The following is a 248888-nucleotide window of genomic DNA, read 5'->3' on the forward strand; positions in this document are numbered from 1 at the left end:
GAACAAAGAGACCCACTAACACGAGAGCAAAAACTGGAAAATACAACGTATAAGGCCCTAAGCATAAGACCAAACCATTACAATTAGGATGGTAAAAACTGCTGTAAATAGATTCAAACAGAAAGAGCTAACAATGTCATGGAAACATATCGTTCAAAGTGTAACGCTATGAAAAACATTGCGGTTTATATCTATTTATGCGTGTGTGTGTGTGTGTGTGTGTGTGTGTGTGTATGTGTAAAGACCTCTAACACTAGCTTGCTCTATTCTTTTTTTATTCAATCTGTTTTCTTTTTATTTATGATACTATTTAAAATCCCATGGTACGTGTACTGTGTTAACCTAACTGAGACTTGTTAAAACATTTATATATCATTGCTCTTTTTGTTGTTTTTTGATTGCTTCCACCGTCCTCATCTGTAAGTCACTTTGGATAAAGCGTCTGCTAAATGAATAAATGTACAGGAAATGTAAATATCTCACCGCTCTAGAAAATTTTAGGTATACTTAGCAGGGGGGGGTCTATAGTGTTTTTAGGTTATATTGTACTTGTCATTATGAATATTTGTACGCTTATTTTCATTTCTGCATCTTAATGAACACTTACACAATTTGTCTTCGTTTGAGTAGCTAACGTTACTCGACGGTCACATTTAAGTTTTCACCGCTTACACTTTCAAAAACACCCGAAACCTGTAACTCTGTCATAATTAGGTGAATTAAAAATACAAAAACTTAATGCCTGACACTTTTGTAACTGACTAAAAACTGATGTTTAAGCTAAACAACGACAGAGACACTGTGAGTAAAACTGCAAACACAAACATCACTAACTTAAATTAACAAAAGATAATAACCACCAACATGTGTTCACACAATTAACTTTTTTTTTTTTTAGATGATTCAGAATTAACTTAAATGAACAAAAGACAATAACCGCTAATGTGTGTTCACACAGTTAACTTTATTTAGACGATTCAGAATTAACTTAAATGAACAAAAGATAATAACCAACAATACGTGTTCACACAATTACATTTATTTAGATGATTCACAGAAATAAAAATGACTCTTCAGTTGTTAGAAGAAAAAAAAAGTGTACTACGTAACTGCAAAAACGACTTAAGGACCCTATGAATCGGTTCATTGAACCAAACTGTCCAAATAAATAATTTTTCAGAAGTGAATCGAACTTTGCATCACTAAAACAGATCACAGAAAAGAATATGAGTCTTTTTATTTAGTTTTATTTATTTATATGAGTATGTATTCATGACGGGCATGTTTGAAGCCTGAGGTGTGTGATGGGTATTGTAGTTCCCTGACCTGAAGATCTACATAGCTTGAATGAGGTATTAGGTAAACATATTACATTTGTAAAACAAAAACATATAATACATATAACAATCAAAAATAATTGTTAATACATATTTAGATCAAACGACTATATTCAACAATAATACGATATACATGCGCTAAAACAGGCTAAAATGGGGTGACTATGCTGTAATTGAGCAACCGTTGTCATGTTATCTTGTGAACCGTTGGGCGTTAGGATTCGTGTGTCCTGAAACCAAATAATTGTCTTTATCTTTAGAAAAAGTAATAATATGGCAAACGTAAGTCGGTCAATCGTGCATCCAGAGTTTAACTTACTGAATCTCTATAACAAATTTCTGCAATGGCTATACTTGTTACGATGCTTCCAAGTCGGTGTCTGGAGCTTGTTTTAAGAGCAAGCCCTTGTTTGTGGACATTGTACGCATTTTTAAAGTTAAAGAGGGTAATGAACTCTTTCACCAACTATTCTTGTTAGAACGCATAATCAGTGTTAGGGGATCAACTAGTTACATATAGTTAAATTATATCATTTGATTAAAAATAAATGTAATCAGTTACAGTCAGTGAGAAAAATAATTAAATTTAGTCAGATGTTTCATGAGTTAAAGACGTATGCTTATTTTCTATTTGGCCGATGTATATTTATTTGTTAAATTGAACCGATTTACCAACCGTTGTTAGATGCCATGGTATTTCCCTTCATAGATGTGCAAAAATCTGATTTAAAAAACAGTATCATAGCTGTTGAACTTTCTTGTTGTGTTTTTAAATATGTATTTAATCTCCAAGCAAATCTGATTTCGTGGTGTTTGTGCTTTAAAATGAAATGATCACAATCCTAATTTAAGTAATGAAGGATTTGAAAAGTCTGACGGTCATTAGTTGTTGAGTACTCTAATGTTAACCCCTGTCCTGTTTACACGTTTCAAAAGATTAACGGTTGAACACATTACAAGTCTTAAAACATGTAATCAAATGTTATCAGTTACATTACTTTTTAAACTTTTAGATATTAAATGGGTTAATTTGTGATCTATAAACTATTACAACTTTCATAGTAACCTCCCCAAAACTGTACATAAATAATTCCACCAAGGTCTCAGCTACAGCTAAACGTTATAACAAAAACTCAAGGTCCTTGTTGACAGTTTTGTGAGGTGTGTGTGTGTGTGTGTGTGTGTGTGTGTGTGTGTGTGTGTGTGTGTGAAAGCAGCATGGTTTGGAAGAAATTTTTTTTTAGCTTATATATGTGATTTTACTACAAACTATAAGCATTCTAACTAAGAAAACACAATATGTTTTTATTTTTTATTTTTTTTCCAACCAAACCGTTTGTTTGCAGTTGTTAAAGTCATAAGAGTGTTTATTGTTATGAAAAGAAGGTAAGTTATGCTAGATAAATAAGTCTTTTTTTTTATTAACCACAATGCGTTTATGAGTTATGTATTTGTTCTGTTTCATGTATGCAGCGGTTACCGTACACACATTCAAGAGAAATGCGTAAACTCAATTGTTTTAAACAATCTAAACCATTTAGTCTATCCTTAAAAACCTCTTACATTTTTTTTTCTTCACACATCTATTTTCATCTGTCTCTGGACTCTTGTTAAAACACTTGAGTGCTGACATGAATCCTGCATGAAAGCTAAAAATAATACTTTTTTAAAACTATTTTAAACATCATGGTTAACAACACCATTTGGAAAGTGAGAAAGGACGTCTAATCTATTGTATACATTTCTGTCAGACATTTGTACCAACAAACACTTTTGGTTTCAAAGAAAACTTAGGACAATTCATTTTCAATCTTATATAGATATGTTCGTGTTTGTGACCTATTTTGTTTGTTTGTGTATTTTTTTACTTGTTTGAGTGTATATTAGTATTTATTTAGTTTGCATGTTCATGTTTTCTGTAATGTTTACATTGTGTGTGTGTGTGTGTGTGTGTGTGTGTGTGTGTGTGTGTGTGTGTGTGTGTTTATGATTGTATGGTTGTGTTTGTGCACTTGTTTGCATTCTCGGTACAATTATGTTGAGGTTGAAAGATCTAGGGGTTAATAAAAATTATAAATGTAACTAAAATAAACTAAATTAACTCGAATTAAATTACATCTTCCTATATGGTCTGACTTGTTAAAAGATTTCACACCCATTTGACCCACTAAATGAACTGTCAGATAACCTCACGATCACAGGCCTAAACCATAAACCATTTTATGGTTACCTGCAGCAGACCATTTACAACACCAGAACCCCTCGGAAAACTAATTAGATTACAGTTGAGTTGCAAACCCCCAAAACCTTTAGATGTTTTACAATCTTCGCTGATATGGTCGTAACAGTAAAACCCAAAGACATCAGATTCCAGACACCAGACACGTTTCTAGGCACTACTTGAGATGAAATATTTAGCCTCTCCTGTAATGTTGTTAAAGTTTCTTTGGTAAGAAAATCAAAGACATTCCAAAACATTTCATTCCAGTTAGATTTGTGTATGCCTAAACGCTTGTTTTAATTGATATAGCAACGATATAGCAATGATAGAAGTTAATACTGACAAAATAAAAGACGTATTCAAGGATTTAGACTACTAAAGTATGTGTGAGTGACTTATTAAAATGAAATAAAACAACAATTTTTTCCAACAAGGAATTTTTGTTGAGATGAAAATAAAATGGTATAGGTTAACCTAATTTTTAAGTAAAAACATCGGTCTAATATTAAAACCAGGTAGAATGTTTTCATTAAATAAGAACTGATGTGTTTTTATTAAAAACGTTACTTTGTTTAACTCTTTTAACATACCTTTAAACCTTTGTGACCAACGTTATTAGGGAGGTGTTAGGGGGATGTGTTAGTGGGTGTTTTTTTCTTTTTTATTCGATGCTTTAAACATTAAAAACATAAAGGCGTACATTACTGGTAGATTTACAAATATGGTCTGAGATTACACTCAATTTTCGTTCACACTCTGTACATCATAAAACAAAATAAATGTAAAATAAATAAAACAACACTGAAGAAAAAGATAAAGAATGAAAAAGTAGGGGAGTAACAGATTTTCACATTAAGAAAAAACCAAAGTCCTTTAATGAAGAATACAAAAATCTTGCTTTGAGACTTTTCATTTCTTTTAACGTCTCCAAATACATCACAAATTCCTCTTTAAATGCCACCAAACGCGGGGAGTTTTGAGAAACATACATTTATGAATGTAGAATTTCGTGCCAGAAGTTGATATTAAGAAAATAAAAGACATATTCAATGATTTAGGCTACTAAAGTAAGTTTGAATGGCTTATTAAAATAAAATAAAACATCAAGGACTTTTGTTTAGATGAAAAATAAAGAGCATATAGTTTTAAAGTAACTCATATACATAGATGTAACTAAAGATCCTGAAACAGGACACATATGTTCCAAGTGGGTAGGTATAGAATACCTGAAAGAACATCTAATCATCCGTCTGTTTATACTACAGAAATGATTGTCATATTTTTGGCTCTTCAGTGGGGTGAACACATTAATATACCTAAAGTAGTCATATGTTCAGGCTCATTTGCAGTACTAGTTTAAAGTGTGGCGAATCTTCAACAAGACAATTTGTCATTCATTTTACAGAGTTTGTTCAGAATACAACCAAAAACAAATATTTATTTTGTATAGATACCTGCACATATAGGAATAGAAGGTAGTGGGTCAGATAAAAACATTAAAATGTCAGACATCAAATTTAATGAAAGGAGAATTTTGGGGATAGAAAGGAAGCTCTCGCCATAGAATTGGACACATTGCACTTAATCAGTCATTATTTATAAGAGGAAAAACATGTGTCTGGACTTTGTGTTAAATGTGATCTTCCTGAATCAGTTGAACCTATTTTAATAAAATGTAAAAGATATGACAACGAAAGAATACAACTTACTTACACTTAATATAGAAATAAACCAGATCTCATTTTAGAAAATGTTAAATAAAGATGTGACTATAGAAATGTTTCAATGATTAAGTATCTCAAAGAGTTGATAAACAGGATTCAAAGAATCACTACTAAGTTTGTCACGTTTCAATCTGAGACGAGATATTTCTTACCTGTCATTTTGTTAAATGGGGATACTTTTAACTACATATGTATGGTTTAATTACTAGATAACACGACACAAACTCGGCAGAAGGAAAGTGTGAATGGGTGGCTGGTGTGTGTGTGTGTGTGTGTGTGTGTGTGTGTGTGTGTTTATGATTGTATGGTTGTGTTTGTGCACTTGTTTGCATTCTCGGTACATTTATGTTAAGGTTGAAAGATCTAGGGGTTAATAAAAATTATAAATGTAACTAAAATAAACTAAATTAACTCGAATTAAATTACATCTTCCTATATGGTCTGACTTGTTAAAAGATTTCACACCCATTTGACCCCTAAATGAACTGTCAGATAACCTCACGATCACAGGCCTAAACCATAAACCATTTTATGGTTACCTGCAGCAGACCGTTTACAACACCAGAACCCCTCGGAAAACTAATTAGATAACAGCTGAGTTGCAAACCCCCAAAACCTTTAGATGTTTTTACCCCCGCTGATGTCTAACTGATATGCAGGTGACATCACACAGACACCAGATGCCCGGCGCGGTCACGTTTCGCTGCACGACCTGAGACGAGATATTTCTTTCCTGTCATATTGTTAAATGGGGATACTTTTAACTACATATGTCTGTTTTATTTACTAGATAACGCGACACAAACTTACAAACTGGCCAGAAGGAAAGTGTGTTTGTGTGTTAATTGTCATAGCTTGAGAAATTAAGCTTGACAAAAATAAAAGATATATCGACGGCAATACTCTAAATTTAGACTAGTCGTAGATTAGAGTAATTAACTTAATACATTAAAAAAAACAAATAATGCTTTTTCAATGGTGTTTTTATTATTATTTTTTATTTTGTATTTTTTAAGACTAAAAGTAAATAAAAATCGCATAAAGCTACATCATTTAAAAAGTACAAATTGATCTTATGTTTAAACGGATTTAAAGTTTTCACTAATTAAGGCCTGATGTCTATTTATTAAAAACTACTTAGTTTAATTATTTTAACATTTAAATCTATTTGATGCTGTTATCAGTCTACAGCGGGGCAGTCTCTAGCGCAGGAGGCGTGGTTTTTTTCCGGAGCATTCCCCGAGCCTCATTCTAAGTGTGTCTGCGGTGCTGTCAGTATCGCTCAACGGAGATGCCTTGACACTTTGCTGTGAGATCTTTTTTTCTTTCGTCTAACTCTCTGTCAGTAATAGTCTAGATTTTTAAAGTTATAGGTAGTGGTAAAGTACAACATAGATTTGATTCGAAGTATCTTGTCTGATGGATTTTATTTTTGATCCGCGTAATGCCTACCATCTTTTTTCTTTTGTTTGAACTTTTTCTCACATTATGACAAACACCAAGTTTTCTGGTTTGTATCGCCGCTTTACATTCATTTCTTTTTCAGTTTGAGGTAAGGTACAAATGCTAAATGCTTTCTTTTCTAGCTGGTAACAAAACACCTTTTTAAATTTTTACAAGCTCTCACATCTTTTTCACGTGTTGCTTAAAGAAAACACATCTGATGGTTTTGACTTGTTTAGTTGTTTTAGATAAATAACCAGTAACCTATTTTTTTTTTCTTTTTTATTTGTTACAACTTTAACAATGTTTTACACTTTTCCAACTACGAAAACAATCATTACATCGTTCCCATTTTGTTTGTGTTATAACCTTTTTTCTTGAAATGCACTGTGTACTTAAAACCTTAATAAAAACTTCCCTTATACCATTTTCATGATTTCATCCCTTTCCACAGTTTAAAAAAAAAAAAAAAAAGCACATAGAATCCAACACATTTTCACCCTCCCTCAACGAAATTCCTTCTTAGGGTCGTAAGTTCATATCTAGGTCACCGGGGTGTACAGCGAGGGGAGGGGGTGTACAAACAGGTGTCCAGAACAGATGGCTTTTATGACCCTCATCAATCAAATTGTTTGACACAACCCATACTATATTCTCTCTTGCACTAGTGGAAAAGCATTTCTCTAATGATATATTTCTACAATTATTTAATATATATCTCACTATGTGTGTAGCCTTTAACCAGTCTGAATCAAATTTACAGATGTAAACAAATGTGAGAATGAAAACAAACTTACACAAGAGCTGTTGGGCTCTGTATTCAACTTTGTGCATTTTAATTGTTGTGCATGTTCTGGCATACAATCTTTTGCAGGAATATTCACTTCTTTTGAATCACAAATCAACTGCTTGAAAAAAGTTGAAAATAAAAACCATGAGTGAAATGGTTCAAAAACTCTTTTATTATTTTTATTTTTATAATTTTTATTATTGTTTTTTGAATCTTTTCCAGACAAACACATTGATTTCTGGACCACAGTAGAGGATGGAAACCTTTCACAAACATTTTTTATTATTATTATCATTATTATTTGAAAATACAAATATAAAATTATACTTTCCACATCTGAGATGTGAGAGACCCCCATCCACTTTAGTTTATTTTACAACAGGGCTTGAGCAAGCCATACAAGAAGACCTGAAAGATGCTTTCAGACGTCAGTCCGTTCAGTCAGTTCTCGCGGTAAAAAGTCCGTTAACATTAAAAAATGGGCAAGTGTTAGGAATGGGCAAGGCAATCAGCGAGGCCGAAGCCTCAGGAGAAAATGGGAGTCCAAGTGTCAAAAATTTGACCATATTGACCCCATTAAGCTACACGTCCTTGTCAGGTTTACACGACACATTCTGCAGCTAAACTACTACAGAGCCTCCTGGTACATCTGCTGCAGCTCTTACACAACACATGATTTAACAGCCAGAGAAACAAACAATGTGGACTAGCATTAGTTCACCTACGATGATGAGTCATGAGGCAGTTTCAACAATTTAACAAAGAGAGAGAGAGATATATATATATATACACTATACATATATAAGTATACTGTACATTAGACATTACAGTGTAGAACGTTTTGCTGCTTTATTAGTGGGATGATCGTTTTGGCCATTGCCTAGCACTTGCCGCAAAATTCAAGTTTAAATGGATACGGTAGTTCACTCCCAAAATCACCCAACACCTTCCAGGTCAATTTTTTTTTTTTTTTCAACCAACAATTTTCCAATGATTTAACTAGTCTAGCAAGATGTGTAACATTCATCCGCTGTAAACTGCTGTCCATGGAAAACAAAATGGTGATAACAGAGCCATGCTACCTTAAAGTCCAAGCTACGAGATCAAATTACGGGAATAAAAAAAAAAACTGGGTAAGCTAACCGATGCGAATGGAAAAGACTTTTAAAGTCTAAAAGGGTTGCCAGACTTCATTTTAATCAAGAGTCACCGAATCACGCACTTATTTGACAGCAGAAGGGAAATGTGCTTCATCTGCTGTTAAAACATTTGCCTTCAGATGTTTAAGTGCAGACCATCTAAATTTGTACCAAGACCTAAATGGATCTAAGAACAACAAACCACATAGTGTTTGCGGTTTAAAAAGATGTCTTCAGTAAGAAAATGCTGTGCACGGTTCGTCCCGACAGCACCTATCGCTTTAGCTCAAATGTATTGAATATACTTCAGTTAGAAACCACCTTTCATTAAAAGTTGTGCTGTGCTGATCGTAGCTCTAGTAACATAATCTCCCCAGTGAAGATGGTACATTGGCTCATGTTTGATATCCCTGAGAACAGATGTGATTCAGGAATACAGATTCAGAGTGACACTGGATTTACACTAAAGTCAAGCTAATTAGCGAGACATCAGAACAGACAATTCTGAATAGATGCTGAATTAAAATGAAAAGCTGGCAATGCAATTAAAATGTACAAAAACAATCATATTGTGAGTTACGGGTGACTCAAAACTAAACTAATCTAGGCATAAAAAGAAAAACAGCGCTGTAGGCCACTGGGATTTTTTTAATGAGTATAGATATCAAAAACCTATAACAGTTTTATCCAGATCTATAATGATTAGGCTATATCATCATCATTGCTTTGTTAGAACCTACTAAAAAAATATTTATGAATTTTCATTCACGTAATAAAATAATCATAGCTCGTGTCCTTCTTAAAAAAGAATTAAAGTAAAACGGTTTTGCATATCTAGCGTTAGCATTTAAGGTAGTATGGCACACCCCTTTTAAAACATTCAAGGGTGGGGATCCAATTAATGCCTTGATTACAATTCTGTCATACAGCAATTTCTTTCTCCTAGATTTCATCAGCGAGAGCTTTGGTTAGTTGAAACCATATGAGACCAGCAAAACAGTGGAATAAAAAAAGGAGAGAGAAAAAAAAAAGAAAGGAAAATTACTATGAAAATAATGCTCAGTATTTTTTTTTCTTTTTGTCTTTAAATGATTATAAAGAGAAAGTTCTATCCTTACAGGTCCTAAAATTGCTAATGAATACCTCTACATCTTAACATTAAGTACATAACACCTACAACTACTCACTAAAGAGAGAGTGAGATATAGAGAAGGGCAAAACGACAAAAGGAGAGTGGGGGGGGGGGGGGGACTGTGAAAAATACCAACCAAGAAGTGTATAGACCACTACACTGGTATCAAGACAGCACTCTTTTACAAGCTAAAGTCATAATCTTTTTTTTTTTTTTTTTTTTTCGTTTTTTTTAACACTACTGAAATACAATGATCAAAATAAAATTTCTGAATGAAGTGACAGGGAATGAAAAGAAACAATTGATAAATACAGTACATAATACCTGTATTATTGTCATTGTTATATTTAGTATAATCATTAACATCCACAAAAATATTGATAAAAATCCATCCCTATTTAAATTCAAAACATGTTAGGGATAATTTTTCTTTCTTTCTTTTTTTTTTTTTTTTTTTTTTGCACATTTGTCTTTTTTTTTTAAACAGCTCAAACAGTTAGCACAAAGTTCTTCTTGTCTTATTATTATATATATTTTTTAATCGTATTACTTTTATCATGTCTCCTTCTTGAGAAGGAATCCAGCATTCCGCCTCACCTGTTAGTTTAGTCAAATGAACCAAAAAACAACAAAACCATTAAATAAAGAAAAACAAAACATTTCAAACAAGACCAAATAACAGCATACATCAGTCAATTCATATTTCTAAATGCCATTTGTGTCTCATCAAATCCAGTCCCCACATGTACAACAAATGTGTGTAGCAGCTACTGGTTTCAATCAGTTTCAGTGTTTCTGAGGAAATGAACTATTGCTACCAATAAACTCATCTGTCATCTCTCATATTCTAGAATAAAATCCCTGGAAAGAGATTATTTAAAAGTACAGTCTTTGAATCAAAGCAAGCCAAGACTCCAGATTCGTAAGTGTTATCCCACATCGCTCCTTCACATGACCCATGTTAGAGACTCTCAGTTCACATGTGCAAATAGAAAATGATAAATTCTCTCTCACAGTGCAATGATTTGTTTCATTTCAAAACAACACTTTAATATCTTTTTCAATATCTGTCTCAGGCTAAAATAAATTAATTTGTAATCTCCTTTAAAGTAATTCTCACAGGAATGAGGTAATGGTAGAAAAGATGTGTTTTTCCTAATCGTAGAGCAATTTCAAAACGTTTGGAAATATTGCCTTTTTTATTCGAATCGTTCCGCGTAAAAATCTCAAAACACATGGACACTCGTCAGGAAAAAGAAGCTCATACTAGAACGCGAAATGAAATGCTACCATGAAATGTCTGGACACTGTTTGAAATCACAATCATGTGTGCTTTGGATTTTGTGGTGATTTGTTTTCTTTTGTTACAATGCTGATTTAAAGTATATTCTTTTTGTAAGCTGTGCACATTTGAACGCACTATCTAATCCATATGCTGGTATTACACCTGCACAGTTGTAAAGCCGACGGTATTTACAAAGCGAGCCAACAGTGTTTGATTGAGTTTCGTCCGTACTGGGGTAAATCATGGCCTTTGTGCTACAGATGGACCTCAGTTACTGCACTGAGTCTCGAAGATAATCTTGCACTGACATATTTCAGCTTGCGCACAATACAACCTCTATGACACCATCACAAAAATATGGTTCTCTCTCAGAAACAGTTTGATGCAGTGAATAGAATAATATATACAGTTTCAGAATTCTTTTCTTTTTAAATCTCATTTCACAAAGTATTAAAAGGAAAACTTTTTCTCTCTTTTTTTTTGTTTTCATCGACAACAAAAATGACATTTATAAAAAAGGACTGTGAAAATATTGTAGTCCTCTTATTGCCCAAAATAGGTAATCATGGTTAACAAGACATCACAATAAACATAGAACAGAGCTACTAAGATTTTTTTTTTTTTGAGTTACCCAACTCATTGCGGTTTAGGCTTGAATTAAAAAATGTCACCTTTCAATCCGGTTTCTTCCGGGAAATGTGATAGACGAGGGCTGTGAAATGACACTGCTATTGGAATATCACTACCTCAAAAAAACAAAAAAACTAAAACATTTTATGTTTACATAGTCGCTCTCATCAGAGAACATTCAAGAACAACAAAGAACATCTAGAAACTCAAATAAACGTTGGTTGATTCAACGTGTACACAATAAAAAGATGGAGAGAAATAAAAACGCTTCTAAAAGGAAAAACAATAAAGGAAAAAATATATAATCCTCATTTAAGGTCAGGGCTACACTAGGATAAAATATTCAAAAGCCAGGTTTTGAGTATAGTACAGCAGATTGTTTAGTTGTTGATTTTTTTCTTCTTCTTTCTGAGATGATTCTGACATTTCGGTTTGTTCTTCGTGTGGCGCCATCTCAGCTTTAGATTCCCATTCAGCGCTGTAGTGCTTGAAGTTTAATGGCCTTTACCTGTACACAGAACCAATTAGAAACTCCGGCCAGTCTTCCCCGGGCCTCCTGTTAAACTCTGCTGAAACAAACAGAGAAGTTGTTCAAAACTGGCACGTACTGTACTTTCAGTAGTGTGTGTAAAATGTGCTGCATCTGAGCCTTGCTGGTGACATCATAACCTTAACTCCATGAACCCTGACACTACCAGCCACAAGACTGACCACCAAATGTCTCATTAACTTCAAATCAGTTTGTTTTCAAATACACTACTGTTCAAAAGCTTGGCGTCAGTTAGATTTTATGCAGGAAAAAGTGGAGACATTTATAATTCCACAAAATATTTAAATTTGAAATATATTTTTTAACCTTACCTTACATTAAATAATCCTAAAAAAAAATATTTTTAAAAAATTGATAATAGTAATAAAAATAAATGTTTCTTGAGCCTTAAATCAGCATATTAGAATGATTTCTGTAGGATCATGTGAAGACTGGAGTAATGATGCTGAAAGTTCAGCTTTGACATCACAGGAATAAATCACATTTGAAAATAAATTAACTCTAAAAACATTTCTTTTAACTTATGTATTTTACGATATTACCGTTATAACTCTATTTTGATCAAATTAATGCAGGCTTGGTGAGCATAAGAGAGTTTACAAAAAAAAAAAGTTATGTTTAAAAAAAAATCCCACATTTGAACAGTAGTATAAATTGTGTATGCATTCCTATTATTATTATTTTTTTTCAAAACTAATATTTTTTATAAGAAAACGGATTTTAATTTCAAAATCTTATTTATTTGTTTAAAATGTAACTATTCATTTATTTTTTTAATGGGTGAGTTGGGCTGGAAAGTGTCAAGCATATAAATGAACAACTCCAATGCTATTTAAAAGCAATCAATGTTGTCTTTGATTTAGTATTAATCTAAAACAAGGAAAATATTAACAAAAAATTAGCAAATGTTTCTAAACTTTCAGTGCTTTATAAATCTCTAACATTTTGTACAAGTGTGAATTTGTGAATTTCAAATACAATTGTGCTTTGTTTTTGTTTTTACAATAAAACTAATGTTTTTAATAGTACATATAGACTTTGGAATTGAAGCTTCTAACCATACACAGAAAATCTAGTAAACCATGTATTGATTCAGTCTGTCTGACAGCTTTAAATTGAAGTAAACATGTTATATCGTCAGAATCACTCCACCGTCAGCATCTTTTTATTACAAGCTTTGGTCGTTTAGGCTCAGATACAGAACACATTGGCACTTTTATGTGAACCCAACTTATCTGCACGGGGTTCAGGCATCGACACAAAACAGATGTTAGTGTTTCAAGCATGCAAAAACTCTTCGGATGTCCATCCAACCAGGAAATGACAAGTTAAGAACCCGCTTCTGCAATATCTCTCTGCTGCTGTTGCTTTCTCTGACTGCTAATGTGCGCTTCAATCAAACGTTTGGAGAATCCGTACAGATGGAGAGATTCTACCTTCTCATTAAATCAATCATCCGTTTTGCCTTGAGGACAAAATGAGAAGCTCTTTAGGAAGATTATGGGTGACAAACCGCAGTCCGCAGGCCTCTTATCCAGACGACAGGTCACAGGTAAATGCCATGGAGCCACAGAGTCTGGCGTAATCGCACTTGATGCATCACCGCAATAGAAAAAAAAAAAAAAAACAGTCTGGGTGCAAATATTAGCTAAGTATAGGGGACGGATTTTGACTGAATAAATGCGGATCCACTTATCCACACACACCGTATTTAAATAAGCGAGTCATCTCCGATTTAGCCATATCTGGCATTTCAGCATATACTCAAAAATCACCTTTAAGTCCTTAAGACCTAGCTATAGAAGCACAGTGATTACGGAAACAGCGCCTTATCCAAAAAACCCGATGAATTACATCAGATGGCACCTAAGTCAACAGATTCTCAGCAAAGAGGGCTCGCTTCCAGGTGCACGCTAATCAAAGCCGCAACACCTGTGCATAATATCCAAATACAGCACTTCATAGAGGATACGAGGCGATGTGTGTTGGGAGCGCAGTGCCACGGCTGTCGCAATCCAACTACGGCAGTGAAAGAAAGCAACTCCACAGTTTTGAGTAGACCCGCTCGCAGACATCATGCATTAAAAGGAACAGTCGAATGACAGACAGGCAGGTGGAGGATAAAGGAGGAACTAGTGATAAAAAGTAATGGGGCAAACATGTAGCTGCCACACTTACGGTGTTGGCGAAGCAGGAAACACTTTTCAAGGCTTTCAAAGGGCTTCAAAATGCGGAATAAATAATAAAATAGATTTCTAAAAACCAGGTTGTTGCATATGAAGTTTAAATGTCCTTGTCTAATTTATAAAAGCCCTGTAAAAGCCTATGGTGTTGATGAGGGAAAAAAAAAACCACTACACAGATTCAACGTAAACTCATCTGAGAGGGAATCAAAATGAATGGGCAGATGGAACAGGAAGATAGTAGTGAACAGATACAACATTTTGGAAAAAATATATATATATTTCATAAATGGTACAGGGTATCTACCTCAAGTGAGATGGCAACCAACCACCTGTTAGGTTTCAATGGTATCCATTTGTAAAAGCTGTGGCAATCAAAGGACCCTAAAAGTGTACAGTTAGTAATGGTGTCAGTATGCATTCTGAGTGAAAAGGCTAATCTGTCTATCACTCGGAAGTCATTTCAATCATTGCATGTGTTGCTAGCATGAATGAATGTTATCTATCATCTTTAAAGATCAGTCCACATCCTTTCCTCAGTCTGATCTAGTTGAACAGCAGGGGAGAGCAAGAATAACTGTAACACTCAGTAAATCTAATAGGTCATAACTTAATGCACATTACACTCAATTGTGCCCAGAGTTTAACATCTGAATGACTTGTATCATGTTTTGTCTATGTGACCTTTGTCAGACTTTTAAAGACAGCATGACTGTAACGTTACAATAATTATTTCCTGTTTTTGCAAACTACTAGTGCCACTGAAGTGGTTCACCTTTGTACCTTATTTACCCTTAAAACCTGATTATCCCTTTAAACAAATATCTCTTCTTTAGCGCTGATGTTTTTTTAACCAATTGAAAAAAATCATACTAAAACATAATATAGATTACAGAATAACAGTAGACTGTCAGTTACATAAACTATAATTATTCACATAACATCATTTCAAATTATGCAGCAAATATGTACTCATTATTGAACATTCTCAATCAATCTCAATTAACTTTTATATTTAATTGCTGGACATCGTAGATATGAGGTTAATTGAGGCTAAAAATCTTCAGGAAAAGAGCAAAAAAAAAACAACAACAACTAAAAGGTCTTACATTTACTCTTGCTCCCCATTTAAATCTTTTACTGCCAAACAATGAAAAGAAATACGCAAATTTCAAAGAACAAGAGAATGGAAAGTATGCTGTTGTAAGAGAAAACTTATTTGATTTTTTTTCCCAACAAAGATCAAGTAATTGCATAGAATCATTTACATTCATGCCAACAATAACAACATTAATGAATTCATCTGGAATCACAATTCATGCAGGAAACATAAGCGAGAGACATATGCTGTCAGAAGTCACACAGAAGCCTCAATCTGAGCAGGAAAACTGTGAACTTCATGTGTGTCAGGCTCCGGTCCGAACACTGAGGAATCTAAACATTGGCCAGATGTGTCCACCTTTTTTCTAACAAGCCTAGTGCATTTTTAATTATGGAAGACACTTCAGGTTTGGGGAAGTTACACTCGAAAAGACTGTAGCATATCATTTCAAATCATAAAGCTGCACTACAAATGATCCTTATCCTTATCTGTCTGTTCGGCTGAATGAGTTGTACATTTTCCTACATGTTCTATTTTCAGACGAATAACTTAACGCTTAGTATTTTAATGTGACATAAGAAGAATATCTATGGTGAGAGCTCTTTACAATTTTTATCCTCCTGGTTATGTTCTTTCTTCCCTTGTATTCAGCTGTTAACAGTGTGAAAAAAGAAAACTGTGCATTTGTGGCACCCGTTTTTAATTTACGATACATCCCATGAATTATTCACTGGAATGCACGAAGAATCTCTCATTTTTCTGCCCCCAAATCCTAAAGTCTCTTTCCAAGTTTGTTTTCACAAGGATGCTTTAAATATAATTGTCTCCTCTTTGCGGTTCTAATCCCTGTTAGCAGTGTTTACTGGAATCGTTCTAAAGCAGGTAATTATGATATTTGTAATCTGTTGAAATGATAGAAATAATTGAAATATTATCACCCAATGTTGATGTACATGTCTGATAAAGGCAACATATAGACATATATATCCACAGTGATATTTAACATGTCTGTAATACTACTGCAATAATCAAGATTTTGGGGTTATTCTTGGTCTTTTGGAAGTCATTTTTAATGCTTTAACAATTTGAAATGTCCTTTTAATGTTCAGTGGTTGAAGGGTGAGTAGAATAATGTCTCCTTATTGTACGCAGTTAGAAGAAAATGCTTATTATTTTGTTCCCAGACTGACTGTTTACAGTTTAACAGACGTTTCTCCCATAAGTTGAGCAAAGCGTCATGGGGCGTAGGAAAATGGTGGATACATTTATAGAAAGAAATCTTTAGTAAAAAAGCTTTTCAGTTTGTGAGGACGCTTCTGAGGCTAACAGAAACAGCAGTTCATGTCAGACAGCTCAAGAAAAAAAGTCTTTCTTCCTCTAGAACACTGTCAATCACTTGTGAGATGTTCTGAGGGTTTGAGGCCAACCTAAATTTGACTCTATTTAGGTTAGAAAAACTCCATCTGAAAGTCAAGCGCAAGGTGACATTGTTATTCTTAAATTCCCATTTAGATTTAATGAGTGCCCGGTCTGTTTTGCAAACTGTACTTAAGGGCAAGAGAGAGAGAGAGAGAGTGAGAGAGAGAGAGAGAATTTGCTTTTCCTCACAAACAATAGATTGGAGGGGCATTGAAAGCAGAATGAATAAGAGGTGTTTGCAGATAGGCAATAAACTGTGTCCTCACATACAAAGGCTCTTATTCATTTTTTCAGCAGATCTGGACGATGGTTAAAAAAATGGCTGGAGCCGGTAATTCCCTCAGCAGTTTGTGATTTAATGCGGCCCTGCTCCTTTTCTCTTCCGCCAACTCCTACTCCATTAAAAACTATAACGCACGGAAGGAATAATGAATGTCTATGGCTTCAGAGGGCAAGACAACATATTCTTATGACAGGGTTTCTCATAAGAGTTGATTATCGCCTTATTGATTAAACATATGCACTTTGTGTGGGGGACCTTTCAAAGGCTGCCCATCATCTGCTTGAAAAATAAAAAAGCCATTGTGTGTGGGAAACAAAATACAGGGTTGAAAATGAGAGAATAACTAATTGTGAGATTTCTGTCCTCCGGGCTGGCACATGAACAAAAGCACACTGACACATCACACTGCTGCTGACAGCCGGTACAAGTTCACAGTTTGTTATCCTGAAGCTGACAGAGAAGAGGAATGCTGGTGGGAATGCAGAAATGTTAGCAATGCTAAAACCGACGCTATCTAACGTGAGCTATTTGCCTGGGCACCTGCTTAGCACTAATGAGACCATGATTTCACATTTTCAGATTTAAAAGGGAGACATTTTTATAGCATTATTCCTGATAATTAGTATGAGTAAAACATGCACATCTATCACACCTTTGGACCCACTGCAACCTAATTCATCTGAGATGATTTTACTTTTGTCACATATATTTGCTTTTTTGATTTCACATACCTGCATATCACACATTCTTTTAGTCCTATTAGTCGTGTTAGAATTATTTATTCCTTGAGAACAAACTTAATTTGAACTATTTTAATTAGCTAATTAATTTATTAGCTAGATAATTTTTCAGAGGGAATTCATTAAATAGTTTCACCACTTTTGTAAAAGGTACTGCAGTGCAAAAAAAAGTGTCATTCTTTTTGTACAAACATGCCTCATTTATACGCAAATGACGGCAAGATTCTATTTAAATAGAATTTTATTTTGTATGGTGCATGGATCAAGTTAGGTTTACAGTAAAAATGTTTTATTTTCGTAGTTATAAATAAAGATTAGAGTATGTTTTACCAGAAAATACTAGTTCAGTCTTTATATTTCGAAATGTCAATGTGTTTGTTACTTACTGTTTCTTGGTAATTGTTATTACTTAGATGTTTCAAAGCATTTTTTTATGCTACATTTAAGACAGCAAAATGGTGAATTGTGCCATGCAAATTGTATTAAGCACTATTTTGTGGACGTATTTGCACTATTACCCAATTAATTGAATTAATTGAATAGGGGGCTAAAATAAATCTGACATGAAGTGCAAATACGCTATAATACTGATATTAATATTATACGATATAAAATCTATGTTATTCTTGATATTTAAACATATTCAAATAGCTTAAATGTCAACATAATTTATTCTACTAGGAATTTTATAAAGCCAATATCTCCCTTTCCAAAGGAGCTGTCAATCTAGTCTTTTTTTCCCTCAAACTATAGCAAAGAAAACTACAAATAGCAGCAAGAGCACATGAGTCTAAAAGCCCCAACTCGGGCAGGCTGGTGAATGCATTATGTGGGACAGAGCAGAGCAACAATGATGGAGGTGGATAGGGTACTTACAGCAATGCTGTGTCCGAAGCCGGAGCCGGGCTGGGGACTAGCAGCGCTTATGTAGTTGCCCACGCCGGAGTCCTGGCTGGTGGGGCCATACAGATCAGCCACTGGCCCGGGACTGCTGGCTCCATGAAAGGCTCCAGGTCGGGGCGGGTTGGTGCCTGCCGGAGAAGTGGCAATGCCAACAGTAAAGTGAGCAGGGTTGCTAGTCAGGACTGCTGGTGTGTAGTACTACAAACAAGCTTAGCACAAGCATGCACTATAAGCAAAAAAAAGTCATGTTTTGAAAGGAAGTTGTGTGTGTATGTCTATACTTCCTAAGGTGTTTTAAAAATAGTGGCCTAATGTTGTCTTTATGATTCATCCAAAAGGTACGAAATGAAAAATAAAGAAGCTGGTCTTAAATTCTTGCACATAAACATACACACACATTTTGCATAGCTAGTCAGCGATACCTCAAGCTAGCGACTACTGCAGCAAAACATATCATCATTCATGCAGATGAAAGTACACTTATGTGTGACGGACACATCTTGCCAGCATTCACATGGCATGCATACTATGTTTTAGGTGAGCTGGACTGATGTGTGATGGAGAGATTTTATCTATTTTTTTACCTCTTGAGGGAATTTGTGATGTTTAAATGTGTGAGTGAGAATGAATTGCTTCCTTGCAGGTTCCTTTCATTATCATAACCTCACCCTCTCTCTGCTCCCGTACACTCCTTTTCCCCCAATTTCATATCAAGTGCTCTAAACCCATCCTCCTTCAAATTTGACTGCCGGTTTTCCAGTCCCTTTCTGAAAATTGCACAAGGGATTTTGCCACAACACCCCCTATCTAATCAACACCTGTCATTGAGAAAGTGGTCTCTCTCCTCCTCCTCAATTTTTTTTTTTTTTAAATATATATGCCGGTGATTATCTGGCAGTTAATGTCAGGGGGCTATCAGGCCTAGCAGCCACCTGGAAACCAAAAAATTGGTGAGGGTGTCTTGGGTAAAACTCGTTGAAGACTGAATCATGGAGTTTCCACTCTACTGCGAGCGTGACTTTACTTTTGCCGAAGCTACATTTGAGTCTGAAAGCAGAAACTGTTGAAGATGAAGCCCGGAAGATGAAATTAAACACACACCAAGCACAAATTGCGAGTTAAACTGGACTTTAGTGAATAAATAAAATGCTGCTGGGTCAGTTTGCTAGGAAATACAACACAAAACACATTTTAAGTCAAACTGTAAGAACGATAGTTTAACCAGTAACACATTAGTATAGAGACCAATTCTTACTATTAACTAGGAGCTTATTATTATAAACATATAGGCTGTTTATTAGCACTTATAAAGCACATATTCTGCATGACCATATTTCTACATCCCTAATTCTACTCAATACCTAAACCTAACAAATACCTTACTAACTATTAAAATCAGCAAACTGGGAGTTTATTGAGGCAAATGTTGTAGTTAATGGTTTGTTAATAGTGAGAATTTGACCTTAAAATAAAGTGTGAGCGTTTAACCCTCGCAGATGTAAGTGACAGAAGCTATTCTAATTAATGATGTTGCAATATACGTTTATATAATATGGCTGCCATCGAATAATCCAGGTGGAAAGGTGGATGCTGCACACTGGTGGTGGATGGGGAGCTACCTCCTGACTATGTAAAGCGCTTTGAGTGCCTAGAGAAGCGCTATATAAATGTAAGGATTTATTATTATTATTATTATTATTATAAATAATACGAAAGTAACTTGGAGATCCTGACCACAAAGTTTGTTTGCCGAAGTCGAAACTTCTGAACCTAAACACAAATCCACATAGCAGAAATACTGACAAATGTGTAAAAGAAGCAAGGAGGGGCTGGAGGGGGAAATTACAATTAGCCTAATTATATCAGGCCACTTGAGATATGGCTATGTCAATTGCAGATGACCCTTCCATTTCATTGCTGTTGAGAGGCGAATTAAGGTAAATAAAAACAAATGCATGAATTATATTAAATGAATGCTCTCAGAAACCTTGAGGCCCCTTGCTGTGCCATGTTCAATTTTTCTCCTGCACACGGCCCTCTATGACACTTCCATTAATAAGTGAATATTAAATCAAGTTCCTCCACAGACGGAGGACTTCAGATCAGCGCCCATTGAGGGGGGAGTCTATTACTGCAGAAGCCTCCAAAAAACTCAGGAGGGTAAAAGATATCTGTGTGAATGGAATATTAGCCTGCAGTGCTCATGTAAGACAGCAAATATGTTAGATAGGGGGCAATATGCCACCGTGGGTAAACCGAACGAGGCAGACTCACACAATCCTTCTGCTTTTCACACAAATGAGAACACAGACAACAGGACAGGTGAGCAGCTCTACAGTCAGTGCTCTCACTTCTAAATGTCAGTGTTTCAAAATAGCATCAGCTTCTTCTAGGGATGATGGAAAAGCATGCATGTCCGCCTAGATCTGAGTGAAAGGGAAAATGGCTGTTGCCAACTGTTTGCCCACTAGAATGTCAAATATTACATTGATTAATAGAATAATTTAGTAATCAATCTTTTTTTCTTGTTGTCCAGTAAAAATATTAAAACATCTTTAAAAGAAAAAGCATTTACTTCAAAAGCAAATTCTATTTAAAAATATAAAACAAACAAAATATGTATAAGATAAAAAATGCTTTCGAGAGAATTATTTCCAGAGAATATATCCTGAAATACATTATTAATGTTTTCAGAATAATTATTTTCAGTACAATTGAGAGATTTATTTTTAATAATAATAATAAAAATAACTAAAAATACGCTTAATTCAACATGTATATACTGTATTTTTGAACAACAACAAATTTATTTTAGATAAATTAATCTCAGATTTACTTTTAAATTTTTTTTTACTGAAAACAAACAAACAAAACGGATTAAAATTATTTCAGTGGTCAATATGAATTGAGCGAACACATTATGAAAGGCTCTAAAAACCGCAGGGTGTCAGACAAATGATGACATGCATCATAAGTTCTCCTAACTCCTGTCTTGAAATTGTTCTCGGACCGATCTGGATCAAAGCTTACACACTCGAATGAGCTTTTCCCTTGTCACGAATAAAAAGCTTCTAAAATAGGGGGGGAAACCAGCACACTATAAGTGACAGGCCTGGTTAGCATCAGGTCCTGTGCTGTGACTGACTGCTGTATTCCCAACAGACCAGCGGTAATAAGACATGTTGATTGTCTTTTATATCTCCAGAAGCCATCAATGGGGATGTGCTCATTAACAGATCAGGAAATTGTTTTTGTAGCTCAATACTGCTGTGAAATGAATTCATACACATTACCATCTATGATGGATTCATTTCAAAAACTCCTATTATGTGCAATGTGTCTAGAGCATGCAATCAATTAAACTTTAATTTAAAAGAAGAAAAGGAAAGTGTTGCAAAAAGGACACATCTTGGAGGTTAAGTCTACTGCTCACATGGTTGAAAGAAATGTAGAAAACATTATAATCAACAATCATTAATACGGTCAACATTCCCTGGCATTCCCTAACTAAGATCTTAACCACAAACTCTCAGGTTGCTGGCGTTGATGCCTAATCCACACATGCCAGTTTATTAGTCATTATTATGGCTCCTGACGGCACCTTTTTTTTTTTTGCTGTTTATTGCCAAGATCTCAACTCAAGACTGCCTTCCTTTGAACTACAGGCTACTGAATGTAAAGTGGAGCACTACTGTTTTTAAGAGGGCTGAGCATCAGTTCTGTGGTTCACTAGCATGAAGCATTAAAAAATATGCCAAGAGTTTGGGAATAGCAAAATTCTTCCCTTTAATGTGCTTTCAAACAAGATTTAGTTTTTTTCATCCACACACACTTCCCACTTTCACTTATTATGTTATGTAATTATATATCCAGTGGCCACAAATAGTATTTTAAAACTTTAGCCACATTTAAAATGCCTGAACTTATTTGCATTAGATAACAAAATCTCAAACCAAGGGAATTTTTCTTTTTTTCTTTAAATCTGAAATTTCTATGGAACTATTCCAGTATCATTTGACAACCAGAAAATGCTCATCAACTTATTTTTATGAAATATTTATCTTGAAAAAAAAAGAAAATAAGTGTGTTATCCTTCTTTACAATAAACACCACTTGGTTTGTCATTTTGCATCTACTGCAAAGACATGAATTTATTTTAAAGTGTGAGTTAAAAGGATAGCTCACACACATATTAAATTTCCATCATCATTTACTCAAGCTTATGTTGATGTTTTTTTTCCCAGTCAGAAAACATAACAGAGACATTTCTCAGTATTTTCTTTTGTGTTCCACAGAAGAACCTTAAACACAGGTTTGGAATGACCTGAGGGTGACTAAATGATGACAGAATCTCCATTTTCTCAATAGTGTCTAAAAACATTTTGTAGCCACTGTATATGAAAATGCACACAAAACAAAAAATACAACAAAAAAGGGGATGCTTTAACAACACATCTCAGTATGTGCTGCAATCAGCTTCCAAAAAATGGCTTGTCATTTTATACTCATGTATGACGCTGGATGTTTGGATATCATTTATCACATGACAGCAGGCTGACAGTTGAGCTGTATATATATATCTATATATATATCTATATATATATCTATATCTATATATATATATATATATATATATATATATATATATATATATATATATATATATATATATATATACACACACACACACACGTGTCTGAGTATGTACAGTACTGCACGAGATATGAACTGGCAAGCATGGACAAATATGTCGCATCTCCCGGTTAACTGCACAGGGACTGTGTCCGCAGCCGAATTGGATATATCTCGACAGTACATATGCATTAGCGCCCACGTAGCCATATATATATGTATATATATGTATGTATGTATATATATATATATATATATATATATATATATATATATATATATATATACACACACTCCCTCAAATCCTCAGGCAAAATGACAGTGCTACCACAATTAAACATGCAGCAAATCCTTCACTTTCCCTTCTCATCTTTCTCTCTCTCTTTCTTTCTTGTTTTAATGAATGGCAGGGTGATGAATAAACCACATGAATCAAATGAATCACTGAATGAAGGAGAGGCGGGTACACACCTGGGCTCTTATACTGATCCGGGCTGGCCAGGTGCTGGAGAGGGGAGTTGCAGGCTGATGTGGCATGCTCGCTTTGCAGCAGCTGAGCCGCCTGGGGGCCCAGGGAGCCATAGTCCGCAAAGGAGAAGGGGGGCCCCCGTTGGTCACTTGGCGAGGAATAGAAACCGTAATCGGGGAAGCCTGGGAGATACAGTACAGGGGAGGAGGAGGAAGGAAGGAGGAGGAGGAGGGGTGGGACTCCATCATTTGGGGAAATAGGACTTTGCATAGTAATGTTATGAGGCAATTCTTAATATCTGATTTGTATGGTTGTATGATGCAGTGTACACTGGGATAATAGATGGTGAGTTTGTAAAGCCACATCTCGCTGTTTCCCCCTTCCTGACTGTGTGTGAATGTGACGGTGAGTGTGTGAAGACTTCCTGGCCACCAGTTAAAGCTGCAGTAGGGAACTTTTGACGCTCTAGTGGTTAATAAACAGAACTGCTTGCGTCTTGCGGAAGAACAATGTAGCCGGAGCTACTTCTCTCTGTTTATGTCTATGAAGAATCACAAAGGTACTGCGTTACTCCGCCGCGGTACCCCCGAAGCAATCTAAAATAGTCTGAATATAAACACTTATTATAGGTGCACCCTAGTGATTCAGGACAAGCCAAAAACACAGTTTGGAAAATGGATTCATGGTGTACTCGCTTATTATGTTCATTTTTCTACATTTTGAACACAAACAAAGTTACGGACCGCAGCTCTGATTGGTTGTTTCTTACCGGGAGCGCATGAGTTTCTGCAAATGGCAATAGGACCACTGGGAGGAGCCAGAGGAGCTTGATTTTTTTCACAGATTATCTGTCTCATATTCTACTGTCAGGACATAATGACAGGTTTAATAAATATGTAAAAAAAATTTTTTTACAAAAGTTCCCTACAGCACCTTTAACACTATACTACTATAAATACTTGGGTTTTCTGCAGACGGAAATACTGACACATTACAGATCAAATAAGCACAACGGAACTTTATTTGATGATTACATAAAAACTGAATGATCTTAATAAATGTTCTGAGAAAGGAACACTCATCATTTGACATGCTAATTTGGATTCAGCATTCACAAATACAACAAGCAGAAAATGGACTAGAATACCACTGTCTGATATCCTTGTTATTTGGTCAACACACTGTTAACCGAAACCACAGAGCATGTGTTACCTTATATCATCCTCTTTATGGGGTTTATAATATGTTGTAAATATTTCTTTAATATGTCAAAATATTTACAAATATACAAATATTTTATTGTGTGTGAGTACATGTGTGTTTGTCTCAAAACTATTTTGAGTAAAAAGGACATTCAGTGGCCTTACGAAAGTTTTTGGATAGTTAGGTCAGATCAAAAAAAAAAAAAAAGAATGTCAATGCATTATATATCACATTGTGCATTTATTTGAAACAAAAGGAAGAGAAATACTTCCCTCAAAAAACAGGTTTTATAAAGTTCGAAATTAAGAAAAAAAAAAAATGTAAACACTTTCTGGTAAAGTAATTTTGAAAAACAACTACAACAACATCAAAAACATCCCCATTTGATGCCACTGTTTGATATTTCATATCTAATGCAATGATATTCTGACATTTAAACTGTCATGATATTAGCATCTAAATATTTTTTGGGGCCATTGCACACAAATGAATATAAATTAAATTAAATACTAATAATATTACATACAAATGAAAAACAACTATTACATAACCAACCTAAAGTCGTTCACTCTCTCTGAGTGAAAAGCAGATAAATATGAGAAGATGTAGCCTTGTAGCTCAGAAGAAGACCTGAAATTTATCCATAGCTGATGGGGTGTAATTAAGTTGACCCCATCCTGCGCTGCCTGCTGTTGTTACAGACGTGAAACTGTGAACTTGAGGGAAGGTGTTAAAGAGAGGGATGGAAGGAAGTCGCAGAACTCCAGTGTACCTGTGCTAAATGTTTATAAATAGTCAATATAGCCCCTCTGCTAGAGTTTTATATCATCCAACCTGTCTGCCCAGAGAGCTCTCATTAGAGCAGCCTTGGTGAGATACTTCTTTCTTTTCCTCTGCTTTAATTAGTTTCAGATCTCAGATATACACAGCAGAACAAATGAGGTCTATGCCAGCCTACATTTAAGAAGAGTTGAGGGAGTGATAAAGAAATATAAATAAAAGAAAAGAGAAAGGAATGCTGATTCTCTCATAGGCTGTAACTGCACTGCTCTGACCTTCTCCAATCACTCATTAATTATCCACCTCTAATCTACAGACTGCTCACCTCAGCCCAAACCTCGAGTCTGCTCTAATGGAGAAACAACAATGGCTGCATTTTTGGTCACAAAACACATTTGTTAAAGACCCAAATATTTGTTGGTATTGCTAATACACTACATGGCCTAAAGTAGCTGGACATAAAATATTCGTAAACAAGGTAAAAAAAAATAAATAATAATATTTAGTCTTCATTAACGAAGAATGTCGAAGTCATATTGTGATTATACTCTTTCCGCAACAACTCACTGAACCTATTTTTTAGGACCTTGCGTCTTCAAAACAAGGACCGTTTTCAAAGGTTGTTTTTGAATTAAGTATTATTTGTATTATTTAGCTTTTTTCTTGAATAAATAAATAAATTGGAGAATATTTGGTTTAATTAGGCACTGGTCAATAAAATGTTGTTTTCATTGATTAAAATGAGTAAAACTAACTAAATGAATGAATATGACAAATAAATATTAAACTGAAATCTCCTTACACAAACATATAAAGTAGAATGAGGTACACCAAAGCAAAATATATAAGGATATGGTTTAAGGATAAGGTGTGGAGGAAATTGACTGGCTTACACAAACCCCGAAATTGAACCCCTATTGAAGACCTTTGAGAAAAGTTGTCAGGTAGGACTGACTCCCCATTAATGCCAATGGTTTGGGAATTAAATGTTCAACAAGCACATACAGGTGTGGTGTTTGCTGTCCACGTATTTTTGACTATGTAGTATACCTTTCTCAGGCGTCTTTCCAAGAAAAAGCTAAATTAAATGTGTGTTGCAAATTTCTATTTTTGTATTCTGTTTCAAGGACTGCCAAAACAGACCGGAAACATTCATAAGCACAAGCACTGAAAAGATGCTTACAACAGTAAACAGAAACGAGCATGAAAATCCCCATCCTGCCAGTACCTACACTCCCAAACGTGAATAAATGCATCACAGATGCATCCCGACGTTCAAGCTCTCTCCCGCTAACTGTGCAAAAATGAAGGAAATGCCTGAGGTCTGCTCAGAATCTTCAAGTATTTTGGCTTCCCGGAGAGGAGGGGAAAGCCCATTCCAGTGCACACATCTTTAATCATTTAAGGAAAGCAACCAAAAACGCACTTAGGCTGAATCCATTTTTGATGGGCCTCTCTAATAGATGGGCGTCCTTGAGGTTCAAAGGGAACCCTGGACGCACCTCTTAATTAGACAAGCTGCCATCCCGTCCTGTTTCCCCTCTTCTTCCTAATTAGATCTTTAACAACGAACAAATGAAGACCTTTTACAGGCCTCGTCCCCGCCAAGAAAGGGTGGGGGGGCACAGAGACGTCTTTTTTGTTTAACGCTCCCCGTCCCTGCCGTGCACGACAATGGCGGTGTCCTGCCGCAATCTACATAAATATTCCGCCCTAATTTCCGTGGAGTGGGAACGGTCGGACACAAAACACAGCATTACTGCACGTACAACAAACACACCTGGTTTCTTTGTTTGCATTGACATAGAAAATTAGACCGGAATGGCTGTTCGTTTTAATGCAGTGGCAGGAAAGGTCTTATCTAATAACAGCCTGCAGAAATTACGTTTATTATCCAGGTAGATCACGTCCAATGACAGTGCTATCTGAAGCAGAAACACAGAATAAAATGCAGTTAAAAAGTGCCCATTTACTGTCTATAGAGAAAGCCATCTGGCGGAATAGGGCTGCTTGATTACCTTCGCCAGCTAATTCTCTCTCTAAGCGCATGCAAATGATTCACTTTGACCAAGTGGAAGTGAGAGAAAAAAAAAGTGAAGCTAAATTCAACACTGCCATTTTTAAACATCAAAAGTTGCCACAATAATGGCTCCTCCGTGATGCTCCACGGTATTGTACACTGCCAATCAGGCAGAGAATAGCACTTGGAATGTTTTATGCCTCTGTGAATAACTTCGGGATGAAGCGAGGACGCAGGGTGTGAGTTTTACATGCGACAAAGTGTGTCCTTCCATTAATAGGCACCGCAAACACTTCCTTTAACTGCAACTCCACAATCGAACTCCACAAAAAGCTTAATATCTTCTCTTCTCCTTCCACAAAAACAAATACAGTACTGTGTTGTGTACCATGGGCCTCCCCCCTTCGCTCGAAGAGAAATCTAATTACTCTATAATGGCAGGTTTGGGGGGAGCATGTACATCGTTGACAGATGATAGATGCGAAAACTCACTTCCCCCGACTTGATGAATAGCGATACAGAAACGTGAAGCTCTCGCTCGTGGTGGGCGTACAACAGCACCTCGTCTATTCATCATTCTGCCCCCGTGAGCTGCACCGAGGCCCGTGAACACACTCTGAGGTCGTGTCTGAACAGCTGGGAGTAGGTCATCCAGATGTGCCTTTGTCTGGGCAACATCTGCACTGAGCCCGGACCCCCATGCAAGGGGAGGGACAGGGGGGCCGACGTGGGAGCGAGCTCAGAATGGATGCACTCTGGAAGGTTGTCAACCGCACCATTACGAAGCCCATCTGGGTGCTTCAGAGCTGTTGCTGAGATGAAAGCACTGGTTGCTTTTTACTCACTCACCCCCCCACCCCCACCCCACCGCTGCAGCTTTGTGCTATTATACATAAAATCTGTCAGAGCAGCATCAAGAAACAGATACATAAATACATGAATACATAAATAAGAGGCCCTTTTATCAGCTGTTTAATGAACAGAGAGGGGCAATTTGTCATACATGCAGCAACACAGTGGTGGATAGACTTTTTTTCTAGTCGCATTAAAGTCAGGACTGCATCAGTTGACAGCCAGTGCAGTATCAGACCATGGGCAAGATTGGTCAATATAATAAGTTTAATAAAATCAAAGGTATTTTTCAATTAATTATACAGTCGGTTGAACACAAAAAATGAGGGAGTCATAAGTAAAGAATAAGACCTTGGCAGCAATAAAATTTAAAGTGACTCATTTTTGGTTAAACACATCTCTTATCAAACTGCAATTTCCTGTCCTGAGTTACTCCTTATTTGTCAAAATGGACAGTAACTGTGAATGCTAGCCCTCAGGATAGTACTACAGGGCCTCAGGCAGTCATCTTTCCTCTTACACGAACATCTACTTGGTTCAAATGTTTTTTGGGCAAATCATCCATAGCAGTAGGGCTGTAGTATAGGCTGTAGGGAAAATAAAGTGCTAAAGCTCTAGATAGGACGAAGATACATCTATGTTTGGAGTGCTATTTACAGGAAAACACTGTGACAGGTTTTATCTGTCAGCGTCTGACATTGTCATATACAGTCACATCAGCATCACACTGCAGTACACCATAAAAAATAAACAAAAAACAAACCCACCCCCCAAAAAATCTAAACAAAACATAAAATTAAATAAAAACTGAGAAAAATACAAACCACAACAAAAGAAACAAAATGCTAAATAAAACAAAGAAAAACACATAAAAAAACAAATAAAAATAAATACACACCCAAACACACACAAGCTAAACTAAAAGCAAAAACATCAACTAAACTAAATAAATAAACTAATTAATTAATTAAAAAAACATAGAAAAAAAAAACAGTTGTGATGTTTTTGTCTGCTAACTCCTCACTTTCCGCTTCATTCCTTATTCACCGGAGTACAAGAAGTCAAATCAATCAGACCATTTACTAAGGAAATTATTCAACTGAGATGAGTTCTGTGTTTCACAGAGACACTGACACAAAATTCTGTTCGTCCAGCAGAAAAGTCTTTGTAAAACTAAAATGTGTTTGCATTGCAATTTAACCTCATGTACAGTTTGTCGCTACTGAAGAAGGTTGAAAAAAACCCTCTTTCTCTGCTTGGATCAGGCTCAGTGCAGTCAGAATGGCTCACACCTGACCTGTCAGCAGTCTATTACCACAATTAGCCTGCTGATGTTAGCGAAATACTGCCATTTACAGAGTCTTTTCATGGGGGAACGATGGAAAAGCTGACATTTCGCAATGTGACTTTCAAACACTTTTTTTTTTTTAAAGCTCAAGGACTGCGGCCTGCCTTGGAAATAGCATTTCACACAATCATCTACTCCAGGCAGAAATGTCAGTCGCAGAGAGGGAATCCATACACTCGAACAAAAACAGACTGTCGTTCTATAAAAAGCACTGACCCTGCAATTCCATACTCAGAGACATTATGTTTTATCTCTCGGTCTCTCAATCTCTCAATCTCTCTCCACTTGAATAAAGACAGTAGCACTCTTCCTTTCTAACGCATCATCTACTAAGGTGCCAATAAACTTGTCAAAAGTGCCTGCAAATTAGGGAACACCCTCAATTAGCAACCTCATATCCACCTATGTCATCTTTAAAGAATTACAATTGCTCTTTGCTGCCTCCACAAAGCATCACTCTCCATTCAGACATGGTATTTTCTAGTCGTATATTTAGTAATTATTATTACAAAATGTCCCTTGTAGCTGAAGAAGGCATAAATTGTCTACAGATAATGTTTTAACATTTAAGCTTGCAAATTTTAAAGAATTATGCCAACGACAACTGAAAAACATGTTTTGTGTCTAGCGCTCACACCACTGTGCATAGGTGGAGTGGAGAAACGGACAGCTAGCCAGCCGCAAGATGGTGAAAACATACATCTATCTTCATCAGGAGCGTGACAGACAAGTATGAAGTGCGTTTCATATTTGCAGCATGGCCGGCTGGCACCGTAGAGGCGGTCTGGCCTAGATTGCACCTGCGGACACCTCGGCGAATGAGGCAGACACAGCTGCAGTCCAGGGCCTGTCTGTCAGGATACGACAGCTAATGGAGAGTGACACAGGCTTTCTGTGGCGCCTACTTCTCTAACTCGCACGCGAGCGCACACACGCTGTACTTTAACCTCACTGTAGAAGGAAAGAAGAACAGATGGAAGGGATGGCAGAGCCTGAAAGAAGCTGGAGGGACAAGCTTTGCCTCAGGGACACCAGTGGCTCTTTGTCCCCGGCCCAGGTGAGCTGAGGTTGTCAGGTCTCCAGTTCTAGGATGTGCTTTTGCGAGATGTGCAGTGTTAGATAACTTCTGCATCTCCTGTGAGTCATCTCTCACCATTTATCAAAAAGCTGAGAGGAAGTGGGGCGGCGCTGCCAGAATGTCATTCTATAAACACTCGGTTCATTCTGACACATGCTGCAGGAGATCTCCATAAGTCAGATATCATTTTACACACCTCCTTCACCTCTTCAAGCTGAATGGGTATATACATGGAAATATGTAAAAAGCTTTTTTTTTTCTTTCTCAGCATCAGAAGATGATGGACATAATGCATTCTTTCCAAATGCAAGTTAACAGACATGACCACCTACTCAAATCTACATCTACAATCTCTACCAGAACCACTAGAGAGGCATGCAGTCAACTAGCAGACAGACACATATAGCTTAAAAAAAAAAAAAGAAGCAGAGAGAAATGCCAAAGATTGAGAAAAAAGACTGAAATAAAAAAGCCGAGAACAAAAAATATACGTAAGGTGGGTGGAATAAAGAATGAAGTATTCACAAGTGTTAAAGGATTAGTTAATTCAAAACGTCACTTCTTCATTTACTCACCCTCATGTTGTTCCAAGAATGTGAATGGGGACTGGAGAGTTTACGCTTTAAAAAAGGATGGAAAAGCACCATAAAAAGATCACAAATTTGGTTCGACTGGACTGTGAATTAATCATTTTGTTAACTGGATTAACCTGTTCAATTAAAATATTCAATTCAAATAAATGATCCGTTTACAAAACCAAGTTTAATTATCATTAAAACTAAAACTATTAAAAGAAAACATTTTTGTAAACAAAGGTGAAATAAAATTGAAATTTTAAATAAATTAGAAATACCTTGGAAACTGAAATGAGTTAAAGCAACAAAAAAACTGAAATCAATATTAATCCTAAATAGTAATCTACTGTATGTATGTATGTGTGTGTGTGTGTGTAAATATATATATATATATATATATATATTAGGGCTGTGAATCTTTGGCAAGGCAGCGATTCGATTCGATTACGATTCATAGGTTTTCAATTCGATTCAAGAATGATTTTTGCAAATTTAGAACGATTCAATTCGATTCGATTCACAATTAAATTAGGTAAAAGGTAATAATAATAAAATAAAAAAAAAAAAAAAACTTTTGTCCATTGTTAAATGCTAGTTTAATGATGCGACATGGCATATGTAAAAATGTATGGAAGCCAAGTTTTTAAAAAAGAGCTTAAAGAGTATTATGTATAGGCTAACATTTTGTCACACCAGGGGCGTAGCCATAATTTCAGAAGTGACAGAAATGTCAAATACAATCATTTTATGTATGTAGCCTATATAATAATAATAATAATTATTATTATTATTATTTATTTATTTTTTACAAGGAATTATCTTCTTTTTTAATTACTTTTAATTAGCTGTAATAAATCAAATAAACTGCTGGACAATAATCAATCATTTGTAATCGATATTTTTTTTTTTTTTCCTAATGGCAATTTTATGATTGTTTTATATACTAGGCTACATTTAATTAGCAATTATTTAAATTTTCTGCACAGAATAAGGTAGAAAATATACTTTATAGTTTCTGTACTGTAATAAATGTCAATTAGCACTGCATCATTCATAAATTGTTTGTGGTTTTTTTTGTGCTTTTATTCAGTTTAGCTGAAGATATAGCCTGGCACGTCTATGATAGCGAGATCGCTTCTCTTTCAGTGTGAAAACGTCTTCATCTCTATTTAACTTTTCCTCTCCATCAGTGAATGATTCTGAGAGAAAACGCACCAGATGTCCATTTGCTAATGAAAGAAACGCATCTGATTATCAGATAAATCTTGCGCTCTTATTTCAAGGTCGTTGTTAATGCTGTGGTTAATTTTAAAAGTTCCCGTCGTATATTCGGTTCATCCGCATTGTTTAAAAACACTTATCATTCAATGGATCTGTGCGTATGATTTAGACACTTACATTTCTGCTCCGTCCATGCAATACAGCTGTCGACGGCTGGCCACACGTCCTATAGATCACACGTCAGCTGCGTCAGAGACGAACGGAGTGCGAGCGCAATCCTGTGACAGTCTCAGGGCGGTAAACAGTCGAGCGCGTGAAGGACAGATAAGAGGCACGATTCACGAAGACTCTTCAAGGTCTCCATTAATTCGTGCGTGTATTAATTTAATGTGTATACATTTTGAAAGCATTGAATCGCTATAGAAATCGCGATTCATTCGATTCTTAGCATTTTGAATCCATTACTGTCCAAGATCGGCGATTCACGATTCAAAAATCATGTTTCAAGATCGATGCATATGAATCGACAGGGTTTGTAATCGATGCATCGAGAAAACGGATGAATCGTTACACCCCTAATATATATATATATATATATATATATATATATATATATATATATATATATATATATATATATATATATATATATATATATAAAGACATGAAATAATATATTACACTAAAATTAAAGCGAAAACTGAAACTGTAAATATTAAAGCTAATTTAAAATAACCATAATAGTACATAAATAATATTAACATAATGCATTTACGATATGTTCCCTTCAGTCCCCACACATTGTAACTGCATGAACAAAGATTAATTGTATAAATCTGAAAGAGGAAAGTCACACAGATTTTAAACAACATGAGAGTGAGTAATGAACTATCCCTTCAAGCACTGCAGTTTGCACAAAAAAAAGAAAAATGGTATAAAAATAATACTGAAACCCAAGACAAAGAATAAATAAATAACAGGACACATCATATAATTGAGAGAGAAAGATGAAGGAAAGGGGGAACTACAGGAGCAGGGACAAACCTTCCGCTGGAGTGTGACCAGAGGACAGTGTGGAGAGAAGATGTCAACTGGTGCTGTCTCTGACTTACACACACTGGACCAAACCAAACAAGAGAGAAACAACAGAAACGTGACCATTGGCCTAGCGTCCTACACATCAACAGGGTCGGTTTGTGGATGTTTTTATGATCGTTGATACACAAATAAAAAAAGTTAGCATGCCACATTCAAGTGCTAGATGAAATCTGGGGTGCAGATACATGCCATTTTATGAGCTTCTGCAGAATGTACTGGCTTTAGCAAACATGCTGTAATACCTTGAAGTGAATTAATGTACATTTACCAATCATAATCAGTTTAAAATGCTAAACCAATCTGAAAAGTAGCTCGTAATGAAGATGTTACAAGACCATAGAATAAAATATCTGCTGATCAGTCATGGTTAACCGAAGCATAATGATCAATTGCTACGTGATGATCTGTTTCATGGACCAAACTGACACAGAGAGGCCCAGTCGGTAACCAACGAAGACATTCGAATTACACACACCATTTGGCCTAGCTAAAGTATGTGTCTCGTTCATTTTATTACCTTACTGGCAATAAATAATCATAAAAGGATGACTCAAATCTGTGGAGTATCAGTCTTTAAATCAGGGGTTCTCAATCTTCTTCGGGTTGCAACTCTTTTATTTTTTTTTGGTTTCAAAATTTGAATTAAGACCCTAATCAATCAACATTACAGACTAAAGTTCAAGTCAAGTCCGTCATATTTTATTCTCAAGAATAACTATTTTACTCTCTCTCTCTCTCTCTCTCTCTCTATAAAACATAATAACAATTGTATTCAATATCTTGTATTATATTGATCAAAAGTGAAGAATCTTGGAAAAAAAACTTTCTGTTTTGAACAGTGATAATAAGAAATGTCTCTTAAGCAACAAATTAATATTTTAGAAAGATTTTTGTAGAATCATGTGACACTTAAGACAGGAGTAATGACACTGAAAATTCAGCTTTGCATCACAGGAATTAATAACATTTTAAAACATTCAAATAGAAAAGAGTGATTTTAACTTGTAATAATATTTCAGAATATTAGAATTTATAAAAGTAATTTTAGTGATCATTATTATAAAAGAAAAAAAAGTTATTTTAATATTATTATTAATATTATACTATATTATAGATGCACCAATATGAAATTTCCCAATACCAATATCCAATAATTCAGAATGATATTTGCCGATGCCAATACTGATAGTTTAGTTTTCTTAAAAAAAGTTGTAAACTATAAAAAGGAACCCTTTTATTTGGTACATTTGAGGTTAAAATAAAAAAACAACACTACTCAATTTGATGCAATTTATTTTCAGATATAAATATAATCAGATATAATAACATAATAATAATCACTCAAATAAAAACATTTGTATAAAACAATTACACATAAGGTAGTTATGATAAAAAATTGTCTTCATGACAGATTTATTCAAACATACATATATAATTAACAGTAAGTAAGCTGTAGCTTGTGTTTTTTTTTTTTTATAGCTAACTAACCAACTTCGAACAGTGGATAACTTGAATGAGATGAATGCAATATTGTTAACAAGCCATTTTATTTGACGTCTTTCTTTTGGTTAAAATGCTGATTGAGCGATTATATGAGACATGATATGTTTTCGGGTAAATTGTAATGTTTCAGCATACCTTCTGATGTTCATTCATTTATTTTGTGCTATAACTTGTATTAAAGTGGAAGAAACGCATGCTCCATGCTATCGGTTGAACTGAAGCTGCTACAGTGATCACGCAACATTAATAAACAAGAATTTTGTTATCATTTTTGTTATAAAATATACAGGATATAAAACTGAGACTTTTATCGGCCAATACAGATTATTGCCCGATAAATCTGTGCATCCTTTATATTATATTATATATTTTTTTACCCTATCTGCATCTCTGGTTGTGACCCCTAGGCTGAGAACCTCTGTTTCAGATACTTCTCTCATTGCATCAAGCAGGTGGAGGAAGAACAACAGCCCTCGGATGATTGACGGAGACTGTGCAGTGATGAAGAGGATCTGCAAGAGCTGTCTGTGGCATCACCATTTCACCAGAGTACCCCGCAGAATGTAGTGCGGCAGCTCGTCCGTCAGAGCAGAGCCTCTGACTTTCACCGTACCCTTGCCGGCAGGTTTGCGCAGGAGTTAACTGCAAACGCAAACACATCTCATCCTCCGCCTAGCAGCAAATGTATGCACAGCAGGGGTGTATAAACTGTGCTGCGCAATGGAGATCAGTTGGGTAATAGATGATGAGGTTCTCGGAAAAGGTCATCCTTAAATGTCAGTGCTCTGTCTCAATGGCTTTCACACTTTTGTCACAACGCAACCATGGAGCGACTCCATCAGTCACAAAAGAGTGCAACTGCGCCATCAGCTTAAGACGCTAGCCATGGGGGATGGAAAAGTGCTAAAATAACCTCACTGGCCTAATAAACTTGGTCCAGTGGACCAAGACCTTACCTAATCACATTCCTCTCCAAAACACAAAGTATTTCAATGCTCAAATGAAAATCAAGCTCAAGATCTGAAGTTCACAATGCCAGCCTCGGGTATGACTTCTATAAGCTGACAACTATACCACGAGCTGTTTAAAAGTCTGGATACGAGTCATTTCTCATGTAGCTCTCTTTTTAAACTCAGAGCCTGCTCCAAACAAGCCTGGTGTAATTCACACACATTAAACAGCACCAAGATTCAGAGAGCTGTGTTTTTTTTTTTTCAGGCTAAGTTGGTTTCTTTAGCCGGGTGCTAATCAGAATCAAACACGTCTGATTGGGTGGAGAGGCATGACTGATTGCCTCACGCTCTGTCGACTGTATTCCTTCAAACTGTGCGCCGAGGCACTTTTACGCCTGTCTGCCAATTACAGCGGGGTGGATAGCTGTCTGCTGGAGAGCAGGTGTCACTGGCACCAACTCGAGTCAAAATATGCAGTAAACGTATACACGTGAAAAGGTTTATGTTTACCTTTTTACATGCCCAGACAATGTACCAGTATGGATGTGTGTAAATAAACTCTGCACCTGCTAATGCATTACTTTCTGATGGTCAATTAGCCAAGGCCATCATTTCACATAGTGCTAAAGGCAAGACGTCATCGAGAAGGCCGAAGGCTGTTCCTCACTGCTGTTTATTTATTTAAGTATCCTTGTGTCTTACAGACAAAGTCATATTGATAGATTAAGCTATCCAGCCTCCAGATCAATAACCACGGTGGAACGAGGGAGCGACTGGGAACTTTAAATGCGCACACTCTGTTTAATGTGCACCCTCTGTGTTTTCTAGTCAAAGGCGAACAGTTTGTCCAAATGACAGAGGAAGACATTAACAACCATGAGCGCCGCTGATTAAATGTGAGAACTGACAAACCAAGAGAAAAAAAAAGGCTCATTCACGTAAATCTGTGTGTAATTGTGTTTTGTTTGGCTTTATGTGGGGAAGAGGGTTAGGGAAACAAATACAGCAGCTACGGTAAAGTACAGATTGCTGTGCAAGCGGAAGCCTGCCCCTGCACCTTGATCTGTTACCAGTTCCACAGACAATAAACCTGGCATTAACTAAATTAAGAAAACGAGGGGAAAAGCTGGTCTCAGACCATCGGCTAGTGGGGAGACTTCTGCCAGTGCCATAAATCACATCTACAACAGGAAAGGAGAGGAAGCAGGCAAGAGCCTTGAGTCCTGTCCTTTCCTTCTAACTACAGGATGTGTGCATATGTGAGTGTATATGTGTGTGTGAGAGAGGACAGAGGCGGCTAGAGTTAAGAGCAGCATGGAGAGAGCAGCAGTCACACAGATCTAAGGCCAGAGCATTTACCTGGCCCTGTGCTCTGAGGGAATGCTGTGTAGCCGCCTCTTCCATGGGCCCCCCTACCTGAGCCGCGTGCTGCTGCCACTGCTGCCGCCGCCGCTACTGGACCATACGCTGTTGCCGGGAAGCCTGTGCGGGTGGTGGGGTGGGTGGGATGGGGTGGGATTGGGATCAGGATGGGGTTGAGGTAAGAAGAGAGAGGAGGAGAAGAGAAGTGGTGAGGGAATGGGAAGATAACAGAATGGAAAATTAAATAAGAAAAGAGAAGAAGAGAAGAACAGAAGCATGGAAACAGGGTGGAGAAGGAAAGGTAAAGGAATGAGAGGAAAGGGAATTAAAAAAAATCAAGAGTAGACATGAGATAAGAGGAGAGGTAAGAAGAAAAATAGGAAACAGGGCAGAAAGTGAGGAAATAGAGAAAAGAGATGCAAAAAAGACGGAAAAATGGAGAGGTGAGAAAAATAGGGAACAGGGTGGAAAAAAGGAGTAGAGAAGTAACGAGAAAAGAGGAAAAAAGTTGGAAAGGAGAGGAGAGGAGAGGAAAAACACAGGGAACAGGGTACAGGTGAGAATAAACAAATGGGTAATGGCCATGAAAGAAAAGGAGAAAATATAGGAAAGTAAAACAGAGAACAGGGCAAAGAAAAAGAAAAAGTGGAAGAGTGAAGATATGAGAGAAGGTAGTAAAAAAAGAGGAAACAGGAGAAGGCATAGAAACAAGTGGATAGAAGAAGAGGAAAGAGGAGAAGGAACAGGGTGGAAAATGGGGAGTAGTGAAGGGAGGAGAGGAGAGGGTAAAAAAGGAGAGGGAAAATGAGAGGAGAGGATAAATTAGAAAAAAAAGCAGGATCAAGCTACCTCACAACATGACTCATAAAGTTGCTGCAGTGTCTATGCAGGTTCTGCAGGCTGCTGTAATGCACTGTGTACTGTGGGCGTCTTTGGAGTGCAGAGGAGACTGCAGTGGCCCTAATGCACTCTGGGTATTTCTGCATGGGTGACCACGCTGCTCCTTAGCTTATCTGTTTGAAGCACACAGCGGGAGGGCTACGGCTGAGCATCAGACGTTCAGATATGCTACTGAGCTTGTGCGGTCAAGTTACTGTGATAAACTAATTAGATTTCAGCTATCATGCGAAATGTAAAGGGACTAAAAAGCTTTAATGGTGGAAATATAGTACTGCAGCACACAGTCATTCAGTGGCCTAACATTAATTTGTTAATCAGAATAATAATAATAATAATAAAAATAAATCTCTTTATTTGTTGGTATGAATTTGATAGGGATTGTATGATAAATATGTAAGATAACATAAATGTCCTTTTGGTATTTTTTGACATCAGTGGCATATGTAACACATTACTTGAAGCCTGTCTATGCAATCTTTAATCCATTCATATGTAATTTAACCTATAATGAACAAGTAAATAATTATCATGATTATTAATTTAATATTAATTTAATATTTATTGTATACTACTGTTCAAAAATTTTGGGGTTAGATGAGATTTTTCTTTTTTTTTAAGGACTAATTAAATAGATTGCCGTGATTTTGCCAAGACATGTTCCTGGATCAACATCTTCTGATAATCCTGGATCAACATTATTGTCCAAAAATATAGACTTAACCCAATCCCTAATCTTACCCGTAATTTATTCCTAAAATCAGAGGGAAATGATAGCTGATTAATAAGGGTGTGGAAGCACCTAACCCTGATCATAAGCCTAAAACAGATATTTGCTGAAAAGTTAAATCTCAATTCTGATTGGTTGATTGGAATGTTGTTCCAGGATCAACAAGGTTGATGATCCAGGGGCATGTTGTACTTGGTGAAATCACGCTCGCTGCATTAAATACTTGAATAATTTCTGAAGGAGCATTTGACATTAAAGACTGGAGTAATGGCTGCTGAAATTTCAGCTTTGCCATAATAGGAATAAAAGTTTTAACTTTAAATTTTTTTTTAATTATTAGTTATATTCAAATAGAAAACTTTTTTCACAACTAATATTTTACAATATTACTGTTTTTACTTGAATGTAACCTTGGTGAAAAATAAAATGACTTCTTTCACAAACATTAAAAAGTCTTAGCAACATTTTATGAAAACAAATAAATAAATATATATTTATAAAAATATATATATTTGTGTTTTACTGCCTTATAGTCTACACTACCCATTTGTCTGTGTATTTTCAATCAAATTTGTCATTTTAGTTTTATTTTGTCTTGAGCATTACGACACACACCAAACACTCATTCATCAAGTAAATTATAATTTTCTACTTATGCAGCACCATTTTCCATAACACCTCACAAATCACAAATTCACGCTTTAACAAGAGCTGAAAAGAGGCATGAGACAAGGGGGCGAGACAGAGACCGCAGCTTGAATTCCATAAAGGCAGAGAGAAATCCAGCAAGAGCCAGAGAGTTGATCCAGTGCAACACTATATGGTTAACTCCAACCATGACCGGCATCAGCAGCACAAAGGCGATATGGAAATGGCTCCACGCTCTCGACACTTTGTAGTCCACTTAAGTCACTTATCTCTGCGCTGCCGCTCATGTTTGGGCGGGAGAATGAGGAAGCGAGACAGAGACGGAGAGTCGTAAAGCCGAGCAGGCGAATCGTCCTCCAGTTAACGCCTTGAAACTCAATCAATCAGGAGGATAATTTGGTCTCCAGGCAGTGTGAGCTGATGCTACAGCCTCACCGGCTCTAGGGGTGCTGTACGAAGGCCGTGATTTGTGAGCAGGACTGGATGAAAGTGTCTTCATCTCCTTGCTGGTTTAGCAGCTCTTTACGGTGTTATTACGAGATTAGGCATCAGGGATTAATTGCTCACTTCCAAATGCCCTTTAATTCACTTTAAGCATGTGTTACACAGGGGAAGGGGAACAGGTATGGCATAGCAGCAAGGGAAGTGGGCAATGCACGTGTGTGAAAGAAAGTAAACTGAATGTAGGTGAATACACTGACTGGACAGTCCATGATCCATGTTTACAAGTCTTTGGCTTAATGGATTTTTGCATGACTACCTTCCACTAACAACAACAGCTCTGTTCCAAAGCATAGTGAGCTGCTTCACTGCTTATATAGCGAGCTGCCTACTGAGACTGCATTCTAATCATAATGGTAACTCATAAGTGACTGATTTGGAATGCTCTAACATAGGCAGAAACTCAGTCAGCATCACCACTAGCAATTCACAATTGATTCCAATGTTTGATGTTAGCAAACTGCTAGGCTAATGGCGAAAACAATGAATCATTGATGCAAGACACAAATACTGGGTCAAATAATCAGATTGAAAGAATATTGATTGAAACAAGCTATTCCTTAGAATTTGGGGGAAACAAGGTATCTCAGGAGGCAGCATTTAAAAAAGATAGAAAATAAAAATTCTATCTCTTTTTCACCCTCATACAGTTGGAAATCTGTACTTTTGCAGAACACAAAACATGTTATTTTGAAGATAGTTTCATATATTTTGCCCATACAATAAAAAAAAGAGCTGTGTCCAAAACAACATCTAAGCCCATTGACTTCACTGTATGGAGAAAGAAAAAAACATTTTGGTTGCACTTTATTTTACAGTACATGTACTAACATGTACTTGTACTAGTGTACTTACAGTGGTTTATTTATCTGAGAAAGTTCTGGTAATACAAGGTAACTACATGGGGTAGGTAGGTTCAGGGTTAGTACCAAGTTATTACATAGTTATTGTAATTACTATAATAAGTACATAGTATGTACATGAGGAACAGGACTGTAAAATTAAGGGTAGCACTGAACCTACCCCTAAACCTAACCCTACCCCAAGTAGTTACCTTGTATTACCAGAACTCTCTTAGATAAATACACTGTAAGTACACTATAAGTCCATGTTAGTACACGTACTGTAAAATAAACTGCATCCAAATAAAGTGCTACCAACATTTTTTAAAACTATCTTCTTGTGTGTTACGCAGAAGAATGCCAGTCATTCAGGCTTGGAATGATGACATAATATAGTCTTTTTGGTGAACTATTCCTTCAAGGCTTATGACGCCTAAGTGGGCAGCTCACTAGGTTTCAGAACAGAGCAAATGAGCACTACTGTACAAGGTAAGAACATGTGTCTTCTGTATTTGTGTATGTTTGAGCTAGAACTCGAGAGCACGAGTGTGTGTGTGGTGGCGTGCCCATGTGTGCATGTCAAAGAGACAGAGAACCACTCAGCTTGCTCAAATCTGCAGTGTTCAAACATCATAATTAAATATTATCATTTTAGTGAACAATGAAGGACATCCACTCAAACGCTTCGTCAAAGTCATTATTATAATATAAATATAATTATAGAGCTGCTCTCTAATTAAAACACACATCTTTGGCTGCAGCGGTCCATTCATGATTGAAAGCCAATAGACAATAAGTGGGTGACACTGGCAGATGGTTGGGTTCACATAGAAGGATGGATGGTAATTAGCCCTGTCTCTTATGGGTCCCCTCCTATTCTTCAGCACACACGCCCTCCAAACCCTCATATTAGTGGCCTTAATAACCTTTCATGTGCTGCTAATGCCTAATCAAAAAGGAGTCTTTAGGACAAGATTAGCTGTAGAATTGAACAATGGGAATGAGCGCTTAACATCCAGATAAATGAAAGTATTGCCTATATAGCAGCTAGTGTTAAATATTTCATCGAACAATGCATATTCTGGCGCCTGTCAAATGACGATTCTTATTTGAAATGAAAGAGTAGCTCTCAGTTAAGAGCCTTTGACAATGTGTTTTCACAGCATTTCTGAAGGAACACAAAGAAACCCTGGATCTGCTGCATGTATGAGACAACCTGACAATCACAATGCAAATAGATTAAGACAGATGTTGATGTGTGAAATATGTGGAGCTTTACACCACTTATAAACAGCGCTGAGAGTAACATGTTACAATTAATGCACATCTTGTATGCACATCTTATCAAGTGCAGAGCAAAACCATCAGTATTATTATTTAAATAAAATAAACTACGTCTGATCAATACTATTCAGATAATAATGAATAATGTACTACATCCTTAAAAGGACTGTTCACCCGAATTAAGTTATTTTTGATGTTGTTTGGACACCACTGACATTCTAAATATTTTCCTTCTATGTTCCTCAGAAGAAAGTGTGTCATACAGGTTTGGGATGACAGGAGGGTGAGTAAATGACGTCAGAATTATTGACATTTTTAGGAGAACTCTCCTTTTAAGCATGAAAGTTAATTCCGCAACAACAAATGGAGAGACTTCTGGTCTCATATGAGAGGCCGCATTTTACTTCCTGTAAATATTAGTTTTAGTCCCACTTATCAGCCTTTTCAGAACAAAACTGGCTCTTGACACGAGTTAAACATCTCTCAGACAATGGTAAACATGCACCCTGCTGCGTCCAGTCAATACCGCCGTTAATTGTGGTGCTGCTGAACTCTATTTTTTTTCTGAGCGGGTACTTATCCATCCCACATTCATTCAGCTGATGTCAATATTATATAAGGTAGCCTGTGTGATAGAGATCTAGAAAGTTCTGGAAGCAAATGACCTACTCAGAAACTGCAAATTAAGAAGGTTAATTCACACATCTCTCCGGTGCTTTGTTCCTGAAGAGGGTCGGCTGGGCGAGGGAGGGGGAGCTTGGGGTGGAGGGGTGAGTGTTATCCCCCAGGAACAGCTTGGCAGAATCAAATCAATTTCATGGCCTCTCTATTACCGAGGACATAACGCCAATATTTAGCTTTCCAATTTTACCCATTTTTCCAGCCTGTTTGCTCTGTCAGTGGCTGTGCTCGGCTGGGCCGGACTGGCCTGGAGGAGGGACAAGGACACATCTGTTCCACCCCAGAGCCCTGGAGGAGATGCCGTCCTCACTCGTCCCCTCTCTCTCTCCCACGCCATTTCCTCCTGCTGTCCCCTCACTTCTCCTTTTACTCTGCCTCCTGAACACTTCTCGGTACATTTTATGAATGCACAAATGTTATTTTATGATTGTTAATGCCTGTTTGTTCATGCCAGCAGCCCTCTGGAGATGCTCCAATTTGGATCGTGCACCGTCTGTTTTCTTTGCTGAATCTGTGAGTCATAGACATTAAATAATTAGACACGGTCGATCATGATTTTAAGTCATAATGGCCATTAAATTAGATTAGTTGGGCTGCTAACATTAAAACAGAAATGGCAATACATCTGATGAATTTGATATTGAATGTATCACAATATCATTTAATGAAAATGGATCAAAGAACAGGAACCTTTTGTGTGCTTTTCAACCACAGTCAAAAGGCACTATTAGTCGATGTTGCCATTATAAAAGACATTCAAGGGAGAAATGAATAAGAAATGCGAGTGCTAAAATGAGCATCTTAGGGAAAAAAAGAAAAGAGCAATCTCGCAGACCATCTTTTCATCCGGCAAACGAGAGGTGAGTCATGCTTCTCTAGCAGAAGCCCTTGACTTGTATTACTTTCAAAAGGGCCTTTCTGCAGAGCTATCAAAGACTGCCGGAAGCTTGGGCAATGAGGCTTCCAAATGCACAAGCCCAAGTGGCAGAGAACTCCTCCGTATGACGCCCTCCTGCTCACATCTACGGCTAATGAGGGTGCTGATGGTGAAGGAGACATGAGACGTGGCGCTGCTCTGGAATCTGTGGCTTTGGGAATTACAGGTGCGAGAATCATGGGTCAATGCTGGCTACAGGCATTCAGCCGCTTGTGGTGGAGAGGTGTGAATTAAGCTGTGATTATTTCGATGAAGCGAGCATGGTCGATTCAATGTGGTTACAGAAAAATCACAATACTGTCATCTAAGAATCTGGCCCTGTCCCAAATGGCACCTTAAAACCTCGCGGTCTTCCTGTGAGTCCGCACTTTTGTGACGTAATGCCACTTGACTGTTGGGTAGATGTCTACTGCGGAGCTCACCCCAGTACGGGTTCGGCAGAAGTGCGGATCGAAGGCGCATAACGGCTACAAAGGGGGCACTCATGAGCACCCTTCTGAACTGTAAAATGACAAATGAGACCCTACGGTCTCGTGGATTTAACAGACTTGCGCACGCTGTGGCCACTGTAAGTCCGTAAAACTGCGAGTGCACATGAAGTGTTCCATTTGGGACAGGGCTTATGACTGCTAAAAAAAAAATTTGAACACTGATTTAAACACTGTTTAAGGACATGAACGATACCTTGGATCATACCCACATTTGTATAAAGGGTTTCACAGAGTGTTGATTTAAAAAATCCAATAGGCTAACAATGAAGGGACAGAGCTACATCTAGTAACTAAAATATACTGGACTTGTGCTCATTACCTTAAACATCATACTGTAGCAACCACTTAGCACACTCTAGAAACAGCACGACAACCAATCAGAACCCTCTAGCAACTACCAAAACACCCTATTAACCACCCAGAACACTCTAACAACCATCTAAAACATCTTAGCAACTACTTGAAACCACACAGAACAATCCTGCAACTGCTTAGAAACATCCAGAAGAACCTAGTAGCCACCTAGAACACCCCCCAAAAACACTGTGGGCATAATATATAGTAATACAGCATTAAATAATAACATGGCATTAAATTTGGCATTATGGCATCTTATACAGAGGTTATAACCAAACGTGTATTTTAATGATTATTTTCGATCCACTTTGAGAAGTGTGAGAATGTACTATGGTTCCCACATGATCAGAGGTTAAATACACAAGCAATGTTTTCACTGATCTGAGAAGCACATTAAGGGAAAAAACACTGGAGTATATGAACAGCCACAGGGAGCATCGCATACAAGGTGTGAAGCTGTGTCTGACTAATAGTGCATCTTATAGAGTAATTTCTGAAGGCAGAAGCCATGACCAGATTTCTCTAGTACATCCATCATCTCAGGCCTGTATAAAACAGGCCAGGAGGGCTTTCTGAATAGCATCACAAAACTGGGTATACATCACAAAAGATGTCAAATCATGTCAAATCAGCAAAGGATATATATATATATTAGGGCCGGGACTCGATTAAAAAAATTAATCTAATTAATTAGAGGCTTTGTAATTAATTAATCGAAATTAATCGCATTTTAATCCCATATAAATATTTGACCTGAGAACAGTGAGAAGTATTTTTTTTTTCACATGGATTTATAGTATACCATTGAATAATGACTGAATACATAAGTTTAAGCAACAAAATATTGTTTATTTTTGTTTAACCAAGTCTAGCAGACCAGTGCAATTTTTGCCATGAAGTGTAGCAATAGCATATTTAGAAACAATTTAGAAATAGTACATTTCAGAATTTCAGGAAGCTTATAGGGTGCTGGAACCTTCTGTAAAGTGTTTTTTTTTTAAGTAAAACACAATACTGTCAATTACATTCAGAACATTGGAAACACCGACTATTAGAAAACATCTCTCTGTTGCTTCAGAGGCCATAACATACTAAGTCCAACTCTCAATAATCTTGGCCAAAACAATAAAGAGTTCAAAATAAACTGCCAGTTGCACCAACAAAATAATACATAGTTCAACATAAAGTGTAAAGTCCACGCTAGCTGCTATATGTTTTGCGTTGAGGTGATACTTGAGGCTCGATCATGTGCTGCGGTGATATGCGAACGCTAGTTGGTGCTCCAGTATAATCGGTCCGCCGAAACTCATCCAGTGAGAAACGTTCCGCGGTGCAAAAATAAGTTATTAAAAATGGGGGAAATTTTTTTCTGTAATTAATTAATCTTAGTTAACGCGTTATTTTTTGTGTAATTAATTAATCTCAATTAACGCGTTAAAGTCCCGGCCCTAATATATATATATATATATATATATATATATATATATATATATATATATATATATATATATATATATATATATAAAGCTAAGTTTATATCTACCTTACAAGCTAGGCTAGTTATTAACATTTTTGCATACAAGCCATCTTACTTGGTTTACATAGTATTCTTAATCTACACAAAGCACAGCGCTCTGAGTGAGAAAATGGGGCATGGAGGGGTTGGAGGAAGACGAATGGAACTGTACCCAGGGGAAGAAGCTGCACCAGGGGAGGAAGTTCAGAGAAGACGCCACTTTACACGAGGCAATAAAACCTACAACCACTCAAAAGAGAGACATTTTTCAAAGTGGTAATGAGCAGCAAAGAAAACTACATACAAGTTCTGCCGCACAGAACAAATGACAGTAAAAGACCAGCCTGACACTGCTGAATAAATATTACTGGTACAGTAAGTCTTTAGCTAAGATAATAAATCACCGCAGTGAATGTCATATTAACGTATGTCCACTGAGGAAACCAGCACATTAGTTAAATACAAAAATGTATAATGTCATGTGCTTAGCAAACAGGATTTTAATTCAGGATCTAAAGTTCAACACCAGACAAGAAAGGAAGATCAAAATGGGGATCGACGCACGAGTGGTGAACTTTGTCACTCTGCTGAAGATCATGACATCTGGGATTTGAAAGATCCGGATCTGGTCGGCCTGCTAATGTCAGAACCTGCCGAGACATCAGCGAGACCTCATACGGCTAAAGCAAACCAGCATTCCTCCCCCGCGGCTTCCCAGCCCCCTGGATTCAGGACCAATCACTGCCATCAGCATGAGCACATATAATGAGACTGCGGCCCAGGGACAGATCTCCTCTACCGGCTGCCTGACGCCCTACTTTGCAGTCTGCCGCCTCCTTGATGAGGGCAATTACTGGCCAGACAAATACTATATCTCTGGTAGAGGGGCACAGGGATTAATCCAGCAGGGGCAGTCAAAGTCACCCTCTCATCAGGCCAGATTCTTTAAGACGCTCATCTGTGGGCATTGGACGTTTCATTGATGAGTATGAAAGAGGGGGCTGATCTGAGGTTGTACGACAGGCAGAAATGGCAGGAGGCTGATACTAATCTAATTGTATAGTAATGTGCATCTAACCCTGCATTTTCAAGGCTATGCTGCAGATTTCAGAATTCACTAATGCTCAGTAGGCAGCATTAGAGCAGTGTTAAAGTGCAAAAATGATCTGGCCATAGGAATGGGAGACAGCAAGTGGCTCCAGCTGACATGTCAGAAAGTGTCTATTAGCTGAAGCTGGCAAGCCAAGAACTGCATCATTGCTGAAAATTAGATTTTGAATTATTCTTTCATTCTTGGGAAAGTTTAAAACTTTAATCTTAAAACTCTTAGTGTAAAGTTTCTAAAAATGATCTAGAAGGCAAAGTTTGACATCCTTAACCAGATAAGATGCTACGTTTCCTGCAAATAATTTGTGCATACTCAAACATTCTGCGCAACTAATAATTTAAATAAAGAAATAAAAAATAACGTTAAATAAAATAATAAAAAGGAAACTAAAATGATAAAAGCACAATATATCACAACATAAAATAATACTTAATGTCGCTTTTCCACTGTGTGGTACGACTCAGTACAGCGTGGCACGTTACAGCTTGCGTTTCCACTGCAGTTTAGTGCCACTTTAGAGTGGGCGGGATTATTCACATGTCGTTATTGTTGTGCCACCTCTACTGCCACGACTCCTGAAAAACTTTTCATTCCGCGTTGCTATATCAAACTCTCGCTGGATCCGCTCTTCTGCTATCAACGAGAGGAACGTCTGTACAACCTCAAAAGACCACAAAACAAAAAAAGTTGCGTTCATTCAAAACAGTTGCGCTCGATCCTTAGCTGGCTGTGCTGATTTAAATCTAGCGCTTCTGTTGTGTTTGTGTCGTTCAAGTTCAGTGACGGAGGTAGTGATTATTCTCTCTGGCCGCGTACAGGCAATTTTTGATACCGTGCAGACGGTGTGCATACAACAGCGCATGCACGAGGTGAATAAGACAGAAGCGGTACTGCGTGTCGAGCTCGTCTGCCTTTTGAATGCTGTGAGGATGCTGCTGGGCGCAAGACGGAACGGAACGCAGAATGTAAAGTATACCCAGGCCGGGCCTTAAAGCAGCCTCCTTAACGCACACCTAAAATACATATGCAACGTTTTTGCATTTTGAATGTGGGTTTTTATTTTAAATTTGACGAATATTCGAAAATTTGACATTAAACATAAAATATGCTGCTGATTGTGCTGTCATGTGACATTTTGCAGTGCTTCCCTAAAGGCAAAAGAAGCTGCTCCATTCAGAGCAGTGTATGAGTTTGGTATCTGATACAAGCTGATAATTAAACCAGTACTGGTTAAACCGCCTCTGCAGTGCAGAGCGGGATATGACAGGGATTCAGCCTGACTGTGGGGAACAGAAGATGAGTCATCAGCCTGATTACCGCAGGCAGGACGAATGAGACAGGCTGTCTAATCTATCGCTATGAGACGACCTCCAAAATGAAAAAATGACCTCTACCATTTTTACCATTCTCTCCGTAAACACATACAACATCTGCCCACCACAGCCCATGTCAGTCAAGAATTATCCCTAAATGAAGCAGCGGGATAGGTTTTTAAGAACCGTGTCTGTGTCCGGCTCAGCGGTCCCTGTTTTGAGCATGTAACATGGTGAATGCGTTTGCCTCATTCCTACTGAGTTAATAAGCAGCCTTTTCAATTAGAGCTAATTTGGGTGAAGAGCTGAAATGGGGTAGTGCAGCTGCAGGAGACTTCACTGTTGCCTATTCATCTGTTCTCTCTCTCTCTCGCACATTTTCACCCTCTTTTATGATTCTTTTCTCGCAATAGGTCAAAGAGAAGAAATTGTGCCACTTTGCTTAAGTCTGTTGGTGCTGCAGACAGTAGGCAGGGCTAATATCATACCTTCCCTCAGCAAGTGCCACTCACACCTTCTTTCAGTCATCTCCAAGTTTCCTCTATTTCTTTGTGTCCCTTGGCTCCCACACAAACAGCATCTCTGGTCAGCCAAAGCATCATCTTTATTTGTTTGTTTGCACTCCAATATCCTGTGAGGCCGGTTGTGTTATCTGTATGATGGGACCGGCAGAGGGCTGCTCCGTAGAGAATGGAGAGGGGCCCCGTGCCTGACAGCCTTAGTGTTTGCATAACTGATTGGGCCCTAATCAAAAGTGAAGCATCAATTTCAGCTCTCCCTGTTCTTCCTCCTGAGGAGAACAGAGGGATAAATGGAGGAATGAGAGCTAAAGGATGGTGCTCTAACACGCTGTTCATTCCGACTGGGCTGAGAGGGGCGGCGACCTTGACGTCGGAATATCCTTCGACTCTCATCAGCACCAGCCACGTCAAATGGCAGAAATCTTGGCAGAATGAAGATGAGGAGAGATGATTCGCCGAAAGCGGTTGGCGCCCAACGTGGTGCGAGATCAAACAGAAGAAATAAACAAAACACAAAACAACAACAGGGTTGCATTGTAAAATTCTCTTTTATTAGACCACCTTCACTTGCGCTACTCTGGATCAATGCAGCCTAATTCTACAGACTTGCGCCAAAATGAGAAGACCTTCTCTCACAGCTTGGGGAAAGCCCGATGAATCCACAGGCTTGCTGGAGAGACACTGAGCATTAGATGTGTTTCTTGTGGATTTATAGCCTCTGAAACCCTCTTCTCGGTCTCATAAAAATGAGAAGAACAATCTGTGTGCGAGTGTGTCCTGGCAAAGAGGGAGATAACAGTGAAGGTGGCCTGATCCTGTCAGCTGTTTCTTATCTTATCTACCAGAGGACATGTTAGTATGAAAATGACAATAGCAGCAACACTTACTCAGAAACTCTGCAACATTGGTTGTTTATGCCTGTATTTCTTTGGGGCAAAGAAAACACTAAATCCATCCGTGATCAAAGCTGTTCCCTAAGGAGAACTAGAAAGGTAAAAACACTGTATATCGATCATACGCACATACCGTAGCATTACACAGATTTACTTTCACCCGACTGCCATTGATAAGCAATATGCAGTTCTTGTTTTCATTAAAAGTCTACACAGTAATTTGCATACATGCACAGATTTGGAGAAAACACATGTATGCCATCCCCTGTGAACTGTTACAAATCCAGTCACCTGTGTGGATTACAAGAAGTGCCTTGAAAAAAAATTACCTTCTCTCTTTTCAACAGTCAATTTTTAACCTTCGCTGCAGCCGAGCTTATAGTAAATCCCAGGTGCTAAGAGCAGTCTGGAAAAAAGCTTTTTCACCCTATATGTTCAACAGCAAGGTCATTGACAACATGTGAAATGGAAGAGCGAGGGGACCCTTTTGGAGTGGCACTGGGCAGATCATTTTACAAGAAAAGCCAGGGGATTAAATGAGCGCAGAAAAAAGGCCCCTTTTTGCACTTAGAACTGCAGTTTAAGTCGAGCGGTTTGTAGCCTATTTTCCAGTGAGTCATATGCCAGCAAGACCTTCAGCTCTGTATCCAGGGTCAATATCACTAAAAATATGCATTCGATACACTCGATTGCTTTTCAGCTTGCGTTATGAGGCTTTCAGCATGGGCGGACCTGCATGTGTTTATTCGGACGGTTATTTTTAGCATCAGGTGGGAGTTCAGCATTTAGATATAGGCCTACACATATATTTCAGAAGTGACTTGCTATGTTGTTAGGCTCAGAACTGTTGCTAACATGGCACTGGGCTAAGACTTCTCACTGAAGAGAGTGAGCCCACAATGATGTTTTAATCCCCCTAACCGGGCTTAGTCACAGCAGCTCTTCCTCAAGCGCCTGCCAATTTACACTTCCTCATTATCTATTACTCTCATACCCGCACCCCACACCCCCCTCGTTTATTTATCTAAGTCGCCACTGGAATATTCCGCCTGCCCCCGACGGTTAGTTTGGGACGGCTTTATGGATTGTTTGATGTTTATTTGTGTGCTGACATCAAAGAGGAAGATGGCTAAGTGTTCTTGACGCGAAAAAACAGCCACCTTTACGCTAAGCAGCCATGTCAACATAAGAATTCCATCACCAGTGAGGGCCTCTGACCTACTGACAAACATGAAAAATGTATGCACATAAATAAGGTTGCAACCCCTTTTGAAGATACTCTGATTGCAGATGATGGAGGCTAAATACACAACTACATACAGTACGTACAGCTGAGGATCAACAGCATGAACACAACACCATTTAGAAATTGTGAAGAGCTGTTGTCTCATGTTTATGAAGAACATATTCAAATTAAGTTCCTATAATTATTTAATTATCCCATGTATAATTTGTTCTATTAATGCGAAGCATCACATAGCAGATACATCTACTTGGACTAGTGCGGAACTTGCTGAAAAAGACAATAAACCAGCACTGACCAGTCTAAACCGGTCTGTTGAATTTTGAAGGGGTCATGGAAATTTAACAGCTGGTCATATTGAAAGACCAGTGTGATAAACAAATTCATCCACCCAGTACTGTAAATGAGGTCTGCTTAAAAGTAAATATACACATAATGCTTTTAGGCAGACCTGGCTTAGGGGGGAGACAAATTTGTATATAGCTTAGTTTATATGGTACAATGTTTTTTATACTGTGTTTTTAAAGTTGTTATCTGATCTTGCTTAGACCTGACAGTCTGTCTTAAAACTGCTAACCAGACAGGCCTAGACCATTGTTTTTAGTTTGTTTTTTATTTTTTCAGTAGTAATGAAAAAATAAAACACACTTGTATCAAAAATTCATACAGTGCAATTAAAGCAGTATTAAATAAACCAGTGAGCAGAACATACTAAAATATACTATGCACGTTTTGATTCTGTTTTAGACCATCAGGTTATCAAAGCTCAGTTCTGAGAACTGAACCGTGAAATAATAGAAGTGCTTTGCTGCGTCACATTCATCCCAGACAAAAAAAGACCTGTCTTTGTCGGGATGACCTAAAACCCTACTGAGTCAAGATTTTGTCGATTTTCTTAATTGTATTGTATAGTTGAACGTTTGAATTATATCTGTGAAAGGAGAGAAAATAAGATGACAATGTAAAGCTCACATGGGTTTTAAAAACATCTTGTGTAGTCATCTGTAAAGCTACAAGCATGTGGATGTAGTGCTTCAGCAGGGGGCCGAACAAGGCAATATGTGTTTTTCTTTGTACATTAAGATGTATAATGTTCGAGTATGTGAATGTGTATTTAAGTATAAAGTCCCACGGCAAAGTTTTCAGCATGGGACTGCAGCGAGAGGCAGGGACGGTTGTGTGTTGGTGTTTGTGAACTAGCCGGTCAGTAGGGAGGCCATTACCAGACGGCAGCAGGAGAGAGAAGCACCATACAGAGCTTAACAAGATGGAACTTACCTGGGAATTGGTAGCTGTAGCTTGGGGCGAAACCAGTGTATCCTCTGCCATACGTTGCTACAATGTTTGGATAACCTGAGGGGAGAGAAGAAAATCCGGGCATGTGATAAACTGCTCAGACCGCCCAAAGCTTCCCTATCACACCAATAAATCAGTATGCCATTTAAAATACACATACAAGCAAGACGCAAGAGGAAACGGCTCCTCTTTCACCACATTACCACAGCCCTCCTCGCGAGGATGCAATGTAACAGATTAGGAGGCTAGCGAACTTCAGTTTACAGTGATGAACAGCATAAACATCACAAGACACAATCTCGCTTCATTCCCTGGGGATCATCCCTCTTTTTCCCCTTGCTGAGGGAACGGCCATGTCTGCGGCTGTCATCTCTCTCTCTCTCTCCCTCCCTTCTTCCCTTTTTTCTCACCTCTCCTCTGTCATTGATCGATAACCCTTCTTTTATAGCCCGGGCTAATCGATCATGAAGGACACGACAGCGCTAGACAATGGCAGGCTGATAGTTGTGGCAGGACATCACGGATTAAAGTCCCTCCGCGCCACGCAGCCTCGGCCTCCTGCGCGTTAATACCCACAGGATGGCACGAATATGATTGAGCGATTGCAGAAGTTATTTGAAAGTGGAGCGAAACGCTGCAAAAGTTGGCTAAGGCCGCAATCTGTTTTTTTTTCCGCCTCTCGCCGTCTTTGCTGATGCAGAACTTTTTAATGATGACGCTCGGGCGAGTGAGCTGGCTTCCCCTTGACTATTTTATTATCTGAAATACATCTTGTTTGGGAGTGAGGCGAAAACAAGCCATCAACAGCGTTTATAACACTGGAACGCATCCTGCTCGTGCTGTTAAGGAAAAGTGGGATGTGACCCAACGCACATGCTCAAGTTGTCTCTCTGCCAGCACTGAGCGACGGGCCGCCACGTGTCCCTCTTTACCAGGCTAGAGCCTAAAGACCCATTGTTCTTATTCTGTCACAATGGCATATTACAGTGTGAGCCTAGACACTAATTATCTGGATGGCTTTCAATAAGAATTTTTTTTTTTTTTTCAACGCAAGCGAATGTATCGGCCATATTGTTGCTGCAAATGCGTGAGGGAGCGGTCTTCTATGTAATCACGTGAAAAAAATTAATAAAAATTATATATATATATATATATATATATATATATATATATACATACATACATACATACATACATATATATATATATATACATATATATATATATATATATATATATATATATATATATATATATATATATATATATATATATATATATATATATATATATATATATATATATATATATATATATATATATATATATATATATATATATGGACTCCACTATGCCATCCTCTTTCTAGGACTCAATACAGAAAGTTCATAATTTGCTATCAGCCCCAATTCTTCCCTCCCAAACACACCTGAAAGATTTCGCTAATAGTTATTGGCTGTGCACAGTGCGAGCTTGATCGCTAGTGGCTTATTTCTTGGCTCTCGACCACAAATGTGAGTTGGTGTTGGAGAGAATAAATATACTCCACCGCAAGTTAGGCTAGACATAACACGGATCAATTTCGGTTTGACATTGCAGAGGCAGACTGGTGGGAAGTAGTCTATGTGAAGATATTGATCCTGTCAAAGTTTCTTTGATGAGGGTCAGTGCTATAGTAGACGCTTAAAAGAAATAACTCGCTTTTATGAAGTTTTCTGTCGTTATTGACTGGTTCTGAAAGGAGGCTTTTGTGTCGGTTGCGGTAAATGCTATGTAAACCACAGAGTCAGTTTTAAAATCAAAGACCATTCTTGAGGAAAGTTCAATTCTGAGGGAATCAGGAAGAGGAGGAGAATGGGATAAAGGATTAAATATACTACTGCCTGAAGTATGCAGAAAAATGTTGCAAAACCCATTCTTCTTAAATGGATAGTTAACTACCAAAAAAAAACAAAAAAAAAAAACGTTTTTATAGGATATACCAGTATCTTCATCCTTTCAGCTACACCTTGTAGTCTTGCCTCCAAACTACAGTACATGCTTAAACGTTCTGCAGCAAGGTGGCCATCTTTAACTTCGCTCCTTCCAAGTGCTGTATCATATTTTGTACATATGCTGTATGTTTGCGAAGCCTTAATATCTGGGCTCCTCCATCTCTCTCTCGAGACTACAGCAGCTCTGTGTACTCTTCTCTTAAGGAGGAGCAAATGTCAGACGCCCAGACTAAATATACATGACATAGGCTTTTCCTGTGACATTTAGAGAGATTACTTTAAATGTAGAGCTATGGTGCTCTGTTGACAGTAAGGGATTAGCATACTGGTAGGGCCAACACCTATGGGAACAAAACGTAGAAGAGATAAATCAGCCGTGCTTCAAGCCTTACAACTTTTCAGTTTTCTGAACTCATTAGAGACTGCTTGGGATAGAGTTGTGGGATACAGTTCAAACAAATCTCTTTTGCTCAGCAAGTTAAGGCTGAATTTACCTGATCATAATTATAATACTATATATATATATACATACAATTAATTAACAGTAATATTAGGAAATATTATTACAATTTAAAATAACTTTTGTATTTTAACACATTTTTAAATGAAGTTTATTCCTGTGATGGCAAAGCTAAACTGTCAGCAGCCATTACTCCAGTTGTCAGTACCACTTGATATTTCAGATTTATTTGAAATAGAATCATTATAAATGTCTATACCGTCACTTTTGATGAAATAAATGCATCCGTGCTGAAAAAATAGTACTTTATTTCTTTCTTTCAAAAAAACAAAACAAAAAACACCCTCAACTTGAATAATGTCCTGCTGTTCACCAGTGAAGTGTCTTCACACAAAAGCTCACAATAAGGCTGTATTTGTGAAAATACTGGGCAAACAAAAGTTGAACAAAAACATGTTTAATGCCACTTTCGGCTGAGCCAAACACACACACACACAAAAAAAATAATGTAGGGTACCAATTTTTCCCAGAAACATTCCCCCGCCCCCTAGTCAAAACTATTCAGCTCAATTGTCAGACCTAAATGACTCTCCTCTGCATTTAATGACCGAGCTAAGCCTCAGTGTCGAGCAGTGGACTCAACAAAGGGCCATACCACGAGACCAGCTCCAAAAGCACCAGACCGCGCCATAGCTTTGATGTCCAACAACAAGTGGCGATACTGCATGTCTGCGGGACACAAAACTGAACCAGACGACGCTAAGCGCAAGGGGGAGAAAGAGAGGTACCTGAGCCTGAGGAGAGGACTCATTAAGCTACACCACCAAAGCAGACACCTTCTGTCTCCCGGCAACACTGTAAATAAAGACTGTCACTTAATCTGGCCTGGTGGCGACAGCCTCGCCCTCTTATTTGTGTTATTAATATGCATGCTAATGTGCCCATTTTATGGCTCAACAGTTTCGATTCACTGTAAAATCAATTATCCATCTGGTAAAGCTGCACCTTGCGCTGGCTGAGATGTGTATTAATTTTAGCAAACATACATGAGGCCCAGCACAATAATGATAAATAGCTTGATTAGGTGTGTAAACACTGTTGCTCAGAGCGGGGCTCTAATAAGATTTCGGCACATAAGGAATTGTGGTTCCTTAAATAATGAGCCTTGTTGATTTTTGTATGTAAATTACCTAAAGGAATGTTTCGCTGTCCTGCTTTCCAATTTCATTTAGATAAGACGATGTTGCGATTGAGTGAGCGCTAACCCCTTTAACCAGTTCTCTGCTTCCACTGTCTCCGTGTTTCTACATTTCTGTTCAACACTGATCTGCTTCAAAACATTATAAGCTCATGATACCCACTTGGGGTGTAAATTCATCAACCTCTATGAGTCAACTTGAGCTGACATCAAGCTAGCTGAATGATATCATAGACTCCTAAAAAGCTAGGGGGCGCCGGTTGTTGTCGCGAGGTCTCGTCGTGCGCTTATATACGCAGAATAAACGAATGGACAAATTCACCCTCCTCTGAGGTCAGTTTGTTGAAATCATAGGTTCATAACTCAACATTACTTACATTTTCCTCTTCATTTATCACTATAATGCGGAGCCCTGCTCTGGTGAGGGTCGGTTAGGGATTTGGCGGGGCTAGAAGCAGAGCTGGCTGAATATCAATAGCATATTTCATGCGGGCCCGGCGAGGATGCTTCATCAAGTCAAATTATGGGCAGGACGACCTCTCCTGCAGCTTCACCCATTAGATGCCATTCGCATTCAGCACCAGGCATCAAACGATTTATTTGCTTCAGTTACTTTCAGCAGACGATCAATCTCACAGTAATTATCTCTTGTCACTGGAGCCGGTGGGGGGGGGGGTGAAGTTTGGGGGGAGAGTGCTGAGAGGCGAGGATTCTTGTCTGATTCTACGTTTCCTGTCCTCTTGACACATGTCAAATCTACAGAAAAACGTCAAGACAAACTCATGCTGCTGTCGAGATGACAGTTCTGGTGTTTGACGGGTTCCAGCGCTCATCTCTGTGATAGTGCTCATGTGTCATATCCATGAAGACTCTGAAGCGGGACTCCCAGCAGAAATGGAGAGGAGTTTCATGGCAGTCGTAGAGCCGCTAGCAGAGCGTGGATACGTTAACGCGAGCGCAGTGGCAGCATTGGAGCACCAGTCCCAGTGCTCTATCTGAGGAGCTCTTTTAATGGGCTGTTGCCTCTCCTTGTCTGCCTGTTCCAACATTATGATTTGGCATTTTGTTCTCTGAGTTTACAGTGATGCACTTGTTCCACACCATCAAGCTCAGCATCTATGCTTAAAGCATGAAAAGACATATTTACAAGTATCATTCTGAAACAAACATTTGTCTGAGATCAGCTTGAAGCAACATTTGCTCTTAAACCACATACAGTTTGTAACTAGATCTAGATCCAGTGAACACAACATTTCCTATCAGTGGGTCTCATTCACTAATAATTTTGCACTAATAAAAAAAAGTGTTAGTGTCAAACATTATGTAAACATACATAGCAGTGTATAAAAAGGCAGTAACCATGTCTTGAACATGGGGGGGGGGGGGATCCAACATAAGTCCCTTTATTTATAAAACATTATTGTAAAATATAAAACTAGCACTATTCAATTTTGTACTATTATATTTATTATATTATATGTACTATACTCTCTCTCTCTCTCTCTCTCTCTCTCTCTCTCTCTCTCTCTCTCTCTCTATATATATATATATATATATATATATACACAATTTATTTTATTTTTATATATATATTTTTTTTTAAATATTATATTTACATACAATTCGTTTTTTTCAAAGTCAACATAAAATCTAATTTGACACCATTCATTTTCGTAATAGACGTTCGTAGTCATACTTTGAATGATTAATTAGTGCACATTATTGCAAAGAATAAAATGTTTGTCTTCGCAATCTTATACGGAAATGTCGGAACTTGCTTTTCTGTTTCTATACTTTTTTTACCCTCTCATTTTCAACTTTCTCCTTCAATCACTGGTCATACAGAGATCACGGTGAACTAACTGTGCTGGTCCATATGTAATACCCTCTTATTGCAAGCAAATCAAATCCCGATTGGATCAAATAAAGCCTGTTTACATTTTTTAAAGCTGCATATCCACATCACAGAAAATAAAATGGGCTGAATTCAGTTTCATGCTTATTTTAAATAAGCACCCCAATCAATTATCAGATTACAGCAATGATTGACAGTGTTAATGTATGAATAATTGTAAGCAGGAAATTGAGATGACACTTACTCAGCATGCCCATTCCCAGCATAAAGGCGTCCATGGTGTAGGGCAGACCTCTGGCTCTCCCCCGCGTCCCTGGAGGAAACATCACTTCCTTTGGCTGGGCCTTCTTACATTCTACCTGTGGATGGAGCACAAAAAAGGTTGTTTCAGTGGTTTAGCTGCTAGTAAGGCTACTTTTTGCATCAAGGAACTATCCGACTATTGGCCTGCCCACAGGACAGAAGAACAATGTTGTTCATATTTGACTTGCGTCACCTTGCAGACAAGCTATCAGAGCTCTCATAAGGATAATACATCACTTGTTAGAAAAATGAAAGGGACTAAAACAAACACTCTGCTCAGTCTGTGAAATCAGTGTTTGTGCATCTCAGTCAGCAATGTACTGCATTAATGTCGCTGTAGTTTTCTGAGAGAGCGCTTTTGATGTTTGCGAAGGCGTGCCGTGTAGGCTTCAGGCAAAAAAAGCATAAGTTCTTAAAAAAAAAAAAAAAAAAGTTATTATTTTTTGTTTCCTCATCTTTCCACTCCAATCTGGTCCTCATCATCGAACCATTTCTACCCTTGGCACTTCCCCCTGAACACCCCCAAACAGCTCCCTGCCGCCTTCTACTGATAATTTTCCTGCTGTGTTGACTGACAATTCGCCCTCCTCCACAATGCATGGTTAAAAGTCTGTTCATGACAGAACACACAGAGTGGGCGTCAAGAGTGACAGACCAACTGCAAACACCGGCATCAAAATTAAGTACAGCTCCGAAATGAAGGATCCGTGGGTTTGTGGTAGTGACATGGTAAGAAATACCAACCCTAACATTGTGCACGGCGTTGTGCACACAATGTGTCAACAAAGCCTCAACCACCTAAGAGATGCAACCTTGCTTTATTTAAGCCCAATGAAAGAACAGATGACCAGGAGGGTATGAAGTGTCTGACAGACTGATTACTGGCATATGTACACACTCCGTCATGCACACAGTGCCTAGGAAAAGTATAGTGGTAAATGCACATGAATAGCTTATTTGAATTTATTACGAGTACTATGAGGAGCTCTGGTAGGACATAATAGATAATCTGCACTCACCATGTCAACCTATATTTGTCCATTTATATTACAGATGCTTGCCTGCTCTTCTCTGGAGCTTCAGTTTTACTGGCTAATGGCAAGTGTAGAAAGTAAAGTGTAAAAATGATTTAATAAAAGGTTCACAGGATTACAAAAATTTGAAAACTAATAAAAATGTTTTTAATGAAGACTGCATTTTGATGTTTAAAATACAGTAAAAACACTAATGTTGTGAAATAGTATTATAAATCTGAGTAACTGTTTATAATCAGCATATCAGAATGATTTCTCAAAGATCATGCGCAACTGAAGACCGGAGTAATGACTGCTGAAAGTTTTTAATTATATTCAAATTTAAAATAATGATTTCAAATTGTAATAATATTTCACAGTATTACTGTTTTACCGTAATTTTGATCAAATAAATGCAGCCTTATTGAGCATGAGAGATTTCATTAAAGCATTCAAAAATCATAATGTTTCCAAACTTTTGATGAGTACTTGAGATAGTTTTTAACAGTAAGAAGTAATATAAAGATATGAAAAACTTAAACTTACTAAAAGCTATATATAAACATACTTTACCATAACAAACATACTAAAACTAAAATGAAAATGAAAAGTGGAAATATAAAAATAAAAGTTCATGCTAAATATTAATGAATATTTATAGTGCATAGATCGATAACACTAAAACACTAAACACCGTTTCACACACAGTATAGAAATAAATAAATAACTCCTTGAATGTGAGCAAAAGGGACAATATATGTGTATTTGTGTATTGTGTATAGTGTATTAGGCCTAAATTTGTCTATTTCTTTTTCACCATCCCAGCTTTTCTAACACATCAGCTCTCTACAGATCTTCCAGACACAGGTTGTGTGTATAATCTCAGGGTCCATTTTAATTGCCAAAGCCCAAAATAAAAAATGTATACCTTCAAAAAACTGCCAGAGCTCTAAATTAATTAATTCACCCAAGAATGTAATACATAAAGCTAGGTGACTGTGTGACAGTATGTTGACCTTCATGTTAACTGCAAGAGAAAATATCCTTGAATTTCATCACCTAAAGATAAAGGAAATCCAGATATCTGTTAGAGATAACGCCTCTATTCTCTCAAATGACCTTATTTTGTCATTGGAAGTGTTAACCCTCTCAGGCTCAAATTAAGTTTTAGTAACTTAGTAACTTTAGTAACCTTTAGTAAAGTTTTTAGTACTCCAGGTACATAAAATATGTATCTGGAGTAATAAGGTTTTTAGTTTTTAACTGTTGCAAATCAGCAACGCCTGCCTTGAGAGGGTTAAAAGAAAGCTGTATTTTTTTTACTTTGAGCAGGCAATGCAAACACTGCGGTCTCTTTTCCAAAAATAAGCACAAACCAACAAGACCTGAAAATCAGTATTCAGGTCTTCAGGACTTCTCCAAATACAACATGCCTTCATTAGGCACTGGCACTAAAGACAGAGAGAGAGTGTGTGTGTGTGTATGAGTGTCATGCGTGTAATTATGTCAGTGTGTGGTTTCAGTGATGAGGCCTGCAATCTCTGTGTGTTGCTAATAGGCGAGGAAAGCCTAGCTTCCGATCTGACTGTCATCAATGGGCATTTATGATCCATGACTACGGCTCCACATTATTACTTAACTAATTAACCTCATCATTTGAGGTAGGCCAATGATGAGCTCCCTTCCCTCGTTAATGAAACTACGAAGGCCCATGGCTAATGACCTGAGAGCACAGGGCAGCTCCGTTATCACGCCTGCACAGGGGGAGAAAGACGAGGAGAGGACGAGAGGAGGAAAGGACAGAACTTTTGATGAGTGGATGTCTGCACATTTGGATCAAATCTGGAGACTGACTTTGAAACAAAATCCAGCTAAAAACCCTCGCAACAAAATGAAGCATTCTTAGTTGTGTGTGCTATCAAGGCATCATGAACTTCTATATAAAAAAAGTGCAAACAAACAAAAAACCTAAAACATATTCAAATATTTTCATTTAAATGTTTTTATGTATATGAACATCTGCGCTGTTAAGCATTATAAATAACTAGTTGATGACACTAAAATAAGCTTTAAATATGGTTTTAATGTAAATTTGTGTTCTTAATATTTTTTTTGTCATATAGTAACCTTTTTTTGCAAAAGCAATAAGCCATAAGACCATGCTACATTGTGAACATATTTAGGTCAGAAGATGTTGCTGGGATGTTTTGAATTATTTATATAATGACCTATTTTAATTAATGTAATCTAAGTGTTACCAAAAGTTTTATTTGTGCATTTAGCCCTGCCACTTGTCTAATGACCGCACTGCCACAGAGCCCAACAGAGACTTCAGGGTGTTTATGTGTGTGTGAATGCAATCAAAACCCCATATCATCTCATATCTACTGTTCACCCCAGAGAGCAGGTTAAGTGGAAATCCAGGGTGAAAAAAATGACAGCAGGGATGAGAACAGGGTGCGTCCACTCATCTTGTTAATTGTCGGGAAATCATGAGCGGGAACGCAGTACCAGTGGGCTGGAGCAAATGTGGCCATTAGTGTCTGTGTCCCTGGCAGAGTCGGTGTGAGCGGGCGAGAGGTGTGAGACAGGATCGATCAGCTCCAGAGAACACACACGTGGTTTATTAGCCGTCTGGTTAGGGACAGATTAGATCCAATCTGCTAATCTGCTGCCCTGACCTTGTGACAAGAAATGTCACTCACACTTAAACTTCAGCCTCTGTGTTTTGACTTTGAAAAGGGGGTGATTTCACAAAGATACAAAAAAAAGCGACCGTGAAGGACGAGAGAGGACCAGGCCTGGGCAATATTTTATGTTTGCTTTTTATTTTGTGCGCACCAGTCGTCCGTAAAGGGGCTGGTGCGCTGTTTTGTTTTTATTTTTGTCATTAAAGTTTCATTTTGATTGTGCGCTGGTTCCCACCTCCTTCTTCCCGATGATTAGGAAGTTTTTATTATTACACATTTATTTAAATATCTTCTAACAGTCGAAGCTGATACTATTGTATAGACAAAGTTTCGAGCGTGAGTTCGAGTCCCATTTTGGGGACATTTTGTGATCCGTAAATATTTAAATATCTTCTAATTAAAACAGTAAAGGTTCCTCTGCAGTTTAGAGATATGAAAAAAGATGTAAGTAATTTCCAGAAAATGCATGGAAAAGGCAAGTGCAACACTGCTATTTCATTTGCGCTTTTTTCTTTTATAAAATGTACACTCATTTACTTTACACACTTGCTACTACATTGTAATATTAGAGGTTTATGTAAATCAACATGATTTCTTTTGGCTCACCGGTTCCTGCGCAGTTTAAAAAAGTAGCTATTTCCCTTAAGTAATTTTCAGGTCTAGAAAAGTATGGAAAAAAATTAGAACAGAGTATATCAAAATATTTGTGCTTTGACTATTTGCCCTATTCAGTGTTCTAAAGTATAAAATTTATTTCTAAAAATAAACTGATCATCCAAATAGAGAGCTTTCATGACAAACGTTTAGTTATCGTCTGAACATGAATTAATTAATTCAAGGTGCACTTTTTCATTACGCATTAATCTTTAAGCAGTCTTAATTCTTTTTTGAACTTCACTCTTTTCATTCATAAATTTTACATTCATTCACTTTACACATTTATTGTTGCGTGACTTTAGGAGGTTTGTGTAAAATATTGCGCTGATCCCATGGCTCACCTGTTACCTAGCAAACACTAGACTGTCCTGCAGCCTCAGCTGAATATTCGGGCAGAATTATTCGTTATCCGTTATTCGTTTTTGAAACCATTATCCGTGCCTTTCCGAATAAGGTATTAGGCTTCGAGCACACCCCTAATATATATATATACACACACGCAAAGGAATATAAATAAAACTAGTCCACTATACAAGTTATAATTTAAGTTATTAAAAATAATAATAACATAAAAATATATATAACAAATACACTTTGAATAATCCACATGAGAAAAGAAAGAATGAAAACCTCAAGAGTAGCTGCAAAACACAAGCACAAGCAGTTCAATTTTGTTCCTTAAAGCAGATTTGCTCCTCTTTCAGCAAGAATGAGAGAAAAAAAGTGTCTCTTCTGACAGGGAGCATAAAGAAGAAATGAATCAGAAAGCTGATTCATTGACTCCAACTTTTTTATTTTTTATTTTCAGAACTGCAAAAAGCCAGGCCGCCCACCCGCTGCCTCACTCTTGAGAGTTTGGGATCACATAATGCATGACATGAAAGGCACTTAACCAAACTCAATAAATAAATATGCATTCAAATCAGGCAGAGACCTGCCGAACAGGGACACCTTCACGAGTCCTACTGCGCTGAGATTGTCACAATGATGGAGTTAGAATTCCCTGCGCCTGCTGTATATCTGAGGTGGGCTGCCTGAGGAATCAGTTTTATTTCTGCCCTGCGTACCACTTGAGATCGTTCATAAAGCCAGACAGAGAGGCAAATCGACTAGACCCCCCTCATTCAGACATCCATTTTTCATCTCTGATACTGAGCTTGAAAAACACTTTCACCATCAAACATCTAACTTTATTTCCTAACAACAAATAAAACAGGTCAAGTGAAGTGGCTTTTCAATGCTATAAGAATAACATTTTCACACATGCTGTGATCATAATAACATGCATGAAATCCAGCATCGTTTTTCAGCACCACAACAAAATAGATTATATTTTACCTGAGTTTCAGGCGAGCGGCAACCTTCCAGTCTCTCTTGTGAAACCAATACGGAAGTGGCTAAAACTGCAATTCATTGACTGGCCGCTAGAGGCTGGCTCCAAAAAGGAGTCAGTCACATAGACTTCCCATGTTAAAATGCCCAACTTTACAACCGAAAAAAGGCGTTTACAGCCTGGTACAAAAAGTGGTTTTGGTCTTTATAATAAATTTTTTTTTTTACAACTCATCCATTTAAATTATATTGAGCTTTACAGTTCTTCATGGTTTAAGGGTGTGGCCACTTGAGTGACAGGTGGACTACCACTGTTGTCACCGCCATCGAGCTAGGTGGGCATGGTTTCAACAACCAGCTCCCGCCTCTTTGGCCATTTTCGATTATCCAGGAGTGGCGCGTGTTGATGCCTTGACGCCTTGGGTGACGTCACGGACACTTATGTCCACGTTTTTTACAGTCTTTGGTTTCATGAATGCTAAGAGTGAGTTTGCAGTTCAAATTGAATGTGATCCAATATAAATAGCCAGCACCACAGAATATTGGAAAGAATGTTTCTCTCAGATTTGTTGTGTATTGGCGAAAAATTATTTCTCGTATTGTCCCCACAGCCAGCAGGTCAAAAAAAACATCCAGCATGATAAATACAGACTGATTTACAAAAAATTACTCCTATGAATCGGTTTGGATAAGTCAAAAACACACAGCATGAACAGTTGACTCTGATTCGTGAATAAATGACTTGTATGAGCCTCTTATTTTTTAGAATAGTTAAGGCAAATAACCAGTCTATATCAGTATGATGAATCCTTCACTGAACGAAATCAATCAGTGGTTAATGAAACAACTGAGTTAGGGTTAGGGTTAGAATCTGATTCACTTACAGAACCATTATTTTCAGTTGAATTCGCTGTCAGTATCTTTACAACATATCCAGGAATTCTTTGGTGTTAAAGATGCACATTTGCACTTTTTCTTTTATTTGTAATAAAAATAGTTCTGTTTTTAACCAGCATTTTAAAGATGTTCAGTGTATGTTCTTGTTATTAAGTTTGCTGGCCCTTTAAGAACGGGAATGAGTGATTTTTGCAGCAAACAGCACACACTGGGGAAGCTAACTCATATTTAAATTTAATGTGTAAGCAACTGTTTTCAAGTATGTAGATTTGTACACATTCAAACCTCAAGCTGTCTTTTACAGGCCCAGGACAGTATGTACATGTGTGTCTGTGGTCTCACATCAAATATGGCATATTTAAATGCTATCACAGCTCTCTCAATGAACTCCTGTTACATCACCACACAAGAGGTCACGACGTACGCTGAATCTTGTTTGTTCAGTTCCCAGAGATAAAACAGACATGAGAGGAAAGGGGGAGAGCAAAAAGAAAACAACCCCCTCCTCTTTTGCCCAGAGGCACCAGAACTCTCGGCTTAACACGGAGGCATAATTCTTCGCAACTTGAATTAAATTACATCGGAGACTTGGGGCTCCCGTACATTATTGATACACTTACAGCTATTCCATCTGACACAGAAATCTATATTCACCAACAAAAAAGAAAGCTTGTCAGAGGCTATTTATGCCTCACAAACTGAATGTCTGCTTTAACAGCATGTTACAGTGAGAACTCAGGTAACACATACAGATAAAAAAATAAAAAATAAAAACAAATTCACACTGAATCTAGGGATGCACAGATTCAATCTGAGATTGATCCAAATACGATAATGTGCGCATAGTATTCTGTGCCCACGAAAGGCACAAAAACATTATAAAGCACCATAACGTTTTTGTACACTATATTCCAAGTACAGATTAATATTTAACCCTTCTTTCTGCTGCGGCTGTCTGTCCTTCATTCAGCATTCAAACTGCATGTCGCGTTCTGTTACGACAGTCAAGATGATGAAACATTCTCCAAGATGATTCAGTGTTTCAATTATTATACTTGATCCGTAGATAAAGATCAATGGTTTTGCATAAATTCTGGTGGCCGGGAAATTTGTGGCCTAGTGGTAAGAGAGTTTGACTCCTAACCCTAGGGTTGTGGGTTCGAGTCTCAGGCCGGTTAATACCAAGACTGAGGTGGCCTTGAACAAGGCACTGAACCCCCAACTGCTCCCCGGGTGCTGCAGCATAAATGGCTGCCCACTGCTCCGGGTGTGTGTTCACGGTGTGTGTGTGTGTTCACTGTTGTGTGTGTGCATTTCGGATGGGTTAAATGCAGAGCACGAATTCTGAGTATGGGTCACCATACTTGGCTGTATGTCACGTCACTTTGTCTACTGTCACGTATTGTTTCTAAATCACGTTACTTTCTACCGGGTCTGTTAGATCACTACACCGGAGGAGAGAGCACTATGATTTGTTCTTAATGTGCACAATAACTGCAGTTTAAAACTGTTAAAAGAAAAGACTCTATCATACAGTTATAACACACTACACATCAACATCTCTTCCCTTTGGGCTTTGGACTTTCCTATGTGGAATGTTGCACGCTGACTCTGAGTTGCTTCAAGTGCATCATTCTGCACACGGGATGCGCATAATCGATTTGTGCCGCTCTGTATGTATGTATATAAAAATCTTGCACAATAAAAGATTTTTAATAGACATTTTGTTCTGTTCTATCTATACGTTGCTGCCTCATTACTGTGCTAATCATTAAAAAAAATATTTAGATTTAGATTTTATTAAATTATCGTGCACTCATCATTTTTCTAGAGTAATTTTTGCTGCTAAATTATCCACTAACCTAGTTTATAAGTATTTTTGTCATAGATTATGATTAAATATTTTTTCATTTGTTATTTTTCTGTATAATGCAGTCTATATTTAGTAGATTGAAATTCTACACTGATTAAAAAAAAAAAAAAAAAACCTGTGCTAGTATCGGATCGGTTCTTAAAAAAAATTTATTCCTAATTTAATCATGGCTTTGATCTTGTGTAATTTAAAGAGAAAAATGCAACTTACACAAAGGCTCATCCTGCATCTTTATCACACAATTTTACTTTTTACTGTGCATCCTAATATGTTTACACCCCCTACCTTTCTAAACTTTATGACATTTCCTAATAGTAATGTAATGTATTTGACAAGATAAATTAAATAGTTGAGAATTCCACTAAATGATGGGAAAAAATTTTTTTTAAATAAAATTATGCTTCTGAACTTTTTACATAACTTTGACTTTAGAAATAAGTTTTGACAAACGTCTTGTCTGTTATTCATGGTTAAAGTCGGCAAAACACAGAATTTCTTTGGAATGACCCCTGACCCTCTGCTCTCTCTGATTCTCTTTATCCCTATATACATTACACTAATGTGAGCACGCATGCACACACACATTCAAACCCTTTTTCCTCTGGTTTTTGTATGCCCTTCTATTTAAGCTGTGAATGTGCTGAATCTCCTCCTTTATTTGTTGTGACATTTCCAGATCTAAGAGAGCTCTCCGGAAACAGCCTGCTCCATTACAACCGGCTGAATTACTGTAATCTTTTCAAATATCACAATCCCCTTCCATTAGCCCAACCTTCTCTTAAGATACTGTGGCAGGAGTGTGTAAATACATCTACAGTCACCGCACACAAAGCAACAACAAACATCTATTAGATAAAGAGGGCTAAACAGATCTGGGTGATTATAGAGGCGGAAAAATAAACAGACACACTTTGAAATGCGCTTAGCTGTCATTTACAAAAATAAAAAAAAGTCCTATAAAAGGTTTTTACACCTGCTTTGCTTTGGTTAGTTTAGTTTATTTACTGTTTAACTCATTTACAAAAATATTTCTGCATAATGCTTGTAATGTGCAAAACATTTTCTATAAAGATCTCTGTGTTGTACTTAGAATTCTGAAATGACTTTCTTTTGTGAAATATAAAATATTTTGAAGAACTGTTTATGTTCATACAATGAAAGTCAATGGGTTCCAAAAAATATTCTTATCAAAATACTACCTTTTGTGTTCCAAAAAGAAAAAGAGTGATAAAAGTTTGGAATGACACCTGGGCGAATAAACTATTATCACTTTATATATATATATATATATATATATATATATATATATATATATATATATATATATATATATATATATATATATATATATATATATATATATATTAGGGCCGGGACTTTAACGCGTTAATTGAGATTAATTAATTACACAAAAAATAACGCGTTAACTAAGATTACAACAGTTTATGTTGAACTCTTTATTGTTTTGGCCAAGGTTGTTGAGAGTTGGACTTAGTATGTTATGGCCTCTGAAGCAACAGAGAGATGTTTTCTAATAGTCGGTGTTTCCAATGTTCTGAATGTAATTGACAGTATTGAGGTTTTACTTAACAAAAAACACTTTACAGAAGGTTCCAGCACCTATAAGCTTCCTGAATTTCTGAAATGTACTATTTCTAAATTGTTTCTAAATATGCTATTGCTACACTTAATGGCAAAAATTGCACTGGTCTGCTAGACTTGGTTGAACAAAAATAAACAATATTTTGTTGCTTAAGCTTATGTATTCAGTCATTATTCAATGGTATACTATAAATCCATGTGAAAAAAAATTACTTCTCACTGTTCTCAGGTCAAATATTTATATGCGATTAAAATGCGATTAATTTCGATTAATTAATTACCAAGCCTCTAATTAATTAGATTAATTTTTTTAATCGAGTCCCGGCCCTAATATATATATATATATATATATAGATTACAGACTATTATATTGTTGTTAATGCTATCAATCAATTAAAAAAATACGTTTTAAATATTTGTTTAATGGCATCTTTTTTTTTTTTGTAACTGAAGGCGAGCATTACCAATACTAATGTCTCTATTAAATGTTTTTCCCCTTATATTTAACTGTTGGCTATAGCCATTCAACATTACAGAAATTATTTAAATGAACTTAAAACAATCATCACATAAACCCATTATAATTAATGTCATATTTGAATCCTTAAAGCTACAAAAGTTATTGATTTCCTAATTTTTCTTCTGTTCTTTGATTAACAGACATCACTGCAGCTGAGTTATCAGGTTATTTTGGCAGCTTTAAGAGCTGCCACTGCTGAACATGACGCGGATCTGACACATCATGTTTCCTCACAACTTTTTAACATTTTTAACGAGCACAGCATACAGCTGATTTGTTTTTACGAAACACATGGCATGACAACATCTCATCTGACCGCAGTTCTCAGTTGTTCTACTGAAGCTCCCTCATTACCTGTACTTTTTCCGTGCTCGTTTGAATTCAATTCAGTTCAATTCTTGTCAAATAGAGACAAGAGCAGCAGTTGTAAATGGGGAGGCCGAAACTAGCTCTAATTTTGACAGCATTAACTGTTATTTACTTCTTATTTTCACTTAAGTAGTTGCTGCTGTGGCCAGAAATATTCCAGCTAAGCTAAGGTGCGCTACGAACCACATACTTTTTTTTTTAATCCAACCTTTTTCAGCAAATCTGAATTCAAATATCATAATAGACTGAGATTCGGTGCATGACTGCTAAATGAAGCAGGCATGAAAGCACACTAACTCTGCACTGTCACCGCTGTTAGCACCACATCTTGAAGATAGCTTCAGAGAGTCGCAAACCTTCAGGCCAAAAAAATAAAGGGGAGGGTGGGCGGGATAACAGGAGTCATTTTCTCCCATCCTGAACTGACACTTTTTCCCTCTTCTCTCCTCACAGCGGTAGATTATCTTCCAATGATAGCGCAGGCCAGGGCCTCAGCGCGGCAAGGCAGACACTAAATTGGCCTGCCGACACACTTGGCACTTATCATACATGCTAATGGCCCAGCTCACTGTGGGTAGCCGGCAATCCTGGCTGGGCGGCTGGGGCACACTGAGAGGAAGGGCGGGAATGGAAACAAAAATGAGAGCGACAACCTCCACTCTACCCGTAGGAGGCAAGGGCATTGCCAGGGAGGACATGAGCACAGAATTTTCATCATTCTGCCGCAGGCATGCATGGGTATGGTGCAGCATTGCTTTTTATGTGTAAAGGGTGAGGAGGGTATCGAAAGAGTACCTGATCGCTTAATAACAGACGGCTAAAGGAGTGATGAGAGATGACTTGTGCAGTCCGTATTGTATCAAGATTGGATAGGTGACGATTCTCAGAGGGAGAGAGTGATAGAGAATCAAAGAGAGTAGGAGATAACATGAGCAGTCATATGTCCAGGAGAGCTTCCAGAGAGAGGGTTTACATAGGGTCAGAATACAGTCACTTCCTCCATTATGTCAAACAGCCAGCAGACTATAAATACCACTTCCTGGGCCGGAACCTAAAATTAGCCTGCTATTGAACGCTCCCTCACTCAGCTGTGGGTCACGATACATCCCACTAGTCGATTAGTGAGATTGGGTACTTATTTATTTTTAGTTTTAACGGTTTTAAATGGGACTGCTTTAATTAGCATATTAGACCTTTGCTGTTAGCATTTTGCAAAGTAAAGGTCATCCCCACTATGCCACAGTGCACTTTCACATCCCCATCCAAATAAATAAATAAATTCCTTTTCCTAGGCAAGGCTACAATTTATATGATTTAACAATGATTTAATTAAACAAGTAATTTGAACAATTCTGTGAAGTCACATAACAGGAATGACCCAAAAAACCCTCTAACTGCGGTAAAAACTATGGTCATGAATCTTTCCTTTCATCTCTGGTGCCTCTTCTGAAGGCATTTTCCAATGGACAAACCAGTGCTGAAATCATCCCGGCTGTCCAGGTGATTTCAACCACTTATCCAACACAGTCGACTCATATTCACACAGTATTCCTCATGACAGACAGAACCAGGGGAGATCAAAGTATCTGGAATGCCTGATAAAACAGAGAATGTTTGGAATGGGACTTCAGAAAAAAGCTCCCACACAGATGTAACCGGATATTATGACTCTGTATGTGCTGTTCGAAAGAGATGGAAAATAGTCAAAACAACCATTAGTGTCCGTCTATTAATAGTGATTGCCTTCCATATCTACTCAGTCTGGAACTAGTCGCATTGTGCTTTCATTTATTTTTTTTTCGTTTTCATTGATAAAATAATCAAGAGATAATTTGTGTTCAGCTCCCTAAATGATTTACTCCTGAAATGGAATTACATTTCAAATGAATCGCTAAAGAGTTCACTTCAAGATAACCTCGAACCAACACAACCTTTGTTGTGGGATCTAACCTTCCTGCTTGGATGGTGCGTTCCTGTTTCTAAGCCCGTGGATCAAGGAAATGTCTTCTGAATGTTTAATGTCTGGCTGCATTTTCAGGCAAGATATCAAATGAGCTGATCAGGAAGCCTGGGGTCTGTAGAGACCTCCACCGGTCCAGCTTTCCAGATCCTGGAACCATTTAGGGTCATTTATGGATATCCAGGGCCCTGGCAGCTCGAGAGTGGCCTTATTGGGTCAACAGAGCCTCTCTATAAACAGCTACTGAGCCTGGCTCGCTCTCTGCTCCACAGCCTGGGGTCGAGGGTCACAGATGGTGCCTCTGAAGATGGCGGCTCACCAAGCAGGCAGTCGACGTACAAAGCTGGCATTTCCACAAGCAGAGGGAGATCATTACGGCCGCTGTACAAAATATTCATGATAATAACAATATTACCATGGTCGAATTAGCAAGTCAAATATGCACACAGGCCTGCTAGCAGACGAGGCTTCAGAGACCACTTTGATGTTGTTGGCAAAAGCAACTTGACGATGGCAATTGAAATCAGTAAGACGAGCTAAAGAGAGCAAAAGCAAGGACAGGTTTCCGCCCAACACGCCTTGACCTTTTCCTTCTTTTTTTATGCCTTTCGTTCCCAGCACATCATCTGAGAAATTATCTGAACTGAGAGACCATGAAAAGCTGTCATTTTAAGTAAATGTTTTCCCTTCGCCACATTTATCTTTTTCTTAAACCTTCGTGACTGATATTAGCTATGCAAGTAATTCTCCAATGGCCCAATTTAAGCCAGCCAGTCGATCAACAGCGAGGTTTCTGCTATGTGACGCTGGGGGAAACGTGTTAATAAAAGAAATTCAGGCTTTCTCGAGACGCTCACTGAATAATGAGAACATCTGATGCAATATCAGAAAAAAATCAATGGAGAGACAGGAGAGGCTGGTCTCACTGTGTTGTCATGTTTAGAATGAAATGCTGGGATACACAGCGTCGTCAGCAGGGTTGGAAAAGCTACTTTGAAACTACAATTGAAACTACTATTACTACTGTTTAAATTAGTTTAAACTGTAGACAAGCAATTTTGAAATATAAAAAATGAAATGTCTCAAATAGGATCAGATCAATAAAAATGAGGATAAACAACTACTATAAACACTCTATATATAAAAAAAAAAGTTTCATTTGATTCAAAAAAAATGTGCTTTATTGAGTGGTTTGTTTTAGTCAATCGAATACATGTATAGCATGATTCCCAAAACAACTGATATTCTTATGAGTTTGTTCTTTAAATGAATGGATCCAAAAGACAAGTTACTGGTCGAAATTTGTTTTAGTTTTTTCAGCATTCATTTTTTTTTCATATATAATAAGCAAAAGGGATAAATAACTGATGTGTACCCAAATTAACCAGAATCAAATAGAATCGAGAATTGATACTTAAAAAGAAAAATAATATAAATATATTACAAAAGGAAAGAAAGTTCCAACTAAACAGATTCAGAATGATCAGATCTTTTTTTTTTTTTTTTTTTTATGTAGCTTGTTACAAGAAAACTGTTTTGGTAAAACCTAAACTACTGTCATACTAATGAATCAATGTAGTCAAATTAGGCTAGTTAACTCTCCAACACTGATCATCAGCCACAAATCAGTACTGAGCTCGATCTCATGGAAAACTCCTGGAGGCTCATGGTTCTCAGTGATTTGTAAGTAGAAGTAACTGAACTTAACTGACAGCGCTGACCTTCATTAAAAATCTTGCTAACTGGCTGTCATGTAGAATGACATCGGGGTTGTCCTCATTTCATGATTCGTCTCAAGCACAGTGAGCTGCATCTGTGGCTCGCCTGCAGAAGCCTCAAGGTCAGGAACCGTGTCCCTCTGCTGTCTTTCATTCTCAAAAGCTTGGCAAGACATGGAGAAATCTAATACGAACCGTAGCAGCAAACATTAAAATCGTGGGACATCAGGTGCCAACATGCAGGAAGCACCCAGGCTTTGATTTTTAAATCTTCTTTCAATCTTTTGCACCACACATTTTTAACAAGCGCCTAGAATGACTTCCAGATCCTTTCCCAGTTTTCCCTGGATGAGGGAACTGCAATGGGGAAAAGAGCCTTGCAGACAGGGATCCAAGACACAATTTCATGGTTTGTGGCCGGTGCACACCAGTAACTCCTCCTCCCTTTGAAAGCAGCCTGGTTGGGGATAGGGATGACACCTCACACCTATGCGCATACGCAGTAGCCCTGTCACCTTCACTGTATGCTGCGCATTATAAGCACCCATTCAACTTCCAGCATCAAAGATTAATCCCGGCCCTCAAATTGAAAAATTGCAAAGAGGTGAAAGCAACTCACCATTTTATTATTGATTTCGTGAAAATGAATCTCGCAGACCTTTTCCACCACATCCTCGTTCTCGAAAGTTACAAAGCCGAATCCTGTGAAGAGGGACAGGATGGGAGAGAGAAAACAGGGGAAGAAAGGAAGGGAGGGGGGAAAACAGCTCATGATTGAAGTGAACCAACACAGAAGCAGTTAAATGAACAGGAAAAAAGCAACAAATATCTGTTGATTGCTATTATAGTATGGAGAGGGCATAAATGAACCATTGAGTCGTGCAGCAATCTTCGTTTTAACTGGTCCTAATGCCATGCAAATTATGTATCTAGTACAGAGCAGGAACTCTTTTGCTGTTAGTCCTGGGCACTATTAAAATAGCTTTGAGTCTGCTCCTCAGAGATGGAGGAAGCTCAAGGATGTTTTAATGGAATGTGTAGAGCCAGCCAGCATCTGAATTCCATTACCAAATATTTTATGTTTCTTTGTGAGTTTTTCAATATGTGAAACACAATTTTAAGTGCCTCTAATGAGGATCCATTTTCAACTCACAGAGTTCACCATCTATAAGGAACAGGGAACATCCAGTGATTAAAACAAATTAATAAAAAATGCAAAATCCCATTGAGACCGAGTCTCAAACTAGATACTGATAATTTGTTGCACACAATCACTCATGCACATATACACACTATTTTCAAGAAAAGTTTCAATTTAATGAAATGTCAAGTGATGTGAATATTAAGTAGAAAGAAAAAAAAATCCTTAAAACTTTAATACATATGGGTGTATATATAAGCAGTTTTTGTTCAAATATTTGTAATAATTGTACTACTACTAATAAAAACCACAATTTTCGAAAACAAAGAAAATCAATTGCTTACAAATATATTTAAAAGGATTTTTAATACAAAAATTAAAAACATGCTTATAGCATTCACACACATCATCATAGAAGACTTGTAAGTAAAAGTAATTTTATGTATTAATTACATTATTTATTTTTGACAATATATTTTTGACAACAATTTTGATATAACAAAATATTTGAAGCCAATGGGCAGATACTTACTTTCTTCACACCATGGCTAAACAAAACTTTTACATGGGGGGGGGGGGGTATTATTATTTTCTCATAATTACAGCCAACTTTAACTCATTTTTAAAAGTTGCCTCTTCATACAACTGCACTCTTACACTTACTGTGCTGTGGTTTACAAGCCTTCAACAAAAAGAGTGAAAATAGAGAGCACTTGCCCTGCTGCTTTTAGACAAGGCTTTTGGCTTTTAAGGAAGTGAGAGATAACTCCTGGGGTCAAAAGGTCAAAGAGGTTGACAGCAAGCCCAAAACAGGAAGCCATGCAGCCCCTCTCAACACCAGCCGTGATAAGAACAGATGAAGAGGCAGAAGGGGTGATAAGAGGGCACTGGATAAACAAGCGGTGGCCTCTGGTCCAGTGCTGTGTGACCTCTCAGTGATTATACGTACAGTTTGTTTTGTTTGGGGAAGAAAACACTGGCTGAATTATCTGTTCACTGACACAGTAGAATCCACTCCTCGCCCTGCTGGGGTAAACTCAGAGGTGGATGGTTTGCTGTTAAGAGTCGACAGAATGCAGTAGCTGTGCTGACTGATGGGGTATTAGCTCCAAACGCATGAGGGCTTTGTATTGGAGCATGAGGTAATTAAAGGCAATTATTGTATGGACAGGCTTGTAGGGGTTAACTACGGTCACTGCCATACTGTCATCTTCTCCAGAGTTGGATGACGGCCAACACCCTCTCATCGACCCTTCAGCCCGGGCTTAGGCAGCCCAGAGGGTTGACATCATTGACAGGAAGTGAGTTATAGGAGCAGCCGTCCCATGGGAGGATGCTGGAACAGGATTCACAGCCAATTACCTAGTGACCTCTTCGCTTGCAATGGCTTCCCGTACAAGCCTATTAGAGCTTCCTGTGACTGATCAGACCTGATGATTCGCTGCAGGCTGGACCAGGTCCTCCCATTGCTCCACTCCCCTGACTGCTCTGCTCCACCTTTCCAAGCACGGATCTGGGAGTGGTAGTACTGTAAAAGTCACTTTTTTCTTCACTTCATTTGATAGAATAGCTAGTTGGTCCAGAGCCATATTCATGTCATTAAATACTGCCAAGCAGGCCCACAATGTGTTGGCTACTCAGAAAAGATTTGAACTGTATACCTCTATAGCTCCAATAAAATTCTTAAATTTCAGGACCGACTGGTAGGTCGGTCAGTAGTTAGGTAGGTAGGTAGGTAGGTAGATAGATTGATCGATTATTGCTGCTCTGTTCATCTACAGGATTAGGATCTTTGTTCTTTGTTAAAAAGGAACAACGTTGTCAGCAGGATTCATATAAAGATGTGTTTTGTACAGGCAGGGCAACAATAACAACATTCAAACAATGAGTCTGAAATGAAACATCTAAAAGGTGGCATTTGCAATGCTTTTCTACATGGCCAGGTGCTGCATGCTAAGTGCAGACTAACTCTTTAAAGAACAGCCCCCGCACATGGAGGAAACATCCCTGGTGATTTCAGCCCAGAGACATTTACATGTGTCTGCAGGCCCCAGGCTGATGGGGCTGCCTTTGAAATCATGAGAAGCAGTTAGTTTTCCATCTCGGGCCTCTGCACCCTTATCAGCCGCACAGCGACCAGTTCTGACAACCAACAAATCAGCTGTCAGGAGCAATTTCTCAGCAGCAGGGAGAGAGCTGGCACGCATTGGGTGGTTTCTTGGAGCTCAACGGCTACAGAGGGGGGGGGGGGGGGGGAGGGGGGTTACAGTACCTGCACCCCAACAGGAAGCACCTGAAACTGACAATTGACAAATCTACTATCAATCTCAAAATTCTCACTACTCATAATTACACAAATGAATATACAAGAGGCTGGGGTCAGATTCAACAGAACTTAAAGGCAAAAAAAAAAAGTAAATATATATATATATATGGTGAGAGTTTTTTTTTTTTTTACAAAATTATAATTATTTTAAAGAGTTTCCCATTTCTTAATTATTTTAGGTTAATTAAACAGATAATACAAGAGTAAAGGAGTTCCAGTCAGATCTTAACAGATATATTTTTACTAGAATTACCATCTTAAACTTTCTACAATTTTCACATTATAAAAGAAGCACAACTGCCAACCACAATCAAGCGTAGCAGAAAAAAATAGGTAATGATCCCGCACACCACCATTGTCGGAGTTCAGGGCACTATTGGCAGGGTTAGCTCTCGACTGAGCACTGGAAACAGCAGCAAATCAAAAACCTTCAGTGTAATTAATGACAAGACCAGTGCTGCTAACAGCATCTCTTAATGAAAGAGGGCCCTTCTCTGCATCTTCTGCAAAGTCAAGCGAAGGAGAGGATGGAAACAATGCAAAACAACAGCTGCCTTGGCGTTGGCAGAGGAGACGCCGCATTCATCTGCCTCAAACACCTCGAGGCATTAGCATGCTTAGTTAGTGACTTAACCACTCTGAACAGGCCATTTCCTTACATTGGAAAGCCCACCTCCACCAATGCAGCACTCCTACAACAAGACATGCACATCTGTTTTGAAGCGTATGCTTGCGAGAGAGACAACAGAAACACATCTATTTTTTTTTCCTTAACCTGTCTTGAGATCCCTCAATGACAACACATGGATTTCCAATCTCGGGGAGGATAATAAGTGTTAGTGGCTATTACGAAGGCGTCTGGCTGCCATCTCACACTTATTAGCCAGAGCGAAGCAGGCCGGGTCTCAACAGACACCCAGACATTCACAGCCTCTTACAAAACAAAGAGCCACTGCCAAGCTGAATGCCAGTCCCCCTCGGAGACCAGCACAAATAAAATTAAAATGCTAAATCAATGAGCCTTCCTCTGACCTTTGCATAAAAAGCCGAGGGTGCCTGGAGCAGTTCGATGCATTTAAAGGGAAGAGGTACACAAACCGAATCAGATATGATTACGGCCACCTCGTATCCTTTCCTGAGACCAGAGATGGTAAATAGATCCAATAGGTGTTGCATATTAAACGGTGGAGGGAAAAATGCCTATGGACTTTCTCATGAATGCACAGACACACTTGCATGCGCGTGCAGGCAAAATGGCACGGATGCCGTTCCATCTGAAACCTGATTCATACAATGGTATGCGAGATCAGATGCTGAATAATATGACCACAAGATGAATTCAGGATGGGTAAAGCTAAAACAAGCACAATACTTAGTGTAAACAAAACGTCCTGTGTGCTGCAAAAGTTTGGAACCTCAAAAACTTCTTGGAAATCCTTTATTTGCATGCATACCTCAACATTCTGAACTGTGGCACTTAGATGGTTGCAAATTATATTCCGTCGTATAATTTCCTGATCTTGTTGTTTCACATAATTATTTGTTATCTCTCTACGGTCTATTTTTTGACAATTACATTTTATTTGATTGTCAGCTGTTTGTGAATCCTGCATTTAAAATAAATGAATAAATCTAAAAATGCCATTTATAATCACACAGTAATGTGCACATGTCAGTAGGAAAAATCAGTTTACATTTCCAGCCAATCCTTTTGCAATTAATTGTAATAATCCAGTTAGATTTTGTATGCACAAGGAGTCTGACAACAGCCAGTGCTCCACACAGATATGTGATCTCATCATCATCAAGTCTGTCTGGAATGACATGAAGAAACAGAACAAACTGAGACAGACTAAATCCAGAAGAACTGTTACATTGTGTCCAAGATATTTGAAGAAACCTACTGTACTTGCAAAGCTACAGTACTGTTAAAAGTTTTAGGCACTTGTGGTATACTTGCACTAGGTATACTTGCACACAGTTTTTTATGTAGCTTAAAAAAAAGGAAGCTGCAGTCATAGTATAGACTGATTTTAGTTTAGAAATGAATCTTGGAATGATTACAATTAACATATACTACTATGGCCATTATAATTATGTAAAAGGTAGGAATTTTCTTAATCATTGGTATATAGTAGCTATCAGTAAATGCTAATAATATGTGGTCCAAACTAAAATCTGTTTCACAGTTTTAGCTTCACACCAGTAAGAAAGGAAACTTGTGCCACAGCTGCACTGCATGCTTTTTGAACCCCACACTGTAATAAATGCAAAGCTGCTTTTTAAACACTGTTTGCAGACCAGACCAGTGACATTAGCAGTTCCGTCTGTTACGGGTGGGTGGCTGCCACAGTGGGGAAGTGACAGGGCAACATCCTGCTACATAAGTTAGCATATGTCTGTGGTTGTGTGTTTCCATGCATGTCTCTTTGCTCATGCATTTGGAGAGAGCTCACTTTCTTTTTTTGGGGGGCGCTTTTTTCAATATGCTCTAGCTATCAAACACTGCCCTGGGAGCGAAAAATGAAAAAGAATTGTGATGTGCCCAGACAACAAGTTACAGCAATAAAATCAAAGCCAGTGTCAATTAATTTCTCCCAACTCTGATAAATGGGGCGCGTTTCTCATCTATTAATAATGAGAGCAGAAAGTATCACGAGAACATCTGTCAATGAGTTTCATTTTTTTCTCCTGGCAGACAGTTGGCTGTTCCCCGCGCTCACATGTGCTGGGAGGAGCTCAATTCTTCGGCCTGAAGACACCCATGGGGAGTGGAGAGAATGATCCTTAGGAGTCAATAAATAAATTGGCATGCATCGATGGGAGTTTGCAGCCTTATTTACACTTCCGCTTAATCAAAAAGAAGACGGGCATGGAGAAAAATAGCCTCTTGGTAAGCTCTCTGGAACTTGGAACTCTTGTAAACTAAATGAGACTAGACAGCGTAATCGATTGTAGCTCTAGCCACTCCACTACATTATAATGACTAGGGAGAGATGCATGGCTTCTGGAAAAACCCAAGAAAGGACCTAAAAAAGAATTTGTCGGGGGGAAAAAAAGAGAAAAGTGTATAAAACTAAAACTTCTTGAAGCTTAGCACCATTACTGATGGTTTATTAATCTTTTACTCCAGTCGAGTGTCTGAGTCACAGTGGTAGATAGATCTCAAGGGTGCAGAGATAAACTAAACCACAATACTAGATAACTAGCAGGGCAAATGAATGAACCTGTCACTGACAAGTTAAGGAACAAGTTCTATTAGCACGAGTGAATAAACATGCAGGCCTTCAATGTGTACTCTACAACAGTGATTCTCAACCTGCATCTCTTTTCATCACATATTCCAAAAAAATGTATTTTGATATTTAAAGCACAAATAAAATTGTATGAATGTCTTTGCATTCCAAGTCCAAATGGAATTAATTTTATATAGAAAAAAATGAAAATTAACTAAGTTTATTAGGTTTTAAATGTACTTCTCTGATGTCACTGAAGTACTTCAGCCTTCCTGTTGGGGCTGTAGGGTACATAGTAAAACATAATGTTTGGAAAACACTGATGTACAAGAAGTTTTTGCAGTCATATCTAGGGAAACTTTGGGAAAAATCTGGGGAGTGATCCTATGATGGGGTGCCCTATCTTTGGCTTAAAAAGCAAAAAAACATTAAGGTCGCTACCGTACATTCGCAAGTGGCACAGAAGATTAATGTCAACATTAGGCCCTCCAAAAGCCACCTAACTAAAATACCAGCCACTTCAAAAGCAGCCATTCCTCCCTAATGGCTAATGATCTGAGTCCTTCCTCCCTCATTACAGAAGACGGATGAATGGAGAGGTGCGATAAGTGCACAGTCAGCAGGGTACATCTACACCAAATGTGGAGCACAGCTCATAGAGAGAGGGGGACAGCGAGCGATACAGGCTTTTTTTTATTAACCCAAACCATCAATTCAATTATTTCTATAGAATCAAGTGAGTAAAATCGCACACAATACACAAGTTGAAAGTAAACGATAGCTTACCAACTCAACCCAAGTATGAACTTAACTTTGTATGTGCAAATGACCCCTGTATCTTCTAAAGGAGAACTATAAATCATAAGCCTTTCATCTCACCAAAATCTGTGGAGAGATCCAAGATGCCTTCCCTAGGAGAAGACAGAAATCCATGTTTTGGAATTTGAGCCTGAAAGTCACAAATACCATTTTAATATCTCAAAAAGCAACACTGACATGAGTTTGATAACTAATTTTAGGGTTAAAAACAATTCAACTTGATAAGCTTCAACTGTTCTTGATGAATAATGTTGCATTATTTAAATCTGGGATATGATGAAAGACAGACATACAGCATGACAGTGATAAATAAAATGATAGAAAGACAGAAAGACGGTTCATGTTGCAACTGATTCTGCTTTATCAATTCAGTAAAAAATGTGCTCTGCTATCTGTGTAATTGCAGATGAAAACATAGTAAATGTCCACAGATAAGATCAAAAAGTAAATAAAAGGATGGGGGAAAAGGGCCAAGGTAAAAAAAAAAAAAAAAAAAAAAAAAAGTACACAGCTTGTACAATATCTTCTTTACAATTACCAGAAAAGAAAGGTTTACAAGGATGCAAGATATTAACAATGTTAGAATTTAATGTCAATATTACTTGAAATATCGCTCTGAACTCCAAAGACCTCCTACATACCGCATACCATCTGGTCTTTCACTCGACTCTGCGTGAGGAGTTGAGTCATTACCATTCAACATATTGCTATCTTTGACTATTTTATTCTGTGACTAATATAAATGAAGCTAACTGTAATTTCAGATCTAGTTATGCTTGATTGTCAACACACCAAATGGAATTAAAAAAAATTTAAAATAAGTAGAAAAAAAAACTATTCCCTCGCAAACGATTGAGCCATCTTTTCACAATCATCCTCCAACATTTATCCCATTCTCATCTTTAACTATGCGAATTATGCTTTCATTGTGTTTGTGGCGGTTCGACTGGCTCTGACAGGGCCGGTAATGAAGAGCCATATGGGACGGTGCTTTGAGCTCAATGCTTTCTGACAGTTCTTTCTTTCATAATCCATAAACTCAATGCAGTCTGCTGCCTTTTTCACAGGCGCTGGAGCAACAAGTCCAATTTCACCCCTCTCCCCTGCAAACAGGCTAATGTGATTACACTTGCATCAAAACAATTTGAGCCTTAATTACAGCAGACACATCAAGGAGAGGGCCATGATAGGAATTTCTCAAAGGAAGTAATTGGCATGACGAATTAAGGAGAGAGAGATAAAAAAAAAAAAAAAATGATAATGCAGCATTCATTGCCGTAAATGCCAGTGGAGGGAGATGGGACCAGGCCCCGGTGTTTACTCTTCAGAGAGAAATAAAATTGATCCTTCTCACCGGAAAATTATTGCATCAGGGTGCCTAATTATACTCTCTACTACAGGTGGTCTTTATGTCAGTATCGAGCGCTGTTGAGCTTTCTCTCTGGGTCATCATGTGCCATAGAGATTTGTTAACATTGTTAGTTTGAAGGTTTCAATCGAGATTGATATGAAACAAAAGTAAAGAAGCAATCTGTTCTCAGGTGTGATAGGTCAAAGGTTCAGTTTCAGGCTCAGGGGCAGTCGTGTTTCAACACTCTTCCTCTATCTGCCATTGAAAAATGCATTAAGCACATTTCACCTTATCTATCTCTTCCTTCACACAGGCCTCCGGATCTCAATCATTATGACTAATTAGCCATTGCAAACTCTCTCCTAAACAAGCGCCAACTCTGTAACAATTAAACCGATGGATCTCATTACCGCACTCCTCTTCTGGGTATTTAGAGTTGTGGTGCTAAAAGTCATTGTCCTTGAGCTGGGCACCTGAGTGAACACTGCATCAGGATATTACATGGAGAGAAGAGATACAGGAGTGAAGGTGAAAGAGAGAACAGAGAGAAGCTGATGAGCAATAAAGGTTGTTGACTGCTCTGAAGAGATATGCTGCCGATGGTTAAATTGTCCCCGACACAAAATGGCACCTTGACACAACCTAAAAATCAACCCTTCTTATGTTTGATGTTTATCTGCATTATACACAGCAGTTTCAAGTTTTTGAGTGTTTTATTTGTGTTTTTTTATCGCGATTAATCGCATGATTGTCTACGATTAATCAGATTTGATGGCATTGTTTTGCACAAAATGCTGTATGAACGAAAGTTCATTATGGTTTGCAAACACTTTAAACAAATAAGGTGCTTTTTTACAGCAGTATTCTTTTTACATAGTAGCAGTTAAAATATTTCTTGTAAATCTGAACTTATAACATTAATGTAACTAAATTATATATAAAACCAGCTATTTGTCACTGAAAGGACATTAACATTTTTATAGAAAATATCTGAAAGTTTATAGAAAACAAGTTATGCTCAGAGTCCAGGGCCTCGATCATAATATTATAACAGGCACCTTCTCTGCTGTCTTCATGTACCATCGTAAACTTCCTATTTCCCATTTATGAAGTCATAATTACGAGTTTGTTGCATTCTTTTCCGTAAAAAATAACAGTGGACAGTGTGTTGTGAATGCTGATGCTTAGCCAAAATAAACTGATCGGAAGCATCCCCTCCTGTGACCTATGATTTTTCTGTATTTTTATTCAAAGCCACTGAGCAAAAACTGTGTTCACGTGCGATAATTATCGCCATTAATCAATCAATGTGTTAACGCATAATAACACGTTAAATTGGCCAGCCCTAATATATATATATATATATATATATATATATATATATATATATATATATATATATATATATATATATATATATATATATATATATATATATAAATATATAAAATTTTTTTTTTTTTACAGTATATATATATATATATATATATATATATATATAAAGGAACTTTTATTTTGCAATATTTACATGCAGTAAAAATGTCAAATACATATAAAAACAAAGAATATTTACATTTACTAAAAAACTAATATTTAAAACTAAAAATACTATTACACAAACATGTAAAGTGTGTGTGTGTGTGTGTGTGTGTGTGTGTGTGTGTGTGTGTGTGTGTGTGTGAGAGAGAGAGAGAGAGAGAGAGAGAGAGAGTCAATAAAAAACACAACTAACTTGTAACTAGCTGACTGTTGGACGGCTAACCGATTAGCTAACCTCGTGACCCATCTCAACATGATAATGGTTAAATTAGAATAAGCCCTGGTTCCAGGTAGTATTATTAAAGTACTGGTCTTCACATACACAATGTCTCATCTTATTTGCATAAGTGTGTCACTGTGAACACATCAGCATCTGTGAGGATGTGAGTTCAGTCAGGCTCTGCTGACTTCCACACCCCCTGCTTTATGTGTGTGTGTGTGTGTGTGTTCAGGAGCCCTATTTTGTCCATGCCAGTGTATGTAGGTCACCTAGCAGCACTAGGCCATCAATTTCTCTGTCCTACTTAAAAAGACACACACTGGAGAAACTGGGAATTTTTCACTTTTAGACTACGTACAGTACCCACTGCTTTTCAACTTACATCTGTGCTGCCTGGTGTGGGGAAGAACTGCTCTCCACAACAGAAACTAAATTTGAATTAGTCAACATGAAAAAATGGAAATTAAACCGTAATAGTCCACACACACACACACACACACACATACACACACCAAGTATGAATAGTTTAGATAAGAGTGGCCATGCATACACAAATCCAATTTAGAGCATTGGCACAACAAAAAGTGCAAGAAAACAAGACAGCCTCTGATGTTATCGACAGGGAACCCCTTAAAAATGAGTTTTTCCTGGTTCTGCTTAGTTGAAAGTCAGATCACAAAGCTTATGAGAACTTATATCTGGCAGAGCTGATATAGTCCAGTTTTTAGGGAAAAGGAACATTAAAGAAGTGCTGAAAATATGCTATGAAAGACTTCACCGCTGTCAACAAACTGAGCCGTGAGGACTCCGCTCCAGCAGTGTCAAATTTAAATCTTTTCTCTGGGGTCGCGCCTTCATGCTTTATCCTTCGGTTTCACACAACAAGAAAGAATAACATTTCTTTCCACAGTGTATAAATGCAGCTGGTGTAAAAGATAGGAAAATTGAAGGTCAAATTAGTTTGCATCTATTAGGCATCAAATCATTTGGGAATGCTAGTGCTACACTACACATCTCAACGCCAGTGATTGTGGACTTTTTAAGTTATTTGAAAAGAAATCCATTTTGAGAAATCATCCACGACATTAACTGCATTATAATTAGCATAAATATTCACACGTTGGCGCATGACAGATAAAAGGGAGATGTGTTTTGCAGAGGTGGAGAGCGAGTGAGTGAACGAGAGTGTTCCCTAACAGCACCTTTAGGAAATAAATAACACTGATAGCGTGTAATTAGGCCACTCGCTACGACAGTGGCCAGACTGTTTATGTTTGCACACATATGGTACAATCAGAAAGATGGACTATAAAGCCATTCCTCATCAACAACACACATGAGCCGACAGCTTTTCCTAAGTCATAACGCCACCTCCGCCGTCTCACAGGGCTTCAGCCATTCAGTTTTTTTGGATATATTTGTATCTAGCTCATATGCGGTGCTGATATAGTTTATCAGAGTGTTGTAAACACACCAACAGCCTGGAGGAACAACAAACATTTGACAGTTATGGTCCAGATCTGATGCGTCAACGATGGGAGGAGCATAATTTATTAACCCTAAAGTTGGACTCTCCCAAGAATCTTTTAAAATAGAGAGAAGACGTAACCTTGTTTAAAGTGCTAGGCAAGACCAATTTCTTCTTAAGTTGCTTCAAAGGTAAGCGTTCTAATTGCCTTAACATTTCAGAAGCACGACAGACCATTTAATTGGTTCGCACAGGCAAAACTTTAATAGAACAGTTCATCAGAAAAAAAAGATTTACTCAGCTTTATGTTGATACTTTTTTAGTGGAACACAAAAAGAGATATTTAAGAATTTCAAATTTTTTATTCATATGACATACTGTATGTCTTTTCAATTTGCAATGATTTACAGACATAAAATATATTTGCAAAATTACACTAACCATTCAAAAGTTTATTATTAAGTTATTTGATAAATTTTTTTTAATTAAAAACACAAATTGTATAAAATATTATTACAATTTGAAACAAATGTTTTGTATTTATAACTTAATAACTATAACTTAAAATTGAATTTATACCTGTGATGCAAAAGCTAATTTTCATCAGCCATAACTCCAGTCTTCATTGTCACATGATCCTTCAGAAATCATTTCAATATGCTGATTTGGTGCTCAAGTAGCACTTCTTATTTTATCAATGTCAGAACAGCAGTTCTGCTTAATATTTTTGTGGCAACCATGATACATTTTTTAGGGGTCTTTGATTAGAGTTATTTGAAATCAAAATCTTTTGTTACATTATAAATGTCTTATAAATGTCTGTTACTTTTTGTCAATTTTATGCATCCTTGCAGAAGAAAAGTAATAATTTCTTACTGACGCCAAACTTTTAAATGGTAATGTATGTTGAACTTGATTTCTTTATTAATTGTATTTATACATATGGGTTTCGAATGACACCAGGCTGAGCTATTTTAGGTGAACTTTTCCTTTGTAAGCAAAGGGTTCCACAACAACCCAGAAAGTGACGTGGAGGAGGTTGCATTTGCACGTTGCACATGTGGACCGTTCTGCAGAAAGCCTCCTGAGCACATTTGAAATTTCATTAAGTGCAACATAATTGCTTGCACAATCAAAATTGAAAATATATATTATAGAGCAATTCCAGCACATGGGCTCTATTTTAATCACCACGCCTGGGATAGCGCCAAGGTGAATTAGCAGAAATTAAATGCTCTGCTGTGTGGTGTGTCTTTGTGTCTTATTCAGATGCTTGGCACATCTGCTATCCTTTTTTGAGGATTTCTTCCTTAAGATACCAACAAATAATTCACGTTCATCAAAAATGTAACGGTGCTAGTTATGTAGGAGCAGCCGCCAAGGGAGAATTCCAGCCAAAGACGAGCATTAAATACACACATTCAGCAGAAATGCTTTTCAGGACTGCTCTGAGAGACAGTGGAACGGCAGAGAGGGAATGACGATGAACATGGGACAGACACAGTACCTGACAGAGATGTTATATACTGGATGCTTCATGTGAGGCCTTAGCTCAACAGTAAGCAATCTTAAATCTGCTGATTGTGTGCATTTGTTTTTAAGCCCTGAACATTTCTAGCTTTAAGTAATGCATTTTGTTGAAAAAAGTAAAAAAGTGTTGAATTAGTTAAAACAGGAAAGCATAACACCTTTTGAACGAACCTGTCATTGAGCTTCATCATAAGTGGATAATTTCCAGCTACTGATGCAAACAAAATTATTATAATAATAGCTGAAAAGTATACACCTGTAATGTTACTCAACGACAGCAGGATAAACAAACAAAAAAATTAACAATGTATATAAACAGTTAAAAACAATTACAACAACAACAATCATTTAAAGGGGGACAAGTAAAAAGTTTTTTTTTTATGTTTAAAAAAAGTCTCTACTGTTCACAAGCATGTGATGGGACTGTACATGTCCACCAAACTGTTCATGCATACCCTTCTCAGCATCCCTGCTCCCTGGTGTTACTGTAGTTGAAAATAACTCTTTGCTTTGTTTGGAATTCTGATATACTTTGAGGTCAGCACAGAGGAGTTCAGAGGATCTAAAACGAATTGAGTTAATCCTCCACCCAAGGGCATTCCAGAAAAAACTCAAAGGTTGGGAGAGTGTATTTGTCCTGGAGACAGTATCTTAGGGAAGAAAAACCAATATGGGAAGAAAAACCAAATATTAGGGAAGAAAAAACAAAAAACACCCCATTGAGGGTAAGCTCAAGTCAATCAAATTTCTGCAATGTCATGCCTCATTACTTTTTTATATTGATTTGTTGGCGACAACATAAACAGCATTAACATTAGTCAGCCTCAAAATTTTATAGATGGGCCAAACTGAGTTAAAACCACATTAAATGTGCATCGCAATTGATTTTCTGGCATTGAGCAATGAGCAAAAATGGAAGGAGTAAAAATAACACCAAAATACAGATAAAAATACACTATAATTAATAAATAATTGTTATTACTGTATGTCCATCCATAAACGATCCCTATTCTGAGATGGTCTGAACTAAAGGAAGCTAAAAGCTTTGTGTTTTTTTTTTCTTCAGCCTGAGGCATTTTATCCTTCTTTAATTGCCCTTTGAGATGGGCCTGATCAATCCGATGGCCTGGATCCCAGCTGCGCGCTACTATTAGCTGGGCTTTGAAGATGCGCTCTGAAGGGGGCCTCACATTCATCATCTAATTCATCTAAAGGTTACTTACTCAGATAGACTGGACAGTTGATGGCCTCCAAGAACTGCCTTTTTGTTGTTGTTGTTGTTGCCAGAGTCGATTTTTGTGGTGCCAGTGCTCAGGGCTCATTAAAGAGCCAATGAGATGGGACTAAGATACCTGTGAAGTTAGCCATAGCATTAATGCTAAGGTCTCCAACAGATCCAGATGTTATCGCAGAATTGAGGAACCTTCCAGAGGTCACTACCCAGATGCTGTGAAAGAAAACCTCTGGCATTTCTCTTTCCCTCTTGCAAACACACACACAAACTCACCATGCAAATAAATAACCTAGAAACATAAAAAAATACTGAGCTGCTCGTTCAATCTTTGTCACAATCTTCATCAGGTTCCTGTCATGCATTCTGAACAGCACTCAATGAAAGTGGCCCACGATCTCTCACAGTGTGGCAGAACTAAAATCTTCACTGAAAAGAGGGCAAGTTGCTTTCATATTACACAAAATGCATGCCTGCCGTCAATTTCCATAATAAACTGCCAGTGACATAAAGACCACAGAAACCACAGTTAAAATCAAAGATGTGTCATTAGTTAGATCAATATATCTATGCTGTGGTATCCATGAAAAACACCAGCCTAGGCACATTTAAGGATACATTTCCAGAGCAGTTGTGCCACTTTTGCACAATATTTCAATGCACAAACCTGCATCTAATCACTGTCAATGTCAAGCTCAGTGCTATTAATATTGCAGATCGCAGTGGTGTAGCCTACACAAGCCAGCACTCAAAACTGACTTGCAGGAAGGGAACTGCACCGTGCAAACAGCATTCTGTTGCTAGCACTAATTCTGTTGCTGTGTTTGTGCCTTTACCTCATTTACATAATTATTATAGTGCATCGGGTGCTAAAACAACGTAATCAGTACATACAAACACAAACCACAATCAGTGGACGCAGTTCATTCTTACTGAATTTTTCACAAACTGAGTCTACATAACTGCCGATTTAAATAAACTAATACAGAATATAATTAATGAGAATCAAACAAATGTCAAAAAATTAAGCGTATTCCCTCACTCCCTTAATGGATTTTATTAAAATATGTTCATTTATTGTTTCCATTGGAATTAACTATATATTATATTAGAATATAGTAGAAATAATATTTGTACACATCATTTATTAATTAAGAACAGCTGTTGACAACAACCGCCAACTAGAACCAGGAAATATAAAACATCAACATATATACTTAATAAACAACTCACCAACACTTTTAAGAGGACGGATACAGAATCATGACCGATAGAAAAAGAGAAAGAGAGTAAGAGAGAGATTACAGTACAGTACAAGAGAGAAAAGCAAGCTCAAAGCCTCAGAGAGGTGGGGCCGTGATTCAGATTTTTTGATGGCATGCAAGTGGACACGCATTAGCAGCATCTCTGGGTATTTGTAAGGGCGTAAGAGCCTCTCCACACAGCCCCTGGGAAGCTCTCACAGAGAGCAGTTCTGCCCTCTCCACTTCCACCCACTGTTCCCTTCACAGTGTATCCTGAAGGGGGTCTGGAGAGAGCAGGGAGCAAATTACTCCTTCATTAAGAGATAGCCCTCCCTGTTATCATGTCCTTGTAATCCTTCGCCACGAAGCTGCTTTTAACAAGGTTTAATGTATCTGAAAGCTGATGCTAAATAATCTATTGCAGATAGCGTGGCGCTGGCTGAAATAGAGGATCCAGTGGACGTAATCCCGAGGGTCATGCTCTAATGCAGTGTGGCTGAAGGAGAAATTGGCCGTCTGGCGGTACACAGCCGGGGCGGGCGGACTAATGATGCATCAGCGTCCATCATAACATGTCTACGCTTTCATACTTTTGCCCTTCCTCTCCATCTCTCTTTTTCCATCTCTGCCTCCATTTCCAAAGCTACACTGCAAAAAGGCATGAGGTCACTGGAGGAATTAATGAGCACATGATTGGTCAAAATGCACTTGTTATGAGTCAATGAATGAGTGAATGAATTAATAAACGAGTACAAAGAAAAATGTTATCCTCATTTGTTTTGCATTAGATGAATGAAGGAACACAAAAGTACAAAAAATAAAAACAGATAATTAAATCACTTTCATTTTATTCATATTTGTTTTAAGTAAATGAACATATAAATACACTGGTAAACAAAATAATTTGAATTTGTTGCACATTAGGTGGATGAATGAATGAAGCTTCGATCTGACATCGAAGACTGATCTATTTCACAAAGCTGAAGTATTGCTCATCCTCTCTACACGATCAGACACTGATCTCTTTTGCGTGTGGTCTGCCAATCCTCTCTTTCTTTTTCTGGCCCCACAGCCCAGACTGATAAAGAAATAAGGCATTCCTGAAAGATATTCCTCTGTCTGTCTGTCTCTCGCAAACGTAAGGGATTCGCTCACGGGAAAATGTCACTGGCTATCATTTTTATAATTTGATTTATATCTTGTCAGAAATCGACTTACGCCTCACGAGCTGGTGGAGTCAAGAAGCCATCCAAGAGCAGCTGGAGGTTAAACAGATCATTGTACATATTCTCCCTACAATTTCCTTTAATACTCCTTTAGAAGTACAAGCAGGAAGGAAATGGAGTTTTGATATTTGTCACCCCCCCCCCCCCATCACAAAACACACTCAAGGCTTCTTATATTATTATTTATATATTAACCCAAATAAAATATATCATATGAACAGGGCTTGACATTAACTTTTTTGCTCACTAGCCAATGTGGCTAGTGGTTTTCCAAAGTTACTAGCCACACAGCATTTGTACTAGCCACATTTTTGTTGTTGTGAATATACTCTCATATTCATATACCAGCCATTCTCGACCTAACTTCCACTTTTCGTTGAAAAGTCTTTTGTTTCCTTTGACTCTTCTTCCTTTTTGGTTTCATCGTCAGGTTTTCTCTTGTGTGTTGTCTGCTCACCGGGTTTTGTTACACCTTTTATATGTCGCCACATAGCTCCACCGTCCAACGACGTAACTCCTGCAGGACAGCTAGCGGTCTCTTCATTTCTGTCGCTAGCATGCAAACGCAAGGCAACACTGCGCATTAGTGATGCGCGGGTCGTCTAATAACCCGCGGGTTACCCGGTTGGTCAGGTTGGGGTGGGTAAAGAAATTGTCACTTTAATTGCCGGGTGGGTCATAAAAAAAAAAAATAAAATAAAAAATCCATATATGTTGTAGTGTTGGGCGATATGGTCATTTTACAAATCAGATCAGATTGGCGATACACGATATTATAGTGCATGGTCGGAGCAAGAGAGACTCTTTGTTCTTGTTTTAATTTGTTGTTTTAAATTAAAACGAGATAGCGTTCCAGTAGGCAGAGATCATAACATTAGCACAGGATCAGTTCAGAATCAAAACCCCGTACCCGTGCATCACTAGTGTGCATGTAATACACATGGGAGTTGTAGTGTCACTGCAATATGGCTCATTTCAGATGCCTTTTAAAAACACTACAATTATTCAACCCGCCAAAGTAGCTAGTTGGAGTCACTGTGTTACCCGCCACGAGCAAAATCCACCCGCATTTGGCAGGTTGGCGGGTGTTAATGTCAAGCCCTGCATAGGAATAAATAACATGTCAAAATTAATTATTACAAAAAGTTATTTTAAATTGTATTAATATTTCACAAAATTACTATTTTGATCAGGTAAATGCAGTCTTGGTGAGCAAAAGGAACATTCATTACATAAAAATAAAAAAAACATACATATTTCCATTATCTATGCTCATGTTGCCATACATATGGATTTGTCGTTCCTCATGGTTGAGCAGGTGTTTGGTGTAAAAGATGTGAAAGAAAGCTGTGAAATGATCCTGAGACACTTTCAGTATTTTTCCCATAGATTTTAACATGCCCCCACCCCCCCCCTGCCAGTGAAGCAGCAGCTGACCGTGATCTCTTCCTGTGCATCACTCTCTCTCTCAGAGCTCTTTGATTACTAAAGCACTCTAGAGCTTCTCTTTTCAGCTGCTGTCTAACATGATCATATCTGTTCACATTCCCATTAAAGTGTGTGGGCCTCCTTTAATTCTGCTTATCATTTATTAAATGATACCTCAAAAGCTGATAGCTTATGAACATCAATAATCCTTACTGATAGTAGCTGAAAAGTGGTCTTGTGTTGTCAATGTTTAACAGCCAGTTTTACCATGACTGTGGAAATAATCACATAATAAATGGTAGGGGAAAATTATTAAGCACTGATTTGAGTACTGACATCATTTTAAGAAGGGGGGGGGGCATTTGTAACTCAAAAACTTTTTTATAAATAAATGAACATATATATATATATATATATATATATATATATATATATATATATATATATATATATATATATATATATATTAAGGCTGTCAAAATTAACACAATAACGCATTAACACATCCATTTTAACGGCACTAATTCTATCAATGCAGCGCACATTTTCTGTTTGACCCATAGTTAAACAGTGTTGCTAATTTAGCAGCTTTTTTTTCTAAGCAAATGCTGACAAATCTTTAGGGTTTGCCCTTAGTTTCTGTGACTCACCGGTACTGCCGGGTGAGGTCTCTCTTTCCCGCTGCGCACGCACCACTTTCTCTGCGAATGCTCTGTTCTGCGAGTGGCTGAGAGGAGCAGCACTTTCAGTTAAAACAGATATTATGTTGCTTCTCTAATTTTACACACACATACATAAATACAAATACATACATATATATATATATATATATACACACACACACATATATATATATATATATATATATATATATATATATATATATATATATATATATATATATATGTGTGTGTGTGTGTGTGTGTGTGTGTGTGTGTGTGTGAATATATGAATACGAATATATATGAATATTTTAAAATTATATATATATTTTTAATAATAACAATATGTATAATAAGCCTATAAGCCTGAGCCATATTAACTTTGTTTGCTGTAAAATGAAAAATTCCTATGACTTGGAATCTTTTTGTATTCGCATTATTACGGACTGAATCGAAACCTTAAGGTGCTTAAAGAGTCCCATCCATTTCTGAAAGAGAAAAGAAACCTGGAGGAAACTGTTACAGCTTTTTTTTACATCTCAGAAAAGTCTTCTCCTCTCCTTAGTACTGAAGTACTCTAATCCACTACAAAGTCAAAGACCATTGCCTGGGCTTTTAAGAACAAAGCCGAAACAGGTAGCTGGTCCTGAAAGACAGTGGAGTGGCTCAGTGTTGCGAAGTGGGAAACCATGAGTGACCAGTTTAGTCTCTTGTATTAGAGTTCAGGCTTTGCCTGTTACTTACAGAAAAAAGCAAGAGAAAAGTAAGTACATATAAAAATAGTTCAGTCAGACACACAAAAAAAATCTATTTTACACAAGAATCACGTGCCATGTGTTTTTATTAGATTATAACACCATCTGCTTAAGATGACATTAATGTCAGATGCTATTGAAATCAATAGCAAATTGCTGCCTGTTTTCCAAATCGGTCACTTTAAGGGTCCATTTCAGCTCGGAACCTCATTAGGTTTGGAAAAAAAGCAATGTAAGCCAGTCAAATACAGCATCCACGTCATGAGATGTCAAATATAAACAATACTGGCAATTGTGATTGCAAAACAATAATGTTTCTCTTCCCTTCGATAAGAGCACACGCAATCACGATTCTTCCTCTCCGTCACCCTCCACCACCCGCAGCTCTCTCTTCCCCTCTCCCTCTGATTGTTTCAGGATTGTTTTAGAGCTAAAGGAGCTCTTATCTGCATGCCTGTTAACGAGGCCCTTCATTAGCAGCGGTTGCTGCCTTTCAGCATGCCTTTGTTGCCATGGCAACCACAAAGCGTTGTCACTCAGTGCCGGGACATCTTCATCAGCCTAAGAGTGATGAGGAGTGTCGCATTTCTTCAAGCCATCGTATTCTTTGAACAGGAACACGGCGTTGCATTCTGGGATATTCTTTAACCCAGCCCTTTTTAGTGCAAGCACACGAAGAACAAATAACCAGCATTTTTTCCCCAATAAGGGTGTTTATTATACACAACACCATTCATTTTGATTTCCACATATCTCTGAGATTTTCAATACATGTCGTCATGGCTAGCCTCGCCTAGCTAATAATGGTTGGTGTGCTTTGAATATGTGCCATTCATTCAAGTGTCATTACGGCCTTAAACCAGCATCAAAAAAGCTGAATGTGTTTATCTTATTCCTTCTCAGGCTGAATTCTCACCTCAGAAGCTCACCTCCCATTAATCTTCCTCAAAGTGGCAGCAGCAGGCTGCTTCTCCGGCCGCTCGACGAGGGAGGAGGTGTGGATGCGAGGGGTATCTCTGAGCATAATACATTATTCTTCTCTTTATTGAAAGTGACACTTCACGAATAAAGGCCTGGTGAACACCTTAAAGACTATTTCATATACAGATATGGTGATTATTTACCAGCTAGTCGTGACAGAGTGAAAACAAGCCAAGTAATCTTATGCTTAGCCTGTCGCCGGTGTGAAATGTTCCTGCAGATGAAGAAATTAGCTGCTGAGGCTTTCTGTGTGACTTTAAGGAAAAGTGTTAGAACTGCGCTTCTGGATCAGATGTATGAGAACAAGCACCAAAAGTTGTCACACAGGAGAAGATACAGCTCAAAAAAAAGAACATATTTGATCAAGAAAAAACATCCTTATGTTGTGTCAAAATCACTGTATATATTCTGCCGATTATAATAATTATATATAAGTATAATAATTATTATACTGTAATAATAATATTAATAATAACATTCAAAAAAATATATATTTTATAGTGTTTTATACACACACAAACACAAAATACACTCTGATTTATAATTTAATCAGTCTGATTCAAGAACAAATCAATCCAATTTGTCAGTGGCTCAATTCAGATTGTTAATTAATCTAACCATATTTGACTTTTCAATAAATGAGTCTAATTTGTGAACAAATCAGTTAAACAGAACGATTCATTCACTGATTAGGTTCACAAGTTCAACACACGTATGCTGCCTCCCATTTCCCCCTACTTACACTATGCCCTAAAAGTATGTACTGTTTTTGTGAAGAAAAAGTACATACTTTTGAGCATGAAGAAGAATAGTAGGCATACTATACAGTAGCTTTGGGACATACTACTACATCATAGCTGCTTGTTGCTTAGTTACGTGCATGCTGTCACTGTTTAAACTACCCTGTCAATCATCTTGTCACGGTTAACATCATCCACATTTCTTTTAATTAGATTTCCTACCGTATTGGAGAGAAATTAAGTGGCGCGTTGATCTGCTAGTCGTGGGTCCATCATGCAGAGGACTCTGCTCATGTTTTTGCATAATGATGCATGTATGTATCATTATAAAGTTCACAGTATGAAATATAATGTGGATAACATTAAATTCATATTTTTCATCAGGTTAGACAATGATTATTTATCAATTTATTTATAAACAAACAAACTAAACCGGTCGCGAGTGGGGGCATTCCTGACACTGGCTTTGTCATTGATAATAAACACACAGGAAAAGGAACCACAGTGCTTGGAAAAATACACCCTTTCCATCTCCGTACCATGCCGAGGTTGTGGGCCACCATTACAGTTGTGCAAAATAATGCGATCACAACAAGTAAATACTCTTAACAGGCCATGTCAGAGCATGCAAATAAAAGGTGTGTGTGTCTATACATGGGTGCTTGTATGTGTGTGGTGATCAGCGCACATTACTGTGGGGCCTTTGTGCTTCAGACCGCTCCTGATAAGCTTTTCCATTGGCATTGTTCTGAAGAGATAAAGCCTACTGAAATGAAATCTAAAGGCTGAGAGAGCCCATTTTCCTCTCTCTCCTTCTCTTATTCATTCTTTCGCTCTCTATCGCTCTCTCTGTGAGCTTATCTGTCAGAAAGGCTGAAGAAAATGGACAAGCTGTGAGAAAAGTCCAGGTCGACCACCTCCGTCTCCTGCTCAGCCTTTTTCAAGCTGACCACCGCCAGACGCTGCTGTATCTCTGGCGCACACGACTCAAAGCCCTCGCTTGGGCGTAATCCTACCAAACTACCCGCCGAATGGGGCGACGTGGCCGGCGCAGAACCAATTACGCCCCCACAGGCTGAAGGACCAGCACGTTGCAGCCTGCAGCTGTCAAATGCACAATAAAATAGCAGCAGGCATTTCCCAGATACCCTCACCCCCGAGTCTGGCACCTCTCAAACAGAATTTAGTAAAAACTCTCTCAACTGCTCATTTCTAGCTGTGTCAGAGCGGTCTCAGTCTCTCATTCTCTCTCATATTGTGTTGCTTCCCTCTGGCGAGTGCCACCTAGGAGAGTTGTTCTCATTAACCTTGTGCACCTGTACTAGGCAGCTTTTAAAAAGCAGAAAAATACCCTGCCCGAGTCAGTCGGATTCATTTTGTGAGCCTGTGTTGTTTACTGCTTGATTAGAGTCTGATGAAACCTTTTTCTTCTTCTTCTTCTTTTCTGTCGGCCTCCTCTTTAACCTAAAGGCATGTTTGAGCTAATTTCTCCCCTTAGTATTGACATTTTTAGCACACATTTCCAAAGGCTTCTTTCAACAGGTCTTCCCTCTCCTCACGCTGTTATGAAGATGGCTGTTTAAACATGGTGACTTGCTGAGTTGCCGTGAGGCAAATGTGATGCGATTACGCGAACCCCTTCACACGAACACACACATACTGTTTCAAGTGGTCCCAGGACATACATACATAAACTAGTGACAAGTACATAGGCTGGAAAGAGAGAAAGAAATAACATGTAAAACAAATATCTAAAATTATTATTATAAAAAATAAAATAAAAACGTCAAATAAATATAATAATAAAATATTGATACTTTTTTTTTAAGTTAAAAATAAAAACATGAAATGTGTAACAAAGTTTAAATAGTGTTATATATGTATTATGTATATGCATATGTAGGGTTAGGGTTACACAAACACATATAGATACTAGCCAACTGTGAAAACGTCGTTTTGTAGTATATGCAGTTTATTCACTCTCTAACACATAAATGTGTTGACAACTTAAGTCAGACCACATCTCCAAGGAACGCTGTGCACAGGAGCATCACTTCTATTTGACAGACACCCCGACAGAAAGATATAACTGGATAGACTATTAATTGCCCTTTCTATGCCACCCAGAAGAGCATGGAGCCCTGATATGTCTACAGACAGTGAAATGTCTCTCTCTCTCGTGACCCCTACAAAGATTCATGGAAAAGGTTCAGCCCCTGGCTATACTTAGACACCTCACAGAGAAAAAAAAGCATATCAATATTCCAACTAGAATGGGTGGCCGATGTTTCGGAGTAGACAGGCAACACCAAGGGAATTGCTTTGTTTTAACTTAATGGTCACAAAAAAACTAAACAAAAAAATCTCTGCTCGAGTGTCAAGGTTCACTGACTGGAAGAGAACTGAAGGTGTTTTGTCCATCTCAAGACACAATTAGGTTTCAAAAATCAGGTGTAGGAATCTGAAAAGTTTATTTTGCTTGATTATACATTACAGTTATCATAGTGTTCATGAGTATAATCACTATGAATTATAAAGTTTAAAATCATTAAAGGATGGCAAACATGTCTCATCAAATCAGAATTTAGTCTATCAATTTACTTTACTATTTTTTTTCACTGCATCCAAACAATACTCTTTAAAAAATATATATATATATATATATATTATTTCCCAAAAAGTTGGGGGTGTGGTTTTTAAGTGGATTCATTAAACATGTCAACATATTTCCATAGGATCTCGACGTTGAATGAGAGTGAGGTATGGAATAAATAATGCATGAAATGACTAAATAATGTATAGTGTTTACTACACAAAGGGGAGCAATAGCAACCTGTTTGTTTGTTGGATCAATTTGTTCCCTTTCATTTGTGTAATTGTAATTAAAACAGAGCGTCTGAGCTGCGGTATGTGGCAGCAAAGACCGGCAACATGAGGCCCTTCCATCTTCCTTCTCTTATCAATTAGTGGAACAATAATATCGTTCCCTCGTTGCAAGAGCCATTAGCATTTTGATTGAACATCTCAAACACAAAGTGCCGAGGCTGTGGAACGCCAGAGGACTGTCTTGTGCCGCACTGTTCCCTGGCTTTCTCCTTCGGGACCTGTCACATTCTTCTGACAAAAACCATGGAGAAAAGAGGGGGGGAGGGGGGTACTGGGGAAAAGTGTGGCGAGACACAGAGGGAGAGATGGAGAGATGGTGTGGGATGGAGGGAGACAGGTACAACACGTCTGAAGAGGGAAAGAGAGGGCTGAGGGGTTAAAGTGGGAATGTGTGTGTGTGTGTGTGTGTGAGAGATTTCAGGTTGTTGTTTTTTTTTTTAAGCCTCAGCTGGTCTCTCGGTTATGAGAGATTGCAGTGGTGCACTAGGACCTCACAACGTCCTCTTTAAACAGAGATTTCCTCCAGAACAAACCCTCTGCACACATCTTCAGCCAACACATTCTCCTGAAAAGACACTTGGGAAGCACAAGAGAAAGCCTCAACTCTATACAGAGCATTCCCAAAAACCACTCTAACTGGTACGATATAGATTTGAGATGCACCGTTTTAGTGCTTCTTTAAAAAGTATTTAAAAATGCAAATCATTCCTAATGTGCAGTACATTGTACGTTTTATACATTCTGCTGTAATGTTCACATTCTTCAAATGAAAGTTCTTAAACTTAAAATTTGAAGCATGTAAAATTTTTGAATCATAGTGGTCATTTGCCATAACATAAAAATAACTATCGGCTAAACACAAGTTCTCCATTCTTCAGTCTTATTCTTCACTTGAAAATCTCTTTCTAACACCAATCAGTGTTTATTTATGGTGTAATTTTCACCAGGTTTCATGTTGTCTCTTTAGACGTCAATTGACCCTAACTCTAACCTATTCAAAAATCTCTCAGCATTCCACCACTAAAAAGAAAGCGGATACAGTCTGCAGTCACTTTGTCATACTTGATTTGAATGAATGCCTAAGCCTAACTATTATACTTTCCTGTGCATCCCATCCTGCACCCCTAACCACAAAACACACAGATTGTGGAGGGAGAGCTATGCTGTTACTTCTCTAAGCAATCTGAAAAAAAAAAACTATTGCAAAAAAAGAACCTGAACCATATCTATAGACCAGAACATCATAAATAGAATAGTAATAGCAAATAGAAATGCACACTGAATAAGGTCATGATGCAAGTTGGTTCAAACCTACATTGCCGAAATGAGCACCAAGGCTCAACAGGCCCGAAGCATGTGCACTAACCTCTAGTCCACTGCTCCATCCAGTGATTATACATTTATATAAAAAACAGCGTATCAATCCATATCAGGCTCTTCACAGAGTTCACAGGCAGAAATAGAGGGCCTTTGCAGCACGTTTATGTGCAATCCATCCATGAAAGGAGAACGACTGCGTAGGTGCTAAGCTTTGTTCCTTTCTCCTTTCTATTGTCAGTGTAAAGTCATCTACTATACACACAGATAGTGAGGATAAAAAGATCGATGCGGAGAAGTGGTGAGTATGAACTGCCACAGCAAAATCCATACTGCGCAGTCACACTAAGTGTCAATGGATCATATTGGAAGCAAGCATCCAGGGAAGTATACAGAGTCAATACGGCTTTCTTTCTTGCTTGCCTTCCTTCTAAAAACACACACACAACCTCATTAGCCACACAAGAAAAATCATGATAGCACACAGTCCGAGGGAAGCTGCCTCCGGTGGATACAATAACCAGCCCTTTATTTCCACAGGGAAATTGAGGGCCATGCCGAGTGAGAGACGGGATTAAAAAGAAAGCATACAAAGCAAATGAAAGAGGATGATATTTGCGTGCCATGTGAGAACACCTGTGGCGCCATTAGCGGGTGGAGTTAGGCAAGGTGGGGGGTGGGTTTAATAATGCATGAACCAATCAGGTTGTTGTAAAGTCATTATTTGCATGGCGGTTGTGGCGGAAGGTCACGTGACCCTAAAAGCAGCTGGTTATTACCACTGTTTTATTATTTATCAAAACCATTTTCACATCCAAGAGACCAGCCCGCCTCTGCAGCTGCTCCCTGACTCCCCCTGCGCCGCCAGCCGGAGACCCCCTGCCAATCACGCCGCCTGCCAATCAGCTAAAGGCAATCACAAACATGCCAGCCAATCACCAGGGGGATGGGCTGTTTTCGCTCTGCAAATGCCCGAAACCAAAGGTCAGTGGTGTCAATCAGGGGGATATTCTGGGGAGATTGAGAAGTTTATTGCAGGTTAGTGAAAGTACTTAGAGTGAAAGGCTCATGGGGGATAACATGATGTGGCTACTAAAAAAAAACTACTGTTCACATTTCCTTCTTTTTGTCATTTTGATAAAAACTGTCGCTTTACTTGTTTGCCCTAATGAAAACAATTTAGCCTTTAGTCGAGAACACCCACATTCTCTTAATTTCTCTGATGACTTCTCAACATGGAGGCGCGTATAGCTACAATTTTCAGGGGCACTATTCGTCAACTTGGGGTGCATCACAGATCCATGTTCTTAACATCTCTGAGCTTAGGGTTGCACTGCTCAGTTAATGATAATTAATGATAATTGCACATTATACATTTATCAGTCCCCCATTTGTGAATGGCACTCTGAGGCATCACAGGGACTAGTGGAAAGAAAAAAGCAGCACACAATGAATAAAAGCACATTCCACGTTTGTCCTAATGTTTGTCCTGTTCTAACTCCACATTAAGACACTAAAGCTCTACTGACAGCATTTGTGGCTAAATGTTGATTAATTGATCATTTTGACTTGTGCCTCATTTTTCCCCCCTTTTTTTAATAAAACTAATTTTAAAACAAAATTATGGTTACAGTAAGGTTCTTACAGTGCAACGAAAGTATATGGTGTAACGCATTAAACATTAAAATACACAAGTTTCATGAACAATGTTAAGCTGTTAAGCTGAAAGAGACTGATCACAACATTTCAAACACAGAAATGTATGCATGTTGTAAGGGCGACAAAAAACAAGTTAATCTACCAAGACAACTCTGATGCTAAAACCTATGATTTAGGTTATGTTTCAGCTAAAATAGAATAAAAATTTTATTAATTCATTCATATAACCTTTTTTATAAACTTTAAGAAAGAATTTGCACAAATATAGCCACTTTACTTCCATTTTAAGTGTATTACAATAACCATGTTTTTATTTTTATTTTTTTTGAGGAGTGTATTGCATGCAGTAACCTTTCATTTGACTTGCGCAAAGATTACTTTTCTACGTGATCTGATTAATGATCATTTGGATTATACAATGTGCTGCAAAATCCCTTATACTTACACTGCAGGAGGGACCAGAATTATGCCACATACGTCACTAAAAGCTTAACATTGGTATAAAGGTATAAAACAATTTTTTTTTTTTTCACAGCTAAAAAGGTGTTTGGTTTACCGGCAACAATCTACACGATTAATTTCCAATCAAACTAAGGGCGGCAGTTCACAGCAGTTGTGATAATTTCTTACAAAACCTCATTCAAATTACTAATTAAATGATTGCTTTCATGTACGTTGTTATGAAATCTACTATTTTTCACTTCGGAGCTAATAAATCGTCTAAACACAGCGAGTTCTGCACAACGCAAAGCAAGTTATATCACACATGGGTACCTTATCGATCCTAAATGAGAAAGAACCACTTCGGCAGGATAACAATGCAGCAACTATTAATCCACTAATGCCACCTGGTGATTTACGAGAGCTTTCAACACAAAACAAATGGAAGAAGAAAGCAAGAAACCACTTTATTATAAGAAACACAACATACATGAAGTAAATCATAACAATCTGTCTGAGATGGGCAGATGGGCCCTGCATAATATTGCTGACGTTATCTGAGCGAGGCATATAACACAATAGCACACACTCACTAAAACACTTTCCCGTGTTGGAGATGGTGTGTTTCCTCTTTCTCCTTTCCGAGCACGCTTGCCAATCCCCTGCAGTGCTTAACCTCTGGAAAAGAATGTGTTCAGGACTCTATGAATGCTGATATGGTGCGCTGTGTGTTCGCTGTACACTGGACTCGCGCTGGGGTGGCTGTTTCTGAGAGCTGTGTTTGAAGAGGTCATAAATTGAGGAGCCAGCAGCATTAAAAGGTCAGCGATTGCGTAATTCCATACACAATGACATATAACTCAGAGACAGGCGCTGCTGTGGCCCACGTGGAATCAAATCCCTGAGACTGAGATTTTTTATATATATAAAAACAGTCTACATTGCTGTTAGGGATATGCAAAATTACATATCATATTCAAGTAGTCATTGTCTGAACAATTAGTCTTAAAAGGAACAGTTCAAACAAAAATGAAAATTCTGTCATCGTTTACTGGCCTCCATGTTGTTTCAAACCTGAAAAACAATGTTTTTGGTCTGTACAACGAAAGGGGTCCAGTGATGTAATATGTAGACCCAAAATAACCTAGATGAATAGGACATCATCTAAAATAAATAAATATATAAAATAAAAAATAATGCAGTCTGAATCTAAGAACATGTCTGCATTCAATGCATAATTATTTAGACGTTTTGCATAAATTGACAATTTCTAATCAGCCAGTTGGTTTGCTGAATGACTATCCATCCATCCTGGCTAATGTCTAACTGGTATCTGGCTTTAAAGCATATTTTTTATGTCTCAGTACAACTAACATAACTTTAGGTGATAAGAGGGATTATGGGAAAATGGAAATTATATATTTTTTGGGTTTCACATTTTATAGATGGCTGTAAATTTCTCTAGAGAAAGATGGCAGATAGCTGCTTCTCAATAACTTTTGTTCTTCCTTACATAAGAGCCTGAAATAATCCTGAATGATTCTCAGCTCTCACATTGATATGATGTTAGGCAGAGCATTATAATACCCACGTATAACTTGAAGAATCACCTTCCGAAGGGACTTTTTGGGATGATGGCTAGCTCATAATGGCCTGCTGAAGGTTAGAGAAACTCATTCAGAAAGTGACTCATTCTTTCTTTTTAATCTCTTTATGTCTTTAACAAGGCTCTGTGAATTCAGAACTGTAAATGCCGCCACATCGGTCCACTCTGTCAGCGGTGTGCCTGCTTATGTAGTCATTCTCTCGGCTTCCAGGGAGTCCGACACTGGGCTGCTAAAGGTCAACGCATGAACTTCAGCCACTTCAAAGGGCCTTTCTTCAGCCCCTTTGAACCCCTGGCACACCTGCAGCAAACCCGCTGCCAGTCACAATACCACAGAGGCTTTATGAACCTTCCAGCATTTACAGAGGCGCAAGCCTATTGGAGGACAAACGATCTGAATATGTTCATCTATCTCTGAAATGTGACTGACAATTGTGTGAACGGAACCAGTTCAGATTGGGCAGGGAGTCACTGCTGAAAATATTAAGTGTAAATCCTCACTGCTCTGCTATCATACAATGTTGGGTGTTTCTTCAAATAGTGTCACTTTGGGCTATGTGGACTTAAAATAAATATTTTTCATATCCGGACTAGTTAACTAGTAAGTTTACTAATATGTCCAGAAACTGATATGAATATTTCCACCACATTTCATATTATGCACTTTTTGCAAACATTCTGTAGTGGAGATTACACTTTAATCATAAAAAACAGGACATAAAAGTACCTGCAGTTGCAGAAACACCCCGTTATATCCATCTAATGCATCTATGAATCTTCAAGCCTTTGTCATTCCCTTGAAAACTGAACATATAATTTCCTCCTCACAGTGATTAGAGCAGCTCCAATTAAACGTGGTGCTGAGAAAATGTGTATGATTAACTATGATATTTCGATGACATTCTGTGCTAAACACTAATATCTGGTAAAGATATCTACAAGGAGAAAGGATATTAATCGCTAATGGAAGACAATGGTGCAGCCCCCTTTTGAAATCAGGCCGAGAAAGGTGAAGGTATATCTAATTAGGTTTACTCCAGGATCTCTGATGGGAAGCCTGTGCCGTACGTGAAACCAGTGGAAACTGCTGCCATTATGTTGCAAAAGGCCAAAGCAAACTGGGCTAACCTTTGTGGGCTTTAAAGGACCTTCTGCGGATCAACAGTACTTACACTGTTTACACACTCGGCTCTATATTATTGCCACACTTCCGAAACAGTCAGCAGAAAGCGTACGCAGCACAGAAGTGATCGGGAGAGATTAAGTACAGCTGATTCACAGGATGTCCCTGATCATTTTAGAAAACGTCCTTCTATAGTGCCATCCACACACACACACAGCCCGTAGCAGTATTGATTGGTGCAGAGAACACCGATTCAGAGTGACAATGGGGATAAATCAGTGGTATGAAACTGTATAATATTTATCAGTTCCTGTAAGCTCCTAAAAGAGAGAATGAACAGATTTAGACTGCAGCATAATCTAAAGGTGTAAATAAAACTGGTAAATAAACGGTTCATCCGATAAAAGAACATAGTTTAACGTGTTTGCCCGGATTCAGCATAACTGATATAAAATTGTGCATGTAAACACTTTAAACTCTAAATGCTTTTAAGTGTGTCAAAATTATATGGAACGTTTGACAAGCAGCTTCTTGTCAGCCGCTAAAACGTTTCACAATGTTGTGGTGAATCAAGCCCTGACTGTTCAGAGGAGAACAGAGACTGAAGGGTTTTGTGTTCTCTCTCTCTCTCTCTCTCTCTCTCTCTCTCTCAGACTGTCTGAATATATAAATAAATAAACAAATAAACTTCCAACTTCCTAGTCATCTCCATCTACCAATCACCATCCAGCTGATCTGAGCCTGCCAGCCCTCTTCAGGCTCAATCAGGGATGTAGCTAATCATCACTCAGCCGTTGGAGTAAACAGCATCTGAATATTGCAGTTAAGCCTCCTCCACTGCTGTTTGCAAATGGACCATGATTGATGAGTTCTTCAGGGTTTGGATCTTTTTGTCATCCTGATCAATAACAAAAAAGTGGACAAGTAGATGAGGGCTGTTGTCACAAATGTGCAAATGCTGCTAAGTGTTTTTAGCTGTAAAGCATAACTGTTGTAGGTATTCCTAAAGGATTGTTCTGGATTAAATACAACACAAATAACAAAGGTTCAATGTAAGTGGCGGTAGGGCTGTGCAGTATATTGAGTTTGTATGATATATTGATATATATATTTTTGTATAAGTGATATGGTATGAGGCAATACCGTTTATAATGATACACAGTTTAAATAGCATAGCCTACATGGCTTTGGACTACATTGGGCAGGATGTAAAAAAAAATTATATATATTACATTTATGCATTTAGCAGACGCTTTTATCCAAAGCAATTTACAGTGCATTCAGGCTATCAATACATATATATAATCCAAATAGAAACATTTAGAAAATACAGAAATTTATACTCTATATCACAATTAAGCCAAAAGAAATTCAAGTATATAATAATATATAAAAATCCAGCCAAGATAGTAAGTGGACAACTGCCATTATAACTGCCATTAAAAAATATTTTTTTTGTTGTGGACTGCTATCTGCCAGCTTGAGCAGCAGACTGCAAACACACACTCCAAATGTGTGTTTTATAGAATTTATTAAAAGTGAGGTATGTTTGCAGATCATTAAGCTATCAAGATCTGCTTCAAAGCTGCAGATGAAAAGTGGCATGAGTTCATCTGACTGAACGAACAGTGTTTTGAGTGTGTTCATGAAATCACTCGTTCCGTGTGTTTGGAAACGAGACACAAAATCAACCAAGATAAATTTTCACCGGGAACAAAGATCAAAGGGAAAAAATGCTGGAGCGATTTGACTAACCTTGATTGTGAAGTTTTTATCATTTCATATTGATCTGTAAAAACACACTCTGTCTCTTTATGTGTTGAACATAACCACTCTTTCAGCCCATTTCATCATATCATTTATTATTATCTGAGGATGAAATATTAACAAAAGCAGAAATCTACTTGTGGGATGTGAAATATGTCAAACTGTGTCTTTTTTGGTACTTACATGTGCAAAAACATGGATACGCCAACATAACAACATATCTCTGAATGCACGCATGCACATGAGACAGAAAACTGGCATTATCATGAGCAAACACTCTCAAGCACACAAACACAACGAGACAACACAGTGCTTCGGTCAGCTATGTAGAAAGACAAACATTTGATTTTGGAGGGACACATCTGTTTGCACAGCCTATTAAATGACAATGAGGGGCATCGTTAGTTGGCAACAACCGTAATGAACCTCTCTCGAAATGCCACGCCAGCAATATTCCACGCCAGAAAAAGCCATCCACCATTGAAGAGCTTCCACTTTTATTATCACTTCCATTTAAAACTCTTTTATTCTGTCAGATCTGGGAATGTCACCTGACGTACAAATTCAAATCAGTCAAGCAACTATCCTTGTAATTATAGTATTGAGTAGGGATTTGCACAAGTATCTGTTTTAAACAATAATTGTGTGAAAACAAAACATGCTGTTCATAACATTATTGGTGGTTATGGAGGCGAAGATATGGGTAATATGGACTGCATTCAAGTTGTTACTTTTAATAAATAAATAAATAAATAATAACAGCCAAAGAAGTATCAACATGAAGATTAGTTAATGAGGACAGAATACTTATTCTTTTAGTGTCTAAATATTTTGCTGGATATTAAAGTGACTAAATGTCATTTTGTCAGCCATATTTAATTTACTCTTAGTCTTAGTCCTGGTGCAAAATGTACTTACTATCATATTTAGTCCTGTTTTTGTTTAGTCAAGTTTTAGTCGATTAAATGTCTTAACATTTTAGTCTAGTTTTAGTCAATGAAAACTTTGTCATACTTTTGTCATGGTGCACAACAGATAAACTGATATTTAAAAAAATGCTCAAAATTATTATCTAAGTTTGTTGTCATTTGAGACATTTATCTTTACCTTTCCGGTATTGCACTTTCACCAATAAGCACAATTCAGTAGAATGTGGACTCATACATATGGTACAGTATATTTTCTCCTCATCTAGTGTACTAATTTATTAAAGGCTATTAATCTATAAATTAAACCTGCAATAACAAAAACAAAAATAAATTTTAACAGTAAATATTTGCAAATTTGAACTCTTGATTTTATAACATTAGTATTATATTAGATACTTTTTAGCCATGTCATTTTCATCAACAATACTGTACGTTGATATAATCACAGTTACGGTTTATTGACCTTGTTGTCATCTCATCATCATCTTGTCTTAGTCATGGTAAAAAAGCTTGTCAACAAACATTTTTTGTTACACTTTCCCTTAACGAAATTAGCACTACTGGCCATATATATTTGCATTGATCATTACTCTCTATCCCACACATCTCCAATACACAGCTGCCTAGTGTTTAGGAAGTGTCTGTACAGTCAGAACGATGAATGTTCAGTGCTGAGATTATCAGAGCACAATTGTGCTAAGGTGTATAAAATCAGTCTCCGGAAGTCTATCGCAGCACAGACTTTGTTTCTCATTTTGTGAAGCGCAGACGTAGCATATCCACTTGAGACTTGTTCAGCGAGAGAAGAAAAAAGCAGCAGAAAGGGAGAGAGAGACAGACGGGCAGAAAGAGAACAGATAAAAGATGAGGAGACTGAAATATGCCCTGATGGAGTATTAATGTGTATATGGGCCATAAGCCTTTCCAGACAGAGGGAGGGGAAAAAAGCGGAAAAAAAGGACAGGCTTTATTGACCATTTCTTCCACCAAACAGCTCGATCCCCACCGCAATCATTCTCACTTGCTCTCTCTGAATCTAAGACCTTGGCTGTTGTCCTCCCAGTTTGGCATGGCTAACGCCCTTTTCATGGGAGAAGGAGAGCAGGATAAATAGAGAGTGTCTTTTAGCTGCCGCGTGTTTGTCACCTCAGAGCTGAAGGACAGTGTTGAATAGTCTTGCAGGGGGTGTGAAGACAGACAGACTGCAGCGGATTAAAGACTGTCTGTCTTTACTTCTGTCCTCTGACATACACTAGCAGTTCTCTCTCTCTCACGTGCATGGGTCTCTGTGTGTGTGCTACTGCAGTCATACAGTCGTGAAGATGACAGTAAAAAACATCAGCGTGTGAGATTGTCTTGTGCTGCAGTGGAGGAAACAGGAAGTAATGTGATTGTCTTTTTATTTTGTGTTTAACACATTGTGCTTTCTTCCAACATAATCTCTCTATGTTGTAGTTCCTTTTTAGGCAAATTGAAAGGGCTAGTTTAATCAGAGAGAGAATTAAATGTAACTATATATATATATATACACACACACACACAGTATATATATAAATGAACCGGCTAAATGAACCATTGCACGGTGAGATCACACTAGTCAAACGAACCAGGCTTTGGGGGTCAGACGCGCTCGGGCAAGGTTAAGATTGCCTAGTATGATACACCCTTATTCTCCCACATCCCTCACACACCAGTCTCTCCTTGAAAGGTGCCTGTTATAATGTTGTGATCGAGGCTCAGGACTCGAAACATTACTTGTTTATCTATAACAAACTATTAAATATTTTCTCTAAAAACATTAATGCCCTGGCAGTGGCAAATAGCTTTGGTTTAATATTTAATTTGATTACATTGAGATTTACAAGAAATATTTTAACTGCTACTACTTTCCTCTTTCAGCCAGAGGTTTCTTTCAGGAGGAAAGAAAACACATTAATTTAAACATTAATCTTCAAAAACTATTTTAAATGTCTCTCTGCCTTGCTATTACTGTCCAGTTGACCACTTCATTTCGTTGGAAGCTTCAGTCTTATAAAGTAATTGCTGTGAGACTATTAAAACCGCTGACCCCACGGCTCCTCATTTAGCTGAAGATACCATTTGAGAGAGAAAAAATTAACAAGGAGGACACGGATAAACAAAAAGACAATTGCACATATTCCAACCGGCAAGTAAACAAAAGCGAAACACATCTGCAAGCTGCTATTGTTGATGTGCTATTGTGGGGCATCTCTTTGAATAGCATGCAAGGACTTTAATGGAAATGGCTGGTCGTCTACGACATTGTTTGGCACTTGGTGTTTACCAGCGGTGCGTTTAATGGCAGAGAGTCTCATTTCCGACCTCGCTGCTCTTTGCTACATCCACAATGGTTTGAGAATAATAGCATTTCTTTCCCACTAGGGGCCAAAGCTAGTGCTAAACAGATGCTCTCAACCTTCACTCTGACCTGCCTGTTCTCTCAAACACAGTTTGGGCTCTCCAGGGAGCACTGGCTCCTCCGAACCCTCTCCGCTTCCTTCGTTCCCATAGATACAGACACTATGCCCTATGGGAGTATTTATAAGAGAGAGAATGAGTGCCCAGGCAGGGGCATCAGGGACAGGCAAAATAGAGGAACAGAAGAAAGTGTGGATCAAAGTTCAGCAAGTGTATTTGTTACATACTCTGATCTCCATTTACAAAAGAAAATGCTTGTCTTTTTTGGATCATAGGCCAACTTGACATTTAGAAAAGCTCGGTTTGGGCGACACGGACGATTTGCGATCACCTGCAAACTGTTTTTGACTCGAGGTTGTGAAGTAGATTAAAAAAAGCTTAGCTGCTAATCGTGCAAAAAGGAAGAAAGATCACTGTGACTTTTCAGGCTGTTCTGACGATGTCACAGACTAGAGCGTCACAACGCCAAGGAGGACAGGAAGTCCTTGGTGGGGGGTGGGGGGGGGGGGCGTGTGAATGAGAGAGAGAAAGAGAAAAAGCGGAAGGCAATGCATATCCACACACCTTCCTAACACAGACATGCACGCACGCTCACCTTTAAAATATGACCGATATAGATTCAAAAGCAAATCTCAGGTTGAAAGTTTAATACCGTCCACTTCATTTCCACAACCTGCCCACCTGTGAGCTCTGAAAGCCACTTATGCAGCATAAAAGACACAGCGCTGCTCCTCAGCCTCTTCATTCAGCCCACACAAAGGCCTCTCAAGGCTAAGAATCTCTCCGGTGGCTTTCAGGCCACTACAGAGGATGCTATACCTGTGAACACGGTAGCATATTTCTCAGCTTGTTTCTCTGTGCGTCTGCGGTCTCATTCTCTTCTCGTCCGCTCTGCTCTCTCTCTCTCAGGCTGTCTGTTAAAGCTGCACTCACCTTTCTAATGTCCTCATGAGAGACCTCGCTGCTAAAACCACACAGAGAGATGGGGATCACAGCTGGATAAAGTCAACGGCCCACTCTGACCAAAAGACCTCCTCTCATCTTTCTTTACGCCTCTTCTCATTTTTATTCTCTAGTTCCCTTAGTTTCTTCCCCTCTCTCCTCTTCTCTCATTCCCTCCACCCATTTCTCCTCTCCTCATCTTTTTTCCACCTCATTTCCTCTCTCAATTTTTCTTCTCTCCTCCCCTTTTCTCTCCTTTATGCTATTCATCTCTTCTCCCTTTATTTGATCCTCCTCCCCTCACTTCTTTTCCCACACCTCATTTCTCATTCCTTCTTCCTGTATTTCCTCTCGCGTCCCCTCCTTTCTTCCCTTTATTTCTCTTCTCATTTCTTGTAGGGGCACCAGTGGCCTAATGGTTAGAGATTTGGATTTGAACAAGGCACTGAACCCTCAATTGCTCCCAGTGTGCTGGAAAAAATAGCTGCCCCCTGCTCTTGGTGTGTGTTCACGGTATGTGTGTTCCCTTCTCACAGCTGTGTGAATGCACTTGGATGGGTTAAAGGCAGAATTCTGAGTATGGGTTACCATACTTGGCAAATGTCATGACTTTCACTTTCACTCATTTCCCGTACCTTCTAGTACTCTTCATCTCTTCTCCTCCCTCATTTCTCTTCCACCCTCAACAATTTCTCCTCTTCAAGTCATTGCTCCTCCCCACTCCTCATTTCTAATTTCCATTTCTCTTCTTTTTGCATTATTTCCCATTCGATCTCTGTATTTTACATCCCCCTGTTTCCTCTTAAACTCCTTTCTCCTCTCGTTTACTCCATCAAACACATTACTTGATCACTCAATCACAACTACAAGGAACAAAATATCACCCCAAATCCTTGTACCAAGGCTCATTCTTTCCCAGGAAAGAAAAAGTCTCAAAAATAGTCACAGAAACATCAGTCAGGTGAGCAATAACCTCAAATTCAGAATATCATAAGTCTGAAGATATTGTACATTTCTCACAAGCCTGCAGGAGTGAGTGAACATGACCGAGAAACATTCCACCCTGCGCAGCCAATGGTAAATGTCGGACTAATCAAATAGAGTCGATGGATTGGCTACAGTGAAAATCGCTTTTCTTTTATTGGACCATATTAGCCTTGACCTTCAGGGCTCAAATGAAACGTCCTTGAAGATATAATGCTATAATGTAACACACGGCACAAGAGCTCCTCTACTGCTACAGAAAACTCACACACTACTGTTTTCAGAGTGCAACTGTGACATACACAACTAATAGCACAGTGTAACTGATGGACATTCCTAACAACATTACACACACATGCAAAGGCAAAAACAGATACACACACAAAACAAATGGGCTCTTACCTCTATGTCTGTTTGTAGTTTTATCAAACATAAGCATAGCATCTTCTACCTGTAAGAGAACAAAGAGAAAAATTAGTAATGGAAGACCAGCAAAACGGTTTTGTCTGGTTTAAGCGGTTTCTTTTTTTTCGGCAGGTTAATAAAGGATTTGCTTTTGTTGTCAAAACGGGTATCAAGAATCCTGAAATATCTGGTATTTGAGGTATTCCACAATAGTAGTTTTCTCTTCTCATATTGTAACATCCTGTGCACTTCTACTTCAATATATAACTACTGAAGCCTAAAAGCATTCACTAACACGTACAGATCTGAAAGCTGCTCATGGCCATGTTCTGTGAAGAATGATATCCATCCACGGGCCCAAGGGTACCATTCTGTCTGACCCTGACAGAGGCCTGCTCATCCTTGAGGAAAACCCTGTCTGCAAGGACACACTTCAGAATGCATCCAGCCATAGTCCTCTCACACACCAACACATTGTTTTATACACACCACAGTATGTCTAAACATGCTTCTTTCTGCACCTTTCACATTACAGACATGCTCATACTCTAATAAATGCACAAAAAGTGCATGCCATGCTGGTGTACACATGTGGATGTACATACATAGGTGACGTGACATACAGCCAAGTGTGGTAACCCATACTCAGAATTAGTGCTCTGCATTTAACCCATCCAAAGTGCACACACACACCGTGAACACACACCCAGAGCAGTGGGCAGCCATTTATGCTGTAGCGCCTGGGGAGCAATTGGGGGTTCGGTGCCTTGCTCAAGGCCACCTCAGTCGTGGTATTGCCAGCCCGAGACTCGAACCCACAACCTTAGGGTTATGAGTCAAACTCTCTAACCATTATGCCACATACACTTCCCTGCTCCTTCCTGTGGTCCCTGAGATTAGCCTTAAAGTACAGGCGGTTGGAAAAACACCCTGCATAAAAGGAGCCATCAGTCACTCAGCCCCATAGAGAACGATAGAGCTGCGAGCTTTTGAGTTCCTCATCGCCTTCCAATAAAGATCACAACGACTGGTGCTCTCATAGAGGCTGAGGGAAATCTGTTATCCTCTGTTATCACTCAGTCCATATTTATGTTCCTTTAAAACAGCCCTCTATGTTCAGAGGAACACGTTTCATAAATGACCACCAGAAACAGGAGTGTTTTCAGAAAGTACATTTCTTCTGTAGGATTCAGCTTTTTCTACAGTAAACAAAAGTTAATTAAAGTGGAACTATTATGCAAAATTCACTTTCACATGTTGCTTGGACATAAATGTGTTTTGGCAGTGTGTACATAGCCACCCTATAATGATAAAAATCCACCCACTCCTTTTTTTTTTAATCCCCATAAGTAAAAAGCAGTGTCTGTAAAGTAGGAGTTAAAATTGCATATGAAAGCAATGTGAAGTCGACCACTGGAATTAGTCGAGTTCATAATCACAAGTGGGTCTTAAAAAGTTTGCAATAGATATGCGATGGCACCATGAGTTATTTTTTTATTGTGCCGTGCTCCTGTTGGTGTAATTCATAAAGTGCATTTTTTTTATGCACAGTAAAATCAGATGACTGACTTTTAGACTGAGTGCATTCTCTATAAGGATAACAGGCTTGTACTAATAGTGGAGTGTGTATTTGCAAAGGCTAGCACCGGTATTGCCCGAGCTTGAGCTCTTGAAGCTCTGCCCTAAATCTCATACCATAAAAGTGCCAATTTTAATAAGCCGTAAAAAAAATATCTGTAAAGTATTGTGAGTTAACTCACATACACACACTGGGGACATCAGAGATTAATTTTACATCTTTTGAAAAAGGGCATAATAGCTCCCCTTTAAATAATGAATAAATAAATAATAACTGGCTGCCTAAGGTTACACAAATCTGTTTTTTTCCATGCTTTTGGCAATATTTGTTATATATAGATATATCAATGACATACAATGCTTTGAATTATTATATTTTTTTAATCAGCAGAATCATAATCAATTTAGACGGCCATTATTTCCATTAAGATTAAGCATTTTTTAAAAGATGATAAAACGTTAAACTGAACAACTTGGGAACACAAAAGAATCGTCATCCCTCATATCCTCTTAAATACAGTATGTGGCACGTGAAACATGCTGTTTATTCTTACAAAAAGTCTTTGGGGACTAAATTAGTGTTTTTTTTGTTGTTGTTGTTTTTTTGGTAATACTGAGTTTCTATCTTGCAGTATGCAGTTAGAACATCATCGCACCTAATGAAAATGTTGATGTGAATGCAAATGGATTTTTTCTGAGAAACTACTAGCATTAGCAGAAGATTCTATAAACGGTGTAATATTATAATGCAGCAATATAAACCATCACGTTTGCCTTTCACAATCACAGTGATGTATGTCTGCTCTATAATTATGTTGTCAATGCTGGTGGACGGTAGTTTATAGGCCTGCAGCTGGAGCATCTACTTCTGTCCAGAAAGAGGAGAGACTCTTGGCTACAGCTGCACTAAAGCATGATGGGAGGAGACAGCCCTCGACTCAGGCTCATATGTAACTGTCTCTCCTCATAACCAGCATGAAGTCTCTCTCTTTCTCACCCTCACTCCATATTCCTCCTACAGTGAGAACCTATGCCACCTGTCTTTGATTATAAAGTCTGAGACAATTAGTGAGGAAGCTTTTAATTTGCATATTTGCATATATATATATGTGTGTGTGTGTGTGTGTGTGTGTGTGTGTGTGTGTGTGTGTGTGTGTGTGTGTGTGTGTGTGTGTGTGAAAACTGAAAATTGAAATTAAAAATTCTAAATACATAAAACAACACAAAAGTACTGAAAAAATGCTAAGTTGATATAATAAATTATCATGATACTTGCTTACATTTTTTTAAATAATATAATAAATATAATTATTTATAGTAAATAAACTGAGATGTGAAAAGTTTAATAAAATTGATGAAAAGAAAAAATATTTATATTAAATACAATTTAATATAAAAAAAATATCTTCTTTAATAAATTATACTTCAGTTTGTATAATCTCAGAAGCTCTTCAGTTATTCTCAATGAACTAATGCACAACTTCACACTTCCAGTCCTGCTTTACTTCCTTCAGACCACCCTGACCCATTCAGCCTTTCAATAGGGGGAAGAGTATTCAAGGATAGATTCAACCTTCCAGTGGCCATCAGATTGTGGGATAAAAAGCTCTTGAGGGCACACACACATACACAGCACAAAGGTGAGCGAGGTCCCACACTCGGCCTGTGCCTAATCTTAGGTCTACTCTCTCCTCCTTCGGTGTAAGAAAAGCCTGAAGGATAATAGCTGTCTCTTCAGTACATAAGGGGGCCAGGTAGACCCCACAGATAACAGTCCCGCTTTTATATTCACTGAGAGAGACGAGGTAAAAAGGGCGACTAGATTCATGGAAAAGAACAGAAAGCTCTTCAAGAGTTCTTCCTATCTAGTAACCCAGCATGGGGTAGAAAGGTGTGTTTTAAGTTCTCTCAAAAGGGCGGTGGAAGGTTCCAGAAAGTCTGCGATGGTAATGGCACTTGCATATGCGACAGTGCCACATTCGAAATAGCCCTGACCTTTACTTGTTAGCTTTTGCGGCTGTGCCCGGGACTCTGAGGGGCTGCGGGATGCCGGGACCCCGGGATTGTTGTGCGACCGATCGATGCGAAACAAGTGGCCTTAAAGCGCTCTGATGTGGAGGGGAATTAATTAGCCGACCGCGGCGTCTGGAAGGACACGACAGCCCACAGTGCAGGATGGCAAATTGCTCAAATTCTCCCCAGACCCAGAGGAACTGTGCCATTAAAAGCCCCAGTGGCACACCCTAGGTGGTAGCACTATTTTGCCATTAAACACCATTACTGATAAATGACTGAACAAGTGGCCTTTTTACTGGCCATCCGTAGCTTGGTCAATGGCTAATACGCGCTGTGCACCCAGCACAATCAGTAAATGCCACGGTAATGCCTGTTTTATGACAGGCATGGAAGGGCCAGGTCCTGTCTGAGTGTCGATAAAACTGCGTTTAAATGTAGTTTGTGAAAGCCAACTGTAGCTCACCTTGAGATTTATCCTTCTTATTAACAGGGGCCGTACATTCGGTCCTATGAGACACAGGCCTTTATAGGCTTTTATAGTGGGACTGTTATGAAGAAAAGCACACGGGCGCTGTAACCTCATATTGCCAGAGAACACAGCATGCAGTGGAGTTAACCAGGGGCAAAACTAAATAAAACAAAAGTATATGTATTCACATACACTCACCCTATTTGCCATTGGTTGGGTAAAGAGCTGTTTTGGAGGGTCAAAAACCATGTTGGGAGGGGGAATCAATTTTCTAAAATAATGATATAAATAATTAAATACATTTATTTATTTTTTTGTAAAAAATCCAATTTAAAGCCCAATACAAAAGCAAATAAAAGGTCAACAAAACTTTGGAAAGCATTTTTCAAAAAAATGCTTCTATGCATAATTATAAGTAATAATAAATAAAATAATAAGCCAAATAAAAAAAATCCAAAGATTAAAAAAAGAAATAAGGTAAAAAATAAATAAAAAATAAACATAAAAACATAAAAAATGCTTTCCAAAAAATGTAAAAGCCAAAAAAAGTGCATCTATCAAACTTTCCTGAAGATGAATCTCACTCCTGTAAACCTGGTGCCGTCACGATCGCGGTGATTCTGTATGGCAGCTGTGCAAAGCTGCTTGACAACATGTTTTCATTTAAGTCAAAAATATAATTGGAAAGTCTGTGGGGCCATTTTTTTATTAACTGTGGAAGGTATCAGCAGGAGGACAGGGGGGAATACAAACTGGAGGAAGCAGTCAGACAAGGGGAGATAGTGTTTACATGCAGGCGAGGGATGGAGAGAAGGCAATCCAACACTTGGTTAAATTCACTCAGCCGCCAGGGAGTGGAATCTACCACCTGCCATATCACCGTCTGCTAAATCTCAGACAGTAAGGAAAGAAAAACAGACTCCACCTCTCTCCTCGTGTCAAACAAACGTGTGCATGCCTGTCACACCATGACAGAAATCTCCAAAACACATGCTGCAAAAATGTTTAATCAGACGTACTGAATTATTTAATTAAATATTATCTAATTTATCTAAATTATTTATCAGTGGACAAAAGCATCACTGGGTTTTTTTTTTACTCAAAGCACTTAAAGAAAGCAGAGAGGATGGGCAAAACAAACTGACAACAGCTTCACACAGAGTTTCCAGTGGGGCTTCTAACAATTATAATTTTAATTTTAAAATATAAAAAAAAAATATATATATATATATATATATATATATATATATATATATATATATATATATATATATATATATATATAAAATATCAGTTTAAAAATATCAAGTTACAGTCATAAATATAACGTAAATTAGATATAAATTTAACACACATAACTTATACAAATTGTACACACACGTATACATATGAATATACACACACATATACTGTAAATGTATGTATATTTACATATATTCAGCTACTGACTTTGTAGAAGCTCACAAGAGACATTCTGTCCTAACAAACAGTGTTTCCAACAACTATGCCATTTAACATCTTGAGATTCAGCGACAAACACAAACAACCTGCTATATTGAAAAAATATGGTGCCAAAAGCATAAAACCAGACACAACAGTCCAAGTAAACATGTCAGTGCAGATGCAGGACATACAGGTGAATCAATGGCACGGTTAGTTACATCCCAGCACCTCATCATACACGGGCACGTGTGTTTACGTCAATGTGATCGAGCAAACAACCTCGGCGATCAAAAAATAAACAGTGGCAGACGAGGAAATGGATATTCAAAAGGCAGGTCTCATTTAGCACCACGGCTGGGTGGAAGGAGAGACGTTTATTTGCATAACGGAATTGGAAGTGACTGTCAGCATCGGCTGCAGAATCTAGTCCCTCATCTACCAAAGACACCCTCCAGCTCACGGCTTCTCTGTTTTGTTTTTTTCCCCCATCATTTGTTCTTGTGCTTTTCTTTACCTGGAAAAATCAATGTGATAGAAGCAGGACTCTCTTTTCTGCTCAAGGACGATGGATCGAGTTTCGACGGTTCTAATTTGGAAGAGTCACTTTCTTTTCGTTCAGAATTTCGCACTGATCTGGCGAGTAACTGAGTGGAGAGTGATCGCTTGTGGCTGTGTCTTGAGCGCATTCTTCATTCGCTTTAAGCACTGGTGATTAAATGCGCAGCTCTGAGCTATACTCGTGTTGATGGAAAACAATGCAATTAATGTAGACCGGATCAAAACAACACAATAAAAAGAAAGGATGGTTTAAAAAATAAGGCTCTTCTGGTGTTCAATGGCAAAAGGAGACACTCATTCTGCAGTCAGATCATATTTCACATTTTTTTCTCTGAAAATGAAGATTAAAACCGCTAAAAATGACAACTATCTGTCCTTGCTTGACATCACCACTTAGATTGTGCAAAAATGTAGCCATCCAGTCACGCCATTTAAGAATGAAATCGCTGTGAACGCTGCCCCTCTTAGGAGACACTGTTCCCATTTTTCCAAGGAATGGGCATTTGTGGTTAAGGTTCACCAATCCATAATTGATGAGAATAGCTGCTCTGATATATCAAAAGCGTTGCGCACAGGTCTAAACCTGATATTTAGTTCCTTCTGAAGTCAAATGTCTACACTTGCAGCTCTGATAACTCATTTCAGGTCCACCCGTGACAAAACGCTGGTGTGCAAAGGGAACATATATATTTGACAAGCAACAGGCCCTTTATGAGGTGGGGGATCACTGCACAGTTTTTGCAGGGTGGATAAGCAGTGATTTCAGTTCCAGCGGGGCCGTCACTCGCTGCTCATGCGGCAAATCTGTTTTCAGTGACTCTCGGCACAATGGACATCTACATAAAAGGAAAAGGACCAACTCAAAGAGATGAAAAATCCAACACCTGCAGCTCAGGACGCTAAAATCCAGAAATCCTCCCCAAAATCCACAGCCCGGACATCACTTATAACGGCAGATTACTCCATGCCATTATCGACTCATCATCACTCTGCCGTTGTCACGCTGACGAGGCGTGATGTAAATGTATGTAAATCCACACTCTTAACTGACAGTCTAAAGATGAGGAACAGATGAGATTAGGTGCAGAGGATCACTTTCTGCAGAAAGCCCACCCGATAAGCTCATTATGCCCTTAAAAGGTTTAATTATCAGAGCCATTGCGTATGAACATTGCGTACAGAGCTTTGGACTGAAATCCTGTGTAAATCCTGGCATCTAGCAGTGTCTGTCAGCGAAAACCAGAAACAATCACGACTCATTTACTAGACACTAATTACTGCGTGAAAGCAAAAGCTGACCGATTTGTGTCTAGCGATATGTTGTGACCTTGAGGAACATCGTGATGCTTTCTAAGTAGAACATGATTCTTGCCAAATCCACAACACATCTGATATTGCAAATCAATAAATGGCTCACTCATTTACTCTAAAGGCAAGCTATGTAACCTCTGTATGATCAAACAGAACTGCACAAAAAAAAAAAAAAAGAACAACCTATTGGTTTCAAACTGCGAGGACATTCCCCTGTCTGTCATTGGTCAAATAGTCCTACCCAAACTCACACCATTTGACTAATCAGGATGCTATAATGTGATTGAGAAGAATCAATCTGAAAATGGCTTACTTATAGCTGACGCTGCATATTAAATTGGGATTATAGAAAGCTTTTTATTACTGTAAAAATGTAAAATATTTATAATATCTTGACCTACAAATTCAGGTAAATTAGTGTTTTGAACTCTATAATGAGCATTTAACAACATTTAACAAAATTACTGAATAAAATAAATGCTTGTATGGAGATAGATGTATATTATTTCATATTAAAGTGCAAATGAACCTACAAACATGCTACATAATATGTCATCAGTTAAGTTACGTTTATTTACAGTTAAGTTTACCAAAAAAAAATGTTGATTGAAGCGGTCTTAAAACTATGCATGCAGGCAAGTATTTGTTATATAAGGGTCACATTAAATCTTTGAAATGCAGTGGTTTTCAGAACTGCCCTAGAGCTCATTTGTAGAGACTTTAAGACCTAAAGTGGGTCGGAAAAAGTAAAGAGTTGTGAGAAAATACGATGTGTGTCAGATCTGCGGCATGCCGCAGTCAAAATAACCTATTAACCCAGCTGCTGTGATGTCTGTTAATCAGAGGAAATCAATAACTTTTGTAACTTTAAAGATTCAGCTAGATTTAATTTAGAATTTAGCGTTTGATAACTTTAATCAATTTCTGTATATTTCCTACTTGCTGAAGGGCACGGGTAACTGAATATGACATTAATTATATTTATGTGAAGGGTTTATGTGAAGATTGTTTTAAGTTCACTTAAATTAGAAGTTGTTATTTTTTAAAGTCTAATTAATGTTAAAATGTATAGCACTCAATAATACAGTAACACTGAATGGCTATAATCAATGGTTAAATATGGGGGGGGGGGTCTACTTCATAGAGACATCAGTAGTAGTATTAAAAAATGATACTGTCTTTATGTTCGTTATGTCATAAAACCCTTGTATTTCTATCACCAAATTTGATGGTAATGATTCTAGTCAGTCTCTCTCAGCAAGAACCTCTGAATAGGATATTTTAACAGCAGATGACGTCGAGACGGTTTCACGGGGCACCAGTTGATTCAGTGGCATTGCGAGTTGTCAACAGGGCAGCTTGGCTCCCAGGCACTGAACATGACTCACTGTCTCTTCTGGTGAGGCACTGCAGGTGACGCAATCTGATCTGGAAACATGACCCCTTTGCCCTTTCTATAGCCCAGAAAAAACTGAAGCAGACCTTCTTTTTATTATCAACTTCAGGGGCTGCGAGAAAACATTGGTGATAACGGCCCAAGAACTCTTTGGAACAAGTATCAGCTTTTAGCTCCCAGATACTAGAGAAAACCTTCTTCTCAAGATGCTTTAAAGTAAGAGACCTTTCTTTAAGTGATCCACTGCTTTATTTATGGATTAAATATGCTTCAGAGTAAATAAAAATAGTTTGAACAGTAATTTGCTTGTTCCAATATCATTTATTTCCTGCAGGCATGGAAATGCAAAAATACTGTCAATGTGTGGAGCACTTGAGAAGGTGACAACAGGGGGCTTGGCACAGATTGCTGGCTGCTGTACGAGTGCTCAGGGAAACAAAGCTTCTACTTCATATCAACTACCTCTTAACACATCTGCACAGAGAGCGCTTAAGTGTTGTAATAAACCAAAAAGCTGAAAAAACACAATGGACCATAAATTTATGCTTCCTGTTCCTGCATCACAAGAGATTCTCTGATATAAGTGAGCCACAGATTGCCACTACGGCCTGGATCCAGACAGAATGAGAGTAAGCGTGGAGCCAGAAAGCCCCTGGTCAGAGACGGGGTGGCATTAGGAGAACCTGGCCTGGAGAAGGGAGCAGCAGCTGATGTTACAGACAGTCATTAGTCCACTCAGCTTGAGGCATGACACTGGAACGGCACAAGGGGGCCAACTAAGATTTATCCATTCTGTCATGACAGTGTGGTGTTGACCAGAGGGCCTGCTGATGAATCCCACCCTCAATTTCTATTTGCAAGCTGTTCCGGACCAACAGGTCACAATGGCATTTTATTTATGGCGCTTTAACATGCCAAGCTGATCCGCCCTCTTCCCTGCTTTAGCATGGCAAATGGCCCTTCCATCAGGATGCATTGTGTGTGGGAGGAAGCGAGGTGCAAGTTATGTCTCTCTAGTAGCACCAACAATTGGAGATGTGACTTGTGTTTTCAAGCCAAAATAGTGGTTTGAAAACACTATTTTTTTTATCTACAGGTGACAGAAAAAAATTATCATTTAAAATACTGTGGTATATACTTCATGTAACCGTATTGACTGAACATTATGAATTGAAGAACTGGTTCATGAATTTGAATGGAATTTGCCATAATCCATAGACAGTTAAACTAAAAAATAGGAAGTGCAGTTTACTAAAAATCAAAATAAAACACAGGTAAACCATTCTGGTAAATAAAGGGCTCTTCCACCCTAGTCCATAAAATTGTGTAAATATGACGAAATATAAATATATATTTTTGACGTTTTTCAAAAGTTTCCAAGTTGATTAATTCATTCAGGTCCGTTTCATAAAATTTAAACTGGCAATCTCAATTCAACTCCAAAAGAAATATTGAGAATCAATATACAGTGCAATAGTACATTATTTCACATGCATAGTTTTGAGAGAAAAGGAGAAGTTCCACCAGCAAACTAAATCCCAACCAAATCCCATAGAACAAAAAACTACACAAAAGAAGTCAATTTTGAAAAACAATACACTACAGTAGGCACTAAAATGATATAGCAATTTACATTTACATTTAGCAGACGCTTTTATTCAAAGCGACTTACAAATGAGGACAATAGAAGCAATCGAGCAACATTAATACACAGCAACTCTTTTTCTCTCAATAAGTAAATAAATCAATTCAAGAACAAATAAATCCCTAACACTTATTCGACCCAGGACAATTTATCAAAAAAATTGTTACCTCAAAAAAATGATTCAATATCTCTATATTACCAGCTGGGAACAGGTTAAAAAGACTAGGCTATATCACAGTTTTCTTTAAACGACTACTGTTGTTTCTGTTTATTTACCATTCTGTTCAATCTAACTGCCACAGTATGTTCTCCATCTGGTGTTTTTGGTGTACTTAAGTATTATAATGATATTAATCATTTAAAAATTCAGTAATTAAGCCAGTTAATTAGTATGTAAATAGGGTTTCAGAAACACTGGCACGCCTTCCGTTCAAATCCAGAAATTTTAGAGCAAATCCAGACATGTCAGCTTTCATTAAGGAAGGTGTGAGTGGCAGGTCACGGAGCGTGCGCGAGGGAAATGACAGCAGGACAAAGGTTTTTTCGTTCCAAAATGAAATGGGAGTGGAACCAAGCCGGGCACCTCAGCGTGGCAAAGCCCCACCAAACCTCTGGGCCAGCGGCCGAGGCACAAGCTTAACCTTTCTCCCTCACTCTCTCCCTCTTGCTATCTCTCAAACGCTTACTCACTTCCTCTCCCCCACACCCACCACCAGCCCTCCCCTGCTTCCTTGCGCCTATCCATTCGGATCGATGGCCGCACTGCAGAAGTAGTGGACTGGGAGTGCGAAAATTCAGCTCGTTCTCAGAGAGAAGCAGTGTAATTTTCACTGTGATGAAAAAATGCAGTAACATCACCCTCCCCGTTAGTTGGAGGGGCCAAAGAAAGAAAGGAAAAAAAGAAAGGAAGACCTTAACTTTTCGAAATTCAAGTGAATATGAATTCTGTCAGGGACGAACAAATGATTGGTGAATCCTATGAACATTAGCAGGAAAGCAAAGGGAAGGGTGCAAAAAGACCAGAGAAACTCCTATATTTCAATAAACAAAATATCAATCTTATGCAAAGGCTGGAGGGCTGGATGCACTCCTTGTTATATTAGGAGCCGATGTACGTGCCTGATAGATAGCATTAAGGGTTATATCCCAGCATTCATTTCATTACAGTTCCCGCCAGAGCCTTACCCCCTGTAGCTCTTTATTTAGCTCAGCAGTTAAAGCCTCTTTAACTGCAGATTCAATATGACGACATTCACCGCACGTAAGGGGAAGAGCAGAACAATGGCGGATCTAAAAATGTGATCCTCTGTGATACTCTTCCTTTCGCAGATCTATGATCACGACACCACCCGCCCCATCCCATTCCTTTTATTTGAGGATGAAACACCGGAGCACGATTTGAATACAGTTTTACATCTCTCCATTTATTAATGCTTGGATTAACATGACTGGGTTTTTTGTCAAAGGAGTCTTTACTAGAGCCCAGGGAGCAGTTCTGTGTGACAGTAATAGTCATCAGTTAATATACTTGAGTGATGTAGATTTCTTAGTGTTGGAAAGCAGAACAGAGGGGGTTTATTTGAAGCGTGAACACAAAGGTAGAATTGTAAAGTGGAGGGTGTAAACGGGAGGGTATGGGAGCCACTCGAGATGAAAGCCATGTTATTTGACACAGAGCTGGCAGTGAATTAAAAAACAAAGGCAGTGGTGGGAGAATCCTCCCGACTTTTTGACAGGAGAAAGATGAGCCACTTTTACTTTCCTCCCATCCTGGCTTTCAGTCTCTCAAACTGGAAAAACACTATTTGCTCTTGATATCATCTGTCTGTCCAGGCACCCTTGATTTCTTACTCCCTCCCTTGATATCGATTTCACCAGACTGTATGCTGCTAAAGTTTTTCTCTGGAAATCTTAAAATTAGCTATTTCTAAGCCTTTGAAGGAAAATATACTAGCATGAAGGAGATCATTTAGTTTGATTCCACACAAGTCAGTGGGTTGTAATTGCAGTTATTTTAATTGCAACAATTTACATAGAGGAAAAATAAATCCTGGATCTGATTTTTGTAGTAGTCTTAAAATGTAATTTCAACAACATTAACGTAGATATGATGAAAATTAGATGCCATTTTAATCAGAGTAAAATTGACTGAAATTAAAGAATATAAGATGATACAACATCTACTGAAATAAAAAAAATAAAGAAATTAACTTTTATTTTTAAAAAAGCATTTCTCAAAAGTGAGAGTAAAGACTTTTACATTGTTCCAAACAATTGTATTTAAAATAAATGCTTTTTTTTTTTTTTTTTTTCATCATGGTTTCAGTAATAAATAAATAAAAAATATGTCATCATATTATGATTTCTAAAAGATCATGTGACACTGAAGACTGGAGTAATGGCTGCTGAAATGGTGTATTGGTTGGCCTATTCCCACCCCCCAAAAAAACAATTCCAGGTTTAGTGTCAGCAGACAGCAGTCATCCTCTCAGAATCCTTCAAGCTCTGTATTATCCACCAAACACTGAAAACATTATGTCTTGAAGTAGAATGATGCATCTATGAGGTTTCAAGTCTGCTTCTTTGTTGGCTCTCATGAACATGCATGTGTAACACAGTGCTGTGGAGGTGGGTAGGAGAACAGCCAGGCTCGACGAGAAGTTCAAAAAGCCTAAAACGGGCCACTCGTTCTTCTGAGGGCCCCTGGAGCACAGCAGAAAGGCCTCATGAGAAAAACAGCTCTGAGAGTGCACAATCAAAGGCTGAAACTCAGAGCTCCACCGAATGGAACTGTATAACAAAATAGCATTTGAACAGATTCAGGGAATGTTCCACTGTATGTGATATCAAGCCTTCAGGTGAATTATTCAGAGTGGCTATTCAATTAAAATTATTATCGGATGCCAAATGGCCTCTGAGAATGAGACGTGAAAAGGACGGGTGAGGGAAACCCAAGATAATGAGAAGGTCACAGCCATACAGTGAATACTAGAGTGAATGTTAGTGCAGATAATGCCAAGCTCATGTGAACCTGTTAATATTTGGTGCATAGCTCTCCATTCAGTGTAAATCCCTGTCAGTGTGATAGATTGAAAGGAGTCTTGCAGCTCTCTGCCATTTTCTTTCTTTCACTTCTTACACTGTGGGCAGCGGCACGGTGCAAACTGACAAATCTCAGCGGGTTTTACAGTCTCCTGAGCTGCGTTTGCCAAGAATTCACATCTCTCCATTCATACAGGTCCAAGAATTGAGAAGACACTGAGAAGACATTCACACTTTGACTAGCATCCTTTCTTAAAGGAAAAATGTAAAAAATGCATTTGAAGAAATAGTTCACCAGCCCCCCAAATTGAAAATTCTGTTATTATTTACTCCGCACTACGAGTTCTTTTCTTTAGTTGAACAGAAAAACTGAAATTCTGAAGGATGTAATTTTTAATGCAATGCACTGAAGCTTTCAAAAAGGATACAAAATAAAAGTATGAATATATTCCAAGTCCTCTGAATTCTAAGCCATAATACTCAAATAATATTTCTGGATCACTGCTTTTGTGAACTGGATTAACCTAATCATTGAAAGGATCTGACTCAAAAGATTCATTCACAAATTAGACATTGCTACATTTTTAATGAATGCAACAAGTACAGCTTGGGCAGGTTTCAAGATTATTAGAGAATAGGACTTAAATATAGTACATAAACCATGTGGATCATTTTTTCATACTTTTTAAAGGTGCTTTTGTAAATGTTTCAATATTTGCATTTGCAAAGTATTCAGTATTGTAACGGGAATGGAAAAAAGCAACCAGCACAGTCTTTAGAATTATTGTGGTAATCGCCAGCATGTCAACAAATGTGGAACATTGACATTAGGTTGAAAATAACAAGGAATATTCCTTTAAAATTTAATGGATCACACAGCAGACCCTCATTCTACCTGCTCTGAGACTCTTTGGGGGCCACCAGGTAAAAGAAAACATTTTATTCAGAGGAGGCCTTTTAAGAGCCATTTCAATTTAGTTAACCATTTCCAGTTAACTAAAATCTCTGCTGACTTTGAAAAGGAAACAAATGTCTTTAGGTGCATTGGGAAAGTGCCAATCATTCTAATTGTTTGAATTTGTATTGACTCAGGATGAGAAAAAAAAAAGAGATGTGGGTCAAAGCAAATACCTGCCTCAAGCCTGAAAGAAAGAGAATGAAATAGTGAGAGAACCGAGAAGGAGAGAGAGAGAGTGTGGTGGGAGGACAAATGTGTACCTCAGCTGTTCTGGTGGGTTTTCCATTATATTTCTGAAATGGACTGAGCAGGCAAAAGAGCTTCTTTTCAGGCAGCGCGCAGAGGCAGAAATGACTAATAATGAATGAACGCATCAGAATGAGATTCCTCAGCCATACTGCTCTGTTCACACCAAAAAAGGACTCTGAAGGAAGTTACATAAAAACATAAGGTTAGAAGGAATTGTTGTGCATGACTCCAAGACAAGAACAAGCCCAAACCTATTTCAATACTTAAACAATTACGTCTCCAAACTTATATGTTGTTTTGAGCACATTTTAGTGTAGTGCTTCCCTCCTTCTATTGTCTCTCCTTCAATCTTTCTCTCCTACTCTTATTACTTTCAGGAATCAGGCTGAATCAGTCTTAGTAACTTAGAATTGAATTATGCATTCGTTAGTTCATGCATATGCATGGATTCCTGAAGTTCATGAATATCTATTACGATGCCATTTACATTTCTTCCATTTTCCTAATACATAAAAATCTTACACTAATGAACAAATGGAAGGACTACAGCTTGTAGACAGAGAGCTAGCGATGTGCTAAATAAAAGAAAGGTGTACAGGCTTTCTAATTAGAGCTAGGAAACCATGCGGTGTGATTTTAGACAGTGATTCATTTACAAACTTCAACGAAAAGCTGTGAGATTACATGAGAACTCATGTTTCTAAATGAATTCTCAAGAGAATTTAAATGGTACTTCAGGGAAAACCAGATGGTGAATGAATGAATGAAAGAAAGGAAGGAAGGAAGGAAGGAAGGAAAGAAGGTAGGAAAGAAAGAAAGAAAGAAAGAAAGAAATGGTTCATTTTAAAATTATTTAGTATTTTATCTACTTTAATTACAAACAAGCTAAAAGCTATCGTTTTAATTGCTGCAAGTAAATGCAAGCATCACATTGTACATTGTACAGTAAAAAAAGGTAACATTTTAAGATTTACTAAAGGTCACATTTAATAATGAAATGAAATTATAAGTATTGTTAAAGATTAGCTATATAAATAAAAACAGTGCCACCTTAAAAGCCTTCAATGTAGTTTTGCTTTTTGTTATTAGTTTCTAGTGTCCCTAACTACTTTTTCAAAAGAACAGCTTGACGTTGTTTTAAATCACGAATAGCTTGTAATTTGGTGAGCTACAATTTTAAAGTAGCTTCTCCACCACTGGTACCCTGGCAACCTTTCCACACCATGTAAGATACCTGAAAAGTGAAGAAGTTGATCAACAATATGTGTGTAAAAAATAAAGGATCCTGTTTTCAGGATTATGGCACCTCATCAGCAGTTATAACAGGCTATTCAGTACTGGTTCAGTGCGCGCGCACACACACACACACAGAGGAGAGAGAAAGTGGAGTGAGATGGGGGAAGCTGCCCAGAGGCAGTAAGCATCCATTTAGCAGGAAGTCCACGTGCAGCTGACAAACAGCATGTGTGTGTGCGCATTTAATCCCCTCCTACCTCACACACAGTGGGTGAGCGTGTTCTAATAAGCAAGAACACACAGAGATCCTGTATTTACGTATTAATAAAATCCCTCAGTGATACACTAGCATGCTGATACAAAACTTTCTCTGAGGGTAGAGAAAGAGAGTTTTTGTTTTTTTTTACCCCGGTGAATATTTCTCAGGAAAGTTTGTTTTGATCATCTGTATAGCCTTGGTTACAAAAAGCTTCCACTTCCACTATTTTGGAATATTTCCACTGTTATTGCCTGGGGAGGGATCCCAAACTATGTCAGGTGGACCTCTTTGACTTACATTTCCTTGAAGTAACCCCTAAGATACAACTAGTCTTTGTGATAACTAACCCCGGTCTCCTCTATAAACCATTCCTGATTGAGTCACCTAAACAAAATCAGTTTTCCCATAACGGGCCTCTTGTGTCTTCCAGAACAAAACATATTGAATACGTTCGCACAATGGGGAGAAAATTGAACAGAGATGATAAAAATGTTTCCGAAGCTCCCGGAGTCGTCATGCGCTGATAGCGCCACCATTCAGGTATTCAAGCAGGTTTGCATAGGAAACATGGCTGTTATTGTGTGCAAGCATTTTATCCCTTATTTGCTGATAATGACAAATATCTCTCTCTCTCTTCCTCCCTCTCTCTGTCAGTCTCGTGTGGTGGTAGCCGGCTCTTTGGGTCTGCTCAGATAAGCGGGTGATTCATCATGAGGCTGACGGCTGCACACGACGTCTTATCAGCCCCTCGCAAGGATCCAGTCTAACTGCACATGCTCTCTGTTTGGAAAGTGACCTGCTGCCTCCTAGCTCCAAATTACCATAACAACATTAGAATTATCCAGGCAAAAATGACAAGAGGTGATTTAATATATTTTCGCACATGCTTTAGACCACCCGACATCCCCCTCACCCCAAACTAGTGCCAAGCTCCCTTCGTCTCCACATACGTTTCCATTATTGTGGGAAAAATAATGGTTGACCAAAGGCGACCTGATAGGGAGGGCCTATTTAATTGATTTAATTAATGCAAGCGAGCATTCTGGCTTCCTCTGGCAAAAAAAAAAAAATCTTAAGAGAAACATGTGCATCCCTCCTTGCTAAATATTGCAGGTTGTGCTTTAGTAATATCATATTTAATTCAATCAAGCAATAAGTGTGTGTGTTTTTCGCCACCGATATAAGTGGGACAACACTGTGAGAATGTAATTGAGTCAAAAATAAATAAAGAGACAGTAATGACAAGATGGCGAGCTGTTCAGCAGGGCCGTGATCGAGTCAACGGAGCGAGGCAATAATAGCGCTTTCCTCTTCCTTTTCCTCTCATTGTCAGGATGAGAATATCATTGCAGAAAATTGCCTCGTAGGGAAAAACATATGAAACTGTTAACAAATGGACTGGCAGCCCTGCCTCTTTCTGACATTTGAAGAAAAAGAAGAGTCAGGGGGGGAGGAGACAAGAAGGGAAAGCAAAACTCAAACTCATTAACGATCACACAGTTATGACATAATTTACGGTGAAAGCGAAACAATGAGCTGGCTGCATCTTGCAGCACAATATCTACATGGGTGTCTCTCTCTCTCTCTGTAACACAAACGCAGGCTTGATGTGTTAGTGGAGGGTGTGTGTAGGAGGATGAGAGTGGTCCACTGAGGGGTGCTCCAAACACACACCTGCATTTTCTTTCAAGTCCTCCATCTTTCGAGCACAAATCTACTCCCATGCACTCAAACAACTTTGATAAAGGACAAGCAAGAAACAACAGCTGATGGGGTTATCAGGATGAAGCAAGTGTCAGAGAGTGCATCACACAGCACATGGGCGAATCTCATGCTTAAATGCTAGTATTTTCATGACTGTAGCCCTGTTATCCGTCAAGCCCTTCTTTTGTTTTCCGTCATCAGATTTTCTGAGCTTTATTGCAGTAAATGTGCTTCATAATCCCAAATTAATCATCTGTGACAGGAACAATTCATCAAACAGGACTTCCTCAAACTACACAAACTTGACAATGAGGCCTTGCAAAACCTTCCTGCTTGTTAAAAGGCTGAAATCAAGCTCTTTTTTATCGATTCAAATCATGGCAAATTCATTATAGGGCTGTAATATTTCTGAGTGATTTGAAGCCAATGAGTGGCCAGGGAGGCTTTTAAATTGATGAGTTTGTCTCATTCAACAGTCAAAACAATATCCCAAGCAGATAAACAAAGTATATTGAGCTATTATAGAGCATTTCTGTACGGCTCTCAGTCTGAAATTAACCCTGACGTACAGTACAAGGAGCTCAGCTTTCATGTCTTTCTCATCGGGCCAGTGTTGCATAAAATTTTATTTTAATTGGGAGCTTCCAATTGAAGTGCCTGCAAGTTTTTGAATCATCAATTTTCCTTTCAATATCTGCCTATTACGGAGCCTGCACGAAACGGCCCTGTGCCAATAGACAGCCTTGAATTTTCAAAAGTTTTCCCTGCAAGGTATTTGCAACAGTAATTAACAAGCCTATTAACGAGATGAGTGCAAACTGCTAAAATGGTTGTGGCCCATTTGCATTGATTGCTGCGCACGTACAAAAGCGTCTGAACTAACAGTCAAATTAAATCACTGTATTAATGACAAATCAAGGACAGAGGCTGGAGGGAAATATATATAGCCTTTTTATATCATTAATAAATAATATTATATTATATCATATTATATCATTAATAAATAATAACAAAAACATCTTCAAAATACATAAATATTTATATATATATATAAATAGTTCTGTAACAATATATATACAGTATTGTTCAAAATAATAGCAGTACAATGTGACTAACCAGAATAATCAAGGTTTTTAGTATATTTTTTATTGCTACGTGGCAAACAAGTTACCAGTAGGTTCAGTAGATTGTCAGAAAACAAACAAGACCCAGCATTCATGATATGCACGCTCTTAAGGCTGTGCAATTGGGCAATTAGTTGAAAGGGGTGTGTTCAAAAAAATAGCAGTGTCTACCTTTCACTGTGCAAACTCAAAACTATTTTGTACAAACATTTTTTTTTTCTGGGATTTAGCAATCCTGTGAATCACTAAACTAATATTTAGTTGCATGACCACAGTTTTTTAAAACTGCTTGACATCTGTGTGGCATGGAGTCAACCAACTTGTGGCACCTCTCAGCTGTTATTCCACTCCATGATTCTTTAACAACATTCCACAATTCATTCACATTTCTTGGTTTTGCTTCAGAAACAGCATTTTTGATATCACCCCACAAGTTCTCAATTGGATTAAGGTCACTCCATAACATTAATTTTGTTGGTTTGGAACCAAGACTTTGCCCGTTTACTAGTGTGTTTTGGGTCATTGTCTTGTTGAAACAACCATTTCAAGGGCATGTCCTCTTCAGCATAGGGCAACATGACCTCTTCAAGTATTTTAACATATGCAAACTGATCCATGATCCCTGGTATGCGATAAATAGGCCCAACACCATAGTAGGAGAAACATGCCCATATCATGATGCTTGCACCTCCATGCTTCACTGTCTTCACTGTGTACTGTGGCTTGAATTCAGAGTTTGGGGGTCGTCTCACAAACTGCCTGTGGCCCTTGGACCCAAAAAGAACAATTTTACTCTCATCAGTCCACAAAATGTTCCTCCATTTCTCTTTAGGCCAGTTGATGTGTTCTTTGGCAAATTGTAACCTCTTCTGCACATGCCTTTTTTTAACAGAGGGACTTTGCGGGGGATTCTTGAAAATAGATTAGCTTCACACAGACGTCTTCTAACTGTCACAGTACTTACAGGTAACTCCAGACTGTCTTTGATCATCCTGGAGGTGATCATTGGCTGAGCCTTTGCCATTCTGGTTATTCTTCTATCCATTTTGATGGTTGTCTTCCGTTTTCTTCCACGTCTCTCTGGTTTTGCTCTCCATTTTAAGGCATTGGAGATCATTTTAGCTGAACAGCCTATCATTTTTTGCACCTCTTTATAGGTTTTCCCCTCTCTAATCAACTTTTTAATCAAAGTACGCTGTTCTTCTGAACAATGTCTTGAACGACCCATTTTCCTCAGCTTTCAAATGCATGTTCAACAAGTGTTGGCTTCATCCTTAAATAGGGGCCACCTGATTCACACCTGTTTCTTCACAAAATTGATGACCTCAGTGATTGAATGCCACACTGCTATTTTTTTGAACGCACCCCTTTCAACTAATTCAACTAATTGCCCAATTGCACAGCCTTAAGAGCGTGCATATCATGAATGCTGGGTCTTGTTTGTTTTCTGACAATCTACTGAACCTACTGGTAACTTGTTTGCCACGTAGCAATAAAAAAATATACGAAAAACCTTGATTATTCTGGTTAGTCACATTGTACTGCTATTATTTTGAACAATACTGTACATAAACACGTATGGTCTTTACTGTGGGAAAACTATGGTGTTACAGGCTATATTGCAGTACATTGCAAACTGCAAATATAGGATCTAAGATGACGAATTACTCAACTGATCTGGGTATTTTAAGGAATTTTGCGACCTCCTGTTCTTGTTCACCTGTAAGCCAAGCCACAGTATAGAGGCCTGTCAAGCTGACTGCTCCTAAATTAGACAGATCTGATTTGTGAGAGAGTAAGAGAGAGAGCTTTTAATCTAGATTCAGAAACCACAGAGGGCCAGAGGGAACAGTATTAAGTGTTATTTTCCATTCAGTGTGTATGCAAAGAGGTCACAAGTCCAGGGTCATTATTAAAACAGATGTGCAGGAGTCATGCCATTAAAACTATTCACAGATCAGCTGCAACTTCCCACCCAGAATATCTAGCTTTGCTGTACTATATACAAAATATGGGGATTTAAAGGTACGGTTCACCAAAAAATTAAAATAGCTTGACTATTTCTCACCCTCATGTCACTACAAACCACTGACTTTCAAAAACACAGAAAGAGCAGCACAAAACCATTCTTTAAAATTACTTCCTACAAGATTAGAACAACATTAGGGTGAATAAATGAAGACAGAGTTTTAATTTCGGAGTGAATTCATCTTTAAACATTTCAGATTAGCATTTAGCATAATAGTCTTCATCTCTTGATGTTCATTTAAAGAGCTGTCTCTCACACATAACTTATTCACGCACGACTGAATTGATGTGAATGAAAAAGCTCAAACCCTACAGACTAACCCTGAAATGACTCTTCTCAGCTAGAACAGAATCGTCTGCTCATCTCAATGGATTAGCATAGTTACTGCGCTACAGAAACATCTTAATGAAGCCGTTTCAATAAAAGGAACTGGGTCCTTTTAGCGGCACACCTGGTTGTAGCCTGAAAGGATATGCGAGAGGGTTTTTCAGGGAGCTGTTTACCCTGTGTCTAAAAACCCATATGGAGACAGAAAAGCTGAGAGGAGCAACAAGCACCACCGGGCTCCCCGCTGAATTGTGCTTTTGAGAGATTGTGTTTGGCAGTCCTGCCCACTATCAGTTGGCAGGCGGTGGAGCTTTCTCCGAATCATCTGTTGATCATTTAATTACAGTATGTTTCAAAGGGGAAGAGGAACCAGGGCATCTTAGGATGCATGATGAGGAAAAACAGTCAGGAAAGGGCATCACGTAAAATGCAAGCTTTCTACATTCACACTGAGAGAGATAAGGACAACTGAAGGGCCAGTGGGTTTCTCGTGGGTAAAAGCCTTTGCGATGGAAACACAATTGTGTTGGCCATTTACTTAAGGAAGCTTGCTATTCTCTGGGTCTAATCTTAAAGGACTCGTCTCTAAGTTCCCATGAGAACTACCATCCATCCACCTGCACTGTATCTTATCCATCTACACACAACACAAACACACACACACACACACACACACACACATACAGAGCTGACAATCACAGAGACAGATCCTCAAAGCCGAGAACACAAACACGCTGCTCAAACTACGCTGAGATAGATGACAGAGCATTTACTGCTAAATTGAAAAAAGACTTTATACGACATGATAGAAGACTGCCACACAGTCCAATGCATTTAGAGTTAAAGAACTTTTTAAAACAAAAAAAAGTTTGTTTTTCTTGTAAAAAAAAAAACTAAAACAAAAAACCACACACACTGGAGGTGTCAAGCTATAAAAGTCTGATTTGTAAACAAATTTAACTCTTTTCAATATTTAAAAATAAATATGAAATAAAAATCAAATATAAATATTGGATGAAAACCTAAAACTGGAAATGGTAACTGAAATAAATATTAATTGAAGCTATACAGAGAAACAAAAAAACTGGGGAAAATATTTAATAAAAAGCTAATTTAAAATAGTATAAAAGTAACACTATAGTATTACATAAACGTACTAAAATAACACTAAATGTAATAATTTATTACATTTAATGATACTTCTCGGTGTTTCCCACATCCTTACACTCTATTTGTGGCGCTACTCCATACCGCCCCCATATATACAAATATATGCAAATTCATTTTCAACCAGCAGGAGGCGCTTCAAGAGCAGAAGAGATAGAAGTTTCTCTGGTAACGGCTGCAAAGCAGTGCAGAGCTCACAAACCCTGCCTTATTACGCATTACATGCAAAATGAAATGAAAATGAAATCTAACATTTTCTAAACACAGTCAATTTCCTTCTGAAATACAGTGATATAAAAACACCTGCACCGGTTTTTGATTTTGAAACGTGCAGTGCTCATGTTTATTCAGTGAAGTCACAGCCTTTTGGAAAATCTATTTTGTGGTGGTCAGTTTTGATATTGTGGCGGCATTTATAGCTCTTTTTGACGTGACATGAGAATGAGTAAATTACTAAATTACTATCCCTTTAAGAGAAACAAACAGAAATCATTACAAAAGGTTGAGTGCACTATACTCAAAGGCAAAAGACGGATAAAAGATGTATGAATACATGTTTTTGGAGGTAATTAAATTATAATAGATTTGATTACACTCATCAATCAATTATACAACATCATTATGTTCAATTTCCCATAACTAACACATAAAAAAAGACTGATAGCTCAAATCAGAACATACTGTCATTGAAACAGCATGTTAAGGTTAATGTACTTATGATAAGAACCCTACAAAAGGAAATAAGCCTCAGTTACAGTGACTGTGGTTTTTATGGAAGAATTTGAATGAAAATTACAGAGCACTGCCGAGGCGACCTTGAGCGTCCAGCTTTTTTTTTGAAAGATAACAGCATCCTATAACTCCAGGTTTTCTTCTCTGTTGAATGTTTCTGTGTTGTTTTGAGTTCATTTCTTCACAATGACACGTGAGAGTCCAATCAAAAGGCACTTTAAATAAAAAGCAAAATGGTTCAAACGGAGCAGTCTAGCAATCACACAGCTTGTCTGAAACGACTGGACTGCAGAGCTTCAAATGTCAATTATATCAGTAGAGCTCCAGCAGGAAAAACGGTAATGTTCTTAGAAAAGCCTATTTGTTTTCGAATTGTGTTTGGATGTTAACCATAGCCCACTTTTCACTCAACAAGCCTGTCTGTCTTCTATGCAATAAAAAAAAAATAAAAAAAACACACATTGATGTTTCTTTCATTTTTCCCCTCCGAAGCTGATTTCAAGACAATACCAAGGGGATGTTAAAAACAAGCACTTGTCTTACACACTTTTAACAGGCTAAAATGTCATTCCTTTCCACACATAGCTAAAGGCGCACTCAGCTTGCCAATGCTGAGTCATGCTTATTGTTGTGTCTAGCATGAGCTTCACCAGCACCACTACCACCCTGCGGCAACATGGGAAGAGTGCCACGCTCACAGCGGGCACCACCAGCCCAGCCAAGGTCAACACTGCCGGTTACCGCATGCACGTCCCTCACCGCATAGAGGTTTGACTGTTCATTCCAGCGCTGAGTGAACACTCACACATTTTACTTATGTCACTCAGCCCGAGTGCTACAAATATTAGCACGTTTCCTCTATGAAAGCAATGACAGCGTGTCACACAGAGAGACGGATGGATGACTGTGGATGGATTGTCTGCAATGCTTTCGGCAGCTAAGGGGGGGGGGGATTGGTTTGAGGCGCAAACTCTTGAAAGAAGGCCAGCAAGAGACAGAATGGGGGGTTTCTTTAGAGTAACCTTCACACTACATCACAGAATTTCCCTCAACAGACGCTTGCATTTCTCAGATGTTCAACAGATGCATTTATGGAGCCCCGCCAATGCGTCTAAACTCAAGCCAGAGTTGGAAGAGAGAGGCATATCGCAGCTCTCACAGGTTTATTCAGAAGAAGAATTTACATATCTATGAAATCTGAGTGAATTGCATTAAAACAGTGCTCAATTTTAAACCATCATTTGTTTATTTAAAAATTTCCTTTAAACATTTTTTATCATTTCTGATGTCATATTACATAACATTTGAGTCTACTTTACCCAAAGGACAACATAACTTTAATATAGACAAAAGTAACTGCGCCTTATGTTTGAATTACAATCCCATGAAAAAATTTTAACAGCATCAATGAATCAAAAATGACTATACAATATAAAACTACTGATGTATAGTTATTCATGTGATGTGGTCATATATTCAAATATATACAAACTATCTATCTATCTATCTATCTATCTATCATACTGCTATTCCGCTATATTAAGCGTTTTTTTAATAATAAGAATGCATTTAACATATGAATAAGCTCAGCAATCCTCAGAGCTGTCTTGAAAGACTTGGGAAGAAAATAAATGGGATCTTGTGCTTTTTTTCCCTCACAAAAGTTCATCTCATCCTCATTATGGCTTGTGAACCACAAAAAAATAAAAATAAAAAAAAACCTTCATCAATGAACATTTCCATCACTAATTTTCATTGACTTGATTAACAGCGTTCACACTGTGTTTGCCTTTCAGCTGAACGCAACTTCAGTCAGATAATAAACAGCCTACATGAAGCAGCTTTTGCCTCTGGCTAATGTATCCCCACTGCTCCTTTAATAATCCAGCACATGCTTCCATGTTAGAATAGAGGGATTTGATAAATGAATAAATTAATATCAAATAAGCATTGTTTCGGGTTTAAATGGAGTCTAGTGGAGCAGAAGAGGGGCAGAGAGGGCTTGCTTGCGGATCAAATGATCACAATATCCATTTCGGCACCGGCTTTGTCTTTGCTGAATTTGGATATTAATGAATGCAGAAGTTTAGCAGTGTTGGAGATGGCAGATTTCATGGAAGTGCAAATGATACGCTCTGGCATACTGAATGCAGCTTTGATCTGCGATTTGACTAGCGCCCCACGCAATGAAAGGGCCAGGGGGAGCGAGGGAGAAAAAGAGTGTGTGTGAAAGAGAGGGGGAGAGAGAGAGACATGGAGAGAGATGGAGAGAGAGATGGAGAGAGAGAGGGGAAAAAACCCTCAGAGCACAGAGGAGCACTCATCTAACAAGGCCTCTCTCTGATCCTTGTGCTCTCTCGCTCGCTCGTTTTCTACGTCTTTGTAGCAGCTTCACGTTTCACAGGGTCTCCATCGCTCTTGTAGCCCCCTCCCCTTCTACAAATCCAGGAATGCTTCATTTGAATGAAATACAGTCATTTATACTGGCACCAGAGATCATAAAATCAAATAGAGGAAAGTGAGAAGTCATACCGGCGGTGGTTTGTTTTTATGTCACGTAATACCCCCATGAGCGTAAGGAGGCTATTCAGAATATGCTGCCATCAAACTCTCCTAATGTTGTTTTGACTTGTACTGAATTGCTATTGTAAGTCCCATCAGCAATATTAGACACCCGAATCACATCCTGCGCCACGGGCAATGTTACTTGGCACAATCTTGCTACACAATTCTTACTGGGCCCCTAAAGGCACTTCAAGTCGAGTCCCCTCATAGCTCAGGAGAGTGAGCGCTGGTCATTTTCCTGTGCTTTTCTGCACTGTCATAGGCAGGATGGAGTGCAGGGTGCGTCAGGCCATGACTAATACTAATGCTTACACATTGATGGGCTCTTTATCTCTATTACAGGTGCAAATTTTGTAGAGAACGGAATTGATAGCACTGCTGGTATTATGGCAGGCCACACATGGAGGTCTTATGACTCCAATGAAGAAAATTATCAAAGTGTCCAAATTATGGAGTCTCTGAGCCGAGGTAGAAATCAATTAATCAAAGTATATCAGAGGTGTGATAACGTTTTTCAGAAGCATAAGAATTAAAATGGAGTTAAAGTAAATTAATCTACTAATCTGTTTATTTTCAGTCCAAACAGAGTGTGATATAAGAGTGTTTAAATAAACAAGATCTCTAATACCAGTACATTTATTTACATATAACATATATTGGTTATACAGAATATAACAGGGGTGGTGAACGTCGGTCCTGGAGAGCCGCAGCCCTGCAAAGTTTTGCTTCAACCCTAATCAAACATGCCTGAACAAGCTAATCAAGGAATGAAGGGTTATTAGAAAGATACAGGCAGGTGAGTTTTAATTAGGGTTGGAGCTGAACTCTGCAGGGATGTGGCTCTCCAGGACTGGAGTTCGCCACCCATGGTATATAACCAATTATAGAAATAGGTTACACATTTCAGCTTGTGCTTTGCCTTTTATAACATGAAAATGGACTGTGCACCTTTACCCAAAAAGGAAGCAGAGGCTTTTCATTCCATGCAATCAATGGCATAATAGAGAGCGTATTTTTATGAAGGTACATATTTGAAGAAATCACTTAACCAAAAATCAACACTCTCACCGCCATGTCGTTCTAAACCTGACTTTCTTTCTTCTGTGTTTTGGGGAGAAAAAAAAAACTTTCGTTTGAAAAAAATAAAATTATATATATATATATATATATATATATATATATATATATATATATATATATATGTTGTTGTTGTTCATACAGATAGGACTGCAATGTTCTAAAAAAAATGTTTTTGATGTTTTATAGCGAAAAGGAAATTCTTAGATTTGGAACGATATGAGGGTAAGTAAATGATGAACTAGATATCAGATGGCTTCTGATCCAATGTTTAGTAAAGTTATCTTCACAATTATAACAACGCTTATTTGTCTGTTAAAAAAATTAAAAAAAAAGGAATATTAATGTCAGAGGCCATAATGCACGCACTGGAATGTAAGATACAACCAGTGGTAAAGGACATACATGCTACTTTGAAACAATAATAGACAGGTTGTGACTAGGCATAAAGACATAGGGCAGCATTTTTCTTAAGATGACACTGAACATTATGACTAGCATGTGCTGGTGGCTGTGCAAGGGAGCAGGGCTCTACCTAGTCTTGCCTAGTAAGACATTACAATTAAACTGATATAATCATCCAACATGAGAGGTTTTGTTAACTTTAATCATCCACAATTTTCTCCAGTGATTTCACTACTGAGATGTTGTATCAGAATGAATAGTCATTGCACTGCATATAAAACATAAAATGTCATCAACAAATAGCTTATGAGGTAATATCAAGTTTTTAACTGAAGCAAAATTTCATTAAATCAGTTTTTTTTCTAAAACCACATTATGAGCTATTATCAGTTTAACACATAAAAGCTGGTTGTCTCATGGGAAATGACACTCTTGACAAAAACTGCAAAGCACTTATTATACAAATGTTTTTAAAACAAGATTCACAGGATGAATCATAAAATCTTTGAAAGCCTACAGATTCAATTTAATCTTTTTGTCAACTTCTTTTAGGCATACAAAGTGAAACAGAGACAGCATATTATAGGGGATACAGATTTAAAACCACATGCTCAATTTGTCAAAATGTGCTGCCCATTATGCAAAGGCCCGATCAATGTCAGTAGATCTGAAATTGTGAAGTAGCTTCGTGGTATAATGTTAAAAAGAAAGGGGAGTAGCAACCATTATAACTCACTGGCACATGTAAGATATCCTCATTGCAAATTTGTCATCAATTTCTTGCAAGATAATCAGTTGCCAGCCCACAATATGTGCCACCAACTTAAAAAAAAAAAAAAGGTCTAAAACAACATGACCTTAAAGGGTTAGTTCGCCAAATTTGCAAAATTATGTCATTAATAACTTACCCTCACGTTGTTCCAAACCAGTAACACCGTTTATTTTTGGAACACAGTTTAAGAGCTCTAGTCCCTCCATTGAAGCTGTGTGAACGGTATACTGTCCATGTCCAGAAAGGTAAGGAAAACATCATCAAAGTAGTCCATGTGACATCAGAGGGTCAGTTAGAATTTTTTGAAGCATCAAAAATACATTTTGGTCCAAAAATAGCAAAAACTACGACTTTATTCAGCATCGTCTTCTCTTCTGTGTCTGTTGTAAGACAGTTTAAAATAAAGCAGTTTGTGATATCCGGTTCGCGAACGAATCATTCGATGTAACCGGATCTTTTTGAAACAGTTCACCAAATCGAACTGAAACATTTTAAACGGTTTGCGTCTCCAATACGCATTAATCCACAAATGACTTAAGCTGTTAACTTTTTTCATGTGGCTGACACTCCCTCTGAGTTAAAACAAACCAATATCCCGGAGTAATTCATGTACTCAAACAGTACACTGACTGAACTGCTGTGAAGAGAGAACTGAAGATGAACACTGAGCCGAGCCAGATAATGACTCGTTCATGAGTCAAGAAACATTTCTGTCAGACGTGTCTGATTCGAGAACCGAGGAGCTGATGATACTGCGCATGTGTTGTGTGATTCAGCATGAAGCAAACCAACACACAGAGCATCTGAACCGAACTGATTATTTTGGTAATTGATTCTGAACTGATTCTGTGCTAATATTATGAGCCCAGGAAAACCGCAGGCTTGCAGTCATCGCCAATGACGCCATTACGTCGAGTGCAAAAGAACCCGTGAACCGTTTTTCTTCAACCGGTTTATTGAATCGAACTGTCAGAAAGAACTACTGGTGATCCGAAAACCGATGCAACCGGTTCTTGACTCATGAACGAGTCATTATCTGGCTCGGCTCGGTGTTCATCTCTCTCTTCACAGCAGTTCAGTCAGTGTACTGTTTGAGTACATGAATTACTCAGGGATATTGGTTTGTTTGAACTCAGAGGGAGTGTCAGCCACATTAAAAAGTTAACAGCCTAACAGTTTCAAAAAGATCCGGTTACATCGAATGATTCATTCGCGAACCGAATATGACAAACTGCTTTGTTTTGAACTGTCTTACAACAGACACAAAAGAGAAGACAATGCTGAATAAAGTCGTAGTTTTTGCTATTTTTGGACCAAAAAATTATTTTTGATGCTTAAAAAAATTCTAACTGACCCTCTGATGTCACATGGACTACTTTGATGAGGTTTTTCTTACCTTTCTGGACATGGACAGTATACCGTACACACAGCTTCAATGGAGAGACTGAGAGCTCTTAGACTAAATCTAAAATATCTTAAACTGTGTTCCGAAGATGAACGGAGGTCTCACGGGTTTGGAACAACATGAGGGTTATTAATGACATAATTTTCATTTTTGGGTGAACTAACCCTTTAAGACAAATGCGCAGATATACATTTTTATATATCCAGCAACATTTCAAATGTATATTTCACCTTAATGGCCATTTAGATTTAGGGCAGGACTCAGAAAAAGCCTGTTAGGGGACAAGGCATGATTATGCAGAGTAATGATCCACCATTCAGCTGTAACCAATGATGTTCTGAACAAGGTTAACCACCACTGATTTGGCTAGCATGACCAGATTACCAAATGGGAGAGAGATGGATCCAGCTGTGAAAAATATTGTATTGTTTAGTATAGCTATCGGTTGCTTTTATTGATCGCTTGTAAACACAGCAGCTGGCACTACATGAAGTATTCATACTTCAATTCTGACAGCTTTTAATAATTTCTAAATATTTCAGGCACAACAATGGCGCACACAGAAACGCTCCAACAAATCAACAGCCGGCAAAAATAAACAAGACTTATGGCTTTGCTGCGCACACACAAACACACACACACACACACACACTCAGTTGCCTCCAGAGTGCCACTGAGAAAACTGACAAATGGCCGCTGTGTCACTGAGTGAGAAATCCTGCAGTCACAGACAGCCTCTCATTTATCTGAGAGTGTGTGAGGGAGCGTGTGTGTGTGTGGGTGGGCAACTCATACAGCCTCCTGCATCCAGGACAGAGCCAGTCATTTAGACAGACATCCTTAGGGGCAGTTTGCCTGTGTGCGAGACATTGTCTTGCTAAATGCAAACTCAGGCATAGGGCAGTTCTGTGTCTCCTCGTCCTCTAAGAAGTGAAATTACCCAATACATCTGATCAATGCAAGTGTTAGCTTATAATAGCAAATGTCCAGCATCATTTATATTATTTTCATGGAAAATGTGGAGACAGGTGAAAATGCTGCAATTTACCTGGAATGAACAAGGAGGCAGAGTGACACTATCTCCATTTTGCTACAATATAATATGTGGTGCAAACTGTGCATTAAAATTATAAAAATAATAATATGTTCACAATGACCTCTCTAAAATTAAACTTTTTTCAGCTATTTCATCTGTAAATCTAAAACATACATATTAGGGGTGTCCATGGTTAACCGATTAACCGATTAACCGTTAAAAATTGCGTAACTGAGTGAAACATTTTGCTCGGTTAAGTGACGTCAATAGCGTGCATTGAATTTAGTTTTAATACATTTTTGCACCACCAGAGACCGCCAGAGCGCTCCCAGACATTTGTAATGTCCACAAGAAGAAGTCATTTTTCTAATATGAAGCGGGCAAAAAAAAAGTACAGCGTTGGAGCACTTTAAAATTGACAGTGACGGGGCAAAATGCAAGTATCGCAATACAGTGCTTAGATATACTTCAAGTACAACCTCGTTGTTGTAATCTCAACAGCCAACACCCGGGCATCATTAGGCCGGTCAGGACACACTGGATGCGTGGCGATGGGCGAAAGCATCTCAGCTGCGTGGCGTGTCTGTTTTTAATTCGGCTCCCATGTTAAGAGGTTAGAGCTTGCCGACTGCCTGCGTGAGACGCGCGGCTCAGGCGCGGCTCGACGCGTGCATGCTAGAAATAGAACCGACGCCTTGTTGGAAGCGTTTCCAGGCAAAATATAATAGGAAAATATGTTTGTCATTTTGTACAGAAATACATATTAATTCATGACATTTTGATATTTGAAAGTCAATAGGTTGACATAAATTCAGATATAAATGTAATTAAAATATTTTTTTTTATCGATTTTCAAATATTGTACCTGTCAAACATAGTCATAAGCCCTATTCGTACGGGACTAGTTTTACAGGGGGTCGTTAGAGAAATCTCCGTTTCACAGACGTACTTAGTGATTTTAATCCCGTCCGAATCTGCCACGTCTGAGTTTTTCTCACACAACCTCTGTGATAATTCCAGAGCAAATTTACTACCGTTTTTCAGCAAACTCAGTGATCCTCTGAGAAAGCTAATCCCGTCCGAATGCGAATGTCTGTGATTGCCGGTGATATTTTATTTCACAACGCGGTTCCTTGTGTGTTTTGGCCAACGTGAATTACCGTAGATGCTCTTACTGCGCGGATGTTTGATAGATTTGCTTAGCGGCAAATAAATAATAATAATAAAAAATACAAATAATAAAATCAAAAGCAAGATCGCTTAAACAGTTAATACCGGCTATTGTAATATCAGCATCAGGTAAGATTACTCACGTTTATTTATGTACTCAGTTACATTAAAAAAAAAAAAGGAAAAAAAAAGGAAAACAAGTTAAACTAAAAAGAACCACACATTAACAAGGTTTGCTATACTAGCCATCTAGTATTTATTGTGTAATAATACTAATGGCAATCATTTTGAATGAATGCAATGCACGCATACACAGCGCGTGATCTCTGTGACGCCCAGATGCACAAATCAGACCCTCCCACCTCTGTAATAAACACGGAGATACTAGTCCCGTCCGAATTGGTACATGAAAATCACAGACGTCAGGTGGTAAGAATCGAAACTCAAACGTAGTTTAGAAAACTAGTCCCGTCCGAATAGTGCTATAGCCTTAGCGAGGCGGCCGCGGAGCCTGCTTGTTACCTTCGCCTAAACACGGAAAGTTACATAACTATTACTAGAGCCTGTTCCTTTATAAGATAGCCAAAGGTCGGTGTATATTTGCTTTATACATTTTAGACTTATTCTCAAATTCAGATTGTGTTAGTGGGCGAGATTATTAGGCAGTTTTAATAGGACAATTTGACCAGAGAGATTAAATTTTGTCGGACATTTCTTTTCTTTTTTTTTCGGCCAATGTCCGGAAATTACCGGACAACGGAAACCCTGGCGCACACTATGGTTAACCGAGTATTAACCGCTAAGGGCCTCGGTTAACGGTTAATGAAAAACTTGAAAACGTGCAGCCCTAATACATATACATACACACACACACACACACATATATAATACTGCATATGTGTTATATAACACATATGCAGTGACAACTTCATCTTAGATGTGCCCAAGGCCTTTTGAGATCAAAAGTTCCAGAGCAAATGAAGATGATTGAAGAGCTCTTAATACAACAGTGGTTTTGACAAAGGCACGGTTACCCTGTCTTGAGACCGTGTGTAAACACACTTTGATTCACGCTCTAAGTTTCACTCTCTTGCTGTGTGCCCTGGTAACCCGGGAGACCACCACGCCATCTCTGGCCAGAGCACTGGAGGATCGAGACATAACCTTGGGATTCTCACATTTGCATAAATTTCCAATTACATTTTATAGTTTCAACAAACCTTGCTAATCACTCGTTTCAATCCATTTAATTACAGCTCAGCGATGGCTGGCTAATGTCATTAAACGCAAAAGCTTATTGTTCCTTATCATGCCGTATTAAGGAAATTACACTGGAGTAATTTTTCACCAGGATGTGTGTTGACAACCTGTAATTCACCTCCTCTACACAGACGTGTCCCCTTTAAGGCTTGACTCGTTTACCACGGTATTTACTGAGGGCCAGCCCATGTGCGGAAAAACTAAATCAAGACCGTCAAATATGAGAGCTGGGATGCTCGGGGTGACATTGTTATTTTGCATAATTGCATTAAAATATATGTATCTCGCTGCCTGATTGAATTGCATCAAACTCAACAGCAGCAAGCATAAACAATGCTGTCATCTGTCAAGCATTCAGTTTTCTCCTTGTTTTTTTTTTGTTTTTTACCTTTTATTGAGTTTCTCGCAGGAATCCAAACTTGCATGATGAAAATAATTACGAGTTGTGCTACCTGTGGGCTAAACGCACACGCGTACTCACACCTCAGTGCACACCAATTGTCCTGCCTGTCATTCAATCAACATTAAGCATCGATGGCACTCCATCTCATTCATCAGTGTCTCCCTACACCAGTCAATCTATCGCACACTAGACGCACACAGACACACGGTCAACAAAGGCAGGGCTTTCATCATAGCACTCTCTAGAGGAAACTGTTATGGCAGAGTGGTTGGATAACAAAGACAAAGGAACAAAGACAACACAGCAAAATGAACATTGACCTACAGGTGATGACCAAGAAAATCCACTTGCTGCATTTACTCACTGCAATAGGCTGCTTTTCGTTGCTTTCCAAGTCAACAGAGCTACTTTTTTTAGCTGTTTGTCTAAGTACACATGCACCAACATCTGTCCATTCCATCTTATTAGGTTTTTTTTTTCCATGTCATAATGATTACACTTTTAAATAGATGTTAAAATGCTAGATGATTTTATAAATATATATATATATATATATATATATATATATATATATATATATATATATATATATATATATATATATATATATATATATATATATATATATATATATATATATAAATATAAAGTTGTGATTGTCCTTGTAATATATAATGTATATCCAATAGCTAAAATAAATAAAGTACAGCGATAATCCTTTTTATTTATGCTAGTCTAAAAACTACCACAATCCTTAGAGGTCTCTCATCAATCCACAAATCTGTCAAACCGATGGTCACATCATCCAAAGATGACAGCCTTCCCTGAAGTAAGGAAAATGATATAGCGCTACACCTAAAGTGCAAAATAAAAATAAGGCAAAGAAACAAGTAGTCAAGTTCGTCATTTTTTGCTAGAGTGCTCCTTCAACACAACCTAAGGCACCAGAGTGCCACGCTGGCTGCAGCGTCGCTACAGGCATCTGGGCTTTGAGTCGTGCTTGCCAGCTTTCAAACTCTGCCAGACTCAAATCGAAAATGTCAGGCGCGGAGACTACACATAATTTACAGCCATCTCACTGGCCTATTTATCCTTGTATTACCAAATTGAATCAAATATGAGCTGTGATGAATAACGGCTGGGAAGCAATTGAGGAACGGAGTACGGAAGAAAAGAAAAGAGGGATGAGGGGGAGACAGAGGAAGTCAGAACACTGTGGCTTTTTACAGAAGATAGGGCTGATTCGCTTGTGCTCTTCCAGGCTGCCATTTTGCACGAGTACATTAGTCCATTCCTCAAAAGTGACCGAGCCGCTTGCAGGGGAGCAGCTGCAGTGATTCCTCTGTGTCTCCTGGGGTGGGTTCTTATTCTCAATTAAGCCCTTTGCTGATACAGAAGAGGCCCAGATATTCTCCTCTCTAACTATCATTGGTTCCACTGAGTGGCTGCCAGCTTTGGCTTCAGGTCCCCAGTGTGTATACAGCTGGATAAACCGCGGATCCACTCCAGCCAAATCTCACATCACAGATATCAGGCATAAGTTTCTGTATAATGGCATGTCTCTTGTTCTAGAGATGAGTTAATGATATGCATCATAAAACTGACAGTTCCTGTCATGCATGCTGATTGCTCAATAAGAAACCCTTAAGAAAACCCTGCTAACCCACACTAAAACCTTTTTCTTATATGGTAATGAAGAAGTTCAATATTTCCTTCGGAATGAAAGTTTGAGTAATGCATGAAGAACTTTGACATACTCTAAAGCTGCTGCTTCTGACTTTTTTTTAAAGCGCCATGGCTGCACTAGTTAAGCTTCTAAATAATTTGTAAAAGACTTAAAACATAAAATTCATTCTGCTGCTGTAATAGTTCCTTAAAACTCCAACTTGGCTCGTCAGAAGTGGTGGAATCCTACCAAGACAGAGATGTTATAATGAGGTCATTTAGACTAGCACACAGCGACATTCATTATATACGGTGCCAACAAAAAAAAATTCTAATCGAAATTCTGGGGGCTTGTTTGACTTGGATCAAAGACAATGTTATCTAAATCCAAAAGTATATACTCCAAATCATAACATAAAGATTACCATCTTTCTTTAACATTTGATATAAGTGGATAAATAATGATATTTAATTTTTTACGTTGAGCAATAGCTTGGCCTGTGTCTTTCACCCACTTTATTATCTGCAATGCAATAGGGCTTTAAAACAAATCTCATCTGCTTTCAGTTCACATACTGAGCTCTGTATTTATAAGCGACAGAAATCTAACTCAAAATGCATCCCCACCTGAGTCAGGAATGTGGGCATCCTAACAATTCACATAAACTCTCCAGAATGTGTTAACGAAGGAATAAGGGAGCTAACAGTGAATAAAGCTGTGGACTCTAGTTTAAACATTTCAATTATCAAGTTCTCTTCATTACAGAATCATCTCATACTCCCCAAACTGTGATAGCACAATTAGCCAATTGTCAAGAATCTTAAAGGACTTTCTGGTAACACTTACTAGGTTATTGAAATAAACAATACTGTAATGTATTTGGTATGATGAACCAACAACAAACTATACTTTTTTATAAAAGCATTTAAGGTTAACTTTTGTGGTTACTGAAACTGTATTGAACCTTTTGACTTCCCGTACCTTTATAAGTGGTGTCAGTTTCTTTTCATTTGAAGTTTGTACATCCCCACACTGTACTTTTTCCGATAGCATTCACAATGAACAAAATTAATTTGACAGCCTCAGGAAACAGCTGATTACATTCACTTAGTGTGAGACTGAACCCCAAAAGAAACACACACATCTAAAATGTTCCCAGGACTAGACTCACCTCTCCCTAAGGCATTTAAAATAACACAAACTGTTCTGATCTGGAGATTGGGTGTGAAAATAAGCCCAAATAGCAACTTGTCATACAAAAAAGCTGGCAATACTTTTCAAAACGTGACACCAAAAAGCCTGTGATTTCTACTTTCCGTCCATTATGAGAAGTGCAGCATTTGATATCCTCCATTTCACGTGGGAAGACTCAGTCGTTTAGAGTAAACTTCAAAAGCAGTGGCAGCTGTGCCAACGCTCTCGCACTCAGGCCAATTACTGCCTGTCACTATGGTTACCCCCTCCAGCACCTCAGCTCGTGACAGTTCCGGAAGAGGGTTTAGGCACAGATGAAAGGACCCGAGAGCGCCACAGTTGCTGTGGCCAACCAGGCTGAGCGAGCCCAGTGCGCCATGCTGTTTCAAATCAGAGACAATAGAGCCAAACACTTTGGAGATCAAAGCCACAATCCACCTCTGGATTAACTTTAATTCACCCATAATGGGAGGAGCTCTCTGTTCCCGGGTGTCTGTGCTGGGGAGCTGTGGATCTGTGCTGATTTAAAGCATTAATGGTTTTAAGTCGGGTCTCTGTATCAAATACTCTATTTTTATTGGAAGGCATTACTGTAACAGAACCCTCTTAGCAGTCTTTCTTTATTACAACACACAAAGGTACTGCAATGAAATGTCTAACACCATGTCTAAACCAGGTAAGGTACCATGAAAAGGTTTCTATGTTATTCACTTATGAAATTAAATTTCAGTTGTACATTTGTAATAAGTAGATGCAAATATAGCCTAATAAATGAATAATATAAACAATGTATGTATGGACATATATATATAGAGAGAGAGAGAGGTATCTATATATCTACGCATTTTAATATACATTTACTCAATATATGAAATATTTCTGTTGCACACTGTTGGCTAGTCCGCCCAGGCCTTTTGAAATCCTTTGTGTTACTGTGCATTAAGCATTAAAATATATATTATATATATATATATATATATATATATATTAGGGGTGTAACGGTTCACAAAATTCACGGTTCGGTTCGATACGATACACTGATGTCACGGTTCGGTTCGGTTCGGTTCGATACGTTTTAGATACAGCAAAATGTAAAAACATCTCAACTTTTCAGAATGCCGCAAGCGCACCGCGGGTCATGTGACAAGAACCAACCAATCAGCTTCATCCTTTCCCGTAACAACGTTGAGAGCTCAGCCAAGATGAAGGATCAGCTGATCATAGTTGTATATGGATTGCAATTTTGAAATAAATTTAGTAGCAGAGCTACTGCAAGCGATTTTTAGAGCTGCAAATCCATTTATCCTTCGCTGAAATTTCCGTGTCTCATGGAGAGAGCACGTCATTGTTGCTTAGCAAAGACAGACGCCTCATGAGCGCTTCTGCCCGAGCGCTTTGGAAAGGAGGAGAAAGACGTGCTTAGCGTTTTCCACGCGTTTTTAGGAGCACCAGACCTGTTGGTTATTGGGGGATCTTCTCATTTCTAGTCTGTTAAACGCATTGGCTATTTTGCAACGAGCCTTCAGCGCGTACTGAGTGAGCGAGCGCCTGCTGAGTAGCCTAACATAAACATATAAGATGGTGTTTTTTTCTTCTTCGGGAGTGTCAGGGGCGTTGCCTGTTACGTTGTTTGGGTTATTGGGCTACCTTGTTGAACGCATATCATTATATTTCTATCTCTCTCTTTTTTTTTTTTCTTTCCAAATATAATTAATTACTCCAACGAACCGTTCGGTATACATAATGCGTACCGCGTACCGAACCGAAAGCGTCGTACCGAACGGTTCAATACGAATACGCGTATCGTTACACCCCTAATATATATATATATATATATATATATATATATATATATATATATATATATATATTGTCTCTGATTGTCACATCATGCAGCGTTGGGTTAGGACACAGTGTAAACTAAATTATTTAAACCTGACGGCTATGACACTGATTCACCCGTCCTCGTCCTTTAAAAGAGAGACATAAAAAAATCCTCTCTTTCCCTAAACCTATTTTGCCTGTCTTTTCAAGCTGGCTGCATTTGAAATATAATTGAAACCTAATCTCCACAGAGCTGAAGTCTAAACTTGCTTTGAGGGGCCAGAGAAAGCAGGAAGTGGACTAATCCCCTTCCTCTCCAGCGAAAGGTCAAGCAGCTCTCTAATATGCAGGACGCTGTCCTGTCCTTCAGAGCATCTCTGCTGAAAGCTGAAAGCACTCGATTTATTCCCTCATACTATGTTGCCGTAGCTTACCGAGACCACACAGGTCTCCGCTGCCATGCCTGATTTAGCCCCTTGCTAAATAAGTACCTGTGCCCCACAGCTATCATTAGGAAGAGATGTATTTCCCCAACAAACCGCTGTTGACGTGGGGGGTGGAGGGTGTGGACAGCTTTGAGCAAGCGTGATTTAGCTTGTATGCTGGCAGGTATAAACCTTGCCCCAAAGAGCGAGTGAGTAAGTGAAAAAGGAGAAAGAGGACTGCTAGCTGAATGGACTTGACAGAAGCGCTTTATAAAAAAACATGTCTGCGAAATCTAACATATTGACTTTGCTCAAGGGTCCAATAAATTTAAACCTGCGGTTTGATTTTTCTCTCGCCTGCTCCTATAGTGACAGACATGGACGATGGGAAAACTGTCTCGGGACGTTTCTTGCAGGTCCTTACAGTGGAATATTCTGCAGGCGAATGTAGAACAAAACACGTTCTCTAAACCTATAACATGATTACCTTTCACTCCATTGTGCACCTGATGGGGTGAATTTGAGCGACATAGACAAAGGCACTGAACAATGGAGTAATTTGTAGAGATTAACTGGGCATTCATGACTTCACCAGAACATAAGTAACAGGGATGATGTGGATAGCAATTAGCAGAGAGCAAGCTAAAGCTGGAGGGGGTGTTATGTTAGCAATTGAACAGACTGTATTGTGGATTCATATAAACTATAAATGGGGGGGGGGGGGTCTGACTACAATTTGACTATAGAGATTAATATGTAAAATAGTGTTACTTCTGCTAAGGAAAACTACAACGAAAGTAAATGAAAACATTTCCGGCAATTGAAATAAAAATAATGAATATATATAAATACACACAAACACAAACACACATATATATATATTGGGGCTGTCACTTTTAGTTTGAAAATTGATTGCACAATCAATCGGACCAACCCAAAAAAAGTTTTTAAAATGAAAATAGGGAATCGATTTTAACCAAATATGTACACTATTAATTTTAAAAGAATTAAACAATTAAAAAATACAGATGTAACAAAACTCACAAACAGGCAGAAAAAGAAAAAGAATTCAGAAAGTGCAGTATGCGTTGCGAAAGCTAGACAGAAAATACGACAATGTTAAGTCAATGTAAAATGCGTTTATGCTCGTCTGGAGGTCTCGTGGTGTGGTATAGGCGAATTCGCCTCATTTGCGCAACTAGTTACGGGAGATTCTGAGTTATGAAAAGGACCATTGCAAGCTGACAGCGACCGGCTTTGGTGGTGGAAAATTGGCAGTAATACCCCCACCTTGCGCAGCTGTACCTGAGTGTTCCTGGGACATAAGTGCGGTCTGAGCGCGTCTTCTCTTCTGGACATATAGTGAATAATAAATGCTCTGCTCTGGACCCCGAAAATGTTGATCGACTTGTTTTCCTGTCCAATAATATTGTAATGGCCCTAGCCTTTTTGGGCATTTCATTATGCGTGCATAGTGCCGCCTAGCCTAAGTGTCGGTTACGTTCAATAATAAAAACACACATGGCCTGTTCTCAAGTTCATTTAAAGTAAAATTTTTGAACAGTTGTTTGAAATAGATTGAATCATTATTTAAAATAATCTTTGAGATTTGTGAATTGCCTAAATCATAAATGCAGCCGGGTTGAAGCCTGCAGTGATGTTTTTCTTTTGTTATGGCAGCCGTCCCCTCTGCATATATATTTTTTGAAAATGTTGCACTCCTGTTGCTGTTTGTTTTTCTGCAAGAAACTTCATGCCAATAAATAAGAAATATTGCTGACTTGTGTGTTTCCAGCACTCTTTACGTTTGTTCGTTATTTGACGTTGAAAAGGGAAACGTCTTTTTTTTTAGACATGGAAAATCGATTTTAAAATCGATTCAATTAACACTTATGTCAAAAAAGTGACAGCCCAAATATATGTAAACAAAAACTTAAAAACTGAAAATTAGGAATGAGAATAAAAACATAATATATAAAAACATAAAACACATCCAAAATTCCAGATGAAAAGCAAAAACAAAAAGGGTGAATAAAACATTAGCGGTCACACAACTACTGAAAAGTACTGTTATTAAGAATCTGTACTGTGCTAAGGAGCCTGGGTGGCTTTAAAAACATTCCTATCAAACTGAAATTCCTCTACTCTATTCGCTTGCAGAGAGACATTCACTGGCTCATATAAATGAGCTTTATTCTGGATTGTTCATTAATCGGTGACCTTTGCTGATAGAAACTAATGTAAATAGACGTGTTTAAGGGTTTGTTGAGATTTACACAATAACACAACCCTGGGTGGCAGCATCCAAACAAGGGCACACACACAGTTTTCCTGCACTCCCACGAGCCCTGATCTTCTTTCTGCCTGGCGGGTCTGGCACAGATGGCCCTGACAGGGAGCCCCCTCGAGTCACAGAGCTCTGCCCTCTGGCTGTTTATATGAACCCCCCAAATGCAGAACCCCTCTGCTGGCCCAGGAAAAAGATGGAGAGATAGCGTCAAGTGCACGGAGTGATGCAGAGTGATATCAGCGTGGCACTGGTGTAACCTTCTCACCAACAGATGGTGTCATGATTAGAACAGGGTCTTCTCACCTCAGGGACCCTCTGCTGAGCATTGTGCCTGTGGGCAGCAACAGGGTCTGGCAGACCCCCCTGCAACACCATTGATGCCGTCCAGCCAGTCAGAATGAGGCACCATGCTGGCACCGACGAGAGCCCACCCAGGATGGCGTAAAGAGCACGGGCAACACTTGTAAACACAAATGAGGGAATCTGTGAAAAAGTCAGGTACTGGAAATGTGACAAGGTGGCAAAAGCCAGAGGGTTTGGACAGCTGTGCTTATTTGTATATAGCACAACTGTGTGCCATTCAGAACTGAACTGAGAATGCCTTTTAATTTCCTGAAATTAAGTTCAATTTGAATTGATGAAAATGCATAGGATGCATAGGATGTACAATCACAGTTTGAACTTGGAAGTAAGGAAGTAAAATTAATATTCACACTCTGGATGTTGGCTTGAAAGCCTTGCTTTAAAGTTTAAAAAAATGTGTAAAGGTTTATATACCTTACAGACAGACGGGACAATAGTTGGAATGACAGATAGAACGATAGATTGAATGAATGACTAAATGGTAGATTGAATGATGGAATGACAGACAGACAGAAAGACATACAGTAAGATCAAATGCACACTAATGAACTGAAAGAGAGACAATTTGGCAACTGTGAATTTTGCCAAACGCTGGTACGTATTTATGGGCATCGGATATGGGGTGAAGGATGGGGAGGGTCTAAGGACCAATAAAGAAATGTGACATGAATGCAGCATGGGACTTGTTAGGAACATAGGGCAACATCTCGCACTCTTCATCCAAGCTTGGAGGATTTAATAGACTAGAAGCCTGGCTGAGTTTTAATTAGCCTTGTGAACAATGTGAGATTATGCACCCGGTTGTCCAGGGATTCCTGATAATAAACCAGAGATGATTGAAAAATAAATAAAGACCCTAAAACTTTGAAACAGTTTGTACCGGCAGTCTGCCAAACCACACAAGCCTGTACTCGCTCACTCGCCTTCTCTCTCTCTCTCTCTTTCTCTCCAGCTCCCACTCCTCGTTCTCCCTGTGCCTTTCTTTCCCCAACCATCCCCCAGTAAAATCCAATTACTCAACGCTAACTCTTGTGAATGCTCCACAACATTTTGATGAATAAATTATAAGCGAAGAGCTGAAAGATAAATATAAAGGAGTTTAACGATTCATTCAAACTTAAGGTGCCTTGAAGGATTTTTACTGATAGTCGTTCGATTCCTTGGCATGTGGATGTAGCTACTTGTTTTATCAAAGACACTAAAACAACAATGTACCTGAAGTGAATGCCCAAAACCAGAGGACAGTGTCAACAAGGATACACAAACATATGACATTTTGGGGTGAGAGGTGGGGTGGTTGAGTCTGATCATTCATAAAAAGGTCATAAAAAGCAGGTGCCTTCAGGTGACTTGTTTCTACAAGTCCATCAGTGGTTGTGACAGTCCCAAGTGGCCCCTTTTCCCTCTAAACTTACTAAATAACAAACTCCAAGCAGGTTCAAGAGAGGAGAATCGTCTTTGATGGGAGACGATTTAAACAGGGACAGAAGAGCACACAGCGTGCTCTGAGACTGACATTTAACCCAAGGCTCGAGCTGCTGTTTCGGAGATGTGTCGCACCCATACTAAATCTGCATGTATTCACACTAGGGATGTCAACGATTAATCGATGATCGATTAATTGTCGATAAGAGATGCAATCGATTAAGGCTATCGATGGTCGGTTAACCGATTCAATGTTGGGCTGCGTGCGGCTCATGCGCACTCAACACGTGCGAGCGGCTGTGAGTGACGGTGACGATATATAAAAGCATCATCATTCATTCACAATGTACAAATTAAGCTTTTAATGTGATTTAAACTTTAAAGTACATTAAAATAGAAACAACATAAAAGTTCTTCAACATTAAATGCAATAGAAATGTAGTTACTAATCATTTCATCAGATAACTGTTTTATATCGTGCGCTTTGCAGGGCTGCGGGACACAGTGACAGGACAGGTAGTCTATTCATTCCTACAACTTGTTAATTCATTCCTACGAATTATTAATGTGGCAATTGTCCATGTTTCATTAATTTTGTTCCCTAAATAACCCATGATTTAAGTGAAATAAGGGAACAAATTAATAAATCGAACGAATTCTTAATTCATGAAATCTTTAATTTCCCTTCCCATGTTTACCACAGTAAGAGATGCGAAAACAGTTATTAAAAGCGAAAGATAATAAAATAAACCTGGGAAATTAGAGGGTTAGACTACGAAGATTTAGGAAAAGAAACAATGCCTAAATATACTGAATTTGAAGAAATTCGTGACCAACCGGCAAACCAGAACAAAGCCGCGTAAATGAAGACTATGGGGTCCAAAAGCATGGTCGCAATCTAACATTTTCCAGTTAACCTATTATTCCTCTAATAAACAAAGCTTTTATACCACACTTGTCATAATCAGATCTTATCATTTCTAAATAAATAATTGCTGGATTCAAAACAGCGATTAATAGGCGCTGTGACCGACACATTCCTGGAGCATTCACTGCTGTCACTAAACGGTGACGCCGAGCATCGTTCACAAGTTTCTGCATGGACCTGACTAGGGCACAGGTTCTAAGCCCTGGGACAAAATGGGATGCTTTAAGGAAAATTTATAGCCTACTAAGTAATAGGCCCAACATAAAAATAACAATTTGTTTTCATGTTTTTTTTTTTTTTTTTAAATAGGCTATGCGAAATATATCCGACTTAAATAGGCTAATTAAGATTAACGGATTTAAAACAGAAGTGTGGGCGCTCCATAAGTTCACAAAAAAAAAAAAAAAGGATGACAACGCATTCTGTTTGTTTGCTTTATTTTACAAGAGCACAAATCTTCTGTTTTTATTGTGAGTGTGCACAAATGAAAGTAAACACTTTTGCGGAAAATATAGGCTATATATTTTTTAATGTCTCAGCTGTTTCGATCGCCCCGGAGCCTGCTGCACACGTATATTCTAGCAATTCAAAGTTACATCGCAGTCTGTTCATTATCAAAATAAAATGTCAACTAAACATTAAAAGGTTACACTGGTCAGTTTAAATAGACCGTAGTATACCGGTCCACTCTGCTGTTCCAAGGACGTTTTTGCTCATATGAAGAGGATCATCTTTTCCGTCTATATGCGAATGCGTGTTAAGTACAAGCCTAGTTTACATTATAAATAATAGTTTAACATTCAAATACATTGCGAATATGGAAACATTTCGATTTGTGCCGAATGAGACATGAGCAATAACCTCCAAATAAATCTAGCCAAAGCCGCGCTCGCACATCCTCGTCTGCACGCATGCACTGTCACGATCTAATGCGCTGTATGCCGGATTTTTAAAAATCTGACATTTTCTAGGACAGAATCCAGCAGGATCAAATTAATGTGAGCAACTGTGTTTTGGTGCAGCAGCGCCGATGTAGTTCACTTAATGTGCAGCGCAGTCACACGCGCTCCACATTTCGGATAATTTTATTTTAAATACAATAATGTCAGTTGAAAACATTGCAATTGTGCTTTAAAATACAACGAGCACCACAAAACCATTTAAAGAGGCGCGTTCAGCGTTCTTTCCGGGATTGGAAACTGTCAACAAAGTAAAATGACCTCAAAAGTATGGCGCGCTCTCTTCATTTTATCAAATGGTCATAATCGCATCTATTCATTTTATAATCCTGCTACTAGCATTTTATTCAGACTAAAACCTCTTTAATTCAAGTGAGAAAGCGTTTTGTGTGTGTGTGTGTGGCTTTTGCACATCCTGTCATACCGCTGACTGCGTGCCTGCAATAGACGCGTTTTGCAGTATTATGGTTAACGATTAATCGATTAATTGATCGTTAATTTAAACGACGATCGATCATGGAAATAATCGAAATTTGACATCCCTAATTCACACAGCTTAAAAACTTGAGTATCATCCTTCAGGGAAATGAAAAGGAAAGCAAATGCAGCTGCATCTTCAAAAGGTCCTGCTTGTCCCCTGATATTTTCTAGTCACGCTGTGAAAGGAAGTGCGTTGATCTGTTTTGACCTGCCCCGTAGAAAAACACAGCTCGCTGCCTGGTAGCCGAACATGTGGAATGGACTAATAAAAGAATGAGAAATATTAAGAATATTTTATAAACAGATTTTATCAATTCAAAGCAACAGAAGGAGCTCAGTTTATCTGGGGTGTATCAAACGTATGGAGATAACAGGAAAAAATGTGCGTGATTGATGTACACAACAATTTTAAATACAATACAAATCATCCATATCGGCAGTAGCTGTTGAAAAGACACAGATCAGATGGTCACTGAGTTCTTGTAAAATATTGCAGATGCTACTGACAGCCTATGATCAAAGGCATCTGCAAGACATATTTGATCAAACTTTACATCATCAGTTAGAGAGAACATCAAATTAGGATTTTACAATATCACAGCAGAATGAAATCAAAAAGATATACCGTTTCAAAATTTGAATTCAGACATTAACAAAGTACTTAGAAACTCTCTAGAAACGCCTAGTAACACCACATAGTTTTAACAAAAATATTACAATAATTTTAGTTCCAAATAAAATAAAATAAACGAAATGGATAAATGTTGTCTTGGCAACTATCTGAAATAAAATAAGTTAAAGTACTAAAATAACTAAAACTGAAAAACGAATAAAAGACAAAAATGACAAAAGCAAATAAAATGACTAAAATCCCCCCCCCCCAATAAAAAATTATTATTATTATTATTTTAAATGATTACTAACATAACACTACTTAGCACATACCTAGAACACCACAGCAATGCCTTAATTAGCTCAAACACCCTAGAAATGGCCTAGCACCATTAGAGGTAGGTTCACATGCTAGTTTTGCAAAAGCCAAAGGGCCAAACATGTAACCATGATGCACTCCAAAACTGCTGAGAGAGCTGAAGGGAATGTCAGCCCTTTTTTGATATTGAGGATGCTTACAGATTTGTTGCCATCCATGGCGCTAAATAAAAACCTGCAGACACATCTGCTTGTGTATGTGCCGATATCACAGCGAGCGGCACCGCCACACTACCCCATTCATTTTCTCCAACATACTTTTCATGTACTAACACCCTCGAGCAGAAGCACTACACAAGTTTCTCCTAAATCACCCTCCGCCTCGCCGGAGGTGATTTATAACCCTGCAGACTATGATTTAAAACACATGGGATCGAACGTGTGTGACTTAGTCAGCATATAGTTGGCGACAGTACATACTGCTAGCCTCGTCGCTACATGTGTGGTTGAAACTCATTAAAGGCTAGCCTTAAACCATATATACAACAGCAGTGTGGTTTGCAAGTGCTTCCGGTGTTGCGTGTGCTGTGTAGCAAATGCTTCATCTCTCTAAGTGTCAGCGGCAAGGCCGAGCTTCACACGACTCACAGGCAAAGAGAGCTAATTGCATTAAGACCCTGTGCAGCTGCATCACAGGCCCAGGTGCTGCCGGGTCCACAGGGAAAAGGGAGAGCCGCATCCGCCCAGGCAACCAGGAAGATGCAGACAAGCACAGCAGTTTCTTATAACAGCACTGCTCAGGGAGAATTTTGCTGCTACTTACACAAATTAAAAGCAGATGCTCATTTGAGGGGCGGATATCTACACCAATCAAGTTAGTAGAAAATGCTTTGTAACAGTTATTTATTATTTTATTAAATAATATAAAGTAATTGTGTAAGATTTTTTAATTTAAAAAAAAAAGCCAATGAAATAACCACACTTTTATTAAAACAGAAAATATATTAATATTAAATATCAATATTTTATTTTTTATTTTGTATTATCATGAGCAAAGCACAGTGGGGAGCAGATCAGTGAATGAGAGGGTAGCGTCATTTTACCAGTTTTGCCCAGTGCAGCTTTACTACACTATGTCATAGCGCAGTAGCGCTATTCCAATCAGGAACAAGTATAGAAATTTCCTCCCAGCACATTTTTCGAGCGGTCTTTGCTTTTCTGGTGAGCATGAGCGATACATTCACGGTCACATTTAAAAAATATGCTTCAAAAAATATGAAACCCTGCCCCCCTGATTTTTACAAAGATCATAATTCGGAAAAGTGAGGTCTGCACTGATTGGCCAGCTATCCAGTGTGTTGTGATTGGCCGAATACCTCAAGCTGTGACGGAAATGTTATGTCCCTTACCATAATTTCATGCCCAGTGCGACGACAAAACCATTAAAATCCATTATAAACTAGGCATTTGTTGCATCCAGTGGGGACATAATTATGGATTATAATGATGTACTACTGACTACTGTGTTTTTATACATTACGTTGTGCCGCGTAAACATAAAACCATGTCTGCATTTGTGATCAGAGAAACAGCAAATAACAAACGCTACTGTACATTGCTCAAAACTCGTGTTTGAATCATCAGTGGCAAATCCTTTACATATGTAAACGTAGTTACAGACTGAGTCAGAACAGCCAGAATTGTAGTCTACACGCAGGATTAGGAAACAGTCCTCAATAAAAAGCATGTGAACATTTGTGCAGTGTAATGCAAATCTTCCAACATCGTGATGCAGACATTCTTCCGGAACTGTTGTGAGTTCGTACGACGCTGCTGACATATTTTCTGGTGCGCACAATAACAAAGATAACACGTCAGCAGCATTGTACGTCAGCAGCATCACTGCAGTGTTGTGAACGGGCTCATAACAGACCCGGAAGAGAAGACAATGCTAAATAAAGTTGTAATTTCTGTTATTTTTTGACCAAAATTTATTTTCGATGCTTCAACAAATTCTAACTGCCCCTCTCTACTCTGATGATGTTTTTATTACCTTTCTGGACATGGACAGTATACCGTACATACATTTTTAATGGAGGGACAGAAAGCTCTCGGACTAAATCTAAAATATCTTAAACTGTGTTCCGAAGATGAACGGAGACCTTACAGGTTTGGAATTGGAGTCATTAATGACAATTTCCATTTGGATGAACTAACCCTTTAATGTTAGGTGTGATTAGCCACAATTTCAGATGTTTTTTATTATTTTGTATGCATTATATATTTAAATGTTTCTTTGTTGTTATATATCCATAATATGAATTCTTAGGGTTTTCTTTTTTTGTGTGTGTGTGTGAAAAGTGATCTGTACATGAGATTTACCCAAATAGCATACTCATGTACACACAAACACAGACATTCAATTGGTCCCCATAACAAGCCTCTTAAACAAACCCTTTTAGCCTCTATTTCCCAGCACTCTGTAAATGCACAGTAGATGATTCAATACATTTCTATTAGCATTTTTAAAGTGAATTAGCACTCAGTAAATTGCTGTGACCCTCAATAGAAATTAAATTGCTTCAGTCTATCAGACCATCAGTGTGATTACATTTGGTGGCTGAGGAATCTTTTCAGCTTTAAACACAATTATAGTATTGTTTGTTGGCTTAATGTCTGTGAAATGGCCAAAATGCAGATTGCCATGTATGGCATTTTAAAGGTCAAAGAAAGCTCTGCGAGACAAGAATAAATAAGGAATACAGTCAGAATACAGAGCTTTGCGTATTTTAAATAAGTTAACTCATTTTACAACCGCAAGCCTTAATGTGATCAGTAAATCAAACTGTGCTAATGGCGGGTATATTAAAGTACTCACTTTCTTATTGACTCTAACGACAATGCATTAACACAAATGGGGGGTGTTCAGAATCGTTAAACGACACTTAACACTTTAATCAAAACATTTGTCCGAACCCATAATCCCTGCTTAAGCATTAAATTCCAGTAGGACTATAAGACCTCTCAGCGACGTCAAGAAAACTCTCCTGGTTCGAGAGTGAAATTCAGTGCCCACCTAGTGTTTCTGGCCATACCCTCTGTAGTCTTTGCTTTTGAGAGACCAATCGACTCTTTCTCACCCTATACAATCTGTCCATTTTCCCTGTCGTTTATCAGCCTTTTCTTTGCTCTTTAGTCTGTTCCAGTAATGGCTTTGAACAAGTCTACTTGAAACTGTGCCAGATTTGAAAAGTGAGAGAGTGAGAGAGACAAAGAGGGAGGAGGGTGCAGAGAGAGAGAAAGAGAGATGACTTTTTGATTATTTTTCTAAATGACACTTCAGCCCTCCACCCTGGCTGTGTAATTGTGATTACTGTGCCTCTATTTTTGGGTGGCAGTGCTGCGAGCCAGCGACAGTAAATAGCTGATGCTCTCCACTGGCTTTAAGAGGACACAGGCACTAGGGGCAGAGCAAGGTGAAACGCCAACCGTCCTTCACGCTCCGACTCCAGAACACACTAATGCACCTTCCCCTAACCGAAAAGATGGCAAATTTGCTGATCTAAGGTCAGATAAAAGAGTCAATTTTAGGCTGTGGATAACCGCGCTGTTAAACTGTTCTCGTAAGCTGATGGTGGCTGTGTGTGTGTGTGTTGTTCTGTAATTACCAATGTAAACAGGCAGAAGTAACTGCAACAGTCCGATCTTTCATATTGCAGTTAATCTAGTTTGCTGTGGAGTTAGCTAAGCGCCGAGGAATGACTGATCAAATTAAGAAAACAAGCTGCAAAAGATAGTCCCTCGCTCCGTTCTTCCTGGAGGGTGTAATGGGCTCTTGGCAGACATTTAAATGTTCTCTTACACTCGCCGCTGTTGTTAAAGCACATGAAGGTCAGCCTCACTGCCGAGGGCTGAGGTTACAATGGGGATGAAGTTAAGGGGACAGGTCTGTTGAAGGAGGGTACTAACAAAGCCAGACATGTGACCCCCCAACATTCAAGGTCATTCCTGGAAAAAAAACTAAAAAACACTCCCCTCTGTATAAGTCATGCATTCAGATGAGACTATCTTGTAAGGGGCCGTTCACATGTCGCGCCTAAAAACGCGTGAAAAATGCTAGGCGCGTCGCTTTCTCCTTTTTTCCAAAGCACTCGGGCAGTTGCGCTCCTAAAGCGTCTGCTGTTGCCAAGCAACCTTGACCTGCTCTCTCCATGAAGATGCGGAAATTTCAGCAAAGGATAAATAAATTTGCAGCACTAAAAATCGCTAGCAGTAGCTCTTCTACTAAATTTATTTCAAAATTCCTTCATCTTGGCTGAGCTTTCAACATTGTTACGGGAAAGGATGAAGCTGATTGGTTGGTTCTTGTCACATGACCTGCGGTGCGCTGAAAAGATGTTTGAGATATTTTTAACTCAATGTGGTGCAGACGCGCCTGGAAAAAACGAGCGCGTCCATTATGAGCACACATACCGCGCATCTACATTGGAAATAACGAGCTTGAGCGCGCAAAAGACACGATATGTGAACAGCCTCTAAGTCTACCAGAGGTAGTCGCAGAGTGTGCTAGCAACAGGGGTCTTCAAGTCTGAGCAGGTGACCACATGCCCACCGTTCACCTTTAAGACTTTCTGCCTACCACAGCAACGTTTCCACCAACCACTTAATTACACATTGTATATTTTGGCCAATGCTTCTATTTAACTTCTGCCTACAACACTAATGCTACAATAAAGTGTTCCTTGTTGCTTTGACTGGGTCAGAAAACAAAAGGTCAAAGGTCACAAAATACTTTTTTCCCCCCTATAATACAGATTTCATACTATGGTTTGATATGTACAAGTAGAATGAATTCTCGTTGATGTGATTTAACTTGAGCAACAGAAGTACAGTCACCACTACGTCACAAAAATTTGAAGTGTATAAAATTAAAAGTCATTTGTAGTATATAAACAATAATACAATAAGAGACTTTCAAAAACATTAGAAAATCTAAACAAACTTTTGAACAATGTCATTTGCGAATTATATTGCAAGGTAAAAACTATTTTTTATACACAATATATATTTGTCTGATTACATTTTTTGAAGATGCAGCTTCATTTTCCCTTATACATACAATATGGTTTAAGGTTTCTGTCTGACACATTAGATGACCCATCTCAGAAACACAAAGCAAAGGAGAGGAGTGGGGATAACAGAAAAAGTAGGGGAAACCATGATTCTTCTGCTGTTGAAATCATTGTATCACCACCCACTGCTGTTGTAAGTGTCACTCTGGATAGGGTGCACTGGAGTGGATTAATGGTCTTATCACCCATTTGACAAAATAACACTTCACCTGACATTCAACCCTCTAGCAGGGTGGGATTTTTTATTACATTTTTGATTTACCTTAAATCATAGTCTGTACCTGTGAGGTGATTAGTTATCACAGCCTGAGTGTGATGAGGTGTGAAAGAGTGCTGGAGCTGTGATTCCACAGTTGATGCCCCAGTCACGATCACTCTTGAATCTTGAAATTTCTGCACTGTTACAGTCACAGGAAGTTTTGAACCAAATTTGAAGAGTTTTCTGTTTTTCATAATATAAGATTAAACATACAGACCAAAAAAAAAAAAAAAACTCTGTATCAATCTTAATAAATTATAAAAAATGAATTTATCCCCTTAATGTGAATAATAGTCAATGAATCTTTTAAAGTCAACACTAAACATCCTTTACTACACATTTTACTTCAATTTATCCATTGGGAACTGACTGAAAAAAGGGCTCTATATCAAGGGAAATGGTTGAAAAAAATAAGGGTTAAGGATATGCTAAGTCTATTTTTTAAACTAGGTGGCAGAAATTAACTTGTTAAAAAGTTGTGGATCTTGCTAAGTGTAACAGAGTAATCTAACGTTTTAGCACACAAACTTATTAAAGGAGCTATGTGGAGGTTTTTACTTAAAAAAATCTTTGAGATAGAGTTTTCAATTGTACATGTATGAGCCAACCATGTTGTAAAAAAAGAATGACACCTCGACTGTCCACCACGGTTGCCTCTATCAGCCTGTATGCTCAATTGTGTGTGGAGGAGTCGGGCCCGAATTGGTGGGAAAATTCACAAAATGTGACATCATGCGCGTTCTCGTCTATTTGGGCTTACAACCGTACGGCACGCCAGCCATTATAGTAAGCAGCAGCAATAGTGTTTTCAAATGGACTCTGCGGATGGAAAGAAGCGACCAGCCTCCAGCACAATTCAGACACCCACAGACACTCCTCGAAGTAAAAAAAAAAAAAAAAGAGCCTGCTCCTCTGCGCACTGAGAACGAGCATGAGACTGGCTGCAGTTCCTCTAACGGCCAATGGTGTCAGTAACGGTTAGAAATTTCAGCACCTACGGAATGCTCCTTTAAACTAAATGTATTCATGTAAGACCAGGTTCACATGGGACGATTTTAAAATTGTCGGCCGATTTTCCAAACCTGAGAGACCCCACACACGGCGATAAAAAATCACGGGTCTAACAGTTTTGGTCGTTCAGTGTGTGGTGTGCAGCCACACAGCAATATCAACACATCACACATGAACCGATTTGACTCCCGAGCATTCCCAGGTCATACGTGAAATCTCGCAAAATCCCTCGAGATCAAACGTGACTTCAGAGTAAACAATCATGGCGGACGAAGAGGATGCAGTGGCCATAGTTTGTGCTTTGTTTTTAACGGGAAAAAAAAATAAGAAAAGGCGATGGTCAAAGAGGTGGAGACAACGCGAGCATGGACTATACTTGCTACATCATGATATGGAGGAAAGTTGTTGTTTTATCTCATAGAAATGTTGTTACTTACTACACAGATTAATAACCGTTGAAATAAATGTTCATATATTCGTTTCCATGTACTCTGATGGACTGCAGTTGTGGATGTAGTTATGCCCATCGACTTTATTTGCATTTGTTATATTTGTTGGATATCCCCGATTTGAGATCGGAGCGGTCCCGATGTTCTTCCGAGCAGAGGAGAGCGGTCTTAAGACACCACACACGGCAGGAATATTTGATCAGATTATTTTACGATAATCGGAGCATCCTAAGATTGTCGGAAGGGGTGAATCGGGGCTCAAATCGGCCTAATTATCCTGCCGTGTGAACCAGCCTTAAGCTGTACTTAATATAATGAGTTTTTTTAACGTTTCTGAGTCGAGTGGTCATGCGCAGTTCCACCAATAGGTGGAGTCGATCTGTGATCTAAACAAACTTTTGAATGGTGTCATTTATGAATTATATTAAGTTTTCTGTACAAACTGATTTAAGTTATCCAAAATTAAAATTAACACACTACTTAGAAATTTTAAGGCAATTGGTTTCCTAACTTTTTAAAGTCAAATTATCACATTTTACAGTGCATGATCCTTCAGAAATCATAATAATATACTGATTTGGTGCACAAGAATAAAAAAAAGAAATATAACTTTTGTTACATTATAAATGTCTTTATTTCACTTTACTAAGCATTTCTGTGGGGGGGGGGGGGGGTGATTAACGCTAGTGTAAGTCAGGTTAATTTTATTTCACGTTGACTTTAACATCATAGACTCACTTTTAAGTGGCCGAACCTGCCACCCTAGAAGGACACATTTGGGTATATGATGCGTGAAATGCCAATGATGTTTTTGTAAATGACATAAAATAAAGACTGCTGCCTACATGCCAGATGGCAGAACCTCTGAGACTGTGTAAGAAATGAGGAAACGAGAGAGAGAGAGACAGAGAGAGAGAGAGAGAATGAAGGGGAAATATTGTGAGGCTGTAAGTGTGTGTAGGTCAAGTCATTCTTGCTGACTCAGAAATCTTAGCGGAGGTCAGGGCATCTTCAGATGACGGATACTCACTGCTCTCTCCTCGCATCTCTTACAATACTGCTGCTAATTATAACTACTTCAGTCATCAGCTCCAGAGATACACTTACGTCAGAGACATTCAGGACCATGAAAACAGATGAATGTATAACAGAGTAACCATGCATGACTATTTTAAATATAATAAAAACTATTTTTTAGACATATTCTAAAGGAAATGCATAACCATACAAAACCTTTTTATGGTGCCAGTGGTTCTGGGTGGTTGCTAAGGTAGTTGCTAAATAAACTAAAACAGAGATCAATTAATTAAGACATTAATACTATTAATTCAAAGATAATAAATATAATATTCTATGATATTCTAGTCTCAGATATGTAAGATACTTTTGTTTGTTAGGTTTTTTAGAGTAGGTCTAGTTACTTGAGCCCGATTCACACCGTGAACAACAACACAGAGCAACAGAGCGATATAATCCCATTCATTTTCAATGGAGAGTTGGTGACTTTCTGCGACACGAGCGACAGTGACCACTGGCAAAGGAATATGGGCATTTCAAGAGATGTGAGTCAAGTGACAAAAGTTCTGAATTCTTCAACTTTATGCAAATAAACAGCGAATTTCGCAAGCGACAACCAATAGGAGTGAAGTCAGTGGAGAGCACGTGATTCATCTGCTGTAGCGGAGAGTGATGGGGTAGCTAGGCAATCAGTAGTGGGAACGCCCAGTAGTGATATCAATTGCTAGCCACATGCGACAAGCAGTGAAAAAGTCGATGGCGGTGTGAACAGGGCTTTAGAAAAGCAATAGCATCTCTTCAAAAATAAACTGCATGATCACAAATGATGTAGTTTACCACCAGCACTAGGAATTTGTTCAATCCATAACACTATGTATAAGCAATAGCAATAGTGCTGCTTGCATTAGCGATCACCACTAAAAATCTGTGTTTATAGGTTACATAAAACGGCTTCAGAGCTGAAGTCATTTAGTGAAGTCAATGCTCGGTTGCGTGTGATATTTTTAAAGGCAACCCTAACTCATAACTCATGTTATCATCACAGTGTGAGATGGGGATTAGTGTGGACCACTTCTCCTCTAACTGGTTTTTCTCTGTATAAGCATTCAGATGGAAGAGGGTGATCTGCGTGTGTGTGTGTGTGTGTTTGTGTGTTTGTATGTGAGGCAGAGAGAGAGAGATGTTTGACAGAATCTAATAAAGCCAGCCAGCAGAACTGTTCAACTCTACAGCTGCAGCTACAGTAATTACAAAACACTGCACCTGACAATCAGGCTCTCTCTCTCTACCCCCCCCACCCCACCCCTCTCTCTCTTCAGACACTTTTTGCACAGCTGCCGAAAAATCCAGAGCGAAGAGAAAATGCCACAGAGGTCAAGGTGTGTAATGAAGCATTCTGATAGTGTGAATGGATATTAAGTGCTGAGAGAACACACTCAGTTTCCCCAGTTTGGCCTCTACTTGGGAAAAAAAGGCCCTCTTCTACAGCAGAGGCAGGAAAGTGTGCAAACTGAAGGTCATTCGGTGACTCAGGAACAAGCCTCTGTAAATTGAGTTTGATGTAGTTGTTAACTGACTGTTGATAGAGGCTGGTAAAGTTGTTGATAGAATAAGTATCTTTTGTTAATTTATTGTTTGCACAACGGTTGTTTAGGATTGTTAATTGACTAAGTACTAGTTTTTTCTTTCTTGCTTTTTATGAAAGATGCTTAGGATTGTTGGTAGGCTGGTAGTAGTGGTAGTAGGAGTGTGTGTGTGTGTGTGTGCATATTTTTATTAATTATTACATTGCAGGTGTTTACGATTGTAGGTAAAGTTAATAATAATTAACTAATTAGTTTGTTTTTAGAAAGGCAGGTGATGTTTTTAATACAAAAGTAATAAATTATTATTAAGTAATACATTTAAGTAACTCCAATGTTTATGATACAGTTGGTACAGCTATGGTCACCCCAATCGATGCTAAATTTGCCAGCCAAGTATGGATCCTGCCTCATCAAAGGCAACCTTTCCACTTTCAATGGTATTGCATCATACCATATCGTTTATACGTAATATATCGATATATCGTACAAACTCAATATACCGCCCAGACCTAGTATCCGCTGAAACATGCACAGATAACGCAAGTGCATGACCGACCGAGTCTGATCTGATCGTTGCGCTTCACAGCAATTTGTCACAGGCTCGAAGAGCTCTTTCCAAGTTGCGCTCCTGAATTAAAAGACTCCTGAGTGAATGTCATGTGTAGAAAGGGGAGCAGATGCGACAGATGGGCTCCAAGAGTCTCTCTCTCTGTCTCCACCTGCTCTCAAAACCACAGTAAAATATTGAGCCATTAGGGCCTTTTGTCAAAGTGAATCAGGTGTGATGGGGTGGGGTGGAGGATTGAGAAAGCGGAGGATTGAAGCTCGACTCCTGAACTCAGAGGCATAACGCAAAAAATCCTGCTCATGCACACACAAACGGCAGTTGTAGGGAAAACTCAGATCACTTGATTCACTCCCTCCTTCCCTCCCTGACTTATTCTCACTCTCTTATGCTTTTCTCTCTCTCTCTCTCAAATCCTTCACTCAAAACAAGCTATGCTTTTACACGGTGCATTGTGTTTAATGTTCCAAACGCCAAATCTGAGAGGCTTGAACGCAGTCTCGGAAATCTCTCCCATGGCATGCATAAATTCCCACTAAATTGGAATATAAAAGACGTGCAAAATGAAATCTATTTGCAACAGCACATGTATATGTATTTTGTGCTTCTGAAAGGTCACATTCAGGCTTGTGCATTCAACATGCAATTATTCACTCTCTAACAGGATTGACGCCACAGTTTTGTTTAGTCACCCAATATTTTGTTTTACATTTTTCTAGGCGCATGTCTTGTTTTATTTTCTGCAGTACTGAACATTGTTATTTTGAGACAAAAGTTCAGGGTATAAATACAGTCAAATGACTGTATAATGCAAATGCAGCAAATAATAATGCAGTGATTCGCAAAAATAAATGTCAAATTCGAGTTCAGAGATTTTAAAATAAATAAAAAAACAAAGCATTAAAACAGAAGAGTTAGCAAAGAAACCTGAAAATGCACACATGCATTGTTACACTCACAGCATTACCATTCTATTATGAACATGTCATGCGCTATCAAGGTGACTAAAACAAAGATTTCAAACTAAACAGTTTCCATAGCACCCTGGAATGCAATAAAACATTCAATGGTTTTAAAGAGTCAACAATCAAAGTAAATTGCAGGCTTTTAAAAGAAAGAGTCACATTTTTCTCTTCTTCCTAAACAGTTTAGGAGCATGAAACTGAAATGAGATGGATGGGGCAAGTGTGTGAGAAAGAGAAGGATGGAGGAAGATATAAAATAAAAGGTCGTTAGGAAGCAGTATAGCGGCAGAGAGCAAGCTTGTTATCTGTTTCAGGGGTAGAGAGGCCGGAGCAAGGTCAGTCCTCCAGTAAAAGGGAGAAAGTGAAAATCAGAAAGTTCTGTTGTAGCTGTAAAAAAGTGCATTATTTGATCGGTGTCAAATTTAGACTAATATTGATCCCATTTTTTTTTCAAAATATATTTAAAATAAAACACTCAAAATATACTCAATTTCACCAATATAACCATGTTTTGTGACAGCTGTGACTCTCAAATGACCCGTGAACAAATTAAACGTATCACAATATACCAATCCAATCTGTAAAGCTGCTTGGAGACTATGTGTATTATGACAAGAACTATACACAAAGTAAACAAATACATATCAAAATGGCAACTTATATGACACCAGAAAGTCTTTCTACAATTTACTCAAATACAAACTGATAGCAACAGCTATGATAGAATGACAGCAAATGGATCTAAAATATTTGATAGCACACAGCTCAAATCTTCATTCTCTGTAAAAAAAGTTTGATTTTACAGCTTGATTGTCACTCTCGTTGAGAACTGAACTATGAGACAAAGTAACGTTATTTACCACTCTAAAACAGGACTGAAACCTAAACTGCATTTTGTGTGAATGCAGCCATTGATGAGAATGGAACAAGGAACATTAATGACAAGGAAACAAGAGAAAACATCATCATCACCAATGGCTTCAGAGTATTGTAATTTGCTCATGTTGTGTAGAAAGGGGGGCTTTGGTCAACAAAGCAAGTAAAATCCCCTTCATTCACACTTATTCTGTGGTGATTGCCATCTGTCTGCTTCTTCTTAAACAAAGGGATTTGCAGTCTGTGCCAACTATGGCCAGCATGGTATATTGTGGGAAGAGCCAATCAGTACCACAGGACTGGGACAAAAAGTAGCCTCCATCACATCAATGACTAAAATCCTACTCACTACTGATACAAAATAATTAGCAGAGATGACACCTCCACCCCGAGCACAAGACTCCAAGCCACCAAGGTGCAGGAGACTGTGAAAGACTTAAAAGAGCTCCCTATGACACCCAGGGTGGTGCGGTCAGCCTGTTTGGACCACTGCAACAGATCAAACGAAGAAGAAGGTGGGGTGAAAGTCACTTTTTCGCTCGCTTTCTTCTTGCAGTCGCGTTCTCTATTTATCGTACCAGAACACGGCATGCATCTCTGCTTGATTCTCTGCAGCATGTGATAATTTTAATTACGTCTGGACCCCTAAACTGAAGTCAGTTGGCCTTTCTTCTCCTGACGCCGCCATGCTGTGAGTGATTTAGTCTTCGTTTGGGTGCCCTTAACGTTGGCACTTCAAACAGACACACACCATGCAATTAGCTTGTTTTTGTAGCTTTTTTTTTTTTTTTTTAGTTGTGTTAGTTGTGTTTACTGCTTTACAATTCATTTTTGGCCTTTTTTCTACTATCAACAACAGAAATTAACCATTGAAATGGTAGTTGAATTGAGATGGATTTAAAAAAAAAAAGTCACAAGCCAGAATCAAACTTAACCACTAACACCATAGCTTCGACATCAATTTAGTAATTCATCCCCCAGACTCCCTGTAAACCATGTTTTGATGCTATTTGAAATATGTGGCCATTCAGAGAAAGTGCTGGAAAGCCAAACATACAGGACAGTTTAAAAATGCTCTGGGGTCTCTGAGTGGTCTTGACAGCAATTCGTCAGAAACGCAGATTGAACATCTGTGCTTGTGGCTGCTGTTTGGACGCTGGGGAAGCAGTGTGTTGTCATTAAGGCGGGTGACGAGGGCACAGGGCCCAGACCCCTTCTTTGCCCACCCCCGTCCCACCCTCCCACCAGCTGTTTAGTAGGATGGAAGTCAACCACCTGCTGTGCAGAGAAATTAGAGTGCTTGTACTAGTCTTCTTTTTAACCATCAAAATCATTCACAAGATGAAACGGACAAGGTGACGTTTCAAAAGAATCCCTGCGACATTTCATATCATATTCATACCCCCCTTGATAAAGACTGTCGGGAGGGCCTAAAATACACAGTAAAACTTATTCTCAGACAGTGAAATCAATTAAAATATCTATCTCTCCTTTAATCCATTTCAAGGTGACATTTAATGGCAAGTTATTCTTGTTGGAAACCTTCAGGGGACGATAAATCAGTCAGCAAAATATAATTCATTTTAATGGATTGCGAGTGTTTTTTTTTATTATTTTCATAAGTCAAATCTAAAAAGGATCACTGCCTGGGAAGGAAGCCAGTGTATAGGGGAGGAGTGCAGCGGGTGCTCGGGCTCCGCGCTGGAGTGGCTTGCCTAAGGAAGTATCATTTCCTGAAGTCTGGTATATATCTGTCTTTGCAAATGTGTTTGTCATTAGAGTACGGAGGGATATGCCCAAACTCGCTCTAGCATGTGGTGTCTATCCAATCAGAATCTGACAACAAGCTTTAAAGATTCACTACATAATTTGCTTGTTTAACTAAATATAGGCATATAGTTATTACTTAGATGCACCAAAGCTCTTAATTTCTCCATTCCTGTTCATACTGTATCAGTTGAATCTTCATGAGGGACTACTTAACCTTGGCATCTCGCTACACCACTCCAGCGGATCCATCTCCAGTGACAATAAACCCATAAACCTCACAGTGCATATTTCAACTGTACTGTACTCTTCAAAGACGCATTATTGTGCCTAACCCGAGCCTTTGGAGTGGGATGGAGTGAGAGTTTGTTAAAAAACAAAAACAATAAAAAGCAGGCAGGTAATGCTTCGGCATTTGAGTTAATTAGCATTGTAGCCTGTAGAGTCCTTCACCTCTTCCTTGCATGCTTGCCCCAAACATGCTTGCCCCAGTCATGAAGAGTTTGCTGAAGCGCACACAAATATGCATGCCATGAATATATTTATCAATTCAATCTGCTTCATCCATTTACCCTTCTTGCCTCCCCCAGCTCTATCTCTGCATCTACAGAAGCAACACAGAATAGCCCCACAGTTGTTGACACTCATCTGAGAGGACATGCCCTTTAAGAGAGGCTGAGTCTCTGAGCGGATTCTTTCTAATTGTGTGTGGATGAGGCCGTTTCTTCTGTCTTATGTGTCTTTTTCAATCTTTCCCTCACACCATGTTGGCACCAGTCCACTGGATCCCTTACGCAGTGCTAGTGTATGTTATACAGCCATTCTTCGCTGTGTAAGCCCGGTAATTGTATATGATGTCCAATACCTTTGAGGCTTCATTAAAGCTTTGCATCATGCTGCGGGGAGAAAAAAAACAAGCCGTACCTTCTAGTGAGCATAAGGTGGAAGGAGAGTGGGGCACAGAAACAAGGCCATTTAAAGCTTTCAAAGCATTTTGAGTGGGAGAGGTAGTTATCCCAATGGGACATTGTTTTATGTGTTTTTTCCTACCTTATTCGTGCACGACGTATAACAGCGTGTTAGCGTGCAGGCAGCCCTGCGCCAAATACGCACCCATGCTGTCAGCCCAATCAGATTTTGGAGGGACACTGAGGAGAGACAACTCTAGTTATAATTTCTCTCTCATCGCTGCGTCTTTCTCTCGAGCTCACACTGACTGTTTTCACGCTGAGCATTTAAATGTTCTCATTTCTTCGCATCCGCCTCTTTGAGCTGATGAGAGATGTACGAGCTTATCAATCTTCTCAGCCAAAGGAGAAATTAAAAAAATAATCACCAAAAAGCGCTTCTCAGAGTTCACAATGGACCACGGTCTGAATCAGGCTGAGATAATCCTGTTTTCCAACCGTCACGTTTGAGAGAGAAAGAAGGCTGTCACTCATAACCTGCCTTTGCTTCCATGTTCCTGTAAAGCTTTGTCGAATATCAGCCCGGTCCAGACTTCCTGTGAGCTCACGGCACAACGGAACACAGCAGTGCCTCTCTCTCTAAGAGCCAATCTGGCAGGTGGAGGCTTATTTGAGGCCACATCTTGGAAGCTTGAAGATCACAGAAGCCCCCCTGAGTCAAAAGTTATTACCACTCCAAGGCTATCTCCACAGGTGAACGGGTGGTGCCAGTAGGGGGATTTGAAATGTCATGTTCTCTATAGAAATGGGACCCTTTTTTTCCTGGTTAAATCCTAATAGAGAACCGAGCTGATTTAATTGGTGCACTCTATGCCTAGGAATTGTTGGAAAAGATTGCAATCGTCCGGTGCTGCTTCAGCCACAGAGGGAATGGCCACAGCTCATCTGATAGTGCCACTCAATGCAGAAGGTTGAGCTGAAGCCAAAGCAGATCTTTTAACCAAAATCCAAGAGAAGCGTTTTTCCTGAAATGTTTCTTCATTCAACTTCCATCTCTCCCTTCAACCTAAAATAGCCTGCGGTTTGAGGCTTGCTATCTCTCTGAGATTTGCTCATGTTAGAGGGATTCGAAAATCCTTCTCAATCTCTTTAAAATCGGCTGGCCCTTTAAACAGATGTGACCAGACCCAAAGGTGCATCTATCCACACATGACCCGGTGACTCAGATCAAAGGCAATCAAGTTAATCTGTGCTTACAAAGAGATCCTGTTGGAAGATATATCTGGTTTATATGCATAAAAGTAAAATGACTACACACTTATTCAATATTAAAACAACCTTATTATAGACTATAATAAGAATAAAAGACAATATGTTAACAGTGCAACGCTATTTGTAAACCTTAAGCTTAAACACATCTTAATTAAAACCCAAACACTAATTGAACACAGCTTAAACTTGTTATCCCCTACGTAAAGCTTCAACATAAAGCTGAAATGTGCACTTAAAAGTAAGAAAACCATCTGCAACCCACAATCCAAATCCATAAAACACATTTTAGTTTTAAGGGTCACAGCTAATGTCAGCCTGTATAACACAACATTGGGTCGCCACAGCTCTGATGACATCTACAAGACCTTGATTCCAGATTTCATGCCTCTTAAATCATCTTGGAGCGCAGGGACTTTGACGAGGAAAAAGCAATTAACAGAGAGTGATTAGAGTAATTAAGTTAGCCAAATGTGGTCCATCTTTTTCCATTGGACGACGTGATTTCAAGACGCCTAGGTAAATAATGCCATCAAAGATGAAAACTATCATTCTGATGGGTATAAGGTAAAAGTGCAGGGGCATTCTGGTGAATACAAGGCAGCTAAACAAAGTCCAATCCATCACCGCAAGGTTATAAATGATGTACTCTGGGTTGGTTCTGAACAACATGATGTACTGCCCAACTACAGACTTGAGGAGATGAGAAGGAAAAGAGTGAAATCAAAATGGAAATCATTGCCAAGAAGCAGTTTAACTTCCAATTCTCCTGTGGGTGTTTTAAAATCACCCCCCCCCCTTGACTCCTGGAAACACAGCCAATACTTAGAGCAAACAAAGGTCAGGGAGAGTGTTAAATCATTTGTCTCTTTTTTCTTCCAAACAGTCACACTAAGAAAGATCTTGGTGCCTGTGCTTTAGAGCCTGTAACCGTAAGCGAGTTGTTGGGTTGAAAGCTTCTGAGCCGAAACTGAGGGGAAATCTTCTGGGTACCCTGCGTTTTATTTTTCCTTCAGAAAAATGTTTTAAAGATCATTTACACACCAACTGGTAGAAGACAGGTCCCTTGTGCATGCTGCCATGAAAGAAGAAATTTTAAGCTTTTTTTTAGTGTTTGATAAATGTACAAAAGTGTAAAACGGTAGTAACGCACAATTACAACATATTAAACATTCAGGAGGTTGAGAAAGTGGACGAGGAGACTAGGGGGGTCAGATTTTGGCTCGTTAGCAACAGGCTGTTCCATATCAGTTACAAATTATTATTACTTACCTATAAGGCCCTAAATGGTTTAGCTCCTGCGTACCTAACTACCCTTATACCACGCTACAACCCATCACGCTCCCTAAGGTCATAAAATGCTGGACTTTTGGTAGTTCCTAGGATAGCAAAGTCCACTAAAGGAGGTAGAGGTTTTTCACATTTGGCTCCCAAACTCTGGAATAGCCTTCCTGATAACATTCAGGGTTCAGACACACTCTCTGTTTAAATCTAGATTAAAGACACATCTCTTCAGCCAAGCATTTGAATAATGCATCTCATAATTTGTGACTGCAGTTGTATCTGATCAAATACGCATTATTATTCTTTAGCTTGGATTAAACTAATTAATTTTACTTTGTTGGAACAGCAACTATGCTAATTATGTCTCTATTTGTTTCTTTGTTTAACTAAGAACTAACAAATATTGCTACTAACTATGCAATAACATAATAATTGCTGTTAATAGTGTGCATGGTCTGGTTGCCATACGTCTTGTATTAATTCTTCTGAAAATTCCTGTCATATGCACATAAACTGATCACCACTTATAAGCTACTACTAAATATTGTAGAAATATAATTTTCTATAAAGTTGCTTTGCAATGATTTGTATCGTAGAAAGCGCTATACAAATAAACTTGAATTGAATTGAACTGAACATACATAATACATAATTTACACACACACATTATACGATTATAAAAATAATACATAATTATGTAATCATGCTTTCAGATGAAATAAAACTGTAACATTACTTTGACTTTCTTGGAGAGGAGTTTTAAAATGTGAGGTGACATTTTGATTTTTGAAAAAAAGGTCAAAAAACATTTTGGATGTGTGTTCAGCCAAAGAAAAACAGTGGCGAAGAAAAAAAACGAAATGAAAGAAGAATAGAGATCAATCTCAAGGCGCGCGAGAGCATACAGAGACAGAAACCGAGCGAGGTCTGGGCCGGAGACCTCAGCCCTACCCAAAATCAATTGTGTTTTCAATCTTCACAAGAAGATTTGGTTTCACTGGTTAACACAAGCACTGTGAAAGCCATTTTGAAACCTTGTTAAAGACTTGCTGGTGAAACAAATACAGGTGTGGGCTCAGATCGGCAAGGATGAGAGGAGGGAGGGAGACGGGAGGATGGGAGTGGAAGGAGGGAGGAGTCTGGAGAGAGTGCATCATCTTAAAACTAATCCCAGACAGTTCGAAAGCTTTTTCTTTTCCTCACCTTCCCTTTTCATCCCTCACTAGCTCCTCATTTGTTTTTTTCCCCTTCACTCCAGAGGGCACTGGAGAGCAGGGAGCCTATGATTGAGTATTTCAGCCACCCTTAAGAATTTCTACCTTTTGTTAGTGACTTCCCACTTGTGCGAGGCCACTGATGTGTGGAGAACATTTAAGGGCTACAGGCTCCATAGAAGTCCGCAGGGATTTACTGCTAACCCTCACAGTGAATAGAGGACACTTCCCTGGCCAGTCTATGGAGGAAAGCAGTCCAAAGGGCCTTTTGATAAGAAATAACACATCTCTGCCCAGACAATGAAGTTCCTGCTAAGACATTAAAAGAAAATAAACCATGAAATGCTCACAAAGCTGAAGCTGCACACTCTATACTTCAAACTAAATCAGGGAAGTGGAAATTTACTGAAAACAACATACGAGTTACATTTAGCAGAAGCAACAGTTTGATGTTAAATCTTATCCGTTTTCATACAGTCCATAGAGGCTTTTGTTAATCTTTATTATTTGCTTATGCACAGTCACTTTAACCTTTCAATCCAATTCAAATCATTTATATAGTGCTTTTAACAATGGAGATTGTCTTAAAGCAGCTTTACACCGCGTCAGGCATAAACCCTGAAACGATGGTGCTAAAAACCAACCGCGAGGAAAAGCACAACCAACCTCGAGTGTAAAAGAACTAACCTTGAGAGGAAGATTATGTGTTTTAAGACAACTTTGGACGGACGCCATAACTCTCACTCCTGAACCTCTGTCATGTTTCCACAGTCTCACTGTGTGCATGAGGAAAATGCATCTGAAATAAACTCTTCACACTGAATCCACAAACACCTCTCGTTAAACAAGCTTATCAAATCAGACTTTAAGGGCTCAGTGATGCAGCGAGGCTTGCAAAATAAAGCAGTGCTCTGTTTTTATTACCCGAGCCTGAGGTAAATCGAATGCCATTATTAAATGTTAGCGGTTCACCAGGTATGCTAAATTAACTAACAGTGAGTGCCCGGGATGCAGTCATTACATGCAGTCCACCGTCCTCACTGAATACTGAAGCTGAGAGAAAGAGAAAACTGTGACATTTCATTACAGAAACATGACAATACACAGTCTGTCACTAAACTGATTATGGTTTAGTTCGTCCAGCGTTCAATGTGGGCTGGTCAGTGAGTCATGAGTCAAAACCACAGAGAAAAAGAACATTTGCTTTATGTCAAAAATAGAGAGCAGGACGCTCTGTGGAGAAAATTATGCTTTGTGAAGAATGAACATTGATTTTCAAAAATCAAACCAGATGATTTTCAATTGGATTTTTCACTTTTAAACACAACATAAAACCAAAATTGACCTTATTTACTTTCTAAATCAATTGCCCTGGTCTTACTGTTAATAACTTATCAGTGTACGTAATGCTAACTACTTTAAATCAAAATGTGAACATTTTCTCTGCTTCCGAAACTACATTTCTTTCCTGCTTCCTGCTGATGTAAAGAATGCCATGTGGGCCATGTAGAATTTTTTTTATACTAAATAATAATATCATATTGATCACTCCACCCCTACATTATTTTCCTAAAAAGATCTGTATGTGTATCTGTGTGTGTGTGTGTGTGTGTGTATGTGTATGTGTGTGTGTATGTGTGTGTGTGTGTTTGTGTGAGTGTGTGTATGTATGTATATAATATATATATGTTTTTTTATTATTATTGTTATACTAATTATCTTACACAAGCTAGATGAAATGTATATCTAGGCTGCAGGAGGTTAAAGCTCTCCCCCTGAAATGGTAGAAGTTGGCTCTCACCCAGGCCAAAATGGGAACCAGGACAGAGGAGGAATAAAGGCCTGATTGTTGCGGAGCACTGGCTTGGAAAAAACTCTCAGGCCTAATGAAACTAAAGCCTGGCCACAGCAGCGCATCGAACACTAAAGTGAGAGAGCTAGAGAGAGTGAGTGGGGAGGGCGGTAATGAAGTAAACAGGAGTTGTTTCAACTTAGCAGAATAAGTGTACTTTGTTTGGAGATCTACGCCAAGCCGATTACAATAAATCTATGTCTAAGCATAAGCCACCCTATGTAATTAGGGCACATGAAGGTTTATGCAGGGAGCAAGGCAGCCATTTACGTTCTCATCACGTCGAATGTACAAAAGATCTTAGCAAGATTTATAATTAAGCCATGCCAAGTCTGTTGTCTTAACACATATAAAATGTTTTGGAGGAAACAAGTGAAATTATTTAGGCATGCCTTCTTCTGAAATTAAAAAGGCAACATGCTGCAATAGCACAAAATGACGGTTTGTTAATAAAAAGTAGATCTAACTCAAAGAGCCTTTGTTGGAAGGCTTGTAAAATCTTAATACTGCAGTGTTGTGCAATAAATGCCACCTAGCTGCTTAAGAGTGTGTGTGTGTGCTGTCATAGCACAGAAAAAGCGCTCAGGAAGAACACAGCTTCTAAGAAGACAGATCCTGTGACCTGCTGCCCCATGCCACCTGCTCTCCTCCCAGGATCCTCGTTCGCTCCCTACCCACTGCTCGCCGGGAGACGCTGTTAATTGGCCTACACACACACCCTTATGTGCACACATACACAAACCTCCGGATATCAGCTCAACTGACACCACAGTGCGGCCCAACCTCCAGGTGGGCAGGCTTGCAGAGTCATCAAGAGTTTGCAGCAAATGAGCATCTTACTCACTGAGAACTCACTTTGAAGGCTCGTTTTTCCTTTACTCAAAAGTGTGCATCCAACGGATGGTCAATTTGTAATTTTCTTGTCTTAAGAGACTGAGACATTTCATTAGCCTGCGTGTTTGCTTTGCAACTTATAAACAACGAGACACTGAGCACTGAGGTCTTTAGCGTTATTGGATCACACTGCCCATTCAAAATAACGGTCTACAGCTTTACATAAGGACGGCAGACAAGTATGCCTCAATAAACCAGGCTGTGGCAAGATTAATATAGTATTGTGACCTAAGAAGCTACAAATCCTCTGCCGTTCTTTTAATCACAATGATTTAGTGGTTGTCTGCTGCAAGCACTGGCGCTGGTGAAAACACTCATAGGGCAAGATGTACAGCACAGGGCAAGTAAAACATCTGCATAATTGAGTCCTTCAATCAAGTCAAGTGTGTGTTAGGGTCCACTCAGACACAGCTGATTACAAACAAATGGAGCTAGGTATTTATACAGAGCTTGAAATAGAGAGAGACAGCGAACTTACTCAAAGTCATACAGCGAACAGAAAAGTTAATCTGGGCCGTACAAATATACGGGTTGACAATCCGTCTTCTGCATGTGTATGGTAGATATCAGGCTTAAAAAACATACATAGTAGGAACAGGTGAAATCATTGATTTTCAGATACCTGAATAATCCCGATCCTGATTTATAAAAGCCCAAAATCAATCTTTTACTCTATGCCTGTACTCAGCACATACATGATAATAACAAATGACTCTTTTGATTCAGTTATTTTTAGTGACTCGAATCTATGCAACATGATCAGTGTAGCTTGATTCCCGGTTTGGTTCTTCTAACTTAATTTTTTTTTTTTTTTTACAAAATTTCAAAGAAAACCCTGTGTATAAATTACAGCATTAGTAAAGAAAGATGTTATTTCTATATTGAAGGAATATATTAGGATAACGGGCATTTTAACTAAAATAAACCCAAATGAATCGTATCAAATTTAATTTAAACAGGAATTAAATCAAAATTAATCAAAAGCTTATGTATCAGAATACTGTGACATATGCACTCTTTTCAGTGAAGTCAACATATTTGTGGCTTGCTAGCTGTCCAAAAAAAAAGCATTTTAACATGGACAAAAGTACACACAGCAGCTTTAAGCATAAGGTCTTTGTTACTACATCCAGTGAACGACAAACACTGGTCTTTCATCTCTAAATGGCCACATCTAAAATGGCCTGCTTGAAAGTCTTGATAATGTCCATTGAAGGACAGCGTTTCTCTTCATATGCAAACATCTCTCTGTGAAATTAGCCAAAGGGAAAAAGAAAAAATGTGATCTTACCTTGCCAAACTGTTCAAAATACTGCTTCACATCTTCAACTACTGTGTTAGCTGATAATCCGCCTACAAATATTTTCTTTGTTCTTGTGACCATCTGGAAGAGAAGAGAAGAAGACAAGAGATTAGGCCCATGTGAAAGCACTTCAGAGGACTTCAAACGCACAGGAGACAAAGAGGAAGCTCAGAACTGGAAAAGAGGGAATTGGGAGATGACCGGTTATGGGTTTTGTGTCCCACGGGGAGATTGAAGAGGAGGTACTGTGTGATTTGTTGAGTGTGTGAGAGTGTGGTTGGGGACCAGGCAACACCTAGCTTGCGATGCTGCTTGCATTACCTATTCTTTCTCTTGCAACATAACAGATTTGACACTTTTTGGTTTCACACGAACACAATCACCTGAGCTGCGAATGGTGTTTTTCTGGTGTTGCGAAGACCCAACAACACTCAATCCCCCATTCCATCTAAGAAAATTGGAATAGGAATGTTTCAGAGGACAGTTCTCAGAAAAAGCATGTAGAGTAGGCTGCATGGATAGACCTTAAAAGACACTCTAATTGAGTTACAAACCAAAGGTGTCAGAAAGCTGGAAGTCCCCGGGCCTGGCGGGATCTCAAACCGGTGAGAACAGACAGTAGTAGATGTCGCAGTATTGCAACCAGGCCTATTTTTCAAAACACAATTAACTCTCCCTGCTGGAGAGATGTATGGAGCGCCGAGACTGACTTCTCTTCATGCAGCAACGTTAATTGTGCTGAGAGCTAGTGCACTGAGATCAAATAGCCCACCTATCATTAAGGGCAATGATAACGGCTAACAAGAGAGCTCCTCAGGCAATGTTAAGCCCTTTTTGAAGTTAACAAAGAGCAGAAACTTGTAAAATTCCAGCTTACGTTGGACCCGTGTGGTTTTCTTTTAAATGTGTGCTTATTGTCAGAGCTTTGATGCAGCAGGTGATCACTATATGTTATGGTGCTAGCGCTGGAGACAAAAGTTCAGATCTGACCTACGTTTTGAATATAGATATAGGATGAATATAAAACCGACAGAGCGATGGGTGGCTGGATATACATGTGGATGGATGGATGGATCGAGAGAGAAAGAGATACAGACAGACAGACACGCAGACAGACAGACAGACAGAAATCCTATTTCTTTTAATGATTACAGGCCTGTTGCACTTGGTTTTGAAATCTTTTGAAAAAATAGTTAAGAAGGGGATTTTAATCTTAACACAGTCAGCACTTGAGCCTATGCAGTTTGCGTACAGATCAGGTAGAGAAGTGGAAGATGCCACTTGTACCTTACTAAATTCGATTCTAAAACTTTTGGAAGGTAAAATAATTATGTACAATAAAGCAAATCTTCAATTTTATGGAATGCTGCTAGTCAAGCTGGTTAGAGCTGGTAAACTACCTTCAATCAGCAACAAATCAGTCAAAATGTTTAAAAATTAATTTAAGCCAGTATAACCTTGTTTTTCCAGCAAGGATGAACTAATTTCCTGTCCCCTCTTATTGTCTTTTCTCTATAAAAATCGGCAAAAAGGGTGCACTTATTGACAATGAGAGAAAATAAGCTTAAATTGTGCATTCTAGCAAACCCCGGGTATTTCCCAGAGCCGAGGAGACGCCGTAAGAATTAAGCAACCCTGAGCATTTATTTCTACTTCATTCACATCCATCACAGACAATCTTGGCAACAGGCACACTCAGCCCTCTTCTCAGCTGGCTGTTTCCCAAACCCTCTGTGAAGCACTTTCACTCTCATCTGCACCCCACCATGGTTAATCTGCCTGTCTTTCCCCCTGTCGTTTTGTGCAGGCCCAAGCCGCCCAACGTGTCAGTGGAGAGTTAAGTTTTTAGTGGCATCTTTATGTTCTCTGACAGCACCAGCTCCTGGCTGATGGGATTCCTCAGGCCCTAGAACAACGCAATTATTCTGTCCATTTCTCTCCATGGTGACAAGAGACAACAGCAGGCCTTTGCTCCTTCTGTGCTCCCTCTCTCGCACACCTCTCGGGACTCAATGAGCAGATATGCCACGCAAACATGTTGTGCTGCTAACTCGGCTAACCCATTAGAATTCAGATGCAATAATGACAAAGACAATGAAAGTCTGTGTCTGCATGTCTGTGGCACTGTTTTGATTTCTTTGGCTTTGTAACCCTAAAGGCTCGAAAGAAATAGTCATTAAAAACAGACAACAGGCTACCAAACGTGCAATTTGATTAGCCTCCACTTAGATAGAAAAAGCAGATAGCTTGCCAGACAACCCTTTATTATTGGACTTGTCCTTCCTGAGTGTCTCTCTCTTGTCCTTGTTTCTCTTTGCTGCTGTTGAGAAGGCAGCTTTCTGAACACAGTACTCTTTTTAAGGTATTCGTGGGAATAATGTGCAAGTCATGTGGGAGAGGTACCAAGCTAACTTCAACAGTTATAGACTAAGAGGTGTCAGGTACAAATATCTTCAACTCTCACACCTCCATCTGCAGCCTCTCATTAACCGTGCAAATTAAAAATTAAAAAATTAAAATTAAAAAAGACTTTGTCAGACATTGGGGGGGGGGGGGGGGTCTAGCATAGTGAAGATGAGAAAAGATGTTTCAGACAAATAAGAATGGTGAAAAAAAAGTAATGGTGCGAGTATATTCTAAGGAAAAAAACAAAAGACGCGGACTTTTCGAAGGGATGGGAAAACGTCCAGCGAAGTGATGACATATCAGAGAAACTTTTGCTAATCGCAAGACCTTAAAAATTCAACCGTGAAAATCTATGAATATAAAAGAGTACGTCTCTCGGGAGAGCTGAGATATAAGAATGCAGAGGCACTAGGTGTGATAGAGTATAAGCAGTGTGTTTAGAGATACTGCGCGTAGAAAATTTATGCAGAGCAGCGGAGTTTGTTGCTCTTAGTCGGCTGCTGATGCTGCTGTTTCAGGGCCTGTCATCTTCCACCAGCACTGCTTGATGCAACTCGGCATACATAGAGAACACTTCTTCCCTTCCTCTAGCGAGAGGGAATGTCAGCTGCCAGAACGTTTCCAGATACAAATCGTGCTGCAGATTTCTACCAGTGCTGAGACAAGTGCAGGCGATCAGAGGTGATGCCTATGTGAGCCTGCACTATATGTATGCGGTCTAATGCGTTATATATCTCACTGTATATTGGAATTATCAGAAAAAGTTGTCGGATTAAATTGTTAATATGAACAATACAGCCAATTTTACACAATGTATTGTGAAAAAAAAATTATGGTAGAATTATATGCAATCAAATTTAGAGAAAGATATATTATTGAGGCAGACAAAACATGAAATAGAAAAAGATACAATATAATTTTTTTTAAAGTTATTTTTGTGACACCTTGCCTTGAGAAAGTTAAATTTACCATGGCAATAAAAAAAAAGTCACATTCAAAGACAACGAGGCTTGTCTGAATTTTTTTGATACTTTAAAGCTCAAGACTATCGCCAAGGCTTCAATTTGGACTCGACAAAGAGAGGAATTGGGAAGCAAATTAGAATTTTTCTAATGTTTTATAATACATGGCAAAGAGGAAGATGTTTTCCTTCCAGAGGAGTCGTCTCTCACACTCTGCTGAAGATGAGAGGGAGAAAGCAGGAGGTAGAAGTGACAGCAAAGTTCACCATTTATCTGCGGTGAAATAAAATGGATCGAGACGTATCCTGCAGCCTAAATTGGAGGAATGTGATAGGAGTGACAATTTAATATTGCATCTACTCTCCTTTGGGCACAAATGGATCTAATTAAGATCTTTCATTAGATGCGGTGCAGCCAAACCCTCCCTGAAAACATGGATCCTTATCGGAGCACAGGACAATCACTGGGATAGACATAGCAAATCAAGTTATAGTCTGACCGAGAGGAGGGGGACGAAGGGGAGAGAGGCGCTTGACAGATGACTTGATGAGGGTTACGTGGAGTTTAACAAAGAACAGAAACAGAGGAACGGATGATCAAGCTCCTCTTAAAACACCTGTCGTGCTTCCTATGGAGAGTTTCCCTTCCCAGGATTCTCCTCTCTGGAATCGAACAGTCTAGAGAGAGGGCCACACAGCGTTTTTATTTGTTTACTCGGGTCTCTGATGAACTGTGTAGTGGTCTCTTGCCATTGATTGCGGTTGAATAACATTGCTCCTCACTCACAATAAGCCCATAAGCCCCAGCCAAACAATGCTCTTGTGTTGTGACAAGGAGTCTTTTTTTAATCAGTCCTCTTTGCCTGGCTGGATGTCCCCTGATTAGAGTGAGATAATGAGACCCCCTCCTCATCCTCCTCCTCCCTCCAAGGCCTCTTCATCATCTCAAATCACATATTCATCACTGATTGCCGTCTCCTTGTCCTTCCACCGAATCATGCACTCAAGGCAAACAGGCTTGCAGACAGATTCCAAACCGGTCGGAAACGTTGACAACTAGGCGGGTCTCGTTTAACATGAGGCGTCGACACTTCCTTGACTGACAGAATCCAGTGCACTCGCCACATTCTATTCAGCTGCATCTAAATTTAGCCCACCAAGCTCCAATTTGTACACAATTTTGCAGTGTGGAATTTTAATGTCGACATTCAAATGTACTGGGCCAAACAGCTCCTGCCTCCGCGCCTGCAGCTAAACCTGATTGACAGGCGAGGCAGCAGCTTGACCAAGAGCTGAGAATAACTGATTAGTAACATTGGCAAAAACTGTGGATGCCCAGCCACCCAGCCCCCACCCCCGCCCTAAAACCCATCAGAAAAGACTCATTTGATGCAATATCAAACTCTTTTCTTTCTTCGAGTGTATCAAGGGCAGAAATAAGAGATTTATCTACTGAATATGTATAAACATTCACTCAAAATGCATATATAACATGCCAAATGAGTCTTACTTTCTTAGTGGGACTTTTTTTAAGTAAGCATTACCAACACTGATGTGCATACATGGGATTTGAGATTTGAACAAACCTCAAAAAAAGTCATAGAAAAAAATCATCTTTTGCGCTCTGCATACAACTTTACTGCACACATCACATTCACATTCTGATATGAAAAATGTATTTTTTAAATTTCCTAAAAATAACATTTAACAGTGTTATAATTTTTTTTTTTTTACTTTAAATGAGCAACAAAGGTAACCTAAAATGTAAAAATGGGGAAATGAGCATGCAATATTAAATATCTGAAACTGGCTGATTCCAGAAAAATGAAAACATTTCAAAAGAACTGTTGCACTTATATTTGTGCTTCCCTATAAATCATGTGCCATGTTAATAAAATAAATAAATAAATAAAACCCTTACATTTTTTTGTTTGGTAGTTTATAAAATAGGTGGAATCTAGAAAAAAATATAGAATTAAAGGTAAACACATTCAGTAAATTAGAACACAATTGCAGTGATCATAATAAAGACTGTACATAACCTTTAAAGTTAATGTAAGTGTACAAAAGAAAGTGCAGATCTTTAGACAGGGATGGAGGGTTTGTCTCCAGGGTAAAACAGGACCAATCCAATCTTCAGTATAAATATAGAGAGACAGAGATTCCTAATTGATAACCAAAATGCCATTACCCTGAGTAGATGAGTGGGGTAAAGATGCTTACTGCAAATGGCAGGAGACAGCCCAAAGCGGGGCTCCTTCAAGCTTACATCAGCCATCTCCATACTGACAGCAGGTTGGCTGCCAAAGACTGAGCCAAACAGCCTTTTGTTGACCCCTAGGCCAGGTAAATGAGTCTCTGGCTTTCTCAATGGAAGATCCTTCCCAAGCCATTTAGTGGAGCCCAAGGCAGTTCAAGCACAAGCATCAGACAAGGGCTGAATGGGATTTACACCAGCAGGTTAGTCACTCAACATTCTGTTTGGGGTCAAGATTGTGACCATTAATATTCATGGTAGTCTAATCAATAATCTTAAGATTAATACAACACTTTTGACTTTTTTATAAAACTACACAAAGCACGGTCTGAAAATCTGAAGATTTAAGGGGCTATAAAATTTATTTTAGGAAAAATAAATAAATAAATAATAAGCACAAGACAGTTCAAGCCCATCCAAAGCTCCAGGTTGTAAAGGTTGTGCTGACTCTGAACATCTCAGGCTATCTACGGAAGTGGCGTGAAGAATCAAGAGATATCTGTGAGCACCTGTGTGAAATCCTCCTATCCTAAACTGCTGAGCTGACACACTAAAGAGATTTTTATATTTGAATTTCATAACACTATTGGGGGAAAGAGGAAATTACTGCCCCCGTGATTGCTTTAAGCATTCATTCGATTCAATTCGATATTGATTTTAGCATCTAAATTGGTCATTCACGGGGTCTTTCATGAATCATTGCAGCATTTTTGGAGTACTTGAGTGTGTCAAATGAGGTACTGTAGCTTTAAGAGTGACCAATGGGATAACTCTAAATCCTCAGCCACTGATGTCACAATGCTACAAAATACCCAGATCATCTGACCGTGCTTTCCCAAAGCTGGCCCATGTGAACTGTGGGAGTGCTGATGACCAGGTCAAATGTGCATAACGGTCCCATGACACCCAATCAATATGAATCAATATCTATACTACAACTAATGGAGATCAAGACCTGTAAAAGCATTCTGCACCACTGGGAAAACCTGACATACAACCCTGCATTCCAGACAATATCAAAGGTCATCCGGAGTCGGTCACCAATGTGCCCATATTCAAAGAAATTAGTCATGCGCACCAAAAGAAAGTGCTTATCGGTGCAAAAAAATATTTTGGTGGTTGCTAATGTGTTCTGAGTTTTTCTTGTTGCTATGCAGTTGCTAGGCCACTGTTAAATAAGCAAATCCAAAACATCCAACCTCTATATTTCTTGACTCCCTCCTTCCTGTCTAGAGTGAAAAAGAGTCTACTAGGCAAACATATCCAAGGAATATATTGAGCATAAGTAACACTATCGGTCAAAAGTTTGGGGGGCAGTACAAGTTTTTTTTTTTTTTTTTTTTTTTTCTTCTTTAGTGGACCAACACTGGATTTGTTTGATCAAAAATACAGCATAAGCAGTAAAACTGTGAATTACTATTACAATTTAAGTAGTTTTTATTATTATTATTAAGTTATTATTACAAGTTTCATATTCTAATATATATAAAATTAGTAATTTATTTCTCTGGCGGCAAAGCTGAATTTTCAGTAGCCATTACTCAATAAAACATCTGCGAGAATATAAAAATATTTACGGTTAATTTCGAGCAACTGAATGCATCCTTGTCGGATAAAAGTATTCATTGAATTATTTTGTATTTTTGTAAATCTTAGTGACCCCAAACCTTTGAAAGACACTTTATAATAAAATTATATTTATAAAAGGCCTCTTCATTCAGCAGGCCAGTATATAAATCTTGAGCATGTGTATTATCTTTTATTGAATGATGGCAAAATAAACAGTTTTTTGGTGCTAACCTCTGCATCATGCCTTTGTAATTTCAAACTGCACTAACACCAATATTCCTCAATGACAAACTGTAGCAATACCCCCTTCATGGCTTTATCTTAATGATCTGATGTGCTTTACACTCAAACCAAGAGTCGATAGATTATTGTACAGTTATGAAGACAGATCGCGGCCGCTCACAGCTCCTTATAGGACTCAGGAGATGGCTAGGCTGATACACCTCGCGGTCTCCGTTCAAATGAACTCCCTCTGAATATCAATGAGCTTTCAGCCTTGATAAACAGTCTGCAGAATGGAAAAACATTTTCACATTAAGGATGGAGGGGTGAAAGAAGAAATGAGAGAAAAAATTGAGCGCTTGCCCCTCAAAGCGATTCTGAAAAATTAATATGCTAATTAAGCGCTTGCTTGGGGCGAAATCTTCGACACTTTAGCGAGGGAGTTATAAGCACTTAACAAATTACTTACACCATTACGCTGGAAGCTGTATACATTTTTAAAGCGACTGTACATTTTCCTTTCCTTTCCTTTCAGTCTTTACAATAGATCTGGCTTTTTTCCCCAGACGTTTTCTCCCAAGTTGCCATTTAGGAGTATAAAACGATATCAGACTTTTATGTCCCTCTCTGAAATATTAAGTATAGCGCAAGCTGAGGAATTTATCAGCACACCACATCGTTCGGAGGCAGGCCTACAGCAATCCTTTCTACTTCTGAAATGTCGGAACTCATTGTGAAATAATCTCCACAAGGCAAGACAGAGCTTTACATCAGTTGAATCTGTTCAGGAGAAAGAGAAGAGCTAACAAACAGCATCAGCATCCATCCTGCGAGCCTGAAGTGAACTGTCAATTCACAGGAGCCACTTCCCACTTCTGTGTGCTTGGTGGCATGCTGATTGGTGTTTGCATTTGCATGTGAGTTCAGGCATCTTGTCAAAGATGTCTGTGCAAATGCAGACCAAATAACCACAGGCTGTATCTAAAGTCAAGATCGACTTTATGTTTTCCAGCACTTTGGTGCGCGAAATCCCATTTATGACCTTTATTATTCCAGATCACCCGTTATTTTTGTTTAAAAGAACATATGTGACAGTAAACAAAAAAAAAGTAATATACTTTTTTTCACCCATATTGAGCATGATGGAGAACATCAATATACATTTAAAACATATACTAATATTTGTATTCTGTGTGAGAAAAAGTGTATGAAAAAATCGATACCGCCATTCTTTTTCAAATGTGCTCAAATACAGAGGCTGCAGATATAATCATGAAAACATACACACAAAAACAGATTAAATAAAATTGGTTTGAAAGAAAACAATCTTGTTCCTCAATAAATGAGTGAATTGCAAATAAAATGTCTGTTTGGCTGGCTGTGGGTAATTAAGGCCCAGCTGGTCAGTGGAAGCTGTGGACTGATGCAAACAAGGTGATGGACAGGCCAGATAAGGCTCAGACAGCGTCCAGCAACAGACATCAAGCCCTGATGTTGCTCTCCCACTATAGTCTCGTGAATGGGATACTGAACATAGCCTCAGAGTCAAGCCGTAGCCCAGATAACAACCTCTGGAGCACCATCTGAGGCATGGAACATGAGCCAGCTTGGGATCTGACATGAGGGTATTCATAAGCACCCACCATGGAGACACAACCAATGAGGGCTTGCACCCAGACACCTCTTGCCTGTGTTTCCGGTCCACAAACATCATGAAATTCTTTCAAAAGCACTCAAATCCCAAAGCTAATGTATACTACTGAGGTTTAACTACAGTTCGGACACCATCTGAGATGTCAGAAAAATATGACGGCAGACATTTCTGCCATTTTCTAAACATTTTCTACATATGACAGTCAAGACATTTCCGCAGCCCTTTAGTGTGAGGGCATATCATATTCATCACTTCCAAGAAGTACCAACTTGCATACTAGAAAAAACACAGTCAGACTCAATATAAAATCTAACAGGTGTTACATTTTAATCATAAAACAATACTGACAAGAAAAAGAGAAAAATCATCCACCTATCTCAATGTATTTCTTGGTGTGTTTTCTTACCTGAATCATTTATTTAAAAGATAAATGGTAAATATTTTAATAAACTACTTTATTAGCTCACATTTTATATAAAGAATTAATGTTCAACAACATCAAAATTACTTAAAGAATAATAGCATTTCACTAGTACTAAAATTTATTTTTTAATAAATATTTTAAGTATTTTAAATACTTCTAATAAAATAAAAAAAAGAAAATAAAGCAAATTAAATGCAAATTAAAACGAGGCTAAATTTCACATATTTGTGTGTGAGTGTATTAATTGATTTTTATCGATACTTGAAATGAATTTCTAAAATATTGTATAATGAACACAGTAAACAAATTAAAAATGCCATTAAGTAAAACAATGAAAACATTTGATTGTTTAATAAATACACATTACAAAGTAAAATATTTATTTAAAATTTTCTTTTTGAATTCATATTGATTTTTCTACCAGAGCATTGAAGAACAAAAGCTACATAGCCTAATTCTCAACAACCCTAGACACTTTTTTGAACAACTAGACTCCACTCAAGTCAATAAACAAACAGCAATCACTAAGCCTCTAAAATATTACTATGCACCTCAAAATACTAATCCATTCCATTAAACAAACGCTTTTCCTATTGGCCTCAGCTTTTTTGTAGCAGGTCATAAAGGTATACAGACTATCATCCTAGCATCCCGAATGACGGTGCCTTAAGGCAGTGGCACAGCAGCGGATGCAGCATGAGATTGATTGCTCCGGATGAAAGTAAAAGGGATAAGGTGCAGTCAGAGCAGGCGAGATGGCTCCAGGAGAGGGCACTGTCACTTTAATAGGACGATTGATTGATTGATTGATAGTGGTGGGTTCTCCTCTGCCACCTCTTTCAGTGACTTTTCCACAGTGCATCGATAAACAGTTCCATGCCCGCAACACTGCACTTGGTTGAGATTTTAGCTTTATTTAATCCCTATTGATGTACCAGCATTAACTGTCCACATACAATACTTATAAGGCTCGGGCTAGATTAAGAAAATTACCACAAAGCTTATTGACCCAGAGCAAAACAGACCATTGCATTATCTCACTGGTGGGGGAAATCACTTTTATCTTATCAATCACCTCTACTGACATAATTTGTCATCGGCGATGAGAATTTGGAGTTGAGTGGAAAATCTAGGCAAAAAAAAGAATTAATATCACTTCCAAACCACTGGCCAAGTCTGAGTGGAAACTATAGTGATAATCACACACTAAAATCAAAGTGACTTTATTTGATGAGTGAGTAAAGATTGCAAGGGGGTTGCAGATGAATGTAACCAAAACATTATTTCCTCTCATTGTTACTAGGCAGCAAGAGGATAAATGAACCTCAAGTGAGGGATTAACTTGCAATTAGGACGATGGCCCTTATAAGTGACTCAGCCTTGGGAAGGAGGCCATACTACTGTCAAGCAACATGCTGCACAGCTGCTGCTGCAGTTCTAAGGGCAAGATCAACATAAAATGACATTTTCAAAATTAGTAATAAAGAGCCTTCTTATGGAGGCATTGTACAGTTAAGGCAAGTTTTGGAGTAATCCTAGATCCGACACGCTTCATAGGGAGTGTTCATGAAGGATGTTTTCTTGTTTTCAAAAATAGCACAATTGAACAGAATCGTCTGAAATGCAATTTTTTTTAGGGGAAAAAACATCTAAAAAACATTGTGAGACATGACAAAATGGCCAAAGATGTTTGTCTTGCATGTGTATGTGGGATAAACAAAAAATAAATAAATGAATAATTATTTGCCAAGAAAGGTTTATCATGCAAACTGTCTACAGATGTAGCTCAGCAACATGTAATCAAAATCTTGCAGACACATTTCAAACTAATAAAAAAAAGGATTCACAATATGTAAGATTTTTTTATTTTTATTCGAAGAATGTTTAAATCCAGAAAAATAAGCAATTTAAACTAGTGACACAGAACGTGTCCATAGTGTTAATTCTGTCGCCTGCCAAATGACTTTTCACACACACACACATATAATATATATGCATATATAGGCCACAACTTCCCCACTGCTCTGTGTCTTAAATATATATATATATATATATATATATATATATATATATATATATATATATATATATATATATATAGACACACACACACACATATATATATATATATATATATTAGATGGAGCGACATTTAATACACAGAGCAGTGGGGAAGTTGTGGCCTAGTGGTTAGAGAGTTTGACTCATAACCCTAAGGTTGTGGGTTTGAGTCTCGGGCTGGCAATACCATGACTGAGGTGCCCTTGAACAAGGGACTGAACCCCCAACTGCTCCCCGGGCGCCGCAGCATAAATGCCTGCCCACTGCTCCGTGTGTGTGTTCACGGTGTGTGTGTGTTCACTGCTGTGTCTGTGCACTCTGAATGGGTTAAATGCAGAGCACGAATTTTGAGTATGGGTCACCATACTTGGCTGGACGTCACTTTATTGTCAGCGTAAGTGTTTTTATTAATGCCATTAATGTTTTTGTTAATACAGCACATAGCACTAGTCAACTAAATGAATGTAACATTGCAGAGATGAATGCACTTTTGGAAGCTGATTGTAAGGGAAGTATCATTTTGGAATTTCTGTGGTATAATGTGATATTGTTGTTAATGTTCTTGTTAATGATGATTTTTTTTTTTTATTGCTGTATTTATTTATATAATTAACAAGATGTCCCGCTGAATTCATTTTGGAAGCGATGACTAATGGATGTATTTTCAGTCGAGTCCCCGTATATAAGAATTGATTATGATATAACATAATTAGTATTGACCTATATATATGTGTGTGTGTGTGTGTCAACCTTTGTGAAACATGACTAATCAACACTGCCATATGCATGTGACTAAACAGAGGTGCAGTTTCCATCACTGTAGAAATAAATAACTCTGTGACATTTTGTGTCTGGAAAGCCATGTTTTTCCAAAGGGATTAAGTAGCCCTGATCAATGGTCGCCCTCTCTGAGTGATTAGTTTAATCCCACCTGTGGTGTTCAAGGACTAAAGCCATCAGAGAAGCATTTTCACTCAAGCTAACCAAAAAATCCTCCACATACGTTCGATCCGTGTGGTTATTTTCAGCTTCTCACACAATCTTCACAACTTAAAACAAAGCCAGGGGCTCAATAACAACAATAACCTTGAGTTGTACACATAATTACATTTACATCGAAAGTATTTAGAAGAAGCTTTTATCCAAGGCAACTTACACAAATGTGCTTGAGTTTCACATACAAGAGTGTTGTGATTAAAAGATGCCAAGAAAGCAATTTAAACTTTTAAATGTTAGGAGAAGAAGTGCTTCCTGTACAGATATAAAAGAAGAGCTGAGTACCACAACTAAAGCTAATTTAAAATAGCTATAGGTAAAAAAAGGTGCTTTTAACCAATCGCTGTACTTAACATGCCCAAGTTTTTGTTAAATAAAACTAAAGCTAAAAACTATAACTATAAATTATGAAAAACTAAACAGTCAGTTTCAACTCCAGTAATGCGACACAGGTTGAATGCATCTTAAGATAAATTCTAGGGTGGGCTGAAACACACTCGCAGGACTGCTGCAGAGCCTGAAGCACATGTTCACACACACACACACACACACACACACAAAGAGCCCTGTTCATCCATGTGTGACCTGCCTCTGCACTGCTGTAGGGACTGGCTGTGGTGGGAGTGTTTTTATCGGTTTAAAAAACGCCTCTCTGAGTGCAGTGCTGCTTTTTAGCGGCGAGTCCTCACCTCTCTGAAACACTCCATTACTCTCATCCAGTCGGCTCGCACATGGCGACACACCAGAGCCCCTTGCCTTCCTCAGGCTCTGCCTCTGTGACCCCTGTCCTAGATAGAGCCACTCTGTTGGGCTGTGACATGAGAGGGAACCCATCCCCCTCTTTCTCCCTCTCCCGCCATCCTCACCTTCTGAAGTGACGGCATGGTTATATGAGCTTTCGTACACAAACACAATCTGTGCTTCACATTTTACATACAGACTTTGCTGATGAAACACGTGCCTTGCTGACTAACTAAATGAGAGTGTTTTGTCTCCATCCTAAAACGCACCCTTCAATGGAGCCATCAAGGCAATGTGGGTTTTGCTAAATTGTCGGTTGCAACTAAATCCATAAACGCTACGTAAGCATGCACTTGGACAATTTAACAAGCATTGCTGCAGTACTGTTACAAACCTCAAGTACTTGAGTGGGCAAAAGAAAGGGTTTGCACAACCTGTTTGAAAACAGTCATTTATAAATGTATATATATTTGTGTATATCAGTTGTGTGTGGTGGTATTCTATGCAAAGACCTCAAAGTTTTTTTTTTTTTTTTTTTTTATCAAATGTAAATTCATGTCCCAGTCTCATTTTCTTGGTTAAATAAACATTATAATAAACACTTACACTATCAGAAAAAGACTATTCTCTTTTATATTTTTACAATAAAGTAATCATTCATCTGTTTTGTATACAGTGGAGTATATTTATTTTGTTTTATTTCAGAATATCTCTGTTCCGTGCTTGCAAACAAACTGCATCGCAATAATTTTTTCAAAATGTCATTTGTGTTATCAAATCTGTTTGAAATCGGGAACTATTTGACCTTAAAATATCTGTCGACTGGGAGAGGGTGTGGTCTTACCTCAATTTTAGCTCATTGTCTTATACATTTCATAGAGCATACAGTATATAACTCCTTACAAAAGATTCAAAATGAAACCACAACCAAAATGCATCTGCCATATTTGTAATACTGTGTCATCAGGTCATTTTTTTCATATCTTCTGGGAGTGTCCTATTGTCAATAATCTGTGGACACTTGTAAACTTAGTTTTATCTTTTTACTACAAATTGATTACATGGTTAAGCCAAGTTAATGTCTTCTCAATAAAGTGTCTATTCTCTTATTGGAATATGTAAATTGATTATATGTCTGTTGTTGTTGTTTTTGCATTTTATCCTGAATGGTTGTTATGAATGTTATTTGTTATATGTAAAACATAATAAAGTTATCATTATATTTAGCATTTAAATGGCCGTTAACAGAGGCCAGCGATGCTGAAGATGAATGCAACAAGGAGAAAATGTAGAAGGCAGAGCAGCTCTGTTCACAGTGTGCAAAATATAAGAAGAAAATCCTAAAAATTGAATTTAAAATATTGACTGTTTTCGTAAAAGTTAACATGGCATTTTATTTTGAATCTCTGTTCATAATAATGCATTTAAAGAAGTGCTAATATGCACAGCGCTGCTTTGTGTACAGCAGTAACCAAGGAAACGCTGCTGTTCCATAAGCGCCACCTGCTGTCATGCAGGTGTTTTATGCTTAATTTCACAAAGCTAATGTAAGACCATTCTGTTTTTGCTTCAAACTTTGAAATTATACAGCCTAATTTAAATCAAACTTTGCACATGCTTCATGTGTGTATATTTTTATTTTCTTGGATCAGTTCATGATTAAAATGCAGTGGTTACCACTCATTTCACATGGCTATGAAAAAGCAAGGTACAACAGTGAAGAATATGCAATGTTACTTTACATGATTATTGAATTTAGTCAATTCAACACCTACAAACATAAAATCCTAAATCATTTCATTTGTATCTTTGTTCTGTATATTCAGTGGAGTTATTTCTTAATTTCTTATTTCTCAATTTCTAATTTGTTCATTTGTTCTTATTTACTGACTGTTCACTTGTCTTTTATAATTACTGAACTTTATATTTGTCAGGCTATTAGTTTTGGCTGAGACTGAAATTGAGAATTTCATAATTTAATTTTTATCTAAAATATTGGTGGTCATATAAGCTTATTTATTAGAATCAAGATAGCATAGATCAAAAAGAATGGCAAAGGCAACTATCTTATTTTATTTTTTATTTTATATATTTATTTATTTATTTATTTTTGTGGCAGTGCCAGTGAAAATGTTGGTAGGGCAAGTAATAATTTGAACTACTGGCCCAAATATATATAAAAATATAATAAAAATAAACTTATTTAATTTGTGTTTAACAATATCTAGGCCAACTAGAGGTAATGTAAGATCCCATGATCATTTGGATATATAAGCTTCCCTAGTAGCTAGCTATAAATGTCAACATTTTAACCAATGTTAACTGACATGCTAAGCTAGTTTCTCTTTAAATGCTTTGCTCAAATGTAACAATGTCCTGAAAGACATAACGTACCGTATAAGAACTGTTTTTGATAATGCTCACTATAGCCCTTTGTGTAGCTAGCAGCATTCAAGTATGTTTTGGGCCAGCAGCTAAGTCAATGTAGAGGCGTAGAGCTGGAAACTAAGCAACCCCATAATCTTCCTCCTCAATCAATTAAAATGCTTTATGTGCACATTTGGTGCACTTCTTAGGTGATCAATATGCCTTTAAAGGCATTACGAACATGAAATGCATCTTATCCTTTTCGCAGCATTTTGATTCGGAGGTTCTGAGAGTTAAAATCCATTCTGCTCAAACTCTCTCACTTCCCCAGAGAAGTGAAAATGCGACGTGCCTCTAATTTAACATCTGTCACACAGTGATATCAGCTGGGGGATAGAGAGAGAGGATGAAAAAATGACTTTGAGAGTTATTTGAACTCAAACAGGCTGGCTGCTCTAATTAATAAAGACTCGCACAACACAACGGAACCCACGATCAGTTTACACAGTAAACAGGCCAATGGTCCTGCCGTAGACAGATAAGGCTTGTTCAAACCAATTTCAAGTGCAGTTCTGAGAGCAGCCACCATCAGACGCATTTTCTTTCTCTCCCCACCTCTCCTTCACTCTAATAGGAGCCATTAACGAGGGGCAAAACCCTTTTCTCACGCACTCAGATAACTATTCTGTATAACTGAAGCTGCAGAATGACTCTTCATTACTGTGATTTAAATGGCATGGGTGCAATATTTGGAAGAACCATTTGCTGAAGGTTCCCGCTGCTTTCTCAAGCCTCAGTGCCCCTGTGGCATATTTCCATTCTGCTTTGAGCATTCTCAACACCCTGGAACACATGAAGATGTTCTGCAGGTACTGGATCTGGTAAACGTGGCGTTCTCTTTCTAGGGGAGTGCGGTGGCTAACAATCACCACCCCTCCGCCACGCGCAAGACTGCCAAAGGCGCAACGGCATCATACTTGAAACACACACACACACACACATACAAAAGTGTTGCGTTAAAAAGCAGCTCTGCCACTGCATACATCAGGTTCTACTTGAAAAGCCCTCACTCCTTTATCCGGGAGAGCAGCTCCTCTTTTGTTCTGCATAAATGCCAATTACCTAATTCTCTCTAGCATGCAAATCAGATGAAATGAGGGCACGGCAGATTGCCCATGGAGCACGGCACCGTGCCGTTTCCACAGTGACAGGAAGGGTACCTTTTGGGACACTTCTCTACTTAACACTTTAATCAAGCTCCATTTAGAGGCAAAATATGTAATAGATTTTTTTTTTTTTACTGTCACTCTCACTCTCATCAAAGCTTGTGAATAATAACAATCACTTAGCCTCCAGACCGGGTATACTTCAATCGTTTCCAATGGCTTACACTCTGCCATCCCCAAATTTGAGAGTGCTAAATTTTTACTAACCAAATAGAATTTGCCAGTTCATATTACTATAATTTCATCACCTTTTCACACAAACGGAAATAACTGACAATTTCCATTGCATTTGCCTGTTCTATTAGGCAAACCTTGCAGAGTAAATGGCAAGCGAGCCTTCTACGAACCATTTTCAGGTGGATGTACTTCTGTGTTCTGACAGACATGACAAGGGCTCAGAGTGTGACATGCATACAGTAGGACAATTATGAAGACTGACATTTTAAAGCATCTTTTTGCAGCAATAATATGGCTTATGCGTTCAGCTGAGAGGAAATGGGCAGTCAGAGACAAGTAGGATTAGGCCAACTACCAGTAGGATTTCTTGACTAGCAGATCTATATAAAAATATCTAGAGAGTATAATAACCAATTCATCATTATATTCTAAGAAAAATTAAAAATTCTGAAATTCAACATTATTATTGTTATTTAAGACAATATACATATTTTACACAATAATAAATCACATTAGACCAATATTAACAGAAAATCTTTGGCCGTTTTGAAATATAATCAAGCCCACTTTCCCGAATAATAGCTTTACGTTGTGTCAGAATCAACCGACAGCCTTTTCAATTAAAATTTTAATAGAATCAATACATTTTCTAGTAATTATTGTGCAAACATTCGTCAAATTTCATAAAAATACTGTAAATATAATTAGCTATGATTAAATTTGTATGATCAGTTATGAGTATACTTTAAAAACGAATGTTGAGTGATGATTAAATGAATTCAAACTGACATTGCTACAAAAATGGAGTAACTAGTTGTTGTCTAGTAGTTGTCTTACATCTCCTACAATGCATTTGATCTGCTTAAACTTTTCAAATCTGGGGTTTCCAGCTGAATAAAGCTCCTCCAGCAACACAATACTTGACAGTCCAAAGACCATGCTGGATCTTCTCCTCTGCCACATCCTCATCTATATGAACATGCCGGTTCATATCAAACAGATCCAAAGAAGGTGCAGATTCAAATCCTACCCAGTTGTATCATAAACAGCTCCGTCAATACAAGCCCTTGGAACTTTCTCCCTTCTGCCCCGGACCTGAAGCCTCCACGGCGTCGTGAATAACAATGAAGGAGCGTTGATCCAAGCGGGGATGCGGTCTCCAATTTTTTGAAGGCTCTTCTGACATGCATTACACTTCACAAAGCTCTCGGCCCTCCCTCACGGCCACCGGCGAACAGCCGTGTCACAGCCGTCCACTCCGGAGAACGACCTTGCTAATGAGGGGCGAAGGGCATCCAGTTCACCTCTACAGGCCACCGCTCGGCCCATGTGAATACTAATCACAGCGACAAAGTGAAGGTTAGACGTGGAGATGTAATGTAGTTTGTGGGTGGTGAGCGGAAGGAAGGAAAGAAAGAAAACCACTCGACAAATGGACCGTGGAGCGTTCGTGGCATAAAACACTCCTGTGTAGGAGTCAATATAAAAACACTCCTCTCTTCCAACATACAGCCATCTTTTGTTATCTTAAAATGTTATTGACAGAGCAAAAGCTAGAGCCAAACTGATATAACGGATGGCTGCTGTTACATACTGTATATGTGCCTAACCAAAGAGATTCCAACTGCTTCAATGCCAATCATTGGTGACGTGACTTAAGCGGTTTTTAATATTTTTTTCTCCAAGACATTACTGAAAGCTTTCTGTGCAGTGTTGGTAGTGAGAAAGTTATTTTCTGACTAAACGCAGCTGGCATTCAGCAGAGAGGACACATGTTTTGTTCTGCTTACAATGCTGCAATGTGCAGGTGCTTTTAGGCGTCATACAAGGCAAATTTAAGTGGCATTGTGTGTAAATGCACACAAACACAGCCCTTGACTCCTCAACTAAATGTTTTTTTTCTTTTTCTTTTTTTATGAATGATTTATTGCGAAAGAAAAAGAGCAATTGATATTCATGCAAAGAGTTTACGCCTCCCCATTTGCTCCAATCTCAAAAAGTCATCCATCAGCAGTAAACTTCACATAGAGCCACGGACAGGGAGCAGCTTATTACCACACCAAGAAGACAGAGACAGAGAGCTAGGGAAAAAGAGGGAGAACAGGATTGTTGAAGCATACATAGTCTTCTGTAACACTGGACATTAGGTCAGTTGTCAGTTCTACTTAGTTAAAGGTTAACCTACAAAAACTCTGATCCGTTTAGCATTTAGCATCATCTTTCCCTATATTTTCTCACATTTTAAACAACTTCAGCTTTAATGGTAATGGTATATCAATTTTAATGCAAAGCAAAAAAAACGAGTACAAATTTGTCTTTAAACAAAATTGTGTTGTGTTGACACTAGGCTAACAAGTAGTGACAACATGCTCCTTGGCATTACATTTTCTGCACTGAAACTCTTGCAATGGTGGCGAGTTTGCACTTTTCACATCAAAAGTCCAGTTAATCATTTATTAAACAACTCATATTAGTGAACATGTAACTACGGACGACTGACACCACTTGTCAACTGACAAACCTGGTCAGGTAAATGTCATAGATACACCATCTGGACTTAAATTCTATTCTGTTCTATTATGTATATTCTATTATTATTGCCGGTAAAGCACTTTGGGTGCCTAGCGCTATATAAATGTAAGGAATTATTATTATTATATTATAATGACCATCATAATCAATTACTATAATTATTATTATTATCATTAGTAGTAGTAGTAGTAGTAGTAGTAGTGGCAGTAGTAGTATATGAACTTAAAGACACACACACACACGTTAATATACATATGTAGTTCATATTTACCAGGCCCTAATTATTATTAAATAAAAAGAATAGGGTGAAATAATCTAGAAATGGTCCATCCACTGATGTGAGGCTTGGAAAAGTTTGGACTACCACTTTTTCAACAGTTCTGTGCGCGTGCAGTGGCGATCTTGGCTGCATTCGTTATTACTGAGGAGAGAAAGTTTTCCTGTATGTGGAGCGTCTCAGGTCGTCAGGTTAGAAAAGACTTCTCTTCCTCTCTTCATGCCCCACTGCGTTCTACCATGCCAATTGATTTTCCTGTCTCTATACTTGTTCATCCCACTTAAAGGGCTTGTTGCCTATGGTGAATCTGTTGTGGCAAATTGTATCCTACAGTATCTCTCACCTAAAATACACAGCTCCTGGAGGCAGAGAAAAACCCTTCAATAGACCTACATTATTCTAAGGGCACTTTAATCTTACTTATATATATAAACCCTCTTTAATTGAGTCAATAGGAAATAAAAGACAACAATAAATATTAGAGATGTAGTTGTCAGCCAAACAGTCAGAGGGTTGCCTGAACAACTAGTCAAGGAATCGTTCTTAAAGAGCTCTATAATTAAGCATCTTTCAGGATGAAAGAAGATGTAATATTGTGTTTTAAAACTGGCAGATGGAGTGCAATGAAAAAGGACTGAACACAAAACAAAATAAAAGAATAAATGAATAAATAAATATAGCCAGTGCTTAAGTAATTTAATATAAAAAAATAATAGAAATATTATAATAAAAAAAAAACATAAAAGTATTAATGTGTGTGTGTGTGTGTGTGTGTGTGTGTGTGTGTGTGTATGTGTGTATGTATGTATGTATGTATGTATGTATGTATGTATGTATGTATGTATATATGTATGTATGTATATATATTGTGACGAGTCAGCTGCCTCCTCCCTGATTGTCACCGGCACCCCGTCCTAAATCGCCGCCCTTCACCAGGCTCCCGACTGGAGTGGGTGTGAGAGGAGGGGCGCTGGACGAGTCAGGGCTGGCGGCGTGTGATGGGGCACACCTGAAGGAAGTGGAGCCTCATTACCGCCGCTGGTTAAAAGCCCAACGCGCCTCTCCTCAGGAGACCGGTCTCTTCCCCGTGCATGCACGCTGGTGTCCTCGTGGGTCCAGGAAGGGTGCGTTGAGGGACTCCCGCGCCACAAGAGACGTGAGCAGCCGGACCCGCGATCCGGAGGAGAACCGCACCCGTTTACACGGCCGACGGGCCAGGATGCCGGGCCGTCCATCCCCTACCAGCGCCGCGGCCGACGAGAGAGATGCGGCCGCTAGAGGAAGCCGCCGCCCCTCGCGCCCCGGACCAAGGAGGGGAGCGCGTGCGGCCGCCGGACTCCGCCCCTTACCTGGACCCTTCCTCCATGAACACTGCCCGACCTACACAAACCCCGCAGCACGACGAGGACACCAGATTCCCTGTTATTTTGGACACTTTCCCCCTTTGGCCACTTTTATTCCCTGTTATTTTATGATTTCTGTTAATAAAAGCCTCTCCGAGGCCTGACGCCACGCCCACTGTGTCTGTCTTGTGCTCCTCCCGTGACAATATATATATGTATATATATATATATATATATATATATATATATATATATATATATATATACAATAATAATACATTTAATTCTTAAACGCCTTGTAGATCATTTTGACCAATCCCTACAAATTATGAACACAGAGGTGATTTATACACACAATAAACATGTAAAATGCTATAAATACATTTTTAGAACAGCTAAAAAATCTTCCAAAAGTGCCCAAATGGACAACCACGTATTTTTTCTCATTGAGATATCCCGAGGGAAAACTCAATCTCTCTCTCTCTGTGTCTCTCTCCCCCTCCCCTCTCAGCCGTTGTCTTCCTTGGCAGGATGTCAGCCTGTTTCTGGCTCTGCTGGGGATCCGAACGCAGGCTTACTAAAGCTCAGCCACATTCTACCGCATGTTTACCACCGCTTACCACACAGTGGCACAGAAATGCGTCGACACACCGTACTCACAGTGCAGAAGGGCCGAGCTGACACCATCGCTTCTCCTTTACAGCTTCTGATGTCAGACGGCGCTCAAACCAAGGGCTAAGTTTAGAAAAACACAGCAGAGGAAGACAGCAGAGGACGCATGAATCCAAGCACACTGTCAGAGAACCCCAGAGTGAAAAGGCCATTCTCTCAAATGTCAAGCTTTGGTAATAGAGGAAGAAACATCAGCCTGGGAGGCAGCGGTGTGATACTAGCTCGTTTTTCCTGTTGGGCTGCACTGCCGTTGTGCCCGGCTCAGCAGAACGGAAGACAATGCAGTTGTAAAGTAATATGTTCGAGAGCTCGGGGTGGACCTAAAGGGCACGGCCAGGTTCTGCTGAAACACAGCCTGTAAATGCATCATTAGTGCTCCCCTAAGAGCGTGTCTCAGGTGGAGAAGTACTGTTTGTCTTTGCGCTAGTCGGCGATTAAAGGCGAAACAGAATCTCTCGCTTGTTTTCTGACCGTCCTCCAGCAAAGTGATGGGAGAGGTGCAACGGTTGGCTCGTCTCCCGGCCTTAAATGTTGGAAAAAGCCTTTAAAAGCTCATCAAAAACAACATCAGCACAATCACACAGGAGCAGGAGCTCGCTTAAAGCGCCGCTCTATTCGTCAAGCTGTTCGCTGAAACAGTGTCATTATCTATCGTGTTTAAAGAGCCAACATAAAAACAAATGAAGGTAGACCACGTATGGATTCGTCAGCTGGATTTCTCTCAGCTGTGGCCTGACATCCGAGATAGCACCTGACCTGTCTGGTCACCTGCACCTGGGCTGAACTGAACTGACCAGTCCTGTCTAGACCTGAGGGAGGCGGCAATTCAGCTCATTCAGCAACTGATGCAGGTGCAAAAGGAAAGTGCTCGGCCAAGTCTCCCACACTCCTATTAATAAGTTTTCTAACCTCTGCTCAGCAGTCCCGCCAGTCACCTGTCACAGGGAGTGTGATAATGGAAATAAAAATGGAGGAGAGGAGGCCTGAGAGGAGACAAAAGCTCTTATGGTAATGACACTGAGTTTAAGAAATCCTCATGACAGAAGGAAGACCAACCACAAGAGAAAGACAAAAACAGAGCCAGAGACAGGAAGGTGCTGGAGGAGGACAAGAAGGAAGTAGCTGGGCAGGGCTCCACCTGCACTTCAGTTCATACTGACCCTATGGGAAAACCTCCCTCACTCCTTATATAGACAAATCTGCCATTCTCCTTCAGACCCGCTGCTGCCCTGTGGGCCATGACAGGGTTATTTTCAGAAGACTGCATAGCCAGAGCTAGCTGCTGTCCAAAGCTGCTGAAAGACGAAGAGGAATGACCAGTGTCACAAATGATGGCTAGTTATCTCTGAGGGTCTTTTTGAAAATCTATGACATATAGCCAAGCATCACCATTAGTATATCTCAAATTTAGGGTTGGCAGCCTCTTGAAAACCTTGAAGTCTATGTGTTAAACTTCATGTAACTCTTCCTGCACTGCAATGGACATTAAACTCGAACTGTGTGGCTTTTGGATCACTTAGCTTAACAACTTAACGACTTAATTTTCACATGGCAGGCAATAAACTAGAGGTAAAATATAGATGTGTTTTGAAGGACGGACCAGAGCCATACATAGAGATGAAAATATAATACTGACAACTTAGTGCTAGTTAGTGGGTTACCCCATAGATCTATTACCACCTAATATTTACTAATAAGTTATGCATGTATGTATATGGGTCAAAGACATTAAGATTCTTTTGATAAGTCTGCACCAAAAGAAATTTACAAAAGTGATTTTATGTCCATAGAAAGCACATTAAATTGAAGTTAAGTGTCTACTTTTAAGGTTTCAAATAAGTTTTTGAAGAACACAATGTAAAAAGTTTAAATAATGTTACATTGTCATTCAGTGTAACTCAATATTTATGCAAAAATTCAAACAACATGCTTATTCTGACATGTACATAATACAATATATAAAAGAGTAAGGGAGCATATTCAATTTGATTGTGTTTTAAATGAGTAAACATTTCTTACTGACAAACGGGCAAAACCTAGGATAGTGGCAAATTAAAAATATATATATTTACAACTAATTAGTATTTGGGATGAAAGTAATTACTCTTTTAATATATCATGAATATATTCTTGTGGTAAATATGGCTGACAATATTGTTACACTGAATTACATTTTAGTGGGTCTCTTAAAAAAATATAGGATATGTATTTTTATTTTTAAATTTTTTTGTAAACTGTGAGAATATGAAGTGCATAATTGTTGACTTGCCACAATAAAGATTGCTTATTAAAGCACAGTATGCCAGGGTGGAGCCAAGGTGCATGTGTGTTGAATCAGCAGGTATGGGCAGAGTTGGGCAGAAGTGCTGATTAGTGGGAAAGCCATATGTTCCATTGACAGGTTCCACATCACGACAGAGAGCACGGCACCCCTGCGTGAGTGCATGGCCTCCTCTCCAGGTGCCACCCCTCTACCTGGCACCTTTCACAGAGAGGCCAAGACTAAGCAGAGGATTCTGACAGCACAGGAGGAATTGTGTTACCTATAACTCAAGGGAGGAGGGGGATAAGAGGAAGACATGGTGAAAACAAGACAAAGTAAAAGAGAGCGTGAAAAGAAATTTTAGGGTTAACTGAGTACACAGCAAAGAAACCACAACACAGCAGAAGCAGCCTGAATACAAGCAGCATGTCGGCTGGATTAAACCCATCAGATGGAACACAAATGCGAGCCCGGACACAAAAGCGTAATCACCAGCCGCATGTTTCAGTGAGAGGACATTTTACCCCCTCATCGTCTAGCAGGGTGGCAGAATCATTAACGTGCGAGAGCTTTGCCCATACAAAAAGGCACAGCAACAAACATGCTGCTAAACTTAGTACTTTTTTCCATGTGGTGACAAAGTCACAAAGCGAGGACAAGGGCCCGACTGCTGCTACCAGCAGGACCCTGACACCATCCCAAACCCTCCAATCTCAAATAAGATCACTAATAATAAAAGGGGTGAATCTGAGCAGGTAAAAGGAGAGCCGAGGACAGCAGGGTCATCAGCAGGTAGCGAAATCACTGATAAAAGAGGAAAAGTTCATTTTTCAGCATTGTCCTTTGCCGCCCCCCGACCTGAGGCGCTTCTGACAGCGTTTATTAGCCTTGAAAGAAAAATGATGAGAAGGGCAAAAGGGTCAGCCAAAGGAGGGGATCTGAAATACCTCATTTCACTTCGCACTTGAGACCAACTAGGATTTATCTACCGGGACCTAAGACCAAATGAGCCAATAAGAGAAATAGACGGTGGGGTGGGGGACAATGGAGAGAAAAAGAGAGAGACATAGAGAGAAGAAAAGATTAGTCAGGGATTGAGAAGTGTGCATAATTTATGTGCCCATTACTAGAGATGATTTTGCACATCTTAAGAGAGAGATCAGAGTAATAATTTAAAATGGGCCCTGATGGAGACCTTACGAAACAAGTATCAGAGGAGCAGTCTGGGGATTCAAGCCTGGGCCTCTCCTGTCGGAGCACGTCCCATTCTAATGACTTTCCACTCCTTCCCATAAGTCTCTGCCGCCGCGCCGCCTCCTCCCCAAGAGGGAAGCGGTAAGGCCTCCGCATCTAAGCAGCAGCAACAGAGCAGGCGATTTTCTTAAAATAATAATTAACTGGCCAATTTAGCAAAGGGAGGAAAAAAACTCAGAGCCCCCACGCTCAATTATTCCTAGTCTCTTTGCACTTTTCCCCCATTCAGTCCAAAAATAGCACGGCATTCATATTTCAAAGTGGCAAAGCAGTGGAAATGATTACGTCAGAGTCCAGCAGGTCTATTTTCTCAGCTCCTGTTGCCTACGACAAGCCCACAAAGAACTTGGCAGCTGGCTTTGAAAAGCACAACCTTCATCAACAGACGTGTTCAACGACTTTGAGGACTTTGATTAGATTTGGGTTGATATGACACTCGATTCGTACTTAGCCCATGGGCTCTCATTATACATTCTGCGTGTAGCGTTTCTGAGCAAACACAATGACACCTTTCATTTATCCGAATCAACATTTCCTGCTGTAGGTAATGGATAAACCCATAAGAATTCTCAAGTTGACTTCACTGCCCCTGGAAATGATCTATCTAAGAAACATCTGATATGTTGTTCCCCTTGGCAATCATATCGTAAACAGGAGGGTAAATAACACCCTCTCTAGCACAAGGAATTCTCGACACTGTTCTCTGATAGAGACACTAACAGCCTAAAATAACCTAGTTTCCCCTTCCCGCAGTCATCATTATTGGAGTCACTGCAGAGCTGGGAATGTACACCATTATGCACTGTCAGGCTTTACGCTTGCTAAAAGAGAGGCAACGGCACAACAAACACCAAAATGTCCTATCTGCTAGACACAGATGTCAAAGACAGAGTGCCACGGAGCAATAAAGAAACAGTATACAAAATGCATCTGTTTGGAAAGCATGCATGCATTGAGCACTTCATCTACACATCCAAAAATAAATGTAATTGTATTTAAGGATGCACAATATATCAGCAACACTGAGCCATGATGTTCCTGTGGCCCAGTGGTAGAGCATTGCGTTAGCAGTGCAAAAGTTGTGGGTTCAATTAAATGCACCCCATCAGCTATGGGCTTATATTCAATATTTAATTTATCAATATCGGCTGATATGGAATATTTTATTGTGTGCATGCTCATTTAAAATTTTATCTTACTGCCATCATACTGTAGTACTCGAGAATTACATTTAGAATTTAATAATACTGATTCATGCATTTTTTAGCAATTCTCAAAATGAAAATATTTTTAGTGTGTCATTCTTAGTTTTAATCTGTTACTGTATGTTATATTCCTGTACACTGATTATCAAAAATCAAATAAATAAATTATTTATTTATAGTTATTTTGTATTTATTTTTTGGGAATTATTTATATATAATTTGAATACTGGTGCATCACTAAATATATTTCTTTATAATGTAGAATGTGTCATATTTCCTTAAATGCCATCACTAATCTGTCGAAACGAGTCTTCATTCTGAAAAATCTAAAACTATCTAAAAACACAGAAATAAATTTTTTGGATGCAAGCTGTGGCTGCACCTCAGAAAGTTATTGGTCTGGAAAGATGCAACCAAGTACGAAGGTTACTATGATTCGATCCCTTGCTAATTAGCGTTGCTCGCCACTCAGTACATGGTAATGGAATCCAGGGGATTCATTGACTGGATGCACTGTGTTTAAGGTCTGCAAATTACCTTGGGCTCCAGTTACCACCGGCTGGCACTGAGCTCACTGAAGCTCAAGGTTCAGTCCAGCAGAAAGGGACACACGCAGCAAAGCACAGCACAGCAAAAACGACTGCATTCTCACAATCTGGGTCAAATACACAGATCATAATGCAAAAGTGTTGTTTTTTGCCAAGCAAAATATGACGAGCTGTGTTGTTCAATGGTTAACCATGTGTTTCTTTGTCATGTTCTTTGTTTGTCTCCATTTTTTCCAGCTAATTAATCTGAAGGGACTACACTTGCTCATGTACTGTGATGAGGAATCGAAATCTCCACAGATGTTTGCTGTTTACAACCGTATAAGCTGGATGACCAATGATTGCACGCATTAGAATTTCAAGTAGGCTACACATATTCTATAATTCTATAACATTCAATAATATATATATATATATATATATATATATATATATATATATATATATATAAATTTCCCTTATTTGATGGGTGATCTGAGATGAGAGACATCACGAGCTTCAAAGCTAGTGAGCCAAACACCAGGAAGATCAGAGGTGGTGCAGGTTGTCTGACCTAGCATCCATCTCATCCTTCTGACATATCCCAGAACCCACATGGAGACATGGCCTGGACATACCAGACCCACAACGGCCTCAGCTGAGCTTTAATCTTGCCTTGGCGACACAGCGATCCCAGGAAAAGAGAACAGCTCTGCCTATGGCTCCTTTGAAGCACTGAGCTCCATTAGCTTTTATGGCTAAGCCAGAAACCCCGTATGAGGCCTTCCCTTTTTGAACAGACACCACACGCAAGAGAAGAGAACAAGATGAAAATAAATAAATAAAAGGAGTTCTGAACGAGGAGGTTGTCTCCTCTGTCTGAGAGCTGCTCCATCTCGGAGAACTTCAAGGGCGTGATTTGGGCTTTGATGCGGAGCGTTGTGACGGCTGACAGAGCTGAAAACACAGCATTGCTTACTAAAACAACGGCAAAAACAAACGCAAGCTGTCTGTGAAGCGTCTAACGCACTGCACCTGTGGATGGCTCGCTCGCCCGCCTTCATCTTCTCTCTCAACAGCTGCTGCTGCTGGATCAGGACTACGCCTGCTGCTCCTCAACATCACTGCCAGGATAGCCCTAGCGGATGCCGTTCGCTGCTTTTAACATCACCTCGGCAATTACAGTCGCTGAGTGCATAGCGGGGAGCCTAACCTAAGGGAAGCTCAGTTATCACCATTCTAAATTCTACCGGTGATATTCAACAGTGTTGCTGAGTAACACAGATGGATATAGTATGCTAAACTCATGCAAGTTTTCCACCTCAGTCAAAAAGAGGGTTGTATGTTTATTTTAAGTCAAAATTAAATAAAACATTTATTTAATTTCAGAAATTTCCTTACATCTTTGGTTTAACTCTTCCATTCTCCTGTCATAGAGACCCCTTTTCACAATCCAATTAATTTAACCAGTCAATCTGAATAAAATCAAGTCCATTCCCATGTTTTATTTTATTTTATCCCATCCCACATTTATTTATTTATTTTTACCAATACAAATGATTTTTGATTTATTGTCCATTAACCGATATGCAGCAACAATTTAATCAATTTTATTTATAAAAAGTTACACACTTGAGCATTTCAATAATAAAATAATTATTATTACCTTAACTTTTGGGTTCATTTATGTCATTATATTTACGCATTATCTTCACATCTTGTTTCCTGCTAAAAATCCTGAAATAAAATGGGTTGTAAATGCTGACTATGGTACTTTGTCATATCTAATCTTCACAACCAATGTTTTCCAGAAATGTTTTCCCATTCCACTAAAAATGCATGATGCATTGCATTTTCAATGTTTCATCAGTCGAATGATTGACAACTGTGTACATAACACTATGACATGGTGAACAGATTATACTGTACTTCTATCCCTCAGAGCCTTATTTTAATTCTCGTCAAATTAAATTTTGTGTCTAGCCTGACAAAGTTCTGTTATTAAATGTCTACACTACAAGAGCGACACCAGAATCAACAGCATAACATCCCCAGAAAGAAGAATTTGCCTCATACTTTGTGTTATGGGAGAGAGAAAACCTATCAGCATTTTAGATGGAGCCATGTAAAATCAAGTTTATAACTGCCTGAGAAAGGTGACACAGGTCACCTGAAGTCTCCTCCCTGCTGAAGCAAACTCAAACATGATCCCCATTTTAATCTCACTAAGACACTGAGCGAGCTGCCAAGCAGGCACAGGCCAGATCAGATGCTAAGCAGGCACAGAGGTCTATTGATGCTTCAATGGCACAGGTCACTCCGCAGTGCCTTGCAGACATTGATTTGAGAAGCAGATGTGACTAACAGAAATCACTTAGCTAATATACTAGCTGAATTCTGCAGAGCCTCTCCTGCGGCCTTTCATGTATTCATGCAAACAGGAAGGCCAACTAGAAATGAGCACCCACCAATATAATGTGGGCTGACAAACATATAATTGCTATGTGAAAAGTGGAAAGCTCAACCTCGGATTGTTGTGTGTAAGACAGCAACCGTTTTATATGAGCTAAACCTCTGGACTCCCTCTGCCTGCTCTCACCCCACTCTCTACCTCCTTGGTTTTAATGTGACTACAGTAAAGCTGTGTTCAATTAACTCCTATAGTAGACTTCTGGTTTCCAGGCATGGAAGAGGTTAACCAGCAAGCACTACAGCAAAGACAGCCAGTAAGTTCTCTGCAAGCCTCCAGGCGGCTTCATTTCACCTGCTGGTCACAGCACTATACTCAGTCTTACACCAACATTCATCAGCCTATAAACCTTTATGAACCTTAAAAGTTAGAGGTTATACTGTGTGGCCAGGCTTGTTTACAAGCTAAAAAATTATAAGAATTAAACTGAAAAAAAGGGCATACTGGTAAATGAATGGATTATGATAAGGGCTGGATTTATTTAATCAAATATTAAATATTATATATATATATATATATATATATATATATATATATATATATATATATATATATAAAGCAAATATGGTGAATTTTATTTTCATGCTGAATTAACATATCCCTTTGCTTATTTCCGAAAAGTAATATATGTTTACACTTCATCTTTCTTGGAGGACAAAGATTATTCCGAGCAGTAAAATATAGTATGCTGCTGAGTTCTGGTTGAGAAAATCAAGAAAAAGGCCAATCATGCAGGAAGAACCAGCAGTCATTTTGGTTCATTTCGTATATTTTGTAGACAGGAAAATGAAGGTAGCTGAATGGGGGAACTCTGCGATCTTTGGCAGAGGCATGTCAGAATGCACAGAAACACTGATTGAGTCGCATCGTCAGACGCATAACACAGACAGACAACTTTACAGTTAGCTGCAACATTCACATAGCAAATCCTGTGACTTGGGGTAATGCTATGACAGTTTAAATAAATAACATTGACAATTACTGAATAAATCATGAGCTATCACCATGCTCTCTCTCAGCTTTAGCTTTCGAATGAACTGGTACAATTCGTTCGAGATCCATTTTGTTGGCTTCTTTTGCCACTGAAAGTCAGAGAAAGTAATAGGTGAAAGGGAAAGCATAATGTAACTGGTAAACATAGGTTGTAAATCTTCCCCCAGCTGTTTTTGAAGTAGCGCCGCCATTGTGAAATCACAGGAAAAGCTGTCTATTTGTTATTATGCAGAACTAAATGAACTGACAGAGAAAATCGAAAAGCATTCCAACCTAATGATAATGGACTGGCAGAATACGACAGCCCTACAATCTCTCATTTTACTATTCCACATTAGCATTTTACTTAAAGTGAAAAATGCCTGTGCACTGCTGAGGAGAATAAATTTGAAGAGCACCATGGATAACTCTGATTAGCCACAAACCCAGTCCAAGACAAGGACAAATTAAATAATGACCTGCTCAAAAAATGCTAAATAAAACAATTATAAAAAAGGACAGCCTGATTAAAATGGTCCATTCGCTATCCTCAACTTGTAAGTATTAAGTCGGAGGCTGCATTGTAAATCCTTTTAAAGAAGTCGGCTATTGTTCGTCAGGCAATAAAGGCTAAGAAATGCCAACCAAGAGAGTCTGCTTTTTTCAGTCTGGCTAAAGTGATGCCTGTGGCTTGTACAAACACATAGTAGTGCTGGAGAACCTTGCATCCCTCAGGATGTGTGGTTAGACCGAAGAGCCACAGGAAGAGAACTGGGAGAGAGTCCTATGGGGAAAATCTAGCCTTAACTGGTAGCTGGTTTGTAGCAGTTCCAGACCATCTTGGTAGCTGGTTAACCAGCTTATGACCAGCTTGGACTACCATAATGACAAACTTCAACTAGTTAAAGACCAGCTTGCACACAGCTACTAGTTTAAAATGTTTTTTTTTTTTTTTTTCAGCAGAGAGTAAATGCAGCCCATTGCAGACCTGGTCTCCACCGCATGCTCTGTAACTACTGGAGAACTGTAATCAAAGTCAGAGGATAGAAAGAGAGAGAGAGCTAGGGATAGAGTGAGAGAGAACAAGTGAGTGAGATTAAAGGTACATGGGGGGTACTCCACTTTCACTCTCAGTGATCAGTGGCGGCTACTTTTAGCATGTCTCCTCCTCATCTGTGGCATTGCCCTTGATTCCACTAACAGCATGAGAGAGAAAGAGAGACAGAGACATCAGCTAGAAGCACAGTAGGGAGCCTTCCCCTCAGTCACCTCATCCAAAGGAAGTGAAAAAGAAAAGCTATCAAGCACCCACTAAATGTCAAAAATGTGAGACAGACAATAGCTGAGAATCATCCAAATCAAGGCAGAGTAAACACGCGAATTAGGAGCTTGTGTTGCAAAAACGACTCAAGATTCTCACTAGCTCAGTTTCTTTTTTTGACTCAAAGCATTTAAGAACTAAAGCACAGTAAAAGATCAAGTTAAAAAGTTTGTAAGTCAAAATTTTCACATAAAATAAAAAATATATATTAATAAATTAATCATTTAATCAAAATACAGTTAAAGAATACTGTGAAATATTATTATTGCAATTTAAATTGGCTGTTTTAGATTTTAATATATTTGTAATTTATTCCTGTGATCAAAGCTGAATTTTCAGCAGCCATTACCAGTCCTCAATGACACATGATCCTTCAAAAATCATTCTAATATGCTGATTTGATGCTTGAGAAACATTTCTTATTATTATCAATGTTGAAAGGAGTATTCTGTAAAAACCATGATCGATTTTTTATCAAGATTCTATAATAAGTGGAAAGTTCAAAAGAACAGCAATTATTTGAAACTCTGTAAATGTCATAAATGTCACTTTTGAACATTTAATGCAGTCTTGCTGAATAAAAGTACTGATTTACACTAAAAACGATTACTGACCCCACACATTTAGATAATACAATATAATAATTAGGGATGCATGATTATGAAAAAAAATCATAATTGTCATTTATTCCCTAGAAATTGTAATTGCGATGATTAATTGATTATCACAAGTGAATGATGTTTATACCATTGTTTGATGCAATTGCATGCCATATTTTTATATGAAAATAAACAAGCTGAACATTTTTTGTGCTTTTCTATAGTATTAAGATCAAATGTCAACTATACATCAGATTGGTTCCTTCTTTAAATTATAAAAAAGTAAAAATATGAATGGTATTATGTTATAACAAATCAAAAATTCAAATAATAGGAAAAACCCTTAAGATAACATGTTGAAAAAAAAACATCTTAAGCACGCAAAATAACATAAGTGGACTTTGAATGATTAATTGCTGCTTTGAACGATTACTTAATTGTGGCATCCATAATTGTAATCGTGATTAGAGATTTAATTAATTGTGTAGCACTAATAATAATAGATGTGCTTGTGTATAAACTTTTGACAATTCAGTATTAGAAATAAATAAAGGTAAAAAAGAAATGAAAAAAAGAAGGAAGAGCCAAGTTCACAGGTCTCTGTACACCCCACATCACTTAGCCATCATCTCTGCTAAAGCCTCACACATCCTTACAGCCTCCAGAAAAAAGCACTAGGAGCAGAAACATACTAAGGATGAGGGTTTTACAGCCCAACCTGAAGCCCTAGACACAGATTTCAGGAATCACTAGAGCTTGGGCAAAGAATGCCTTAAAAAATGTGGGTGAGATGAGATTTCACATTTCAAGGGTGAGATAGCAACCAGTGAAAATGGTCTGCCACCAGTTTAGGATCATCACCTATCAACCATTGCGAGCACACGCTCTGTGGGTCAAAAGTAGTTTAGCCCTTAACCCTGGTGTGGAGGGAGTGAACAGCTCTCAGAGGGTGACAGTGGCAGTAATGACTGGTTGTGGACAAAAGGATACATCAGGGAGAGTGTTGCTTCACAACCAGGGTCTTCTTAAAATAGACTGCTGAGCCAAGAGGGACAGGCTCAGGCTCTTCGACGGTTCTTTGGCAATTTTTATAATGCGACTGGATGATTAATACCAAAGACGTGATCATTTTAAATCATTTTTATCTCTCTTCAAGTGTTTGCGTCAGTTACACGGTTATGTTGAAATTCATGCATCAATGAATTGTGAGGACATTTATTGCACACATAAAAAACACATTCGAACAACTATAATCGCCCATGAGAAATAAGCTACTTCCCTAGCCAAAAAAATAAATAAAAAAACATTTTTCATTGAGACCTTAAAATGTGTCCTGTAATAAAAGTTGTTTCCTCTATTTTGGCACCACATAAATGGCAGAGTGACTAAAACCCTGTCAGCCTCCATTTATAAATACAACAGGAAAATACACCTTTATTTAGTTTATCACTCCCTTGTAATCTCTTGCAACCGTCCCTCGAATGCCAGTAATACTGTCTGCAAAAGAACCACAGGTGGGCCAAAATAACGGTCAGATCATTTATAAAGCGGTGGTCTTTCAATGTTAATTACTTTTGTGTAATTTCTCAGCTCCTGTATTCATAAGCCTGGCTCTTTTGATAGACAAGGCAGTATTAAAAGCCCAGTATGTAACACTATGAGCCGCACAACAGCGTATATAATGAGCCATAAATCAAGTATCATTTACTGTCTATTGCAGGCTATTAATCTTTGCTGCGTTACTCAATGGTGCAACTCTGAGGACAGCCGCCTCTCTGAGCTATGCGCTCATAAACACAGCAGTAACTGTTCAATATATTTTATGGTTATGGATGCACAAAGTCAACTCGACTCAAACCTTGTCAAAGGTGTCAATCATAAGTTCAAGTGTCGGTGTCTATTTTTCTTTCTTTTTTTTTATCTGCTGATGTTTCCCCAAGTAAACTTCCCCTTTATGTCCTGTCCTTAGAGAGAGGCTGTGATCTCTGGATTCGCACTCTGATGAATGGTTAAAGCATGTTCAAATAAAAGCTTGTGTGAGGAAAGGGACGGGACTTTGAGAGTGGTTTTCATGGCAAGCAGCTAAGAGCTGGGATTTGGGAAGACGGGCGGCATGTGCTGCGAGACGGCATGAAAACTGAAGCTGTAAAACACAAAAAAAAAAGACAGATGTAGGGGTGAGATGGGAATTTCCTATTTGATAAAACTGTAGAAAAATGCACAAACCAAAAGGTTTTGCGGTAGCTGTATGAAAAAATTAAACCTATCAAATGCTTTCAGGCCAAATTGGAGAATATGAGTTCGCTCTGAAACTGTACATTCATTGTAGCTTTTCAAGGTTTGATCAAACAAAAGCAATGGTTGCTGGAGGAGACGAGAGTTCCTAAACTTTCAGGTTCAGTCAGGAGCGCTCAGTAGGGTGTCTACTTCAATAGAACAAGCACAACTGAACTTGGTTGTTTACCAATTTAGGCCTGAATCAGGATAGTGTGCTGTTGTTTGTTTGCTCTGTTCAAAACGGAAGAGTTCTGAGCTGGAATTTGGGCTGTAAAGAGCTTTTATATTACATCCACCCCAGCAACATGCACAGTAAACCACATTTCTGCTCAAGCTCCAATACTGGATTACATGCATCTCTCAAAGCAAAATGTACAAGAGTAGAAAAGAAGTGTCTGGGTGGTATGACTGATTATAATGTGCAATGGTAGAGATTCTGCTGTACCATTTTTTTATACTACGTTCTATATGTGATGCAACTTTTACAAATCTGATAAGCAAACTGAGCACTTCCATTATAGATTCAGTGTTTATTATAGCTTCTCAGCCTTTTGGCTAAAAACAAGTGTAGATTCATTTTTTTTAAATCAGAGCAATTTAGTTTAGACACACTGCATTAAGAAACACAACCAGTTTTAATTTGTTAATCTCAATTTTCAGCATTAAAACAGAACTGATGGCTTCAAATATGGAATCAAATCATATTTAATGTATTACAGCTAACAGGGCTCGAGAATAAGGACTGCCCGATGGCCCAGGGCTCGTGTGAAAGAAGCTAGGGACAGTTGACTGATTTGTCACTCGCCCAATCGGGCCACTGCATTGTCATCCAAAATTTGTATCATTTGCATCAGTTTTTAAGCCTTACTAATTAAAAATATTAACAATTTCAAGGCATTCCAGAAAGTCATTTCCATTCAGTACTCGCACACTGTGTTCTGTGTGAACAGCACACACACAGACAGCTATGTCTATGATGCCCGAGTAATAATTTGAACTGGGCCAATAGAAAGAAATCCTTAGCATTGAGCCCTGCTGCTATGAATGTTGTTTTCAACTCAGTGCTTACATAATGTGAAGCAGTTTCTGCACTGTGTGATGAGAGGAGCTGGGTCAAGAGCCATGGGAACAGAGTGAGGCCAGTGGAGTTAATGATAATGTGTGACACCTGCACCCCTCACTGTTCTCTAGTCCCACGGAAGAGCTCCGGAAGGATAAAAGGAGGAGCAATGAAAGACGAGAGAGGACCAGGCCTGGACTTTTATTTTGAGTTTTGGTTCTGTTTGTGCGTGACAGTCATCCCAACCTACGATCTTTGTTTTACACTGATCCCAGACTTATTTAAGAAATATCTTATCTTTTGATTGCATCCATCAAGTTCCTATATATAAAATTAAGTCACTAGATTACAGAGAATAGATATTACATATATATTCTATATACATACAACATACAAAACTTGCGTTTCCACCAAAAATGATATCATGATGTGAAGATTTTGGCCACGCTGTCCACTTCTAAGTGAGTAATAAAGGACAGCAGGCCGTATTTGGCCTGGCCATGTCTACATTTGGAGGACGCATCAAACGTCCCTGACTCCCCAAGGTCAAATCAAAAACATTGAAACCTCGATCAAGGCAGCTGTGAAAACAATGGTTGCCCTTCTGTCGCCAATCAACAAACAAGTACTCCCCAAGCGGCCCATCTCCCCTAATGCTCACAGCCATTAAGAGAGGGCCAGCAGGCCCAAATCTACTGCAGGGCAGAGGGGCCACAGCTGTGGGGAACATTGGCACAGCAGGGATCTCTAAGAACGGAGAGAGGGGCATGGATGAAGACACAAATATATGCACTGTGAGGATAATGCTGCAAAATCATCCTACAAGCATGAATATGGAAGTTTTAGATGGGTACTCTACTCTTAGTCTCTTACATCCTAGAACTTGAAAACAAATGTTTATACCAACAACAATTTAATTTAGCATTTTTAGATAATCAGAAATAGGCTCTGATGTACTTAGTTATTAAAATGTATCAACTTGATAAAATTCATTAAGATTCATAACATATATTATGATATATATATTCTTTGAAATATATTTATAACAAAATATAGAACATTTGGAAATTTGAGAACGCATTTTAATAAACAATGAAATTTATTCCTGCATCTTCAGCCAGTTGGTTTTAAAGTGACTTTATTATGTAACAGTTACATAAATATTTATAAAAAAAAAAAAAATACAAATTGGAAGTTGAAGTAGAATAGAAAAAAAATTGATCAAATTAATTAAATGCACATAGTAATGAGTACATACAACATAAATGGTATTGTTATGCTGCAGCTATTACCTGATGTTAGCTGTTCCTTATTTAAGACCAGCAGAAGATCCCAGTCCAAAAAAGTAGCGTGTTTACTTAGTAGTATGCACCAAATTTCCATTGCATACAAAGCATTTTGCAAAACTCTCTCCTTTCACTGCATCAGTGAACTCTGAACAGTGAATACTGAGTGACCATTTAAGAAAGCACAATTCCAGCTCCTCACACTTCCATATAATCATTTACTCTATCTATTGTTACCAAACTTGTCGAACCCTGAAGGTAAAAACCCATTAGTTATAATTGTTCACCTATGACACTGATCAAAGTGCCCCAAGCATCAGCTGCCCTCGACTCAACAGCGAAGCCGTGGTTAAAATTGTGCCAGAAGAATGGATGGATGGATAACTGCTCTCAAGCAGACATTTACATCCGAGCTGTATGGTCAGTGGGAACATTATATCTTTATTCTCCTGCACTAGCCCACTCTTCCTCAGACATTTATCCTCATAACTTTCCCATTACACACAATGCATTGACCATCCACCAAGGACTTCCCGGTATGGGTGTCATATCTCAGCATTACAAGGAGCTAAAACAGCTCTTATGATTGCTTTAGAATGATGATGCGTTTCCTTTAATGATGTTATTATTTAAGAAACCACTCTGACTTGAGCCAAGTGTATATTCACCATTCCTTCTCACATTTAATACTATTAAGCGTATCCTCAGCATTCAGACTTAGAGATTTCAGATCTTGGCTGATATTTACAGGAATCAGCTTTGATTGTTAACTGACTTGATGTGGCACTTATTTACTCCAAGGGTCTTCCCATTAGGGGAGTATACCTAGTCGAACACCGTAATGTAGCAACCACAGTCACATGGCCCATGCGCACTGCAGGGAGCTTGATATTGTACACCTCCAGGCCCAGAGAACTGATAAAGAAGTGAGCAGACCCCTATATCACCTTCAGTTCTCCTCCTATAATGCATTATTAGACGTTTATTTTTTTTTATTTCAGCATCCAGGCTAATGAATGTAGCTGGGCTGGGACATATCAAAGCACTTCCCCCTCATCATTTAAACATCCAGTAGCCCTTAGTTTAAAATGCCGCATGACAAAATTGATGCTTGCTATTGTATTAGAAAACAAGTCTGATTTAATAAACCATTTATTGTTAAAATCATCTGAGTAAAGAATCTCCCAAGGACCCAAGGATTGCAGCTACTGTAACAACCTGTGAAACACATCAGAGATTTCCACTGGACTCTCAAGGCTGCTTATCACTGATAATTACAATTTGATGTAGAGATGGGAAGGCCTCTATGTTCAGAGGCTCCATTTCATTCATAATTGATTGCTAATTATTCTGCCGATTACCAACAAGCCACACATTTCACTCTGAACTCCTCTAACTGAAGAGGTTAAAGACCTGAAGCCTAGAACACGAGCTCCAGACATAATACATCAATACCAAAGGAACCACTACCCAAGAGCTGCCTTCATATTCAGCGAGACGCAACCTTTAACGACTGAGGCCTATGGGTAATTAATGTGCTGTTCATTTAACTAATAACTACCTTAATTATTCATCACAGACAGTAGCAACAGATAAATGATTGTGATTTATTGTATCACTGCATCATGGTCTTTGAGTAATTAGTGCTGCTGGAAAGCACAACACAGCGAACATTTTTTTAGATGTGATGTCCATATAATTGATAACAAATATGCCTTCTCAAAAGTGTCTATATTTTCTTTCACATTGCACATGTTTTCATGTATAATTCATTAAATTGGCAATTTATAGATTTATAGTGCTCAAGTATGATGCTGCTTACGTTTGAATAATGTTATTATTCAGCTATACAAAGTTTGCAGTGTTTAAATCCAGATACAAAATAAGTGAAGAGAAGAAAAAAAAACTGCTTATTCAATCAATGCCTTCCCATATTTGCCTATAACACAAATGCATGTGTGAGTCTGTATGTGCTGTTGTGTTTTGGAGCGTGAGTGAGAGAAAGGGAGCGAGAGAGAGAGAGAGAGAGAGAGAGAGAGAGCGAAACCTATCAATATCCTAGAGCTAGCAGTCTCAGAACAGAACACATCAGCCAGGACAGGGCCAAAAATAAAAGCCTGCACCATTTCCAACTCCAACAGGGTGACACTCCTAATGGGCCTCTGTAAGTTCACCAGAGAAGAGGGCCTGCAGGAGATTTATTTTAAAAACCAAGAGGAAAATGTGATGACAGTTGGGCTGAGAATTCCACATAAAAATCTAATGCTGAATAAGGGATTATTTGAGCTGTGCTAGTTTATAAAATAAAATAGTTAATGTAATATTCAAAGCAATGTGGGGCAAAAACCTCAGTGTTTAAAAACTGTTATGAATCAGTGTTATAAATGTGCAACATCATTCTTCCAGTCTTAAATGAAATTGTCGTAAAGGAACTGTATTAATTGTAAATATAAAGTTGTTTATAATAAATACACTACCATGCATGTGTATTATGATTTCTGAAGTATCATGTGACACTGAAGATTGGAAAAAAATCAGTTGCGAGCATGGGTAGCAAAGGTAATGCAGAGCCTGAACAGCAAAAACAGCATTTAGGGGCAAAATAGGGCTGCATGATAAATCACATGCGATATTTAATCTCTATATGTGCATGATTTCACAAGGAGCAGCATTAACCACACAGAGCCATTGTTTACTGACAAGCTGCGCCAAACCACAATCATATTTTGTGCATGTTTTGCGCAGCTTGTCAGTGGAATAGAGTTGGTCTTTTGGACCACAAAGTTGGTCAGATCACGGTTCATGACCACCACTACAATATGCCAAATTTCATCATTTTCATATGTCATTTCATACGTTGACTCCCATTCAAAAAGAATAATAAAGCTTTATTATTATTATGGCCCCTAATTACAAAAAGAAAAAAAACAGGTACTTCAAAAATAGCAATATAGCAATAAGATGTTACCATTTTACTGTATTTTTTTTAGCAAATATACATAAACATATATATTCAAGATGACTCCTTTTGTGTTCCATGCAAAAAAGAAAGTCATGCTGCTTTAGAAAAACATTATGGTGAGTAAATGATGACAGATTTTCATTTTTGGGTGAATAATCCCTTGAAACGACTGCAGCCGTACACAGTTTGCTATGAAATAGGTCAGCTGAGACCCCTGTGAATTAGAGCACAGCACACTGACTGAGTCTTGAAAAGGTGCAAGTTTGTTTTGGCGTCTGTGTAGCGACAGGGGAGTAAAGCAAGTCAGTCCTCAAGCGCACTGTCCCTCCTGCTGTTTCAGCTGTATCAGCATTAGAAAAATGTCCCCAACAAGTTTCATTCTCCCTGCACACTTCACAGAGACCCAGCATTGCCCTTTAGCCTTTACCCTCTCTTGCTACATCAAAAGCCTAGCGTGCATCTGTTGAAGCTAACAGCTGTTGCTAACCAGTTGAGCTCAAGGCTAATTTCATTTGATGCTTCGATTCGTGCAGTGCCTTACATGCAACGCTAAGTGTATTTGTGTCTTTTGTCAATATGAAAGGAAGACTGCACTTGTTTTGTTTTTAGATGTAGCTGGCATGCCATCTGCTTTTAAAGATCAAATTAAATCCCACAGCAGTAGCGTGGAAAATCAAGGTAAGTGGTTTCTCAGGGACTTGATAGTGAATGGAATAAGCTAAAACCTGAAGTAGGGATTGCGTCTGCATATGCAGCCCAAGCTTTTGCAAGTTCACCGTTACATAACTGAACTGTTACTGTCAAACAAACAAGTAAGAGAAAAAATGCTTAGTAAACCTGGGCATGCAAGATTAAAGTTTAGTTCAATCACATATACAGAAAAAGTCGACTAAAAGGACCAATTGGAATCCAATCAGTTACAAAAAGCCACTTAAACTTTGTCTTTTTAAAGAAGACAAGGTGTAATTGAACTCACTGATGGGATTTCCAAAAGAAAAAATGCATACTATAAAGGCCTGGCCAACATTCTGTGCTCCTAAATGGAAGTGAACTAAATAAAGCAACAATACAGCTAAAACAACTAAATAAATCACACAATGGAAAATTAGTGACAACAATAGCCCTCAAGTGGGGGGAAAACACACACACACACAACACACTTGTCTCTTTGCAAATGGATTTGTTGTAGATAGCAAGCCTGCGACACTCAAACACACTCTCTTACTCTGTCTTTCACTCTCTCTTTGCCAGTAATCTCTCTCTCCATGCGAGAAAAACAGCCTCTAAATTTAGCATCAGATTTATCATGCGGTAGCAAAGGTTCCAGCTAACCAGAGGGCGGAGAGAATGCAACCAAAGGAGGCGTCGCCTCTGAGGGGGGTGTCCGTAACTAGTCACATTCGAAGCCAATACAAAAAGGCTTGGGCCTGACAGTCATACACATACTGCAGCTAATAGATGCTCCTGCTTCCCTGACCTACACCACAGGACAAAACAAAAAGATCTGGATAAGTGTATTAATACCTTTTTGTACCTTTTACAGAACTAAATAGGGACCTCAGTAAGGTGCTCTATTGGTTTTCAACTCCCAAAAAAGGGTGGCCAGTATGGAATTAATAATAATGGAATAATAATACTAAACTATATTTAACCACAGTTCAGATGGTAAAATAAACAGGCTTGTCAGATTAAAAAGCAAGGAGAAATTTGTGTACATCTAATAATAAAAAATAAAAATAAAAACTGTCTACAGTACACCTGTCAGTTGGTAAAAACTAGCCAAATTACACAAATGCCAATATGCTTGGTTGGCCTGACATGTCTTCATCCTCAAAAACCTTGAACAAAATTACGCAAGGTAAACAGAAATATGAGCCAGACTACATTAATTTACAGATTCACTGAAAAGAGGGTAAACTACTTTGAGCAGACCACAATCAGTTTTGTGGCGAGTAACAGGCTTGAGCATGAAGCTATTGAAATTCAAGACAAAAACCAAAATACTAAATTTTCCAATTCAGCCAATTGAAATGTTAATCATTTCTCAATTTGTTAGGCCTATGCAGTTCATGGTAGCATCAAAATATTTCAATTAGTAATTTCAACAATATTTCTTTTGTACAATAAACAATTGTGGCTCTATTAAGGTTGCCTTCTGATTTCCTGAAACAAAACCAGTTCTACAAGGTACAAATTCTATCATCCCTGTAAATTGTATTGGTTTGTGCACTGTATGTGGGACAAAAAAAATAAATAAAAAAAAATAAATGTGTGATAGAGAGTGACGAAAAGACATGACATGAAAAGTCATGAGAGAGCAATCCAAGTGTTTCTGAGTGGAAAGTAAAAAAGGTGCCCTTGCAGCAGGATGCTAAAAACAATGAGCGAAAAAAGAAGAGGGATAAATGAAAAGAAAGGGAAAGAAAAACATATCAGCCACCTGGTCAGATAAGTGGCCGATCTGTGTGGAGGAGAGGAGCTGAGCACTGCAGTGAACTGAAGGACAATCATTGAACAAGGACATACACACGGCAGGTCAGAAGAGCTTCAACGAGTACCACAGCACTGCACTGATTGCATAGACTGCTCATTTCACAAAAACCAAGAGAGAAGCGGACAGTGAATGAGGCAAGCACAGCTTCCATAGTTGTCAGAAATTTCAATATCTGACAAGTCAAAGAAGTAACAATGCAGGGAGAAAAATGTGTTTAACTGCAGTCTGTTCATAAAGGTCAAAGGGTCAAAAACATGCAGTAAATAGTTTTCCTTAAATAGTTTTTATTTAAATGCACGATATGTGGGACCGCACTGGTTATCAGCAGATACTTGCGACTTATTGAAATGTATTGGTATCAAACCATCCGGTCTGGATCTGTTCATTTTTTTAATCTACAGAGTGGAATCAAGTTTCAGTGACTGAATAAATAAAGAATATAATATATAAAATATACACTTTAACTTAAAATTATTTTGCAATATTGTTGTAGCATGGCTACAAGAGAAAATTAAGCAACGTTAACTGATCAAATCAAAACAAATGCAAATAAATCTAAATCAAATCAGGCAATATGTGTATTATAATGTTGTGATGCCTAAAATTAATTAAAGACCACTGCATTGATGACACTGTAAAAACCTACTACGTGTTTTTTAAAATAAAAATAGTAAAGATTTTTAACATGGATTTGTCTATACTGGCCGAAATATGTGCATCCCTACAGACAACACAATAAACATGCTGTTAAAACAACGCTGCAAATCTCCTACTCTCCATGCAGCAGGCAGGTTCGAATGAGGTCTCAGAAAGGGAAAGACAGCGAGAGCCAGCAGGCAGAAGCAGAGAGTTCCGCTGTCAGAGGGTGGAGTGTGTGGGCCGATAGCCTCGGTGCTACATCAGTACTGTGCATAGGACACGGCAGGTAACCGCAGCATCAAAGAGAAGCACGCTGCAGCGTCGAATGCGTGGATTTGGAAGCTTGTCTGCTCCTACAAGGGCTCTGGCAGACTTGGCAGCCTTCCACTCTGGGAGAAACCCTAAATGAAAGCTCTGGGTTGCTCTGTTCGGAGTTTGTCACAGTGTAATAACCTGTCTGAGCTGTTGACATGCTTCCAGGCCTGACAGCCTAAGGCAAAGTCAAAGCTGGCCTGAAGTAATATCGTATTGTCTTATTTTGTAAGACTTTTATCAAAATCGAATAAAACTGAGGGCTGACAAAGCAAATGTAATGAAGACAGCAATATGTGCAATCTGTGCTACAAAATCAAAATATTTCTATGCACAAGAACAGGTGAGAAATGACAAAATTAAAATACCCTTTTGAACTTGGTGTTAATATATACTGGGTGATGATCAGCACTAAATACATTTCGTCCCCTTGGAATTATAAGGTTCTATCTGACATTTTTGTCAAAATTGAGTTATTCACATATTCTTATTCTGTGACAATTTATTTACATTATGTGATGTTTTATTTTAAGTTTTGTACATTTTGGGATTTTTTATTGAAAAAAACAAAAAGGTTCTATCTACAGAAGTCTATGGAACACAAAAACTTTGAAGCTCAATATCTCAAAACTACTCAGAACGCAGATAGAACCTTATAATTCCATGGGGACGAATTGCAAATAAGAAAAACAAGAGTTTTAAACATGCAACTACACAAATACAGCTTTAAAAGAGGACAAATATGAATGCGCTACACCTGTTTTTAGTGGATAGAGTCAGCAATTTTGAGAAAAACAGTTAATATTTTCTGAAGTTTTCAAAGCAAAATCTCTGAGCAACACTGCATTAGTTTCCTCCAGTTCTTTTCTTAATAATAATTACTATTAATAAAATCACAATATAGCTACAATATAGCTATTTTTATCTTTGCTATTATAAATATCTAAGAAAGAAACAATGCATTCACTTTTTTTATTTTACATATAAACAAAAGCATTCAAGTAAGAAAACAAATAATCAAATGTAAAAATCAATTTAGTGTGTTAATTACAAATAAATAAGTCGTGCGTATAATTTATACCCGTTGCATCATCTCAGCGTAGTGGTACGTCTGGCACTAAATCTTATCTTAATAATGATTCATTTTTAGAATTCATGTCTGTTAGTCTTTTCGGGCCAGATAAACGATATCAATCACGAAGCTCGGTGTGGACTGAAATAATTATGCAGTAAAATAGTACATTTGAACTGGGATTATTAAAAGAAACTGAAACATTTGACATCTTTGTTTAGAAAGAACATATCTGAAATATTTCACATATTTAATTCCATTCATTATTTGTAGTGTGCCTGCCATCCAATAAATCACCATAAGTTCTGTGCTTTGTTACTTTTATTCAGAAATAAATTATCAGCTTCAAATTCTGTCAATTTTATCACAAAATACAAACTATAAAAGTTTTTTAAGCCACAGAATGATGCCAGTAAAACAGAAAATGCCACGTGTCAAATGTCACAATTACCTCAGGAAAGACATTCATCGTAGCTACATAAACTCGATAGTCAGCTAAAAAATAACTCTAGAGAGAAGCATTGTATAACAGTATATTTTACTTAACCTTGATGAAATCTGTCAAAGGAATGTGCAGGAAGACTCATAAAAACACGGACTTGTTATGAAATGTTTACTCAATTAATTCATGGCGCGGTGGCTTCACATGTTATGATGTCTAAAGCGTTTCAGTTTATATTAGCAGTTGTAGCCATTGCTGCGTGAACATTGTCTCAGCTTTATCTATAACTGCAGGAGACTGTGTAGGCTTCGTGGACACGCATTGTCTACACCGTGCATAGTTGCGCCTGATCGTAGTTTCAGTTGGTGCAGCGGGTGTAAATATTTGTAGTGTAGGGCTTACACCCAGCTTCTTTACATCTACCTGATTTTCCCCAGCAGTTCCCCAAACGTTCACTTAATACTTAACATATTATGTTTGCGTGAATACTTAAATACTGTAATTTTGTGTATGTGTGTATATTTATTGGAATTGTGTGTATTCTCCTCTCAGAAAATGTTCAAATAAAGGTAATTAAACATCTTAAATTATTATTTGGAGCATTGGGATAACTAGATGAATGCTTAATAAAACAAATTTTTGTGAAAACTTCAATAGTGACAAATCAACATTGTTCACTTTTTTTATGTAAAATTTGCCTGTGTGCATTCTGACTCATTTCATCAGCACAGATCACAAATATGGAATATGAAAAACCTAATCCTATTTATTAACAGAATAGTTTCAATAAAAAAAAAACTTTAATTAAACTGTTCTTTATAAAAATAATAAAAATAATTAATAAATAGTTTAATCATTACAATTTTGGATACCATTACCAATTACTTTTCCATTCAGTTTTTCGATGCATTATAGTTTTTAAAACAACTCTGCAGGGCTCAAAATCTGCACAAAAATCTGAACACAAGTGATCACTGAAGACTCTTGTTAATACCATGTATAAAAATTACCTAAGACATAAAAAACAATCAGAAATCAAATGGGACATACACCCTGGTGGTCACTGTAAACATTTAAAAATATATACAAATACATATGCGAGCTAAACACTGGTGTTAGAAAGGTAAAAAAAAAAAAAAACACATTTGGCTCAGCTCTCACAGTGTCTTTAGCTGGGAGGAAGAACACAACACCCTGTGTTTTATTGCTACTTTTTCTACTGAATTAATGTCACCGTGCGACCTGGAAAGAAATATCAAGAAAAATCCTGTTTTTAGAACTGGCACCAAGCCACTGTCTACAACAACAGCTACACAGAAAATAAACTTTTTACTTAACTTTCATACAGTTACAAAAGAAAGACAAAGATTTGCTATTGATTAGGCCATTTGTGAAAGGCCTGTGTGCATCGGTTTACTTCTGAATAGGCAGTGAGCCTGAACAAATGAGGAAGGAAGAACACCAAAACAGCCAACATAAATATTTACTGCCAATTTCCATGAATAGGGGACAAAATAGGGCTTGAAACTCAAAAAAAAAAATTTTGAAAATTACATAAAATGAATGATTCTTTTTTTTTCAATAAATAGCCAATAAAAGGAGCACTTCAGAAAATCATAATCGGAAAATTTAACTGGGAAAAAACTGCATACAGTTATACATAAATTCATATATATACAGACAATGCAAGACCAAAATTATTTTCTATTCATGGAATGTTAATGTAGAAGTTGGCACAGAGATTCGCCCTCATCATGTCTGCACATCTAACGTAAAAACAAGTTCAACCACAGACAGCTTCAGATTCAAATTTGCAAGTGCAGAATACATTTTGACCCCTGTCTCAGTATTTTCCCTGTTCTTTCGGTTCGATGTGAGGCCTGTTGCAATACTCTCTAGAACAGGATTCAATTAGATCCCTCACATCCTGCTAATCAAAACAAATCAAAGGAAAAGAACCATGTTCTCCAAGCCTTGCTAATTTAGAGATGTCTTTTTGCGAAAGGAAGTCTGGGGGGATGAGGGGTCTTGGGAAAGATTGCAGTGTGTGGTGAGATCTTAAAGGGGTTTTGTCGATGGCCATGTCATGAAGAGCCTGTTTCCTTCTCTTTCCTGCATGCCTGTTCTCCTCATTAGTGTCACTCAACAGCAGTTAGTGCTGGGCCAGTCACAGCGGTACTGAGCTCTCCTCTATAGTTCTCAAGCATGTGAACACACCAGCCATGCTTTCAGTCACCAGGCTTTACAAGAGGGGAAGACAGGGCTCTCAAAGATTCCTCAGAGAAAAAGAACAGGCAAAATCGGCATTTTCAACGTTATCATGTGACCAAAGCAGAGTCTGTGTAAGGCTGGTCTAGTCAATTTCCACTACTTAAATACAACATAACTAACTTATCAGTGACAAGGGAAAAGTTGATCAGTGATCCTGGCTACTGCAATTTTTTTAAATAAATATTATAAAAATTTTCAAAGAAATTAATATTTATATTCAGTGATGATTCATCAAAAGTGACACTTAAGACATATATAATGTTACAAAAGATTTATATTTCAAATAAATGCTTTTAAACTTTCTATTCATCATAAATCCTAAAAAAAAGTATCATGATATCCACAAAAATATTAAGCAGAAAAATTGTTTTCCACATTGATAATATTACAAAATGTTATTATTGTTTTTATATATATATATATATATATATATATATATATATATATATATATATGTTATATTATTTCTGAATCATGTGAAACTGAAGACCAGATAAATGGCTGCTGAAAATTCAGCTTTGCCAACACAGGAATAAAGTACATTTTAAAATACAAAGCAGTTATTTAAAATTGTACAATATTACTGTTTTTACTATTTTTTTTTATCAAATAAATGCACCATTGTTGAAATATTAAACGTTCTTACTGACCCTAAATGTTTGAACAGTAGTGTATATAAGAAAATGCTTACTTTGACATTCCTATTCACACTGAAAAAAATCTACTTCAGCAACAGTAAATTCACAAGACAACCCTAGAAATGTGTAGGTTTTTACCTTTATAATAAAAAAAAAAAAACATGTTACTCTGCATACAAATAGCATTTATAAATGGTAAAAAAAAAAAAAAAAAAAAAAGGAAATGCAATTTTGCAGATTAATAACACTTACAATTCTGACTCAACACTGTTACAATTCAGGTCAAAATCCATTGACTTGGTGCATGGTGAACTATGAGATGGATATTCCTTCTTTCATTCTTTCTTTCTATCTCTCAATCCACAAACTTTTTTTTGTTGTTGTTGTTGTTGTTGTTGTTGTTCCTCGCATCAAAACGTTTCATCATGGAACTTCTACGCAATGTCTACATCAAGCCAAACTGAAATCTACCTACAACAGATTTAAACAAGGTCCTTTTATCAAATCGGTTTTCTCAGCCCACAAGGGGAAAAAAAGCACCTGCGGAAAATTCAAAAGAGAGAAGGGGCTGCTCTGCCAAGCTGTCAGCAAAGAACTATGCCGGCGGAAATGAAAGAGGCGATCAACAGAGCTCATGAAGCCGGATTGAGCAATGCGTTATCCAGGCTTTTTAATTGGAGCTGGGGTTGTTTAGAGTTATTAGGCTCTCAGTGCCACTCTTTTCTCTCAGAGAGTGAGAAAACGTTCACTGAGAGGAAGTTTCAGCACCTTCTGGACTTCATTAAAAACTTGGCCTGGATTTTTCACACTTAGTCGTGTGCTTCTCCTCGAGAGCCCGCACCACAGGACCCAACAGCTTCGCTGTTTCACAGTACACTAGGTGCAAATATTTTTACACACTCAAAACTGACAAAAGGGAGGGAGGGAAGGAGAGTGTGAGGAAAAACGGCACCAGACAATGTAGGATAGAAAGGAAATTAAAAAAAAAATAATACAAAAGGTAAACTCAAATTCAGCTCCGACAAGCGCTCTTTCACTCTTCTGCAAGTCCAGTTCTAGGCAGTTTGCAGGAAACGAGAGAAACGGGAATGTAGCTTTTGCTCAGGCATTGTTTTGAGAGCAATTACGGGCAGTAAATGCTAGGACATCTCCACTCAGGTCGGCTGTGTGTTGTGTTGCTAGAGCTGAAGGATCACATTATGTTGTGTGCTGGGCCTTTTAACATGGCTGTACTTCAAGCATAGCTCCCATTTTTGTATATAATGCCACTCATTAGCCTGATTATAACCGGCTTGGTAAAGACTGAGAGCCCTGTGAAATCAACTTGAGGACCAGAAAGTGGTTAGCTCTGAGCTTTGAATGCAAACTCATTATTTAGTGTCTAACATTGTTTTGAACTAGTGTCAGCAAAAATGACACAATAATCTTTTAATGGCAGGAAAAACAGAGGCTGGAAGTTAGAGGCATGGAGAGCAAGCCGTCCACGTCCACACTCAACATTTGGACCTGCATAAAAACAGCAGTTCAAACTACTTCTGCTTACCTACTGTGTCCCAAAACACAAAACACACAAAAACACTTAAGTCAGGAAAAACTTTTAACAGAATCTAAATGAATAGTATAAAGCACCTCTTTATCCAGACAGCCAATATTATGGCTTATAACATTAACTAATCAAAATGGCTTCATTATAGCCTTAAATATAAATGGAACATGTATGATAAAATTTGCATATAATGCTTTTTTCCCGTTTATAGTTTTGTGATCACTTATTTTGTTATGTTATGTACACTAAAGCCGGTCGCACACCGGAAGAGAGGTGCAGCGCAGTATCACTTTGTGCCACATCTTTAAAATTCAAACACATTATTTTCAATAACTGTATGCACACCAGCGACACCATTTAGCATCTGTCTGCAGTGCCCAGCTAAGAAATGTTGTATTTGTTGTACGAACTGTTCTGTGTCCTGCGCTTCTTGTCCAGTGTCCGACTGCCTTCATGCACATCAAAGTTTTAATAGGACGTCATTTGGACTCCATAAGCTCATTATTCAGCTAGAAAAAATACATTTATGTGCTATATTCCGGCCTAGCGCTATGAGAGAGCATGTGTGCACCGTCAGAGCACAGTGTTGTGCTTGATTTGCGCAGATCAAACAGCATCTGACTTGAAGATAAAATATGCATTCTTGCAACCAACTAAAACATATAAAAAGGACAAAGTAGACACAGTCACAATTCATCAACTTGAGTTCATAAGCAATTGCTTGCCATAAATGTTTGCTATTAATTCATTAAGAATCATTTTGAATGGAGAAAAAATTGATAAAAACATATAAAATGAATAAATAGTCCTATTCGCTAAATATATTTGACTTAATTAACAGATTAACAAAAATGAAAGAAAAAAAACTGTGACACGTTCTATATGGCGGGTTCACGTAAAAGAAATCAAGATGGTATTCTGAAAAGCACTGTGTTTCGCTGTAATTTTGACTGTACACAGTCGCAATAAGATAAAAGTCATGTCTCACTCTTCTCTTTGTTTCTGCGGTCATAAGGAACAAATTCAAGTGAACGCGCAGGCATCTCTCACACACAACATATCAGTTATAGGATACTTGACATCACAACCTATCAAATAACATAAGCCAACTATACATAGAAACAGTTACACCGCTCAATTTAAATAGTCAGAAGGACAAACTACTGCGGAATTATTATTTTTGTCACTCAATTTTATAAAAGGTATTTTTATACCATGCAGAAAACATTTTTAAATATATTTTTAAAAATACTTAAGAAAATTAGCCACCCTTTGTACACGGGCACATCCCTGTCCGAGTCGGTTTTGACATTGCACATTATAAGTAGTGGCACTCACCCCATATGCCATCCTGGTGCCAGGCCTGGCTATTGTTCCATATTAATATGTTTACTGAAAGGCGCCATATGATGCGTTAAAATTTTTTCCTTTCTCTTTGGATTGTTACAAGCCGTTAAATCTGTTAAGTTACAAAGACTAAAGTCTCAAATCCAAAAGGATATTCTTTATAAAAGTATGGATACCCCGATACCATTACATGAATGGCTTTGGAATATAAATCACAGCACGTTTCAGATAATAATAAAAAATGTGACTACTATTTGTGAAAATATCACAGGTGATTTATAACGAGTGGTTCCGTGCATTACTACAGCAAAGTACGTTTTTTTATATTTAAAGGATTTGCTACTGATGGTTCAAATCTGAGTTTTGAGCAGTGTAAAGTAACACTTATTGCTTTTTCATTTCTCCAATCAAAAATTCAGACATGGTTATTTTGTTTACGCGATGCAATGTGATGCAACACAAAAAGACAGTATAAGTCATTATAATCAGTAATTATGTCCCCACTGGATGCAACAAATGCATTTGTAATGGGTTTTAATGTTTTTGTCTCGTCACTCGTAGGTTTAGGGTTGGGGTAGGTGTACATGTTAATAAAGCCTCACACCTTATTAATATCATGCATGAAGCAAAATCTGATAGGTGGCACTTTTCGCTATCGAATTATGCTACCATCGGTTTTAATGGGAGGTAGCAAAATTTGTCAGTGTAACACAAATCGTCAGAACACAGTATGGTGAGGGGCGTAACCTTTCATTACACCAAATAAATGTTCTTTTTAGAAACATCATATGACCCTTTTAACCTTTTGTCCACATGATAAGAAAGAATGCAAAATACATTTCAAAACCTTTAAAATTGCATGTTAATGAAGAATGGAAGTGTGCAAAACATATGACAAGATTTATAGGATGAATTAAGGAGGAGCTCAAACTACACTCAACAGCCAAGTCATTCGGACATATTTTTGCTCCATGATATTGGCACAGATTCTGTGTAATAAATAATTCTTAGTGACTGCATATAGTTCTCAAGCCATTCAATTCTCACTTTAAGTGAAACTTAGTTCCCAGGACATATACAAGGTGAATTCAATTCAATTAAATGCTGAAACAGTAAAAGGAGGGGAAACAAAAACACATGATAGTATGACTGAAATGTTAAAGTGTTAAAAATAAATAAGTAAAATAAAACACGTTTATTCTGTGGCACTTCTTAAAGGAGCCAGTGGCTCAGGATTTCTAAATATAATATCTAAATATAATATTTATTACAATTGTACAAATATTACACTTTTATGCCACCATAAATATACTTCGAAATAGTAACTTGACTGTAATTAAATTACTTTAAATAAAGTAGACAAGCTACAATGTGTCCCCAACACTGTTATCTAGTTAAATGCAACAATTTGACACTGAATTTTCAAACTTTTTCCTCTAATCGGTGAACCTATTGAAGGCCATAAACAGCTTTGAAATTATTTTGGAACGTAATGCTTCATACACAAATGTCTGGAAGATAAACACAAGCATACTAAATTAGCAACTAACGATGGAGCAGCCTCCAAACATGATCAATGAGAAAGGACAAGAATGAGCATCAAACAAATGGCCCATCACATACAGATGATCGTCCATCGCCTTACTGCACCTAGAGGCTTGTTAAAACCGCACTACAGCAGCTGGTGAAGCATCAGTAACTTGATTGGAAGGATTATGCAGCCTTAGGGTTGATGGAAATAACCGTTTTCTCTGAGGGCGATATCAGACCTGTGAAAATCCATTCACTTCCAAAAGTGGCCTCAGTCCCAATATCAATTAAAATCTTGTCGGGACATGCAGAGCCATGTTTGGGAAAAGTAGTGTGAAACAACAAGCCCAATCACAAACACGGCAAAAAAAAAGCAATCTCGCCCACCGCCTGTGGTAAACTTCTGTGCTGTTCAACATAATCATTACACAAACAAATCCCCACTCCCTTTAAGTGTTTTTGCTGGAAGATAAAAAACTGCTCTATCGTTGCATGGCGAAGATAGAATGGCTATTCAGAGGTCTGAGCTTTTGTTTCCTAAGTTTTCTATTTGAATCTTCGTGTTACCTGCTGCTGATTTAGAGTCAGATAGGGTAATGAATCTGAATGGCGATAACTATTGGCTACTTCCAAAGGCGCAGTAATGCTGGCCTATGGCACCCGTGCCAACAGTGGCACATAGAGTGATAATTGGTGGCATGCAAACAATAGGTAAAAATGCTTACTGACATAGATTTTGATGTAATAAATACTTTTAAAGTGTGAGAATTAACTTGCGCAAGTCTACAGATGTGCACGCGTGTGCGACTGCTGCACATACTTGGCACTTCAGATCAAAGCCACAGCACTCGTCAATGTCAAAATGACTGATATGCCCAATCAAATCAAACTAGGCGGGGTTTACAAAGGCAAAGCGCGAAGCGTCAGTTTAACATTAAAAACAGTGAGGTAAGATGAAGCTGCAAATCATTTGAGATGTGTAAACTGTCTGCATCTGTCTCTCTACATAAACAATGAGGCTGAGTTCAGTTATTAGGGAAGAAAAAAAAATTGCGCTTTCTCCCTACTCGTTGCTGAGAAATACAAATGTATCGATTCAGCACTGATTAATAAAAGTTGCGTGGCAGCGCTTACAACAAGTTTATGAGCTTCTGAATGTTACTCTTTGCACAGCACAATCTCTGATCTCTGTTTGTGAGTTGGGTGTGTGTGTGTGCGCACGTCAATTAAGGCAGCGCATTAATGACGATGGTGATAAAAATTTGAATGGTTTTAATGCATGGGGGGGTGGGCACAGTGATTAACTAGAAAAATGTTCAATAGCACATCATGCCGAAAATGTTGCCGATCCCTGGCCTAGCCTATTGACAGGACATGGGAATAATAATGTATATGCATTAAAGCTTTTATTTGTCAATATGCCTGGCTCTGAGCAAACATCATCAGGGCTGCAGTCTAACTGTTACTGGAGCCTGGCCTTATTAATACTGCTATTCATCCCGTGTCCAACTCGAGCCAAGAAACAGCATTAGGCCCGGGGCCCTGCGGCCTGCATTGGACCAGCCTCGCTGGCATGTGTATGTGCGCGAGAGCGAGAAAAAGAGTGCACCTTTTCTCCTCCAATGATTTCTGGATGAACCAAAAAAGTTCTTTATATCAATTAGCCAGACAAGTGTGCAATAGACACCTGTCACCCCATGAGCCCTCCTACCTGGCCTATTATGATCAAGGACCGTCTGCCATCCTGTTACACATCCGTTCTATAAAAAAAAAAAAAAAAACACCTAGGCTGATCTCAGATCGGTACACCTTTCCACTTGGGTGAAAACACTGTTGGCCCGTATCTGGGCCAGGGGGCCGTCCCAGCTCTGCCTGAGAGGCCAAGCAACGGCTGCATAGCAGACACAAAATCTGGGGCACAGACCATCTGGCTGACAGTGCAGTCTGAAGTGAATAGGCTGTCGGAAGTTTGTTGCCAACATGGCTAGCAGAAGCAGGACATTAGAAACCATAAAATCACACACACACACGGCTATACAAAGTAAATTTTCTTGTTGAGGCAAGATAAAAAAAAAAGGAATTTAATGCTCTGAATTCCGCAGCTGAGGGCAATGTTCTCCTCTAAGTTTTTTTTCCTTTTAGAAAAAAAATCCCTCTCTAATGATCTTACATGCGAGCAGCGATGCTAAAAAAGGTAAGTTAATCACCACCCCACCTCATGCCCCCAAAAAGGAAAAATAATTCAACCTTCACGCTCAACAAGGCAGTGATAATTCAATATTTTCTCCATGATACTTCTTCGAGTTCATACCAAGCCACGCTAATTAAAAATAAAAAAAAATCTGAATTCCTCACATTTGAAACAACAATTAAACAGTCTCTCCTTGTACTAAGACACAGAGAAGTCATAGTTAGCCTGGAAAATAACACCAGCCAGACTGCAGCAGAACATCACAGCTACAACTCCAACCAAACTTTGCTCTATCAAAGGACAAATTCAGTGAAAAACATTCACCCTCTCACACTATTAACAAATACGCAGCAGACTTGCAAATGTAAAGTGGCTCGGCATGAGAGAGCAAAAGCAAACAGTTCTTACCTTGGGTTGAGCGCGTCTTGGAAAGGCAACTTTAGGATCAATCTAAATGAGACAAGGAAGGAGAGAAAGAAATATGAGAAAACTGAGCTTGTGACACTGTTATGTGAAGAGGAAAATTAGAAAATATTAGGAAAAGCCAGCAATGCGCTGTGACTACTCGATAACCTTCATGGAAATTATAGCATTAATCATGATGCAATGCTCCATGTCTCATGTGTAATCTCGCCTAGTTATTACACGCTAGTTACATGAAGCCTGTGTATGACAAAATCGAATAAAACCTTACACCGGTTAGAGCATAATTACTTGATTAGAACATAAATAAACAGGTGGCATTATATAACACACCGGAGATAATTCAAAGACTCGCTGAAGAAGTGCTTGCGGCCTCGGGGAGGTCAGGTCGACATGGCAGGAGGTGTTTTAGTGAGCGCTGTAGATTTGCGGAGAATCAAGACCAGGCATTAGATCAATACATCCACAACCTCCTTCCCCCTGAGGGATTATCATTATCCCACTGCACCACACTGCACGAGGGGTTACTGCTCTACCTAGAATGCATTTTGGTATGCGATAGGGCATTGCTAGGTTTATTGGTAGGATAAGCTATGTTATTTGATTGTATTATATTACAAATGAAATGTAGTTTTGCACACATCGTGATTAAGAGTATTTGTAATTTACATAAACCTCTGGGGTTCTGAGCCAGCATAACGATTCATCCTGGATATTAATAATAATTAATTCCCTAGAGGGGTAAAATAACAATATAAATATGTCAATTGCAGTCAATGCTTTTTTTTCTCTCTCTCTCTCTACTAGATCTTTGCATCATGATACATTTTTTAATACTGCAAAATATGGATGAAAAATCATTTTAAAAGATTGTTTCATTAATGATAAACAGGTATTATTGATTTCCACTAGCTGGCTTGTTAGACTTCATCTTAGTGAACATTGCTTATTTATTTTAAATGCTCAAATAAAGATTTTACATTGCGGAATAAGTGAGTTCCTGCAGACCTGCTGTTGTGCAAGCTTTGGTCATTTAAACATTCATAGACTAAAACAACAGCCCTGCTTTTTAGCACACAGGCCAAAAGCTTGGGCAGCCAGAGCACTGGAAGGATAGGATGGTAGATAATCATGCATGTGAGAACAAAAACAGTTCAAAGACTTGCCTCTGCACTCTCATTAAATGAAAAAATAACTCAAGGGAAAAAGATCCATTAGTGCTATATTGCTCTTGAATTTACCACATGTCTGAATACTTTGTCACTTCTTATAAATAGTAAGGAAAAGAAAAGCTGAATTGTGAGATGTGGCAGCATGCAAAATAAATAAACATGTTTTGGTGGAATATGAAGGAAGGGGTATCCTGGTAAATTAATTTGACCTAAACATAATTGCAATATGTAGAGCAAAAATAAATAAGTATACAAATCAAATAAAACCTTTCTGGAGGGAAATGATGCTGTTGTGTTATATTTTAATTCAACCAGAAAAGTGTTTAATCTAAAACAAATTGCTTTTAGAGAAACCGGCAGCAGTCTTTCAGTTGTCAATACACAATGCAATTCTCACCCCAGGCTTTCAGAATTACAGATTACACAGCTTTTAATCAAATGTCAAACAAGGGTGTCAAGAATATCTCTGTACATATACATCTGTGGTCTGTTTTCTTTGGTCCATTTGCACTCTTCAAAACTGACAAAAAATAAATAAAATTGGACAAGAAAATGAAAAAAAAAAATAATGGAAAAAAATAAAGAAAATGCAATTAAAACGTAGGGGGCTTGATTGAAGGATTCATTGCAGATACTTGTAAATGAAGCAGGTAATTAATTTATTTCTAAATAAGACAACTATACAAATACACACATATACAAATATACATTCAAATATATATATATATATATATATATATATATATATATATATATATATATATACACATACACATATTATATATATATATATGCGCAAACATTGTATATCTTTAATATAACATCCATATGAAATGCAAATGTAAAAAATCGTATAAATATATGGATATTACACTTTTTGGATATTACATGAATTTCTAGTAGTAAATACATATGCAAATAGTAATATTTCATAATAGTTCTTCTATTATAGCCATCAAAAGCAGAGCTTTCAACTGCATGTGCAATTTAAATTGGTTCTTAAACCAGCACCAGTGCAACATCCTCCCAGCTCCTGGTCTCCAGATGGAGCTGAAACCCCAGAGTCATGACACAGCCACCCCAACCCTGACAATGACATCACAACCCAGAGCTCAGTAATCCCTGCTTTAGCACCAATCGTTACAGTGCACATGATCTCGATCCTGGATACATCACTGCTAATGCTAGCTTTCTTTTTCCCCCTCAGCCATTCAAGAGCATTTAAACGTCAAACATTGACCCACTTGTAACTAAAAATACAAGTGTGCCATGACTGTCTAATCGAAACAGCCCTACTTTTGAGGTCCAAATTACAAGTAAGTCCTCAATGTAATATTATTTTATTAATCAGATAGACATGTTCTCCCTCCTAAAGGCATTTTGGCTAACATCAGTCAATTCCAAACTGGCAGAGAGAGACATAATGAATTGCACACCTGTATTTCTAACAGATTTAGGGCACAGAACCAAGAGAGGTGGCGAATATTCACCGGCTGTGCTAAATTACGATTCAAAATTAATATGCTGGATTTAAGTAAACAATCATCAGTAATCTACCTGCAGCTATAGGTGGGAAATAAACAGTTTAACAGTTTAATCTGCGGCTGACCAAATTAGCCACCTGATTTTATCTAATCAGTACAACATCAGTGAACCTTAGTTTGGTGTTTTACATCTTTATGCAAACAAATTCTTCTTAAACCAATGATAATAATGTTCAATAAAATAGGTTTTCACTATTAAAATACATCTCTTATTTGTATGTTTTTTTTTATTATTATTATTCCAATTTATCTTCATTTTTATTTGTATTAGAAAGGGTCTGTGTTGCAAAAAACATTTTTATAACAGTGTTACTAGCAAGTTGCCAACTCACCTAGTAACAGAAAAATTATTCTAATCCCGTTTTAAATCACAGAATTACACATTAATCATTTTTTAAAGGAAAGCACTGGGAAAGCCAATACACAGTGTTCTGGGAGAAGAGTATTAGCCATAAAATTCCTGAGGGAAGCAATGAACCTCTGTGAACGGCTTTAAACACAGTCAGTCTCTTGATATGAACTTGCAGCAACATGGCATCCATTAAAATAAGTCAGTGAAGGCGGTATTTGTCCACACCCTAGCTATCCCAAATAAAAGGCTCTTTCACTCTGGACTCCTACAGGTAACTAGCCGCTGCATCTACAAACAGGATAGATGGTGACTTCATACATAAAAAAAAGAAAATAGAATCCATAATAACTTTACAGATACAGCGTCTGCTTATTCTGGGGTTCACTGTCCCATGGAAATCTAAATGTATTTCAGCTTGGATTTAGATTAGGTTGAAAAAGGCAAACCTATTTCTTGCTGACAGAAATGTAGGTATGACTCAGTTTGCATAGTTACATGGCCAAGGTAAAATAATATAATATAAACACACAATATTTTCCAGATTTTACTCCTATTTCCAAACAGAAATGCTTTAGAAGAAGAGTCCATACTATATATGAAATGTTATAATATAAATACTATAGTAAATATAAAATAATCACAACCTCTACAGGTAAAAAAACACTTCAAAATAGTTTTCAAAAATTTGAATCTTTATTTTAAAAAATATAGTTTAATTCAAGTTTTCGTATTAAAAGCATGTTTTAAAGTTGAAATAACAGCAAACTCCATGCAGGCATGAATAAAACAACTGAAAAATAAATTTGAAAAAAAATTAAAATAAATAACGACACATTAGGAAATAAACAATGCATAACACTTAATTGTATAATAATGGGAAAGTGTACAGCAGTACACACACTAATCTGCACCACAAATGACAAAGTATCAAGTTCAACATAAATGTAAATATACTATGAAAATACAAAAAGAAACAAATGTGATCCAATTAGTTTACCATGTAAATCATCCACGTAAAACATTTCTAGCTCAGCAAGGTTTACACTGAACTAATGCACGTATCCAAAATGCATCCTTGCCCTGAGCAACATCCGGAGTTCTGTCTGGAAAATTCAGTCATGTACAAGAGCGCAAAACACTACATCATACATTGCAAGTCTTACGTCACAAAATGTGCTGAACACAGCTGGAGTCATGATCGAACAACAGTCCCTTCTTGCCCCATACCTCGATGAGATTTAACCCTCTGTTCCCCAGTCCCAGTTTGGCAAGCAAGGGGTTAATCCTGCTGAGGCATGTGAGGAAGACAGGACTAATTATCTGGCTACTTATTTATGTCAAGTGCCCCGCTGTTGTGTGTGTGGTACAATGACAAATGCAGCGGGATGCCTCGACCCAGGAAAGGGGTATGATAGGAAGACTGCGTGTCTTTTCACCACTGAATGGTCACAGATACAAGCATGTATAAACAGCACTTCAAAAAACAAATGCACATAGAAGGGAACGTACCGTCTTTGAATCTAATTCGTGGTGAGGTTGAGCTAGGACTTTATCTACACTGGCCGCATCCGCAAACGTAACGAAGCCAAATCCCCTGGAAAACAAAACAAACAAAACCACAGACATACATTAGAAGCTGACAGCAATGCGCTACACGTGTATGACTGGTAAGCTTGTTAACATATCCATTCTATTCTATTATTAAACGCTGCATGACCTTCAATATCTAAAACATTGGCAATGACATGTTGTCTTAGAAATACAGTGTGTCAGTGACAAAAACAGTATGGCAGGTTGCACAAAAAAGAAAATTCTGTCATCATTTACTCACCCTGGTGTCATTCCAAACCTGACTTTCATTTGTTTGAGGAACATAAAAGAATCTGTAGAATGACAGCTTCGGTCACCGTTCACTTTCAATGCATATTGGGAAAAAGATGCAAATAAAAGTGGATGGTGACTGAAACTGTCAGTCACTAACAATTCCTTTTGTGTTTCACAGAATAAACAATGACAGAATTTCCATTTCCTTGTGAAATATCCCTTTAATATACCCACACTATTACATTATTTAGCAAGAATTTGTTTGAGGAAACATATCAGATAAACATTTGCATAAAATGTTACCTTAGAAATACAGTTTGTCAAAGACACATAAGGACTTTTCACGCCACACTTAATCCTGGGTTAGTGTCTTTTTAAACACTGAGAAAAAGTCAGTTACAAACTTATGTTAAGAAACGTTTCAAACTTGTAATTTGACAAAGCTTTTAACCGTCCGTTATGGAAATCTGCAACAGAGTTGTTTACCAACAGTCAACCAATCATAAACGGGGTCGGCGCTTCGCTCATTAAATATTCATACGTACTGTACAGTCGCAGAAACTTTCACGCGCTGCTTAATTTAAATGTTTGAGGGGAAACAATGTATTTATATATTTAATTTATTTATTTTATTTATTTTTTGCGGTACGTTTCACAGAATGAAATGCAACTCGAGAGGATCTGCGTAGCGACATTTCTACTGATATTAAAAACAGGTCGCGTGTTGTACGCTTACAGTCAACGTTTTAATCCTCATTAATATGCAAAATAAGATGCTAACGTAAAGTGCAAATTCTGACAGCTCAGGATGAATTACAAACCCATGGTAAAGTATGAACAGTGTGAAACACGTAACAAAATATCCAGGGTTAAGAATGGCAATTTCAAGTGAGAAAAACCCACTAACGTGCCAATGTCAAAGCCAGAACACATGCAACCGCATTAAAGCGTTCGGTTTATTAAAGACATTTGGTTTAACATGAATAATCCCAAATCAATGTCAAACTGTATCCTGACCACAAACCCCGATAGAGTCTCCTCAACAGCGCATAGCATCTGAATAACAGCGCAAGGGCAAAATCGACAATTTATCGCTTAGAATAAAAAAAATCAATGTGTTAAGGGATTACAAAAACAAACAAACCCAAAAAAATAAAACGTGTCTTCTCTTTTTTTTTTACCTGGAGCGTTTTGTCGTGGGATCTCTCATCACCATACATTCTCTGATTTCTCCAAATTTGCTAAAATAGTCTCTAAGGCTGTCTGTGAAACAAAACAGAGAGAAAAGAGCGCACATGAGCAAAGCATTCATGCGTTAAACACACACCAGTTTGTAAATTAAACGCCCCCCTGGATGTCTAACAGGGGTCGAATAGAGGACTTCAAATGACGGCACATATCCCGCACAGCGCGCGCCAGGCTGGACACAATGAAAGAAACACAACACAGCCCGACAAACGTGTGCAAATGACAGCGAACCATCGGTCTCTTACCTGGTGAAGTTTGCCAGCTGAGGCCACCGATAAACATTTTACTGTAAGGGGAAAACACAGCAGAAGTGAGTCCAGATGTCAGATCGGCCATTTTGACGTGTAGCTAGCGACAAAAAAAGCAGAGCTAAACGAAGGCAAAGCAGAGCGGTGTGTGTTTACTGAGCCCCGACGGGCTGTGCTCACTAATACACATCAAACAAGGGTGTAGTAGTTGCGTGCACCCGGAAGAGCGTTTTTAAAACATGCTCACTGGAGAAAAACACACAAGGAAAAAAGTCAAGTGCTGTCAGCTTTGCCTCGGACTTACCCCGGGTCGTGTTGCGAATCGTTAGGGCTTCCAGATGTGGCTTGGCTCCCGTCTCCCTCCATGGCTAACCCAACTATGGCCAGTAACTAACACACACACTGTCAGAGCTAAGAGAATATTACTGAGCCGGGAATGCGAGCGTCACACGTGGGATCAGCTCTGCCTGGCTCCCTCCCCATCCCGTCCTTCCATTGACGTCATTAGCATGGCCCCGCCCACCCGATGCCCAGCGCATGAGGATCAGATCATATCGCATCACTTTTATTGTCACATCACCGTAGACACACACAAGCGTAACCGAACGTACAGTATTCACATTATGCATTTGTAGACATTAAAGACGTGAATGTAAACAATACCACAGAAAGTGATACACTGATACATCTGAATATGATTTCCAAGGTCCAGAGAAAAACTGGCAGTCCAGTGATCTTTTACTTAAAGTATTTTGTCATTGCATCCCAAGAAAGAGAAATCGGCTATTGCATAACAGATAATATTAATAAGAAGTGATTCATTTTTAATAGCCTACTTCTCCCCATGGAGAATTCATAACTTATCTTCCATTTGAGTTGCTCAAAGATGTCCAAAAAGCAAGCAGGGTGTAAATTAATCTACAGACAGCCTTGTTTGATTAAATCAGTGGAGGGTGTAACCCCAATAAAAAAATAAAAAAATAAAAATAAAAAAGTTTTTGTTATTGTGAACTTAATATTAGATTAAGAAACCACATTTAAGCTGCAGTAACATTTGTAACATGCCATATCATTCATTAATAACGAATATAAATGTATATTTTCATTAATTCATCAATAATTCAAGAGTTCATCAATTACTAGCAAATTCTAAGTGAAAAATCTTCTACACCAATTTTTTTTCAGTATAATGTACAAAATACAATATGCATACAATAAGGTGATCAAATCTAACAGTAATAAATACTTAGTCACTGACCAAAGAAAACATGCTATTTAGAAATATAGATATTTCCAGTCACATTCTGAAGCACTCGTGCAAATGTTATATATGATACTTGTTTTCCACTGTGTATACTAGTGACTGTACAGAATACACCTCCTTTGTGACTTGAAATTCACATTCAACTTGAAATATCTGAGCCACCACACACCACCTGAGGGTCTGTGGACCCCTTGACTTCTGCAAAATGCAGTTTTACAAATCAATTAATGGTCTTTAAAATGCACACAAAGGTTAAGGGATCCTGTGCTTATTACCCATAGAGAGGGGGAAGAGAGAAAAGGAAATAGAGAGAAGGGGGCTCAATTAAGGCTGCCTGCTCAGTGGATTTTCTGTCATGCTACAGTGATTGCTGTTTATTTCCTGCAGCTCTGTTTGAGAGAGGCTCCGTGGCCCGAAGACACCTCATCATTCTTCTTTTTTTGTTCTCTATACCTATACCAATTCATATTTCCTCTTCTCACCCCTCCCGCTAAAGATAGCTTCTGAACAACAGTCAGAACTCTTGAAGTAAAGAGCCCACATAAAGCCAGTGTCCAGAGGAGGGAGGCTGAGATGCTCTTGATTGGCAGGTGAACCCGCTGTCTCAGCTCACTGCCTAACAGGCAGCTTGTTGGTAAACTGACACACGGGTACCTATGGGGCACAACCCAGAAAACGAAACATCTCTCTCCCCTCTCAGTTTATTCTCTCGGGGCTTTGAGCAAGAAAAGACCACCGTTTTTAAAAAGAAAAAAAAAAGAGATAAACAATGTGCCAAAAACACACTTGTTTTCAATTGTTTTCTAATTCTAGTAAGTATTAATAATAATCATTATCAGCTGAAATTGAGCTCCCTTCTGCTCTTCACCCGAAATGTCATTTCTGTTAAGTTCAAATATGCATCACCACTGCCGTTCCATTTCATCGTAATTCAATACGCAATTAAATTTCTGATAGGCTTTGGCAGAACATTTTACAGGGTATTTAAGATAATCGAAACGACATAATTTCATAATAGGATTTGATAAGCAAGCATAAAGGTAGGCAAAATAGTTTATTCAGCACGGTTGCCTTTCATTTTGGAAGAAAGTACAGAATAGCATTTCGTCTGACCACCTGAAAGCATGTTGTGTTTTATGTCTTGTCATTTCTCTGGCATTACAAGGAGGCACGATGCCAGATCTTCACAACTGGGCCGTCAAATAGGGCTGTTTTTACAATCACGGCTCATTGAGATTTGGCATAATTGAACAGGAAATGACTGTTCGGAGCAAGGTTTTAAATATCTACATGATGTCCAGAGTGTTTCATAGCATAGAAGCCTTAAAGAGCATTTAGGGATATGTTTATTGTGAGGGCAAACGTTTACTGGTTCATTAAAGAACACTGTGGACCTCATTAGACCTTTTATTAGTGTATCATTTACTTGTTAGAATTGCATTATCAGTAGCAGAACTAGCTCAAAACATTTCTGACACCTTTAATTGTCTGATCACATAAAAAACTAATCTATTCATGTACATTTCGCAGCGTAGATCAGCTATAAAATCATCTACATAATAAACACACCGCTGCCACGAGACGAGGCATCAGTTTCATACACTTGTGAATTTTACCATTCACCATATGCATATTCATGTTGCTTGTGACAGAAACAGAGACACGGCTGTCGGGTTTGATGAAATGAAATTGAAATTCAACTTTAAAAGAAACACACATCAAGAGGATATTTAAATATACACATTTGCATTCGGCAGTTTTGAAGGAACGCTTTATTAATGCCGCAACCCTCGCCATTATTAAGTTAAATCTAATGTCTCTGGAAATCCATTAAGTCTTCAAAACAGCACAGAAAGACATCTGAACTGAAAACCCTTATTAAAGCCTAGACTAAGTGCACAACACGGATCTGTCCAATTAGAGCCTGTGCATTTTGCAATTAGAGAGAACATTTTAATGTGCCAAACATTACCTAAAATGGCCAATCTGACAATGGGGTTAGAAAATATCTGCTCAGATCTTTAAATGGATAATTAGAGAGATAATACTTCATGTTTAAGAAACAGTTTTAATGGAGGTTGAAATGATAAAGAATGGAGTCTCGTCACGTTGTCGCTTTTAAAAGCAGCGTTCTGGTTCTTATGAATGATGATCAAAATTTGATAACTTTTTGAAACCCAGGATGATCACTATTAAAAAATTAAGAACTATATCAAATGTTTTGTTTCTTTTGTTAAGCATTTAGAACGAAAACTGCTCTGAAGTCAACAAGTGATAATAGTTAACCTTTTTTAAATTGCTAATTAAGTGGAATTAAAATAGTTTCTTATTATAAATAACACATTTGATTACAGTCACTAAGACTAATTTGGAAAAGGATGAATTAAACACCTTTGAAACAAATCAAATCCGGCTCAAAAGACCCAAGAACCAATGGAATCAATACAGAGATCATCAATCGTGTTACTGACATGGTCAGTATGTGAATTACAAATAAATCAATAGTCCTGTCACATCACCACTAAATGAGCATTGAGCACTTCCTCAATCACGTTATCTGATGTGCATTATCCTGTCACATGAATTGCTGTTTCTTATCACATCCAAACATCCATTCTGTTTTATTTCCATGCACAGATTGTTCCACAATCAACATTTGGCTGTTGCTTTATTTACAGAAATGTTGGTTCGACAGATCTGTCATATTGTCACAAGCCCAATATAGCATTTGAGCTATTTAGCGCCTGTCAGTATTATGAGATGCCCACTGCTAATGCTCCGACAGAATCATTTTAGGCCATGTTCAGTTCACTATATTCAAACACAAATTTGTATCTTTTCTCCTTTATTCACACCTGTACACATCAAGGAATGTAACAAAAAAGGCCACAAAAAAATGTTAGCGCTCATTCTAATGATCTGCCATCAAAGTTATTGGCACACGCTACAAAGCAGACACTCTATTCATCAGCCGCTCAAGAAGCTACGCTCAGACAAAGGCTGTGCTGTACACATCAGTGCCGAGCAGATGGTGTCAGTGTAAGAAGTGCTGCTGAGGGCCCTTTATATGCTTTTATGTGAACCTTCAGTTACTTAGCTCTTTGTCTCCAAGTGTCTGTCTTTTTGTCGCACGTCACTATTCAGCCACTATTCGATTTTGTTGAGGATGCCAGAGACAAGTGATGCGTCAGTCACTTGTGAAAAAGCTATAAATATGAATTAGGATGCTCTTTTTTTTTGCATTATTTTTATAATAATCTTGGCCAGGACACTCCTATAAAAGAGATTCTTAATCTCAGTGAGGTTCTCTCCTGGTTAAATAAAGGCAAAAAAAATAAAATAAAGATAAATTGTTTTAACATAATGTGGCTAATATATATATATATATATATATATTTATTTATTTATTTATATATTTTTTTGCTTTACATAGAACAAATATAAAACCAAGCATAATTAATTTTGAATAAAACACATTTCAAGCAAAACCTAAATTTTGCAAGATTTTAAATGATAAAATAATATATATGTTTATAAAAAAGTTTTTTCTACATTTTTGGGCCACTGTTTTGAGCACGTGGAAAACCATTTGTATAAATATATCCATTGTTTTATCATTTAAAAACCTTGCAAATCTCTTTTAGTGAAATGTTTTACTTGAAAAGTGTTTAATTCAAAATAAATGATATTTGGTTTGATATTTTTCTGTATAAAGCAATGACCTTTCTGTTTGTTGAGGTGTTTCAAATACTTTTAGAGCCGCTGGATCTGTTCAAAAGGTGTTTTAGAAGCACAGATATCAATGTCCAGCGTGTTTTAAAATCAATTTGTTCCTTGGACTGTATTAATGAAAGGATAAATCAGACTTAAGCCTTGATGGTCAGGTATCAGATTACTTTGAAACGCTTCCGAATCGCCCTTGTGGAGAAAGTCTCGATTATTCCGTCTCGGAAGGCTGGGATCATGGTTACGGTTTTAGACAGAAGACAGAAACAGAAACATTTGGCCTCATAATGGATGGTAATAAAGAAAAGTGTCCTTGGAGGCCGCAGAATGGACTTCAGCCTCTGCTCGTTCATTACTGAAAATGAGAAGGGAGGTGAGATACGAAAATTTAAGTGTAATTTAGCCGTGCCTGAGCAGAACAATCGAATGAGAAATGTGTTGATGTTAAACGGCCCCTCAGGAGAAAATAACATTCATTTAATTCCAGCACTGCCGTACAGTGAAACATTGGCATGACAGAAGATGTCTGAATAACCATTGTGTTCGCACACAGTTTTCAAAGATTTAAGGGCCTCGGCTGTCTGCCGGCAGAAAGCGAGACATGGGTGACCTCGGATAATTACCACTGTCCAGTGATGAGCTAAAAAGCACAGCCTTTCAAAGACGTCTGAATAAAGGTTGTGTGTGCTCGAGTGCCTTCATTAGATTCATCTCAGCTTGTGCGAGCGCACGCATTACCACTAGTTGATGGAGATCAGACAGACAAAAAGCTCATTTAAGTGCCCTGTAATGAAGATGGTCCTGACACTCCAGAAGTTGATGATCTCATTGAGGAGGAAAAAAAAATAAAATCAAGATGAGCTGAAATATCAAACTCCAGCTCCATCTAGTGGTCACGTTATCACATCACACCACACCTGACACGTGAGTTCTTATTTTAGAAAAAACGTCATATTGTTTGAAAAGGAATGAAAAATACTCACAGATTTATGTCCAGAATAAATACTGATAAATGAGGTTTTCTATTCCATGCATGGCACGCAGTCAGAGGGATGAGTCAGACATTTCCGTTTATGAAATGAAGCAGCACTGCTAATGCTCCTTGATCTCATGTGAAACAGCACATTAAAGTGAGAACATATTAGAAGAACTGCACAGTAAATGACAATAACACTTATCTAAGATCTGTTTTATATTACAAAATCATAAATTACCTTAAACCAGTGATGCCTAACCACTTACATGAAAAGATTTCAGCTGTGTTTAGCTAAACCTGTAAAACGGAAATCATGAGTTATTAAAGTTGTCAATAAATGTAACTAAATGTGTTCTTTTACACCTTTACAAAAAAAGGTACATTTATATAATTTGTAGAAATATAATTTCTAGTTATAAATATAATTGTATATAATGTATGATTGTTTTTTATTTTTTATTTTATTTTATTTTTTACAAATTTAGGTTTGATTTATAAATAGGTAAAAAAAAAAACTGTCATTGTTTTTATTATATTGCCTTTGGAAAATTCTTTCAATATGTGGTGGTTTACACTGGGATAATGCGGAATCTTGTTTGACCCAACGTAAATGAAAGACTTGTCATTCATAAAAGAGTGATTGTTGATGATAATTGATGAATTGATGATAATTTGTATCTTGACTTGAGATGTATGGTATGTTTAACTAACTGACAGTTACTTCAATCATTATTTTTTCAGTCTAGTGTAAATTGTGATTAATAATCTTCTTGTTTTCTGAATTTGAGTGCAATATACATTGCACCTTGTTGTCAGATCCAATACCTTGTTTCTCATCAGATAATTTATAGTGGCATCATCTGACAATTTTATGATGCGTTTAAATGACAGAGCTGCCACCAGTGAACTATAATAAACATACTCGGAGGCTTTTCGAGTTTAAACCCCAAGAAAGGCAATTGGCTGATAACAAAACATGTGTTTCCATTTTATGGGTTGTGTTTTGCACTCGCAGGGAGAGTTATGATTTGCCAAAACCAAACTGAATAGAATTACAGCACTGGGAGAATAACTATATTGTCTATTCTAGGCATGTGCTATACTTGGTGTTCAGCATCAGCATGAAAAAAAAAAAAAAGAAATGTGGTGTCACCTATTATCAGATAGATATTTATAGATATGATACTGATGACAGACCAAAGATTTAAACTCAAACCAATTAGCCAGTAAATGAAATCAACAGTATTTAAGCAAAAATGAATTGTGATTTTGCAGCACGCAGAGTTACATGCACCCTCTGATATTACA

At 38.3% G+C, this 248888-nt stretch overlaps 1 protein-coding gene across 7 annotated transcripts; it reads right to left on the reverse strand.

Annotated features, from left to right (window-relative positions):
* Window positions 1-7664: 7664 nt before the first annotated feature.
* LOC128028917 (RNA-binding protein Musashi homolog 2-like) lies at window positions 7665-242125 on the reverse strand. Of its 7 annotated transcripts, none has more exons than XM_052616250.1 (15): window positions 241919-242125; window positions 241612-241652; window positions 241300-241381; window positions 239804-239888; window positions 235212-235253; window positions 180229-180321; window positions 112067-112115; window positions 74294-74376; window positions 58985-59099; window positions 53216-53290; window positions 37973-38095; window positions 23985-24164; window positions 18855-19009; window positions 14742-14818; window positions 7665-12267 (listed from the first exon to the last, which is right to left on the reverse strand). In XM_052616250.1, exons 1-14 carry the CDS (start codon window positions 241978-241980, stop codon window positions 14777-14779), a joined length of 1227 nt encoding a protein of 408 aa, XP_052472210.1. In that variant the 5' UTR covers window positions 241981-242125; the 3' UTR covers window positions 7665-12267; window positions 14742-14776. The 7 variants fall into 7 exon arrangements, with proteins under 7 accessions (XP_052472210.1, XP_052472212.1, XP_052472213.1 ...); XM_052616252.1 differs by having other exon boundaries at window positions 7665-12270; XM_052616253.1 differs by having other exon boundaries at window positions 38030-38095; window positions 241919-242124.
* Between the last annotated feature and the right edge of the window lie 6763 nt (window positions 242126-248888).

This window comes from Carassius gibelio, chromosome A15, assembly GCF_023724105.1.
Source record: "Carassius gibelio isolate Cgi1373 ecotype wild population from Czech Republic chromosome A15, carGib1.2-hapl.c, whole genome shotgun sequence".
In the NCBI taxonomy this organism is placed as follows: domain Eukaryota; kingdom Metazoa; phylum Chordata; class Actinopteri; order Cypriniformes; family Cyprinidae; genus Carassius; species Carassius gibelio.

Excerpts from the sequence above, each read along its gene's own strand:
- LOC128028917 (XM_052616251.1), bottom strand. The coding sequence starts at position 241,980 with ATGGAGGGAGACGGGAGCCAAGCCACATCTGGAAGCCCTAACGATTCG. Across the intron at positions 241,382-241,611 it reads CAGCTGGCAAACTTCACCAG|ACAGCCTTAGAGACTATTTT; the intron begins GTAAGAGACCGA and ends TTTGTTTCACAG. Across the intron at positions 19,010-23,984 it reads GGATCAGTATAAGAGCCCAG|GCACCAACCCGCCCCGACCT; the intron begins GTGTGTACCCGC and ends CTTCTCCGGCAG.